Here is a 267692-nt window from a genome sequence, read left to right as displayed (position 1 = left end):
TACCAGAGCAGGAGCAGGAGCAGGCCCAGGGCTGAATTGCCAATTGTGGTGGCAATCCTCAGGCCTCTCGGTACAGGACGGGAGTCTGTTGGAAGTAGGTGAGACAGCAACACAGAGCCTGTGGCCATGGCAGCACCTGCTCTTGAGGCTTTCAGCCCACAGTCTAAAGATTTGAAATTTGCCTTCTTGAACTTCCAGGAGCCATGATGACTGAGTAAAATGGCTCTCATCCCTCCCTTCCTCACCCAGATAATACTACCCTGGGAAAAACCCTGGAATAGAGGAGTCAGAAGTGGAGGTTCAGTAGTCTTATAGCTTGGGAGGCTGCAGAGACAGGCCCCTCATGTGGTGGTGGAAGGAAACCAGTGCAGGAAGGGAGACCTCCCAGCAGGTCCCACCTCAGCAGACCAGTGGGAGTTCCTGAGCCCCGGGGGCGGGGGGGAGGGTGGAGCTGGCAAGTGCCAACACCAAGAACCCAGACATGCCTTCGCACACCTAAGGGAATTGGTAGACGCCAGTGCAGATAATGGCTGAGACCACCTGTGCTATAGCACAGCCACAGGGGAAGAGGAGACTTCCAGGAGCCAGACTGTCCCTTCCCCACACCTCACACCAGGAGCTTCAGTGTAATCCCAGGGAAACTCAGAAAGACATCACCTGGCCTTGACTTTGGCACACACCAGACAGCTCCAGCTCAGCACCAAGTGAGCAGCAGCATTATATAGCCTCTAGCTAACAAAACCAGAGGCCACAACACACAAAGCCAGTAACCAGGCAGGTTGGGGCAGAGGCCCCTGTGCTCCAGAAGTAGAGATCCACTTAAAAAGCCAGAAAAAAAGGCAACCACCATGAAGAACAAGCTGGAAAAGTAAAAAAGACCATTGGATTGTATTATGGGGACAGAGAAGATCCAAATATGAAATCAGAAGAGGATAACATTGACACCATACCCATATCTGAAACCTCAAAAGGGAATATGAACTGGTGTCAAGCCCAAAAACAATTCCTGGATGAGCTCAAAGAGGATTTTAAAAGCCAAATTAGAGAGGTAAAAGAAAAAATGGGAAAAAAAATTCACTGATGAGAACAAATCTTTAAGAAGTGAAATTGGTGAAATGGTTAAGGAGATTCAGAACCTAATTGGAGAAAATGACTCCTTGAAAAGTAAAATTAGCCAAATGGAAAAAGAGGTACAGAAGCTAAATGAAGAAAACAATTTGTTAAAAATTAGAATTGTGCAAGTAGAAGCTTATGACTCTATGAGGCATCAAGAATCAGTCAAAATCTAAAGGATAGAAAAATAGAAGAAAACATAAAATATCTCATCGGAAAAACAACTGACCTGGAAAATAGATCCAGGAGAGATAATCTGAGAATTTTTGGTCTACCAGAAAGCTGTGATGAGAAAAGAGCCCAGACAGTATCTTCCAAGAAATCATTAAGGAAAATTGCTCTGAGGTCCTAGAACCAGAGGGCAAAATAGTCATCGAAAGAATCTGTCAATCACCCCCTGAAAGAGATCCCAAATTGAAAACTCCAAGGAATATTGTAGCCAAATTCCAGAATTATCAGGTCAAGGAGAAAATACTGCAAGCAACAGAAAGAAACAATTCAAATATTGCTGAACTACAGTCAGGATCACACAGGACCTTGCAGCTTCTACATTAAAAGATTGGAGGGATTGGAATATGATATTCCATGAGGCCAAGGAGCCTGAATTACAACCAAGGATGAACTACCCAGCAAAATTGAGCATAATTTTTCAGGCAAAGAGATAGACATTCAATGAAATAAGGGAATTCCAGACATTCTTGATGTGCTCAATGGAAAATTTGATCTTCAAATACAAAACTCAAGAGACACATAAAAAGGTAAACAGGGAGAGAGAGAAAAACCTTGTTATTCAATAAGGACAAATTGTTTACATCCTTATATAGGATTATATTGTTTTATATATGTTATATATATTAATCTTGAGAATAGTATAATTATTACAACAATTAAAAGGAATACACATAGACAGAGGGTGTGAGTATAAACTAACTGACGTGATGATAAAAACATAATTAAGGGTTGCAAAGGGATTGTTCAGGGAGAAAATGTAAGGAGGAGGTAGAAAAGGGTAAATTACATCACATGAAGAGGCATGAAAACATTATAGTAGAGGGAAGGAAGGGAGGGATAAGAGCAGTGTTTGAGCTTTACTCTCATTGGATTTGGTTCAAGAAGGGAATAACATACTCTCATAAGTATAGAAATCAAACTTGTCCTACAGGCAGTAGGAAGGAAAAGGGAGGGGTGAGTTAGAAGAGAGGGAAGAAGTAGTAAGGGGGAAAAGGTAAGATAAGAGGGGAGCTGAAAGGAAGGCAATATGGAGGGAAATGGTGATCAAAATCAAAACTCTTTTGAGGAGGGGAAAGGAGAAATAAAAACATAAATGGGAGTGGGGAAACAGGATGGAAAAAAATACGCAGATAGTCATCATAACTGTGAATGTGAATGGAATGAACTCTCCCATAAAAAGGAAGTGGATAGCGAATGGATTAAAAACCATAATCCTACAATATGTTGTTTATAAGAAACACATTTGAAATAGGGGGATACATACAGAGTAAAGGTAAAAGGCTGGTGTAGAATATATTATGCTTCAGACTGAAGTAAAAAAAAAGCAGGGGTAGCAATCCTAATCTCAGACAAAGCAAAAGCAAAGATAGATCTAATTAAAAGAGATAAGGAAGGAAAGTATATCCTGCTAAAAGGCACCATAGACAATGAAGTAATATCATTACCTAACATATATGCACCAAATGGTATAGCATCCAAATTGTTAGAGGAGAAGTTAAAGGAGTTATAGGAAGAAATAGACAGCAAAATTATACTAGTGGGGGATCTCAACCTCCCCATCTCTGAAATTGATAAATCTAACCTCAAAATAAAAAAGAAAGAAGTTAAGGAGGTAAATAGAATTTTAGAAAAGGTAGATATGATAGACCTCTGGAGAAAACTGAATGGGGATAGAATGGAATATACCTTTTTCTCAGTGGTACATGGCACATACACAAAAACTGACCATGTATTATAAAACCTCACAATCCAGTGCAGAAAGAAATAGTCAATGCATCCTTTTCAGATCATGATGCAATAAAAACTATTTGTAATAAAGGGCCATGGAAAGATAGACTAAAAACTAAATAATCTAATCCTAAAGAATGAGTGGGTCAAAGAACAAATCATAGAAACAATCAGTAACTTCTTCAAGAGAATGACAATAATGAGACAACATACAAAAACTTATGGGATGAAGCAAAAGAAGTTCTTAGGGGAAGTTTTATATTTCTGAATGCTTCCATGAATAAAATAAAGAAGAAGGAGATCAGTGAATTGGGCATGCAACTGAAAAAGGTAGAAAAAGAACAAATTGAAAATCCCCAATTAAATACCAAATTAGAAATACTGAAAACCAAAGGAGAGATAAATAAAATTGAAATCCAGAAAACTATTGAACTAATAAATAAAACTAAAAGCTGGTTTATGAAAAAAACAATAAAATTGATAAATCTTTGGTCAATTTAATTTTTAAAAAAGAAAACTAAATTACCAGCACCGAAAATGAAAAGAGTGAATTCATTTCCAGTGAAGAAGAAATTAAAACAATAATTAGGAATTATTTTGCTCAATTGTATGCCCATGAATTTGATAATCTTAGGGAAATGGATGAATATTTACAAAAATATAAACTGCCCAGATTAACAGAAGAGGAAGTAAAATACTTAAATAACTTTATCTCAAAAAAAATTGAACAAGCCAACAATGAACTCCCTAGGAAAAAATCTCCAGGGCTAGATGGCTTTACATGTGAATTCTATCAAATATTTAAAGAACAATTAATTCCAATACTTTATAGACTATTTGGGAAAATAGGTGAAGGAGTCCTACCAAATTCTTTTCATGACACAAATATGGTACTAATTCCTAAACCAGGAAGGGCCAAAACAGAGAAAGAAAATTATAGACCAATTTCCCTAATGAATATAGATGAAAAATTTTAAACAAAATATTAGCAAAAAGATTGCAGCAACTTATTACAAGAATAATACACTATGACCACATAGGATTTATTCTAGGAATGCAAGGCTGGTTCAATATTAGGAAAACTATCAGAGTAATTGATTATATCAACAACAAAGCTAGCAGAAACCATATGATTATCTCAATAGATGCAGAAAAAGCTTTTGATAAAATACAACACCTTTTCCTATTAAAAACACTAGAAAGCATAGGAATAAATGGAGTCTTCTTTGAAATGATAAGAAGCATCTACCTAAAAACATCAGCAAGCATTTACATATATGTATATATATATGTATATATATATATACACATATTTAATGGGGATAAGCTAGATGCATTTCCAATAAGAATGGGGGTGAAACAAGGATGTCTGTTATCACCCCTACTATTCAATTTTGTACTAGAAATGTTAGCTTTAGCAATAAGAGAAGAAAAAGACATTGAAGGAATTAAAATAGGTGAAGAAGAAACTAAGTTATCACTCTTTGCAGATGATATGATATACTTAGAGAATCCTATAGAATCAAGTAAAAAACTACTTGAAATAATAAGTAACTTTAGCAAAGTTGCAGGATGTAAAATAAACCCACATAAATTCGCAGTATTCCATATATTATTAACAAAACCCAACAGCAAGAGATAGAAAGAGAAATTCTACTTAAAGTTACTGTAGACACTATAAATTATTTGGGAGTCTACTTGCCAAGACAAACCCATGAACTGTATGAACACAATTAAAAAACACATCTCACGCAGGTAAAGTCAGATCTAAATAAATGGAAAAACATAGGTTGCTCATGGTTAGGCTGAGCTAATACTTAAAAAATGACAATTTTACTTAAATTAATTCACTTATTTAATGGCATACCAATCAAACTATGAAAAGGTTATTTTATAGAGCTAGATGAAATAATAACAAAATTCATCTGGAAGAACAAAAGATCCAGAATATCAAGAAAATTAATGAAAAGAAATGCTAGAAAAGGAGGCCTAGCCATACTAGATATTAATCTGTATGATAAAGCAGCAATCATCAAAACTACTTGGTACTGCCTAAGAAATAGAGTGGTGTATCAGTAGAATAGGTTTGGTACACAAGACGCAGTAGTTGATCAATATAGTAATCTACTCTTTGATAAACACAAAGAGTCCAGCTTCTGGGATAAGAACTCACTATTTCACAAAAACCACTAGGAAAACTGGAAAATATTATGGCAGAAATTGGCCACAGACCAATATCTTACTCAATATACCAAAATGAGGTCAAAATGGTTCATGATTTAGATATAAAGGCTGATACTGTAAGCAATTTGGGAGAGGACAGAATAATTTACCTGTCAGACTTACGAAGAAGGGAAGAATTTATGACTAAACAAGAGATAGAGAGCATTACAAAATACAAAATGGATAATTTTGATTATGTCAAATTGAAACAAAGCCAATGCAACCAAGGGGAAGCAGGAAATTGGGAAAGAATTTTTACAGCCAGTGTCTCTGACAAAAGCCTCATGGCTAAAATATATAGGGAACTGAGTCAAATTTATAAGAATATTTCATTCCCCAATTGATAGTCAAAGGATATGAACAGGCCATTTTCAGAGAAAGAAATTAAAGATATCTATAGTCATATGAAAAAATGCTCCAAATCCCTATTGATTAGAGAAGTGCAAATCAAAACAGCTCTTAGGTACCACATCTCTCTTGTCATATTGGCTAACATGTCAAAACAAGAAAATGATAAATGCTGGAGAAGATGTGGGAAAATTGGAACACTACTGCATTGCTGGTGGAGTTGTGAATTGATCCAACCATTCTGGAGAGCAATTTGGAACTATGTCCAAAGGACTATAAAATGTGCATAATCTATATCAAATTGCCTACCATTTTTGAAAGGGAGGGAGAAAAATTTGAAACTCAAAATTTTGTAAAAATGAATGCTAAAAATTGTCTTGACATGTAATTGGGGGAAAATACTATTTAAAAAAACAGTGGTGCCTAGAACTAAACACAGTACTCCTATTAGATTTGTTTGCTGCTACATCACGCTGCTTACTAATATTAAATTTGCAGTCCACAAAAAGCCACAGATCTTTCTCATAACTACTTGGTGACTATGCCTCCCTCATCTTATGTCTGTGAAGTTGAATTTTTTTGTACTCAAGTTGAAGACTACATTTATCCTTATTGGATTTCATTTTTTAAATTCAGCCAATGTTCTAGCCAGCAAATATCCTGTTAGATCCTGACTCCATCATCTAATGGTTAGATATCATGCCCAGCTTTCCATCATACACATAATTGGTGAGCATACCATCTTTGTCTTTATCCAAGCTACTAGTAAAAATTTTAAATAGCAGAGAGCCAAGGACAGATCCTTGGTGTACTTGACTGGAGACTTCCTGCCTCATTGGCATTGAACCATTGACAGCTATTCTTTGAATCTGTCCCTCCAGCCAGTTCTGAAGATCATTGTATTGTCTAAGCCATATTTCTATCAGAATAGCATAATATACTTTATCCAAAGCTTCATCAGAACCTAGTTAAACAATACACACAGCATTCCCTTCATCTGCTAGATTAGTAATCCAGTGTCTTCTCCCCCTCAAAAAAAAAAAAAACAAAGTCAATCTGTAATCTATTCTCTTTTTTTGGGAAGGGGTGGGGGCAATGGGGTTAAGTGATTTGCCCAAAATCTCACAGGTAGTAAGTTTCTGAAGCCAGATTTGAACTCAGGTCCTCCCTGAATCCAGTAGGCTAATATTTTATCACTGCACTACCTAGCTGCTACTAGAATAACCTATTCTTGATGTAGCCAGGTTTACTCTTTGTAATTACCTCTTCCCTTGTAGATGTTCAGCAATCCACTCTTTAATGATCCATTCTTGAATTTTCCCAGGAAACAAAGTCAAACCTACTGGCCTATGGTTTACAAATTTTGTTCCCTTTCCCTTTTTTTAAAATCAGGACACATTTAACCCCAATTGCCCTGACTTCTCCCCTCCAAAAAAATCAGGACAGCATTTTCCATTCTCTAATTTGGTGATGCCTCTCCCTTTTTTCATGATCTTTCATATATCACTGACAGTAGCTCAGTGATCACATCTGATGGTTCTTTCAGATCCTATAAATATAATTTATCTGGGCCAGGTGACTTGAATTCATTACAAGAGCAGCAGTAACCTTTGTCACATCCACCCCAAGCAAAAGTCCTATCCCTTCTTTGATCATCCTTTTTATCTCAATAAGGTTTTTTTTTTAAAAAAAAAAAACTTTTTTGTTCTTAATTTCCTTCACTAGCATTTGTTTATTCTGAGCTTTAGTTTCCCTAACACTATGTTTGCAGGACCTTGCCACAATTATTCTGTTTCCTGGTCTTGCTTCTATCTTCTTAGATCTATTTTTTTAATCTACATTGATTAGTGAGTTCTCTGGTCTCTTCAGAAAAATTCCACTTTTCCTTCTTGCTGGAATTCATTTTGTGTCTTCAGAATATCACTCTTAAGTAACTTCATACCTTCTGAGACAACTTAGTCTAAACAAGCATTTTATTCCATAGGATCCCACCATCTTTCCTCTGACCCCAGTAAAATCTACCTTCCCAAAATACAGAGTACAGGTTAGATTATACCCAGATTTCCTTTCCTTCTGTATCACAGACTCCAAGACAGAATAGTCATTTCTCTATTGAGTTCCCACAGTCCGCACTTCAGCAACTAGTTAGTGAGAATCAGATCTCAAATAGAATTTGCACTTGTTGGGTCCTCCACCTTTTGAAGGATAAAACTTTCACTAAAATAAATTAAAAAGTTATTAACTCTTCTGGTTCAACAGAAAGAGAACTCCAGCATACATGTATTTAATTGAAGTCCCCCATCACTACACTATGTTTCACAGAAGCCTCATCCATTTCTTCTTTTGGTCCAGGTGGTCTATAGCATACTCCAAAAACAAAATTACTTGTTTCTCACTCTTTTGAACTTCATCTAAATACTCTCCATCATACTTTCTCCCTTTGATTCCCGGATTTCCTCACATGAGTATTTCTTATTATCATAAAATATCAAGTACTCCCATATTTTACCTATTTATTTTGAATAAAGTATTCTTATCAAGAACCATAGTTTAGGCACAAATTTTATCTTAGTAATAACTATAATGTCAAATTTACTTCCTTGAATTAGGACAAAAGGAATTAGAAGGATACTCAGTGTATATTGTAGAACAGGTTGATATAGGAAAGTTATTTATTTCCACCACACAAAAGAAACACATAAAAACAAAAGCAATACATAAAAACAGAAGCCACATAAGTGAATGCTGACAAAGATTTAGAACATGAAATAGCAAACTATAACTTCTGTTATACTCTCCCCAAAGGTTGATACTTAAAAGATTAATATATGAGATACTTTATAGGACTACTAAACTATCATTTCACATTCCCCTCCTCTCTGCTTTGTCTAAATAACTTGATTAAGGTCCCTAACTCTTAGCAGGCCAGGGAATGGTTTGGAATCCTCCTGGACTCTTGAAAGAAAGGCATAATTTTTTTAAAAACTGCTTTTGCTTCCGTTCAGCTCTGACTGAAGGACGCAGGGATACGTAGCCTCTCAAATGCACAAAGATGCCTCCAAGGCTGAAATATCCATTCCTGGATCCCTATTTGGTCACCTATGGTCAGGGAAACAGCATAAAGCCGAAGAAAGATCCAAGGACCCATAGTATAGGCTCAAATTCACTTAGAAAACACATGTGCTCATTGCCATGTGTGAATATCTGCCATAAGTGCTAGTGAATGGGGTGGGTTGAGGATAAGGGAAGCCCCCTCACTCCTCATCCACATGAAGTCCAAGAGGGAAGCTCACAGATGGAAAGAGAGGGCATACCAGACTGCAGTCACCCCTTTTAAAATCTAACGAATGGGACACTCATTCTGCTTCAGTGCCCAATCTTCTATTCACAATATTGTATATATCCTTTAGCAAGTGAGAAAAGCCTTTCCCCTGCTGCCATCATGAGGACCAACACCTTGCAGCATAATCCCAAAGTCCTTCAATCCTGCTTATATGTATCCTCAAAAGTAGGCCAAGAGAAATTCAGCTCAAGTCTACACACACTCTCCTGCGTGTGTTCTACCTCATCACATTGACATGCTTAGACTCTTTCTCATCCATGCTCACTTCTCACCTTTGGAATTTGGCATTTGAACTTATCAGGGGCAGGGGATGGAATAAGTACCTACTATGTGCCAAGGACTGCACTAAGCTCTATACAAATATTATCTTGTTTAGCCTCACAACAATCCTGGGAGGTAGGTGCTATTATTATTACTTTTACAGGTGAGGAAACTGAGATGGACAAAGGCTAAATAACTTCCCAGAGTCTCATAATTAGTAGTGTCTGAAGCCAAATTTGAACTCAGTTCTTCAGCACTCCATCTACTTTGCCACCTAGCTATATTCAATTAAAACTACTCTCTAAGATTATCAATGATCTCTTCATCGTTAAATCCAATGATTTTTTTCTCAGTCCTCATTCTCCCTGATCTCTTTGCAGCATTTTGCTATGAACTCCTTCTGGATTCTCTGTCCTCCATTATTCTTCATGATGATATTCTCTCCTTGCTTTCTTCTTCCCTGTCTGATTATTCCATCTCCTTCTCCTTTACAAGATCATCATCCATGTCCCGTTCCTAATGAGTGGGCACACATCAGGTTTGGTCTGGGCTTTCATCTCTTTTCTCAGTACAATCTTTTCTTTGGTAATCTCACCAGTTCCCTTGGGTTCAGCTTTCAGTTCTATATAGATCATTTCCAAGTCTACATATTCCTGCCTGGTCTTCAGTCCTATGTCAACAACTGCCTCCTGGGCAAGTCTTTCTGAATGTTCCAGAGGCAACTTAAAGTCAACATGTCCAAAATAGAACTCATAAGATCAAAGATCTGGAGCCATAAGAGACATCAGAGGCAATCTCATCCAGCCCCTCCCATTCCTAAAGCACAGCTCTGACCTTGCTTCAGAAGCTCCAGTGTCTTTCCACTGTCTCTTGGATAAAATATAAGCTCCTTTCTTTGACATTTTAAGCCCTTCCCAGTTTTGGGTCTGACTTATATTTTCAAACTAATTTCACATCACTCTCCTCCATGTCCTCTGTGAGATAGTCAAATTGGTCAACTTGATGTTTCCTATGCATGACATTAGGGGCAGTTGGTTGGTGCAGTAGATAGAGTGCTAGGCCTGGGGAGTCAGGAAAACCTGTGTTCAAATCCTGCCTTAGACTCCTACTAGCTGTGTGACCATGGAGGATTATTGTTAACTCCAAAGGGCAGTTAGGCGCCACAGTGGATACAGCATTGATTCTGGAGTCAGGATGGAGCTGACTTCAAATCTGACCTCAGAAACTTACTGTGTAAGTCACTTAACCTTGTTTGCCTCAGTTTCCTCATCTGTAAAATGAGCTGGAGAAGGAAATGGTAAACAGTTCCAGTATCTTTGCTGAGAAAACCCCAATTTCTGTTTTGGACATGTTGACTTTAAGATGCCTCTGGTCACCAAGAGTCAGATATGACTGAAATTATTGAACACATATGACATTCAATTTTCTGCCTCCATTGTTTTTTGTGCCTCATGCTGAAATGTTTTTCCTCCTCATTACCATTTCTCAGCATAATCAGCTACATGCAAGGTTCAACTTAGAGACCATTACCTACATGAAACCTTTCTGATACATAAAAATTACTTTATATAATCGCCTCTGCATATAGTTTCTTCCCAGTAGAATATAACCTCTATTAGGGCACTGACAGTTTTTATCTTTGTATCTATCTCGAGCACCTAGTACAGTTCCTGTAACATAGTAAGTGCCTAATAAAACTTTACTGAATTGAAAAACCCAAATGATGAAAATGAAAAGAGGATTTTAGTGACTGCCTACCATGATCACATGACTGGTTTGGCTCAGTCTCAGGATTCTATGCCAGGTCTTTCCTGTCTCCAGTTCACTCTTTCCACTAAACAATGCTTCCTCAATTATCTTCTCCTCTGTATCCTTCTCTTCCTTCCATTCCCAAGCAAATCTTTCCCCATCTTACATATAAAAAGCTGTAAAATCTTCAGGTTACAAAAGTGTACAAAACCAATTTTCTTTCCTGTGGAATTAAACATGAAAACAAATCTTCCCTGTGTTTCAGGGGACATAACTTCCCCAAATACACAATTGAAGAGAAATCTTTTTCAGCATGCCCTGTTAGATCCTTCCCAAAGGCCGCAACTATGCTTAAAATTGCTTATGCACTGCCTCAAGGTTTGATACTTTTCTGTTTATCACTGAGAGATGCCAAAGGAAGACAAAAGCTAGATTAGGAACCATGAAAGAATGCCAACTACACAACTGGTAGAAAGCAAGTGGGAAGTAAGTTTATGTCTATTACTATACAGAAGAGAATCCCTTTCCCTTCCTTCAACACAAACTCACATAATGCTTTTCCCTACAGGATTATGACAGCCTGCAAGCTGGAAGTCAGTCACATATTTAGTTTCTCCTTCTATGAGAGCAAGTAGTCCAAATTTAGTGAGTAAGATGTTTTAGATGTCTTTCTGTGTGAATAATCCATCTTAGAATCATCTATCTAAGGCCACTAACTCTTTTTACTCAATCCTCCTCATATGTAGACTTCCCAACTTTAAGACAGACGATGGCAGAGAGCATGGTTAACTAGGAGTAATTCGCTCAGTTCCCAACTAATGTGTTCTGACACATAAAACTATAACTTCGAACAGGTCTTGGTGTAAATGATCAGTTTCATAGACATAGATAACCACTCAAGCACCTGTAGGCAGCAAGATGGCACACTGGATAGAGTGATGAGTCTGGAATGAGAAAGACCTGAATTCAAATCCAGCCTTAAACAATTACTAGCTGTATGACCCTATATAACTTAAATTCTGTTTGCCTCAGTTTCCTCAACTACAAAATGGGGATAAAAATAGTGCTTATTTCCCAGGGTTCTTGTGGGAATTGAATGAGAGAATATAAAGTGCTTAGCATAGTGTCTGGCACATAGTAGACACCTGATAAATGTTTGTTTCCTTCCTTCTTTTCTTAGTCCTTCCCTTTCATTTCAATGCTGGGGATTTAAGAGGCCAAAAGTTAAAAATTAACTCCAACAAGTAGAATATCTTCTGACTCAATAAAGGATATTTATAGAGTTTTGTTAGAAATGGAAAGCTTAAGAAAATATTGAATTTATATCCAATACTTATTTTGGCTAACTTCATTCCTGAGTAAAGCTTTGTAAATGTACACTCTATGTTGACTACTTTTCTGAAGGGCGCCTATTAATCCCAGGTTCTAAGGTAATCTGTGGGCCCACACTCCTAATATCCCTTACCAGTCAGGCAGCAGACATAATTAATTCAAAGGAAGGCATTTATTAAGATGATACAGTAAGAACAATGGCTATAAATCAATACATCACAGGACAACTATCCCTCTCTCCTGCATAATTCTAGTTCCTACTTGGCTTCAATACCAGGACCATTCCCAGCATGGCCTTCTAACAAAGGGCCAAATGTTATCTGGGCTTTTGATGAGACCGAGGATGACTCTACATTGGCTTACTTGGAAGTGACCAAGGATTTGATTTTACAAGACTGTTGGCTAAGCCTTGCTAACTGATCATGCATGTTTCTTGTTAGAAGGTAGATTAAATTTCTCCAGAATAAATTAGGAAAAATCCCCAATAGTTCTATAGCCTCAGTATTTGTACTGTAGCAATGATGTGGGGTGGGCAGACTGAAAAATCTTAGCTTCCCCACCCCACTTTTGGATTAAAACAACACTGGTATATTTTAAAAGAACCCCACATAGTGGTGGGAACGTCAGAGGAAAATGTATTTCTTTTGGTGAGGTCAATAATGTGTGAGAAATTAATTATTTCTTGCTTATATTTAACAATGAATTATTGAATCAGGACCAAGGTTTTTCCCCTTTTCTCCCTCCTCATCCAGAAATCAACTAGTACAGAAAATCTCTCTTAAAGATTTATCCAGGCCAAGATCTAACCAAACCATAAAAGAAGTTCTCAGTTGAAGCTAATAGGTGCATTCCTACTTGTGTTTGCTCAGACAGGTCTGGGAAGTATTGATTCTCCCTTTTGTCAGACAGATGATATGAAAATTGCTAACTCTCTTTGACCAAGATTGGGTGATCCAAGTCTGTACTCCAAGACCATATTTTAATATAGCTCACCTCCAACTGTGTTAAACAATCAGTTGATTGGTACCCCTCAGGAACACTTATTCTTCAAATGGCACATAAACTGTGAGCCCACCACCATGAGTGGTCTTTAGCCTGAGAGAAATGGCCAAATAAATGACCATCCTTTTATTAATAAACATGTTGGCATTATTCATAAAATGATTAAATTACCCAGAAACTTTGTCTCTGGGAATTGTTTAATCGTTACAAATATGGGTGAGTGGTTCTGGATAACTATAGTGACTTAAAAAAGAATCCAGGTTCAGATATGGGACTTGCTACAATTTTTTTTGTTTTTATTTCTTAGTTTCTTCCCAATACTAATATTTATGAGGATTGCATTCTAAAAGTTCAGTATCTCAGGTCTATTCCTCTACAAGAATCCTATAAGGAGAATTACTTTTCTTGACCCATTTTGCTGAGAGTTACCTATTAATTCAAAATTAACCTATGTCATGGAACAAAAGGATCACAGTATCATAGATTTAAAACTGGAAGGAACTTTAAAAGTCATCTTGTTCAACTTGCTCATTTTTATGCAAGGACATGGGGGCCCAGAGAAGTGAGGAGACTTTCCCAAAGTCATGTAAGAATCAGGAACAGAACCATGGCTACTTACACCTCACAAAAATCGTCAAGGTGACCCAAGTCATAACAGATGGTTGGTTGGGGTTTGTTCCAAGAATTTGAAATGTTATTCCTAGGGATCATTCTTTGGGGATGCCAAAATAGTTGTAGGTACTGTTATACCAAATCCATTAACCAAAGGTCATTTCTTTGTCAATTTATTATTTATCAGCAAGGTGGTTTGTTTTCTTTAATTTATATCTTTCCAATACATTCTCCAGATGAAAAGCTCATCAGAGTTTGCTCTCATGGGAATGATCATGTTGCTTAAAACAGATGCTAATGAATGACAATCTGTTTGGAAGGAAGAATGAGCAAAGATGAAACAACTGTGGGAAAAGTTTTAATCCCCTTTGGGGTTAGAAAAATACCACTATACTGGATTGACATACTTGTGCACTTTTTACGAATTTTTTCCTACGGTTAATTCTTCACTCTCTGAGTGAATTAGACCTTTAAATGATCACCGAATATAGTAAAAAAAAAATTAGCTGTGAAATTATACTATAATAAGTTAGATGCAAAATATTCAGATTTTCAAATCGATCTGTGATCTCAGCAATATAGGTACTCCCTCCAGGGATGTGGATCCCAACCCATCATGGCAATCAGACCACCAAACTATTACTTTATAGAGTGATAAAATAATAATGAATTCACCTTTTAGAATAATGTGTCAAGAAACTCGAGAGAAATAATGGAAAAAAATTAAAAAGAAAGAGGCCTACTAATACCAGATCTCAAACTATACTTCAAAGCATTAATTGGGAAAGTGATTTGGTACTGGTTAAAAAATAGAGAGAGGTTTATCAGTGGAACAGATTAGGTATGCAACATACAGAAGCAAACACAGTAATTTAGCGTTCAGTAAGTCCAAAGACCACAACTATTGGGATAAGAACTTAGTATTTGACAAACACTGTGGGGAAAACTAGAAAACTATATGGCAGAAAATAGGTTTAGACCAACACCTCACACCATATGCCACAAACAAACACAAAATAAATATATGACTTAGATATAAAAGGTCACATCATAAACAAGAGTAGTAAAGAAGAAATTGCTTTTGAGATATATTGACAGGAGAACAGTTCATGTCCAAGTAAGGGACAGAGAGAATCATAGAAGTTTAAAAATACAAAAAAAAATTTCTTTAAGTTTTGCACAAATAGCATCCTAATGGAAAAACAACACATAAAAGGAATCTTAACAAGGAAAGCTGGACAGAAGAGGAAGGGGATGTTGGAGAAGTCCAGAGATGTACAGCCTTGTGGGAAATGAAGAAGTGACTGCCTGCCTTGTGCACCTTCCTTTAAATTGAGGTTCTGGGAGGAGTCCTGTAATGGGAGGGAGGGGTCCCAGCAGCAGAGGGCACTTCCAAAGTGTAGCTTCCAGGGCTAAAGTAATCTCTGAGGATGAAGAGGTTTCTGAGGCATGGTGGAGAATTCCAGTGGAATACAACCTGATGGGAAATGAGGAAAGACCTCTATAATGATGCAGAGTGAGGTGGGCAGGAGCATGAGAACAATTTATATAACATTTATAAAAACAAACAACCTTGAAAGTCTTAAGAACTTAAAGCATAGTGATTATCAGCCATATTCCAAAACACCAGAAATACTAGTAACCCCTTGAATGTGAAGTGATAGATTCAAGGTGCAGAAGGATGTATATATATATATATATATATATATATATATATATATATATATATATATATATATATATGTATTGGGACATGGCCCATGCAGGAATTCATTTTGTTTGACTATGTATGTTTGTTATGAGGATCTTGTTTTCCTTTGAGGTAGGTGATGTGGAGAGAAAATAAATGCTTACGAAATGAAAAAAAAGTAAAATTAATAATACATAAAACAACCCAATACCATCTTTTCATGAAGAGGGTACCAAGGGCACATATAGGCTGGTCATCAGTCATACCTCACTCTTACCTTGTGTCTAAGCCATTTTCTTTCTCTATCATATGTTGATTTGAGAGAAACCTTTTACACTGTTTCTTTTATTCATTTCCTTGTTTATAATGTGCTATAGCCTGCACACATCTGCCATTACTCTTTTGGTGATTCTCAACTTCAATTTTGTATTGTTCTATGACTTATAGTCATATATCACCCCCCCAAAAAAAGTTATTAAACAGACAGATCTTTGTAAGCCAGGTTTGACTGGTATGGCTCCAGTCCTCAGCATGTTTATATACTAAAATTCAACTAAACCAGAGAGTAGACATTACCTCCCACCCCAACCACTTGCTTGCTATGGCACAGTTAGGGTTAAATTCCTTCATCCCTCAATTCTTATTAGATAACTCAGAAAATACCCTAATTTCAGTGGTCTAGATTGCCCCATTGCCTTCCCCCACAAATGACAGGGCTATTTCCTATAGTGTCATATCTAATGGCAATGTCTTTTTGTCTAAAATTCTGTACAACATTAAGCTCTGAGTGGCTACCAGAGTGTCATTCTTCAGCTATGATCCCCTCCCCTTTTGTCCTGTAGTCTTTATTTCAGGAAGAAGCTTAATGTCATTAAAAGAGCTTTACAGTTTGACCTTGGCAATACAATTCATTCTCTTGCTTCTGTTTGACTCTAGGCTCAACTAAGTTTCCCTTTTCAAGCTTTGTCCAAGATACATACACTGATAGACATGTACTAAGTTTTCATTCAACTATATGTGGTAGATTGAACAATGTGTATTCTTCATCCCTTGTTTGTTTGTTTTTACTTGTTTGGTTAGTTTGGCCAAACTCTTTATGGTGACTAGGGATTGAATTCTGGAGGCTATTCAGTGTTCCAGGAATGAGTACAATCAGTACAATGTTATGTGTAAACAGAATCATCTAAGGGAAATCCCTTTTCACTTTGAATCTTCCCTGAATCCCCCTTACCAGAGTTGTGAGCCCTTCTGGTGAGCATCCATTTCCCTGTCTTATCCCTCACCTGATGTTCATATTCAGAGGTGGCATAACGAGGTTATCTTTGTTGTTATATCTTTCAAAGAAATGAGTATTTGTTACAAGATTTATGCTTTTCTTCCCCTTCCCGCAGTGGAATGATAGGAAAGGGGGTGTGGGGGGAGGGAAGAGAAAACAGATTTCTGTTAACTCAAAAAGTTTAATTTTTTAAGAAAAACATTTCAGAAGGAAAGAAAAGGTACTCAGTCAGATTAAGGAAATTATCTCCATTGCTTGACTATGTATAATTGTTATAAGGCTTTAATTTTTTGTTGTTATTGCTTTTATGGGGGAAGGGAAAATGAGATGGAAAGAAAATTAAATGCTTGTTAATTGTAAAAAAAATTACAATTAAATTTTAATTTTAAAAATGCTTAGGAGTTATACTGTTATGGAAGAACATTTAAGGTGATATTTTGTTTTACCATATAATGTGCTTTTCCATAACTAATAATCAATAAGCATGGTGGAATTTTATACGATCTTCACATCTTCCTCTACCATGGGGATCTAAAAGCACTTATTGCACAGGTCCAACATCAAGAACCACTAGTCTTCTAGCAAACATTCTAGGCTATCTTAAATTTGTAGAATGGTAAATAGTCCTTGCTAGTTATCTTGTTCAAGGTCTAGTAGTCACACATGCAGATCTTCCATGAACCAAATGATTTCTAAAATGCTGAGGTATAGCTTCACTATCATTAATAAAGAGGCAGGAGAGGTCATATAAACTCCCTTCTCCCTGGCAATAACCAGCTTAAACTGTCTTCCTAATCTCATGGAGCTGCCAGATGTAGGAAAGAAAGGAAAGGAGCTTAAAGTTTGATAGCTAAAGCTAATGGAGCCATGACCAGTGTTCTTATCCTGCAGTCAATACCTCTCACCCCCAAACCCCACCCCTACCATCCCAACTTCCATCTCTTGCTCTGGGAATGGCAATCACATCAATTCTGCTATTGCTGCCACAAAGTTTGTGACAATAAATTGCCTTATGGCTCAACTCACAATCCCTGTGACTCCCCAGAAAAGAACTCCTTTGCCTGGCCCTAACTCCCCTATATGTTTTATGTCTCCCTATTAAAATATAAACTCTTTTAGGGCAGGGGTTTTGAATTCGTATACCCATCACCTAGCATAGTGCCTGGCAAGTAGTAGGCACTTATTAAATACTTTTTGATTCATTTGTTCATTCACATCACCCTCCCCATCTCTATTTTCCCTATTCATCTTTACTTCCTATCTTAACCTTGGCACCATGTATTACATCACCCCTGGCTATGCTTGGCTCAGTCTGGGGAGCAATTTGCTAGAGCAGTCTTTGTGAAAACATCAACCAGAGTTGCCACAGACATAGTCAAATAGATACACCTCCATTCAATTATGACAAGGGTGGTCCACCTGGAAATAATAAATAATTATTATTTGGTCTTTTGTTTTATGTGATATTAATGCACATATTTCAAGGGTATGTAATTTTATCTTTAAGGTTATCCCCTGCATTAACACAAATTACAAGCCTTCCATGTTTTAGTAGGCAGGTTTCATAAAATACTAATCATATTGTAACCAATTTTCTGGTGACTAGACTCTCCAGATTTACATAGGTGGATACTTAGCTGACAAATACACAGCATTGATAGCTTTGTATTTAAAGTTTGGTAGGACCTGCTAACTCTTAAATTCCAGGGTCACCTCTATTCTCTGAGAGTCAGGATAAAATATTAGTAGAACATTAATGCCATCCTTAAAACGCACAAATCATTAATGAGTCATATATATACACACGCATATGTGTGTGTATGTATGTATGTATGTATGTATAACAAGAGATCTCAATGTGGGCCAAAGGTCTGGAAATGTCCTCTCCCACAAGATTCATCTTCCATATGCAAGTCTGCTACTATGGGCATCAGGGGCAGGATCCTCATTGTCTCACCCTTCAGAGGAAGTCCCAGAAAGAAAGCTCTATGACAAATATATTCCAGAAAGAAAAGAGATTGAGAATGTCTCTATCTTTAACATTGTCTTTACCTTTAAAGTCTCTGCCTTTAAATACTGATGAATATGCACTCTCCTTGGATCACTGGGCAATCCTCCAGCTGTCAAACAGAACTGTGGACCAAGGGGATTGTTTAATCATCCCAAAGTCCCAGGTTATTTAACACTGAGGCAGTCCTGGAAGTGGTCTAGTGGAGTTCAGCTCAGTTCTATGAATGTCCCATGAAATGGCCCTGATCCTTGCTCTACATGCACACACACCACATGCACATACACCTATGTATGCGTATGTATGTATATATAGATATATATACTCACTCTCTTCAAATAGTAGGTTAGATTGACTATTCTAAGATTCTCATATTTTAAAAAATGTCTTTTCTCTGATTCCTAAGGGAAGCTGGGTAATGCAGTGGAGTCAGAAAGACTAATCTTCCTGAGTTCAAATCCAGCCTCAGATACTTACTAGCCATGTGACCTTGGGCCAGTCATTTAACCCTGTTTGCCTCAGTTCCTCATCTGCAAAATGAGCTGGAGAAGGAAATGGCAAACCACTCTAGTATCTTTGCCAAGAAAACCCCAAATAGGGTTACAGAGAATCAGACACGACTAAACAAGAAAAGGTAACTTTTTGACTAAATTTTTATCTCATGGTAAAATTCAAATTTGTTTTTAAATGTCTTCTTTTGCTTATGGAAATGCAATTATATTTTACTACTCAGTTTCAAGGTAGTGAGAACCTTTCTTCAGGAAGGAAAATATAAGTTCAAACATAATTTACGAAACTCCTAAATGTTCAATGGATTGGACTTTAGAGATTTTCTAGTCCAACATCATTATTTTGTAGCTGAGGAGATTGAGTCCCAGAAAGATGAAATGATTTGCCCACAACTATGCAGTCAGTGGCAGAACCTGAATTAGAACCCAGATCTCCTGATACCCGGGCCAATGATTTGTCCATTCTGAGATGGTGTTCACACTTTCTCTATATATATGGTTTGAGTCTAGTCATAAAATATACAATGAAGTCCATCACTTCATTGTCCAGAGACCAAGAACTCATCATTATTCTCACTTTATAAATCTCCCTACCAAACATTCTTTTGGGGAGCTTGACAGATTAAACAACTGTCCAGGAAATGTTATTTATGGAGTCCTTCTGAGCTCAGAAAGAAGACCAGCCTCCATGGACCCTGCCACTGCCACCCCTATGCTACAGTCTTCCCTTGTCCAGAAGAAAGAATAATCTAGAAGACAGAACACTCTTGAACTTTTTAAAGCACGAGACACTGTTAGAGATTAACAGAGGCAAGTGTACTTCAAGATGAATATATGTTGCTTGTCTCTTCCCTTCCCATCTCTATGTTCTTTTACGGGTCTCCCCTTAGTCTACTTCATGTATGGCCAGACCTTGGTGATTGTACAAAGATGGTTCTCAGTACGATGCCAGGAATAGTGCCAGTGTTAGTGTCATTTTCCTAATTCACCGGGGTTAGGAGATCTATTTTTCTCCTTTCCTCCTCCATATAATGACACAAAAGGACATCTGGGATTGTCCTCCTCCTGCCCCTAGAGAATTGAATGGAGTATGTTTTAAGCACGTAATCAGTTCATGTGGGAAGTATCGTTCCCATGAGATCTTTGGCAGGATTTTTCAAATTTAAACAATATATGTGGGAAAGAATTGAATGTGGGAAAGATATAATAAGATTTCATTGCATATAGGTACCATTTCTTTTTTAATGAAAAGAATATGTAGTAAACAGTTCCATATTTTTCAGCCCTTGGGTTTGAGCCAAATTGAAAAATAGCTCTCAGGGTGACTCCAAGTCTTTTGAGTCTCCTTTCAATGATTCTTTGGTGAGAACCACATCTTAAGATGTTTCCCTTGTTATGAAATGGAGAAACTGTATGTGCAGACCTGAGTACTGTGGCCTTGTCATTAACACTCCCCAGCTGTCTCAAGACATATGACCTTAAGATAAAAGTGATGCAAAACATCCCCTGGCCTAGAAGTCACTCTAATAAGCACTGGGGCATGAGAGAAGAAGGAACTTTCTGTGACTCTTTGCTATTGCCTAAGTACCAAGGGAAGGAACTTATTTCCCAATGGGTATAGTTACAAAGGTAATATGGGAGGATATGAACTCTTGTCTGGTCGTCAGGAGTATCCAAAATTGTTTCCTTGTAACTAACTTGTGAACAAGGTCATTCATTTTAATTTTGAAAATGAAATACATTTGGTATGTGTGCTTTCTGTCAAGGCTTTGCTTTTTAGGTCATCAGCTGGGGAGCAAAGGCAGAAATAGGAACTTCTCCAATGATTTGTTCATAGTATTTTCCCATTCAGAACTGGATCAAAAGAGAGGATGGTTTTTATGGGAAGCATTAGAAAAGAACAAATATTATGCTGTTGAGACCTCAAAAACTCCATCAAACAAATAACTTGAAGTTGAAGAAACCTCGATTGGCTGTTTAGGGATTAAAATAACAGAACTGACTTTGTCCTAGTTTGATTACTTTATTCAAAAAATGTGACCTACTCTGATGTCTCATTATAATGTGGAAGTACCCCCAAGAGTTGAAGGATGTGCCAGGGCAGCAGGAGATCTGCGAGGGTTCTAAGAGGCTGGAAAGACTTTGAGTATCTTCCTGGACCAAAAAATGAGACTGCTGTTACAGAGCTAAACGACAGAGAAGTTCAGCAGCAGTGGGTTAGGTAATGGGTAATGAATTCTTTAATCCAGGCATTTCACATAATAAAAAAATATATAGACTGAGTCAATTCATTCTTCATGAGAGGAAAAATGGGTTCAATTTAAAATATGATGTGAATATTTTGATCTTACTAATCCCAAATTGGGTAATATATATCTTTTGTTTTTCTTTTTGTTTGTTTGTTTTTTGCTATGGGATCTGAAGCCAAGGCCACCAAGGGTGAGTGCAGTAGGAAACAAGTTAGAGATGGAGCAAATAGTGCTGGGACATCTGAATCATGTGGATTTTCTCATATCTCATCCTAAAAAATTCAGATATGTAAGCTTCTACAGTTGATTGGCTATATTTTCATCTCGTCCTGTGAGTCAACTTGTTAGGACCTAATGACAGGTGGAGTCCCCATTTGAGGCAAGGTAACTTCAAAGAGGAAAAAAAATCCACCCCACTGACTTATACTCCTAAACCCAGACAGCTATCTCATAGAATGTCTTTCACATTATTTCAGAAAGAGGATTAGGTGGGGTTTGTATACACTATTAGTATACACTAATAACCACTCCTGGATAAAAAAATATTTTATGCATTTCTTACTGAAAATGAATCAGTGATTTCATATTCAGACTTACAAATCTGGAAGATTCTCACCCCATGGTCTTGTCACCCTGAAAGCTGTCTCTATCATCATTCCCAAGTAGCTTTCTCACATGAGAAAATCTCTGCAGATGTTTCCTTTCCGGTCAGTTGTTCTCAGAACTTCCATTTTAAGGAAGTACTCAAAACATCTGTATTCACTCCACTCCCGACTCTTTGGACTTCTTTCTCCACCATACCCCTGTACAGATACCTCACCCCCCATTTTCAGCTTCCTTTTATGTGTCTTCTCCATTAGAATGTATGATTCTTGAGGGCAGGGACTATCTTTCAGTTTGTTTGTATTTGTATTGCAATGCCTGATGCATAAATGTTTGGTAAATGCTTGGGTTTTTTTTTTAATTTTTATTTTAGACTCAACCACCACAACACAAATACAGAATAGAGAAAAGAAATAGGAACATATCATAAACTTAAATATTAGAACTTAAATACAAAGTAAGAAAGAAAAAAAGCATGTCATGTGCATAGCAGAACATAAGAGAGGATTCAAAATATGTAACAATAAATTTTCATTTCAAGAAAGCCTGTATGATAAATAATACATGTTGTGTTGAGAACTGTCCACCTCTTCTTTGCTTCCTTGTAAGTTTTCTTTTGTTTTCTGCTGTGTACTTTTTTACTTTGTTCTTTCCCTCCCCCCCCCCCACAAAGGCTACAATTAAGTTTGGATATGTTTCTCTATAGATATATATGTATAAATATGTACATACATATATAGACATATACTTTCCCAATTCTACTCCTGATCTTTGTTTTTATGTTTGTTCATATGTCTTGTTTCCTATACCTCCTGCCTCCTCTACTTTAGTTCTACCCACTACCTTGCCATCCTATTACTTGCCTACCCTCCCTTCCAAGGACCCCTCCCCTATCCTCCTATTTCCATAAATCTAAACACTCTTCTATACTCCCCTTTTACCTATTCCCTCACCCTTCTCTCTAAAGATCACTCCCTTGTCATCTCCCCCTCCTTATCCCCCTACCATTTTATTTCTTCTGAATTTAGAAGACTTTTATATTCTTCTAAATATATATGTATTATTCCCTCTTAAACCCATTCCCCATGAAAGTAGGTTACCAGAACTACCAGCCCTCCTCCTCCATCTAATTCCTCTGTATCAATTCTTCCTCTTGCACCTCATTTGTATAACTATTCTTTTTAGTTGTTCCTAAATGGTTTTACTTTTTAAATTCATATCATACTCATGTTTACCCCAATCTTTCTTGTGGGCTACCCAATTATTAAGAATCTTAGACATATGTTTTACATTTTACATATGTAAAGCGTAAACAGTGTGTCCTTTTTGAATCCTTTATAATCAGTCTTTGGTTGTGTACCTTATATTTCTCTTGGCTCTTGTGTGTCAAATCTTCTATTAAGTTCAGGGTTTTTTTTAACAAAATCTTTAAAGTCTGACAGTTGATCAAATGTCCATTTTTTTTTTCATTCAGGATTATGTTTAACTTTGCTGGGTATGATATTTTCTCCCAGAGGGCTAGTTCTTTTGGTCGTCAATATATAGTGTTCCAAGACCTGCAATTCTGTAATGTCTTTGCTGCTAGGTCTTGTGTGATTGTAATTGCGGCACCATCATATTTAAATTGCTTTATTCTTTTTGCTTTTAATATTTTATCCTTGAGCTGGGGGTTTCAGAATTTGACTCTGATGTTCCTATGACTTTTCCTTATAGGACCTCTTTTAAGTGGTAATGGATGGATTTTTTCTTTTTCTACTTTCCTCCTTGTTCTAATGCTTCAAGATAATTTTCTTTATTTCTTGTACTATTGTATCAAGATTCTTTTTTTGATCATAACTTTCAGTTAGTCCAATTATTTTTATGTTTTCTCTTCTTGATCTAGTCTCCAAATCTGTTGTTTTTCTTCTAAGATGTTTCATTTCCCCTTTATTTTTCATTATTCATATTTTGTTTAATTATTTCTTGTTGTCTTATAATTTTGTTGACTTCACCTTGCCCAATTCTAGTTTTCAAGGTGTCATTTTCTTCCTTAAGATTGTGGATCTCTTTTTCTAATTGGTTGACTTTTTTCATAATCTTGTTTTTCTTGGATTATTATTATTTTTTTTAGCTTTTCCTCCATCTCTATCATTTGATTTTTAAAGTCTTTTTTAAGATTTTCTATGAATTCTTTTTGGGCAGGTGACCATTTGACGTTATTCTTTGGGGGTTTCTTTACTTCAATATCCTCCTTTGAAGATGAACCTTTGTCTTCTCCATTCCCATAATAGCTTTCTATGGTTGGATTCTTTCTGTTTTTCCTGTGCATTTTTTTTTGTGGTAATAGCTTGATTTTTGTAATCACTTCTAGCTTTGGGGTATGGGAAATGGTGCCTCTTGTTCCAGGTCTTCAGGTCTCCCCTCTAGCCTGGAACCAAAGCCTCCCACTCAACCTCCTTTAAGTGCACACAGCCAGGGGCTTTCTACCCCACTGCTTCTGCAGTCACCTATGTGTGCTGGTTCCCTCTCGCCCCCACTGCTTTTCACAGCACAGCTGGGTCTGGAGTTCCTCATCAGTAGAGGTTCCCTAGATCTTCCCCTCACTCTCTCGAAGGTATAAGTTCCTGGGGCTGGGGTAGAGGCAGCCTCTCAAACCAACTAACCCCAGGGCTTGCCGCTTGCTGTTTAAGAGGCATGCCACTTGTTAAAGTGGACCCTAGCCTAGAGGTGTTTACTCTTCACAGGGACCACACCTCATCCTGGGATTTTTCTTCTGATCTTCTCAAATTGTCCCAGGAAGACCCCTGTTGTGCCCCTATTTTTATTTATTTTTACTGCACTTTGCTAGCCCTAAGGTGTTGTTTTATCTCTTTTGTGAGGGAAAATCTTGGGAGCTTAGAATTTTCTGGCCTACTCCACCATCTTCCCAGAATCCTTCCTTAATAAGTGCTTGTTGACTTGAATGGACCTGTGATCACAATGATGTGGCTACCAACTCCAGTAAGTTGTAGATGGCATTCCATTTAAACTTTCTCATTGTGTGTGACAAGTCTTGTTCATGTTCTATAAGTCTGCCACAGACTATCTACCCATCGTTGTACTAGGAGCTCTCTTCAAGTCTGTTGACATCAAGCTATATTAGTAAGGCTCCCAGGCTGTCCATTTGTTATCTCTCACTCCTACTACATGACTAGACAACCTCATTTTTGGGTCACATACATTTTTGGTTTCTTTTTACATTGTCATATGTGTAGTTCTTCATTGGTCACATGATACAGCCATAGGTCTTTCTGTTGTTCTTTGGGTAGTACCTCCAAATTTTAATTCTTTAAAGACTCTGATATTCTATGTATCATCCAAGGAATATTGGTATAAAAGAGATGAGTTTTTTTTTCTTTCAGGGAGCTTGGAATCCTTTAAAAGCACTATATAATTTCCCAAATGCAAACCAACACACTTTCTTTTTCCTATTCAGTTTGTTATCCATCCACAATGTCTTCCTAAGGTCTATATACTGACAAACCACTTATTCTACTTGTCCTTTTAACTATATATCATAATCTGCAACTTTGTGGCAGAACCAGTTTGGGACATCAACTCTCCTACTCCTTCCACTAGATCACATACTACTATACATTGGTTTTATATTCAAATGAACGTGATTTCCTACTTTTGGTCATCTGGTATGACGTTATCTACTTTTATTTGCCAATGTTAATCTTATAAGGGAATGGGGCCACCTAGTGGCTAATAGATGTTTCAGCAATCATTTTCTCATGCATAGAGAATGTGTTGATATTCATTCTTAAATCATTTTTCTGGAATAGGTCTTACTGGAGTTGATGCTTAAGATTAAGATCAGGGCCTTTGGTCAACCCATGGTAGAAGATACAAAAATATGCTCTGAAATAGATGTTGGCAAAGTAATGTTTGCAGGAGACTGGGGAGGGGGGGATAGGAAGGTAGAATTTTAAGCAAGGGAATAACTTCAGAGTGTTTATTTAAGTTATTTGGGTCCCACTTGCTGCCGCCAAAAAGACTTAGATTTGAATTATTAGGACTTTTAATGATCATTTACCTAGCTGCAAATAGTAAGGGCAAGACTTCCCTCTCTATCTTCACCCTTCAGTAATCAGTTCAACTCTACACAATCCTTGAATTCCTTGCTGCCCCGCTTGGCACTAATTAATACCCTGCCACATCTCAACTATGAATCACTCCCCTATCTACCTTATTCACTCCTTTTCACTTGCTGCTGGAGGAAATAATGCAATGAGACTTATTGGATCCACTACAAAATTATGTTACATGATCTCAACTGAGCCCTTACTGTGGGAGAGCAATGTTTTTATACCTCTCTAATTGATCACTATCCCAATACCAAAGTAGCTGTTCCAGACCTTTTCTTTCCTCCTTCAGGTACGCCAAAAAAACCCATCCTCTCAGCTGAGAACTTGCTTCATAATTCATCCTCCAAAACTTGGGTCATTTGTCATGAGCCCTCTCTTATTCTTTCCTCCTCTTCTGAAATCATTCAGACAACTTTCCCTACAATCTCCTTTGCTCCTTTTTCATGAAGAGGTGACCCTTCTTGCTAAGGCAAATCCCTCTACATTTATCCTTGATCTCATCCTACCATTTTCTCCAGCAGACTGCCACTACTATAATCTCCCCGCCCCTACCTCCCTCCCACCTCTCTCTCTCTCTCTCTCTCTCTCTCTCTCTCTCTCTCTCTCTCTCTCTCTCTCTCTCTCTCTCTCTCTCTCTCTTTCTCTCTCTCCTCTCTTTCTCTTTGTCTGTCCTGGTTCCTACACACAGCTCACAAAAATGTCAATGTCTCCCCTATTCTCACTAGATCTGACCAACACCACTAGCTATCAACTCCTATCTCTCCTCTTCTTTTCTAGAGTCCATGAGAGAGCCATTCACACTAGGTTACTCCTTTCTATCTCCTCTCACTAGTTTCTAAACCTTTTGTAATCTGAATTCCTCATCTAATTGAAAATGCTTTCTATAGTTACCAATGAACTTTTAACTGCCAAATCTAATAGCTTTTTCTCATTCCATCTCTGAAAACTTTAACACCGACAATCAATTTCCTGAACATTCTCTCCTTTCTAACTTTTTCTGACACCGTTCTCCCCTGGTCTTCCTACTTCTTAGACTACTCCTCTATATTCTTTATTGGATGCTTATCCTAGTCATACTCACTAACTATGAGTGTCCCACAAGGCTCACTCCTGGGCCCTCTTTTTTTTCCTTAATATCACCTAGTGATTTCATCAGCTGCCATTGGTTCAACTATCATCTCTATGCCAATGGTTCCTAGACCTATATACCCAGCCGTAATTTCTCTCCTCCATGGGGTTTTCTTGGCAAAGTTGCTGGAGTGGTTTGCCGTTTCCTTCTCCAGTGGATCACCTTTTGTCAGAACTCTCTACTATAACCCTGCATGGCATAAGTAATAGTTTCATTGATCTTCACAAGCCCCTCCATCACAACAAAGCAGCGGTCCATCTACTTCTGCTTCATTAATTACACTAAACCTTTGACTTTGTGGATCACAACAAAATGTGGCAATTTTTCTCAAAGAGGCGGGAGTACCAGATCATCTTAATTGTCTCCTGTCAAACCTGTATGCAGACCAAGAAACACAACAGTTAGAACTGAACATGGAACAACTGATTGGTTTAAGATTGGAAAAGGAGTACAACAAGGCTATATCTTGTCCCCTTATTTATTTAACTTATATACAGAGTACATCATGTGAAATGCAAGGCTGGATGAATCAAAAGCTGGAATAAAAGCTCCTGGGAGAAATATCAACAATCTCAGATATGCAGATGATACCACTATGATGGCAGAAAGTGAAGAGAAATTAAGAAACATCTTGATGAGAGTGAAAAAGGAGAGTGTAAAAGTTGGCTTGAAGCCTAATATCAAAAAAAAACTAAGACCTTGGCAACTGGTCCCATCACTTTCTTGCAAATGGAGGGAGAAGAAATGAAAACTGTCAAATTTTACATTCTTGGGCTCAAAGATGATTGCGGACAGCAACTGTAGCCAAGAAATTAAAAGATACTTGCTCCATGGAGGGAACACTATGGCAAATCTAGAAAGCATACTAAAAGGCAGAGACATAACCTTGCCAACAAAGGTCCACATAGTCAAATATATGGTTTTTCCAGTAATAATGTATGGCTATGAGAGATGGACTATGAGGAAAATTGAGTGCCATCGAATCAATGCGTTAGAATTGTGGTGCTGGAGAAGACTTTTGAGAGTCCCTTGGACAGTAAGGAGATCAAATCAGTCCATACTTAAAGAAGTTAATTCAGGCTATTCACTGGAAGACCAAATAGTGCAGCTGAAGCTTAAATACTTTGGCCTCATGAGAAGATGGGACTCATTAAAAAAGATCCTGATGTTGGGAAAGATTGAAAGAAAAAAGAAACAGCAGAAGATGAGATGGATAGAGTATCATGGAAACAATGAACATGAACTTGGACAAACTTTGAGAGATAGTAGAGGACAGAAGGTCCTGGCATGCTATGTCCATAGGGTCATGACTGTACCACAATAACAACAACAAATCTCTCTCCTGAGATCTAGTCCCACATCACCAGCCTCCTCTTGCACATCTTAAACTGTATGTTCCATAACTATTTCAAACTAAATATACCCCAAAAGGAACTCAACAACTTTCTTCCCAAAACCTACCCTCATTCTTCCCAACTTTTCTGTTACTATGGAGGGCATCAGCATTCTCCCAGTCACTCAGACTCACAGCCTAGTTGTCATCCTCAACTCATCACTCACATTTACCCCGTATATCCAATCTGTTGTCATATGTTGTCATTTTCCATTCACAACATCTCTTGTATATGTTCCCTTCTCTCTACTTACAAAGCCACCTTCCCTATATAGGCTCTCATAACCACTCACTTGGATTATCGTAAAAACCCTCTAATTTGTCTCCTTGCCTCAAGCCTCTCTCCACTCCAATCTAACTTTCACTCAGCTGCCAGAGTGATTTCCCAAAAGCATAGTCTTACCATGTCAGTCTACTACTCAAGAAACTCCAGTGCCTCAAGATTGCCTTCAGGTTCAGATATAAAATCTGTGTTTGGCCTTCACAGTCCAACCCTTCCTATTTCTCCAGTCTTCTTTTATTTATTTTTTTTTGGAGGAGAGAAGGCAGGGCAATTGGGGTTAACTTGCCCAAGGTCACACAGCTAGTGTGACAAGTGTCTGAGGCCAGATTTGAACTCAGATCCTCCTGGCTCTAGGGCCAGTGCTCCACTCACTGAGCCATCTAGCTGCCCCTCCAGTCTTCTTATCTTTCGTTCCCTTCCATATACCATATGACCTAGTTATACTAGCTTACTTTTGCTTCTCACCCAACACTCAAGTTTACCAACTCTCTGCTTTTGTACTGGCCATTCCCTGTGCCGGGAATGTTCTCTCTCCTCACTTCTGCCTCCTAGTTTCCTTGGCTTCCTTCAGGACTCAGCTCAAATCCTGGAAAATGGAAGGAGAACAAATGAAAACAGTATCAAATTTTATATTCTTGGGCTCAAAGATGGTTACAGACAGCAACTGTAGCCAAGAAATTGAAAGACACTTGCTCCATGGAAGGAACACTATGGCAAATGTAGAAAGCATCCTAAAAAGCAGAGATATAACTTTGCCAACAAAGGTCCACATAGTCAAATACATGGTTTTTCCAGTAGTAATGTATGGCTATGAGAGATGGACTATGGGGAAAGCTGAGTGCCGCCGAATCTGCAGAAGGCTTTCCCATTCTCTTTCCCAGTTTACCTCTGTGATCACCTTCCATTTACACCACAAATATATTATATTATGTACCCTGAGCCCCAAAGCCCTTTGGTATGGGATTCTCTTCTCATTGCTGGAGATCAAAATAGGTTCTTGGATGAAGGGAGGAGTTAGCAAAAGAAGAGAAGAGAAATCGAGTCTCTTAGGGCTCTTCAGTCTCTTCAGGTTATTCTGGCTTCCACCTTCAAGAGAAAAAGATGGACAATTTCAATCCTACTTCAGGCTGAAGGTAAAGAAAAAAAAGACCCTGAAAAGAAGCTGACATGTATAATCCTGATCAGGTCTCCATTCCCAGCTGGCTACACTAGAAACTTTAGGGAATTTCCCCTTGGGTGAGATCTGGTACTATCTCTTGGTTAAGCTATTACTTTTACCACCACCACCCCCCAATGGGACAGCTCCTTCACTTTCTGTGATTTGTTTCATTCTTAACTTGGATAAGTGGATTTCCTTGTTATTTCTTACATCTACCCATTGTAGAATTGACATTTGATAGAAAAGAAGTCAAGCCTTAGAATATAAAGCTTAGGGTCCTCCTTTCCCCATTAAGGAATTGCTGTTCTTGAGTCATGTCTGACTCTTCATGACCCTGTGGATCATAGCACACCAATACTATCCATGGGGTTTTCTTGGAAAACATACTGGAATTATTTGCCATTTCCTTCTTCAATTGGATTAAGGCAAACAGAGGTTAAGTGACGTTCGCAGGATCACACGGCTGGTGTCTGGCCAGATGTGAACTTGGATCTTTCTTACTTCAGGCCCAGCCCCTATCCACTGAGCCATCTGCCTGTTTAAAAAAACAGTGATCAAGAATTAAACTTGAACCTCAAACTTATCCCTAGATTTAGTATTTAAATATTTAAGAGAACAAATAGATATAACCCAGAACACCCTAACCCTCAGGAGAAGAGAGTGGCCAAGCTTCTAGTCCTAGAAGCTTTCCTTTCTGGGCAGGAATTGAAGTCTCCCTTGGAGAAAAGTGAGAAGAAGTAAAACTAACGATATATCGATTCTGGCCCCCCTGAAAGCCAAATCAACACACCCCATGCTTTATGTGGAGAGACGGCCTTGTTACATATACGGAGTTATTTGCTGGTTGATTCCCACATTAGAACGTGAGCTCCTTGAGAACAAGACCCATGTTTTTTCCTCTCTTTGTACCTGCAGTGCTTAGCACTGTGCCTGGCTAATAGAATTCAATAATTGCTTCTTGACTGACTAATTAACTGACAGGAAAACTAAAGACCAAAAAAAACCAAAAAAACAAAAAACAAAACATTGCCTTATCTCAAGGAGTTTGCATTCTATATTCACTGAGTAAAAATATTGGGAACCTCTGAAATTAGTACAGTTCCAGGCTTATATTTGTTCACCATGATAAGAGAATCAAACAAAAAAAAACATAACATTGAAATATACACTGTTATATTTTTCAGACATTAATTCTATAAACATGCCCATGGGAAGATTTTGTTAATATTTCTCAAATTCAGAAAACAAAAAAATTAAAATTCATTTATGAAATAAAACAAACATTTCTATAACAGTATAATAAAGAAGATGATTGCGCATGAAACTGCAAATCTACTATGTACAACTTGCTATTCTTTTGAAATATACAGCAAATTTATCATATAAATTTCTTTTTTTTCCTTTTTTTCTTCCTTCCCTCCTGCCCTGCCCTAGCAATGGCCACCATTAGACACAAATAGGTATATGTGTGTGTGTTTGTATGTATATGTATATATGTATATGTATGTACATATATGTATGTGCATATATGTATGTTTATGTATATACACATATGTATGTACATATATATGTAAAATTATTCTATACATACTTCTATTTAACAGTTCTTTTTCTGGATGCACATAGCATCCTTTGTATGTCTTTTATAGTTAATTTGGATATTTACAATAGTCAAAATTATTTAGTCACTCAAAGTCATTCTTAAAACAATATTTCTGTTACTGTATACAATGTTCTATTGGACATCCCTGCAATTTCCAGTTCTTTGCCACCACAAAGAGAACTGCTATAATTATTTTAGAAAATATAGGTACTTTTCCTTTTCCCCTAATCATCTCTGGAAATAGACCTAGTAGTAGTATTGCTGGGTCAAAGGTTAGAGGCAGGTTTTTTTTTTTACAGTTTAATAGATTTATTTGCACAGTTGTAAATTTCTTTTCAGAATGGCTGCACCAGTTAGCTCCACTAATGGTGCATTAATATATCTGTTTTTTTTCACATTCCCTACAGTATTTGTCATTTTCTTTTTCTTTTCTTTTTTTTAGGTCAAGTTTGAAAATCTGGTGGGTGTGAGGTGGTATCTCAGAGTTGTTTTAATTTGCATTTCTTTAATTATTAATGACTTAGGGCATTTTTTCATATGGCTACTGATGGCTTAGATGTCTTCCTCTGAAAACTACCTGTTTATATCCTTTAACCAATTGCCATTTGGGGATATTGCTTTTATTCTTATAAATTTGACTCAGTTCCCTATATATCTTAGAAATTAGACCTTTATCAGAGAAACTTGCTTTAAGGAGTTCCCCTTCCCAATTTCCTGCATCTCTCATAATTTCAGATGCATTGGTTTTGTCTGTAGAAAAACTTAAATTAATGTAATGAAAATTGTCCATTTTACCTCCTTTAAAACTCTCAATTCCTTGTTTAGTCATAAACTCTGACCCTATCTGTACATCTGCCATGTAATTTCTTCTATGCTTTTCTAATTTGTACATGATGTTACCCTTTATATATGAATTATGAATTGTGTACCCATTTGGAGCTTGTTTAAGTATACATTATAAAATAGTGGTCTAGACCTACTTTCTGCCAGACTGCTTTAAAAAAAAGTGAGTTCTTGCCCCAAGAGCTGTGATTTTGGGGTGAATAAAGCACTAAGTTACTATGTTTGCTACTTATTTCTGTATATTTTGTACCTAACCTGTTCCACTGATCAACCTTTCTATTTCTCATCCGGTGTAAAATTATTTTCATGATTATAGTTTTGTAATATAGTTTGATATCTAGTACTACTGGGGCCCCTTGCTTCCCACTTTCTTTTCATCAATTCCCTTATAGTCTTAATCTTTTGTTCCTCCAGATAAATTTTTTCTAGCTCCATAAAATGATAGTTTGATTGGTATGGCACTAAATAAATAATTTAAGCAATATCATCATTTTTATTATACTGGTCTGTCCTATTCATTAGCAATTAATATTTCTCCAACTATTCAGATCTGCCTTTATTTGTGTAAAGAGTGTTTTGTAATTGGGCTAATATAATTCTTGTGTATGCCTTAGCAGATAGGCTTTAAAGTATTTTCTACTATCTAGTTATTTTAAATGGAATTTCTCTATCTCTTCCTGCTGGATTTTTGTTAGTAACATATAGAAATGCTGATGATTTGTGCGTTTCATTATATATCCTGAAGCTTTGCTGAAGTTGTTCATTGGTTCACTTAGTTTTTTAGTTGACTCACCAGGGTTCACTAAATAAATTATAACATATTCTTCCAAAGTGATACATTTATTTCCTCTTTGCCTATGCTTATTCTTTCAAATTTGTTTTATTGTCTTGTTGCTAGAGATAACATTTTAATCACAAAATTGAATAGTAATGGGGAAAATGGACATTATTGCTTTACCCCTTTTCTTATTGGAAAGACCTTTAGCTTATCCCCATTCTATATAGTGCTGGCTTTTGATTTTAGATAGGTATTACTTATGATTTTAAGCAGTTTTTTTCTATTTCTATGCTTTCTCATGTTTTTTTTTTAAACAGGAATGGGTGATACAGCATCTCAAAAACTTTTTCTGCATCTATTGAAACAATGTGATTTTTGTTTTTTTATTATGAATTCAATTATGTTTATCATTTTTCTAATAATAAACTGGTCCTGCATTATTGGAATAAATACAACCTTGTCATATTATATAATCCTTATGATATGTTGTTATAGTTTCCTTAACATTTTATTTAAATTTTCTGCATCAATAGTAATTAGGGATGTTGGTCTATAGTTTACTTTCTCGGTTTTGATTCTGTCTGCTTTAAATATCAGGATCACATTTATCTCATAAAAGGAATTTGACAGATAGTTTGTGTGACATTGAAAATAATCACTCTTTAAAAAATGTTCTGTAGAATTTGCTTGTAAATCCATCTGGTCTTGGTGTTTTTGTTTTTGTTTTTTGCTTTGGATGTTAGTTTATATTTTGTTCAATTTCTTTTTCTAAGATAGAATTATCTAAATACTCTCTTTCCTATTTTCTTGATATAGGTACTGGATATTTTTGTAAGTGTTCATCTATTTTCTTTAGATTGTCAATTTTGTTGGTACATAGTTAAATGAAATAGCTCCTAATAATTGCTTTTATTTCTTCTTCATTCATTGTAAATTCGCCTTTTCATTTTTGATACTGGCAATTTGGTTTTTTTTTTCTTTTTAAAATCCAACTTGCTAATGACATTTATTTTATTTTTTCAAAAACAAGACAAAACTGAAGAGCCAGTTTTTAAGGAAAAACATTTAAAGTATCAATAGTCATAAGAAGAAGATGCTGCAAATAACTAATAATTAGAGAAATGCAAAATGAAACTCAGTTTATCTTCACAAGAATCCTGTATGGTAGACACTGTAGGTATCATCATTTTATACATATGGAAACTGAAAACTTGAACTTAATTTTACTTTTATACCAGGGTTTCCTAATCTTGGGTCTGTGAATTTAAAAAAAAATTTTGATAACTATTTCAATGTGATTGGATTTCTATGTAATCATTTCTATTTTATTTGATGCATTTAAAAACATTGCTCTGAGAAAGTCTACAAGCCCATCACACATACACACACAATGTTAAGAAACCTTGATCTAAGTCCAGGACTCTTACATCTCTCTAATCAATAATAATTTAGAGCATTTTCTCAAATGACTACAAATGGTTTTGATTTCTTCACAGGAAAACTGCCTATTCATATCTCTGACCACTTATCTGTTGGAGAATGACTTGTATTCTTACAGATTTGACAAAGTTCTTTATATATTTGAGATATGAGACCTTTATCTGAGAAACTATAAAATTTTTCCCCAATTTTCTGCTTCTTTTCTGATCTTGGTTACATTTGTTTTATTTGTACAAAATGTAATGTTTAGTTTAATGTAATCAAAATTATCCATTTTATACCTAACTTTGCTCTCTATCTCTTACTTACTCATAAACTAAAATCCTAAAAAAATACAAAATAATATTCATTTCACCAGAAAATCAATGCATTCTAAATCAATGAAAACAACCACAGCTTCATTTCTAAAACAGTATGGTGTATTTCTACTCCTCTCTGCCCCAACCCCATTGCCAACCCAAGAGTAATTCAGGACTCAAACTCTTCCAAACTTAATCTGCTACTGCTATAGTGATGAAATGGATTCAGTTCCTCTGCAGCCAGAGAATATCTTAGATGGTCTGGAACCTAGATTTCAATGAAGTGCTGAGTCTGTCTACTGTGAGGCTCCTATGAACATTATTTTAACCATGTTTACTTTAAAACAGACTTTCAGATCTGCCAACAAGATGTTGACAGAAGCCCCTCCTAACCCTGGACATTAGAACAAGTAAGAAAAAAAAAAGATCCATCTTTTAAGGACAAAGTAACACTCACAGAGGACCGCTAGGTGGCACACTGGATAGAGAACCCACCCTGAAGTCAGGCCAACTCATCCAACCTCAGATACTTACTCTCTGGGTCAGTCACTTAATCCCCTTTGCCTCAGTTCCTCATCTATAAAATAAGCTGGAGAAGGAATGGTTAGACCACTCTAGTATCTTTGCCAAGAAAACCCCAAATGTGGTCACGAAGAGTCAGTCACGACTAAAACAACTGAGCAAAACAAAACAAAAACACCAACAGTCTTTGTATGAGGCAATCGTTGCTGAAATATCTGTTGGCCACTAGGTGGACCCAGTCCCTTGTAAAACCAAGGGCAAGATAATGGCAACTCTAATTAAATTAGTGGAATAAAAACCCATTAGATCACAAAGTTGGAAGCCATATTCCATTGGACATAAACCTAATGTATAGTAGTAATAGCTAAAACCGTGGAAGGAGTAGGACAGCTAGGGATCCAGAATTAGTCCTATCACAAAGTAGCAACCTGAACTTAAACCATTTAGCTGTTCCTTTTTGTCTTCTATTGGGCTGTGGCCTCTGTGCCACATTGAAGGACACATTGAAAATATGGTTGACATACACATTGCCAGAGCTAGCTCAGTGTTTAGGAGGCTCTGAAGGAAAGTGTGGAAGAGAAGAGGTATTAGACTGACTACCATACTGAAGGTCTACAGAGCAGTTGTGCTGACCTGTTCATTGTGTGCCTGTGAAACCAGCACCATGCCAGGAAGCTGAATCGCTTCCACTCGAATTGTGTTAGGAAGATTCTGAAGATCGCCTGGTAGGACAAGGTACCAGACACCGAGGACCCTTCTGGAACATAACTGCCAAGCATTCAAACACTACTGCAGAGAACGCAGCTCCAATGGGCGGGCCATGTTGTTCAAATGCCAAAAGTATGTTTGTCTAAAAGACTATTTTACAGAGACCTCACACAAGGCAGGTGCTTGTTAGGGGTCCTTGACCAGCAAGGATCCCTATCTCAGTACGCAATGATGAGGCGGGAGTCAGGGAAGATGCAACTCCGATTTATTGGCAGACATTATCCAGTTTTATAGGGTTTTGCACTACATAAGCAGAAGCAGGTGTTCAAGGGGTAAGGGGATGAGAGCATGGGAAGATCGATATCTGGTGGGAAGAATCTGGATTGTTGTAAACTATGTTTCCTACAAGCGTATGGGAAAAACTAGGGCTGTAGTAAGGTAATTTCCATGGGAGTATGGGAACAAAGTGGGGGTGCTGTCCTACAGTATCTACGGAGGCATGGGAAGGCTCAGGCATGTAGCCAGCTGATATCAGAGCTGTATGAGCTATGTGAGGCATGGGGCAGGATGCCCTTGTAAAGTATCAAAGATGTTCCAGTAAGTAAAGTATCAAAGCATTGTTGTGTTAGGCACTGGTTCAAGAGCATTAGGTAGTGACCAGCTGGGTTCCTCCTTCTGGGCTTGTGAGTCCCTGGTGAATGGACTCTGCCTGCATGAGAAAGTATGGCTACCAGAGCAGGAGGGGGGCTGCAAGGGGGGCTGCTAGGGACGGAAGTCTTTCCTCCGGGGGCCTCACCGTTCCAACTCCTACTAAGCCAACAGGCCAAGCGCTAGGGTCCGAGCACCCCCGGGGTCAGCACTAATTCCCTACAGGTGCTCACATGGAGGTCAGAAGAAGCCATATAAGGACACTTTCAAGGTCTCTCTCAAGAACCTTGGGATTGAATGTGTGGCATGGCAGACACTGGCACAGGACCACCCAGTATGGCATGCCCTCATCAGAGAAGGTGTTGTGCTCATACAGCACAGCAGAATTAAAGTATCTCAAAAGAAACCCAAAATGCATAAATTTAGCAAATCTACCCCAAATGCTCACATGGACCATTTGTGCCCAACCTGTGGTAAAGCATTCCAAGCTCGTATTGGTCTGTTCAGCCACAGTTGGACACACTGTAACTTGACTCTAATATAATGGTGTCTTTTTGGTTCTTTTCGAGAACGAAGGACAACTAACCTGTTTGTCAAAAAGCTGAGAACTTTCTGTGATTGTTATGAAAATTTTAAAATGAGAAACATATGAAAACTTTTTTTAAAAAAATTAAGTGCCTTATAGATACTCTCCTATTTACGAACATCCATACCAATAAAATAACTTTCCACAGGCTATGATACCCCTTCGAACAAAGTACTGATCTTGGCTACTGGTGGCCAGAAGCTTTTCTGGACTATTATGAGAACCTTGACACCATTTCTCATAAAAATATGTTCTAAGTTCTTGACAAATGACTTTCAAATGAACTTTTAGAACATAGTCTATTCTCAAGAAGATTGCTGAAGTTATTAGTATCAATGGGTTGTTAACCTGAATCAGGAATTAGGAGAAATAGCATTAGTGTAATTTTCAAATCCAAACAAAAAGATTATGGGATTAGGTTACTCACACTTTAACTGGTTCTGTAATATCAGGCTAAGCAGGCTCCTCACAACATACAGTGCCAGGAGCCAGAGGGAAAATTTTTATTATTTTCCCAAGCTGGGTTATATATGACTATGAAATGATAAGGTTCACAAGGTTAGTAACAAAATTGGGATGAATCTCATCTTCAAGTGGCAAGTTGTCTTAGTTGGAGGACAGAGAAGTCTAGCATTTATGTAGCATTTACTATGTGCCAAGTACTGTGTTAAGCAGTTTACAATTAATATTTCATTTGAGCCTCACAACAACCCTGCGAGTTAGGTGCTGTTGTTGGTTGTTCAGTTGCTGTTTCAGTCCTGTCCCACTCTTCATGACCTCACCTGGAGTTTTCTTGACAAAGATACTAGAGAGGTTTGCCATTTCCTTCTCCGGTTCATTTTACAGATGAGCAAACTGAGGCAAATAGGGTTAAGTGACTTGCCCAAGGTCACACAGCTAATAAGTATCTGAGCTTGGATTTAAACTCAGGTTTTCCTGTCTCCAGGCCAAGTATTCTCTCTACTGTGCCACCTAACTGCCAGAGAAGTTTAAAGCTTGTCATTTTTAGTCAGGTGACTGGAGAATGTAATAGTTGGGCAGTTTTGACGCAGCTATCTAAGATGCATCCTATATGTTTGACAGGGAAAAGACCTTTCTTACAGTGAAAGAAACCTAGGCTTTCTTGTGGGCAGAATATCATAGTTATATAGCTGACAATAAAACTGCTACTATGATTCTAAGTAGAATTCTTCCAGAGCTCAATTAGTACAGAAATGGAAAATGGAGGGTACCCTGTCTCTTTAAGACCCTTTTCATAAGGGGCAGGTAAGGGTTAAAAAGAAAAAAGGAAAAAAAATAATTATTGTCAAAAGATGTAATATAATATTGCCTCTGTTGTGGATGAACATTTTGATACCTAGCAGAGTGGGAAAAGAACTTTGGTTTAACATAAATCGTTGAAAATGTGTATGAAGAAACAGCTTATGGGATTTCGGGAAGTTTTGGAGAGAAAATGATCTGTAGTGTGGATCCAACAACCTCAATCTCTTTGTTAACAATGTGGAATGATGCCTCACTTATGTCGGAACAGTTTAATGTTATAAATAGCCAGAGAAATATTTATTTTTTTAAAAAGTGAGTAATTTTAAGTGTGAAAGAAACAGTTTTAACGGCACTGGTCAGTCAACTAAAATTTATTAAACACCTACTATGTGCCAGGTGATAAGGGCTGGGAGTACAAAGACAAAAATCACTCTCTGCTCTAAAACAGCTCACATCATATTGCATATTGGGAAGCCGATATGCAAACGACCACATACAAACAAGATATGTATGCAGAATAAATTGGGGGTTATCTCAGAATTAAGGTACTAAGATTAAGGACTGGGAAAGGCTTCATGAAAAAGGTGGGACTCAAGCTGAGATTTAGAGGAAGCCAGAGAAGTCAGGAAGTAGACATGAGGACAGGGAGTGTTTCATACATGGGGGACAGGTGGTAAAAATGCTTGGGATTGAGAAGTGTAGTGTCATGCTTGAGTAACTGCCAGTGCCACTGGTTTGCAGAGTATGGGAAAGGGAGTAAGATATGAGAAGCCTAAAGTGGCCAGGTTATGAAGGGCTTTGAAAGACAAATAGAGAATCTTTATATTTGATCTGGGAGGTGATTGAGAAGTACTGGAATGTATTGAATAGGGAGGTCAGATGAACAGAACTGCATTTTGGGAAAATCACTTTCATGGTTAATTAAAGATGGATTGGAGAGGGAAGATTTGAGGCAGGGAAACCAACCAGCATGGCATTCTACTAGTCCAAGTGGGAGATGATGAGGGCCTGCACCAGGGTGGTAGCAGGGTCAGAAGAGAGAACAGGACGTATAAAAAAGATGTTTCAATGACAGAATTGACAGAAATTGGCAACTGATTGTATACTGGGGTGAGAGAGAGAGAGGAGTTGAGGGTAACACCTAGGCTGTAAGCCTGAGTGACTAAAAGGATGGTGCTACCCTCAATAATGATTGGGAAGTTAGGAAGAGTGGGGTGTCTAGGGGAAAAAATAATGAGTTCAGTTGTGGACATGTTACGTGTAAGATGTACAGGAATATCCTGTTCAAGATAGCTAAAAGACAATTGTAGATGAAAGACTAGAGGTCAGGAGAGAGGTTAGGCCTAGATAAGTAGATCTGAAAGTCATTTTCATAAAGATGATAATTGAAATAATGGGTGCTTATAAAACCATTAAGAAATAAATGAAATTGTAGAAAGAATTCTGGCCTGGTTTCATATACAGGTGACATTGGTTCTGGTTCTAGTGCTGTCACTGGCTAGGGGTATTATTTAGGAGAAGTTACTTAACTTCCCTGGGGCCCAGTTTCCTCATCTGTTAAAAAAATGGACACCACCCCCATAGTTTTCAGTATAGTCTGAAATTTTGTTTTGTTTTAAAAGCAAAAAAGGTAGCATTGTGGAGTGGGAAAGAATCAAAAGATTTGGATTTGGACAAAGAAAATGTCTTAAAATACAAGCTCTGTCACTTTGTATGCAAAGAAAATCATTTACCTTCCTTGGGCCTCTGTTTTCCTCGATTGTAAAATGACAGTTTAGGCCTATACAATCTCTAAGCCCTCTTCTAGTTCTCTGATCCTATGATTGTGTATAACATATTCCCCTTATGTCTTATTATATCTTCCTTCTCTGTAATGAAATTCATTCAATAAGTACCTTCCAAATACTTAATCTCTTTGGGCTTCAGTATTCTCATCTGTAAAATGAGGATAATAGACTAAGTGATTTCTAAATTTCCTCCTTTTAAATCCTAAAATCCTACGATAGAAGCATTCAAAGCAATATTCTCAGCACCTGGCAGAAACAAAGATAAATAATTGAAATGAATTGAATTGAATGATCCCTGACTTTAAATAGCTTATCAGTTAGTAAATGGAGATAAGACATGTATATAAACAAGCATATTTTAAGGTAAAACATTATACATGTATAACAAAACTATAACCAAAATCAGAGAATCAGAGTGCAAGAAGGGGCCCTAGAAATAATCTCCCTTTATAATATTTCTCACCTTTGTTCCCTTCTCTCCACTCATGCTGAGGGCCTCAAGAAAGGTTCTCAATAAACTAAGACGATAACTGGACACCACATTAAATCTTTGTTTTGTTGTTTTTCAGTCTCTTCCAGCTCTTCAAACTCCATTTGAGGGAGTTTTTTTTTGGCAAAGATACTGGAGTGATTTGACATTTCCTTCTCCAGCTCATTTTATAGATGAAGAATTGAGGGAATCAGGGTTAAGTGACTTGCCCAGGGTCATGCAGTTAAGAAGTGTCTGAGGCCACATTTGAACTCAGGTAGATAAGTCTTCCTGATTTGAGGCCCAGCATTCTATCCACTGCACCACATTGCATCCTAGCACCAGACGTCCCAGTTGTCTTGACTTTTATCTTGCCATTAGACTTGGATGATTCTAGAAACAAAAGTTAGGCTGAAGACTATGCAGCTCTGTCCACCTAAATCTGATTCATGCTCAAGTCAAGACATCAAGCCATGATGTCACTGTACTCTTTGAGAAGGATAAACAACAAATGATACCATCAACTACTGTGCTAGCCTTCTAACTCTTCTGGCCTCAGGGGTTCCTGTACCCCACCCCTCTGTCAAGATGATTTTCCTAAAGCTCAGGCATCCCTTTGTCATTCCCTATCTAATGAACAAATATACACTCCTCTGTTCAACATCTAAAAACGCTTCATGATCTGGCATCAAACCATTAGGGTGTGAAATCCTTAACAGTGGGTATTGTCTTTTGCCTTTGTTTGAATCCCCAGTTCATAGCACAGTGTCTGGAACATAGCTGGCCCTTAATAAATGCTTACTGACTGACTGACTGACTTTAAATTAGAGCCCACTGTCCTCAAAGAATGAAGAGGTATATGGGAATCTGTGCCATGCCCCTAGGTGTGCCATTACCCTTCCTGCACACCCACCACGGTCCAGCCAAATTTGCCTTGTTATGCATCTATAGTACAGCATCTCCTGTCTCCGTGCCATTACCCTGGCTCTCCTAGTCCAGACTTGGCACTCATTCCTTCCTCACTTGTGCTTCTAAGAATTCCTAGTTTCCATCAGGCTCCCTCTTCTACATGAAGCTTTTCCTTTTCCCCTCGGCTGCTTTCTCTCCTCTCCCCTCATTATCTTATATCCATTTGGTATTTATTTTTATATGTAACATTTTAATCCACAATGAAAATAGCATTTGTACGCTGCTTTAACTTTTGCAAAGCAAAGCACCTGAAGCAGGCAGAGGTGAGAGACTCGAGTTGCTCTTCTGTGTTCCAAACGCACTCTCTATCCACTGACCCACCTCAGGCTAGATTGTAAATCCTTCAAGGGGAAGGAACTATTTTACTTTCCCTTTGTCTTTGTATCCTGTCAGCACCTAGCACATAATAGGCCATTAAAAATGATTGTTAATTGTTGACTTTTGATGGAGTGAAACTGCTTTTTTTCACGGAAGATAAAATCCTTGGGCCCAATAAGTGATTTGCCCGGGTCACAAGGAAGGCAACTGTGCCTGTATTTCAAGCCAGGTTCTTCCACTAAATCTCAAGATCACTTGACTTTCTGACTTCAGCTTAGGGACCAGACAGAAAAATATCCTTTATTGAGAGGGACTATTTCCTTTTTGTCTTTGTATCCGGGCAGCACCTAGACCATAACAGACCTTTAGTAAAGGGTCACTGATTGTGGATTGATGATTGGATTAAAACGCCTGGAGGTACCGCACAGTTAAAGAAAACCTAGGCGTAGGAAGTGATTTGCCCAAGGAAATAAAGTCACAGGGAAGGTAAGGGAACCTGTATTTCGAGTCAGGTTCTTTCACTAAATCCCAGTGTCTTTCGAGCATCACCTTCCTGGTTCTATTTCCTGACTTTAAAAAACAAAACCAAACCACCACGTTTAGTCCATCCTCGGCCCCTCCCAGGCCACAAGAGTCCAGAGTCCGAGGTAGCCCAAGAGCCTCGTGGTGCGCAGAGCGCAGCCAGAACTACAACTCCCAGCAGCCTTCGCGCGGCATCCCGCGGGCTGGGCGGGGAAGGGGGGGCAATACGGAGCCGGGGCTGTGCTGAGGTGGCAAAGGAAGCGATCCCGGATGTGGCGGAGCCCCGGCGGCTGCGGCGGAGGAGAAAGAGGAGGGGAGGGCTGAAGATGGACTCCTCCGAGAAAGCAGCCGCCACCTCCTCCCCTCGGGGTCGGCCGCCCCGGGGTAGACCCCCGAAGCTGCAGCGCAACGCCCGCAATGGCGTGGGCAAAGGTGGGGAGAAGACTCCGCATATGGCAGCCTTGATTCTCGCGAGAGGAGGCAGTAAAGGCATCCCCCTGAAGAACATCAAGCACCTGGCGGGGGTCCCGCTCATCGGCTGGGTGCTGCGCGCAGCCCAGGACGCCGGGGTCTTTCAGAGGTGTGCATGCGCAGAGGGGGCCCAGGCTGACGGCCAAGGGGCGCGGGGCGAGGGGGTCAGCTTCCTCCCTCTGACAGAGCCCTCAGGAGTGGGCGTGGAGAGGGTTTGGCGGTGGGGAGCCGGGCTCCCTGGAGAAGAGGGTTTTAGCCCCTTCGGACGACGTGGGGGCAGCTCTCAGACCTTCCCCCCTCTTTATTGTTCCACTTCTAAAATAGGGAGATTGCTTGTTCCTCTCACTGCTTCCTCTTTTCCTCTCCCCACTCAAAAAGATGCAATGAATGAATGAATGAACGAACGAACGGCATTTATTAAGGCTTACTATGTGCCAGATACTGTCTGAGGCAATAGGCGATGTGTTTAGAGGTCCGAGAGGAGTTAATTAAACCCCGTGGACGATGTCTTGTTGCTTACTTCAAAAGGGTGACAAAGGGGATTCAGGGATGGGTGAAACGTGAGATCATCCAGGCTTCATTTAATTCCCAATTCCGAGGAACCTTCCCAATCCTCTGGCTGTGTGAGTCAGCACAATCTATGGTGCAGCCCATGTTTATGCATAGGTGAAAGATAGGGAGGATTTATAGTATGCAGCCTTGATGGTTTTATTGTAATGTTCTTGTAAATGATTTCATCGTTTAAATTCGAACATTGCCCTGTTCAGAGAACTGCCAGTGCTTGACCCTTGATCAGTCGATCCCAGGTGCTGGGCCCGTTGTAAATCACCCGAAGATGTCCCTGCCAGCTCTTCAAGGAGATAGTCACATAGATGACTAAGGGGAAAGGAGAGAATATTTCTTAGTAATTATGAATTGAATTGCTATAGCCTCAGACAGTGGCTAAATTGCATGTAAATAAATGTATTGCTGTGGGAATTGCAGTATTTCAGGTTTTTTTTGTTTTGTTTTTTAGTGAAGAGGTGATGGGGTGTAGTGGATTGAGAGCTGTCGGTCAGTCAATAAGCATTTATTATTAAATGTCTAGTATGTGCCAGACACTGTGTATATACAGAGAAAGACAACAGACACTCCCTGCTCTCATGGAGCTCATAGTCAGATTGATGGAGGAGACAATGTGCAGAACAGTTGTGTGCAAACAAGCCATATGGGGAAATAAAATGGAGATGATCTCTTGAGGAAAGAGGTACTTACCTGAGTCTTGAAGGAATCTAGGGAAGCCAGGAGGCAGAGATTAGGAGGAAGAGCATCCCAGGCTTGTGGGGGGGGTAGTTGAAGAAAATGCCTGGAAGGGAGAAATGAAGTGTTTTTCTCTTGAAATCCAGTGTTACGGGATTGCAAAGTATGTGGAAGGGTGTAAGGTGTAAGACTGGGGTATTTGGGGGCTAGATTATGAAGAGCTTTGAATGTCAAACAGAAGACTTTATATTTGATCCTGGAGGTGAGAGGGAGTCAATGGAGTTTATTGAAGTGAAGAGGAGTTAGATATTGGGTCCGATGTTCTATTTAGGAAAATCACTGATGACTGAATGGAGGATGGATCGGAGTGGAAGAAGACTTTAGACAGGGAAACCAACCAGCAAGCTATTACAGTAATTCAAGTATGTGATAGAGGGCTGCACCAGAGTGGTGACAGAGGAAAGAAGGGGGTGTATTTGAGAGATGTTACAAAGATAAAATCAAGAGGCCTTGGCAACAGGTGATGGAGGGGTAAGACAGATCAAGGATAACACCTAGGTTGTGAGCCTGGGTGACAGGAGGACGGTAGTACCCTCAGGGAAATTAGGAAGATTCTGAAGGCAAGATAATGAATTCAGTTGTGGATAGTTGGAGATTTGAGACTGAAGATCAGCAGAGAGATTAGGGCAGGATAGATAGATGTGAGAATCATCAGTAGAGAGATGAAAATTACATCCATGGAAGCTCATAAGATCACCTAGTGAAGTGGTATAGAGAGAGAAGAGAAGGGCCAGAAAAGAGCCCCGGCACCAGAGTCGAAAGGGCCTTTGCTCACACCCTCTGACACACACTGCCAATGTGACCTTGGGCAAGCTACTTGATTTTTTTCAGTGATCTAGGCAGCTCCCTAAGAATATAAATGACAGGTGGTGCCAAGCAGCATTGGTACAGGAAGTTCATCGGGAGATCTGTATACCATTGAAGTCATAGGCCCAGCCAGCCCCTATCTCTTTCCCAGCTTTTTAGTAGTATGTTTGTGTTCTACACCTGGCTCTGTACATGGCATTTCGAATTGGTGCTGGAAAAATGTTCATTAAATGAATTCAGGTGGTTTATAAAGGTGCTCTTGGCAGAGGAAGTTCCTCACCCAGCAACTCTCTAAACAAATGAAACACAGGCCCAGTGTCTTTCCCTAATAAAGACAATAAATTATATAGAGACAATAGGAATCCACACAAATTCAAAGAACAAAAAAATCCAAGAAAAAGGCTAAAGGAAAAAACCAAGCTATGACTTCAAATGTTTTTATAAAACTGCACAAAATATGGGTAACAAGCAAAACTTGCTCCAAATTAGAGCCATCCAAAAGTGGAACAGAATATCTTAAAATGTAGTAGTTTCCTTTTTTTTTTTTTTCAAGAAAAGATTGGATGACTATTGGTTGGGTTTATTATAAAGGAAATTTTTGGTTGTATATAGGTGGGACTAGGTGACCTCTGTAAATCATGGAATTTTAGAACTGGAAGGGGCCTTAGATAGCATTTAGTCCAAACCTTATTTTGCAGATAAGGAAAGCTGAAGTCCCAAAAGGTGAAGTGATTTATCTAAGGACACATCACTAGTTGGTAGCAGAGTTGAGACCATAACTGCCAAGGCTGTTAGTACATACTGATTTCTACTGTTCTGTAGACCTGTCTTACTTACTGTCTTACTGATACCATATCTCATTTCCCAGAGCAACTCTTGCAAATCTTTTTCCTCTCCTCTTGGCCCTAACTAGAACTTCCTATATTTAGCAGGTAGTAATAATAGTGACTGACAATGAAGTACTTTGTACTTCACATATATTATCTCATTTGAGCTTTAAAGCAACATGTGAGATAGATATTATAGATATCCAGTTTTATAGATGAGGAAACAGCCTCACAGAGCTTGAGGACCCTGGTCAAATTTCTAGTCATTGTCAGAGATGAGTGAGATTTGAATCTAGGTCTTATCTGATTTCACATTCCACCCTTCATTTACTGCTGTATGTGTGATCTCGCCTCCAACTTCAAAATAATTGAAACAGCCTACATTTCTTCAGCCCCTTCTTCCATTATTCGGAATTTCTCAGCATTGTGACTCATTTTGTCCTTTTGCCCATTGTTCACAGAATAAGAGGTATTTCTACTATTCTACTTTGCATTATTATCCCCTTTATTCCCATCTTCCCCAGGATATTGTTTCAGCTCTCACCCATCTCTCAGGGGAAGCAGCTTGCTGTTATGAGGGGAAGGTGCTCAGTTCCAAGTTAGAGGACCTAGATTATGAGCCTGGGTGACAGAGAGGGTGGTGGTGCCCTCAATGGTAATAGGGAAACTAGGAAGATTTGGAGGGAGAGATAATGAGTTTAGTTTTGGATATGTTGAGTTTAAGATATCTATTGGACATCTGGCTGTAACCCCACCCACCCTTTAGTTCTGTGTAATCTTGGGCAAGTCATGTAACCTCTTTGGGCCTCAGTTCTCTCATCTGTAAAATGAGGGAGTTGAACTAAGTGACCGATAGGGTCCCTTCCAGCTCTAAATCTATGTTGTAGTCTGTAATTTGTTTACCTATAGATATGCTCAAGTCTCTCCAACCCTCACCCCACTAAAAAAAAATTCTCTTGACCTGTGTTCCATCGGGCTACTGCCTCAGCTGTCTCTCACCATGTTGTTACACGTCTTGAAAAAGTTTTCTGTATCTAATGCTACTATTTCCTCACTACCTGTTCTCTCCTCAACCCTTTCCAATGACCACCAACCACTTACAGCCCCTCCCTCCACTCTTTTGTAAAGGCAGTAAATTATGAGTGTGGCACACTGCATAGAAGGTCAGGCTCTTGATAGGTTGCTTAGTTTTGCCACTGCTTTCTTCCCCCTCTTATTTACTCTTTGTAAAAAGAGGTGTCCCTGGGGAGAGGGAAAGGAAGGGATATATAGGAAAATGTAGGCATCCTAAACCTAAAAGGCATCAATAAAATTTTAGTTTAAAAATTTCTTAAAGTATCCCTTCAAAGATCACCTATGATTTAAAAATCAAATCCAGTGGCTCTTTTTCAGTCATTGTCTTTGACTTTTCTATAATTTTAAACATTGTTGTGCTTTCCCTTATACTTTTTCCTCCCTCAGCTTCAGAGACCACCAGTCTCTTTTGGTTTTTCTACCTCTCTTATCGTGTCTTTTTCACCTTCTCTTTGACTGAAGCGTCAAATCTTAGCTTTCTCTTTGAAAAGAGTGGCTAGAGCATTAAATTTGGAGCCAGAAGACTTGGTTTTGAATCCCGCCTCTCACTTATGTCAGTCTCAGTTTCCTCATCCAGAAAATGGGAGAAGTAATGTTTGCTTTGGGGCACGCACATGGTTCATTGGAAAGAGCACCGGACCTGGAGTCAGAAAAACCTGAGTTCAAATGCAGACTCAGACACTTACTAGCTGTGTGAGCTTGAGCAAGTCACTTAACCTCTGTCATAATTCACTGGAGAAGGAAATGGCAAACCACCAAGGAAACCCCATGGAGTCCCAAACCTAAGTATAGCACTTTGCCAACTTATCCTTGTCAGTTTCAGTTCTTTCCCACACTGTCAATTACCACCTCTATTGCAGGGGCCCCCAAATTGGTATCTCCAGCCCTGACTTCCTTTCTGAACTCCAGACTTAGAAAACCTAACTACATGTAGAACACTTCCACCTATATGTCCCAACTTAATCTCTATATGTCTAAAATTGAGCTTGTCATCTTACCCCTGTGTTTCTTCTCTTTTAAGTCTTTCTCTCTGTGGTGCCAGTATTTACTCAGCCTCCCATATTTAAAACCTTGGCAGTAATTAATTCGTTTACCCTCCTAAAACTCTCAGTGCCATTCAATTACCAGTTGATTGCGTCTCTGCAATATCTTTGACATTCAGCCCTCCTCTCTCTTCCCACTGCTACCACCCTATTTCTGACACTCTTTACTACTCTTCTCAACTGTTACTAATACATTACTAACAGGTCTTCCCACGTCTACTGCCCACCTCTCCATCTCACACCCCCCAAATCCATACTTCGTATTACTGCCAAAATAACCTTTCTTATGTGTGCATCATGTCACTCCTCTGCTCAATAATTTTAGTGGCTGTCAGCCAAGTGAAGCCTGGATTACTTTGTTTGACATTCAAAGTACACCGTAGTCAGGCCCACCCTTCTTTTCCAGGCTTACTTCATATTACTACTTTTCACAAACTGCATACCAGCCTAGTTAGATTACTCTCTCCTCTCCAAATACACCCAGTGATCTCTTGCCTCTCCTTCTTCCTCACACTGTCCTCTAAGCCTAGAACGTCTTCCCTGTTGAATTCCTACCCCTTGAAACCCAACTTAAATGCCTCTTAATTATGTAATATTGTATTTTCCTTTTGTGTCATCCCCTTACTAGATTGTAAAATCTATGAGGACCAGCATCTTATCTAGTCTAAACTTTGTTCCCCAGTGCCTAGCATAGTGCTGTACACACAGTAAAGACTTAATAAATTGTTATTGAATGAATGAATCATAGCACAAGTTCTTATTGCTATAGCCTGAGTTATTGCTGTAGCCTCTTGCCATTAACAGCTGCGTAACCCTACTTTAGCAAGAATCTAGCAACTTTTATTCAACCAATTAAGTACTGGAACCTCTGTGTTTGAAAGGAAGCTTAAGGAAAGCATGTATGTTTTTTTTTTCTTTTGCCAGTGTTTTAACCAAAACAACAATTCTCTAAAGGAAGTTATGGATAGAGCCAAACAGAAATAGGAACTGGCACTAGAAGATATGAAGGCGTTTGAAGTATGAACTGGAGAGATAAGGGAATGACTGTGGTTTCCTCTTTATAGCTATGGATAGGGGTAAATGAAGTATTACAGAATCTCAGAATAGGAAGGGGTCTCACAACCATCTTTCAGCTACCTTCCTGAAGAGGAATCTCAACATCCTACCTGATTAAGTAATTGAAGAATAATCAGTCCTTTGTTTAAAGACATCAAGTGAAAGGCAAACCACTTCTTTCTAAGGCAGCCCATTTCAGCTATTGGACAGCTCTTTTAGGAAATGTTTTGCTTATATTAAGCCTAAAAGCTGCCTCACTTTAACCCATTTTCCCTAGTTATCTGAGGGCAAGAAAAACAGATCGAATCTAATCTAATCTCTCTTCCAAATATTTGAAAATGGCTATCAGGCTACCTTTCCCCTATTTTTCTCTTCAGTTTCCTCTTTTTCAGGCTAATTATCCCTAGTTCCTTCATTTTATCCTTATATGGCAAGATCGCAGGTCTTTCACCATCCTGATGAGTGATATTAGAGCTAGAAAAAAACCTGAAAGAACATCTAGTCTTACTGCCTCATTTTGCAAATGAGGAAATTGAATTCCAGGCAAATGATTTTTCCCAAGGCCATAGACCTAGTTGGTAGTAGACTTGACACTGAAACAGTGGAAAAATGTAAATCTGATAATGCCTAATTTGTCCTGCATTTTAATAGAATGAGCCTTTTCATGAAAGCGAATTTTTTACATTATTGAAGCTTACTCCTTTAAATCCTAAAGCTTTTTTTTTTTACTATTTCTGATATAAATCTTTCTAAAATGCTATATGTATATCCCTGGCTTTAAATAGAATGTACTAAATATAATGTTTTCTTAACCTTTAGTAGGGCTCAGTCCCTACGTCTGGCACATCCTAGCTGTGCAACCCCAAGCGAGTCATTTAATCTCTCAGTGCTGATTAGCAACTCTCTAAAACTCATAACTTACAAATGAGTTGCTCATGATAATCTTCAAGGAGCTTTCATATTAAGAGTTCCCTGCCCTGATGAAATTATAGATCTGTAAGTTCTGCTGGGTTCTTAGAAAAAATAAATCTCAAAGTCATCTCTCAGTTGTTAAGGGCTTTGCTCCTTAGCTATCCTTGGCAATATTATCATTATCAATTGATGTCACATTACTTTCTAAATACTGGAGGGTGGGGAGAGGACATTAAGATTCAGCCCTGAACTATTCAGTTGTAGCCCAGAGGAGTAGTTCTTGGAAAAGGGGGCAGCAACAAGTCATGTGAATGGACTGAGAAAGAGGCTTCCTATTGTTAATAGGATTGAGCCTCCTCAATTCAAATTAAACTTCTCCCTTATTAAGGGACTGCAGTCTCCAAAGAACTGTCAGATCTGCCATAAAACTTGGAATGCAAAAGTTGTGTTTTTGCTTCTAGTCCTCATAAGGTGTTAAGGAGCAGGTTTTAAAAATTCTAACAAGAAGAAAGGCGACCTGACTAGATTGGAAGTCAGGAAAAGTACATAAAGGTGTTTCATCATTTCCTCTCTTGGTTCCTCATCTCTTGGGCAGAGGAGCAAGAAGCAGTACTTTCTGCCTTTTTTTCATCCTTTTATCTTTCTGCCTCTCTTTTTCTCTTTGGTTCGCAGCTGGATGGCCTATGTGACCTCATATCAAAGTAGTCCTTACTGTTATAAGATGCAGTAGAGGTGACCCTTTGTTCTCAAAGGCTATGCCAGAGGAACACGCACTCTAGCAGGTTCTACTGTGCCAAAAATATTTTGACTAGGATCCCAGCAATAGACAATTTGTTTTCAAACTCAGTTCAGAGACCAATAGGCTGATCATTCAGCGATAAATTCCTTGCCCATGGCAGCCCACAAAACAGAGAAGAATGCAAAATGGACCTCAGCCTTTCGCAGACGACCTCTATTTCTGCAGAGCAGCTTGGTGGAGGAGTGGAGAGAACACTGGCCCTGGAGTCAAGACCTGATTTCAAATTTGGCCTCAGACACATAATAGTTGTGTAATTCTGGGCAAGTCACTTAAACCTATTTGCCTCAGTTTCCTCATCTGTGAAATGAGCTGGAGAAAGAAATGGCAAGCCTCTCCAGTATCTCTGCCAAGAAAACCCCAAAATGGGGTCACAAAGAGTCAGACATGACTGAAAGAACTAAACTACAAACAGCAATCTGTTTCTGCAGTGATGGTGGCAATGGCAGAAAACGGGGCAAAGGATGCCCCATCACCTAGTTTGGTTCTTTTTTTTAATGTCATCTATAAATTTTACCTTAGTTGTTGGTACTCTGAATGTGAGATCTTTATAGAATGAACAATGAGTGGACATACTACTGGGAGAATGGAATTAGATTTATCTTGACATTCTTGCTGTAAATAAAGCCAGAAGAGAGAAAAGAAAATTGAAGGAGGTTTCATAAGTTTATCCTTGGAGAGGTGAATAAAGATATTATTGGAATTGGTTTTATCATGCATCCAAAGGCATCAAAAAAACATATTTTCAGGGGACATTCATTCAATTATGTTCATAATTATTTGTAAAGCGATCACTGTAAAAATAGTTTTAACTTACATGCCAACATCTATTTCAGAGGGTAAAATAATGAAATTTTGAAGAACACCATAAAACCCTGTGGAATTTGAGGATTTCTTTTTTTAAAAGTCACTTTATTGATGCCTTTTATCTTTATCACAGTCATATATGATATGACCCACACCAGATTGAACCCTCTTGTTCCAAAGAAAAACAGTTAACACAGCTGATATAGAGACCAGTATCTGACCAATATAGAGACTAGCATCTGACATTGTGTATTCTGTTTTGCCTAGTATTCGCCTACCTCTCTGCCATGAAGCAAGAATCATGTTTCATTAATTCAGAGTTTTATTTTTTCATAGTTCAGAGTTCATTTTGCTTTTAGTGATTTTTTTTAATATACATCATTTTAATCATTATATATAGTTCTTTTGATTCTGTTATTTTGTTCTATATAAGTTCATGGAAATCCTCCTGCATTTCCCTAAATTCCTCATATTCATCATTTTATACTGCACAATTATATTTCATTGCTACAGTTTTTCCATGAGCTCTCTAGTTTATGGACATTCATTTTGTTTCCAGTTTTTTGTTACCACACTATACAGCTATCACTATGTTAGTATATTAGATTTGGATGGGGTGGGGGAGGTTTTGGGGCAGTTGACTTCCTTGGGGGTATTTGCCCAGTAGTATGATTGCCCCAGTAGGGCAAGGGGTTTGGAATGTTTGGTCACTTTTCTTACATCGTTTCTAATTGAGATACAGAATAGTTAAATCACTTTACAGTTACCCCAGTGGGGTGTCAGTGTTCCTGTGTGTTAAAAAAAAAAACTTTTAGCACTTTTTCTCTTTAGTTATCTATGCCAATTCTTCTGATTAAATTCTGATAAAACCTTGGAGTTGGGGCAGCTAGGTGGCGCAGTCAGTAGAGCACCGGCCCTGGAGTCAAGAGGACCTGGGTTCAAATCCGGCCTCAGACACTTGACACATGTACTAGCTGTGTGACCTTGGGCAAGTCACTTAACCCCATTTGCCCTGCCAAAAAGCAAAAAAAAAAAAAAAAAAAAAAAAAAAAACCTTGGAGTTATTTTCATTTGAATTCTCTTACTCTTAATAATTTGGTTACTGTTAAGAATATTATCCTCGATTTATAGAAGTTGTTTTTGATAGATTTGCATGTTTTTGTATTAAGCTAGAAATTACCCAGAAAGTACATATCTTTGCCAGTTCTTGTTAAATATTTCTCTCCTTTTGATCAAAATCATCTCTGTTACATCAGTGAAGTTCAGCCAGCCTTGTGTCCTGTTGTCCACTGTCTAAAGTTCTTAAGATTTACTGGCTAGGAGGACATCAATCACACTGCCAGATCACTGCCCAGAACTGTGATGTTAACAGAGCACAGTTTATATTTGTATTTGATAACCATTTGTTGCCTCATGCCTTTGTTTACAGGCAGCAACCCATGAAAATGTTGGCCTATATCCTTTAGATGAGTTAAATGAGCCTAACATAGTTGGGGAAATTCTAGCATGTTATTATTTACCAATCAGCAGTAATGACTATGAAGAAGGCAGAAGAATTAATTTCTAACAAACAAATGATTGGAGCTAAAAATGAAGAAAAATAAACGATTAATTCCCTAGAGAGAGCGTGCAATAGATTGAGGGAAAGGCTCAGAGTCAGGAAATCAGACTTCTAACACCTATCGGCTATGTGACCCTAGACAAGTCACTTATCAACACCCTCAGCATCTTTCTGAGTCACAGATTTACATTGGTAGATGGAAATTTTAGAAAGGACCAAGGAAGCAGCATTCCCGGCACTGATGAAATCACAGGCCTGGGTAAAAAAAAAAATTAATCTACTAGTTAGTCTTCCCAGCGTTGGTATTGTCTACATGTCAACATGTACTTCAAGGCTTTGTGATTTTGTCAGGGTGCATTCTCCCTCCACCAACTGATTACAGCATCTTGACTGTCTTTGAAAGTTGCTGTGGCTGAAAACTCGATCAACTAGTGGCCAAAATGGTGATGACCCTCTCTGATTTTAGCTGGGTCAATCCTTAGGGTGACACACATAGCGTCAACACTGGGCCTATACTCAGGACCTTGCTTTTATAATTTGTGTTTGTTGTTAAAGCTGTGTTGATGACTTTAAGTTCTGAATAACATTTCTATTTTAAAATTGATTTCATTTTGACTTATATTGTCAATTATCACCAGATACATGTCAATGGGATATAGTAAAATTCAATCCAACACACACTTGTTAAATTCCTACTGCATACAAGGCATTACGCTAGTCTCTACAAAGACAAAACAAAAATCAGTCCTTGCTACGTAGACATGTTCATTCTTCTCGAAGAATACAGCATTTACGCAAAGAAGTCAGTGCCTGATCATTTAAGGAGGGAAAAAAGGGGTAAAAACTGAGGGAATCAGGAGAGGCCTCCCATGGACATGGCACCCCTCTTGGGCCCTGAAAGAAGCAAGGAGCTAAGGCACAGACATGAAGAGGGATTCGAAGATGTTTTAGAAGAAAGGAGAGATCACTGATAATTGGAGGAATCAGGAAAATCCTCTTGTGGGAGATGCCATTTGAGCTAAGGACTCCAGGACATAGGAGGGAGAGCATTCCAGGCATGAGGGACAGCTTGTACAAAAGCACATAGGTGGGAGATGAGTCGTCATAGTAGGGGCACAATTTGTAGGCCAGTTTAGTTAAACTATAGAATGTGTAAGGGGCGGTAAAATAAAATAAATGTGGGAAAATAGGGTGGAGCCAGATTGTAATGAGCTTTAAATGCCCAGTGAGGGGTTTATATTTTGTCCAGGAGGCAATGGAAAGGCAGCAAGATTCTTGAGCTGGGGAGTAGCACTGTGAGAGCTCTGATTTAGGAAAATCACTTTGGCAGCCGCATAGAGGATGGATTAGAGAGGGGAGGGGAAGGATCAAAATCAAAGACACCAACTTGGAGCTAATGTTAGAGTGAAGACACTAGCAATTGTGGAGGATGGAAAGAGACTGAGAAAGACCTTTTAGAAAAGGTGGGATTTGAGCAGCAATCTCGGAAGGAAGCCAGGAGACAGAAATGAGGAGAGAGAGCACTTCCGGAAGGAGGATCAGTTGGTACAAAGCAACAAAGTCTGGAGACAGAGTATTGTGTTCAAGGAATAGCAAGGCAGTGTCACTGGATCATTAAATACTTGCAGGGCCATAGGAGGATTAACTGAAATAAATTGGAGATGTATGTCTAGTAGAAGAGAAGAATTGGATGTGGAGGGCAGGAGATAGGATAGTTGTCTTCAAGTACGTGAAGGGCTGTCTCATGGGGCAGGGATTAGACTTGTTTTGTTTGGCCCCAAAACGTAGAACTAGGAACAATGACTAGAAGTTGCACAGAGACAAATTTAAGTTCATCAAAAGAACCTTCCTAAGAATCAGAATGATCCATAAGAAGAGTGGATGGACTCCCTTTCCCTAGAGATCTTCAGGCAAAAGCTGGATGAAGACTTGTTAACTATATTGTAGAGGGGAATCTTTTTGAGTAGATGGCCTCTGATGGCCCTTCTAACTGAGATCTGTGAACCTGTGACTTGGCAAAGTACCAGTTATATACCAGTTATATATATATAGATAGATAGATATAGATATAGATATAGTTATATATATACATATATGTGTGTGTGTATATATATATTATATATATATTCAGGTGTTCTTAGATGTCAAATTTCCTTTGTACATAGACTTGCAATTTTACAATTAGGAAGAACCTTAAAAATCATCTACTCAGTCTTCCTAATATTAAATATAGTGCTTGGGCTTCTTTTATGTTTCTCACTTACTAATATGGCATACGTTCCTTTGGGGAAAGCTGAGTTTGTGACTTCATTGATAGAGAGAATTTCTGTTTAGTAATTCCTACCAATGCTGATTGACACCTGCTGTAAATTTAAAGTCTTAAAGAATTGCCTGGAGCATTAAGAAGTTCATTATTCTTCTTATTTTTCATGTTAATATCTCAGACTTAATATGCTTTTTTGTTACCTTACCTTTTTGTTACCTTTGTTACCTTATCCAGTGATAGCTACCATTTAACCTTTTCTAAAATGTTTCAAATTCTTAAAATCTCAAAAATGTCTAATTCTTAAAGCAGATATTTGACTAAATCAATATGTCATTCAAATATGTTTAAAAGACAAAGTTCATTATTACTCATCAGTAATAAGCCTGTCCTACCCTGGCATTGTGGAGACCACAAGGGGAAGATTTAGAGCTAGTGGATTGGATTTTAGTTCTGAATCTGCTGCTTACTGTTTGGATGACCTTGGACAAGTTATTTTACCTCTTTGGGTCTTAACTTCCTCATCTGTAAAATGAAAGGACTGGACTACATTATTTTTCTAAAGTCATCCAATTTTAGATCTGTGGTCTTATGAACCATAATGCAATAAAATACCATTTTTATGGCCTGGGGTTGGAACCAGAATCCTTTTAAATAGTTTTTCTGAGAAAACAAAAAAAGGACTCTAGAAATTTTAATTCAAATATAAGTAATGATGGGGAATAAAGTAGACTAGTTTTTCTCTTTCCCTCTATAAGACTATGGTAAAATGCATTTAAAAACATAAACAACTTGCAAAATGCTTTAAAATCTTCTGTACCAGTCATTTTCATTTCATTGCCTACAACAAGGTGATAAGTTCCTTCTTGGCATATGTTTTGCATAGTGCTCACACCCAGTTAAATACTCAATGAATTTTTGCTGGTTTCATAAAACCAGTATGTCTCTTAAGGCAATATTACACAATAAAGAGATTTTACTGTACTCAATCCATAAGTTGTAGTCCATAGCCTTCCAACAGTCCCTTCCTAGGATTTGGAAAAATGAGATCAGAATATCACATTTTTTAAAAATGCCTTTTGGTAAAGTAAAGACCAACTATTTTGTAGGTGGCAATCTTCATTTCCAATAAAGAACTGAAGAAATCCACAAAGGAGATAGAAATTGTGTCGGGTGACTTAGAATTGTAGACTGTTTGGCTTGGAAGGAATCTTACAGATCATGGGTTCCTGCCTTGGGCAGGCCACTAACTTCTTTGTTCCCTAACTTCCTCATTCATAAGATGACTTTTAAGGTCGATTCCAGCTCTAAATCTAGTATTCCATAAACACCCTTGTTTTGTGACTGTGTCTAAACATATTTATATTTGAGACTGCCCCAAGAGGTCACATGAAGAGGCCACATTTTGGTCATTTTAGACCTAAACATGGGTGTCATACCTATGTTGTTTACCTTTGGCTGAACCTTTACCTAGATCAAAATTATTTTAATTGTGAGACATACATTTGTTATATAAAATGGTCTATCAGTGAATTTTCCTTAGCAAGGGAAGAAAATATTTAGGTAAACCCTTGGTTTACAAATGAGGAAATCCAGGTACTGACAGGCAAGTGACTCGCCTTAAGTTCCCACAGAAAATGAGGGGCATAATGAAGGCTAGAACGTCAGGTCTCCTAACTGCCCGTTGTTTGCCTCTTGACCCAAGTTGCAGAACTGAGCCTTCAGTGGAGTAGAAAATTAGAGTTTAAAGTCAGTGAAGCTACTGCCAAATCCAATAAATAGTGGAAAAGCAATAAGGGGTAAATTGCTAGTTTTAGTTTTACTGTTGTTCCATTGGCAGAAAGCAGCTAGTTATTGAAGTGAGAGTCATTCCTGAAATCAGCTGTTTGTCAGTACAGCCACTTAAAGTGATTTTCCTAAAAGGCAGGTCCAATCGTGTTATCCCTCTCCCCCTCTTACCTCCCACATACACACTCTGTGAACTCCAGTGGCTCCCTATTGCCTCCAGGAACAAATAGAAAATGCTCTGTTTGGCGTTCATACCCTTCATAACCATGCTCCTTCCTACCTTTCAGTCTTCATGCATCTTACTCCCCACCATGTACTGTTTGATGCGGTCATGCTGGCCTTCTGGCTATTACATAAACAAGATACTCGCTCCCATCTCTTGGCTCAGGGCATTTTCTCTAACTAGAAATTCTCTCTCTCCCCTCCACTATGACTAATGACCTCCCTGGAATCTTTTAAGACCCAACTAAAATCATGCCTTCTACAGGAAGCCTTCTCTTGCCCCTCTTAATTCCACTACTTTCCCTTTTAATCATTTTGTGTTAATCTTGTATATAGCTGGCTTTGTGTCTCTTTGTTTTCATGTTGTCTTCCCCATTGGGGGAGCATATGGAAGTAATCTCAAAGAGAAAGGCATTAGCAGCTGGGGGGTGGGAGCACAGACAGGAAAAGGCCTCTTGCAGAGAGAGAAATTTAAGGTGAGTATCGAAGGAAACTAAAGAAGTGGAGGTGATGGGACAGAGCCTTATTCCATATATAAGGGACAACCAGTAAGTACAAAGGCAAAAAGAAAGGAAATAGAATGTTGTGCTTGGAGAACTGTAAGGAAGCCAGGCTACATTGTAGAATGTGTGTGTGAAGGAGAGTCAGGTGTAAGAAGGCTAGAAAGGTGGAAAGGGCACAGATTTTGAGAAACTTTAAATGCTAAAAATAGGATTGCATTTTTGGTCCTGGAGCTAATGAAAAGCCACTGGAGGGACTTGAGTGGAGTGGTGACATGGTCAGACCTCGGCATCCAAGTGGCAGATGGATTGGAGTGGGAAGAAACCATCGATGATAATGGAGCCACCATATTTGAGTTCCACTTGTACTGCCTAATGAAGTAGAATTAGAACTGATGAAAACCAAGATGGAAATTCAGCTAGATTTGATCAAGTATCCACAGAGGAAGGTAGGGCTTTAAGTCACACAGTTTTGAGGGCACTGAGAGATTGTTTCTCAAGGTATCAGAAAGAGGGGAAGGTACAAAGGCTTTATATCACCCCCCCCCCCAAAAGGCAACTGAAAGAACACCAAAAACTACCAATCCATATGGCTACTTTCCTCTTTATCTAGACAAAAATTTAATGAGAATATATACATATTAAGGAGACTTTCACCAACAGTATTCCCTAATAAAGCTTGTTTTTATAGTCATATAATTCACTAGAGGTATAGTGAATACCAGCTCCCACTGTGCTTATTGTTTGTTACCTACAAAAGTGCTAAGTAAACATTACTAGATTGTGTTAAACCATTTTTGATGAGTGAGAAATAGGAGTTCAGGCCCCCCCCTTTTAAACTTCCTTCCCAGTGACTTAAATAAGCATGCTATTTTGTCCAGCTCAACTCTAAAGTTGCTAGGATTGCCTGAATGATATATATCATATTTTCATCGTAATCTAGTAATGTTACCTAAATATTTTCTTCCCTTGGTAAGGAAAATTCACTTATATGCCATTTTATATAACAAATGTATACCTCACAATTAAAATAATTTAGATCTAGGTAAAGGTTCAGCCAAAGGTAAACAACATTGGTGCGATGCCCATGTTTAGGTCTAAAATGACCAAAACGTGACCTCCTTATGTGACCTTTTGGGGCAGTCTCAGATATAAATATGTTTTGACACAGCTCCACCATATCAACTAACTAGCTAGTCATGCCCAGTGATGCGTTGAGACTAGTTTAAGAAGTTTCACATCTAATTTTAAGATGTTGAGAGGGCACACAATATTCTTTCAGAGCCATAGTATTTTAAGTTCCCACTGCAAATAACAGGAAACTTTTTTATATATCCATTCTTCATCAAATTCCTGTTGCACAGTATTAAATTTGCTATTTCATGTGAATGTTCTTTGTTGAATTGCTATTACTTAGCATTATAAAACTAAAGACCAAATTATAGTGTTTACTTTTACCCTTCCTCAATTTCACTAGTCTTAGGAAGTTTATAGGAACTTTATAGACCTTTGAAGCTATTCATCTTGATAGCAAAGCTCTCTGTTGAATTGGGGGTGTTGTGTTTTTTTCTCTGCATGTAGCATATGGGTTTCTACGGATCATGATGAAATTGAGAAAGTTGCCAAGCAGTGTGGAGCGCAAGTTCATCGAAGAAGTTCAGAAGTTTCAAAAGACAGTTCCACTTCTTTAGATGCCATATCAGAGTTTCTAAGTTACCATAATGGTATGTATTTAATTACTTGTTTATTTTTTTAAAAAACAAGTTCATTTTATTGTTGTTGTTGGGGTGGGATTTTCCTGTGTTTAATTATTAAATAGCCTGATTTACTTTAAGATGAATTGGATATCTTAGAAAAATCCCTTTATTGGCACTCAATTTTCTTTCGCTGAAATTATTATGACACATTTTCTTCATCTTTTGTCTTCTTAAGAGGTTGATATTGTAGGAAATATTCAGGCTACTTCTCCATGTTTACATCCTTCTGACCTTCAGAAAGTGGCAGAAATGATCCGAGAAGATGGATATGATTCTGTTTTCTCTGTTGTGAGGCGTCATCAATTTCGGTGGAGTGAAATTCAGAAAGGAGGTAACCTGACATTTTCATTTCTTTCTAGTCTTAACTGATTACAGCAAGGTTCAAATTTTTTCCCCTCTAGGTGTGTTATGAGAAGTGAAAGGGAATACATAATACTTAATGCAAATTATGGAAACAATAACGAGGTAGAAACAATACAGTGTTTATAAAACTCTGATTTTATTGCTAACGGTGAGGTGATAGTAGCAAATAACATATTTAAACCAGCAGTTTCCAACCTTTTCAAGTAAAAGGATTCATTTTTAATATAAAAAAATTTTGATTCCATACTATAACAGTTATACTATTAGTATCCATTGACTACAAAATAAAAGAGCTGCACTAAATTCATTAATAGTTTTAACAATTTTAGATTTTGCTTATGAGAGCATCTCTATAGAGAGGGTTCAGAACAGTAATACATACGTTATTTATTCAGTCAGTGAAAATTATGTTTGTTTATTGTGTGGAATTACTTAATGAAATGGATCCCTTGCACTCCAGTGGTCCATGATCATAGGCTAATCATCTGGACTGAGAGAATTTGATTTAGCTTTTATTCTAACCTGATTAAGGAAATATTTAAAATTATTTTCAAAAGCAAATAAATCAGAAGCATTAGGTTAAATAGCACCTAGTAAATATTTGAAATATTCCAGACCATAATATTCTAGTTCTTGACAAATTAGATAAAAATATATCAAATATTTGAACCCTTCATTCTAGAAGAAGACTGAGGATAAGGTATCAGTAAAATAATGAAGGACATGCTATGGGGATACTTGCCAAAGCCTAGAATTATCCTCCCTTTAAACTTGAAAGAAGAGTTTTGGGAAGTAAGACTTAACATGTTAAAATATTAGATTTTACCCAAAGAGATGGTAAAATATAAGTAGGTTTAAAGAGGTATTGAACACATTTCCATATGACAAATCCAAAATGGTATTTTAAGGGAAACTAGGAATTTTGGGGTAAGGGGTGATGAATGGGGGGAAGGACAGCATTTAATCTTTTAAGATTGAATAATCTTTCTGTAAAATATCAGAATTAATACAGACAGACTGAACTGGAAGGACCAGGAGTCTTGGGCACTGAGACATTTTTTGTGCTCTTATGCTTTTTCTTCCATCTTGACCAGTTCAAACTACTAAAGTTATTTTGGTATAAGAAAGGCTACATTTATAGGTTCCTTTCTGCTGGTGAGGCTGCTAAGCTCAGAGAACCCATTTCAAATAATAAATGGCAAAATTATCTTTATAGTCATTTCTGCTTTAGAGGACTTCTCCAGATCAGACATACTCTTTCAAAATGTATATTTTTTAATAAAATTTTATTGATAATGTCTATTTTTATGTCACTTACATTTCTCAATTTATTCCTCTCTCCAGTCCCTCCCAAAGAGTAATCCCTTATTACAAATAGTAAAAACAAAGGGGAAAAAACGTTTGGCAAAGCTAATCAGAAAACATATAACGCTATATGCAATTTTATATACCCATAGACCTCTACCTCCGCCAAGATACAAGGAAAGTACACATAGTCTTATTTAAACCTGAGTGTTTGGAGCCTAACTAATAAAAAGAAAAACTAATCATTAGATTAAAAGTATGCAGAATATTTTACTATTTTCATACTATGTAAGACTGCCATTGAGCTATCTGGTTGCTTGGTAGTAGGAAGGTGAAGTAGTTGAACACTTAGAGTTTAAGAGCAATTAAGCATTTCTGAGGATGTGGTATTTTTAAATCTATTTTTTAAAATTGCTATTTTCTTTAGTATTTGCTGTAGAGTTGAATTGGATAGCTGCAGAAGTGTTTTCCCGGCAATTACTGAATAATAATAATAGCTACTATTATATAGCATTTTTAAGGCTTGCAGAGCACTTTACAAATAATATGTCATGACATCATCATCAGATTAATGCAATTTTGTTTGTATGCATAGCATTCGGTACTGCTTTGTTAGAAGATCCTCTCCATCCAAATGAATCCCGTGACACTGTAGTACACATAAACATCAAATGACGTATAATATTTTCATCTACTTTTCACGTACTAAGTTATTCTAGTATATGAATAATTAGAGTATGACAGGGAAACTGTGCAGGAGGGACATCTTATAGTTGTAGCATGTGCCCTACCTGGAGCAAATTGCCCTTGGTTCCTTAGTATGCCTGAGGTCATAACCCAGGGTTATTATAGGGACCCTCTAGACGAGAGGTGTCAAATATGCAGCCAGCATCTTGTAACACTCCAAACCAGATTAAAGTGTAATTGAGATATAGTTAACAAAATAAATAAAAAATACAGTAAAGCATAAATAACATTACTTTTTAAAACCAAGTCAACATATGACCTACGGGAATCCTTATGTACAGATTAGTGGTCCCCATTTCTATTTGAGTTTGGTAATTGTTGAGTATTTGAGTTTAATAACTACTGTAGAGTTGAATTGGATAGCTGCAGAGGTGCTTTTCTAACAATTGCTGAATAATAATAATAACAACATTTATATTGCACTTTTAAGGTTTGCATGGCACTTTACAAATATTTTCTCTTAGTATAACCATCTGATTAAAAAGTAAATTCAAATACAAACTCAAATTTGAGTTTGATACCACAATCTAGACTCTTCCGGGGATATGAACTTACGCTATGGATTTCTAGCATCTACAACATGGATCATCAAGCAATCACTGGGAGCTAGAAGAGGTCCTTCAACAGTGTACTAATATGTTATAAGAAGATTTTCTAGAATTTTTTATAGCCAATTCTCATTTGACAGTAACAACAGGAAATGTAACCATAACATCCATTCCCTTAAGCAATTTAGTTAATTTGAGATTTTATTATATTATATTGCTTGTGATTGTTCATGGTTTTACAAAAGGTTCTTGTCCAGAATTATTACAATAGAATCATTCTTGCTAGCAAAGATGGGGTTAGTGGAATGTGTTGCTAGTAGATATGTAGGCATTTTGAATTGATTATAGTCTTTTACTTGCAGTAAGCGAAGTGACAGAGCCTCTGAATTTGAATCCAGCCAAACGCCCTCGTCGGCAAGACTGGGATGGAGAATTATATGAAAATGGCTCCTTTTATTTTGCTAAAAGACATTTGATAGAAATGGGCTACTTACAGGTCTGTATAGTGATTTGACAAAAACCTCTAAAGAAGTGCACCCTGTGTTAGTTATGTTTATGTCTTAATTCCTGAAGAATGACAAGAGAAGCAGAGTTGCTAAATGATATCAAATGTCAACATTAGGGGGAAAGACCACTGATAAAACTGCTTTGTATGAGGCATTGCCCTTCACGTTCATCCTGTGGTGCCGATCAGCAGAATACATATTCTCTGTGAATACTATACATGTGCTATATGTAAAAATATTCTGTATATAATGATTTTCAGACACATATATCTTCAAATATAAAATGATTATTGAAACATTCATATTATTCTATTAAAATGCTAATATTTTTACATCTATTTTTTAGTTACTGTTCACTTATAGCATTACTGTTTAGTAACTGCCCCTTTTTCGTAAAAGCATACTGAAAAGAAAACCTGAAATCCACAGAGTGCCATCATATCACAGTTAGTTTATCTAAAACACCATGTTTGGGAAGAAAACAGCATCTCACCAGTCTACATATTTTATACAAAAGATTAAAGAATTAGGAAAAATCGTACTGATCAGGTACAGATTCTTATTACAAGCTCCCATCCGAGACATGGTCCATAAACCATACTCTAAGATATGGATGAAACCAGTATTTCTCTCTGCCCAGTAGGAATGAGACACAAGGACTTATTAATTGTGAAAGTGGAAGTCCATCTTTATAGAAAATGATCCCTGTCATCCACATAATTGCTAAGGTAGGAAATCATACTACCTTCCTACCTACATCAACAAGTTTTAGTGATAATGAACCCCCCCTGCCCCGACACATGCACGCACGCGCACACACATACCCACACACACATGCACACACACACACACACACACACAAAGGTGCTTCCTTAACTGGGAGTTTTAAATTAGGGCTAAATATTAGTTCTTCCATTTGTTCTATATGAATTTCCACAAATAAAATATATAAGGTACAATAGTAGTAAAAGTTTTCTTTTTCTCTTGTGTCATACCTGGAACAAAAATCACAAGGACTCTTACTGTCCCTGAGTTGGAGAAGAGTAGAAAGAAAAGAAATCTGTTCATATGTGTTGTTATCATACAGGGCTCTATGTCTCTATTTTCTCTCCCTAGGCTGCCTTAGAGATTGCTTCTTGATGGTATTTATCTACCTCTCCCTTTGGCCATAATATTGGGAGGAGAGAATATTGTTCATAATTATTTAAATATTAAAGTAGAATTTCATTTTAAAGAAAAAATGTGAATTTTGCCATCAACAGTATTTGGAAATATTATAAGCTTCTTGGTAGGATTGTTTTGATGTAGGGAGAAAAAAAGGTCCTCCAAATTGTTTGGTTCAAAAATTCATTGGTTTATGTTAGTAATGTCTTGCATTTTTGTAGTTCTTCAGAAATCCTTTTAAAAGTAACATAAAAAGTTGTGTGCATTGTAATAAACTATTTTCTAGAAAGTTACTAAATTGCGCATACCTTTTGACCCAGTTATACCACTGCTAGGTATAAAAATATTTATAGTAGCAAACAGAAAACTCAGGGGGTGCTAACCTATTGAGGAATGACTAAACAAATTCTGGCATAGGCATGTAAAGGAATATCACTGTACCATAAGAAATAACAAAATGGACGGCTTCAAAGGAAGCTAGGAAGACTTCTATGAACTGATGCAGAGTAAAGTGAGCAGAATGGGGAAAACGTTAACACAGCATTATAGTGAAAAATAACTTTGAAAAGCTTTAGAACTCTGATCAGTGTAATGCTCTCTTTTCCCCCAAATTCTCCTCTATCCTCACTTCTCTATTATTGTTGAGGGCACCACCATCCTCTCAATCATGCAGGCTTACAACCTAGGTGTTATCCTTGAGTCCTCATTCTCTCTCATTCCCCATATCCAGTCTGTTCCAAGGCCTGTCAGTTTTATCTTTGTCATATCTTTCAAATATGCCACCTTCTCTCCTCTGACACTGCCACCAGCCTGGTGCAGGCCCTCATCATCTCATACCTGGACTATTACAATAGCCCGCTGGTTGGTCTCCCTGGCACAAATCTCTCCTCACTCCCATCCTTGCTCCATTCAGCTGTCAAAGTCATCTTTCTAAAGCTCAGGTATGGTCATATAACCCTCCTTTACTCAGTAAAGTCCTGTGGCGTCCTATTACCTTTTGTATGAAATATAAAGTCCTCTATTTTGGCATCCAAAATCCTTCGTAATCTGCCCCCTTTCCAGTCTTCTTAAGCCTTTCCTCACTCCCAGCCTTTATGTACTCCAGGAACATTGGCTTCCTTGCTGTTTCTCAAACAAGACATTCCATCTCCAGACTTCATTCATTTTTACTGGCTGTCCCTCCTGCCTGGAATGCCTTTCCCCCTCATCTCTGCCTCCTGGCTTCCCTGGCTTCCTCCAAGTCCCATCTAAAATCCCATGGGATTTTTGGGAATTCATTCCCAATTCTCCCTTAATTCTAGTGCCTTCCTTCTGTTGATTCTCTCCAGTTTATCATGTATATAGCTTGTTTGTATGTAGTTGTTTGCATGCTGTCTTCCCCATTAATATGTGAGCTCCTTAAAAGCAGGGACTGGTTTTGTTTTTGGTGTTTTGTTTTGTTTTGGTTTTTTTTTGCCTTTCTATTCCCTGTGCTTAGCACAGTGCCTGGCATGTGGTAGGTACTTGATAAATGTTTATTGACTGACTGACTGAAACATGCTACCCACCTCCTGCCAGAAAGGTGATGCGCTTAACATTTAGAATAAGACATTTATTTTTGGAGCTGGCCAATGTGAGTATTCATTTTATTGTACTATGCATATCTATTGCAAAGGGCTTTTTTTTGTTTCTTATTTAAATTTTCAAAGGGAGGCATTGGAAAAGAGAAATGATACTAATTTTAAAAAACCTTTTTGCTGGGACAGGAACAGCTGCATTTGATGCTAAGAATACTTTTGACATTAATTTTTTTATAGGGTGGGAAGATGGCCTACTATGAAATGCGAGCTGAACACAGCATAGATATCGATGTTGATATTGACTGGCCTATTGCAGAACAAAGAGTATTGAGGTAAGCACATTTAATTAGAGCCAAGTATATTTATATTTAACAAATAGATTAAATTCTGTGATTATTAAAACATTACAACAAAGTGTACAGATGGCAATTTCTGAATGACTTGTAGGCTATAAGCTATTCAATATAGTTAGTATGGTTCCATAAAATGACACCATTTTAGCCTACCTTGATCTTATCCACAATAACATACAAGAATCTATGCTTTTATATGTGTGTCTATACATGGTAGAGTCTTTAACATAACCAGTGACTTGAAAAATTAAGTAGATAACATGCTTATTAAATTTACAGGTGACAGCTAATTAGGATGAGTCTGTTTGTAAGAGTTAGAAGAGTGCTGGATTTGGAGTCATGAAGACGTGTTAGAGTCCTTCCTCAGGATATTAGCTACCTGACCAAGGGAAAGGCATATAGCTACTCTGAACCTCTGTTTTCTCATCTAGAGAAAATATTAGCTATAGTACCTACGTCAGGGTTGTTACTGTGAGGCTCAAATGAGATGATCTCTGTAAAGTGCTTTTAAACCTAAGAGTATTATATTTGGATTTAAAAGGACCTTGTCAAATTTGGATTTGGTTTCTTTCAGATATGGCTATTTTGGCAAAGAGAAACTTAAGGAAATAAAGCTCCTAGTTTGCAATATTGATGGATGTCTCACCAATGGTCACATTTATGTATCAGGAAACCAAGAAGAAATAATATCTTATGATGTTAGAGATTCAATTGGGATAAGTTTACTAAAGAAAAGTAATATTGAGGTATTTACCTATTGAATTGTATAATTATATTTATTATATATATATGCATATTTATTTTTATTTAGTCTCACAGAAAATTGGAGGAGAGAATCCTGAGATTTAAAATTTTTGGTAATAGAATCTCAAATATGGAAGAGACTACAGACGCCATCTTGTCCAACTCTTACCTATAAAGAAATATCCTCTACAAAATTCCTGACTAGTAGACTTTCAAAAGTAGCCCATTCCATTTTTTAATAGCCCCAATGATTAGGGAATTTTTCCTTTTATTGAGCCTAAATCTGTCTCTGTGCAACTTCTACTTATCTGTCCTTTAGGACCAACCAAAATCTAACTCTTCTAACATATGACAGCTATTTATACACAGGAAGATAATTACCATGTTTCACCTCAATCTTCTCTAGGGTAACTTTCACAGTTGCTTTTGTTGTTCATTCCATTGTCTCAAGGCTGCTCACTGTCCTGGTCAGCCTCCTCTAGAAGTTGTTAGTGGCCTTCCTAAAACATGGCATCAGGAATTCAGCGAAGTACTCCAGATGTGGTCTCATCAGGACAAAGGACAGTGGAGCTATCCCTTCCCAGGTTCTGGATGTTGGAGCTGTCTTATCTATCAGAATAGGATAATTTATGTATCATTTTTGCCCTGAAGTTTTTTACCTTGTGGAAGCACAACATTTCAATCTTAGATTAGACTTAGAAAAATGTTAAAATGGTCACATTTTAAATATAAAATTAATTCTTTTTACTTAAAATAATATCTCAGGATGTCAAATAACTCTTCATTTTGTTGACTTGTATTATGTTCTGGAGCTATTATTTTTAAAGAATTTTTCTGTTTTTAAAATTTGTAATGCTTTAATATTTTCATTTTTTTTCCACAGGTGAGGTTAATCTCTGAAAGGGCCTGTTCAAAACAGACACTCTCCTCTTTAAAACTGGATGTGAGAATGGAAATTGGTATATCCAATAAGCTAGCAGTTGTAGATGAATGGAGAAAAGAAATGGGTTTATGTTGGAAAGAAGTGGCATATCTAGGTGGGTACCTTGTTATTCAGTCAAATAAAATAGAATTAGGATTTCATCTTTCACATGTGAATCTATGGATATTTTGTACATTTTATAGATAAAGAAATGGCAAAAAGAAAGCATCACTCATACCCCTCGACTGGCAGGGGAGTCAGAATACTCCTTGTTTCATAGTGCCACTTCCAGACTCTCCTACCACCATCACTCAGTAGCCTCTCCTCCTTTGAGGTTCACAGTGTCCAAATTTATCACCCAATCTAGATCCTTGTGACCATTTTCTATTGACATACATTATCTTCTCCATTCCTCAGTGAGTTCAGGTCCTGGAATGGTTTCATGCCCTCATACACACTAGGGGATTTCAGTTTACATTTTGATGCTTCCTCAACTATCAGAACTTTCCAGTTCCTCAGTAACTGAGTTTTAATGATTTGTTTCTCCATTCTAGGTCAGCTATACACAGAGACAGTCATGCTTTTGATCTTACTAACAACCACAAGTATTCTGTTTCCATGTTCATGAACTCTGAAGTTTATCTGATCCTAATATTTTACCATTCCATATTTCCTTATGTCTTATGGCTGTTGTCCCTGTTTGTCCTTACTGACCACTAATCCTTCCCCCCTTCAGTTCCTTCCCATTCCATCACCCCTGCACTGGATATACTCTCTTCTCTTCTCTATCTTGAACCCTTTGAAAATTGGTTCAACTTTACACTTTCTTCTAGAATCCCTTACTCCCTTGTCCTATTACCAGCCATACCTCCCAAACCCCAAGGTCCCACTCTTCATCTCCTTCAATGCTATTCACGTGGAGCTGAATAGAACTGATGGAAATCACAAGACGATGTTGATTTGATCTGCTTCAGATTTATGTTACATAATCGATTGGGCCTTCAATTCAGAAAAGCAGTCCTTTTACACATTCCTAATCAATTCACTGTCCCACTCACTATAATGGCTGTTCCAGAATTAATAAATGCTTATTGCCTAACTTACTGACTGAGTGGTTCACAATGTCAGATGCTTCGGAGAGGTCAAGAAAAATGAGGATTGAAAAACTACTTAGATTTGGCAGTTAAGAAGTCATCGGTAACTTTGGAGTGAGTAATTTCAGTCAAGCAAAAATCTGATACCAGATTTCAGAGAGCTGAAAAAGGGAGGAGGAAGTGGAACCGTGAGCATAGACGGCTTTTTTTGGTGTTTGGCTAAGAAAGGGAGGAGAAATGTAGGCTGACAGCTTGAGAGGATCTAGACTAGTCTTAGTGAAGGTTTTTCTAGCATAGAGAAGAATACTTGGATGTGCTGAAGGGAGCAGGGAAGGAACAAATTGGAGGAGGTGATTGAGGGGGCAGGCAGGTGGAGAAGACGAATAGGCATGAGATTGGAGGCACATGAAGAAGGGCTGGCCTTGACCTTAGGAAGAAGAAAGATCACTGTATTAACAGAAGCTGGAGTAAAGGAGAAGAGATTGGTGGGTGGTATGAAGAAGGAAGAAGAGCATGCTCCAATCACTAGCTTCTGTTTTCTCTAAGTGGGAGCCATATTGAGGCAGGCTTTGAAGGACAGGCTGAGGAGTTTGCATTTTGACCTAGAGTCCAAAGGGAACAAGTGTAGATTTCCTAGTAGAATGATGATTTATGGCGGAGGAGTATTCATTTGAGAGCCGGGCAGAAGTTGGACTGGAGAGAAGGGAGACTAGATGCCAGGAGACCAATCAGGAAACTGTTTCCATGCTGCAGGAGAGAGGTGAGGAGGTAATAGCAGCGTTTGCTGGCCTTCTTCATATTTGACATTTCATTAGTTATGAGAAATATGGAGACTTCTCAGAGCAGATAAGACCAAAACAGGTTAGAGTAAACTCTCTTCGCACCGTAGTAAGTGGAATTTTATCATCAGTGCTTTATAATCCCTACATTATAATAACAATTGATGATAACTCTGAGGCAGGCATAGTAAGGCTCTCAAATGACCTCTGAACAAGCACTGAAGAAAAAGTCAATTACTAAATTAAATGATTAAAAGTTTACTTTGCCTTGAGTAATAATGTAGAGCCTGCACTTTATTCTAATTCTTTGAAAATTGGTTTACACGTAAGATTTCTGTATAGTAATTGTGGCATTTAGAAACCGGAACCCTGCATTCTTACTTGATAAGAGTTCCCTGTAAATCAATTTGAATTATGTTGTGGAAAATTTAGAGCTCAATTTGTTTGCTTCCCAAGGGTTCTTAACATGAGATCCCTGAACTTTTTCTTTGACATTTTGATAACTGTACTTCAATATAATTGGCTTCCTTTATAATCCTACATTTTTTTTACTTTATGCATTTAAAAATATTATTCTAAGAATTCCATAGGTTTCGCCAGGAGTGCCTAACACACAAAAAAGGGTAAGAGGCTCTGGCCCATGCTACATTCATGTGGGTGTTTATCATGTGTATGTCTAAAATAATGTGTGCCTATTCCTCCAGATATGGTGTACTTCCATAGCTTGTTGAAGTTACACTATATCTTAAGTTTTTAAAGTTGCTGTTGAAGTATCTTCCGCCTACTCTCACTACAGGCTACATTATGCATTGAGAAATGGAAGCTTAAATTCAGGTGACTCCCATTTGTCAGTCTCTGCCACACAGCTGACCTCACTCACTGTGGCAAGTGTCTCTGCATCAGGTAACACATCTGTTGGAGATGAATCAAAGGATCATAGTGATTTAACTCTGGAACAGACATAGGATGTAATCTAGTACAGTCTCCTCATTAAAACAGCAGTCTGGGAGATTTCATGGATTTTTGAACCAGCCTTGCACATGAACCATGCTAATCTCTGTATCATTCCAATTTTAAATTTGAGTAGATGTGCTCTCAGAGCAAAAACCCGTTTCATTTTATGGGTACAGAAACTGAGGCCCAAAGATATGAAATGATTTACCCAATAACATAGGTTAAGTGTCAAAGGCAGGATTTGAACCCAGACCATTACTTCAAATTCAGCACTCTTCTCCCTATACTGTATTATACTACCTCCCCAGTCATTTCTGAAGTCTCAAGTTTTTGTGGACCTCTGATGCATGCACTGTGGCACAATGGATGGACTCGTAGACTTGGAGTCAGAAAGACCTGTGTTTAAACTCCTCCTGAGACACTTAATAGCTGTGCAACCTAGGGCCAGTGACTTAACCTCTCTTAGAATCAGTTTCCTCATAGGGGTAATGATAGTAACTACCTCACAGAGTTGTAAGGATTGGTTAAGTTGGAAGTCAGAATTTAAATAGCTTGCTATATCCAAAAAGAATGCTTTTTGTGTTTTATTAGTGTTTGCTTTAATGCACGTATTTTTTTTTTTAGGAAATGAAGTTTCTGATGAAGAATGCTTGAAGAAAGCTGGCATGAGTGGGGTTCCTGCTGATGCTTGCTCCATTGCCCAAAAGGCTTCTGGGTATATTTGCAAATGCAGTGGAGGCCGAGGTGCCATCCGAGAGTTTGCAGAACACATCTTCTTACTGATGGAAAAAGTGAATTCATGCCAAAAATAGAACATAATGTGATGATGATAATGATGATAAAAAAGAAGAGGAAACTATATGGCCCTCTTCAACCACTTTGCTTTTATTTTATTGGTTTTACTTCCAAGTTGTAATGTTTCAGAAATATGATTTGCTCTGTGGTATAATTAAATAGCTTTAAAATGAAAACTTCTGAAATCATTAGCCCAAAATCTGTTGTAGAAAAGGAATGGTCTGTATTACCTTTTATTTGAATTCATCACTTAGGGTTGCTTCCAGGCTTTCCCAGATTTTTGTTAAACACAATTAGCAATATTGTCAGAAGGTTAAAGCTTTGCATCGTACCAAATAAGACTGCATGTTCATGTGGTTCAAGTGATCCTTGAGTTTTATTTATTATGGGACTGTGTGTCTGTTGAGATTTGCACTATCAATTAATAAAACTATATTGCACAAACTTCACTAGAACTGTCTCATTATTGTAGGATAAGTTAACAGAAACATCACCTTATTCCTGAAATGCATTTTAGATTGCCACTTGACCATACGTTTTAGAGTCAGTTACAAATTAGGAGGCAGCATGATGGAGAGCAAGAGGTATCAGACTCACGGCCAACTGGCGCAACTCCCAGGTACAGCCCAAATTAGATTAAAATCTAGTTGGAACATGTTTTACAAAAGAAAAATATAATGCAACACAGATAATGTGAATTTGTGGTTTTCTAAGTCAATATGTGACCTGCAGGGATCCATTTCTATTTGAGTTTGACACCAGTAGTGTAGTGGTTAGGGCACTGGACTTGATTCAGGAAGATCTGCCTTCAAATCTCATCTCAGGCATTTAATAGCTGTATGATCCTGGGAAGTTATTTATGCCTCAGTTTCCTCATCTATAAAATGACAGAAGGGGTACCTAAGGTCTAGGTGACCACTAAGGTACCTTTCAAATCTAATTTTGTGAACCTGTGATCCTATGAAAAATCTAACAAAGTCTTGATTTAATTTATTCATTTACTCAACAAGTATTTTCTAAAATACTTCTTGTGTACATTACATTGTGCTATTCACTACAGGAAAGAAATAAGACAATATCCCTAATCTCAAAGACCTTACTCAAAGACCTGATTGGTGTAAAAAAGCTTACATTTTATTTAAATTTACGTAGAACCAGATATGTAATTGGGATGGGGAGAGTGAGATGGACTGGTGAGTCACTTGTACTTATCTGTAAGGCAGTTTTCATGTTAATTTTACATACCATATTTTGCTGCATTTGTACCTATACACTTAACAAAGAAATCTCTCTTCTACCTAATTGAGTCCTGAACAAAACATCTCAGAGGTCTGAACATTTAGATTAGATATGAGAGAAGCAAGAAACATTTTTTAACTCGTCTATTTATATGCTTCTGTTACAGAGAATTTTTATACTTCAAGTCCCTATGAATATCTAGAATAAGACATTATATTGACTATCAACAAAATTGCCCTTGTTCTCTGGTTTTTTTTAAGCCACAAAATCTCTTCGCTTTGCTGTGATTTTTGTCACACATTAGAAATAATGTTTGGTACCTAAGATGAAATAGTTTTATTTAGAGACTTGCTTTCATTTCAAACTGCCTTTATTTGTTGACCAACAGTAAAAAATGTATATATATATGGACTTTTCTTGATTCATTTATCTCAACATTTGAGAAAACAGCTTCTAAAATTAGGTCAGCCAGGTGAGAAATTACATCATGAAGGCAGAATTCATGATTTCAAAGAAAATCATAAATATGCCTGAATGGTTCAGAACCGCAGGATAAAAGGAATTCTCTAAGTAGAAGGCAGAGGAATTAAAGCATTTATTCAAGCTCCAAAGTAGCAGACCCAGGGACCAGTTGTCCCCAATTTGATATCCTGCCTTCCAGGCCCAAAAAGTCCGCCTCACAAAAGTAACCAGGAGGTTACAGAAAACATGACAGTAAGCCAAATCATATTTGTGCTTCCCCCCAATGCTAGGGCCATCGGGTAAAAAGATTACCCACTGGCCTCAAGCCCTTGCTCAGCACTCTTTGGTCTGCACGCGGGTCAGTCCTGCTCTCAGCAACACCTGCTGCTTCAGCTTCTTTGGCTTCAGCTTCAGCTGCCGCTGCTACCGCCCACTGCTGCTGCTGCCCCCACTGCTGCTTCTCCCTTCACCACGTCTCTATCTCGAAGCTGTGTTCTGTCTTTTTATACAGTCATTAGACGTCATCCAATTGACTAGAGCATCATCTGAGGGACGAGAACTTATGCGGCTACTCTTGGCTCTGGAGTTAGCACCTCTCCCTAGGATCTTGAGGGCTTCATGCCCACATGGGCTTAGCACCTTGGGAGTGAAGATATGCCCCACCTGGAGCCCCACCTTAAGCCTATTCAAATGGGTGGGAAAGATCTTCTCATTTACTGATTGCCTCAACAGAAATACAGGTGAATTACTTTGTTTTTGCATACTATAACATTTGGTGTTCTTGATACAGTACAAAAGAGTATGTGTGAACTGAATAAACTTTCCTTCTAATATTTAAAAATAAAAAGAAAGCTTCCCTTTAAAGCACTTCTTTTAGCAATGAGTCCTCAGTCCCATATTTATCCTGCATTCTATATATGTTTCAATGGAATTCCTTTCTAATATTGATATTGGTGGGCTAACCATGTTATACTGGACATTTATGCTCTATGATTTTACTATTTCATGGAACATGATTTGTATATATGAATTGATGTGATAACCTATATGATAAACAGATAACCCAATGATGATTGATTGGATAAAAGCTATAAAGAAGATAGAAGAAATCAAAGAGGGTTCCAAACTTTTGAGTCTGGAGAACACAGAGATTAAGAAGATAGATGTAGAGACATTGATAAGTGATTGGGCACTTATTAAGGACCTGCTATTTATAGTATACATCATAGTTACGAAGGGGTGCAGGTGAAGTACATGGCAAAATTGTAGCCTACCATATCACTAGGAAGAGAAGATCTGCACATTCTCTCCGTTGGTGATCTGACCCAGTGCTATGTCACCAAAACTAAAATTTCTACCTATAAATCCCTCTCCCTAGTGCTATGCCCAATTGCCTGCTGGATAGCAACACTAGGATGCCCTTGCAGCACCTCAAATTCAACAGCGATGTATAACAAATAGCGTTACACTTGGAGTTTGAAGATTTGAGTTCAAATGCCTGTATTTGTACCTCCTACTTGTGCAAGTCACTCAAACTCTGTTTACTCATATTAAAATGAGGGACTTAGTCTTGATCAGAGGTGTCAAACACACCCTGAGCAGCAGCATGCAGCCCACATTCCCTAGTGCAGCCTGAACCAGATTAAAATGTAACTGGGACAAAAAAAATTTGTAAAAACACAATAAAATGTAGATAACATTGCATTTTAAAACTGTCAATGTGTGGCCCCCAGGGATTCTTATGTATAGATTGGTGGTCCTCATTTCTATTTGAGTTTGACAACCACTGGTCTAAAAAATGATTTCTAAGTTCTCTAAATTCTGTGATACTGTACCCAAATCTCAACTTACCTTTCTCTCAAAAACCCTCAAAAATTTCTGTTCATGGAAACCATCCTCAGAGTTATTCAGGTTTAAAACCCCAAAGCAACTGAGAGGCAACATTCTCCTGCTCATAACGAATCTCAAGATTTTTTGAGTGACATTGCAATTAGAATTCTTCAGAGACTATGCTATTTGCAGCTTTGCAACCAGGTACCATCACTGGGAGAATATTGATGTTAAAAAGATGGTCCTTTATTTCAGGGGAAAACTTGAGATCTTCAAAACCAAAAATACAGTCCAGCTCACTAGCTTCCTCATCAACTCAGAGCCTAGTTCTTTGTCTACCTGTGGTGTCTGTCCAAGCATTACTGTAAGAGGGAATTCTGGGGCAAATTTGAAGTCAGAGAGGGAGGCATGGAAATTAAAGACCTCAGAATGTCCCAAAGCCAGCATTTGCCACTATCACCACTAATCCTGGCTGTACCATGTTGGGACCCCAGCCCAGGTGGCACAAAGGGAATCTACCCCAATGGGAGGCAGTCATACAAGTATAACAGTAGGGGAAGGTGGACCTCTGAGAGCAGTGTGATAAGGATAGGGTCCTCAGAGAGTGGAAGGTAGAAATGGTGCACTTCCTCAGGCAAGAGTACTGATTTGCTTCACATCTCACAATCGTCTAAAGGACCCTGAACCACAGAGCTTGACATTGAGGAAGCCCATCTCCACTTGAATTTTTGGCAGCCTAGGACAAAACTCCATTGGCCATGTGCTAGTTACAGTTTTATATCCAAGAAACACATACTGTTGAACTTGCTGTCTGAACTGTTTATTCACTTGCATATAAGTGGAAAATAAGCATTATTCACTCACTTTCTCCTGTGTGGATAGTTAGGACAATACTTTTTATGTGATAACAGAACAGCTCTCATTCTGAAGGCTTAGTAATATTCCAAGACTTGAAATAATCAACTCAATATCATCTGCAAATGGAACTTCTTTCTAAAGGTCTTCTCCATGTATAGGGAATCCCTCTTCCATTTGGGCTATGTGCTTAACCTTCTCCATGGCACTGGCAAAGCATTTGATAAGTGAACATCCTCCATTACGCTTTGCTTAAGGTGTATTATTGGTATATCATAGGTATAGTATATCATAGGTAAGGTATATCATTTTCTAAGGTATACCATTAGACAGTTGTCTAAGTTATCTCTGTGGTTACATCTTTTTTTAAGGAATCTTGTACGATTTTAACAAATTGTCAAAGATTTTGCTAAAATCTTGGTAAACTTGCTTTTAGAATTCCCCTGATCAATCATTCCAGTCACTTGATCAATCATTCCAGTCACTCCCAGACCATGCTTTTTGTTCACATCCCATCCAACTATATAGTCATCTACCAAGACTAAATTGCTTACTGTCTGCCTCTCTGATTACACTTTACTTCACCTAGATCGGCATCTTCTCCATCGAATCTGAACTCCTGGGCCCTGGTCCTCTAGAATTCATGACCCCCAGTCCCTGAGGAAACCACTCATCTTTGGAGCTCCCACTTTAGCTTCCAGCTTTCTTTATGAATGATGGAGTGAATGTAGACTAGTCTTCAGCCACTGTCTACCAGCTGGTCTTAGATCACAGTTAATATTTTGTGTAGTCAGCTCTCCCCAGGCCATCTTGCCATCTGTCTGTGGCTATATGGATTTCTTTCCCTTATTCCCCTTCCATTTCTTGCTCTGGGCACAGAAATCAAATCAATAGTCAATAAGCATTTATTAAGTATTCACAATATGTCAGATGCTGTGCTAAGATCTGAGGATAAAAATACAAAAAAACAAAAAAATTAAGGAGGACAGTCCATGCCCTCAAGGGGGATTACAATCTTATGCGAACAAGGCAACACACAAGAGGAAGCTGAAAGGGATGGAGCTGGAGAAGGTACCTGGCCAGGGGTGGGGAGATTTTATGGAGAACTGCAAATGAGTGCAGCTAGGCGGAAAATGAAGAGATGACTTGTGTTGGTGCCCTCCTTCAAATGAAGGGATGAGCTTCTTTACTCTCACGCAAAGATCTTTCTCTTTGATAAAGAAAGCAGAAGCAAATGGAATTGAGCTTCTTTGATTCCTTTTCATTGTCTATTATCATTGTCTCATCCAACCCAGACAGTGGTACTGTTCTTATTTAATCCTCCTCATTTGGTCAATGTGGTTTTTGAAAACCCCACCTTTTTGTGGCCCTTCTCTTTTCTTAGTGGCTCAGCTCTTTCTGTGTTTTAGTAATTCTACGATTATTTTTACAGGACCGATCCACACTGTCATTCTTCATGCATTCATTTTCCATTACTTGTTTTGTCATCTTCTGTACCTATCTTTAAAAAAATTAAGTTGATTTGAACACAATATGACCATGAGTACTAGTTGTTTTTTTTTGATTTATAAAGAGATGAATCAACTGAACAATTCAACCTATTATTTTGTATTCATGTAAAGACAACATAGGTGAGCACCGTAGAACTTAAAAATTCCTTTGCAACTAGTATATTCCAGACCAATACCTATTAAATATTTATTTTCAATTTGTACTGAGCCTTGAGTGATGATTCCTACATATCCTTTTTTATATTGACAATTTATGGAAGAGTCCCAGAGTAAGTACATTTAAACTTCACTATGATGCTCAGGGTCTGTGGTATAGGGCTATTTTTTATAAATAAGACTGAGTAATAATGAGGAAGTTTGTAATAGAATGCCTTCTTTTCTTAGCTAGAGGAGTATGACGATTTGAAACCAAAGCATATTTCTCCAAATTGGGCCAAGATAAGGTTTCAGAATAGAACTGCCTTTATTTTGAAATAAAGATAATTGAGTCCAAACTTATGGAAATTGAACAAGAAATTGTTTCTTTTTAACATCTTTCTCATTAAAACCTTCAAATTATTGTAACTTGTAATGAGTCTATAGCTATTTATACCTTGACCAAACCATGCATTGGCATGGTCTATAGGTATGTCATGAATTATTATAGCAGAGAATATTTCTATATAGACACCAAGAATTGTTTGAATAGAAATGACTATTAAGAGGTCATTGTAGTTTCTAGTATTTCCTTATATGTCCATCTATCACTCTATATTCCACAGTGTGAAAGCACATATAATTATGTATTATATACATATAATATATCTTATATAATTATACATATTACTACATAGTAGATATGTGTACATATGATACAAAAATGCTTTTGTAACTGGATTTAAATACAACTAGCCAAATGTATAGTCAAGTGGAGTGGTATTTTAACTACCACTGGTCCATCTTCCTTTTTAATTCCTATCCTGGGTTTTAAAGTAGTCAATAGAGTATGCTTTGAAATTTCCTTATAAATTCATAGAAATGTACACTCTTGATAATTAACTCTTACCACCCGCCATTTATTAGTAAACTAAATACATCACTTTTCCATGAGCTTTCACTTATCTTTCTCTGTATTTCAAACCCCCTTGTCCAAGATTTGGGGATAAGAACTCACTGTTTGACAAAAATTGCTAGGACCACTGGGAAAGCAGTTTGGCAGAGATTAGTCATAGACCAACAACATCTCACACCAAATACCAAGATAAAAGTCAAAATGGATAAATGATTTAGACATAAAGGGTGATATCACAAGTAAATTAGGGGAACTTGGGAAAATGTACCTGTCAGATTGATGGATAAGGGAAGAGTTTATGACCAAACAAGAGATAAAGGAGATTTGGGGAAGTAAAATGGATAATTTTGATTATATAAAATCAAAAAGGTTTTGTGCAAACCAAACTAATGTGGACAAAATTAGAAGGCAAACAGGAAATTGTGTGTGGTGGGGGTGGAGATTTATAGCAAGTCTCTTTGATAAAGGCCTCCTTTCTCAAATATATAGGGAACTGAGCCAAATTTATAAACGTATGAGGCATTCTCCAACTGACAAATGGTCAAAGGGTATGAATAGGTAATTTATAGAAGAAATCAAAGCTATCAAGATTCACATGAAAAAAATCCTCTATATCACTACTGATTAGAGAAATGCGGATTGAAACAACTCTGAGATCTTACACCTTACACCCATGAGATTGGCTAACATGACAGAAAAAGGGAAATGACAAATGCTGGAGGGGATGTGGAAAAATTTGAACATTAATGCACTGTTGGTAGAGTTATGAATTAGTCCAACCATTCTGGAGAACAGTTTGAAACTATGACGAACGGACTTTCAAACAGTGCATACCCTTTGACCTAACAATGCCACTACTAGGTCTGTATCTCAAAAAGATCAAAGAAAAGAGGGAAAGACTTATTTGTACCAAAATATTTATGGAAGATCTTTTTATGATGGCAAAAATTAGAAATCAAAGAGATGCCCATCAATTGCAGAATGGCTGATCAAGTTGTGATATGTGATTGTAATGGAATAGTATTGTGCTATAAGAAATGATAAACACAATGGTTTTAGAAAAAACCTGCGAAGACTTATATAAACTCATGCAAAGTGAAGTGAACAGAACCAGAAGAACATGTACACAGCATCAGCAATACTATAAGGATGATCAATTGTGAAAGGCTTAACTACACTGGTCAAGACAATGATGCAAGACCAAAGGACCCATGATGAAAAGTGCTATCCACTTCCAGAGAGAGAATAAATGAACTCTGAGTGAAGATTGCAGTATACTTTTTTAAACTTCTTTTTCTTGTACTTCACATGTTAGATCAATATCATATGGCTTGCCTTCTCTGGGGTAAGGGAGAAAAGAACAGAAGGGAGAAAAAGAATTTGGAATTCAAAATTTTTAAAATGAATGTTAAAAAATTTTAGATGTAACTGGGAAATATTTAATGAAATAAATACAGACATTTGAAAAGAAAAATAAGGTTAATACTCTACTCCGCTAATTTAAAAACATTTATTAAGTACCTATTGCATATCAAGCACCAAGTACTTAAAGAGATGGAGCCCAAATGACTCATAGGATTATTGTGAGGAAAATGCTATACAAATGTAAACCATTATATATCACAGTATTTTGTAAATCAACTTTAGAAATCATCTACATTAACATCATAGTGATTCTTCTGAAAAAGGGATTTTACTTGTGAGTGTATCACCTTTGGGGAAAAAGTCAGATTTGCCAAATATTATCACTTACACAAATATTTATAGAAAATATTGCATTTCACCTGCTATGCTTCAGGTTTTCTTCTCACTTTCTACCCTAAAAGCTAGATTGACTCACTTTAAAAATAATGATTTTTTTTTCTATTCTGCAATCCTGTGCCTAGAAAGTCAGGAAGACCTGAGTTCAAATGCAGTCTCAGACACATACTAGGTATATATACCTGGGCAAATCACTTCCCCTCCATCTGCCTAAATTGCCTTTTCTATAAAATGGATAAACAATGGCACCTCCCTTCCAGGTATCCTCACAATACTGTCATGAAGATCATATGGGATAATAGTTGTAAAGTACTTTGCAAACCTTAAAGAGGTACATAAATACTAGCTATCATTATTTATTATTATCATTACCTTTTGCCGTGTCTCCTATTTAGAACCTATTCTGTTAATGTTTGAAACCTTGTTAGCAAAACTTTTTTTATTTTATTTTTATTTTTAGTTTACAACACACGGTTCTACATAATTTTGAGTTCCAGATTTTCTCCCCTCCCTCCTCCCTCCCTCCCCAAGACGGCATGGAATCTCATATAACTACCATGTATAACTTCTCATTGAATTAATTTATACACTAGTCAAGTTGTGGAGAAGAATTATGACCAGTGGAATGAATCATGAGAAAGAAGAAACAGAACCAAAAAAAAACCCCAAAAACAAAAACAAGAGAAGAAAAAAGGCAGGTATGTGGTGTGCCTCAATCTGCATTCAAACTTCACAGTTCTTTCTCTGGGTGTAGATAGCATTCTCCATCGTGAGTCCCTTGGAGTTGTCCTTGCACCTTGTGTTGCTGAGAAGGGCGAAGTCTGTCAGGGTTGGTCCTTACGGAATCCATATATCTGTGGTTGTGTACAATGTTATCCTGGCTCTGCTCTGCTCACTCAGCATTATGTCGTGTAGGTTTTTCCAGGTTGTTACGAAGTCCGTGTCATCCCCATTTCTTATGGCACAATAGTATTCCATTACCTTCATATACTACAGCTTGTTCAGCCATTCCCCAATTGATGGGCATCCCTTTGATTTCCAGTTCTTGGCTACCATAAAAAGAGCTGCTATAAATATCTTTGTACATATGGGTCCCTTTCCCTCTTGTGTGATTTCTTTGGGATACAACCCTAGAAGTGGTATTGCTGGGTCAAAGGGTATGAACATTCCTATGGCCCTTTGGGCGTAGTTCCAAATTACTCTCCAAAATGGCTGGATCATCTCACAACTCCACCAGCAATGTAACAATGTTCCAATTTTCCCGCATCCTCTCCAGCATTTATCATCCTCCTGCTTTGTTATTTTAGCCAATCTTACAGGAGAGATGTGGTATCTAAGAGTTGTTCTGATTTGCATTTCTCTAATCCGTAGTGATCCAGAGCATTTTTTCATATGCCTATAGATAGCTTTAATTTCTTCCTCTGAAAACTGCCTGTTCATATCCTTTGACCATTTCTCAATTGGGGAATGGCTTGTATTCCTATATATTTGGCTCAGTTTCCTGTATATTTTAGAAATGAGGCCTTTATCAGAGATAGTAGTTGCAAAGATTTTCTCCCAATTTTCTGCTTCCCTCCTAATTTTTGTTGCATTGGCTTTTTTTGTACAAAAACATTTCAATTTAACATAATCAAAATTATCCATTTTGCATTTTGTAATGCTCTCTATCTGTTGTTGGGTCATGAATTCTTTTCTTTTCCATAAATCTGATAAGTAAACTATTCCTCACTCTCCCAAATTACTTATAGTATCAGCTTTTACTCCTAAATCATGAACCCATTTTGACTTTATTCTGGTATATGGTGTAAGATATTGGTCCATGCCCAGTTTCTGCCCTACCATTTTCCAATTTTCCCAACAGTTTTTGTGAAATAGTGAATTATTAGCCCAGAAGCTGGCCTCTTTGGGTTTATCAAAGAGTACATTTCTATAATTGTTGACTTCTCTATCTTGTATTCCTATCCTATTCCATTGATCCACACCCCTGTTTCTTAGCCAGTACCAGGTAGTTTTGATGACTGCTGCTCTGTAGTACAGTTTAATATCTGGTATGGCTAGGCCACCTTCTCTAGCATTTCTTTTCATTAATACCCTAGATATTCTAGACCTCTTGTTTTTCCAGATGAATTTTGTTATTATTTTGTCCAGCTCAGTAAAATAATTTTTTGGTAGTTCGATTGGTATGGCACTGAATAGATAGATTAATTTAGGTAAAATTGTCATTTTTATTATATTAGCTCAGCCTAACCATGAGCAGCTGATATTTTTCCATTTATTTAGATTTGACTTTATTCACATGAAAAGTGTTTCATAGTTGTGTTCATATAGGCCCTGGGTTGGTCTTGGCAAATAGACTCCCAAATATTTTATAGTGTCTACAGTAACTTTGAATGGAATTTCTCTTTCTATCTCTTGCTGTTGGGCTTTGTCAGTAATGTATAGGAATGCTGAGGATTTGTGTGGGTTTATTTTATATCCTGCAACTTTGCTAAAGTTGTTTATTATTTCAAGTAGTTTTTTACTTGATTCACTAGGATTCTCTAAATAAATCATCATATCATCTGCAAAAAGTGATAATTTAGTTTCTTCTTTTCCTATTCTAATTCCTTCAATTTCTTTTTCTTCTCTTATTGCTACAGCTAATATTTCTAGTACCAAATTGAATAATAGGGGTGATAATGGACATCTTTGTTTCACCCCTGATCTTATTGGGAATGCATCTTGCTTATCCCCATTACAAATAATGCTTGTTGATGGTTTTAGGTAGATGCTATTTATAATTTTAAGGAAGATTCCATTTATTCCTATGCTTTCTAGTGTTTTTAATAGGAATGGGTGTTGTATTTTGTCAAAGGCTTTTTCTGCATCTATTGAGATGATCATATGGTTTCTGCTAGTTTTGTTGTTGATATGGTCAATTATGCTAATAGTTTTCCTAATATTGAACCAGCCTTGCATTCCTGGAATAAATCCTACCTGGTCATAGTGTATTATTCTCATGATGAGTTGCTGCAATCTTTTTGCTAATATTTTATTTAAAATTTTTGCATCAATATTCATTAGAGAAATTGATCTATAATTTTCTTTCTCTGTTTTGACTCTACCTGGTTTGGGCATTAATACCATATTTGTGTCATAAAAAGAATTTGGTAGGACTCCTTCTTCACCTATTTTCCCAAATAGTCTACAAAGTATTGGAATTAGTTGTTCTTTAAATGTTTGATAGAATTCACATGGAAAACCATCTGGCCCTGGAGATTTTTTCCTAGGGAGTTCATTGATGGCAGTTAGCAAAACTTTTTAAAAATGAATTCTAATTTGGGTAGAAATATAAGTTATATTGTTATCCGTGATTCTCTTTACAACAGAGAAACTTCAATGTCAAAGCAACATTCCATTCCCACTTTTACCTCACAAATATCTTAATAACTTATGCATCACCAACAACAAATGTCTTACACATTATAACATATAAGAACCATAGATTTGAATATAGAAGGAACCTTAAAAATCATCTAGCCCACTCCTTGAATTTTATAGATCTAGAGAAGTTAAATTACTTCTCTGAGGACTCATTGGTTATAAGTGATAGAATCTGAATTTGAACCCAGGATTCTCCCCGACTCCAAAACCAATATTCTTTTCACTGCACTATGCAGCAATGTAATACAGATAGAGATGAGATGATAGCTATGCTACTATTTAGATAACATGGTTTCCTAGCAAAGCACTATTTAATTTTATGGTGGCAATATTAATCAACATTAAGTTTCAAAGTTAAGTAATAATTATGAAATATGATTTGATAAATATATGACAAACATAATTCCCAATGAAACCAGCATTTCAATAGTTCCCCATTTTGCTAATGCCTTTATAATCTTATACAACCTTTCCCCTACCTCTCTATTCAAAAGAGATTTATCAGTTCAATTGTCCTATTTTCATAGAATTTTCCATAGCTAGCATTTATATAGAGCTTTAAGGTTTGCAAAGTGCTTTACAAATATTATCTCATTTGATCCTCATAACTGCCCTAGGAGTTACGTGCTGTTGTTACCCCCTTTTATAATTGAGAAAACTGAGGCAGACAAAGGTTAACTTGCCTAGGGCCATAGAACTAGTTTGTGTCTGAGGTCAGATTTGAATTCAGTTGCTGACTTCAAGCACAGCCTTCTATCCACTATGTTACCTCCATGCTTAAGATAACTTCTTAAAATTTAAAGCTTTTATGATAATGACAATAATGATTCACATTTATATGATGTTTTAAAGTCCATAGGTTCCCAAAGTGGGCGATACCACCCCCTGGGGGGCACAGGAACAAAGGAGGGGGTGGTAGTAGCCTTGGGTGCAATTGGGCAGCATTGAATAAAAATAAGGGGGTGGTGGAAACATAAGGAAAGAAGAAAAGAAAATCTGCAAAACCATTGGTACATGTTTCATCTGCTGTGCAACAGAGTTAAGGTCGTAGTGATTACATTATTTTCCAATAAATATGAAAAATGCAAGTTATAACTCATTGGTGGTCAAGTCTGCTCGCAGGTCTTGACTAGCAAGTGTTGGCAGGTAAGCATGTGGCACATTGTTGGGAAGTCTAGCATGCATATGTATGGAATATATGCATGTAATGACTTGTTTACAATACGGTTACGTGACTGTAATAGTAATGTAAATGGGAAGATCTTTCCCATCCATTAACAGGCCCATGTGACCTGCCTGGGTCACATGGAAGCCTGAGTCATATGAGCCTGTGGTGGGAGGAGCTTGCAGAATGGGTGGAGCAGGAAGGGGTAGAGCAAGAAGTCCCAGGTTGTTGCAGCTTGGGCAGAGAAAGGAGGCAGAGAGCCCCAGCTAGCATGGGTGAGAGGGGGGCATTTTGCCTGAGAGCTTGTTTGTGGAGAGGCCTGACAGAGGGAAGGCTTGGGGAGGTCGGTGCCCCCTGCATTGCTAATATGTATAGATTTCTTTGTTGCTATGATGGATTTGGCTTTCTGGTGTTGGGATTTGGCTTTCTGGTGTTTGAATAAATGTTTTGGTTCTGCTTTCAATGAAGAAAATTTGTTATATTTTGTGATTCAGAACTATGCCAGCGTATTCATAGCCACCATAGACACAGAGTATTGCACTGGTGCTACAATGATGCAATATTGCATCATCAAAATTTCAATTCGGGGGAAAAAATTCCATAAATTTACAATAAATTATTAAATTTAAATGCATCATTTCATATATGTATATATATACATATATATACATACACACACATATCTATATACACAATTTTTTAAATGACACATTAAAAAAAAAACATTAAAGGGTCAAAGCAAGTAGATTTTGGGGAGGGGGTGGCTGAGTAATTTCTTTTTTGAAAAAGGGGCGGTAGGCCAAATAAGTTTGGGAGTTTCTGTTAAATCCATAGGATCATAGATTAAGAAGTAGAAAGGACCTTGTAGGTCATGTAGTACAATTTTGTTTTGTTTTGTTTTACAAATGAGGAAGCCAAAGAAAGGTTAAATGACTAGTTTGATCTTGCATTCTTGCCATGAATGTCAGTAGCAATTTACAGGGAAGATTTCAGGACCCATTTAGTTGAAGAAATATGTAGGTACTCAAGTGAGTTTCCATCCACACCTATAAAAATTAGATTAAAATGTGAGAACACATCAGATAACCTATGGGTCAATTCCTTACCAGAGAAAGTAGAAAGTAGGTCATAAAGAATGTACCAAAAATTCTAATTCCCCCCTCCCTTCTCAATTTCCTTCTCAGACTCTTCTTTAGGAAACAGTGGAACTTCCTTTAGCATGCTATAAAACGTCCCCTAATACCTCATATCCTGAAAAATCTTCAGATGCCCCTGCCCCATACCATTGAAGATGTGTTTGCTTTTGAGGTTAAGGGGATTGCCTATACCATAATGGAAAATGCCTTAGTGAGCCCATTTAAATAATGGAAGTATAATAGTAAGAATATTTATATTGCACTTTACGTATAATATCTCATTTGCTCATCACAGCAGCCCTGTGAGAGAAATGTTTCTATTGTCCTGATTTTGCAGTAAGGAAACAGATGCTAGAAGTCAGTAGCTTTGATATGCACAGAGTCCTATTGCTGGTAAGGTTCTGAGGCAGGATTCAAACTCAGATCTTCTTAACACCAAGTCTACCCTTGTATCCACTGTACTACATAGCTGCCTACATTACCTTGTTTATGCCAGTCTGGCAAACTTTGTGGCTTACCTAAAAATTCGTCTGGATGTCAGCACCAAACTAGCATCCATAAGGCAGATTAGACTTAGAGTGGATTTGATTTGTGTTTTTGCAAGGGATAGGAGAAGCTAGGGGATAAAAAAGAAAAACAAATACGAGGAATAGAAGTGGAATTGGGGAGAAGAAATAGTATAGGAGTGACCAATGTGAGGAGTGGAAATGTTGTCATCTAATGGAGCATAAGATAAAATCTAAGTTCCCTGAGAGCAGAGACTGTTTCATTTTTGCTTTTGTATGTGCAGGGCTTTGTGTTTTTCCAGTACTTAGCACAGTGCCTGGCACATAGTAGCATCCTTAATAAATGCTTGTTGACTTAACTTAAAGCACCCAGCACAGTGCTTGCAACATAGTAGGCAATTATCAGATATTTCTTGATTGATTGTTTGAAGGGCTGATGTTAGGGAATGCAAAACAGCCTGATGATGTCGATCCTGCAACGACCCATATAGATATGCATGGTCAAGTCAACAAGAATTTACTAAGTACCTATGACATGCCAAGTACTGTTCTAAGCAGAGGGGGCATCCAGTGCCTGTACACACACACACACACACACACATATATGTGTGTATATATATATGTATATATGTACATATACATATACACATATATATGTGTGTATATATATGTACATATGTACATATATATACACACATATGTATGTGTGTGTATATATATATATATGGTCCCAGCTCTCAAAGAGCTCATACTCTACACTACTTGAAAGGGGGTGGAGCCAAGATGGCGGCTGGTAAGCAGGGAATAATGTGAGCTCCGTATGGAGACCCTCCAAAAACTTATAAAAAATGGCTCTGAACCAATTATAGAACGGCTGAACCCACAAAACAGCAGAGGGAAGTAGGGCTCCAGCCCAGGACAGCCTGGATGGTCTCTGGGTGAGGTCTATCCCACACGGAGCTCGGAGCTGGGAGCTGGGAGCTGGGAACGGAGTGGAGCAGAGCCCAGCCTGAGCGGCGTGGACCATCCAGACCAGAAGCCGGGCGGAGGGGGCCCTAGCACCCTGAATGTGTGAGCTGCGGCAGTTACGAGACTTCTCAACCCACAAACACCAAAGACTGCGGAGAAGGTTAGTGGGAAAAGCTGCGGGAGTGGAAGGAGTTCGCGGGGTTCGGCTTCCATCCCCGGGGGCAGCGGAGGTGGGGCAGCTACAGCTGTTGTTACTTCCGGCTCCAGGCCCACCTGGTGGGAGGAATTAAGTGGCGGATCAGAGCAGGGGTGCACAGCCTGCCGAAGATCTAAGCCCAGTTTGGGTTGGGGGTTGGGGAAGGAGCAGTGCTGGTGTGGCAGAGCTGGCACCTCCCCCCCAAACGTGGAACATAGAACTCTGTAATCTACAAGCAGTTGTACCCCACTGAAAAACTCAAGGGTCAAGTTAGTTGGCTGGGAATATGGCCAGGCAGCGAAAACACACGGAGATTCAGTCTCAGACTTTGCATTCTTTCTTTGCTGACAAAGAAGACCAAATCATACAGACAGAAGAAATTAATAAAGTCAAAGAGCCTACAACAGAAACCTCCAAGAAAAACAGGAACTGGTCCCAGGCCATGGAAGAGCTCAAAAAGGAGTTGGAAAAGCAAGTTAGAGAAGTAGAGGAAAAATTGGGAAGAGAAATGAGAAGGATGCGAGAAAACCATGAAAAACAAGTCAATGACTTGCTAAAGGAGACCCCAAAAAATACTGAAAAATACACTGAAGAAAACAACACCTTAAAAAACAGACTAACTCAAATGGCAAAAGAGCTCCAAAAAGCCAATGAGGAGAAGAATGCCTTGAAAGGCAGAATTAGCCAAATGGAAAAGGAGGTCCAAAAGACCACTGAAGAAAATACTACTTTAAAAATTAGATTGGAGCAAGTGGAAGCTAGTGACTTTATGAGAAATCAAGATATTATAAAACAGAACCAAAGGAATGAAAAAATGGAAGACAATGTGAAATATCTCATTGGAAAAACCACTGACCTGGAAAATAGATCCAGGAGAGATAATTTAAAAATTATTGGACTACCTGAAAGCTATGATCAAAAAAAGAGCCTAGATACCATCTTTCACGAAATTATCAAGGAGAACTGCCCTGATATTCTAGAGCCACAGGGTAAAATAGAAATTGAAAGAATCCATTGATCACCTCCTCAAATAGATCCCCAAAAGAAATCTCCTAGGAATATTGTCGCCAAATTCCAGAGCTCCCAGATCAAGGAGAAAATACTGCAAGCAGCCAGAAAGAAACAATTTGAGTATTGTGGAAACTCAATCAGAATAACCCAAGATCTGGCAGCTTCTACATTAAGAGATCGAAGGGCTTGGAATGCGATATTCCGGAGGTCAATGGAGCTAGGATTAAAACCTAGAATCACCTACCCAGCAAAACTGAGTATCATGTTCCAAGGCAAAATATGGATTTTCAATAAAATAAAGGACTTTCAAGCTTTCTCAGTGAAAAGACCAGAATTGAATAGAAAATTTGACTTTCAAACACAAGAATCAAGAGAAGCATGAAAAGGTAATCAAGAAACAGAAATTGCAAGGGACTTACTAAAGTTGAACTGTTTTGTTTACATTCCTACATGGAAAGATGATGTGTATGATTCATGAGACCTCAGTATTAGGGTAGTTGAAGGGAATATGCATATATATATGTTTATGTATATATATAGGTGAATGTGTATGTAGGTATGTATCTATGTGTATATGTATGCATGTGTATGTAGGTAATAATGTGTGTGCTTTTATATATGTGTGTGCTTTTATATATGTATATACATATATATACATATATACGTAAAAGAGAGAGAACAGACACAGGGTGAGTTGAAGATGAAGGGAAGATATGTAAAAGAAATAAAATGAAATTAAGGGATGAGAGAGCAACATACTGAGAGAGGGAGATAGGGAGAGATAGAATGGGGTGGATTATCTCGCATAAAGGTGGCAAGAGGAAGCAGTTCTGCGGGAGGAGGGGAGAGGGCAGGTGAGGGGGGAATGAGTGAACCTTGCTCTCATCAGATTCGGCCTGAGGAGGGAATACCATACATACTCAGTTGGGTATCTTACCCCACAGGAAAGAAGAGGGAGGAAGATAAAAAAAAAATAAAAGGGGGGGGATGATGGAGGGGAGGGCAGATGGGGGTGGAGGTAATCAAAACAAACACTTTGGAAAGGGGACACGGTCAAGGGAGAAAATTCAATAAAGCGGGATGGGTTGGGAAGGAGCAAAATGTAGTTAGCCTTTCACAACATGAGTATTGTGGAAGGGTTATACATAATGATACATGCGTGGCCTAGGTTGAAGTGCTCGACTTCTTAGGGAGGGTGGGTGGGAAGGGAAGAGGGAAGAGAATTTGGAACTCAAAGTTTTAAAAACAGATGTTCAAAAACAAAAAAAAAAAAAGTTTTTGCATGCAACTAAAAAATAAGATACACAGGCAATGGGGCATAGAAATTTATCTTGCCCTACAAGAAAGGAAGGGAAAAGGGGATGAGAGGGGAGGGGGGTGATAGAGGGGAGGGCTGACTGGGGAACAGGGTAACCAGAATATATGCCATCTTGGAGTGGGGGGGAGGGTAGAAATGGGGAGAAAATTTGTAATTCAAACTGTTGTGAAAATCAATGCTGAAAACCAAATATGTTAAATAAATAAATTTAAAAAATAAAAAAAATAAAAAAAAATAAATTAAAAAAAACTACTTGAAATAATAAATAACTTTAAAAAAAAAAAAGAGCTCATAGTCTAGAAGTCTGGCTGAGATTTGAAGGAAACCGAAAGTCAAAGATGAGGAGAGAATATAGCTCGCTTTATTACTGTGTCTACCTACTAAGGATTGGATATCTATTTAATATTCAATCATAAATGACATAAATTTTATTCATCAAATTAGAGAAACTTAAAACTTATTTTTTTAAAAAATGTGATTATTCTTTACCTAAAACAAATTTTAAAAACAACATATGCCAAAATTCTTTTCAAAGCATTAGGATGTGCCTATGCAAATACTTTATGCATGCCTATCCTCTAGCCTAAAGAAAAAATTTTCCAAAGTTTATAATGAACCTTTTATAAGGAAGTCTTATAAGAAACCCAATTATCTCAGGTTATTGGCTGATGTGGGGTCATTCAGATTTCTCTGCATCTTGGATATTCAATTTACTTGGACTCTTGCATCTTGGACTTTAACCTTAGATGTTCAATTTATTCCTTAAGATTAGGTTAAAGAATAATTTGCCCTATTTGAAGTTGCCCATAGAAAATAATTTTTCTCCACCCTGATGTTTTTTCTTACTGTATCTGAGTCGGATTTTCCCATGACGGTATTTTCTGATACTACTACATCATGAAATTGTTTCCACAATAGTGAAAGACCCAACATTGTTTTTATCCCAAATTCACAAAACCTACCAGCTATACCTATTCTCAATTTCTTTGGAGGTTAGCCAATACAAACTGTTGTACTTCTTAGAGTCAGAAGTCAGCTTATTTTTTATTTATTAGATTTTCATTAGTGATTTTCTTCCAAAGAAATCTTGCAAGCTAAGAACAGCAATTATAGGACATGTTTTTTGGTAGAAGGTATCCATTACTATTTGAAAATTTCTGTATTTGATTTCTTGGCTGATGTGGAGAGAGAGCTTTTCTGTTCCCCAGAAAACATCATAAGACTATTTAGAGTTGCAAGAGACCTTAGAGAGCATCTAGTCTAACCCCCTCATTTTACAGATGAGGAAACAGGCTCTGGGGGAGTTAGGTGATGTACCTAAAATCATACAACTAGCTATGTGAAGAGCTTCCCTTCCACTTCCATTTTGATAGAAGCAAAAAAAAGCTTGAGTTATGCTCTGTGTAGTTTGGGTATTACATGCATTTTATTGCTTTCTAATTCTCTGAAAATTGGTAATTCATGTATCACATGTAGGATCATTGTAGTAGGAGTGAAATCTTAACCTCTCTCCCAAGGCAAATTAGGCTAGTTTTTCCCTTAGAAGGTACTGCAACATTCCTTAAGACTTGATTGGCTTAGGGGATGTAGGGACTGTTGATCTATTGAACATCCTTCTCTTATTATAGGTAAGTAAACTTAGCCATAAAAAAGGGTCATTTTATTAACTGTCAACCAACAAGTGTCTCACTTTGTTCCAATATCAAACTAAAACTACCAGGGCACTGGCCCAAGTTAGGCTCAGCCCAGAACAATTGGTGTAGTCTTGCCAAATTGGAACACAATGAGCTCTATAAAGTGGGGGATGGGCAGTGCAGAAGAAGGTAAACCTTAATTGACCTTGCTGCTTCTCGTGATAATTTTGGTGATGTTTCTAGTGGTTGTTTACTAAGAAGAAATCCTCATTTCTTGAAGATTAGAGAATAAATTTCCAGTAGCCATTCAGCAAGAAGAAAACAATATGAATATATTCTGTGCCCTTGAATACTTTTACCTGGAAGATAATCGCACTAAATTGTGGTTTAGGCCCTCCAGCTTAGCTGGGTCTTCATGCCTTTTAAATTTAAATGTCCTTCATGTTCTACTAAGAGATCTCTTCAGAACCCAATATACCTTTAAACCGGCCTGGAGGGAATGAACTTTTTGAGATAGAAAATTATTTTTTTCTGCATTAAAAAAGAAAAATTTTTAAAAAACATTGTGTTCAAACCTTGCTAGAACATTATGAACTAAGTGCCCTGCAGACATTTCAAACTCAACATATCCAAATGAGAAAGCATTATCCTTCCCCCCCAAACCTACTCCTTTTTTGTCTTCTTTTTTAATACAGAATACAAAAAAAAAGACAAAACATATCATAAACTTAAATATTGAAATTTATATACAAAATAAGAAAGAAAAAAGCATACTGTGTGCATAGCAGAATGTAAGAGAGGATTCAAAATATAAAACAATAAATTTTCATTTCAAGAAAGCCTTGTTGTGTTGAGAATTGTCCATCTTTGCTTCCTTGTGAGTTTTGTTCTCTGCTGTGCACTTTTTTACTTTATCCTTTTTTCACTCCCCCCACAAAGGCTACAATACAGTTTAGATATGTTTCTCTATAGCTATAGATATATATGTACACATATAGATATATACATACATATATAGACATATATTTCCCCAAACACACGCTACTCTTGATCTTTGTTTTTATGTTTGTGCATATCTCGTTTCCTATTCCTCCTGACTCCTCTACTTCACTTCTACCCATTACCTTGCCCTCCTATTACTTGCCTACCCCCTCCAAGAATCCCTCCCGTATCCTACCATTCTTATAAATCTAAACATCCTTCTATACCCCCCTTTTACCTATTCCCTCATTCTCCCCTCTAATAATCCCTCCCTCGTCCTCTATCCCCTCCTATGCACCTACCATTCTATTTCTAAATTTAGAAGACTCTTATACTCTTCTAAATATATATGTATTGTTCCCTCTTAAACCCATTCCCAATGGAAGTAGGTTACCAGAACTACCAGCCCTTCTCCCTCATCTAATTCCTCTATATCCATTCTCCCTCTTGTACCTCATTTGTATAAAATAATTACTCTTCTTAGCTGTTCCTAAATAGTTTTACTTTTTAAATTCATATCATAGGTTTACCCCAATCTTTCTTATGAGTTCATTAATTATTAATAAGAATCTTAGACATATATTTTACATTTTACATATATAAAAGGTAAACAGTCCTTCCTTATGAATCCCTTATAATCAGTCTTTGGTATGTACTTTACATTTCTCATGGTTCTTGTATGTTGAATCTTCTATTAAGTTCAGGATTTTTTAAAACAAAGTCTTGAAAGTCTGAGAGTTTATCAAATGTCCATTTTTTTTTCATTCAGGATAATACTTAACTTTGCAGGGTATGATATTTGCAGCCAGTCCCAGTTCTTTTGCTCATCAGTATGTTGTGTTCCAAGACCTGTGGTCCTTTAAAGTCTCTGCTGCTAGGTCTTGAGTAATTCTAATTGTGGAGCCATCATATTTGAATTTTTTTTAATATTGATGCTTTTAATATTTTATCCTTGAGCTGGGGGTTTCAGAATTGACTATGATATTCCCATGAGTTTTCCTCATAGGACTCTTTTAAGTAGTGATTGATGGATTTTTTCTATTTCCCTGCTTTGTCCTAATGCTTCAAGACAATTTTCTTTAATTATTTCTTATATTATTATATCAAGATTCTTTTTTTGATTATAACTTTCAGTTAGTTCAATTACTTTTATATTTTATCTTCTTGATCTATTCTCCAAATCTGTTGTTTTTCTCATAAGATGTTTCACTTTCTCTTCTATTTTTTCATTATTCATATTTTGTTTAATTGTTTCTTGATCTCTTATAATTTTGCTGGCTTCACTTTGCCCAATTCTAATTTTCAAGGTGTCATTTTCCTCCTTAAGATTCTGGATCTCCTTTTCTAATTGGTTGACTTTCCTTTCATAACCTTCTTGTTTTTCTTGGATTATTCTTATCTTTTTTTTTTTATAGTTTTTCCTCCATCTCTGTCATTTGATTTTTAAAGTCTTTTTTAAGATCTTCTATAAATTCTTTTTTTGGGCAGATGACCATTTGACATTACTCTTTGGGAGTTTCTTTACTTTGATACCCTCCTCTGAAGATGAACCCTGGTCTTCTCTATTCCCATAATCGGTTTCTATGGCTGGATTCTTTCTCCTTTGCCTGTGCATTTTTTGTGGCAATAGCTTGATTTTTGTAATCACCTCTAGCCTTGGGGTATGGGAAATGGTGCCTCTTGCTCCAGATTCTCATTTCTCACCTCTAGCCTGGAACCAAAGTCAAACCTCCAACCTCCCGTAAGTGCCCACAGCCAGGGGCTTTTTGCCCCACTGCTTCTGCAGTCACCACTTGTGCACTGGTTCTCTCTTACCTCTACCGCTCTTTGCAACACAGCTGGGTCTGGTGTCTCATCAGCAGAGGTTCACTCAATCTTCCTGGGCTCAAACGTCCAACTCCCCTTACTATCCTGGAGTGAAAAGTTCCTGTGGCTGGGTCTGAGGCAGCCTCTCAAACCAACTAATCCCAGGACTTGAGGCTTGTCTTTAAAAAGGAACCTAGCCTGGAGGTGTTTACTCCTCCCAGGGACCAAACCTCCCCCTGGGATTTTTCTTCCAATCTTCTCAAATTGTCCTAGGAAAATGCTGGTTATGCCCCTATTCTTCTTTGTCTCCACCCACACTTTGTTCACCCTAAGGTGCTATTTTAACTCTTTTGTGGGGGAAAATCTTGAGAGCTTGGAATTTTCTGACATACTCTGCCATCTTCCCAGAATCCTCCCAAACCTACTCCTTTTAACAATTTCTACATTTCTATCAAAAGCACCACTATCCTTCCAGTTTCCTAGATTTGCAACTTTGAACTTATCTTCCACTCCTCAGTCTCTCTCATTTCCCTCAGCACCATTCCCCATAACATCTATTCCATTGTGAAGTTTTATGAATTCTACTTCCATTGCTTCTCTTTCCCATCTATCCACTTTTATCTATCTTATCACTTCTCATAGAGACCATTTTAATATTCCCTTAATTGGTCTCCCTGACTCTTTTCTCTCTCCTCTCCAATTCATCCTCCACAGAACTTCTGAATTTACCTCCCTAAAGCACAGGATAGACCATGTCACTTCTGTATTCAGGAAGTTCCAGGAGCTTCCTATTGCTTGTAGGTTATATTACAAACCATTTGGTATTTAAAGCCCTTCACAATCTGGCTCCAACCTATCTTTTCCATTACTCCCCTTCATGCATTCTATGTTTCAGCCAAGCCTATACTGAGCAAAAATGTCCTACTAACTATTTTATCTTCCATCTCTGTGGCTATGTAAAAACAGCATATCTGCCCACTACCCCCCCACCCCCCCCCATTCCTGGAATACACTTCTTCCTCACCTTGGACTCTAGAATACCAACCTTTTTTCTAAGTTGAGTTCCAGTGCCATCTTGCTGGGGAGGTTTTTCTCTGTATTCCCATTGCCCTCCCCTCTCTGTGACTCTGGATTTACTTTGCATATATTTTCCTGTGTACATATGTCTTTTTCCCAATAGTTCTCTGAGAGAAGAGAATACTTAGTCTTTGTCTTCATATCCTCAGGCTGGTCTATTGTTGTACCAGAAGCCAGTGAGACACGCCACAGAGTATAAGTTTTAAATGGAGAATTTATTAGCCGGCGGCCATCGGGGTAGCAACCACAGATCAATGGCCCCGTGTTGGGGTGACAGCTTGACTTATATAGGATATGTGGGGGTACAATGATTAATTATCTCTTGGAACCTACAGGCCAGGTCACAGGGTGGGGGGAACAGGAACAAAGGTCCTGGCTGATCAAAAGATTCAGTCAGGTTATCGTAAAGTGGGATAATCTCATTGACATTCCTTGGTGGAGTCACGGAGCCCCAGGGATATCTGCTAGACAGAAAGGGTCTGCCAGGTCATCTTTCAGTGGGATGGTCCTATCTATTGACATTCCTTGGAGGAGTCGCTGGGCCCCAGGGATATCTGCTAAATGCCAGAGATCTGAGTCCATTGTTTCTGGGGGTGCTTGTCAGTAGCTAGGGGTTTCTCAGGGGTTCCTAATTTTCCCAGCATTACACTATAGGAGATGCAGCATAAATGCTTAGTGAATGAATATATTGAGTTTTAAAAGTGTCTCATAGGTACTTAAGTATTTGTTAAATATAATTTATTTAGACACATTGAAAATCTATTTCTAACAATTGAAACCAGTTGAAATCTAAATTCAATTTAATTACTAATGAACTAAATTTAAATTCAAAAAATAAATGCATATTACAAAGAGGAACATATAGGAGAGCACAAAGTGACTGTCATATTCAGTTATTAAGGTGCAGACATCCTACTCTTGGGTACAGAAGATTTAACTCATATTTTTAATTTGTTTATTTAAACATTCCAAATAGTGAGAGCATCTTCTATCTGTACATAAATAGCAAGTTTGATAGAGAAGAGTAAATTGTATAAAAAGCGATTCTTTCCCAGAAGAGTATGGCTTGAAGGGATAAATCCCATCTCTTTATTTACCCTCTTTCTGTTATAACCATGTATTAATGTAGTATAAGATAGTCTTTCTGAAGCAAATTCCTATACTTAACAATGAATCACAACATGGAATAAAATCTTTGGCATCTCCTACCAAGCTGAAAGGGTTTCAAGTATATCTACTACCCTTGCAATGGAAACTCTGGTATTTGGGCAATGAGAGAAGGGTAGACCATGGAGAGCTCCTCCTATTATCCAACTTCATTTGAGTAGGGTGCCCAGAGGAGCCACCTCTTCATTCCCCAAATGGCTGCCCTTCTCTGGACTTCACCATGCCTCTACACTGAGTGCCTTCCCTTTTGGAAGCTAAAAAGCCCTGCCCTATTAGATTGTGGGCTCCTTGAGGGCAAGGACTGCCTTTTGCTTTCTTTGTATCCTCAGCACCTAGAAACCTAGAATAGTACTTGGCACATAGTAAAATATTAATAAAACGTGTATGTACTGACTGACAGAATGAGAGAGAGAATGTGAAAGACAGGAGAGAGCAGCGGGGGGGGGGGGGGAATGAGAGACAGAGAGATGCGAGAATGAGAGAGAGACAGAAAGAGAGAATGAGAGGGAAGGAGCAGAGAGAATATATGCTAGACAGACAGACAGATAGGCAGAGTTGTCAGAGTGTGGGGAGGGGTAAGGAGGAATGGAAGATTAGGAGGTTTCTACACTGCTAAAGGAAGAGGAAAGTTAATCCTTGAATGAGGTTGCTATGACTTCCAGATGGAAGCCAGATGGACAGAATCAGAAGCAAATCATGGGGCAGTGTTGTTTGGGACTTCTAGATTTTCCAGTCTGAAGCAAAGTGTCATTGCCTCCACCTGAGTTACAGCTTCTCTTAGATAAGTTCAGAGAGACTCATTGCAAGTATGTTATCCACCATGATTTTTTTTCAGCCACAACAACTGTAAAATGCCAAAACCATCTATTTGTTTTGGTGAAAAAAGATTTCACCCATACTGGTGAAGTTACAGATCCTTGAAGTACAAGATAAAATCTGAGATGCTAAACTAGCATTTTTTTCAGGGAAAGATTATAAATGGATTTGTTTTGAAGAAGAAGATTTCCTGGCAGTTTGTGCTTAGGCTGGTGGGGGCAGTAAATTAAAGGAAGCTGTGATCACAAAGAGCCAGCATGGCTTTATCAAGTATTTCATGCTGGTGAAACGTTAGCGGTCTGTGTGAGCTACACAGACTAATTTTAAAGCTCATTAGTCACTCCTTTCCTAAATGATGTTCAACAAGCTGCTGTCTCTCCCCTCTCTAGTGCTTCCTCCACAGAGCTGCCAAAACAATCTTCCTAATTCACATGACTAAGATGTCCTCCCTCTGCTCAAAAACCTTCCCTGACTCCCCCCTTCCTACTAGATAAAATACAAACTCCTGAGGTTGGCATTTAAGAGCCTTAAGAGTCTGGCTCCCATCTACATACAGTTCCAGGCTTCTGCTAGTCCTCTTCACAAGCTCTAAATCCTAGACCAGTGGGACTGCTAGACAAGTTTGGATCATATGAGTATGCTGGGTTCAAATCCTGTCTCTGACAGTTTGAGTAAATCACTTAACTTTTCTGGGTCTCAATTTTCTTGTCTGTAAAATGAGGGAGTAGGGATTGGATTGGATGGTATCTGAGATCCCATCTGGGCCTAGATCTGTCCTCTTATGATACTTACTAACTATTCCCTTGGACCTGATATTCCTTCTTCCAGGCTTTTGCATAAGCTGAATTTCCATACTTGGAATGTACCTCTTTCTTAGTGGTACCCTTTGGAATTCTCATCTGGATTGTCTTGTTTTGTCTCAGGAGCCACCAGTGTAAAGGCCAGCCTGATCTCCTCAGCTGTTCACACTCTCCCTCCTTAATTGTCCTTGTACTATACTACATGTCTTCGTATCCCCACTGCCTTGGACATAGCGGGAGTTCTTTCTTTCTTGGGACTGAGTAGAACCAGTATCTGCTGCTTCTGACAAGATGAGATGTGGGTTAGGGGAAGGAATATTCCCAAAGAGTCACTGTGATCATGGAGGATTCCAAGATAAGCCCTAGATACAAGAATATGAGTTTGCTTGTGATCCTGATGTGGACCTATGAAGGCTGGTGGAGGAAAGATGCTGGGAGGGGCCTTGAAGTATTATAGCTCTCCATGCAGCTAGGTGATTCAGGCCTACAGTCAGAAAGATCTGAGTTCAAATCCAGCCTCTATTTACTAGCTAGGTAAATCGGTGCAACTGTCTGGGCAAGTATCTCACTTCTAATTGTCTCAGTTTCCTCATTGGTAAGATGAGGATTATAAGAGCACCTATGTCACAGGTTTGTTGTGAGACTCAAATGAGATAATATCTTTGAAGTGTTTAGCATAGTGTCCGGCACACAGTAGATGCTTAATAAATGCCCCTCCTCCTCCTCTTCCAGGGTTTTAACTTTGTCAGGGATTCTGTTAGAGGTTAGAAGGCATCTCAGAGGGCATCTATTTCTACTCCCTCATTTTACAGAAGAAACTGAGCCCAGATTGATAAGTCACTTGGGAAAGGTCACTCAGGCAGCAAGCACTTTTACAATGTTTCTTGAATTAATTGACAGGTGGAAATAGAATCATGGACTTAATTTTAGAAGGGATCTTATCTGTACCAATCCCCTCATTTTACATACAGACGGATAAATGTAGAGACTCCACTTAATGCGTTTCGATTCCTGGTAAAAATCAAATTTTAATTATCTATAGTGGTATGAATATTTCAGCACTGGAACTACCCTAATACTCTGTGCTACGTATATATTGTGAGTATTACAATGTCCACGGTTTTGTATTATTCATTCACACCATTACTCCTTTCCATTAATGCAGTAATAGAGATATGCCTGTTTACGTACATACTTTTGAAACAATTTTTTTCATATTCAAAATCTTTACAAGTTAAGTTAGTCATACAGAAAAATATCTTTCATGTATCATCCAACAAGCATACGTTAATTGTCTTCTATTTATGTGCTTAGAGCCAGGTTCTCACAGAGCTTAGGTTCTGTGAGAGTTATAGAGAAGAAATATGATGTTGTCATTATAATGAATTAATTTTTAAGTTTACAAGGTACTTTGTATACATTATCTCATTTGTTCCTTAAAACCCTGTGAGCCCATTTTACAAATGAGGAAACTGAGGCTTTAATAAGTTAAGCGATTTGTTTAATGTTCTACAGCAACTACAAAGATATGGGTCCCAGACCAAGATCCTCTGACTCCTAGTCCTTGTCCTCGTGCCTAGTCCTATGCCCTTGTAAACTACTTTTATTGGGCCTGGGGTCAGAAAGACCATGAGTTCAAATCTGGCCTCAGACACTTACTAGCTGTGTGACTCTGGGCAAGTCACTTAACTTGTCTGTCTTAATCCGCTGGAGAAGGAAAAGACAAACTACTCCAGTGTCTTTACCAAAAAAACTCCATGGACAGTATGGTCCATGGGGTCATGAAGAGTTGGACACAACTGAAGGACTGACAGCAACAATGTATGTATATGTATACATATAATGTCTTTTGTATGGATATATGTATGTTTGAATGTTTATATATGTGCATATATAGTTATATACTGTACATCATCTTTATTTTGAATACTTTTATAAGTCAAATAGAAGGAGCATTATGTTAAGCATTAATGGTTCTAAATGAATTTATACATGTATGTATGTGTGTGTATATATATATGGATGCACATTTCTCATATAATTTTGGAATCTCCTTTTAAAATGAGCATTATGAACACATGGAGTTACTACATGTGGAGAGAAAGCAATGGTTAAATAAAATGTTTTAAGAATAGTTTTATTGTTATAATATTTCTATATTAAAATAATGCATCAAAATAGAGCTTTACCAGAATTACCAGCTGGGAATCATGCCATCTTCTCTCCTATTAGATGATTGTGAGGTTTTTAGAAATTCTACTGATAACATAGCAGAGAAGAGAATCCCTTAAACATATGCAGAAAAATTGACTGGTTATATATGGGCTGACATCTTTGATCAAATAAAAAGAGCCTGTATTTTTTTCAGTGTGTTCACTATTCTAGGCACCGTCCTTACACCAAATTACCCTTTCAGTGGCTATAACGATCTCTTGAATGAGGGATATGGAAAGATGAATGAGTTAAATGACAAACCTTGTTATATACTTTGTGATGTATTGCAGTCACTTAAAATAAAAACTGATCCAAAGTCTAGTATAAAGATGATAAGTTGTAGTATTATCTAAGGTTTGCTGATAAATTACAAATTATGAAATCTGACTATAATGAGACATTCAAAAGTTTTTGGTTTTGTTGTTTGTTTCTTTGTGGTGTAGGTTGAAGGTGAGTTGAAGTCCTGACTGAACGCACTTTGTGAACATGGACTAGTCACTGAACCTGATAATGCCCTAAGAAATTCTCTCTCTTTTTAAAAATCTGAACTCGAACACTAAAAAATGTGAGTGTTTCCAAATATACAACAGAATACAAAAAGAAGATCGTATGTAAAATTATGAATATCCATTTCATATACTGCTTACTTTTTTAAAGTATGGAATGAATTGCACATTAATTTCAAAAATGGCATCTGTACCTACTTCTGAACATCCTTCTGCTGTTGTGAGGATCAAATGAAATAATATTTGTAATATACTTAGCACAGTGCTTGGCGCACAATAGGCACTTGATAAATGCTTGTTCTCTTTCTCTTCCTCCCCTCCTGTTGTGTTCATTTTTTTAAAAAAAAAGCTTCAGTGGCACTCTTTTTTTGGCATCACTATGTACTTGTCTTCCTGGTTCTACTCATTTCACTGTGCATCAGTTTGTACTACCCAGGCTTCCCTGAAATCATCTAGTTTGTCACTTCTTAGGGCACAATATTATTCTATTATATTCACTATAATTTATTTAGATATTCCCCAATTGATGAATACTTCCCTTAGATTATAGTGTGCTTTTCTTTTCTTCCTTTTAATCCCCTCTTCAGGAGGGGATTCAGTTTCATTTGTGACTTCTCATTCCTTCACATATATCCCAGTATTATCTTTCCTCTGTACCACCCTGCCCTACCCTACTTGTTTCCCAGTTAAGTTTGATGTGTTACTACACCACATTGTATTCAACCATTCTTTATCCATTGCAAATAAGATTGAAGTTCATCTCATGCCCATGTTTGTATATTCTAACCCTGATTATTAGGTTCTATCTCCTCCATTCCCCTCTCTACACTAATGTATTCCTCTATTTTCCTTATTTAAATTCCTCAATACCCTTTGAAGAAAACAAGGGTCTGAAGGACCACATTTGTTTCCCTATTAGAATGTTAATACATTATCATGCAGCCCCTTCTAGTTACTTCTGGTTTTCTAATTTTTTTCTTATCTCCTCTGTATTTCAAAGTTCCTATTTAGCTCTGGTCCTTTCATCAGAAATTATTAGAAGCCTTCTATTCCATTGAAGTTCCTTGTTTTTCCTTGGATTATACTCACCTTATCCTTAGGGTAATCATATCTTTTTTGCCTCTTAGAATATTATGTTCCAAAATGTCCTTTCCTTTATAGTAGAAGCCATCAAGTCTTATGTCAACATGACTGCATATAGTTCCTTGGTATTTAAATTCCTTTGTTCTGGATTCATTTCTGTGTCTTTGCTATAGATTCTATGGATTTTGATATTACATTCCTGGAACTTTTCCTTTTTTGGATTTCTTTCAGGAATCAATTAGTGGATTATTTGGTTTTTTTTCTTTGCTTTCTGTTTCTAACAGTTTCTTCGGTTTTAATAGAGCAATTTCTCTTTATGATTTCATGAAATATAGTGTCCAGGCTATTTTGTCATGATTTTTCAGGAGTCCGATGTTTCCTAAATTATCTTTCTTTGTATTGTTTTCAGAGCCAGTTGTTTTTGATATCAGATATCATAACAGTTTTTTTTTCTTTTGTCTTTTTAATCTTTCAATTTTGTTTTATTTCTTACCCTTTCGTGGAGTCATTGATTTCTATTCCACTCTAGCTTTAGGGGAGTCTGCTACTTGGGAAATGTTTACAACTTTCTCTCCTTAGCTGCTTTTAATTATTTTTCCAGAGCTTCTATCTTATTTTGTATCTCTTCATTTCTTCTAGTTAATCATAGAGTCCTTGTGGAAATGCCATTTTTTACTTCAAGTCTATGTTTGCAGTTGTCTGTGAAGTTACTGTCTTCTTTTAGACCGAACTTTTGGCATTTTATATCTCCAGCTCAGCTATACATTTTTCTGCTACTCTGCCATTTTGGCATTTTTGTGCAGTTGTCTGTGAAGTTACTGTCTCCTTTTAGACTGAACTTTTGGGATTTTTATATCTCCAGTTATTTTCATATACTAGGGGTTCATTTTGTGATTTACTCATCTCTCCAGCTTTAATTCCTAAACTGGGGCTTTGTGCCAAGGTCAGTCCATCCTCTTGCACTTTTGGGTGGGATGATCAGCTCTACATGTTCTCACCCTGGTTCATCTGGATTCCTGGGTTAACATCCACTTCCTATGTTAGAGCGCTGCCTAGATCCTTGAAGAGGGGAGTACTATATCTTTATGACCCTGTGTGGTATCTCTGGACAGAGTGCTAGGTACCTCAGAAACCCTGGGTACATTGGCTGTCTCAATCTGAATAATTTTGTGCTACTGGTCCCTGCTGCCCATGTGACTTCTGAGGTCTCCACTGTGGATTTCTGACCACCCTGGGTATTTCTGAATTCTTTCCTATCATAATTTCTTGAGGAAGCTGTCCTCTCCTGCTACTCCCTTGGATATAGAGCCTTGCATTCTACAGATTTCTGGATCATCTCTGTTCGGGCTGGATGACTATTATCTTATTGGCCTACACATAGGTGCTGGTTTGCTGGTGGATCCCTTTCCATGGGTTCATGGACCTCTAGCTGATTTTTGATGTAGCACTGGGGTAGAAGAAGCTACCTGCCATAGTTCCTCATTGGCTTTCTTTATCATAATTTAATCTAGTCCGAATTTCAGGTTTTTGTTTTAGTAGTAGGAGTTGGGTGGTCTGTTTGCATTCAGGCAGTCATTTTGGACAAAAGAACTCAAAACTTTTTGCATATAAATCCATCAAAGAGTAGAACAGCATTTTGACAGAATAAAATCTACTATCTATTTTGACAATTAGTAAGGGAACATTTTGATGGACAGATTAGAGATTCAGCTGCAGAAAAAGGTGTAATAGTGAGATTCCACAGTATTCATGTTTAATATAGAAGTAGTTAGTCAATTAACCAGGATTTTTATTAAGTACTGACTATGTACCAAGAACTGTGTTACCACTGGGGTTACAAAGAAAAGCAAAAGACAGACTTTGTCCTCAAAGAACTCCCATCCTAATGGGAGAGACAATATGCAAACAACTATAGGCATATAAGATATAAACAGGACAGCTAGAAAGTAATCTAAGAGGAAAGGCACTAGCATTAACAGGGACTAGGAAAGGCTTCTTACAGAAAATGAGATTTCCTGAGACTTGAAGGAAGCCAGGGAAGCCAGGAGGTGAAAGGAGGGAGGGAGAGCATTCTAAGCCTGGAGAAGAGTCAGTAAAAGTGCGCAAAAAATGCCAAGATGACAGAGCAGCAGAAAAAAGTACAGCTGAGCTCCCCACCACAAATCCTCCTCAAAGATCTAGAAAATGTACCAGATAGAGTCCTAATAGGGAAATCGCAGTGAATCATTTTTCCAGCTTAGGTTTTCAAGGGGAGATAAACAGGTTTTGCAGACAGTGAGGATGTAGCCTAGATAGAAACAGCTATTCAGAATATTGGGGGTAATGAAGTGGTTCAGTGGATAGAGTGCTGGGTCTGGAGTCAGAAAGACTTGTCTTCCTGAGTTCAAATCTGGCCTCAGACACTTACTAGCTATGTGACCCTGGGCAAGTCACTTAACCCTGTTTGCCCGAGTTTCCTCTTCTGTAACATGAGCTGGAGAAGGAAATGGCAAAGCACCCTAGTATCTTTGCCAAGAAAACCTCAAATGGAGTCACAAAGACTGCTACTGAAACAACTGAACAACAGCAACAAGAAAAATGCAGAACATTCCAGAGTAGGAACAGAAAAAGGACCAAAGCTGTGTATTGGGGCAAAAAGACATCTTTTTTCCCATATTTTTATTATTTATTTAACATTTTTAGTTTTCAACATTTATTTCCACAAGATTTTGAGTTACAAATTTTCTCCTCATTTCTACCCTCCTCCCCACTCCAAGATGGCATATATTCTTATTGCCTCTTTCCCCAGTCTGCCCTCCCCTTATCCCCTTTCCACTTACTTTCTTATAGGGCAAGATAGATTTTTATACCCCATTGTCTGTATATCTTATTTCCCAGTTGCATGTAAAAACAACTTTTTTTTTGAGCGTTTGTTTTTAGAACTTTGAGTTCTAAATTCTCTCCTTCCTTCCCTCCCCACCCACCCTTCTTGACAGGGCAAGCAATTCAACATAGGCCACACATGTATCATAATGCAAAATACTTCCATAATAGTTATGTTGTAAAAGACTAACTATATTTCCCTCCATCCTATCTTGTCCCCCTTTATTCAGTTTTCTCCCTTGACCCTGTCCTTTTTCAAAAGTGTTTGCTCCTCTCCTGATCTGCCCTGCCTTCTACCATCCCCCCTCTCTTATCCCCTTCCCCCCTACTTTCCTGTGGGGTAACGTACCCAATTGAGTGTGTGTATGTTATTCCCTCCTTGAGTCAAATCCGACGAGAGCATGGTTCACTCATTCCCTTTCACCTGCCCCCTCTTCCCTTCCATTGTAACTGTTTTTTCTTGCCATTTTTATGTGGGATAATTTACCCCATTCTATCTCTCTCTTTCTCCTTCTCCCAATATATTCCTCTCTCACCCCTTAATTTAATTTTTTTAGATATCGTCTCTTCATATTCAACGCACCCTGTGCCCTCTGCCTATATATATGTGTATATATATATACATACATATGTACATACATACATACATATATATACATACATACATATATGTATATGTTCCCTTCAACTACCCTAATGCTGAGAAAGGTCTCATGAGTTACAAATATCATCTTTCCATGTAGGAATGTAAACAAAATGGTTCAACTTTAGTACGATCCTTATGATTTCTCTTTACTGTTTACCTTTTCATGCTTCTCTGGATTCTTGTGTTTGAAAGTCAAATTTTCTATTCAGCTCTGATCTTTTCATCGAGAAAGCTTGAAAGTCCTCTATTTTACTGAAAAATCCATATTTTGCCTTGGAGTATTATACTCAGTTTTGCTGGGTAGGTGATTCTTGGTTTTAATCCTAGCTCCTTTGACCTCCAGAATATCATATTCCAAGCCCTTCAATCCCTTAATGTAGAAGCTGCTAGATTTTGTGTTATCCTGATTGTGTTTCCACAATACTCAAATTGTTTCTTTCTGGCTGCTTGCAATATTTTCTCCTTGACCTGGGAACTCTGGAATTTGGTGACAATATTCCTAGGAGTTTTCTTTTTGGGATCTTTTTCAAGAGGTGATTGGTGGATTCTTCCAAATTCTAGTTTACCCTCTGGTTCTAGAATATCAGGGTAGTTTTCCTTGATAATTTCTTGAAAGATGATGTCTAGGCTCTTTTTTTGATCATGGCTTTCAGGTAGTCCAATAATTTTAAAATTATCTCTCCTGGATCTATTCTCTAGGTCAGTGATTTTTCCAATGAGATATTTCACATTGTCTTCCATTTTTTCATTGTTTTGATTCTGTTTTATAATTTCTTGATTTCTCATAAAGTCGTTAGTTTCCACTTGCTCCAATCTAATTTTTAAGGTAGTATTTTCTTCAGTGGTCTTTTGGACCTCCTTTTCCATTTGGCTAATTCTGCCTTTCAAGGTGTTCTTCTCCTCATTGGCTTTTTGGAGCTCTTTTGCCATTTGGGTTAGTCCATTTTTTAAGGTATTATTTTCTTCAATATTTTGGGGGGGGTCTCCTTTAGCAAGTTGTTGACTCATTTTTCATTATTTTCTTGTATCATTCTCATTTCTCTTCCCAATTTTTCCTCTACTTCTCTTATTTGCTTTTCCAAATCCTTTTTGAGCTCTTCCATGGCCTGAGACCAGTTCATATTTTTCTTGGAAGCTTTTGATGTAAGCTCTTTGACTTTGTTGACTTCTCCTGGCTGTATGTTTTGATCTTCTTTGTCACCAAAAAAAGATGCTAGACTTGAGTCCTTTTTCACCATCTGTTCATGTTGCCAGCCAACTACTTGACCCTTGAGCCTTTTGTCAGGGTATGAGTGCCTTCAGAATGGAGAGTACTTTGTCCCAAGCTTTAGGGGCCTTTGTGTGCTGCTGTTTTCAGAGCTACTTCTACTCCAGTCACCATAAGCTCTGCCACACCAGCCTTCCTCTTCCCCCAAGAATGGCTAACCAGGACTGTAACCCAGATCCAAGCAGGGCAAAGGCAGAGAATCCTGCCTTTGCACCAGCAAAGCAATCCCTACATTCCTGCTCTGATATGCCACTTGATTCCTCCCACAGGGTAGGCCTGGGGCCAGAAGAAGCTGACTCTGGAACTCTGGAAGCAGCTGCAAGAGCTTCCTGCTGCTGCCGCCCTGCCACCTCTGTTGCCCTGGGGCTGGGGCCAGACTGCACACTTCTTTTACCCAGATCCAGCAGTTTTCCCACTAACCTGTTCCATTGTCTTTGGTGTTGGTGGGTTGAGAGGTCTGGTAATTGCCACAGCTCAGTGATTCAGGGCCCTAAGGCCTGCTCTGTCCAACTCCCGGTCTGGTCTGTCCTGGCACAACCCACACTGGGCTATGCTCCCTTCCCAGTGCAGTGTGATAGACCCTTCCCAGCAACCATCCAGGCCATCTGGGGCTGGAGACTTGTTTCCCTCTGTTATTTCATGGGTTCTATAGCTCTAGAATTTGTTCAGAGCCATTTTTACAGGTGTTTGGAGGGATTTGGGTGAGAGCTTAAGCAAGTCCCTGTTTTACAGCTGCCATCTTGGCTCCACCCTGCAAAAAGACATCTTAAACCCACATAGTGCTGTCTGCACATTGCAGGAGCTAGTGCCAACTGGTACCTAAATAACACTACCAAATTCTACATCATGGCTCTAGGGTAGACTGAGGAGCAAGTGCAGAGGCAATCTGCAGCAGCTGTGTGGTAGTGACTATAGGTTTGGAGTGCAGTCTCAGTTCCAGCCTCCAGCCTAGTTTAAAGTCTGAGAGAAATAACTAGGTCAGGAATCCCAGGTCACAGAGGAGCCTACAGTTCTGTCACCCTAAACCTGCAGAGCTTTATAGCTGGCTGATAATATCTGAGTCCAGTAGTGCCAACAAGAGACTAGCCCACAGGCTTGTAGCCCAAAATTGAACCAAGATCAGAAAGTTGCAAAGCACACACTAGGAAGGTAGTGAAAATAATGATACAACTTTGCCCTAGATCAGACAACTTGAGAAGCACTGAAAGCTTGTAGGTGCCCAGAAGAACTGTCTCGGACACTAAATATCCCAATAAAGCTGCAAAATAACTCAAGAGGACACAAACTTAACCCAAATATACTCTCCTGAATTGTAAATAGTTCAGCCCTAACATAAAATCCAAAGCCAGGAAATAAGCTGAAGGAATGAACAAACAAAAAAGAATCCTGCCATAAAGCACTGGTTTGGAGACAGGAATGCTCAAGACAAAAAGGCAGAGTAAGAGAATAGATCCAAATATGTATAAGAAGATTTTCAAAGAAAAAGACAATTTGGGAATGACTTCAATTCAAATTCTTGGAAGAGACAAAGCAAGAACTGTTTTTCTTTTAAGTTTAGAATCAAATGGGAGTGCATTGAGGAAGGAGAGATGGAAAAAGAATTGAGAGCTATGGAAAAATAATAAGAAAGAACAGTATGGCACAAAAGGCATGAAACCTTGCCCAAGAAACTCCCAGAAAGTCAGAATGATCAAATATAAGTGAAGGACTCCATGAGATAACAAAAAATTTAAGTCAAAAGACTAAACAAATAAAAGAATACATAAAAGCATCTCATAGCACAAGAAACTGACCTGGAAAATAAACAGAAGAGAGATAATTTAAGAATCATTGATCTATCTGAAAGAAATGACCAAAAAAGAGCCTGTACATCATATTTCAAGAGAACTGTCAGAAGAAATAGAAAAAATAATTCCTGTTCACCTTCTGAAAGAAACTCTAACATGAAAGCTTCTAGGAACATTATAGTCAAAAGAGTTTCCAGGTCAAAAATTTAAAAAATATAGCAAGCATACAGAAAAAATAAAAAATTCAAGTACCCAGGAGCCGCAGTCAGAATTATACAAGATTTAGCAGCCACTGCGATAAAATAGCAGAAAGCTTGGAATGTGCTCATTCAGAAGGAAAAAATATCTAGGCTTACAACTAAAAACAACTTACCCCAAAAAGCTAAGTCTAATCAAACAAGGGGAGAAAGTAGATTTTTAATGAATTTGAGGACTTCCAAGAATTTTTCATAAAAAAAGACCAGAAAAGCTTCATAGAAACTTTGAAGTACAAATATAGGAGTCAAGAGAAACATAAAAAGGTAAAAATGATTAAACAATGATAAGGGACTTAAACAATGATAAGTTGTTTATATTCTAATATTAGGAAATGATACACGTGCCTCCTTAGAAGCTTATTATCATCATGAGTTTTGAAGAAGTCTAGTAAGACAATGAGCCTGAGAATGGTTTTGTTATGTTTTAATGATCTTAAAAGAAGAATGAGGAAGAGGGATAGCCTAAGGGGGAAAAAGGTAGAAGAAAGAGGGGGGAGAGAAGGGGGGTGCATAAGCAGAAGACTATATTAACAAGGAGGAAGGGTTGGGGGAGTGGGTGACACTTAAATCTTTCTATCATCTGAACTAATCAAAGGACAGAGTACACCCACACACAGTTGGGTACAGAACTATATTTCACTCAACAGGGAAATTGGAGAGCATGGGAGTATGAGGGGGTGCCTATAAAACAGATGAACAAGTTATGGTATGTAAATGTGAGGGAATACTACTGTGCTAAACTCTATTAGCATAATGACTAATTAGGATTCCAGAAGACTAATGCTGAAACATGCTACCCACCTCTTGAGAGAAAGGTGAAGCACTTAGAATGCAGAATGAGACATTTTTTTGACATGGCCAATGTAGAAAATTGTTTTGATTGACTATATACATATTTCTAATGGGTTTTGTTTTTCTTGTATTCTCCATTAGGGTTTGGGAGTTGGGATGGGAAGATGAGAAGGTGAATCTTGGATAACTAAAACAAATAAAATATTTTTAAATGTTCCCAAAATTATCTTGGTGAGAGCAAAAGAAAAAAGCCAGAGAGGTGATTTATTAATGAAAAGTGCCTAGCTATGAGCCTCAATGCACGTGAGTTGAAACTTGTGAAACCTTAGTTGCAAAGGTCAGGAAACCAAGGCCCTCTGACGTTAAAAAATTTGCCCGTAGTCATTCAGGTAGTTAGAAGCAGAATTAAAATTCAAACCTTGGTCTTCTAATGCCAGATTCAGCATTTTTCTACTATCATTAGAGTTGGGTAGTCATTCACTAGAGCTCTCCCTTAGCATACTGCCAACACTTTGCAAGGTTATAAACATTTATTGTTATGAGGAGTGAAATGGAAATTACCTGGAGCTACAGAGCACAAGTAATGAACAATGTAATTTATTGTGCCCTGAAATAGTAATATGCCAATAAAGAGAATCATTCATTTCAAATGGTGCCTTATTTTTATGTATCATTTTATAATTTTCAAAGCATTTTCTCCAGTATTATCTCATTTAATCCTTAATCCAACTCAGTGAAACAAATAAGACATGCTTTATTATTCTTTTATAGGTGGGGAAATTGAGTCTCAAGAGAACTAAAAAATAATTTGTTGAAGACCAAACAACCAGAACTTGGATGCAAATTTTCTGTCTCCTAGGCCAGTTACTATTCAGGCTATAGCACTCTGGCTAACATCAGTGAGTCAGAAAGCATTTACTAGGCACCTACTACCATCCCAAGCACTGTGCTAAGTGCCAGGGACACAAAGAAAGGTAAAAGATAACCCTTACTGTCAAGGAACAGAGTCTAACAATGGGTAGAACTTTTTGCTACATTTTAGGACAACCCTTTTGTCTCTTAGGACACTGAGTCCTCTAGGTCTGAATTATTGCATTCAGCTCATCAAAGTTTTTGTTCAGAGCTATGCTTAAGATCTAGCTGAGAGGAGTGGGAATTTCACATTTTCTCTCCCACTGAGAGTTTCTTATTCTTCTCCTTTCACAACCACCTTCACACACACACACACACACAACCACTTTACTCTTCAACTGAAATGTGATGAAATTACCTTGAAATGAATGATTAAGTGAAATGTGGAAAAATCCAGAACACATGGTTTTTTTTAAAAAAAAAAATCAGTACTTGTGCTGTGTGCCCTATTATATTCAAGTGGTGCAATTAATTTCAGGAGCAGAGAAGATTCCATGCCCTTTCCCTTTCACTGTTTCAGGGGCATCTATTTTTATAAGGGCAAGAAGCCTTGATAGAGGGTAGGAAGGAAGAATTTGCTTTGGAGAATCTGTACTCTGGGTAGTGGGAGGGGACAAGATGTCCTCTGGATTCCTTTGCCCTTGAGAGAGACTTCTTGCTGGGGTATCTGGGATCCAAGGAGCAGAGAAAGACACTGTAGCCAGAACAAAGCTCCCTCTCCACTATTTCAGCCTCAGGAAACAGCTACTGCTGCATTCAAATCGATGTTGCACATGCCATACGTGGAGTTGGCCATCTTGGGGTGGCAGGGAGAAGCATGGAAAAGAGGTGTCCTCTCCTTCATCAATTATTGTTAGGTGTATTAGACTAGCTAATGAAGGGAATGCTGTAGGTATAGTGCATATTTTAGCAAATAAAGATTGTTGTGGTATTCATGTGGAAAATTCAGGGAGGTAGGGGCTACAATAGTGTAATAAATTGGATTTGGATTTGGACCTGATTGAATAGTCAGATTCAAATAGTCATTAATGTTTCGAGCTTGGAAAGAATTTTTTAGTGGAATTCCCCAGGGAGAAATACTTTCTACAAAACTGTTTAACATTCTTTTCCATGACTTAGATAAAGGAATAAATTAGATACTTATCAAATTTACCACCAGAATAAAGTTCAGAAGGATAGCTGGATGACAAAGGATACAGGGTCGGGATTCCAAAAGGGTTTCGACTGACTAGAACATTGTGTTGAATCTAATAAAAATAAAACTTAATAGAAATAAATGTAAAATTTTATATTTGGAAACAAAAAAAATCTACTTCATAATTGTGATATAAGAATGCATGAAGAAACTGGAAGGTTTTATTGGACTTCAAATGCTATGACTTAACAGTAAAACCTGACAGAATAAAAAAAAAAAAGCTAATGTAATATTATGGTGAATTAAGAGAGTCAGTGTCCAGAAAAAGGAAGATGATAGAACTCTTTGGTTTCTGTACTAGTCGGACCACCATTACAGTATTATATTTTATACAGTATTATATATTATACAGTATTTATACAGTATTATATATTATAGTCATTTCTGGACAACATATTTAGAACAAACATTGATATGTTAGTGTGAGTCAAAAGGATAGATATCCATCCTGGGGATTTTTAAACTGGAAAACTGAAGACTTAAGGAAAATATGACTGTCATAAAGTATTTGGATAATTGTCATGTGGAAGAGAGGTTAGATTTATTCTGCTTGTTTTCACATAGTGGAACTAGCTAGATAGCAAGGTAGGTAGATCAAATTGATAGTTAGGAAGGCAGGGGTGGGGGAGAGAGAGAAACAGAGAGAGAGAGAGAGAGAGAGAGAGAGAGAGAGAGAGAGAGAGAGAGAGAACATTTATTGAGTGCTTAGTACGTGAAAGATACAAACACAAGGAACCAAGATGGTCCTTGTCCTCAAGGAAGGAAAAGATAACACAGTAATGAAAGAAAATCATGAAAAAGGTCAATAATTTGGTAAAGGAGGCCCAAAAAACTGAAGAAAATAACGCTTTAAAAACAGAATAGTCTAAATAGTAAAAGAGGCACAAAAAATCACTGAGGAGAATTTAAGAAGCAGAAATGACTATATGGAAAGAGATGCAGAAAAAATCATTGAAGAAAATAGTTTCTTAAAAATTAGAATTGGATAAAGGAAAACTAATGATTTCATGAGACATCAAGAAACAATAAAACACAATCAAAAGATCAAATGTTTACTTCATGACAGTATACCATACATACACCATACATTTTATTGATTATGAGTCATCTATTTATTCTAAATTATTTTATGGATAAACTCCACATGATAAAAGAGTAGATAATGATTTGATTGCCTTGAAATTAATCCATTTGGGACTTTTTACCATTTCAGTCCTTCCTTGGTGGTAAGAGCAAAGTAGAGGAAAAATTGGGAAGAGAAATGAGAAGGATGCGAGAAAACCATGAAAAACAAGTCAATGACTTGCTAAAGAAGACCCAAAAAAATACTGAAAAATATACTGAAGAAAACAACACCTTAAAAAATAGACTAACTCAAATGGCAAAAGAGCTCCAAAAAGCCAATGAGGAGAAGAATGCCTTGAAAGGCAGAATTAGCCAAATGGAAAAAGAGGTCCAAAAGACCACTGAAGAAAATACTACCTTAAAAATTAGACTGGAGCAAGTGGAAGCTAGTGACTTGATAAGAAATCAAGATATTATAAAACAGAACCAAAGGAATGAAAAAATGGAAGACAATGTGAAATATCTCCTTGGAAAAACCACTGACCTGGAAAATAGATCCAGGAGAGATAATTTAAAAATTATTGGACTACCTGAAAGCCATGATCAACAAAAGAGCCTAGATATCATCTTTCAAGAAATTATCAAGGAGAACTGCTCTGATATTCTAGAGCCACAGGGCAAAATAGAAATTGAAAGAATCCACCGATCGCCTCCTCAAATAGATCCCCAGAAGAAATCTCCTAGGAATATTGTCGCCAAATTCCAGAGCTCCCAGATCAAGGAGAAAATATTGCAAGCAGCCAGAAAGAAACAATTTGAGTATTGTGGAAACATAATCAGAATAATCCAAGATCTAGCAGCTTCTACATTAAGAGATCGAAGGGCTTGGAATACGATATTCCAGAGGTCAACGGAGCTAGGACTAAAACCAAGAATCACTTCCCCAGCAAAACTGAGTATCATGCTCCAAGGCAAAATATGGATTTTAAATAAATAGAGGACTTTCAAACTTTCTCAGTGAAAAGACCAGAGTTGAATAGAAAATTTGACTTTCAAACACAAGAATCAAGAGAAGCATGAAAAGGTAATCAAGAAAAGGAACAAGAAAAAGAAATTGCAAGGGACTTACTAAAGTTGAACTGTTTTGTTTACATTCCTACATGGAAAGATGATGTGTGATTCATGAGACCTCAGTATTAGGGTAGTTGAAGGGAATATGCATATATATATATATCTTTATGTATATATATATATATATCTTTATGTATATATATGTATATGTGAGTGTGTATGTATGTATATATGTATGTGTGTATATATATATATACATATATTATATATATATATAGAGAGAGAGAGAGAGAGCAGCACAGGGTGAGTTGAAGATGAAGGGAAGATATCTAAAAGAAATAAAATCAAATTAAGGGATGAGAGAGGAATATATTGAGAGAGGGAGATAGGGAGAGAATATATTGAGAGAGGGAGATAGGGAGAGATAGAATGGGGTGGATTATCTCGCATAAAAGTGGCAAGAAAAAGCAGTTCTGTAGGAAGAGAAGAGAAGACAGGTGAGGGGGAATGAGTGAATCTTGCTCTCATCAAATTTCAGCTGAGGAGGGAATACTATACATACTCATTTGGGTATCTTACCCCACAGGAAAAAAAGGAGGAAGAAGATAAAAAAAGGGAGGATGACAGAAGGGAGGGCAGATGGGGGTAGAGGTAATCAAAAACAAACACTTTTGAAAGGGGACAGGGCCAAAGGAGAAAACTCAATAAAGGGGGATAGGTTTGGAAGGAGAAAAATATAGTTAGTCTTTCACAACATGAGTATTGTGGAAGGGTTATACATAATGATATGAATGTGGCCTATGTTGAATTGCTTGACTTCTTAGGGAGGGTGGGTGGGAAGGGAAAAGGGGAGAGAATTTGGAACTCAAAGTTTTAAAAACAGATGTTCAAAAAAAAAAAAGTTTTTGCATGCAACTAGAAAATAAGATACACAGGCAATGGGGCATAGAAATTTATCTTGCCCTACAAGAAAGGAAGGGAAAAGGGGATGGAAGGGGAGTGGGGTAACAGAAGGGAGGGCTGACTGGAGAACAGGGCAACCAGAATATATGCCATCTTGGAGTGGGGGGGAGGGTAGAAATGGGGAGAAAATTTGTAATTCAAACTCTTGTGAAAATGAATGCTGAAAACTAAATAAAAAAAATCTTAAAAAAAATGAATAAAAATATGTCAAGCAAACACCATGTTCCAAGTTCCTGGTCATTCAACTTAACTCAACAAGAATTTATTATAATTTAAAAGGCATGGTTCTAAACAGTATTGGACAGTGAAAATGGGGAAAAACAGACCCTGCCAAGGAGTTTACTTTGCATAGTTGGATACTACAAGTTAATTTTAGAAGAGAGGCCACACTAACAACTGGTTTGATTAGTAAAGGCTTCTAGCTGAGATTTGGAGGAAGCAAAGGATTACATTTTATAAGAGATAGAGGTGAAGAACAGGTGCTTTCCAGGCGTGGTGTGCAGCCTATGGAAACGGGCAGAGGAAGGAGATGCAATGCTGAGTTTGAGGAACAGCAAGTAGATCATTTAGGTTGAAATATAGAATGTGTGAAATGGAATAATATAAAATAAGTCTGAAAAAGGAGTCTGAAACCTGATTATGAAGGACTTTTGATAGCAACATGAGTTAGCATTTTATTCTAGAAGAAACAGGTAATAACATAAGATTCTTGAGTAGGAGACTGATATGGTCAGACATATGCTGTAGAAAGGGCAGCAAAGTGGCACAGTGGATAGACTTCTGGGCCTAGAGTCAGGAAGACTGATCTTCCTGAGTTCAAATACGGTCTTAGACACTTACGTAGCTGTATGACCCTGGACAAGTCACTTAACTCTGTTTGCCTTCTTTTCCTTATCTGTTAAATGAGCTAGAAAAGTAAATGGCAACTCCACTATATTTGCCAAGAAAACCCCAAATGGGGTCATGAAGAATTGGGCATGACTATAAACAATGCAACAGCAATAAAATGTTATAGGAAAATTATTTTGGCAGCTTTTTGAGGAATTGTATGGAGAGAGAGGAGATTAGGAGACTATTGCAGTCATCTAAAGCAATGTTCTCCAAATTTTTTTGATAACGTATCTCTATCAATAAAAAAATAATTGTGTACTCTAATATATGCATATGATTTATTTTAAATTATATGCATGTGCCATTTCACTAATAATTACTGATAATTTGGATATAAAACTTACACAAAAATAGAAATTAAAAGGATAAGATAAAAATGAAATAATATTTTATCTTAAAGTCAATAGATTTGGTGATTTTTTTTCAGTTAGCAATATTTTTTTTTGGAGGGAGCACTCTTAATTTAGCACAGTAATTCCCAACGTTTTTTTGAAGTCTCAGCTCAATTCATCTGACTTTTGTTTTCAACATGCCAGTCATTATGCCTTCTGAAATTATTGCTATATGGGACGTATCTATGCCTAAATTAAAATGAATTAAAATAAAGTTTGTTTTGTGATTTGCGAGATAATTGAAAAGCTCTAAAGTTATATAAATCTGGAGTTATCAATAACTTTCCTACCATTAGCACCATTCAAAAAGGACTGAAAATGAAAACATATATATTTGGATGTATTTGGGAAACTCTTGATAATTTTCTTCTACTGGACCGGACATTCACCTGGTCTTTCTAATACCGCTATTCAAAAATTCAGTGAAACTCAGCAATAAAATTAGCACATGCTTTGATTATAGTAGGCCCTTAGTATCATTTATTCATTGATTAAAAGGGTTTTTGCTTTTGTATATTGGAAACTTGACAATCACAGGAATAAAAAAATAGAGATATGAGTTTACCATTACAGTAAATCTTTCCATTTAGATAAAACAATATTAAAATAAAATTAAGACAAAAACCAGTAAACTTTACAGTGAGCATAATTTTTATTAATATTGGTTTTATTTTTGAATTTCTAATAAGACTGCACATTATGTATCTCAATAATCAGTTCCTTGGTATTTTGTAAATGATTGTTTCTTCCCTGGCCATATTTGTGAAAATTGAGTTTTGTTATATCTCCAAACATATCTTCATTCCTTTTAAGTCAGTCCATGTTTTTCAATTATATCAGATTACTTCTATTTAATAAAACTGCAAGTGGTTCTGGAAGTACTTAAATAAGCACTGTGCTCTAAGTTGGCTTAAAGTTACTTCAAATAGTATGGCAGAAACTAGGCGTAGACCAACATCTCACACCCTACAAAAAAAAAATAAGATTGAAATGGGTACATGATTTAGACATAAGGGATGATACCATAAGCAAATTACTAAAGCAAGGAATAGTTTACCTGTCAGATCTATGGAGAATTGAAGAATTTATGACCTAACAAGAGATAGAGAACATTATGAAGTGCAAAATGGATAATTTTGATTACATTAAATTAAAAAGTTTCTGCACAAACAAAACCAATGCAACCAAGATTAAAGGAAAGCAGAAAGCTGTGAAACAACTTTTACAGCCAGTGTTTCTGATAAAGGCCTCATTTCTAAAATATATAGAGAACTGAGTCAAATTTATAAGAATGCAAGTCATTCCCCAATTGATAAATGGTCAGGGGATATAAATAGGAAGTTTTCAGATGAAGAAATTAAAGCTATCTATAATCATATAAAACACTCTAAGTCACTATTGATTAGAGAAATGCCAATTAAAACAACTCTGAGGTACCACTTCACATGAATCAAATTGGCTAATGTGACAGAAAAAGAAGATGATAAATGTTGGAGAAGATATGGGAAAATTGGGACACTAAAGCATTGTTGGTGGAGTTGTGAACTGATCCAACCAATATGGGGAACAATTTGGAACTATGCCCACAGGGCTATAAAATTTTGCATATTCTTTGATTCAGCAATACCCCAAAGAAATTATAAAGAAGGGAAAAGTACCGATATGTACAAAAATATTTACAGCAGTTCCTTTGTGTTGGCAAAGAATTAGAAATTGAGGGGATGCCAATCAATTGGGGAATGGCTGAACAAGCTGTGGTATATGAATGTAATGGAATACTATTGTTCTACAAGAAATGATGAGCAGGCAGATTTCAAAAAAACCTGGAAAGACTTACATCAATTGATGCTGAGCGAAGAGAGCAGAACAAGGAGAACATTGTACACAGTAACAGCAACATTGTGCAATGATTAACTATGATAGACTTAGTGCTTCTCAGCAACACAATGATCCTAGACAATTCCAAAAGACTCGTAAGGGAAAATGCTATCCACATCCAGAGAAAGAGCTATGGAGTCTGAATGCAGATCAAAGCATATTATTTTTACTTTTTCGGTTGTTTTTAGTTCTGTCTTTCTTGTGGTTTTCCCCTTTTGTTCTGACTCTTCTTTCACAACATGACTAATGTGGAAATATATTTAACATGTACATGTTAACATATATAATGTATGTTAACATGTATAACCTGTATCAGATTTCTTGCTCCCTTTAGGAGGGAGGAGGAAAAGGATGGAAGAAGGGAGAGGGAAAAATTTGGAACTCAAAATTTTATGGAAACAAATGTTGAAAACTATCTTTACATGTAGTTGGGAAAAAATAAAATACTACTGAGGGAAAAAATGAAACTAAAAAAATAAAGCTACTTCACTAGGTAAATCAATATCTATTTTATTAAGCCCAAGTTGAAATGCCCTAAATTAATTATATTATATGTTATATATATTATGTATATGACATATAATTATGTGTTAAATTAATTATAAACAATATTATAAATGAAAGGCATAATAGAATGTAAAATGAGATATATTAATAATTGAGGTATAAACTACTAGAAAACAAATTTGTAAAACAATCCACTTACTCATTCTAATATCTCATTTCTAATTTCTCTGTTTCTTAAAAACTTGATTACACAGCTAGCAATATCAACAATAGATGATTTCATATGAAATAATCTCCCAGTGCCACTGATAGAAGGAATATACAATGAGCTGATAATCAATGATCAATTTAGAGATTACTCCACAAAAAATTTACAAATGTCTCTTGCAAGTCTTATTGAATAAAGAGGACTTTCATGACATGCCCATGGCTTTTACTTATGCTAATGAGACAAAAATGGATGTGTGAATTTTCTTCCCTACCTGGTAATCCACACAAATCTTCTTTAGCTATTTGAAGTTAGGGAGCAAATACGGTCTATAGTAAAAATTGACTGCCATCATATGGGCAACTCACACCTGTCTTATGTGACCATTATGAATGAGTTGCAATATAGTAGACATTTTTCATTGAGAGTACGCATTAATCATGTGATCACCAAAAACTCAGAGGGATAAAATGTGTATGAGTAGTATTTTTGAAAGAGGACAGAAATTAATTGGTATAAATGGATGATGCTTTTTTTTTGGAAGGAAGAGAAATTTGCTTAGTTATCTGACTGAAAATCCCTTTCCTTACACATAAAAGCTACAGAAATATATGACAGGATATATTGAGCAAAATCTCAAGTTCTAAAGCACATTTTGAATGTTTCTGTGGAAAGAATTTATACAATTTGAGAAATATTGATATTGGGTAGAAAATCATATCATCAGAAAGCCATTTCTTTAAACATGTTAAAGAAAAAATCAAAAGTTGCCTATTATGCCTTTGTCATGCTTACAGTTTCTTGTTAGTATATCCTTGCTGGTATTTACTCTCAATGTTTACAAATCAGATTTCAGACAAAATATCTGAAAGCATTCATAGAACAATTTAAAAGTTCAGTGTAGTTGGCTTAGTTTGTAATTCAGTAAAATCCAGTAAGGATTTATTGAGCAGGTATTACATCTGAGACCTGACAGTGCTAAAAGGTACAGAAAAGAAAGCAAGGGCTGAATTTTTCAAGCACCAAATACCCCAGATCACACTATCGCTATCTTCCTTCACAGACCATTTCTCTTCACCCATAGTAGCATTCATCAAGGGAACCCTCTCCCACCACAAAGACAAATCCTCTTTCCTTTCTTCCCCCTTTTCAATCCTTCCCTCCTCTTCCTCACCAACTCTCCTTTAGGCTTTTCTCTTTTTTTGAGACTACAGGGGTCAGCTTTCTCTCATTGCTAACCCTCAATTTGACCTGGGTACCTCATGTATTCCTCTCTATCCCTCTGCTCTCCTCCCCTTTCCCCCTTTCATGTACCACCCTATGCTGTAATGTAGTCTCACCAAAAAAAAGAAACTAACAAAAATTTGATTCACCCATAGGCAGGGTGTCTCCAGGTTCTAGTCATAATGGCCTAGGCCCACCTCTTCATTCTTACCTTTACTGGATTTCTACCTTCATCCCTGTCTCCTTGTATACAATTTTTTAAAAAGTCTCATATTTATCTTTCTGTTGTTAGTCCATTGCTGTTACCATCCTTGGCTGATACATTTATTCACTCCTCTTGCATTACTGTTGTCTGGAATGTTTAAGAAGCAAATAAAGTTTTAGTTCTGGTTTCTTTAGAAAAAAATTTTTTCAATGTTTCTTTATTAGTCAATGTCTCTCTTTTTTCCATCTATGGTTAGGGTCAGATTTCAAGGTAGGTAACTTTGGGCTATATCCTGAGTTCCATAGTTCTTGGGAACACAGTATACCATCCACTCATATGTTTTCTGGTGGATGCAGAGTAGCTTAGAGTTATTTAAATTTCCTTTCCTTTGTACTTGAAGATCTTAGAGAACTTGTTCCTGAATTCAATTGTTAAATTGAACCACTGTGTGTCTTGGAGTTTTGGGTTTTCTGGAGGTGATTTATGAATTCTTTCCATTGGTATTCAATTTTCTATGTTCAGAAGTTCTGAGCAGTTCTCTCCTATTATTTCCTTAATTGTGGTGTTAAGTTTTTTTGTCATTTCATGTTCTTCTGGAAGACCTATGATCCTTTGATTGCTTCTATGTGTCTTGTATTAAGGTCAGTATGTTTAGCTTGCATAGTGAACATATTTTTTTCATGTTATTGTTTTTGCTTCTTTTCTTCTAGATTGTCCCTTACTTCTGTATTCTACATTCCTATTCTTTGGCTTTCTTTTTTTTATTTGGTGAGAGTTGCCATTGCAGATTCCAATTTTTCTATTCTGCTCATTATTTTTGCTGCCCAGGCCATATATTTTCCTCTTATGATTCTCATTTGAACCCACTCAAAAACAGTATGTTGTGGTTCTATGTTCTCTTCACATTCCTCTGTCTCATCAAGAGTTAGATTGTTTTCTTTTGTTTTGCAGGAATTATTCATAGATGCTGGAACTAGTTTATTAGATTCAGGGGATATATTTCCTTGGGTGTCAATGTTTTCCTTATTAATTTATCTGTTTATGTTCAAGGAGTTTTCTCCTTCTTAAAATCTTTGGTAACATCAGTCTTTCTTCCCCCTGATTTTTCTATTTTGCTCACTTTCTGACTCTGTCCCCTCTCATAGTACTTTTCTCAGAGACTACATCTTGAACCATCTTAGTGTCCTCCTATACCAGGCAACTCATGGTTCACTAGAGGAAGTCTCTGCCCCAGGTGACTTTTTGATGGACAGAAATGGCCTCAGCTGGTTGCTGAGTTCTTTCTCTCAGGCTTAGTGAAGTGCTGCCCATCTCCCCACCCCATACCCCATACACACAGTGTCCTATCCTGGTGTCCTGACTTGTTACCTCTATTCCTCAGGACTCTGGCCTGGCACTGGCACTTCAGAAGGCTACAGCACTGATGCTACAGGGTTGTCTTTCCTGGAACAGGCTGTCTGTTGTGACCCCCAGCAAGTTTTTGTTTCTGATGGGCTACTGCTGCACTAGCTATCTGTCATGGCTTGAGCAAAATTCCACAGCCAAGAGCCAGGGTCTCTATATCACTGGAAAGAAAGGAAGGGATAGAGTAAGGGGTTGGATTTTGTTGCAAGACTGTATGTCAGGTCTTTGGGTCTGTTAGTGCAGCCTTGCTGCTGGTAGCATAGGAAGTAGGGGAAGGGTGCTGAGTGAGCTCAAGGTAGGTGGGCTGGTTCTAATTGTAACTTTCTTTTGGATTCTGGGTGTCCTAGACCATGAAGACAACTGAAATTGCCTTATCTCTGGCACGTAACTTCTGTTTTGGAGAAGTCTGAGAGGTTGTGGGGATCAAAGAAAATGTTTAGTCCTTTATCCTGTTGCTCTCATGTGACTCCACAAACACATATAGTTAAGCAGAACAAATTCCCACATTGGCTATTTCCAAACACACACAAATACTCGTGCTCATGCACATGTGTATATTCATGCAGGTATGCCTCAATCTGTCTTATGAGTCTATTATTTATCAGGAGGTGAGCAATATGTTTCATGGTGAGTCTAGATTATGTTCTTGATTGGGTATAGCTTAGGCTAGATGGCCTCTGAAATTTTCAGTGATGACAAACTGTGATTCATATTACTAATGAGTAAATTGAAATTCAAAGAAATTAAATGACTTGTTCAAGGTTACCCAGATGGTGCCATACCAAGGAATCAAACCAGGTTCTCTCCAGAATCCAAATCCCATGTGATATCAACTATGTCATGCTTCATCTCAAAAAATAAATAATATGAGAAGAAAATGGGGACAGAAAGGAATGCTTTAATATTTCTATTTTAAAGGATCTGTAAGCTCATAAATGTGACCATATATTAGTGCAGAATTGCAATCCATACGTACTTTTACTTTTTCATTTGGTGTAATCATTGTCTATATTCTCCCCACAGATTCTCCACAGAGGATCCAGTGTACTTGAGATTTTTCTCTAAGTGGGTACCAATACATCATGGAGCCTGTGTATCTGCTCTCCTGCACTCTCACTACATGACTGATCTGCCTCCTTTTTTGTTGACTCATATCCTCAATGACATTCCTTATGATAATACTTTCATGTAGATTATCAATGGAAATATGCTACAGCCTACTTGCACCTATTGTGCATCTCTCTATTGGCATTTGGGCCACATACAACCTTGCTTCATTGGAGATTGCGGTCTTTAGTGAAAAAGTATTCATTAAGTGTCTACCACATGCCAAATACTGGGCTAAGCGCTAGGGATACAAGAAGATAAGCAAGAACAGTCCAAATTATCAAGAAGCTTACATTCCAATGAAGGAGTCAAGACACAAAGGGGAGTGATATCCAGGGAGAGATATTTTGTTCCAGAAACAATGACAGAATGAACTTTATCATAGTTGAAATTTTTAAAGTACAATGTAAGTGCAAGATATTATCAATAATAACAGCAACAATATGTTAATATTATATATGCCATATGCCATTAATGATAATATTAACATACTATATTAGACAAACAGGAGGAAGTATAAGATAGAGGGAAATACACAGGTAGTAATCATAACTGTGAATGTGAATGGGAAGAACTCTCCCATAAAATGGAAGCAGATCAAAAACCAGAATCCCACAATATGTTGCTTACAAGAAAAAGACTTGAAGCAGAGAGACACATACAGAGGAAAGGTAAGGGGCTGGAGCAAAATTTATTATGTTTCAGCTGAAGTAAAAAAAAAAACAGGGGTAGCAATCCTGATATTAGACAAAGTAAAAGCAAAAATAGACCTAATTAAAAGAGATATGAAAGGAAACTACATCTTGCTAAAAAGTATCATTGCCAATGAAACAATCAAATTAGAAGAGCAAGGAATAGTCTGTTTATCAGATCTATAGAGAGGGGAAGAATTTGTAACCAAACAAGAGATAGAGAGCATTAAGAAATGTAGAATAGATAACTTAGAACATATTAAATTAAAAAACTTTCCTACAAACAAAACCAATGCAACCAAATTAAAAGGAGAGCAGAAAGCTGGGAAACAATATTTACAGCTAGTGTCTCTGATAATAAAGGCTCATTACTCAAATATATGGAGAACTGAGTCAAATTTGTGAGAATACAAGCCATTCCCCAATTGATAGATAGTCAAAGGATATGAAAAGGCAGTTTGCTGGTGAAGAAACCAAAGATATCTTTAGACATATGAAGAAGTGCTCCAAATCACTTTTGACTAGAGAAATGCAAACTAGAACAACTCTGAAATGCCACCTCTCACAAATAAGATGGGCTAATATGACAAAAAGGAAAATGTTAAATGTGGGAGAGGATGTGGGAAAATTGGGACACTGATGGTGGGACTGAGAACTGATCCAACCATTCTGGAGGGCAATTTAGAACTATTGCCAAAGGGCAAACAAACTATGATTTTTTATGGTCCCTTTGATCCAGCAATACCACTACTAGGTCTGCATCCCAAAGAGATCATTAAAAAGGGAAAATTTACCACTATCATGGTGGTAAAATATTGGAAATTGAGGGGGTGCCCACCAATTGTGAAATGGCTGAACAAGCTGTGGTATATGAATATAATGGAATACTATTGGGCAATAAGAAATGATGAACAGGCAGATTTAAAAAAAAACCTGGAAAAACTTACACAAACTGATGCAAAGTGAAATGAGCAGAACTAGGAAATCACTGTACACAGTATCAGCAACATTGTGTGATGATCAGCTATGAATAACTCAGTTTCCTCAGCAACACAATGATCTAAGACAAGTACAAAGGACTCAGGAAGGAAAATGTCATCCATACCCAGATAAGGAACTGATGGACTCTGAATGCAGATATAAGCATATTTTTCACTTACTTTATTCTTTCTCATTTTTTTAATCTGCTTCTTTTTCCACAACTGTGGTGAATACGGAAATATGTTTTACATGATAGCATATGTATAAATTATATCAAACTGCCTACCATTTTCAGAAGAGGCGAAGAGAAGGAAGGAGGGAAGGAGAAAAATTTGGAACTCAAAATCTTGCAAAAATGAAAGCTAAAAATGTTCTTGATATATAATTGGGAGGAGAAACAAAAAATAAAGTAAAAAGGGGAGTGAGTAAAAGTAAACTTCTTATATGAAGAAACTACTGTGGCATGGTAGAGAAAGTGCAGAAAGAGGAAATATTCCAGAAATTCCAGAAATCAGGAATAAAGCCCAGAGATGAATAAAACATGACTGGACTAGATGCTTTCCTTTAAAAGATTGTGATGTATGATAACTTGAAAATGCTAAAAGTATGGTAAATTTTCCCAGATGCAACCAATCCACTCATCCTCCTATTTCTTCCTGAGCTTAATTCACTGTCCATCTGCAATGCCTACCCAAGAGAGCTGTAATGATATGATAACTCAATGGACTAGCCATCTGTAATGGCGAGCAGGATGGGACTTTTTGTTGTTTTTTGTTTTGGAGTGCTTTTCATCACTAAGGCTATGAAGTAACTTTGAGTTTTGCCTTTGTTTCAATCAAAAGTCTTTGATTGAATTGGGAGTCTTTAATGACCTGCTTAAGTCATGGGAAGGCCTAGGTCACATGGGTTTGAGTTATATGGTTGTGATGTCTTCTGACTCTGAAGAACTGTACATATATTCTGAGGTTAGCATTTTGCTTGGGGCTCACACGCTGGAAGAGTGTCATGTGATTTGACCAGACTAGACTCTGGGTAGCTTTTAGATCCCCCTGGCTTTGAAAACCCAGATGTTGGTGCTTCTTTCTCTGGTAATTATGTATGTATGTACTGCTATGGACAGACAGAAGCTCTGTCTGCTGATTTGTATTATTTGCTCTGTTTATATAATTTCTGCTTGTAATTTCTGTTTGTATTTTCTCTGAAGTCCAGGGTGCTAACTTTTTCCCCTAAATTAAGTGAATGATATATGTATGTTTAATTAAAGTGAGATTATAAACCCCCTTAAAGTTGCTTTCCTTAGAAAAGCAGATCAAAGAACCTGTGCTAGTCGCCCTCCTGTGTGATGGTGTTATTGGCCTTACACAGCCATAGTAGTGGCAAGTAGCGTTGTCGTTACACCATCTAATGGCATATCATAACCTGGATAATACCTGCCTTTCATCGATTTGGCTTTTCCTATAAGGATAATAGAATAATAAGACAATATATTTAGAAAGGAAGGAAAATGTTAGTCCAAACTAGTCCCAACCCCTAATTTTACAGATACATTTTAGAGATCAACTGTCACCAAGAGAGGTTAAGAAATTTCTCCAGTGTGTATGCGTTATTCTTCTTTATGTGGAAGCCATTTTCCAGGAATAAATTAGGCATTGCTGGAAATATAACTGAACTTTTAGGCCAGTGGAACCCATGTGGAATTCTTTCTATGGTGTACTAATAGAGGAAAAATACTTTATATAAATTGGCTATGACTCTAACATATATGGCATCTAATTCCCAAGGCATTCTATAAATTACTTTTGTAATGTGTAAAATGAATAATTTAGTAATGAGTAAAAATTAAGAATAGTATAGTTGTATTTTATTTATTAACATTAAATTGTTCTATTAATTCTTAGCACTATTAAATTCAGTAATGCTAAATAAGAGCATTAAAATAATGTACTCAAGATTATTAAAGTGTAAGAATAATATTATTTGTCTTACAAAATAAAATTCTTAGAAGAACATAATTGTGGCACTAGAAGAAACTTTAGAGGTTTACTTAGAGGTTAATTAACAGTCTAAATTTCCAAGAAGGTTATTAAAATAGACATTACTTTAAAATTCTAAGGAGAGTTTTGTAAAGTAAGAATCAAAGGGAAAAATAAACAAATACAGAACCACAGAAATTAATGAATTTATAGTGAACATATTTCTGCCAATTCTTGAGCCCTCTAAGTGGCAACCCTGCCTTAAGTCTCTCTCTCTTCCAAATTATCCTACGTAGTTCTAGCATATTAGGCTTTCTAAAAGACAGTACTCATACTGTTACACCCTGTTATTCTACCTCACTCAAAATGCTTCAATGATTCCCCATTGCTTTTTGAATAAAGTCCAAAATATCTAACTTGACATTCTTTTAAAATTTTAAACTAATTCATGCATAATTAAATAAATTTGAATTTTAAATTAGAATGTTAAATTTAAAAGTTTTTATTTTCATTTCCAAATTCTCTCATTTCTTCCTCCACCTATTGAAAAGTCAAAAAATATGGTATGCATTACACATATGAAGTCATTCAAAACATTTCTGTATTATTAGCTTGACATTCAAAGCCTTCCACAAACTGGCACCTTCCAATGCTTCTAGTCTTATCTCACACTATTCCCTATCAATTACTTGGTATTCTAGTCAAACTAATTTTCCCTCTTTCTCCCCTAGACTAGCCTGTCCTTTCCCAATTTTGTGCTTTTATTCATGTCCTGGTTTATGCCTGGAAACAATCATCATCATCTCTTTTATTGTTAGTTTCATATGCATAATATGTGTGTATATATATACATATATGTGTATGTATACATATGTATGTATATGATATATGGAGAAAGAGAGAGAGAGAGAGAGAGAGAGAGAGAGAGAGAGAGAGGACTTCTTTCTTGTGTAGCCATTTAAAAACTCTGGGGGCCTTATCCCAACTCCCACTTGCACTGACAGTCTGGATCTCCAAAAGGATAGCTACATCTTTTCCCTTAGGATCCTAGGGATCCTAAACCCCTTTGGAGTTTGGGTGTCTTTCTAATGCTATAACCTCAGGCTCCCATCCCAGTGTGTTCTCCCCATTATTAATCACTAATTATAGTTAGTATCTCCTTGGTATCATTGATCAGCTTAGAGCACAATGCTTTACATGTAGGTAGCACTTCAAAAGTGCTTTATTCAGTCATTCATTTGCCCCACCTAATTCACTTCCAAATGAGGGGAAGCCAGCAAGGAGAAGTCGTTCCCTTGCTTGTGGGAACCAGCATCTTGATTTCAATCCACTGCTAGATTGGCTCAGACAGATCACTTGAGGATTTGCTTCTCACTAGTCTCAACTATCTACACACTCCCATCCCCCTTGTGCTCTCTCGATGTTTTAAAGCTCACAAGGTCAAAATCTAGTCTATTTTGACTTGATTCCATCCTTCACTTAAATCAGGAAAGAATGGCTACAACAGAGCCATGTGCTCATAGCTTCTGGCAAACTGGGTATAAGTAGGCCATTGGAACTGGAGCAACCTCTCTCAGTAACAATAGGGCCATGTCCTTGTGGCTTTGTACTGGCTCCTGATAAGAAAGCCTCCTTTCACACAGAGGCCTACGGCAGCTCTTCCTCCTTTCTCATCACCAGGAAAGAAAAGAGGGCTCGCTTGACTGGTTAATGGTCTTTTTAAAACATGCTCGATTCTGGGTCAGCAGCCAATCAAAAAGAAACAGAGTAGGCAGACCAGAAACAGTCAAAGAATAACGGAGCCTGCTCTGAAATGCACATAGGGGACTGCATTAAGCTGAGCATGCTATGCATGTTTATAAAGGCTGGGCTCTTATTGACCAGTTCCCTGTCAGACTCTCTCTAAAGGAAAAGTTCAGCAAAACCAACTGACATCCTCAGCACTCTGATTGTGGTTGCGAAATTTGGTACTCATAGTCATGGACCACCTTTCTACTGAGAGAGTAACCTCATTACCTGTTCTCAAGCTTTACTGGTAATTGCTTTTAATCTTAGTTCAGTTATGTTTTAGTGTTGTCTTCATTTAGATTACCCTAGTCATTGGCCTGCTCTAAGCCTTTTGAGGCTGCGACAAAACTTTTTACTATCTGTATATTGATATCCACATTGGATAGGTCTAGAAAACCTTTTAAGATCCTTAGGTCTTTCCTTAGGATCCTAGGATTGAGAGCCGTAAAGAACTTTAGACATTAAATCTAAGTACTCTCAAATAGGACTCTGGCTCCTTAGATACACTGTACCATAACCACCTGCCCAAGAGTAACTTCTACCTTCTCTGGTAACTAATGCCAGATTCTAGAATTCACTTTTGTTCATAATAAGTATAGCTGGGATTGCTCATCTTCTGTTCTCCATGCAACAAGATGGCCTTCCCAGGGTAAGTTCATCACCTGTAAATTCACCACCATGCTTCTAACTTAAGCCTTGATTGACAACAACTCCCTTAGCTTCCTCTCCTCTCTATTGGAGGCCTGGAGGTTAGAATACCAAACTCTTCCCAATGTTCTCCTTTATACAGGGCAGAAACTGGACTCCATTTTCCATCTGCTGCCTTGCCTAGTTTTGACTCCATAGAGCAAGATGCCCTCACACTTGCTACCAGTTAATTGTGTCCCCCCAATTTCCTGCCTCCCTTTGTGTGTTGTCTCCCCCTTTAAATTGTAAACTCCTTATGTCAGGGAATATCTATTTTTTATTGATTGTATCCCAAGAGCTTAGCATAGGGCCTGGCACATAGTAGGTACTTAATAATTATTCACTGCATTGGATTAATCCTCCAATACACTTGATGAAGTTACAGATGCATTTGTTGATCTGACTCAGCTCCTCTTTCCAACTTCATTTTAAATACTATGTCAACATCCTCATATGGGACACCAAGGACTAACTTGTTTAGTCTCTAGATGTGATGTTCAACTTTCATTGATTATAGAAATAGATTAGAGAGACAGTGATAAATATATTCCATTTTCCATCTAGTTGTTGTCTTCTGGCTATTCTTACATTTTAATGTTCCTATGATGATATGGCTCAGTAGTCTCACAGTGAGCTTTTTGGAAATTTGCCTTTTCCTCCATTGCTTTTTTGGGGGTTTGTTTTACGAGGCAAAACTGCTGTCTTCTGCTGTTCTCTTCTGTGTTGTTATATAGATCAATTTGTCTTCTAAATCTATATTTCTCTTGGTTGCCATGTCTTTCCACTTGGCAAATAAATTTATTATTTGTTGACTGAGGTGGTTGTTGGATTTTTTTTGGCTTCTGTTACAATAAATTACAAAAACTGGGAGATTTTTTGTTTCATACTCATACTTAAGGCTGCTTTTTTTCTTCTGGTGATTTTGTATGGCTTCCAGCCATGGAATAATAGTCTCTGAAGATGAATCACCTAAAAGGCAATTGAAAAATATGTCATGGGAATTAACAGGCTAGAATGCATTTTAAAAAATTACACAGGTAAAGCATTTTAAAAGATATTAACAGAGAAATAAATGACTTGGAGGGAAAAGATAGGCTGATTACTTAGTAAGTACAAGAGATATCTGATAGACAGCCCTTGTACAATGAAAAGGAAGGCCCCCAGCACATTAGAAGGACCTCCTGTAGTGTATTTATGAAAGGAAATTGACAAAATTAACATAGGATGGTCAGGTTTAGATAGCTTGAGATATTCAACCATGGAAGTAGCACCCACATAAATGAAATCACAGATCCACCAGAGCGTTACTATATTTCATGCTTTAAAATAAATGATAATTTTTTAAAGTTCTAATACTAAGAATAATTGGGAGAAGGAGGTAGTATACATGAAAGCCAAACATATAAATATTTCCAGGTATATAAGGAATCCTAAAATATGCCTGTGGCTACTGGGAAAACATTAGCTCTAAAATCTACAGAGATGAGGGGCATAGGTTATGGAGGGATAGTAAAGGTCCAAAATTCAAGTCATTAGTTTAGCTCTGCTCTAAGACACTTATACTGCAAAAAGTTTCAAACATCCTCTTATGATTTTTTGGAATTTTTGCAACATATAAAAACAAAGACCTTCAAGGGGAATTATCATATCTTAAGAAAAGTCTCTAAAGTTCAGTGGTTATTATAGAACAGAGGTCAGCAACCTCTTTAGCCTAAAGTGATGCCAAGAAGGTTATTGTTGTTGTTCATCCTTCCTTCTTGAAGAGAGGACCATAACATCTGGGAGGTGATGCCATGACATGCAAGTGAATTGGATTTAAGTGAGGGAGAGCTGTGCAAAGCTGCCAACCTCACTTTCCCCTCCAAAGCCCTCTGAGTCCAGTGGCAAGATATATATCAAGACAACTGGAGATGGCCCAGGATGCAGTGGAGGACCTTGGCTCTTTTAAGCTAAGGTCTTTAACCCATTTCTGTTTGACTGAGGCAAAGCCCATTCAGTGATTAAGGCTAAGAAAGACAGGAGGCAAAGAATGGTGTCTTTTATCTAGTCAAAAAAAATCAATCTGGGAGGGAAAGACCCTCAGGATTTCTAGCCAAACCAGAAACAATTGATATTTACATTCACTGAGTCAATCAAGGCCCAAAGAATGATCTGGTGGCTTGGCCTGGGACCTATTGTTGGTCAGTCAATGAGAGCCAGAGTGACTTGGGTTTAAGGTATGGTCCTTAAGAAAGAGATGTAGCCAGTAAACCTCAATATATCTTTTGACGTTTCAACAATTAAAATTTACATTCCTCTGGGGGGAAGGGAAGGGAAGGGAAGGGAAGGGAAGGGAAGGGAAGGGAAGGGAAGGGAAGGGAAGGGAAGGGAAGGGAAGGGAAGGGAAGGGAAGAAAGAAAGAAAGAAAGAAAGAAAGAAAGAAAGAAAGAAAGAAAGAAAGAAAGAAAGAAAGAAAACAGGAAGGAAGGAAGAAAAAGGGAAGGAAGGAAGAAAGAAAGAAAAAGGGAAGGAGGGAAGGGAGGGAAGGAAGGAAGGGAGGAGGGAAGGAGCTATGTTGCCCAACTGGCCAGTTCTGTTGGATCCCCAGTAGTGCAGCTCCTACACTACTCACAAAGGTTGTTGTTTGTCCTTCATTTTCAAAGAGGACCATGACATCAGGGAGGTGATGCCATGATATGCAAGGGAACTGGATTTAAGTGAGGGAGGCCTGTGCAAAGTCACCAGCCTCACTTTCTCCCCCAGAGCCATCTGGGTCCAGTGGCAAGATATAGATAAGGATGGCTGGAGATGGCCCTGTACCAACAAGGTTGAGAAATGATCATGAGATAATCAAACAAAAGAAATTGTAGGTAAGTAGAGGCAATGAAAAAAATGTAGGAGAAAGGAAATTGGAGAAGAAAAAGTGAAGAGGGGAAATAAAACACTAATAAGACCATTCATGTTACCTACCCCTATTCCTGATTAACAATTTGATTAAGACATTGTAGGTGTGATAGTATACTTTCAAAAAATATACAGTCATGAAGACTGATCCTCCAGCAGGAAGTTATTTTTCCCCCTCCATGGACTCTACAACACTGTTTCTATCTTAATATAAATATGAGCTATTATCACCATTAGAAATATGTTGCATGGTGTAAAGCTGTGTTTTGGTTGCCCCCTAGTGGACTGTGTACCACAGCTGCAGAGAATCCCGTCAAGTATGGGATCCTTCTACATTAAAGAGAGATTAGTACTGATTATAAATGGATAATATCCTATTCCCCTGCTGAATTCGAAATACCCTAACATGGAATATTCTATCATATTAATCTACTTGTTTTGATATTCTATGATAATAAGTTTTAAGAAGCATGTTCTAGTACTAAAAAAATCAATTTGACAGATTTAAATAATAAACTGAAAGCCCTCTGACAAGATGGCTGAGCAAAGTACTTACTTTTCAGTACAATTCCCACCCCAAGCACTTCAAAATAATAAGGAATGAATCATATGAAGTAATTGAAATGTGATAAGAAGATAGAAAAACACCCTCTGCAAGGTAAAAAGAAAAAAAAAGCCTTCTAGAATGACAGCAGAGGGTGTGAAGTAGCCACTGTTCTAATTACACTGAGTCTGCCATGTACGGTGTGCCATGTGCCATGACCGACTGACAGATCAGCGTTTTAAGCATTGACTGTGGTGGCTTCTACACTGTTATCTCTTAGCTGTCTGACTCCTTGCCATCTCTCAATAAACACAAACTCAGCTCTGTGATACAAAGGAGAGGAACTCTAGTGGAAAAAGGAGATGCACAAAAGTGCTGAGCTGCCTATATGGGGAAACTTCTCTACTGAGGGAGAAGTCAGTAGATGATCTGGCTATGATCACGTTCTCATGGAGTTTCACACAGCAAGGATCTCACTTATTCCACCTACCCACCCTCTGCTCATGGAAAAATTTTTCAATATGAGGGACTCATTGAAGCTCCTGAGCACTCATGCTTGTATCAACAGGAGAAAAAAGGTGGCAGTGAATTGAGAAGGGGAAAAATAGTAAGGGGGCCTAATACAAAACTACCTAGCACAGAAGAGTAAGGGTAGAAGGCAAGAAAGCTGTGAGGGAAAAGTGGAGCATAATCCCCAGGTAGATAGGCCAACAATTGAAAAAGAAATGAAAATGAACAATCTAAAAAAGTGCACAACATATTTAATAAATATCATAAAACCTAAGAAAATGAATCCAAAATTCTCAGTGTTTAAAAAAAGAAAAGAAAGGAAGTCAATAAAATCTTCAGGATTGACCTCAATCATGGAACAAGGGCAAGGAATGTTATGATTTTTCAGAAGAGAAATAAAGTAATAAAGATCAAATGAGTAAATTAAGATGAAAATTAATGCAGAAATTAGGGCAGAAACTAGGCCTCTCGAGCTAGAACTCACTAAGACAAATGAAGAAGTGAATGACTTAGAACATATAATGGATAATCTGTCTAAAACTGTAGGGTTGGGGAAAAGGGAATGACAGTTTGGGGATTCAAAATACAGAGATGGAAAACATGGACAAAACAGAATCAAAAGATACCACATTGAAAGGACAAATGAGTTTTTGCAATCCCAAACAACTGCTCCTGAGGATAAAATGAGCAGAGATAATTCAAAGATCATATACTCTCAAAAAATAAGATATATTTAAATTCCTAAATATCAAACATTAGTTAGTCAATAAATATTACTAAGTGCCTATTATGTCAGAAAATAATAAAAGAAAACTGGCACATGTTTTGAAAATAGAGGGCAAAGTACAGACCTATAGAGTCAACACGTCACCATCCGAGATAAAAACTCACATTGAAATTATCAAAGGATGCAGCAGTTAATGGTCAAACTTTCAATGTCAAACAACAAATTTTGCAGGCAGCCTTGTCCTGCCTTCAGCTAGTAAGGAAAAATAAATCTAAATACCCCAGAAGTGACCTTCTCTTATGAAAAATCAAAGAAGAGACATTAATATTACATTAAAAAACAAAGGCGATCACTTTACACCTCAAAATAATATATCTTACAAAGCTGAGCCTAAAAAGTCAATGAAAAAATGGAAGGGATTTGAGTTGCTCCTATAAAAGAAACCAAAGATGAGGAGTCTCGCGTACATATAAACACTTCAAATGGGAGAAACACAAGAAAAGGAAATAAGGACAAAGACCAAGAAAAGATAAAGCAATGAAATTGATAATTTCAAGTTTTCTAGGGAAACATAAGGTTACTCTTTCAAAATACCTATCATGTGGGCTGAGAGCAGAAGAGAGAACAGAAGAGGAGCATTTGGCAGACCAATAAACCGTGGGATTAAGCATTTGAGGTGGGGAGGGGAGGAGTGGTAAAATAGGCAGGAAAAAAAGGAAGAAGAAGTGAATTGATATTCCCTAAACTAAAACCTATTTTCCTCTCATATATAGATCAATACTGCTGCAATTGATGTAAACAGAAGGAAATTTAGGAGCTAGAGCTTCACATCCACCTGACTTGAATTTGAGAGGAGACAGGGAAGTGGTTTCTTAAGTGCCCTTACCATTCTGGGGCACTAGGTGAGAGTGGGATCAAAGTAGTGTAAATTAAAGTAATCACTAAGACTAAAAAATTTTTAAAAGTGGACAAGAAATACAGAAAGATTAAATGAAAGGATTAAAAAAAATTAAAAATTGCAGAGTGGGAATGGATTAGCTTCTTCCCCTCCCTCCCGCAAAAAAAAGTAAAATGACAAAATGGATAAGAAAGCAAAACTGAGCAGTTTGCTACATACATTTGTTGCAATTTAAAATCTAAAGACGTAAACAAAGGGAAAATGAGCAGGAACAAAATTTGCTATGGGTCAGACAATTTTTTTAAATTGCGAGCATGTTTTCAGATACTGACACCAATGATCCACAATGTTAAGAGAGATAAATAGGGAAACGGCATTATACTTAAAGGTACCGCAGAGAATGAAACATCATTACTAAATATATCTGTGATTTTTTAATTGCTAAATTTGATGACCTTTTTTTCAGTCTATATCCTTCTAGACCACTCTGCAGCTTTCGATGCTGTTGTCTACACCCTCCTTCTGGATATATGTTCTATCCACCTGGGTTTTCATGACACTGCTTCATGATCCCTGTTTCTCTTCCTCCATTTCTGGCTGGTACTTCTTAGTTTTCTTTGCTGGATTAACAAGCGTATCCTGTTCTCTCTGCATGGTTGTGCCCCAGGATTCTATCCAATTCTTGCTATTTCTCACTTGACCCTCCCTCTCCTGCCTCCCTCTGTACTCTTTCTCACTTCCATCTTTGAGATATCCAATTGTTTCCTTCCAAGCTTATCTCAGATACCACCTCTTACACGGTCAATGAATCAACAAACATTTATTAAGTGTCTACTATGTGTCAGGCACTGTGCAAAGTTCTGAAGTTCTCCCTGCCTTCAAGGAGCTTACAGTCTTCTTCCAGTCCCTTCCCCCAGCTGCAAGTTCCACAGTCCCCCTCAAAAAAAAAAAGCTGCCTTGTTTTATTTTGTATCTATCTTGTAAATACTCACATTGCACATTAATTTTCCCCTTGTAGAAAATAAGTTACTTGAGGGGAAGGGATTGTTACATTTTGACTGTTATGCCTCTTGTCCATATCAGTAGCTCCCCACGGGTCTAGAATCTCAGAACATACCTCAACTCCCTTCCTCTTTTGGGTCGGAACTTTCTTCTGCGGGCAAATGACTGAGGATATTCAGGGTTGCTTTCTGTGATTTCCAGGGTATGGCCCCATCCCTCGGAGTAAAAGAGCTATCTAAGCAATTTCAAGTCTCCACACAAGGAGAATTTAAATTTTCTGAGCCTTTAGGGCAATAAATTCACTGAGTTGTCACCCAGATACAAATCACGATTAAATTTAATGGGTAGTTTTCAAGGGTTGTTCTGTCAAAAAGAAAAACAAAAAATTTCATCACCCTGTGGTTATGATGTTAGTCTCTGCAACTCAGCTAGGCTGATCCTTGAATGCCCATTGCTATTTCGTGGTAATGGCCATGCCTACACATGAAACTTCTTCAGCTTGGTAGAACCTGCCAAATTAATCAAATTAATACTTTGACAACATAGCCTTCAAGACTCAGGGCTGTCTCCAAATGAGGCATTATCATCCTTATCATTGTCACCATCATCAGTCTGTCATTATCACCATCATTCTGGTTTTCATACAAGCTCTTTAACCTCCCTGGGCTTCAGATTATCTGTAAAATGAGGAGTGGGAATAGCTTGTTTCTCCAGTCTCTTCTAGCTCTAGTTCTCTGATCCTTTGATCTTGATGGGACCATGACCACCAGTCAGTATCTTTTAGCATTTTGGCGAAAGATGGATTCAAAGAAGGGCCACAATGATGCTTGGAGCAGATGAGGAATCAGATTTAATCCAACAAACATTTATTGAGCACCTACAATGTGCCAGGCGTTGTGCTAGGCTTTGAAGATACAAAGACAAAAACCAAATGGGCTCTGCTCCCAAGGAGCTCACATTCTACTGAGGGTAACATGGGGAACCACATGTACATAGATAAGTATATACAAAACATACACAGAGTAAATACAAAGTAATATCGTGGAGGGGGGGGTGGGTTGGCAGCATTAACAACTGGTGGGATCAGGAAAGGCCACTTGTAGGAGGTGTGCTTTGAAGTAACAGGAGTTCTGCAGAGTTGAGGTGAGAAATGACATTTCCGGCATGGAGAACATCCTGTTCAAATTCATGTTGGTGGAAGATCAGAAGTATGTTGATAACTGTTTAACAACCAGCTTTCTCTCCCACCCTCAACCAAATATATGCACAACATACTTTTAAGTTTAATCTGCATTATTAACATTTTTCCATGACTTTCTTAATTCTAGAAATCATCATAACACTAGATCAAACCCTAGTTTGTACCATTTGCCAGTTTCTGAGGTGTAAATGCTCATGCCAAAATTTGACAATCGGCTCTCATAAGTAGATACCAGTTGTCTCTGGCACACCACTTTGGGGCATAGCTTTACTATATATGAAGAACGGCGATTGTGTTGGCCGGTTTATTGGAAGGTAGACTGGGTTGGGGAAAATGTGATCTGTGAGTGAGGGGGAGTGTGATCTGTCTGGAAAGAGAGGTTGGAACCAAATCGTGAAAGCTTTTAAATACAAAGCAGGGACATTTGTATTTTATCCCAGGAGACTAGGAAGCCATTAGTGCTTCCTAAATAGAGGGGTCATATAGTCAGTCACACCTGTGCTTTAAGAATAACAATTTGGCAGAAATGTGGAGGATATGGCAAGGCAGGGGAGGGAGGGATTGGAGGGGAACTAATCAGGAAAATAATTTAAAAGTCCAGGTGAGAGGCAGTCAGGTGATGACTATAGGAGAGGAGAAGGTGAGGTGTGTATGTACATGGGGGAGAGAAAGAAAGAGAAGGGGAGAGAGGGGGGTAGAGAGAAAGCTGAATAAGAATCAACAAGACTTGACAACAAATTAGACTTTGGGGGGCCAGTGAGATAGACTGAAGAGTTGTGGATGCCCCTGAGGTTACAAAACTGGGTAGAGTGGAACAGTCCTGAATATAACTGGAAAAATAGGAAGAAGAGAAAATAATGAGTTTTGTTGGGGGCCTGTTGAATTTGAGATGTCTACAAGGGGCATCTGGATAAATATGTGCAACAGGCAGTTGGCAGATGACAGAGAGAAAGACTATCCAACTCTTGGTTTGCTTTCTTTCCTTTGCCAAAGATAACTAAATGGATATCTAGAAAAGGGAGTTCTGATCACAAAAAGACAACGTGGCTTCATCAAGAATTGGTCATACTAATTTCATGTTTTTCTTAACAGTTAATAGATTGGTAGATTAGGTATCTGCTGTAGCAATAAAGTAACTGGGGCTACATTCTTTTTAAAAATATTTATTGACTTTTTAAAACTACTGTCATTTCCTATATTTTCGTGACTTCACATGTATAATTGATATCATGTTGCTTGCCTTCTCAAGGGATAGGATGGCATGGGAGGGAGGGAGAGAATTTGGAATTCAAAATTTTAAAAAATGAATGTTAAATTTTTTACATGGGATTGGGAAATGTTTAATGAAATTAATAAAAATATATGAATAATAAAAAATTACTGTCATTTCCCAATAATAACCCCCCATCCCAAGGAACTCTCCTGTGTAATAATGAAAAAATGTTATGCAAAACAAATGGTCACATCTCATGTGATTTTTGCAGAAAATAATCAGAGATTTAGGTTAGACAGTGTTAGAATTAGGTGGATTTGGAACTGCTTCAATTGCTAGGCCTGAAGAATAGTTCCAAGTCAGTTTGGGACTATATAGCAGTTTGGATCAATTCCTTGGATAAAGATATAAATGGCATGGTATAAGATAAGGAGGATTTCCTGTGCACTGTATCTGGAAGAGAGAAGGGGATCTTGTATATTGCCCCTGAATCGGGAGGAGTGGCAAAGCCATGATATAGGTAACAAGAGATCTTGACTTTATATTACGGTATTACTAGAAGTTATTTCGATGGAGGGTGGGTATTTGAATGAGAAGGGGATTGCCTTTAGTTTCATAAGTTCATTCCCTTTCTGAAGACAGTTAAAACCATAAGATGTTGCTATAGAGTATGGAGGACTCTAGGACCAATAATATACCACAGTTCTCTTAGTCTGCAAATCTTACTATAGCTCCTGGTTAAGCAGCTCCTGAAAATCTTAGGGCTTCTGTCCTCTGGAACAATTTTACAACTTCAAAAGATTTTTACATACTGCTATTAGAAGCATCCACAGCTCTGAGCAACCCTTTATTTATAACCAATACCTACTTCAGCTAAATTTAGAGCGTATTTGCTTAAGATTAATTATTCAGTTTATGGAATGCTAATGACTATTGTCGCAACAAAAGCTGCATTATGGAGTAATGGATAAAAAGCTATCCTCAGAGTCAGTGAGACCTGGTGTGTTAAATCCTGCCTTTAACAAATGATACTGACTGAATAACCTTTAACTTCTCAATACTCACTCCCCCATCCCCCACCCCCCAGCCATGCAATTCTCTAAGAATATAAGTTACAGAACATTTTCCAAATATTCATTGGGAGAGGAGCTATCCTAACCAGAAGTTCCCTATTGCAATGAAATAATTGGTCTTGACCACCACCATCCCTCCAAAAAAGGGATTAGTCTAGCCTCGGTATATATGAGGAAATCATGAAAAGTCATGTAAGGTTAGCTAGAATCTGAAAAATAAAGGCTTCAGCCCTTGCCAAATGCCTCCTTTTTCTTTATGGGTATAAATGTGACCCAAGAATTACCTGGGTCAGAGAGAGTCAAGGATGCTCACCTCTTCCTTTTGCTCTTCATTCTCTCTGTACTCAATTGACTCCAACATGGTGATGTCATTTTGGTCCTCTTCAAGAACAAAGGACAACAACCAACACCCAAGTCAATTATCATTATCTCATCTATCCTAGGCAGCTTAACTGTCATTGTCTGGGGACTCAGGCTTTCTAACTACTGATGCGTATTATAGCGTACAATTTGTGCTGAAGGGTGTACTTGTTTAAAAGTGAATTTTTATTCTGGACCATTATTATTTTTTGTGGCAGGGGTTTTAATTTCTTTTTTCAAACTCTTACCTTACTACTATAAATTTACTTTAAAATTATTCCTATATATATTTAAAGTGGAGAACATAATAAGGTAATGAATTAGATGATTCAAGTCCCTCCAAAGCATTACTTTCTAATACTTCAAGAGGTGAAACCAGATTGTGTTGCTTTATGTGAGAGATTATCTCAATTCTCCATTTCCTTAATTTAACTCAATTCAACCATTATCAGATAATTGCTATACACAAGACATTGTGTCAAGGACAAAAAAAAAATGAAACAACCACTATTCTCAAGGAGCTTACATTCTATTGGAGTATTCAGTCAGTCAACAAGCATTTAAGGACTTGGTATGTGCCAAACACTGTGCTGAGCTTCTGGATACAAAAGAAAGCAAAAACACAACTCCTGTGGTCAAGGAGCTCTCACATTCTAATGGACAGATAAGCAATACACAGTAATAAAAGGATGGAGAGAATACTAACATCTGGAGAGTTAGAGAATCAGGAAAGATTTCATGTAGTAGGTGGCATCTAAGGTAAGCCTTGAAGGAGTCTAGTATTCTGAGAGGTAGAGGTGGGTAAGGATTGTCATCCAGATGTGAGTGAGAGCTTATTCCAAAGCACAGAGATTGGAGAGAGGATGCTGCATTTGTGAAACAGCTAACAAATCAGTTTGGCAGAAATGTAGTGTGTGTAAAGGGAAGCAATATGAAATAAGTATGGAATGGTTGAGTTAGAACCAGATTGCAGGGGGCTGGGAGTACCAGAAATAACTGGAAATAGAAAGAAATAGAAAGCCTTTGAAGATTTTAAAACAAATGAGTGGCATGCTCCCTTCTAGGTCTAAATATGTGGCCCATAATCTATATCTTAAGAAGTTTTACTTTTTAGTTGTGTGAAGAATGAGAGACAGAGGAAAGAGTAAAAGTAAGAAGAATGATTATGACTGTTGCAATAGATGAGGTGAAAGGTGATGTATATCTGAATTAGGGGTCCGTTATGTGATTACAAAGAAAGGTGATGGATGTAAGAAATGTTTAGGTAGAAAACACATGACTGGGGAACTAATTGGAAATGGAGAGTCGGGGCGAGGGACGGGGAAAAGTCAACAACAATTTCAACTTGGTCAATGTGAGTAACTGCAAAGGTGATGGTACCATCTGAAGGAATGGAAAAGTTTGGAGAAAGGGTGGATTTAGTAGGTAGGATGAGTTCTATTCTTGACTCTGAGACATGGAAAGATATGAGTATTATGTGTTATTTCCAGTTTTTTTCTGTACCTGGTGAATCTATCTCAATTGGAAATACATGGATTTATTATGAATCATTCTAGACGTCTTGAGACAAGAATGAGATTGTTCAATGTGGATGACATAGCTAAAGCCCCAGATAGCTATTTATTATCTCCTTTTCCCCCTCCCCAACCCCAAATTCAATAAGGAAAGCAAAGGCAGCAAAGATCTTTGTACAATATGCATTTCAATAACAACACAAAAAGAGGTAGGCAATCAATTAACAATAGGAAAACACACTTTCTCATCTAGCTTTTAAAAAGATCACAGTACATACTCCAATTTAATTCAACAAACACGTATTACTGTAAGACAATCAGCTTTACATAGACCATACAGGTTGGCCATGTCACAGTGACTACTTCCCCTTTATAAATCAGAGAAGAATGAATAAAGAAATGATTTTACCTTAAGGAGAAATGATATAAAAAGCCTGTAGAGCATTTGCATATGTGAAATGAACTTTGTCAGTTTTCCTCACGGTAATGGTAAGTAGCAATCGTATTGTATTCGTATGAACGTAACATTCTGAGAGTTACCAAATAGTAATTGCCCACATGGCATCATATCAAACGATAGCACACAGTTACATGTTGCTTGCCTGCTTTCTAATTTTAGGAGACAAGACAGTAACAAATACACACTTACAAAATTCACATTAAATTTCTTGAATGGAATTCCTTAATGCTAAGCACTTTTTCATAGTATGACCTCACATACACCATCCCTTGTTTCTATGCTGTAGAAACTTTGGGGCCAATCCCCATTACTTTCATGGAGGTTATATAGAAACAAATGTAATGACTGCTACCTTCATGAAATGTAAGGGATAAGAAAATGCGATTGAATGAAACATCAACTTGGGCCACAGGTTAAAACAATTACGAAAAGAAACTACCTACACATTTAAGACACCTAATCCCAGTGGCAGATAAGAAGGTCTTCATTTTCCTGCCTATCTCACCTCCAGGAATTTCCAAGTCAAACCCCTGACTTATGTCTGCCCCAAATTATGACTTTTCTATAAGTCATGGACCATTGGCAATAGTCTCCCGTTTTAATGGGTAGAAAATGAAGTTTCAGCCTTCCCCCAATTCTCACAAAAACCTTTCTAGATACTGTTGTCCCTGTTATCCTACTTCTGATGGATCCTATGCATTTTTTGTTCCATGTATGGTGGAAAGTCATATGGACATAAACATATCAATTGGGCACATGTATACATATATATGTATGTATGTGTTTGTGTGTATATATGTATGTTCCAACTAGGTTGTAAACTCCTGAAGGAACCATGTCTCACTCATCTAGCTTAATGTGTTGCATATAACAGTATCTTGATAAATGTTTCTGATATGAAAGCTCTTTGGGGTAAGCAAGAAAAATTTCTAGTGTTTGTAATAGCATTAACTTTCCTCAGAAATACTTAATCTTGACCAACATGGTGTATAACAATTAAAAAACACAAAATTCAGTATGCCCACATACAGAAAACCAGACCATAGACAATTACTCCCCAATAAAATAAAAAGGTTAACAGATTTTCAAATTATGAAACTTCATAGCTCTAGACAATATGAAATTATAATATGCCTATTGGTATCTTCCATGTTCAGTCTAATCACAAGCAAGTATGTAGATTATATACTCTGGAATTTTTGTGGTAAATTTTGAATTCTGGAAAAGCTTCCATTTATTTCCCATAAGGCACCTGGACTCTCTCTCCCAGGCTTCATCAATTGAAAATCTGGGAAATGTCATTTTAAGTTAGTTGAAGCAAAAACATGAATTGGGAAACTAATTTCCTACAAACTGCAAACAGTCTAACGTAGTGGAGTCAGAAGACCTGGGTTTGAGACTCTAGGTAAGTCACTTCAACCTTTCTCTGCCTCAGTTTACTCATCTGTTAAAAAGAAATACTACTACTCCCATGACCTATCTTACAGGATTGTTGGGATGGTCAAATGGACCAAAATGCTATGTATTTGGGAGCAACTATTATAATCTATTCCAAAGTCAAACATAAGTTATGTAAACATCCTTGCATTAGTGTAGATAATTGAAAGCTGACTCTATGGAACTGGATTCCACTGTGGAAATTATATTTTATATGCATTGTCAACACGTCAGATGCAAAGCTTATATGATAAATAATCCTTTAAATACATATAACAATGACTATTTGCAAGCTTGTGTATTTCTAGATGACTTTAAAGGAAAATAAGAGTCATACAAGATGTAAGTTTTCTTATTTTTTCATTCCCTATTAAAAATAAAGTACAATCTTGTATATGTGATTCAAAAATAAACTTGAAAAAGTAAATTGATATTAAATCGTGATGTCCTTTGCTGTCTGACCATCAAAGTGCTGAAATTCTGTTTTGTTGATTCTGTCTGTTTTAAAACTAATCTCTTGTAAATGAAGGACATGTTATTCTATAAAATCTAATTGATCAAATATGGTACAGAGTAGAAGGTATGATCTTAAAGTTCTTAAGAACAAATATTTCTTATTTGATTGGGAGTTTCGCATGTGTTTTCACTGTGATATTTCCATCACACACTAAGAAGGCAACATAAGTCCTCAATAAAGACCTATGTAAGAAGTATGACCATAAAGTGGACTAGTTCAACAAACAATCAATGGAATTCAGCTTCAGTACTTTAGAATCATAGCATATATGTAACATATTTTTTTAAAAAGATATATTTTTCTTTGGCCCTCTAGAGTCCACACAGAGTAGATAAGATTACACAAATTCCTAGGATAGCACTGTATGTATCTATAACAAATCACCATTGGGAGTTATATAATAAAAGGTGACATTTCTTGAACGATGGAGAATAAGATGGATGGTCAGTCAGACTCTAAACAAACTATTGATGAGGTGGTTTTTCTTTAAATTAAGCCATTAATTTGGATACGTACATTTTATAACTTTTGGATGTATTTCTCCATTTAGAATTCGTATAATTTAATGGTACATATACTTAGACATGTATGGTTCCTAATGGCAATTACTAAGCAGTCTGTAGTTTGAAAGACTAGATGTATTCAGGCTGGCATGTGTACTGAACATTTACCAAAGTTTAACAGCATTAAGTTCTGCAACACTATGCTGCCATATAGGGTCAAAAAAGAAATGTCAATTCTAGTATAGAATTAACCAATATCCTCAAGCCTCTTTAAAAAATAACCTGCTAACAATGAATATAAAGTGGATTCTGACAACCACTCTCATTTTAAACAACTCATTTCTCATTTTGGCTATCCCGTTCTTTCCCCTTTAAAACTGTCTCATATTTGTTGATGACCTGGATTAACAAAAGCGTATTTTGGTTTTAACATTTTATCCATTAAAATATTTGACCTGGTCATTTTCATTTTTGCCATCTAAATTTTTATTTGTTGCGGGTTTTACACGAAGAGTTTGATGATTTCAGTGTGTGTGGTCCTATGATCTCTCTTCCATGTGGGTATTCCTTCTAGTGGTGCAGATTTTTTGCAATCCATAATGAATGTCATTATTCCCCATCAAAACAAATGGAACAGGCTTGCTGGGTAAACACTAGGGGCCCCTTTTCATGTAAGGCTTTGTGTCACTCAGAGCAGCATTAGACATGGATGGAGAGGACTGTTCTTACTCTGCATAATCTTTTTTTGGGCTAGAAACTGGGTTCCTTTCTATAAAGTTATCCCTTCCACAATGCAGGGGTTAGGGGCACAGCACCCTCACAATCTGGAAAATCCACGTAAATTTTTTTGGTCCTCCCTTTGTACCACAAAAGTCTGAGTTGTTATGGTATTAAAAAGTAGAATATCTTGATATATAATACTATACATATGTCTTATGCATTTCTGATTTTCTAAACTTTTTCTGTGTCATCTGCTGACCTTTCATGTGTCATCTGTGGCTTCCACAAAACCCCCCAAAATTCCCATTTAATTTCTTATGCCAACCCAGCTGCAATGGAGAAGGGATAACTGTATTAGCAAAATGGAAAACAGCTAATAAGCTATAATTATTTAAGAACTAGAGTGTGGCAAGCTGGCATGCGGTGGATTTTATTGAAATCCATCACTGGTTACAATTTTGGCCCTAACAAACTGACAATTTTGTGTGTGAAGGGATGTGTAAGTATGTATATATGGGAAGAAGATTGTTCTACCTTGCTTTATAGGGTATGTTCCTAGGGAAATACTAAACTTAAATACTATTATGATCCCACTTTAATATATATATATATCTGGACACCAAATTCTGAATGAGATTATAATAAATTTGGAAAATACTACATTTTTATGTGTGGTCTCTTTATAGTAACAAAACAATGACAAGTCAACATGGACACAATTATATAATTTAAAAGTTGCTGCTATTACCCGAATTATTCAGATAACTGAGGGAGAAGCAGAAAAGAGATAGAAGATGGAATCTAGATATCCAGACTGTTTTCCTATATAGTTCCAATTTACCAGGGTTTCATATTGTCTAAGTACTTGGCAAAAGAGGGTAACTCATCATTTGAAAAAAAAAATGATTACAGACATAGCATTCTAAAAAACAATCACAACAGTAAGCTATGGCATTTTGGATTGTTATTACAGAATACAATAATATTTTACTCACACACAACTTCTCCCCCCTACCCACCCACCCCACATAACCCCAAATGACAAAAAAAAATAATGCTTGTAAAAACTACCATTCTAAATACCAGTTTTGAGTCAGATGGATTTCTATATAGTCAGTATTACTGGCCAACAACCACCAAAATTGCCTCGTCCCATTTTCCAGATTTCCTTTATTGTTCTTTGTCCTAAATCGACATGATCTTCATTGAATCACACCATCTGAACTTGAACTATGCAAGTGATGCTTTGTTTCTTTCCCAAGAACCTACTTCCAGAGTTTTACTGGCCAGAAATCCCCAACAAACTACAAAATATTTTGCAAAAGGAATGATTTCCTGGTAAGCCTCCAAGTCAGTGCTTAAACCATAGCATTTTGTTTCTTTTTTCTTAAGTGATCTACGCAAATCCATAAATAAGTCTGAATGTTTTCCCTCCTGCATATTCACACACAAGCATTAAAAACATTGCATTGACCCATTCACTTCCTCTGCCTTAGTCCTTAGGAAGTGGGTTGGAGTGAGAGGTCTTCACATGGTTCTAGTTGCATTTTTAGCACTCCAATTTTATGAAGATACCAAAGCTGAAGGAATTCCTCTGGCATAGCATGGAAGCCTGAATAAGGGAGCTCATTGTCATAGTAGTGATGACTAATAGACTGCTCACGCAAATTCATTGAGAAAGGCCAGAAGCCGTAGATGGTCACTTCTTCACATAAGCCCAGGGCGGCACTGACAAGAAAAAGACCTGTAGATAAGCGCTTAGCATGAATTCCTCTACTTTTCCAGAATTTACCAATGCTACGAAGAAAGTTGGGATTGGCAAAAAGCACTGTTTGGTTGGCACCCACATCTGCCAATGTATAATAAACCCGGAGAGACGGCTCAGTCCCTGTTTTCATAGAAAAAGCAGGCATGTAAATGTAGCTGTGGTTATATGCTTTCATGTCATCGACAAATGTCTTCCGGGACCAAAGCAAGTTCTGGAATCTGTTTTCAAAAAAAAAAAAGAATCAATTTTAGCAATGAGGGAAACAACCGACAGTGTCCAAACAACTTCATTTATCTTGTGGTGGCTCCAGTGATTAGATTAGTAATTAATTTTAAAATAAATCACATTTTATTGTAAAATAACCTTTTTATGTAAAATCCTCTTTGAACTTGTGGAAGTAGCTTTCATGAGATTATCTCCATGCTCATATCCAACTTTTTATGTTCAACTTACCTTCATATATAATTTTCTTTGAACACGAAAATTGTAAGATCCTGTTTTCCTTCAAAAAGAATTTGCATGAATTCATTTTTATTCAAAATTTTTGGGAGAGTACTCTTTTAAAATAAACACTACCAATTTTCAAGCTGCCATGATATGTGCTTGTTAGATGCTGTTTACTTAGTTTCAGGGGATAAATTCTGGAGATCCCAGAGAACTACATGCATACTATAATGTAACAATAATGATGACTTATGCACAAAAGAGATTTTTTTCCAACATAAAATGCCTCAAACAGCTGCCTACATTTCTCTCCTGAGTAATAATAATTCATATCTATGGCACTTAGAGTATTCCAAAGTACTTTCCTCCCAATAACTCTTCAAGTTAAGCAGTAAATTTATTCGTGAGAGAATTGGATGAAAAATGACTTGGCTTAACTGACATTTGGCAACTTGTCTGGGGTCACACAGCAAGTAAGTAAGACATCTAGGATTTGAAATCAGAACTCTTGAGCCCAAGACCAGCCCTCCTTTTACTTCACAACTTTACAACAATGCCCATGCTTCCAATTATCTGCTGCTAATTTCCTGCTTCATGAAGAGAGTGTGCCTTAACTTGAGGCATCTGTAGCCAAGTGTAGCAGAAGCTTAGGATGAGGATAGGGTAGTTTTGGTAAACAGGAGGTCGTACCACCTAGGAAGAATTGGACAGGTTAAATCATGAATCTTAGAAACTGCAAATTATAAATCCACAAGGATTTCCTGTTGGATATCACTGTTAGCTTGCCAAGCATCTCACAGAGTGAGCAGGCATGGATGAGCTGAGATGTGCATAATTGGAAGGAATATACAAATCAATGAGGTCATTTATGCAGTTGAGTATTTGAACATAACAGTCAGGAACTAAAAATCTAAAGCCTTACTTATTATGACTGTTAGGGAAAGCATAAAACTCATGCACCATTGTATCAGGAGGGCAGAGTTTATAATCTCAAAGAGGATCATAAACATGTCTGAAAGGTTCGGAACCGCCGGATATAAGAAACTCTCAAAGTAGAAGGCAGAAGAATCAAAACATTTATTTAGGCTCCACAGTAACCAACCCATGAACCAGAAGCCCCATTTTGATATGTTGATCAAAATCTTCCAGGCCCAATAAGTACGCCTTGCAAGAGTAACCAGGAGGCTACAGAGAAGCATGATTGCGTAAAGCAAAATCATGCTTCCCCCTCGATGGTAATAGATTACCCACTGGCCTGAAGTCTTTGTTCAGCTTCCTCCCGTAGATCAGCTCTGCTACTGGCAGCTCCTGCCTCAGCTGTGTCTGTGTCTGTAACTGACGTAACTGTCGTAACTGACAATGTAACGGTCGCTGTAACTGACGATGTAACTGTCGCTGGCTCCAACCGGAAAAGGAAAGAAGAACTTCAAGCTGTCTTCTCCCCTCTTATAGGGTTTTTGACATCATCAAGCTCCGCCCGAATGACCAGGGCCGATTGGTTCCTGAGTTGGCTCCTCCCCCTAGGGTAGACCAGGTTCTGGAGCTAACACCTCCCCTCAGCCAGCCCCATGACTCATCACACAGGAAGTTCTGGTCCTGCCCCGGAAGAGCAAGCCCCAGCGTCCAGGGAAGCTCAATGAGGTAAACTGAGTCATTCAAAGAAAACAAAGGCCATTCTGGCTACAACCATCCAGAATACACTCTTCTCTCAAGTTTTGTTCATGCTTCAGAATTCTCAATTCTTAGGGTATCCCGGACAGGCACGAGTGATAGTTGAGTTCACAAACACTATTACTATGCCTTTAGAAGAATGCAAAAGAGCAGGTTCAATTAGACTTCAAGGAATAGACATACCTGGTCCTCGAATCCATGTCATAGCTATTGCATATTCCTCTACAATAGCTGTTCCAGAGCCTCTAATCCAAAATCTTGTTTTCTGTCTCATACAAACACACAGTGCATATAACCTTGCTTCCTCATTTATAAGATGATCAAAACCATTCAGCCTAAATTTGTTACAGAATTCATGGGAAGAGCCAAAATTTTTGTGTCTTCAAATTCAAAGCAAAAAAAAAATGGATTTATGGAAGGCCAGGGATAGGCTGAATGTAGACTCTTCTATTGATAAGGAAAAACTATCCTGTGTAACCAGTGGCCCAGAACTGAAGCTCAGGATTTACATGAATCTGGTTTACTTTAGGGAATTTCTCAAGAGTTTTATGTTTGGCTCGTGCCTGAGCTTTCCCTTAGAGAATGTCAGAATTTGACTTGTGCCTAGCTCTCTCCCCTCAAAAGCAAAAGGTCCTTAGGTTCCCATGAAAACACTCATTAACAAAACACTGAATATAGGACAGGGTTTTATATAACCTGATAAAAAATGTAAAAGACTTGCATCTGACCTCATAAATTGTCAATACAATACATTTCCCTCTCTGCATTTCTCAAAGATATATGCAATATTCTAAATTTCTAGTCCTACCTTTTGGGCCTCCAAAAAGGAGGTTATGGTTAGTCCCATATCTTCTAGGACCTATATAGTTCTCCAGAGTGTACTAGTGGGGCTAGTACCATATGATAAAGTGGATAGACTCTCTCTTAGAGCCAGGAAGACCTAAGTATAAATCTAGTCTCAGACATTAACTAGCTGTGTGACTTTAGACAAGTCACTTAACCTCTATATGCCTCAGTTTCCTCATCTATGAAATGGGGATAATAATAACATTGACATCCTGGGGTTGTTTGGAAGATAAAATAATATTTGTAAATCCCTTTTGCAATGCTTAAAGTACTATATAAATGTTTTATTATTATTATTATCATCATTAACAATAATAATTATTATTATTATTATATTACCATACTGGATGATCCAGTACTCAGATGCAACAGAGTCAACTCTCCACCCCCAAATATATGATACATAACTCATAGTACTAGTGAAAGACAGTGTCCTGGTTTTCTTCTCTACACCATGGCTTAAGTCCTTGCTGTGGGCCAGATTTGGCTCTGGCTCTTCCTGGTCCAGGAATGCCTCCATTTGTACTTACAACGAACCCCCAGACTCCTCTGATTAGTCAAGGAGGTCTGCTCCAGGAATTTCTCTCTGGCTCTACCACTATCGCTACATTGTTTCTGGCTCAAAAGTTCCTGAACTGGCCCAGGAATTTCTCACCTTTTCCTCTATTCACTGACATCTCTAGGATCTCATGTTTCCCTGAAAGCTATGGAGAAATGATCTGATCTTCCTATAAGGAAATGAGTCTGAATTTTTATGTGTAGCCCCTCTCTTCTCTTGGTTCTCTGGAAGAGAACTGGCCAGCACTCAACAAGCACTTAATAAATGTTTGTTAGTTGATTGATTGATCTGGAGGAGGAAAAAGATTGAGGAGGAAAAAGATTGAGGAGAAAAGACCTGAAGAGAAGGATTCAAGTAAGAGGAAAAGGAGAAAGTAAGGTAATGAAGAGTAGCTAAGTGGTGTAGTGGATAGAGAACCAGGCCTGGAGTCAGGAAGACTTCTCTTCCTGAGTTCAAATCTGGTCTCAGACACTTACTAGCTGTGTGACCCTGGGCAAGTCATTTAACCCTGTTTGTCTCAGTTTCCTCACCTGTCAAATGAACCAGAAAAGGAAATGGCAAACCACTCCAGTATCTCTGCCAAGAAAACCCCAGATAGGGTCACAAAGAGTTGGGACAAGACTGAAACAAACGACTCAACAAGAACAAGGTAAAGTAAGTGTAACAGCAATGTTGCTAGCAACTGCTAGGAGGTGTGGAGGTGAAAGACCAATAACACCAGCACACAGGAGGGCTACTACCACCAATTCTTTGATCTGCTTTTCTAAGGAAAGCAACTTTAAGGGGTTAACAATCTCACTTTAATTAAACCCACATATATCATTCAATTGGTTCAGGCAAAAAGCCAGCACCACGAACTTCAGAGAGTACACAAATTACAAGCAGAAAATTTATAAACAGAGCAAATAACCACCAATCAACAGACAAGTTTCTAGCTGTCTGACCAAAGCTATACATACATAGTTACCAGAGACAGAAGCACCAACATCTGGGTTTTCAAAGCCAGGGGGACTCCTTAACAGCTACCCAGAGTCTCCACACCAACATTCTTCCAATGAGTGAGCCCCAAAGCAAAACCTCTCCTCCCAAGTTCTCCATTCTCAATTTTTGATTCTGAGTTCAATGGCTATCCTCTGGGTATGTATACCCTTTTTCAGGGCCAAATGCTGCACACCTCTCCAGGGCTTTGCACCTCTTGAGGGTTTCATACCTCTCATGACCTAACTAGCAAAAGGGTGTGGGCCTTCCTACAAACAAAAGACAACAAAAAGTCCCACTTTGCTTGCCCTTACAGTAAGGTAAGTAAGAAAAGGTAAACAAAATGGTAAGTAAAACAAATTGGAAAGTAAAACAAAAGCCAACTAGAGAAGGGAAAGGAAGTTATAAAGCTGAAGGAAAGCAGATTGTTCAAAGGGGCAAAAAAGACTATAAGTGGGAATATGCTCGTTTCAATCAGCTAGGGAGAATCAATTGTTAAATTTTTAGTGTGCAGAGTTAAACCTTGGAAATCAGCAAATTATACAAATAGGAGATGAGTTTATTATTTTTTTGACTATCTCCAGGGGTGGCGAACCTGTGTTGTAGTCCCTTTGACTGAATCCAGACTTCACAGAACAAATCCCCTTAAAAAAGGATTTGTTCTGTAAAACCTGGACTTAGTCAAAAGGCCACACAGAAAGACCTAGAAGGCCACATGTGGCCTCAAGGTCACAGGGTCCCCACCCCTGATCTAGGCTTCTAGAAAGCAATTGAGAAAATAATGAGAAATGAGAAAAATAATGCAGATTAAACTTAAAGTGTGTCCTTATTTTGCTTGCTGGATGCTAAATATTTATTAGTTAACCTCTAGCATCTTAATGTGATAGCTAGAAGGTAAGTTGCAAAAACCAACAAGTACTCTGAAAAACAAGTTTGAGGATCTCAAGAAAAATTCTGCAACAACTTGTATTGAGGGTCAATTATTGGCACAATAAATATTTATCAAGGGCCTATTGGTACAATGGATACTGGACTTGGAGTCAGCGAGACCTGAGTTCAAATGCAGGCTCAGATACTTACTAGCTGTGTGACCCTGGGTAAGTCACTTAACTTCTATTTGCCTCATTTTTCTCATCTATAAAATGGGGGTAATAGTAGTAACTATCTCCCTGGGCTTCTGTGAGTATCAAATGAGATAATCATTGTAAAGTGGTTAGCACAGTGCCCAGCACATAGTAAGTACTATAAAAATGTTAGCTATTATTATTCAAGTGACTGCTATCTATGTTCCAAGGGCAGATTGGACTCTGTCAGAGAAATAATGAGGACCTAACCAGAAATGGGTCTGCAATCTACAAAAAGGTAAGACAACAAAAGATCTGAAATGGCAATGGGGAAACTTGAATTATTTCAGGAGGTTGGAGAATAGAGCATCAAAAATAAAAGAAGATGGAGGAGGAGGAGGAAGAGGAGGAGGAGGAGGAGGAGGAGGAAGGGAAGAAAGACCACTTCGTAGTCTGGTGCTAAAAACAAATTTACAAACTTTGTGAACAGGAGGAAGCTGAATTTTCTGCCCTCTGAGGAAGGATAAGATATTCCCACAGAAGTTGTCAGTTGATTTCATCACAGAAGAATCAGAGGGAGAAGAGTAAGATAGTGGTGATTGGTGACGCTCTGCTGAGGAATATGAAGCAGGTATTTGTTAGCCGGATCATAACAGAAAGTTGTCTTTCTAGGGCACAGATCCAAGATATAACTCAAATACCCCCCCTACCCTCCCAGAGAAGACTTGTCAAAACAGATGACTGTTTCACACTTCAGGAAATTCACATGGTCATAAATGAAACTGACAGAAGGAACACGGAAAGCATTGCTGAGTGTTGGACAGGAAACAGAAAACCACAGGAACATTTGGGCAAAGGAGTATTAGAGAGAACAAATTAAGGTGATTTTGTCATAGGCATATGCTGCATGCTGAAAGAGAAAAGAGATGAGACATTTGGGAAATAGATTATAAGTCTGACAGTCAATCCATAAGGATCTATGAAATACCTACTATGTGCCAGGCACTGCACTAAGCATTGGGGATACAAAGAAAAGCAAAAGGCAGTCCCTGCTCTCTAGGAGCTTACCATCTAATAGGGAAAACAACATGGAAAACAACTACGTACAAACAAGTTACCCACACAATAAATTGGAGACAGTAAACAGAGGGAAGGCACTAGCATTAAGGTGGATTAGGAAAAGCTGCTCCAATATGATGAGATTTCAGCTAACTTGAGGGAAGACAGGAAAGCCAAGAGGCAGAGATGAGGAGAGAGTGTTACAAGGATGGAGGACAGCCTGAGAAAATGCCTGGAGTTGGGAGATGGGGTGTCTTTTGGGGGGTGAGCAAGGATACCAGTGTCACTGAATCACAGAGGATGTGTAGGGGTGTAAGGTGTAAGAGGCCAGGCTGTGAAGACCAGAGGATTTTATATTTGATCCTAGAGGTGATAGGGAGTCACTGTAGTTTATTGAATAGGGAATTGACATACTTAGGGAGATTAATTTGAACTGGCAATGGGGAAACTTGAATTAATTGAGGAGGTTGGAGAATAGAACATCCAAAAAAAAAAAGGAGAAGGAGGAGGAGCATGTGGAGCACGGATTAGAGTGGAGAGAGTTGTTGTTTGTCCTTCATTCTTGAAGAGGACCATGACATCAGGGAGGTGATGCTATGACATGCACTGGAACTGGATTTAAGTGAGGGAGGGCTGTGTGAAGTCACCAGCCTCACTTTCTCCTCTGGAGCCATCTGGGTCCAGTGGCAAGATATGGATCAGGACAACTGGAGATGGCCCAGGATGCAGTGGAGGCCCTTGGCCTTTTCAAGCTAAGGTCTTTAACAAGTCTCAGTTTGACTGAGACAATGCACATTTAATGATTAAGGCTAGGTAAGAACTCAAGCACAGAATGGCCTCTTTTACATAGTCAACAAAACAAAACAAAACCCCAAACAATCTGGGAGGGGAAGACCCTCAGAGTTTCTGACCAAAATAGAAATAATTGCTATTTACATTAACTCTGAGCCAATCAGGGCCCAAAAAATAACCAAGTGGGGCTTGTGCTGGGGCCTATTGTCGGCCAATCAATGAGAGCCATAGTGATTTGGGTTTAAGGCATAGTCCTTAAGGAAAAAAAAAATCTAGGGCTTACACCTCAAGATATCTTGGGGGGCTTCCATGATCAAAATTTGCATTCCTTTGGCATAGCACCCCCAGGTAAGGGTATGATGGACAGAGAAAAGGGAAGGGGAGAGGAAAAGAGAGGCAGGGAGGGGAGAAATATGAGTCAAGGAGACCAATCGGCAGGCTACTGGATCACTACCTAATTTCGATTCACACTGAAACCATCTTAGTTCAGATCTCATCACCTCTTGCCTGGACTGTTTTGACAACCTCCTAACTGGTCTTCCTCCATCCTAACTGATCTTTCCCCTCTCTAATCCACCTTCTACACATCTGCCAAGCTGATATTCCCAAATCACTTGGCTGACCGTATATGCCCTCTGCTTAAGAGACCGAGGGCTCTCTATTGCTTCTGATAAAATACAAACTCCTCTGTTTCCATTTAAGGCCCTTCACAATCTGACTCTAACTTCTTTTTCTGGGCTGACTGAATTCCCTTTCACTTACTTTATAGTCTAGCAAAGCTTGCCTAATTGTTACCATATACAAATTCCATCTCTTGTTTCTGAGTTTTTACACAGGCCTGGAATGTATTGTCCCTGGAATAGATGTTCGTTGATTGATTGGAATGAACTCTCTTCTCCACTTTGGATCTTGGAATTCCATGCTCCTTTCAAAGTCAAGCCAAGTGCCACTTTCTATGTGGGGCCCTTCCTGTTACCCTCATTTACTAGTATTCTCTGAAAGTGGGTTGTACTTCCTTTGGATATCTCCTTCTTTGGGTACATGTTTCCACCAAAGATTGAAAGCTACTGGAGAGAAGGAACTATTTTGAGTTTTTGGTCTATCCATCTAGGATATAGCACAGTGTTGGGCACATAGCAGGTACTTACCAAATGCACATTGAACCAATGAATGAAAAGTACAAATCTGCATACAAAAGAAGAAAATGAGTGTGCAAACACTATCTCCAGTCTAGTGTGGCCACACTCTTCAAAGAGCTTCCCATTGTACATGTGGTTTTGATAACTGATCTTTGGGTTAAAGTACTGTTTTTTATAGGGCAGCTAGGTGGTGCAGTGGATAGGGTGCCAGGCCTAGAGTCAGGAAGACTAATTTTTCTGAGTTCAAATCTAGACTCAGATACTTTCTAGGTACTCAACCCTGAGCAAGTCACTTAACCCTATTTGCCTCAGTTTCCTCATCTGTCAAATGAGCTGGAGAAGGAAATGGCAAACCACTCCAGTATCTTTGCCAAGAAAACCCCAAATTGAGTCAGGAAGGATATGACTGAAAATGGCTGAACAACAACAAAAGGGTGTTCTGTGACCTTTGGAGTTTTCACTTGTAAACAGGATCATGTGAAGCCCTGTCAGAATGGGAAAGTCTATGAATGCATCAATAAAGCACTGCCATTGAGTGATGGTGGTGCCCTAATTATATGGGATTTAGTGGGTGGGGAGAAGAGATGGTCAAGTATAGTCATCAGGTATGAGAACTAAATAGGAGATTCAGTAAGGGTGGGAGCCTTATTTACTTAAATAATTACGTATTCTCTTGCTTGCTTGTGGCCCAGTGTACTATAACTCAATCTCCTCTTTCCCTATGAATAAACTCTTGGACAAAGTTCAGGATTCAAGTCGGTGTAGCCAAAGGGAAAATAGGGAAGCAAAAAAGGTGGATGCCAGGAGTTGTGGGCAAATGGAGGATAACAGTAAGGTTTAGGGGACAAAACTAGCAATCCTGAATAGTATGTTGGTTAGATTTCTGGGTGAATGTTTGAGAATTAGATTTTAGAGCCTAGTATAGTTTTCCCCTTTGGGAAGTTCAAGAGAAAGTGTGCTCACAGCCAGAGATATTACTGAAATCTAAATTTGCTGGTCTGCTAAAGTAATGATGGTCCACAGTTGATCATTTGTGGTGTTAATGTGATTAAAGATCTTCCCCACCTATACAATAGGCCTCAGGTGGAGCTAGTTAAGGGAAGCTCGATTTGGAGGGCCTTGATTATAGGCAGGCCTACACCCTTTACTTACTAGGTGCTAAGCCCCAGGCCTACACCTTTTCACTAACTAGGGGTGAGGCCCCAGGCCCATACCCTTTTGCTAATTAGGTCACGGAAGGTGTGAAGCCCTCGGACCCTAAAAAGAGTATATATACCCAGAAGATAGCCATTGAGGTGTGAGAATTCAGGAGTCAGAAGAGAAGCCAGAATTCAGAATTCAGCCCAAGGAGGAGTAAGAACTCCAAGTCCACAGTGCTGCAGAGAGAGTGGAAAGTGGAATCTAGGGAGCTTCGGAGACCAGAGAACTGAGGGGGGAGAGAATGCAGACAAGAAGACAGTTAGGATTCATGAGTGTTTAGGGGGAGGCTCCAGCATCGGGGGGAAGGTTACAGGATGATTTGGGTCCCTGCTGTGATATTGTGCTTTAAGTTCTTTGCTGTTATGATGAAGTGGACTTACTGGTTTGGGGATATAATTGCTATGTCAAATTGGAGTCATTGGTTATGGGATCTGATCCTCTGGTGTTTGAATAAATGTTTTATTTCTTCTGCCTTCTATAAGGAAAGTCTCTTATATCCTGTGATACAGAGCTATACAGGCAGAATCACAAACATCATAGATGTTGCGTTTATTGCCTTAATGACACATCATTTTAATTCATTTGGAATTAAATTATTGGCCTTACTGGAATTCCTAGGAACTCCATAAAATGCCTTCTGGGCTGACTACTAATTTCATGGGGTTGACTAGGTTCCAGAGCGTCTCTGATGTTAATATCTAAGTCTTCTTTTCTACTTTTTGAAGTGCAGCTGCACTTATTCTGCTCTAAGTTGCCATTCTTAACCCACTCTCTCTTCTTGTCTTTCTAGGCCCTGGTCCATCAGTCTTCTTTTTTATCATGCCCCTTAGAATGCTCCAGGTACTCTTCTGTCTCCTCTCTGAATCGTCTATCCCTTCCCTAACTGCATCTGTGGTCAGTTTCCCAGCTAGCCGTTTTTATATCATTCCTCATCTGTGCAGATTATTGGTCCAATAATCACTGATGTGAAAAATTCATGAAAAATTTATGTTAGAGAGAAGAGTGTCCTCAAATCAGAATGTGTTACCCTTTTAGGTTTAAGAACATCAGCTGGAGGTTTCAAAGGAAAAGGAATATCCTACATAGAAATAGAAAAATAAACTAGATAATGTCTGAGTTACTATACGGAAGTATGATACTGCTATCAACAATGTATTATATAGAAGAAGTAACTGGGTACTGTAGTGGATGGTGCACTTGACTTGAAGTCAGGAAGACCTGAGTTCAATGCTTCCTTAGACAGTGACTAGTTGTATGATTCTAGGCAAGTCATTTAACTGCTCTCAGGCTCAGTGTCCTCATCTGTAAAATGGGGGGTAGTAATGCCACCTACCTTACATAGTTGTCATGAGGATCAAAGAATAGATGGAAAATGCTTTGCAAACTTTAAAGTGACTTATAATCATTAACTGTTTTTAACACAGAATTCAAGTGGTCCAACCCCCTATTTTATGTATGAAATAAATGATGCCCCAAAAAGGAAAGTGGCTTACTTAATGTCCCATTGCTAATTAGTGGCAGAGTAGAGTTAGAAGTCAAGTATCCACACCCAGTCTAGCCCTTTTCTAATCGTTCTTTGTGATGTGCCAATAACACAAATCCTATTTTGTTATTTTGTTTAGTCTCTCATCTTAATTATACCCCTTAAAAGGCATCTTACCTCATCACCTCAAATGCCTTTTTCCCCGTCAAATCATTATTAAAAGATGGCAGAGGCAGAAACATTCAAAAACATGTTTAACTAAAGATTTTTCCCTTTTTTTTCAAGCACAATATTTCCACAAAACAAGCCTTTTTCTCACTGTGCTTTGCTTATAATTTATGTTTTCTGTCATGGTTCTCATATTTCCACATTTTTTACCATCTACTTCCTGACCAAATGTATTTCCACAAATTATCTTTTGCTTTCCGGTACTTTTGTCAATTTCAGTGTTGCTCACTATTTTTTTTTCTTTCTTTCTTTACCTAGTTTGTTTATCCAGAAGTTGCTTCCTCCCTCTCTTCCTTGCCCCCTCCCCATATTCTCTCTCTCTCTCTCTCTCTCTCCCTTCCCTCCTCCCCCCCTTTCATTGTTTGCACTTCTTCCCTTTCCCTCACACTTCAGCATGTCCCACAGGAAGAGATAATTAACTTTTTTTTTTGGTTCTAAGATAAAGCATAGGAGTCCATAAAAACAAACTTGGCTATGGAGTGTTTTGAATGACCATGGCTGTGTTTATGGAATTTAAAAATTTCTATCAATCCCCTTTAAAATTCTCACAAATTATTGGGTTTGTGCAAAGAACAAACACCCAAGTGATTCATTGAATTGACCACCTGTTTTGATATTGTATAAAAACCAGCCTATAACTTTTCACCCCATAAGGAGTTTATGGCTTGAAGTTTTTCTTCCATTTCTAAATGCAATCTGAACTGCAAATAACGGCAATCCTTTTTCCCTGATTTTAATAATGGCACTGCCCAATTTTGCTTTAGTTTTCAAATGAGATGGAAAGAAAATGACCTGCAGAATATTGTTATCATTCAGTCAATTTCAGTCATGTCTGACACTTTGTGACCCCATTTGGGGTTTTCTTGGCAAGGATACTGGAGTGGTTTGCCATTTCCTTCTCCAGCTCATTTTACAGATAAGGATACTGAGGCAAGCTGGGTTAAGTAACTTACCCAGGTTCACACAGGAAGTGTCTAAGGCTAGATTAGAACTCAGGTACATGAATCTTTCTGACTACAGGCCTGACACTCTGATCCACTGAGCCATCTAGCCACAGGATATTAGCTTCTTGCTTATCCATTTTAGCGGGCTATTCATACTTGCTCACTAGAGATTTATTTATTTTTTAAAAAGTTCCATCATTTCTCAGGAAGAATAGGGGAAGCCTCCCCTCCCCACCAACTCCAGAATGAACTTTTCCTTGTGACAAAGAACAATAAATAAACAAACACATCTGGCACAGTAATGACATCTGGCTAGATATAACATCATGTCCTAGTAGTCATAGGAGGATAGCTTTAGAGCTGGAAGGTACCTTAGAAGCCTTCTAGTCTGACACTCTTATTTTACAGATAAAGAAACTAAGGCCCTGGGGAGGTTATTTGACTTGCCCGAGGTCACACAGTTAGTCGGGTTCAGAGGCCAAGTTTAAACCAAGACCTCCTGACTCTAAAGCCAAGGCACTTTCCACTGTCCATCCTTATGTCTCTGCTACCAAAGGGGTGGCGTATTTGATCATCTGTTATCTGGAACTTTGACTGGTTTCTCATTAGTCAGAGTTCAACTTCCCAAAAGGAAGGTAATATTTTAACTGAATTTATCTGCCACATAAAGAAACTTGGACTTCATTCAGTAGGCAGTAGGGGGGCATTGAAGGGTTTTAAATGTGAAGTGATGTAATTAGACCTGTGAGTGGTGTGGAGGGTGGACTGGAGAGGGAAAATACTAGAGTCTGGAATACCTGCTAAGAAGCTGTTACAGTAGTTCAGATAAAGACTGGGAGGTTGAGCTAAGGTGGTACAGTCAGTAGGATTATTAGAGAAAGGGGATGGATTCGATAGATTCCAAAGGTAGAACTGACAGTTCTTGGAAGGAAACCTTTTGTTTGTTTTTGTATCTTTAGCTTCTAACAGCTGTCTTTGGATTCCTGGTAATTAATGGGATATCAGACATATAGCAGACACTTAATTCTTGACCCACGCTAGTACAGGCCCTCATTACCTATTGCTTCGACAACTATAAAAATAATCTATTATTCATCTTTTTTGCCTTACTCTCTTCCTCCTCCAATCCATCCTTCATCGTCAAGTTAATCTTCTTTACTAATGGATCTTGTCCCTCAAACATCCATTAAGCATCTACTGTGTGCAGACAGAGATGTGGTGGGAAATGTTTAATAATCTGTTGTCCATACTTCCTAGGCCAAAGATCAGTCTCTTGGCAGAGAAAGAAAATAAGAACTGAATTGTCCTATTTTCTCCTTGCTGCCTTTTGTTACCATCCAGTCCACACCAATTAGCCGATTCTCATTAAAGTCTTATTTTCTCCTCTCATCTTAATAAAACTTTCTTTGGTGTCTTAAAAGGGGCAGGTCAGTCACCATAACCATGAGAGGGACATGAATACCCTGTGGGGTAGGATGAGGCAAGGGATGAATTATGGGCAAAAAGGATGAGAAAACTTTCCAGAGTCCACTGTGGCCCTTGGGTTAATGAAAGTTTCCCACACAAGGGATACAATAGGTCATTTTTTCTTTACCCTTTTTGTCTCATTCCTCCAACCCTGAGTAGAATGCAGAACCGTTGATGCAATGGCTATGTAAAAACAGGACTAAGAGTTAATTATATCAGTCACTGAAAGCAGAACATCTATTTTCATTCCATCTTGTGATTCAAGTGCTGCTGGATTACATCAGCATTTGGGAGAAATTCATTTACCTGAATGTGCCTACCCTAGGATTTTGAACAGACAACCGTCTGGTTCTGTCCCTCTTTGTGCTGAGTCACAGTGCCTCCTTCTGCTAAGAAGCACTGAGCCATTTAAGGGCTCTAAAGAATGAAAAACTCAGATCAGGGGAATTGTTTTGGTTAGGAACAGAGACATAAAGCAGTAGGTTTCAACCTTTTCCAGTCCATGATGAAATTATTGAAGCATTCTTGAGGAAGAGGAGGCTCCAAACATCTGTCTAATAATCTACCCTATCTCCAAGTCATGTGCAATGTGTGTACAGCACACACATAAACATATTAAGATACAATCACGAAGAAATCAGTTTGTTTAATTGAGAAGGGTAGAATCTCTGGACTTGAGATCATAAGGTACAGGGAATTCCTCAGTGAGAAAACTTTCTACTAATTCAATCAGCAATTGTTCCTAGATTTCTTGGGAACCTTCAGAGGTTAAATGGCTTATCAAGAGTCACATAATCCATTGTGAGGCAATAAGGTGACACAGTGGCTAGTGCTGAACTCGGAGGCCTTGAATTTGAACCCAGGTTTTCCTTAATCAAAAAGCAATTCTCTATACTCAAAGCTATGCTGACTGCCTCTCATTTATTAACATATACGCTATCAGAAGGATTGATTTTGTCTTAATGTATTCTATTTAGACGTAAAAATATCTTATCCTTTTAAAATGCTAAGAGTAATATCTCCATAGCCCTTCGTGATTAAAGTGCAGCTCAGGGGCTCACCAAGGAGGATTTTTCTAGATCACAAGCTCAGAGGAGAGGTTTTCTCTAGTCTCCATAAAGAGAGATTCTTTTCAAGGGCAGGAACCACAGAGTGGGAGGAGGCTTTATGAAGTTTTTCTTCATAGCCAGGGCCACTTCAGGCTTGTTGTTCCAGGCTGACACAACAGACATTTTGCTCAGAAACCCAAACAGTGGACCAGAAGCCCCAGAGACTTTATGGCAATGGGTAGTCATCTGAAGTGGTAATGAGGTATTCACATGAAATCATCAATGGATTTTAGATGGACTAAAAAAAGCAACCAAGAATAGCCCATGTGGGAGAGAATTATTCACACATAAGAAAAAAAATAAACTTCTTATATTTCTAAGATAGAAGCTCCTCAGATGCAGGGACTATTTTGGACTCAAAGCATTAGATCAGGAAGAAAAGTATACAGATTCTCCTTGACCTTGATTTCCAGACTCTCTTTGGAACTATCACTCAGAAAATTTATCTCCCTTTGCAATCCAGTCCATCCATCTTACTTTCATTTAGTACAACTTTTCTCAGTCATCTCTCAACTCATAGAACATTCTCCTTCCTTCCTCAAGTTTAGAACCTGACTCTCAATCTCCCACCCCCCATCCCAAACCTTAATCACGCAAAGGAGTTTAAAAATATGTTGATGTCCCTTCAAATCTCTTGACCTCTCAGTTCATCAACTTCCTCCTATAACCTCATTTATATTTTGCTTAAAATGTCATACATTTGAGCTGATCATCAATGATGATAAGCATGGACAGGTTTGAGCTTCCCTGGTGGAGGGAATTCTTACGTTAATGAGATCACAGATTCCCTGTAGTACTGAAATATGTGCGATATTATACAAATACAAAATTATGATGAAAACAGGTATTACCATACACTGGAACCACAATAATCTTTAACATGAATGATGAAAAAAATCACTACATGACATATGTTCTTTATATTCAGCTGAACTGGAACCTCTTGCATTACAATAAAAGATTATATATCCCATTTTAAAGCTATTTCCCACATGATTTCTCTAAAATCCCAAACATTTTTAGTGGAAGGCAATTCTCTAAACCACCCCCATCCCTAACCTCATTTAATAAATAATAGTTGATGTTTTATATGCCACTTATCAGGTTTACCAAGCACTTTACATATATTAGCTCATTTTTGTTTTTTCAGTCTTTTTTTGTTTGTTGGTTTGTTCAGTCGTTTTCATTATGTCTACCTCTTCTGTGATCCCATTTGGGGCTTTCTTAACAAAGATACTGGAGTGGTTTGCCATTTCCTTCTCCAGCTCATTTTATAGGTGAGGAAACTGAGGCAAACAGGGTTAAGTGAATTGTACAGGGTCACACAGCTAGAAAGTATGTGAGGCCAGATTTGAACTCAAGAAGATGAGTCTTCCTGACTCCAGGCCTGGCATGCTATCCACTGTGGCACCTAGCTACCATTTTGAGTTTTACTACAACCTAGAAATTTGCCACTACACTACAGTGAGGTAGCAACAGAATATAGGCCTGAGACTCAGGCAAACCCTAAGTTCAAACCTTAAACATAATATTTAGTCAATAAATTCCAATGGTTCCTTATTACCTTTGGGATTAATGATAAGCTCTTCTGTCTGGCTTTTATTGTCCTTCAAAACCTGTCCACAGTCAACATTTCCACACTTGTTGTATAGTACTCAAATGGAAGCAATTCAGTTTCCTGGCATGGCTCTGGTAGACTGTCCAGGTATCACAGGCATACAACAAAGTCAACACAATGGCTCTGTAGACCTTCAGTTTGGTAATCAGTCTAATACCTCTTCTCTCCCATACTTTCCTTTGGAGCCTCCCAAACATTGGCAATGTGGGCGTCAACCTCATTATCAATGTGCACATCCCTGGAAAGTGCACTGCCAAGGTAAGTGAACTTATCCACAGCATTCAAAACTTCTCCATTTGCTGTAACTGATGGTTCCATATATGGATGGTATGGTGGTGGCTGATGGAGCACCTGTGTTTTCTTGGTGTTAATTGTTAGGCCAAAATTAGCAGAAGCAGCAAAGAATCGATCTACACTTTGTTGCATCTCAGCTTCAGAGGCTGCATTGAGTACACAATCATCTGCAAACAGAAAATCATGCACCAACACTCCCTCCACTTTGGTCTTGGCTTGTAGCCTTTTCAAGTTGAAGAATTTACCATCAGTGTGTTAGCTGACTTTGATGTCATGTGCACCATCACTGAAAGCATTTGACAGCATGGCTGAAAATTTCATGCTAAAACGCATGGGAGCGAGCACTGCAGCCTTGTTTCGCTCCATTGGTGACTGGAAAAGCATGAGAGCATTGTCCATTACTCAGGACGCGAGCAAGCATGCCGACATGAAATTGATGTCCAATTCTGATGAACTTCTCCAGGTAACCAGATTTTGACGTAATTTTCCATAAGCCCTCATGACTAACAGTGTCAAAGGCCTTAGTCAGATCTATAAGCATTATGTACAGACCTCTGTTCTGCTCCTGTCACTTCTCCTGGAGTTATTGGGCAGCAAACACTGTTCCTCAGCCCTTTCTGAAGCCACACTGGCTCTCAGGTAGAAAAACCATCTTCCAGGTGAAAGATCAGCCTATTAAGGAGGAGTCTGGCAAGAATCTTGCCAGCAATACTAAGAGAGAGACTGCCCCCCACCATGACTGTCACAGGACAATATATTTCCTTTACCCTTATAGAGATGGACAATGGAGGCATCCTTGAACTCCTGGGGGATAACCTTCTCTTGCCATATGACCTGGAAAACTTCGGTCAGCTTTTGTATGAATAATGGACCCCTACCTTGTAAATCTCAACTAGAATAGAATCAGCACCAGGTACTTTGCCACACGAAAGGAGCCTAATGGCATTCAAAACCTATTCTTCAGTTGGAGCTTCAGCTAGGAAGGGATTGACTTCAAATGGTCAATGGCCTCTGCATTGATTGATGATGGACTGTTGAGAACACTATGGAAGTGGTCAGCCCATCTCTCCAGGATCATGTCCTTATCACTAATCAATCAAATCACCACTAGGTAGTTGGGATGCACCATAGGTCTTTAGCCTATATATAGACTTCAGGGCTATTTACTGAATCGCTTCCATGTAAATTATCTTAGGAAGATTCTGAAGATCACCTGGCAGGACAAGGCACCAGACACTGAGGTCCTTACTCGAACTAAACTGCCAAGCATTCAAACTCTGCTTCAAGAAGCGCAACTCCAATGGGCCGGCCACATCGCTCGAATGCAACAAGACTTGCCAAAAAGACTATTTTATGGAGAACTCACACAGAGCAAGCGTTCACATGGTGGTCAGAAGAAGTGATACAAGGACACTCTCAAGGTCTCTTTTAAGAACTTTGGAATGGATTGTGTGACATGGAAGACACTGGCACAGGACCTCTCAGCATGGTGTGCCCACATCAGAGAAGGTGCTGTGTTCTATGAGCAAAGCAGAATTGAGACAGCTCAAAGGAAATGCAGGATGCACAAATCTGGAGTACCCACCCCAAATGTTCACACAGACTATTTGTGCCTGACCTGTGCTAGGGCATTCCGAGCTCACATTGGTCTGATCAGCCACAGTCAGACACACTGAAACTTGACTCTAGCATGTGACGTCATTTTGGTCCTCTTTGAGAACAAAGGACAACAACCAACCAATATTACTCAGCTTTCCATACTTTACAGTCTAGTCAAAATGAACTTGCTAATCCTCACCCAATACTCTATATCCCATCTCTCTGCCTTTGTATTTTCCAGGCATCCTGACCTCTACCTCTTATAATCTCTTCATTTTCATTAAGAATCAGTTCAAATACTACCTTCTACATTTAATATTATTTCATTCCTGCAGCTGCCAGTGCTCTCCCTACTAAATTTAATTTGAATTTATTCTATATATTTAGAATTGTATACTAAATATATATATTTATATATTATATCTATATATACATTTACATGGAATTCTACATCTTTTTATTATATATATTATATGTACATACATACACACACACATATATAAAACCTCTTTGGAAGCCTCAAAGCACTACATAAATATCATCTATTCTTATGAAAAGATGAGGAAACTGAAGCCTAGATACACGGCATTATTTACTCAAGATCACAGAACTAGATAGTACCTGAGTTGGAACTAGAATATAGCCTCCTGACCCTATTATTATTTTCCCAATACCGTTCTGTCACCTCTTCCATTTCTTCAATATCTTCTTGCTAAAGAAATCTTACCAAGACTATCTTTGAATTTTTTGGTTCTTGGAGGACTTTATGGCAACTTTTGTGATGATTTCCATTAAGAAATAGCCCTCTGTTCATAGTACTGTGTTGGGACCTCTGGGAGGTGCATGCCTTCTACATTACAGACTAGATCCTCCAGAATCACATTTCATCAGTCACATAGAAATGGCTAGCCTAAGATCCTCTATGGTTCTGATGTTCAGAAGATCTGCACTCATATTGCCTTGGGTGAAGAAAGATTCAAAAGAATGATCTAACAGATGAATTCTCTGTCCTCTAGAAGCTAACAATTTAAGAATGGAAATACTGACATGCACCATTGTATAAGCAGTTTGCTAATAGTCAGTTTGCTGACTTAAAGAATTTATAATGTAAAATGAAAATGTAGATCTACAAGTGCACCTCCACATGTTGTTATTGATGAGTCATTTAGATTGTAACTGACTTTTCATAACTCTATTTGGGGTTTTCTTGACAATGATAACAGAGTGGTTTGCCATTTCCTTAGGCAAACAAGGCGAAGTGACTTGCCCAGAGTCACACAGCTCTTAAGCATCTGAGGCCAGATTTGAACTCAGATTTTCCTGACTCCAGACCTGGCACTCTATCCACCATGCCATCTAGTTGCCACTTCCACAGGCAGACACATACGTGTTAGTTTCTGGAGAGTAGTAAACCTAAATGTCTATATTGATATTTAATAGTTCAAATGTTTTTCTGTTGGTGCAAAGTGAAGAATGAATAATAAAATGTGGAATGGATTAACTTAACCAGTTCATATCTAGAAAGTCAGGAAAGTCTTTAGGAAGGTGCTGGGATTCTTAGAAATCACTTGAAGGTATAGAGACAAAAGCTGACTGAAGAATATGAGGGTTGAAATGGAAACAAAGGAACGTGGTAAGCCATCTGGGAAGAGGTACTACATAGAAACTCTACTACTAGAATGGTGAACTAAAGAGGGCAAAGATTCCACCTGCCTGGGAAAGCAGATGAATTGAGTTGAAGGATAAAGAAAAATAAAAGAAATACATTATTTTGGTGAACGGTCTTCAAATATATAAAGATGACCTTGGTCCTCATCCTAAGGCATTGAGGATAGACTGGAGAGCGAGTGGTACTAGTCTTGGAGAATCCAATAAAGAGGAATTTGTAACAACTCAGATATAGTTCAAGACTAGCCTAAAGCTATGACCATAAGTGGTTATTTTATTTTGGGGTGCTGTTATATTAGGTAATTCCAAGTAGCAGTTGGAAATAGGTCACATTATGAGTTATTTTCTAGAGAAAGCATTTTTATATTAACTAAAATGTCCTATTTTCTGTTCCCTGATGACTCATCACCCTTAAGTATTAATCCTGTGACTCACTGTGTTATTATTTAACTTTCATTGAGCATCTGCTCCTACTGCCTTTCACTGACACGTTCATCTTCTTTTGCTACCGAGGCCTTTGAGATGCTCTACTACAAAGTCATAAGTCACTCTCCTGGCCTCCCCAGGAGTTTCATCCAATTATCTCTAAGTCAGTAAATCACACACCTTCTGTGAGAATGTAAACTCAGCTTTGACCTCATATATTATTCTTTTCTCTCCCATTGGGAGGTGGTTAGGGTGAGCTATATCAGCAATAAATCTTTATATGTCCTATCTCTTGAACTGCTTTCCAAGAAATCAGTTCACTATTTCCAGAGGGAAGATTTTGTGTTCCTGGAAAAGCTTATAATGTTACCCTGTTTATATATGTCCTTCCCTCCCTCATTTAAAACCTTTCTTTATTGAATGAATTCATTATTCGCCAGCCCCTTCTTTCTGTTTCTGTAACACCTTTCTTCTTCACTTCTTTATTTTCTGAATGACTTTTTAAAAATAGTTTTATCTTATTGGAAATCAGCCCTTCTTTGTCACTTCCTTGGAACAAATGATGATTATTTTCAAAATCACTCATCTACTTTGTGGTCAGAACTAACTGAAAACAGGAACTACTGCTCTTTGTCATTCACTCTGGTTTTTGATTTTTAATGTGTCCCTCTCTCTTTCATCTTCTTTATGCATATATCTACCCAAGGTTGAAGAATAATAGTGGAAATTTTTGTCAGAAATTCAAATGTTAATTTACATTTTCAAACAAAGTTTAATGAAGCCCAACATAAAATTAATTTTTACTGTTGGCCAATTAAAACCAGTAAGAATATTTCAATAGAAAATTGAAACAGTCATTATGACAATGTTTTTTCTACAAATATATACAAACATTGTAGTAACAAACCTATAATTAGCTGCATCTCCAATAGGTACTGTATTTCCTGAGACTACTTTATTAATCTACATGATTTAAGTACCCCAGGGAAAATAATTACAAGTAGAAACGTAAAAAGTAATTAAGTCACTTTGCAGTGGGAAAATACAGAAATATCTATTCGCTACCCAATTCCAATAAGCAATTATTAATGTCTCATCACATCTCATGATAAGAAGGATCATTTTAAGGTGAAACATCTGAAAATCAATTAATACATAATCAACTCAATGAAATGGAACTGTATCCAAATGGATCCCTATGGTACATCCCTAAGAAACTTTCAGGACATTGGGAATATAGTCAGTGAGTTATTCACTCTTAAAAATGTCTTTTCACAACCAAGTCAGGAGCCCATATGCCCTCGCCATTGCAGACTATTCTCACCATTAAGAAGATGCCTCAATACTTCAACAGAGAGATACTCTTTAAACAAATACAATGTTAATCTATAGAAGCAAAATGCTGGTCTGCAGACTCATTATATCAAGGGGACACCATGAAGGTGAGAAAAAGGTTGTCAATTTGTTTGAAACGTTACTACTTCTAGAAAACAGATATGTTGGAAATGGTAGTTTCAAGGCATATCTCAAAAGGAAATAAAAATGGTTCAGCGCAGGGCAGGGCACAGTGAATCCTGCGATCCTTACTTAGCAAGTATGCTACAACCTAGTTTTCCCAGAAGGAAAATCCTATCACCATGGTCCCCATTTGTAAGGAGCACGGATTTGCTTTTAATGCAACTGCAGTGGCACTGGCCTCTTTACTGTTTCATGCACACACAACATTCAATCTCCTGGGTTCTGAGTATTTTCACTGGCTGGCTGTCCCCCATCCCTGGAACCCTCTCCCTCCTTATCTCTGTCTCCCGGCTTCCCTGTCTTCCTTCAAGGTTCACCTAGTCTCACCTCCCGAAAGAAGCCTTTCTCAGTTCTCCTTGGTACTTTTCATCTAAGATTATTCCCCATTTGCCATGTGGTGGGGGAAGAGAGAGGGAGGGGGGAGAAAGAGAAAGAGAAAGAGACAGTGAGACAAAGAGAGACAGAGAGAGAGAGTTTGTATATAGTTTTTTACATGTTGTTATCCTTCACTGCACCGCATGCAGTGAGAGCAAGGACTGTTTTTCATGTTATTCCCAATGTTCAGCACAGTGCTTGGCACATAGAAGGTGCTTAAATGCAACTTGAGTCTTATATTAGAGATATCGTGGATTTTCCCTCGCATTTAGAATGTCACTGCTCCTGCCCCACTTCCTGACAACCTTATCACATCATATAATAGGTATATGCTGTGGGGGAAACAGTTCTTCCTGAGAATTTTAATCATGAGTATCAAAGAGGAGACTGAATGCTGCATTCCAAAGCACAACTCATACTTAAAAATAGACAGTACCTGCATTCATGTGCTCTTTAGCTTTCAATTATACCAGATTACAACTCAACAACCACATTAAGTAAATACTACATGTAAGTCTAACTATAATCTAAAGAGATCTATCTTTATTTTTTTCACACTTTTAAGTTTAATATGCATTATGAGTAGTTTCTGAAGTCAGGACAATCAATAAAACAGTATTTCAGTTCCAGATTGCAGCTATTGCCTATATCTGAGGTATAAATACTCACATTGAAAATTTAACAATTGGCTCTTGCAACTGGTTCTAGCACACCCCTCAATACCCACACTAAAGAAATCAATTATTTTTCAAATTAAAAAGTATAATTTTTAAAAATGATTTGATATTTTATTTTCCCCAATTACATGCAAAACAATCTTTAACATTCAGTTTTTAAAATTTTGAGTTCCAAATTATTGACACTGATCTCTACACAAATATTTCACAACATATTCCATTAAAAGAGAGGAGAGCTATCTTTCCAAATGGTTATCTTAGGAGGTTAAACACTTATTTGCACAGTGTTGTCATTGCTTAAAAATGTTTTAAGAAATCTCCTTTAGGACCTGCCTTTAGAACATAAGACACATAAGAAAATTAGTTTCATTATGAGGTCTCATTTTTAATGCTAGAGAGCATTACCAAGAGCTTCAACACCCATTTTATTCACTTATCTCTTACTGACTTCACCTGGAAGACCTCATCATTTATATGAAATACCATTTCCATTTGGACTCCGAACAAGAGAGTATTCGTGACTCTGGCAAACACCTTTGGTTAGTATAATCATTCAAAAGAATTTGACCACACAAGAAAAAACAAGTAAATGGAATAAGAATGTATCTGGATAGATAACTCATAAAGAGAATCTTTATTAGTACATTCATCTTGTACAGACACTATGCAAAGATAATGAGCTGGGCCCAGAATTGACCAAGAAAACAGACTAAATTCCTTTTCATAAATTACATAATACCTTTTAATGACCCTCAGTTTCACTCTGAAACAAAAGACCATCATTTTAATAATAATATCTTGTATGTCTGTAAGTCATGGACTAGCAAAGTTACCAATGAAATAAAGTTGTGGGTCACCCAAAGGGCAACAGAGAAGAATGGTGGCAACAAGTAGGCCATGGGACATTATTAATAAGAGTTGAACAAGAAGTTGGTGCAATGGATGAAATCAGAGAGATACAAAAAATACTAGAAAAGGAAGTGATGAGAGCAGCCTGGAAGCTCCAGGCAATGTTAAGAGATTGGAAGGCCCCCAGAAGACAGCTCTCCTCAGGGAAAATTTATGGAACAACATGGACATGCGTTGCAGAGGATGAGAAGGTATGGATAAGTTGTAATATGTATTATTGGAGGGAGTGTCCACATCAGTATCACACTTCTCTCAAAGTATTAAAGTAATAATAATTTTATAATGATAATATTTTCTTCCATTTTATATGAATCAAGATTTTGAAAAACAATTACCTGAAATAAAACCCCAGTATTTTTATAACACTTCTCTACCAAAGGGCTTAAATTTTTGGAAGTATTAAAGTTCAAAATTCCCTTGTAAAGACTAGATGACTTCATTTTGCATAAAACTTTTTAAAGTGGAGTTGGAAGACAAGAATAACATATCTATTAACAATGTAACAAATCAGAGTGTTTCCAAACTCAAAACAGATATGCTTTCCTTCACTTTTATTTCAACTCCATATTTTTCTCAGTATAGGCTATCTTTTGTTTCCAATATCTCAGTGTTTGTACTTTGGGAAATAACCTGTTTGCAAACACTGCAATTTGCCTTGAAAGAAATCATGCTATTACTTCATAATATGTATATAATAAGGTAAGACTATCTGATTTTTAAGGTCATTCTCTCTTCTTTCCTAAATAACTGGTAATATTCCTTAGATCAAAAATTCATTTATCTCCCTTTCTAAACACAAAGTTAAAACCGGGTAATAGAGGTTTCTAAAATGCTTTGAAATAAGCTTTCTTTTGAAATCTATTAGTTGATTTTTTTCTAGGAACTAATCAATTTCTGAAAGAACCTCTTGTTGGCATACTCCTTAGAAATGTAGATTTACTAAGGACTCATGACTTCCTTCTGTAAAATAAGTGTCATCAAGATTTATCACTTAGGATACATTTTAAAAAAAATCAATTTCTACCTAATTTCCAAAAGTTTCTTCCACTTATTTTAACCATGAAAATTCTAATGATTGTTCCAATTGCTTATCAGACATTTCCATCTGGCACACAAAGGCAACTCAAATTCAACATTCAAAAAACAGAACTCATTATCTTTCCCCTAAACCAACTCTTTCCCTAATTTCCTATTTTCTGTTGAAGATACCACCATACTCCCAGTCACACAGGTCTGCAAGGTTGGTGTCATTGTCACCATCACTTTCCCCTCATATCCAATTAATTGCTAAGTCTTATTGGTCATCTTCACATCTGTCCTGTTCTTTCCACTCATATGGCCACAAGTGTGGTTTAGGCTCTTATTATCTCTCTTCGATGAGCTACTACAATAGCTTTGCTAATTGGTCTCTCAGCCACTAGTCTCTCGATTCTTCAGTCTATCCTTCACAGAACTATCAAAGTATTATTCCTAAAGCATAGATCTGACCAAGTCACTTCCCTATCCAAGAAGCTCTAACAGTTGCCTATTACCTTTAGGATAAATACAAACTCTTCTGACATCTAAAGTCCCTGTCATCATGCTTCCAGGCTGCCCTTACAGACCTTTTGTACATTAATCCCCTCACGTGCTGTGTAGTCTAGCCAAACTGTCTTATTCTCAATGATTTAAGGTTATTCCATGCTTATATCCACACTTGTGCAGGCCACCCTTTAGGCCTAGAATGCATTGTCTAATCATTCTCTCTTTAATGGGATAACCTCTGTTTAATGGGATCCTTAGCTTCTTTCAAACCTTAGCTTAAAATGCCTCCCCTTATATGAGGGCTTTCCTCTCCTCAAATGTTAATATTTCTTCCACCCACAGAAATTACTTTTTATTTGTAAGCATACATTTCCCACCCACCTCCCTCTTATAAAATGTAAGCTTCTTGGGCACAGGATTGTTTCATTTTTTTAATCTTTGAATACAGAGCCCCCATTACAAGGTTCACATAGTAGGCACTTAAATACTTTTTGATTATGTAAATTCCTTCTCTTCAATTAGAAGATTAATTCTTGCTTGTCCTATTTCTATATATTGAACTATATATAGAACTTTAGCCTTGGCCAAATAATTCTTCTACAGATCTATTTTTTTCTGCCTATTCCCTTCCTCTTCTTTCCCTTCCTCTCTCCTTTATCAGTTTGTCAATATATTTCTCTTTAGGCACACATGAGTTTGATTTTTACAATATTGCATGTGTATCTTATTCTAAATAGCCTTCCTTCTGTATATTTAAGTCTTTCTACAATTTCCTCACATTCTGAAAGCTGGACAGAACCTTCTGGCCCATAATTTTAACCATGGTCTTCAGTGTGTTTTCTTTCCCTCCAAGATGAAGTTTGTTTCTTCTCAAAAAGCTTACTGATCTTATTCACAACTCAAAACAATGGTTCTCAAGTTTCTGATTTTTCCTGAATCTAATCTAATACAAGCGTATCTTATATATGTGTATATAAGTATAGACATATGTATATATAAATATATTAAGTATAATCTCAGCACCACCTAAAACCAATCTTATATGAGATCACAGCTGATGTACCATCTTGTTCAGTAACACAATTCATATGCAGAATTCAACAATATGTTGCTAACAATACATGTGAAAAGTAAAGAATCCAATTAATTGGTCCTTTTCTCTATGTAACGTTAGCACAACGGAAAAGATGTAAGCTGGATCAGATAATGAAAGATGAATGGAGCAGTGATGTGGTTATATCTGTGCTTTAGGAATAATAATTTGTCAGCTGTATGGAGAATGAACTGAAGAGGAAAGAGACCAAAGACTGGTAGACCAATTAGGAATACAGTCCAGGCAAGAGGTGACTACAAACTGAACTGTGGTACTAGGTATATGAGTGAAGGGAAGAAAATGGGTGTGAGATATATTATGGAAGCAGAATCAGCAGGACTTGGAAAGTGATGGGAAGTTAGAGAGAAGAGAGAGAAAAGAGTCAAGCATGACTCTGAGGTTGTGAAATTTGGCAACCAGAAGGATGGTGATGCTTACAACTAAAACAGGGAAGTTTGAAAGAGAGAATTTTGTGGGGGAGGATAAAGACAGGTTCGTTTTGAGATGACTATGGGATAATTCAGTCAGAGATCACAGTTGGTGTTGCAGAACCGGAGTTTAGGAGAAGGAATGGTTTTGGAGATAGAGATCTGGGAATCATCTATAGAGAGAGGTCATTATAGCCATCAGAGTGAATGAGATAATAAGAAAGGATCTAGAGAGAAGAGGGACTAGAACAAAGCTTCAGAGGAAACATACAGTTGCAGAAATGGGTGTGGATAGCTACCCAGTAAAAACACCGATGAGTAGCTAAAAATACTGATGAGGTAGGAAAAGAAACAAGAAAGAGCAGTGTTACAAAAATTCAGGGAAGAGAGAACATCGAAGAAGAAGGGGTGGTCATCAGTGTTAAATGCTTCAGAGGGGTCAAGAATGAAAACTGACAAAATGTCATAGGATTTGGAAACTGGTAGACTGATAATTGATAACCTTAGAAGTTTCATTTGAATATTGAGGCTAGAATTCAAATTCCAAAAGGTTGAGAAATGAATGTAAGAAGAGAAGTTAGAGTAACGAGTAAGTATAAACTGCTTTTTCCAGAAATTTGGATGTGAAGAGGACAAGAGATTTAGAATGGTAGCTTGAGATGCTAAGATCAGATGAAAATGCTTTTATTTTTAGGGTAAAGTAAAAATAAACGTGTTTGACAGGAATAGGGAATGAACTAGTGGATAGAGAGAGACAGAGAGGCAGAGAGTGGGAGAGAGAGACAGAGATAGAGAGACAAAGAGAAAGGATGTTTTAAAGTGATGAGATGACTGTTCAGTTGGTGTTGCACTAGTCTAGTCATGGCTAGTTAGCCATGTGACTCTGGCAAGTCACTTAAACTCTGTGCCTCAGTTTATCATTATTCAGTCATTTTTCAGCTGTGTCTGACTCTTTGTGACCCCCTTTGGTGTTTTACTGACCAAGATACTGAAGTGGTTTGCCATTTCCTTCTCCAACTCATTTTTGCAGATAAGGAAACTCAGGCAAACAGGATTGAGTGACTTGCCCAGGATCACATAGCTACAAAGTGTCTGATGCCGGATTTGAACTAAGGTCTTTCTGACTCTAGACCCAGTACTCTATCCATTGTACCGCCTTGTGGATCTTGAATAAGAGAACTAAAGTAAAGAGAACTACCATGAGCTAAAGATGCCCTTGCTGATGTTTGCTAGGCAAACCAGTGATTTTCTGCATTGAATTTACACAACAGATGCTATCAGATTCCAACAGCAGAAGAGAAGACAGTCTTCATGTATATAGCAGGATTCTACCCATTCAAGCTTATATCCCAAAGAATCACGAGGACATCATCAGTTTATTAAAAGAATTATGGAGGAGGTGGCTAGGGATATAAAGTACCTGAAAATATTAGTATACCTAGATGATTCATTGTCTCTAGTAAGACAGTGGAGAAATGTGGGGCAAGAGTGTTGTGTTAGTTCAGTTGGAAGAAACTATCCTGAAACTGTCACTTCTTAACCACCAGTTCTGTTAAGCCTCTGTCCATTGTGTGGGTCACACAGTGCCTCAAAGAGGAATGAGCACTAAAGCAGAGAAGAAAGAAGTGCTCATCAGCTGGCCATGTCCAAAAAATTCTTGTGAGCTAAAGACTTTTCTAGACTGTGGTAGCTAATATCAGAAACTTAAGAATTCTCATCAGTGTAATGACCATCTGCAATTCCACAGTGTCATTGATAAAGAATGTTACCTATCTCCTGATGGAGGTAATAGTTTCAAGATACAGAATGAGATACATATTTTAGGTGTGACCAACATGGGGCTTTGTTTTGCCAGATTTTGCACATTTATTTGAAGAGTTCTTCTTTTCTTTTCAATTGAGGGGAAGAGGAAGTAGGAGATCAAAAGGGGTAGGAATAGGATTCCAAAAAATATGAGAAGAGAACAGGCAGTGAGGAATCACGAATAAATTGGACAGCTTTGAAAGTGATATTGAATTTATTATACACTTGAAAAGTAAACTAAATAGATGTTCAGATAGATAAATAGATATTCAGTTTCGTATACAATCCCCTCTTTCTGTTCTACAATACATATTGAGATGTTTATTTTATTTGGTGGATTTTTTTATTTGGTGGAATTCAAGGTTATTTTAAAATTGAGAATCGTGTTCATTGGTAAACCTCTCAGATCTCTCAGTTAAAGGTATGTGGTTGAGAAGAACAGTAAGCAGAAAGGAAGTAAGACCAATTTGACCTGACCAAATTCACTTAAACATCTTTTGGAGATGGTGCCATGAGATGTATGACAAATTTTAAAATATTTGGCCAATAAAAATATAAATTGCCTAGATTAACAGAAGAGGAAATAGAATATTTAAGTAATCTTATCTGAGACAGAGAAATTTTACAAGCCATCAATGAGCTCCCTAAGAAAAAAATCCCTAGGACCAGATTGATTCGTTAGTGAATTTTAACAAACATTTAAAGAACAATTAATCCCAATATCATATAAACTATTTTTAAAAATAGGTAAAAAAGGAATCCTACCAAATTCTTTTTATGACACAAATATTGTTTTGATACTTAAATCAAGGACAGCAAAAATAGAGAAAGAAAATTATAAACCATTTTCCTTAATATTGATGCAAAAATTTTAAATAAAATACTTCCAGCAAGAAGATTATAGTCATCTATCAAAAACATCATGCACAATGACCAGGTAGGATTTATACCAGGCATGCAAGGCTTGTTCAATATTAAGAAAACTGCTAACATAATTGACCATATAAATAACGCTATGAACAAAAATCATGTGATTATATCAATGGATGCAGAAAAAGCCTTTGACAAAATACAACACCCATTGCTATTGAAAACACTAGAAAGCATAGCAACCAACGGAATCTTTCTTAAAATGATAAGTAGTATCTATTTAAAACTAAGAGCAGGCATCGTGTGGGATAAACTTGAATGGGGATAAACCTGAAGTCTTCCCAGTGGGATCGGGAGTGAGGCAAGGATGTCTTTTATCACCACTGTTACTCAGTATTGTGCTGGAGATGCTAGCTATGGCAGCAGGATAGGAGAAAGAAATTGAAGGAGCCGAACTGGGCAGTGAAGAAACAAAACTATCACTCTTTGCAGATGATATGATAGCATACTTAAAGAACCCTAAGCTTCTTAGACTTTTTAAATTTTAACTTCTTAAACTTTTTCCACTTGTGTCTCTTTCGGTGCCTCTTAAACTGTCTAATAAGCGCTGATCTAAGAAACTAGTTGAAACAATTAATAACTTCAGCAGAATTGCAGGCTATAAAATAAACCCACATAAATCATCAGAATTTCTATATGTTACCAACAAAATGCAGTAGGAAGAGAGAGCAAGAAGTCTCACTTAAAATAACTACAGGCAACATAAAATATTTGGGAATATATCCACCAAGACAAAACAAGCGACTATATGAACACAATCACAAAACACTTTTCACACAAATAAAGATAGATTTGGGCAACTGGGTAAATATTGATGGCTCGTGGGTAGACTGAGCAATATGCTGAAAGTGACAATTCTATCTAAGTTAATATACTTATTCAGTGCCATGCCAATAAAATTACCAAAGAAATCTTTTGTAGAGCTAGAAAAATAGTAACAAGATTCAGAAGTGGTCAAGACTATGAAGGGAAGCAATGAAAAAATGTTAAGAAAGGTGTTAAAAATGTTAAGAAAGCCTAGCAATACTAGATTTCATTCTATATTAAAAGTGGTAATCAACTAAACAATATATGGTACTGGCTAAGAAATAGAGTGGTAGATCAGCAGAATAGCTTAGGTATACAACATACGCTAAAAATGGCCATTGTAATTCAGCGTTTGATAAACCCAAGGATCCAAGCTTTTGGTGTAAGAGCTCAACATCTGATGAAAATTGCTGGGAAAACTGGAAAGCAGAAACTAGGCATGAACCCCTATCTTACACCATATACCAAGATAGGGTCCAAAATTAATAAATGATTTAGACATAAAGGGTGATAAGTAAATTAGGGGAGCATGGAAAGATATGCTTGTCAGTTCTATGGCTAAGGGGAGGGATTATGACCAAACAAAAGACAGAGGAGATTACAGGAAGTAAAAGAGATAGCTTTTACGACATGAAATTAAAGGGTTTTTGCACAAGCAAGATTAATGCAGCTAAGACTGGAGTGAAAACAGGAAACTGGAGGGCAAAGGATTTGCAACAAGTTTCTCTGATGGAGGCCTCATTTCTCAAATGTATGGGGAACTGAACGAAATTTATAAAATTAAGAGTCATTCCCCAGTTGATAAATAGTCAAGGGGTATGAACAGGTGGTTTTCAGAAGAAATCAAAGCTATCAATAGTCACATAAAAAATTCTCTAAATCACTACTAATTAAAGAAATGTGAATTAAAACAGTCCTGAGATACCGCCTCATACTTATCAGACTGGCTAACATGACAGAAGAAGTCAGGATGACAAATGTTGGAGGGGACGTGGAGAAGTTGGACACTGACTGTTGGTGGATTGGTGAACTGATGCAACCATTCTGGAGAGCAATTTGGAACTATGTCCAAGGGCCTATGGAACTGGGATACCCTCTGACCCAGCAATATCACTAGTAGGTATGAAGCCCAAAGAGATCAAAGAGAAAAAGGGAAAGGACATATTTGTACAAAAATGTTTATAGTAGCTCTTTTTGTGATAGAAAAGAGTTGGAAATAGAAGGGATGTTCATTAAATCAAGAACGGCTGAACAAGTGGTATGTGATTGTGATGGAATGCTATAAGAAATGACAAACAATGGGGCAGCTAGGTGGCGCAGTAGAGCACCAGCCCTGGAGTCAAGAGGACCTGAGTTCAAATTTGGCCTTTCACTCAATCACAAGTTCCTCTTCATTCCAGAGGAAGTCCAAGCCCTTAGGATAGGATCATAAGGCAAGATGCCCATATAGATCTCTAGGGTAAGAGTGGGACTCACTACAATGTCAAGGGCGTTTCCCTTTTTAGCAATTTCAAGGTTATTTCCTTTCAAAGGGAATATAAGCTTTCCTGATGTGTCAGGAGAACTGTATAGATTTTAGAGGAAGATGGGACTTACCAGAGAAGAAGAATTTTATCATTTACTTAAGTGCTACTGTGAATCTTTTCTGTGTTTTCTGCATCTCCTGTGAGATGAAATACAGAGGCCTTCCTATACCCCATATTATTACTTTTAGTCTTGTAATACTGGGGGACCCTTTGTCCCACACTTGTCTATACACAAATTATATTCCAATGGGAATTATACTGGGAAATTACATTCCAATGAGAATTCTGGAAGAGGGGATAATGAGTCAAAGAGAGAATGATTTGGGGAGCCTGCCTCCAAAATTGAACCTGATCTATTTAAACTTAGAGCCTAGTGTAGTATGCAATGGGACATAGGCACAACATAGGAAAGTTGAAAGAACACTGGCCTAGGAGTGGTAAGGCCTGGATTTTAGTCCAACTCTTTCACTAACTAGGTATAATGTGACCTTGAGAAAACCATTTAACCTCTAAGGGTCTTAGTTTCCTCATCACTAAAATTCCAGAGCTAAGATCACTTCCAGCTCTAGCAACCTATTGTGAATAGAGCACTGGACTGGGAGTCAGGAAGATTTGAGTTCAAATCCTGCCTCATACACTTCCTAGATGTGTGACCTTGGTCAAGTTACTTAACCTCCCTGGGCCTCGGTGTGCTTAATGATAAAATGATAGGGTTGGACTAGATGACTTCTCAGGTCCCTTCCACCTCTAAATCTATGATCCTACATCATTTTAATCTACGTTTCTAGGTAAGATTGGAAAGGTAAATGCAAACAGATCATGGAATGATACAAATGCCAAGCTAAGTTGTTTGGATTTTATGTTTTTTCTCTCTTATGGCATCTCAGTTTACGCAGCCCCAAAATGAAGACAATGAGTTTACAATTTCCCTCTTTAACCAACCTACATAAATAGAAGTATAGAATGGAAACAATCCAGAGACCTATAGATAGTCTTTCTTATGGAAACTACTACAAAAGACAATGTAACTGTCATTTGTTTTTACCCAGTTGTATTTACACAACACTAGATTACAAAGAAAAGGTTTCATCTATCTTGAACTGACAGAAACAAAATACAAGAGGCCATTATCACTTTTGTACTGACTAGTATGTGATGGTTATTAATGTTTTTATGTTACTCTGTTAACTTTGTTTCAAAGTCATTATGCAAATGCAAGATATATTTACAATTGTGGTGGCAGCTGCAGAGATTTGGTGGCTCATCAAAAGTAGAAATCCCCATCAGCATACGGAATACTAATTTGGATGCATTTCCTGCCAGAATAGACATTTGTTAGAGCGGCCACATTGTCTATTGGGAGAGAATTTCCTCCGATAAAAAATTCCTAAGCTCTAATCACTAGATACTTAGGAAAATAATTACTAACATTCTATACACAGTTCTCAAGGGAGTTTTCTAAATAAACAATCCTTGAAGAGATAACTTTCACCTTTCTGAAAAGTTTTATCTCTGAGACCTACCGCCTAGAACAACACCAGTCAAGCATCTTCAGAAGATACATTAGGTTGAGGTTTGGCCCATGCTGATTTTGATATGTTCCAAAAATATTGAGTGGAGGACCTTCAATAAGTCCATTTTGCCTGGTTACTTTCGGGTTCTTAATTTTTTGTTAATTGCTGTCAGTCAACAATCAGCATGCTACGAAGCAGGAGTCGTGAATAAGCAAAACCTGATGCTGCCTACTCAAGCAGAAAACAGATATCTATGTTGTTCTTACTCTCTGAGGCCACATAAAATACTGCTTACCCTTTCAGGCACTGGTTTAATTGATGTGCTTTTCTCAGATTCCCTTGGCCTGTCAAATCCTATATTTTATTTTTTTTTAATTTCCCAGCCTGTGAATTATGTTTATTATCTCCCAGTTGCCTATAAACATAAAGTCTTCTCTTCCAGTTACTCAGAAGTGGAAGAATTTTTATCTTACCTTTTCCGAATTATGCTGGGGTTAGCTGTCACCAAATGGGTTTTGAATCCAACATCTTTATTGTATTCACTGGACAGAGGAGGAAGATTGCACCTAAAAAAACAAGAATACACATTTTGGATAATTTCCATATTTTAAAATTCTGAAAGCATCATTCAAAGGCAACATGCTATTAAAGAGGAAGCTAGGTGGATAGAGAGCTGGGCATGAAGCCAAGAATACTTGAGTTCAAATCGAGCCTCAGACTTACTGGCTATGTGACCCTGGGAAAGTCACTTGACCTCTGGCTGGCACACAGCAAGCCATAATAATGATAATATAATAAAAATAATTAGTTAATAGAGAGGTGGCCTTGGAGTTAGGAAGAACTGGGTTCAAGTCAGGCCTCTAACAACACATACTAGCTAAGTGACTCTGGGCAAATCATTTAACCTCTCAGTGGCCCAGATATTCTCTAAAACTATAAGTTGTAGAGCAAATATCAATACACATTGGTAGAAGTAGTCCCATACACCAATTAAATCATAGGCCCATTTAAAAAAACAAAGCTTCCTTTTTCAAGGTAGGTCAATTTTACTGACCAAATAATAATTATAATAGCTGATATTTATGTTGACTATTAGTTTCACTTGATCCTCATAATCTGTGAAGGAGGAAGTATAAGAATTATTATCTTTGTTTTATAGACAATGAAGCCAACGCCTAAAGAAGTCAATGGACTTACCCTAGACTGTACAATCATTGTCAGAGCCAGGACTTAAGTTTATATCTTCTGACCTTAAATTCAGTACACTTTCCACTGTGCCAAATAAGAATCTTGCTAAGTCTGGTTCCATTCACAAATAATTCTTCTTACTATTTTTCTTAAGTTTTTGCAAAATCTAGATTATATTATAGCTATTATTTCTGGATAAAGTTAGCCACCTAAATCAATACAATCGGCCAAAGAGTTTTTTTGTGTTTTTTTAAATGTTGAATTGCTATTTAATAAGCCTGGGGAAAGAGTTGAGATGGTAGAGTGAGAGATATAATTTTTGCCTAGTTCTTCTACAACAACCTAGTCAGTCATTTACCCAGCCTAGAGCAGCTTAGAAAGACAGACAGAGGTGTCTGCTGACACTGGGGTGGGAACTGGCCAAGAACACATTGTAGCAACAGCAGGCTATGGGGCAGAAGCAGTGGACAGAACAGCCTGGAGCTCAGGGATGGTAAGGGGACTGAACACATAGGCAGAAAGAGATCCCAGGGGACCCTATACTACCACTGGGAGCACAAACAGCTCTGTCACTCATTCTCCAGTTCAAGGTCACAGTTCCAAGGCAGGGAGGAGTAGTTGCAGTCATGAGGGAGCAAGGGCCCTAACTATGTAAGGATTAAGGAACAAATTCCAAAAAATAGCTGCATACCTTGCAACCCAGGAACAGAATGGGGACGCAGTTCTAACCTTTAACCCTACACATAAGCCTTCAGTGGGATGAACCAGAGCAAGAGACCAAAACAAAAGGGGACTAGCAGTTCAGTCACTCTGAACCTGCAGAACTTTCTAGCAGGCTAAATGAATGAGTCCAGCAGTAGTCAGAGGAAACTCAACCATACACAAGCTAACAGACCCAATCCTGGGTCAAGAACTTGCAGAACACAGACAAAGAGAGCAGTGAACAGATCTCTCCCTGTCACATTACTTTGGAAGTGCTGAATACTTATAGGCTCTAGACTGAGCTGTGAAAGAAGCAGGACACAAAAGAAAAAATCTCAGACATAGAATCCCCCCCAGAGGTAAGGAGAGCCCAACAATAATTTAAAGTCAAAAGTCAAGAAGCAGACTGGAAAATGAGCAAACTAATAAAGAATCCAACCAAATAGAGCAATCAGGGTGAAAGAAAAGATCAAGACAAACACAGAAGGCAATGACTTGAAAACATCTACAAGCAAAGCCTCAATGAAAATGCAGATTGGACACATAACTAACAATAATCCTAGAAATGTTAAAGAGCAAAAAAATATTTGAAATATCAAATAACAGTATAAAGGCAAAAATGTGGAAAAGAAATGAGAGGGATGGAAGAAAATTAGGAAAAGAGAATTAATAACTTGGTAAAAGAAGTACAAAAAATAAAGAAGAAAATAACTCCTCAAAAAATAACTCCTTGGTCAAACAGTAAAAGAGGTACAAAATCTCACTGAAGAAAATAACTCCTTAAAAATTAGAATTGGCCAAATGGAAGTTAATGACTCCATGAGACATCAAAAAGTGACAAAATAAAAAAAAAGTTAAAAATTTAAAAAAATAGAAGAAAATGTGAAATATCTCCTAGGGAAAAAAATGACCTGGAATATAGAAGAGAAATAATTTAAGAATCACTAAGACTATCTGAAAGCCACGAACAAAAAAAGAGCTCACATATCATATTTCAAGGAAATATAAAAGAAAACTGCCCAGATATCTTAGAGGACAAAGTAGAAATTGAAAAAAATCTACCAGTTACATCCTGAAAGAAATCCTAAAATAAAAAAACCTCCTACGAGCTGAAATCAAGACCTCCCAAGTCAGGGAGAAAATACTGAAAACTGCTAGAAAGAAACAATTCAAATACTGTGGAGTCAGAGGGAGGATCACACAAGATTTAGCAGCTACCACTCCAAAGGAATGGAGGGCTGTGATAATCTGGAAAGCAAAAAAGTTAGGATTATAATCAAGAATGGGGCAACTAAGTGGCACAGTCAATAAAGTGCTGGTCCTGGGGTCAGAAGGACCTAAAAGCAAATCCAGCATCAGATATTTACTAGCTGTGTGACCCTGTGCAAGTCACTTAACAATGCTTGCCTTAGCTTCCTTATATGTAAAATGAGCTGGAGAAGGGAATGGTAAGCAGTGGTTTGCCAGTATCTTTGCCAAGTAAAAGCCAAATGGGGGCGTGAAGAGTTGGATATGACTAGCTGACAAAAATAAATAAATAGATCAATCAATAAAGAATAATCTACCCAGCAAAAATGGATATTTAATGAAATAGAGGACTTGCAAGCCCTTCTGATGAAAAAAAAAATCATAGCTGAATAGAAAATTCGACATTAGAACTCAACAGAACCATAAACATGAATTAGAAATCATAAGGGACTATACCAGGTTAAAAGCTGTAAGATGACAGATGTAATCCCTCAGAATTTTATCCCCAAGGCTGTTAGAGGGAGCCTACTTAGAGAGCATTAGTGTGATTCTTCTATGTTGGGATGATATCAAAAGGAAAAGGGAAGAATGAGAAAGATGGATGCACTAGGAAAGGGGGAGAGATAAGAAAAATGAGGGAAATTATCTCACATAAATGGGGCATCCAAGGAAGAGTTTGTATAATGGAGGACAGAACTGAGGGAAAGAAGTGGGCAACACTTGAACCTCACTCACATCTAAATTAGTTTAAGAAGGGAAGAGTACACAGACACATATAATTGGGTACAGAAATTCATCTTATCCAACAGGGAAATAGGAGGGAAAGGAGTAAAGAAAAAGGAAATGGGGTTTAAGATGAAGGGTTGATTGAGAGAGAAAGTGGTCAGAAACTATTTAATAAGCCCAAGAGTTCCAATTAATCAACAAACATTTATTATGCACCTACTATGTGTTAGTCCTTATGCTAGGTATTTGGGATAAAAAGACAAAAGTTAAATAGAGTCTGTGCCCTAAATATCAAGGTAGAAAACATGTCTCTGGTGGGGCAGACAATATATCTATAAATCTCTACATCTCTAGCTAGCTACCAAGCTAACTAGTTATCTCCATCTGTAGCTCTGCTTGGTTTCAACTTTATGGAACAAGATGTCCCCCATGCATGGTACCCTACCATGTCCTCCTGTGTTGGCAAGCAAAATGGGCTCTTAGCACTTAGTTTGACCAAGTACCCTTGAAAAGTTTGGCTTTTGTTTCCTTTGAGTAATTCAGTGTATTTCATTGAGTCTTACTAAGTGCTAAGCTCCAGGCTCTAACCCTTATTAGATGTTAACCTAACCTATGTGGATGTGAACCTCCCACGGTCCTAAGGGGAGGGGCTAACTCAAGAGCCAGTCACAGGAGCCTAAGTTCTGGTCATTCAGATGACGTTTGATGATGTCTGAAATCCTATAAAAAGAGAAGACAGAGCCATTTGCACAGGGCTCTCACTCTTGGTGGCATTTGGAGACTCCCAGGCAGCTGTAGCTAAGAAGCCCTCCAGCTTGTAAACCTGGATGTTGGGACTTTGTTAAACTCTGGTAACTATGTATTGGGATTTGAATCAGACAAGGTCTGTCTGTTGATGTTTGTACTTTGTTTGTATTTTGCTCTGAAGTTCAGGATGCTGGTCTTTTCCCCTGAGCTAAGTGAATGATATTTGTATGCTGAATTAAAGTAAGCTTGTCAACCCCTTAACCTTGCTTTCCTTAGTTAAGCAGATCAAAAGAACCTGTACTTTTTCAGCATGCTAGTAGCGTTCTTGTTGTTGGGCTTATGTTGGTCTTTCACCCCCATAACAGCTGCTAGACGGATTGTTGAAACACCTCCCCCACTTTTCTATCCTCCTTTTGTGTGTTGTCTTTCCCCATTAGATTGTAAGCTCCTTAAACTCAGGGATTTTCTTTCTTTCTCTTATTTGGATCCACAGTGCTTAGCACAGGACCTGGCACATAGTAGGCACTTAATAAATGTTTATTGAATTGAACTGAAATTGAAAATATAGGCAGATACTTACACATATATATGTATGTATAAAAATAAATACAGGAAACTTGGGGAGAAGAATTGGCATCTGGGATGGGGGAGGTAAGAGGAAATGCTTTGTGCAGAAGCTAGTAGTTCAGCTGAGTCCTAAAGGAAACTAGGAATTTCAAGAGGCAGAAATGAGGAAGAGGAGGAGAAGGAAGATGATAAGGAACAGGAGGATGTGACTGAGGAGAAGAAAAGGAAGGAGGAAAAAGAGGAGGAGAAAGAGGTAGAAAATGTCCATGGGAGAGAGTCTGTGCAAAGGCACTAAGATGGGAGGGAGGGTATTGTATCTGAAAAATAGTAAAAAAGCCAGTTTGACCGGACTGAAGAGTCTGTGAAGGAGCATAATGTGGTGAATGGAGGAATTTATATTTGATCCTAAAAGTAATAGGAAGACTGTAAACTCAACCGAGGCAAAAGGGGCTGTCTTCAAACACAAAATAGGCTTTTCTCCATATGCTCTAGCTCTTACAAGAGTTCACAACCAGTAGGAAAATGTAACCATTGCAAATTCCTAAAGGATCAGAAAAACACAGAGAAGTCTATAATATGCTCCAAGATTTCTCTTGATTATGGATTGCAAATTGCATAATTCTTCTCACCTATATCTCCTGCATCTATTATATAAGAATACAAATGATTAATTTACTTGTAACATAAGTGCATGTTTTACCACTATCAAAATTTCCCTCAGTTTCTCTTTTCTTGCTTTCCCTGGGAACCAAAGATGAGGAAATTATAAATCCACTCAGTTGGCCAGCTCAAATTTCTGGGTTCTTTTATGTGTTTCCTTTCCTTCTCATCGGGGTCCTTTCATGTATTTAGTTCTTTCCCACAATGGCGCTAGCATATGGGATAGAAACTTTTCTCCTCCTTTGGTTCTGTTTTTGGCTTTTGCTTTCATCTCTTCTTTGACACTAAGATCTCTATATTGCTCTCTCAGTTCTAAGTTGGAAAGTTCCTTTGGGTTAGTGAATATGAGTATGTTGTGGGCAGAATATAATAGTGAGCATTGTAGGAAGTGTAAAGGAAGTGTTGAAGTCTCTAAAGTGCTTACTATCTAGTGGGAGCCCTTATATAGCAGTTGGTTTCCCTTAATTTAGAAGAGCCTGCTCATGTAAATTCAGAATTCATGTCTCAGAAAAGGGAAGAAAATTGTTGATATGTATTACCATGGGCTGTATTTTCTTTCCCTACTGATAAAGAAATGTTTAAGAACCAAGCCCAGGATCCTTTATGGTCATTTTTTTCCAAAGGATAAATTTGTCTTTAGTATTTGATATCTATCTTGTGTCAGTGTTTGCATGTCTTATTATATTGTCAATGAGAAATCAGTTTTATTTTCAATCCCTCATGTTAATTTAGGATTGGGAGACAGATTAGATTTGTCATTTCCTTGGTAAACAGAATTCTTGAGCAAAGAAACTCCCTTTATCTACTCAGGCTGGCACTTTCTCTGCGACTTTAACTGGGGATATAATAGAGATATAATATACTACATATAATAATATCATAACAGGGAATATAAAGGCAAAAAGGAAAGAATCTTGCCCTTAAGGAGCTTACATTCTATTGGAAGAGGTAGGAGAGATAAGTATGTATATATAATATATAATATATATATATATATATACTGTAAGTGTATACAATATGTATACACATAGAGAAATATAAGGTTATATAATTTAGATTAATCACAAATGAAATTTATATCTGAATTAAATAAGAAATGGAAAATATCATGGGGACATTTGACACAGTTTATGTGTGTACCATCTCCCTGTAGGTTGTCCCCAAAATTAAACTGGAGCAAGCAGTGTGATGTGATAAATAATGAAATAAAGACCTCAGTCATGCTAAATTTAATCCCCTCATGCTATGCAAATTATCACTTGCAGACACTTAAAGATGTAGAGGATATATAAAAAGCTAAATGAATAAACATTTTATTCTTGCGTAGTTAAGACAAGCCCTCAGTTGCGTATACAAATGTAACTTACCTGACAGAGAAATAGGAGGGGAAGAGGATAAAAGAAAGGGGGTGAGGATGGTAAAAGGGAGGGCAGATTAAGGGGGTTAGAAGCAAAATAGAATTTGGGGAAGGGACAGGATGGAGGGGGAGGAGAAATATAAGAAAATGGGATGGAGGGAAATATACAGTGAGTAATCATGAATACGAATATGAATGAAATGGGCTTTCACATAAAACAGAAGCAGATAGCAGAACGGATTAGAAACCAGAATCCAACAATTCGTTGTTTACAAGAGACACACTTGAAACAGAAAGACACACACAGAGTTAAAATAAAGATCTAGAGCAGAATCTAATATACTTTAGTTGAAGTAAAAAAGGCAGGGGTAGTAATCATGATCTCAGACAAAGCAAAAGCAAAAATAGACCTAATCTAAAAAGGTAATTGGGGAAATTGTATTATGCTAAAAGTATCACAGACAAGGAAGGAAAACCAAAAGATTTTTACAGCAAGTTTCTCTGATTAAGGCCTCATTTGTCAACTATATACTGAGTATAGAACTAAGTCAAATTAATAAAAATAAAAGCCATTCTCCAATTGATAAATGGTCAAGGGATATAAACAATCAATTTTCAGAAGAAATCAAAGCTATTTATAATCATATGAAAAAACACTCTAAATCACTATTGATTAGAGAAAGGCAAAGTAAAACAATTCTGAGGCACCAACTCACATCTATCAGAAATGACAAATGCTGGAGGGGATGAGCAGAAAACAGGTACACTAATGAATTGCTGGTGGAATACCGAACTGGTCCAACCATTCTGGAGAACAATCCAGACCTATGGCCAAAGGGCTATAAAGTTATGCATACTCTTTGACCCACTAATACCATTACTAGGCCTGTATCCCAAAAAGATTAAAGTAAAAGGAAAAGGACCTACATGCACAAAAATATTTATAATTGCTCTTTTTGTGATGGCAAAGAACTGGCAAAGTTTTTTGTGATGGCAAAGAAATTAGGGGGATGTTCATCATTTGAGAAATGGCTGAACAAGTTGTAGCATATGATTGTGATGGAATACTATTGTGCTTTAAGAAATCAGGAGGGAGTGGTTTACAAAAAAACATGGTGAGATCTATGCAAACATGCAAAATGAAGTGAGAAAAACAGGGAGATCATTGTACACAATAACAGCAACGTTGTAATGATGATCAACTGTGAAAGACTTAGCTATTCTGATCAATACAATGATCCAAGACAATTTCAAAGGACCCACAATGAAAAAAATGCTGTCTACCTCCAGAGAGAGAACTGATGAATTCTGAGTGTAAATTGAAATATAATTTCCTCACTTTACTTTTCTTGCTTTTAAAAAACATGACTAATAAGGAAATAGGTTTTGCATGGTTTCGCATGTATAATTGATATGTTACTTGCCCTCCCAATAGATGGGAGAGTGGTAGGAGGGAAGGAGAGAATTTGGAATTCAAAATTTAAAAAGAAAAGAATGTTAAAAATAAATAATAAATTAAAATGTAAAAAAAATAAATATGAGGAAACATTGGGGAGAAAAAAAGACAAGCCCTCAAACTTCTTATCTTTTGCAAGTTGTTTTATAATCTAAAAGGAATATTCTGTACTCCTCATTCTCTTTTTTGGTTCATGACCACAAAAGGGTACATTAATCTAATATTTTACCATTCTGAGATGTCAAGAATTTATAAGGTTAAGAAAGACATATTCCCTCATTGCTTTTCCTTCTTTCCTAAGATCACTTGTATTTAGCCTTAGAAAAAGGAAGAAAAAATGTGTTTCAACTTATTAATCACAAGTGAATAGCTCTGAAGGGTCTGTGAGTTTATCTGTGGGAGAGAAAAAAAAGGCAGAGGCCCTGGTGAGAGTAGTTTCTCTTACCTCATGACAAAATTTGCTTCATCTATTTGTCGGCCACAGACACTCTTCTTCAGAATCCCACCATTTCCCACCACTGAGCACTTCTTCAATGGTAGCTGGAATGGAGTAGCCTAGCAACAGAAAATAAGGGCAGTTTTCACTGAACAGAACACATACCAGTTAATAGACTCGTTGTTTATAACAGACCCTCTAGGGGAATTTCACTGGAAATAAAGCACAATAAAGAACAAGTATAGGAAGGAAGACAGCAGGAATGGCCCTCAAATGTTTAAAATGAATAAGCTAACCCTTTCCTCTGGAAATCAAAGTATATAAAAACCACCAATTCTATAACAAATTTTAGGTTGAGAAATAAATTATCCTGCCTAAAATTACTATGAAAAATAAATAGCAGCTCTATGGGAAAACAAAGAATTCAAAACTAAACAAAGGATTATTTTAAAGTCTTTAAACTTGGAGCTGGCTCACTTGGATTCTCTTTCTTTCCTTCATGCTGATTTATGTGGCATGACTCATCATCCATTCATTCAATAAACTTTTAGTGTCTGCAGTATGCAAGAAAAATGTCCTGTGAGCATAGAAGCTTAATTGTATTTCTAAAAATTTACTTAAAAAGGAAATTGCTATTAAAGCATGCTTTTGGTAAATAGGTTATCTTAGGACCTTAAACATAGTGAAAGATTTTGAGTCCTGCCATGAAATGATATGAAGAAAATATTTTACAAGGCCCAGTCTGTCCCCTCAGGCATCTTACAACCTAGCAGACTCTATCCATTTGTAGACTAGAAAGAAAACAATAATCAGTTTACCTTGTTTTTTTTTTAGCCACACCCCTTTGTGGTTGAACTCTAAAACATTAGTTTTACTACTATCAAAGTCCTAAGTTAAATAATTTAGCCAAATATTGTGGCTTTATATCCATTTTTTTCTTTATAAAAATATGACAAAGGTCATCGTGTTCAGATTTTTTCCGCATTTACCAAACAGTTTGAGTCAAAGATCCAAAATCTAACCTGCCTTTGATCCCACACTCAGGACGATGTAATGGAAGCTTTAACAATTCTTTCCAGGAATCTTCACAGGAACGGTTTAGAGAATGCTTCAAATTAATCTAAGTACTTAACTCAAAAAAGGAATTCCATTTCACCCTAATTGAGTATACAAATATACTTTCATAAGCAAGCTAAAAATATACTTAAAGACTCCAATGAAAAATCCATAGGTAAAAGTAACAGCTAACTCAGAAACTCCAGATGTCTCCAAAGGACCTTCAGAAATCCAGAACATTGTATGTTATACTTTTACTCATGTGGGGATGTATAGACTTGTAGGGTGGTCTGCAAGGGTAAAATTTTATTATGTAACTATTAAGGAAGGAAGGAAACAAGCGTTTAAAGTGCCTACCACGAGCCAGGCAGTGTGCTAGACACTTTGCGGATGTTCTCTCATTTGTTCCTCACAACAACCCTGGGAGGTAGATGGTATTATTATCTTCATTTTATAGATAAAGAAAATGAGTCAAACCAAGCTTAAATGACTTGTCCATGGGTCATCACACAGCTAGCAACTGTCTGAGGCTGGATTTGAACTCAGGTCTTCCTGACTCCAGATCCAACATTCTAACCACTGTGCCATAGCTGACTAAGGAAGTATTGGGAATGTGAGTGGAAGTTGTGTAATGTATGCAGAGCGACACTTTAAACATTTCCATAAGAAATGTTCAACAAGAGAGGTTTCTTCCTTAACCTATGACTAGACAAAAGTTGGAGGTCCTGGGATATCCACTCTGATTTGCCAGGAGGAAAGATCTCTTCCAACTCTGAGATTTTGTGTCTTTGAGTGATCTGCACAATAGATAATTCACACTTGGAATATGATTTTTTTAAAGTTAAAGTTGATATATGGATGGCAGGTGCACAGAGCAAATGTAGACTGCATCAAGAGGGGCACAGTATCCAAAATTAGGGAGCTGATGGTCCTCTGGTACTCTCCCCATCAGATCATTTCTGAATAGCGTATTCAGTTTCCAAAGACAGATTTTTAGTGGGAAAATGAAAAGCCAGAGAGCATTCAGGGGAAGACAACCAGGATAATGAAGTGTTGAGAGAATGCCACAGGACAATCACTAAAATACATAACTCCAGGAGAAGTGACATGATAACTATCTTTCCCCAAAAATCCACCCCTCCTTCTAATTTCCCTATTTCTTTTGAGGGAGCTATCATCCTTCTAGTCTCCCAGGTTCACAACCTCAGAGTCACAACCAGCTTTTCCCTCTCTCTTATCCCTGCCCCATTGCCAATCACTAGCAAAGTCTTAGTAATTCTATTTCCAATCCAACAAGCATTTATCAAGTGTTTACCACATGCAAGGCCCTGTGATAGGATTTGGTAATACAAAGACAAAATAACACAAGAATCTACAACACTTCTCACATCCACCCCTTCTCCCCACTCATAAAACCATCTTCCTACAGGAAACCCTCCTTACTCCTCACTGCTTATCTGAACTATTTCTATAGTCGCCTAATTGATCTTCCTGCCTTCATTTTCTTCCCTCTTCAACACAACTTCCATAGAGCTTGCCAAAGTGATATTTGTAAATCTGACCATATCGCTCCCCAGCTCAAGAAGTTCCAGTGACTCCCTCTTGCTCTAGGAACAAATTAAAACTCATTTGGCATTCAAAGTCCTTAACAATCTGGTGCCCACCTAAATTTTTATATATGTTTTTACACTTTTCCATATTATTTCCTTCTTATTGAACTCCATATTTTAGCTAGATTGTTTAACTGCTGCTTCTTATACATGACAATCCACTTCTTGGCCCTGTGACTTTGTGGCTTTACCCCCATGCCAGGAACATCCTTCTTCCTCATCTCAGTCTCTTGAATCCCTGGATCTCCTTAAGACTCAGCTCAGGCACCAACTCCTACCAAGTCCTTTCATGATCTCCCCATCAGTATGGGCTCTCCCCTTCTCAACTACCCAGAAACTAACTTATCAGGGGATAGATTACCACTCCTGCAGCCAACTCAATTCAATTTCTTTTCTTTTTGAGGGGGGAAGGCAGGGCAATTGGGGTTAAGTGACTGGTCCAAGGTCACACAGCTAGCTAGTGTGTCAAGCGTCTGAGGCCGAATTTGAACTCAGGTCCTCCTGACTCCAGGGCCGGTGCTCTAGTCACTGTGACACCTAGCTGCCCCTCAATTCAATTTCAATAAACACTTACTAAGCAATCATTTCAGGCCAAGCACTGTGCTAAATACAAAAAGAGGCAAAAGAGAGTCGTTGCCCTCAGGTTGAGAGTCAGACCCAAGTTCAAATTTGACCTCAGAGGCTTACCAGCTGGGTAACCCAAGGCAAATTACTTGCCTCATTTTCCTTATCTGGGAATAATTGGAACAATAACGGCACCTGCCTCACAGAGTTGTCCTGAGAATCAAATGAGTTAATAATTATAAAATGCTTGGCACAGTGCCTGGAACATAGTCAGTGCTATATCAGTGTTAGCTATTATGATCTATTGTTTTCATCAAATAGAATATAAGATCCCTGAGAAGAGGAACTGCTTGTGGTTCTGTCTTTTTATCCCAGCTCCTAGCACAGTGAGCTGAATTGAATCCAATCTAACTGAATTGAATTTGAGTACTTGAAGAACAGTCAGTGAAAGAGGGTTGGACTTAGGAGCAGAGAGCACAACTAGGAGCAGAGTAGAAGCTGCCACAAAGGTGAATTTATTTCTAACCTAAGGAAAAACTTCTTAAAAAGCAGAACTCTCCAAATGTGGAAGAGGCTGCCACAAGAGGTAGTGAGTTTCCTGTTGCTGGATGACCACTTCTTGGGTATGTTGTAGAGAGTATTCTTATTCCTGTAGGAGGGTGGGCTCGAAGGCTTCAGTGGTCTCTTCCAGTGCTATGATCCTATTGCTATGAACTTTTCTTTGATAGGTTCTCATCCTGATTCTGCTATTACCCACTTCCGTCTGACAATAACAAATGCATACAGTCTGATCTGATCACAGGCAAAACAGGAACAGCTGCCAAGACCAGGGTAAATGTTATTTAAGTGTAGTACTTCAAATAGATACATCGACTCATCAATATTTTCATGCTATATGATTCTAATCCATGTCTTTCCACAAATCCTCCCTAGAGGATCTACCCAATATGCTAGAGACCTCCCTTTGAGTCTTTTCATCTTTTGTAGATATTGGAACCACACTCAAATTGTCCATCTGTCACTACATGTCTGACCAACCTCTCTTTCTGCTCAGATGCATCTTATAGATTGTCTTTTATTCCAGTTTCTTTGGGGGGGGGGGGCAGGGAGGAGGCAATAAGAGTTAAGTGACTTGTCTCGGGGTCACATAGCTGTCAAGCATCTGAGCCTGAATTTGAACTTAGGTTCTCCTGATTTCAGGGTTGGTGCCCTATCCTTTTATGCCACTTCTTACAAAAGGTCATTACTGGTAAAACACAGCAGCCTATGCGCACATACCATAAATCTTTTCGTTTTATTTTGGTCCACCTGAAATATGGATTCTTCTGTTTTAGTCTCTGGTTAGTCACAGTCATACAGGATCACTTAGAAAATATGGCTGCTAAAAAAGATGTATTTTGTTGGTAGAAAGCAGTTTGGAATCATTGAAAGCAGTGTGATATTTCCCAAGTGGCAGTCAGCTCACACTCCTCTTCCTATTCATTTCTGGGTTCATCTGCAATACTCATCTAAGATGTGTACAGTAATGGACACAATTTAATTGGCTGACCACAGGTTCCCATCATTTCCACCCTAGCAACCAGTTCCTTATAAACCGTGAAAATCAGATTAAGAATTCAATTTCCCTTTTGGTTCTTCTGCCATTTAAAGGATGAAATTATTACATAAGCAAATCAAGAAACTGTCCATTTTTCTCTGTTCAGAGAAAGAGCTCCAACTAAATAACTGAATGGTCCTGAATTTTATTTATTAAGTACATCACTATGTGTATGGCACTGTGCTGGATGCCTCCATGCTAAGTATATGATCTGTTTCTGAATTCTTCATCTACTTTCTATTATCTAGGTGGTCTATATTTCTCCTGCCTAGGTATAATTACACCATTATTTCTATCTCCACTAATCTTTACCCAAATACTTCCCACCACATACATTCCCTCTGCTTCCCATATGTCCTCAAAGTATGTCTCCTTGATATATAATGCAATACCCCTAACCTTTTAAGAATCATGTTCCTTTTGAATAAGTATACTTTTTCAGACCCAATCATCATTCCATTCATTTTCAATCATACTTGTTAGATGAAAATTTCTTCCTTGTGTTAGGATCTCTTTTTAACTTTATTTTGTGTGTTTGTATATAAACACCTGAGGTCAGGGATCTTACTGATAACTTCTTTCTTCATTTCCTGCTATTTTCTGGGAATTTCTATTTCTATTGTTTTAATTATTCCATTTCCATTATTCTTACATTATGGTTATTCTTTATGATATCTAACTTGGTAGATATCTATCTATATCTATATTTATTGAGTTTCTCTCTCCCTTTCTTTTCAGTGAAACCCTTTGACTAGATTTTCAGTACTCTTCAAAAGATACATTTTTACCCTCTTTTGTTATATGCAGCCAGAAGCTGATTATTACTATATTTTAAGCACTGGACTAGAGATCCAAAAAGTTATTTTCAGACACTATTTTCTTAACTAGATGTCCATTTCCCAAATATGCCTTTCTTTTCTGAAAGTTTTGCCTTAAACAAATGGAAATGTCATCTGTAGACCCTAAGGTCATTAGTTTCTTGCACAAGATTACACCATCCTTAGCAAAAGCCTTGAGATTTCTTCTAGAATTATGTTATATGTGCCTATGTAATTGCCAAAAATAAGTAGTAGTTATTAGATCCAATAAGTCAAGGGAGATTCTTTATCATATTCCAGATTCATGCCCAGGGCAGGGGTGGGGAACCTGCTCTGAGAGGACAGGAGACCACTCTAGTATAAAACCATAGATTTGTTGTTTAGTTGTTCAGTCACTCTTTGTGACCCCATTTGGGGTTTTCTTGGCAAAGTTACTAGGGTAGTTTGTCATTCCTTCTCCAACTCATTATACAGATGAGGAAACTGAGGCAAAAAAGTTAAGTGACTTTCCCAGGGTCACACAGCTAATAAGCGTCTGAAGCTGGATTTGAACTCAGTCCTTCTGGAACTCTATCTACTGAGCCACTTAGCTGCCCCAAAGCCATAGATAGTAAAGAGCAACTAAACTTTCTCATGAGGTTTCCACTTCTGTGGTGGTGGTAATTCTTTCCTGTGATATTTTTCTGATGTAAGGGTTCTCAATTGGCTCTTCACCACATGGCACAACCAGGCAGCTGCCCCCTCTCCCTTGCCCATCCTGAACCACCATCCACTGTCTTATCACCTTAATGCCCCTCTCCTTTATCCTATTTCCTTCGCTTCCTGAGGTTTTGGATCTTAGGGACCACTGGTTATATCATGGCAATAGAGGCTGGAAGCTCAGAAGGACACGCTGCCCTTTCTCTTGGCACAATTGATTTCTACACAGTCTTTTCACCTTAACTGAATTTTCCATAGCTAGAAAGACTCTCTCATCCTGATGCAACAGACCTAGCAAGGACTCTATTGATAAAGTCAGATGGACAAATGGCAGCTTCATTTCTATTTAGCAGGCACCTAAGGTACTAAACTTCATCCTTTTCATCTTCCTCCTTTAACCCTCCCTGAATGTTATCTCACCTGATGATGTGGGTGGATACATGTCGGCATTCCTCAGAGATCACATGGCTTCTTCAGAATGTACTTCCTCTTTATTAACCTCACTTGTCTTTCCTTTCCTCCTCTATTTTTATGTTTTTCTAACCTCTAGCTTCCCTTCCCAACCAGTCTTGTCCACATCCTCAACACCTTTTAATATTTATTTTACATTGAAGCCCTTCTACTATTTTTTAAAGGGACAATTCATTTTCCTTTATAACCTGGAGCATAGAGAGGCATTCCTCAAGTATCTATCTATACCTTATCTTCTAGAGGCAAGACCAGATTATGTTTTAAGTACTCAAATAGCTTTACTTTATCTTCTAGGGAGAAGGCCAGACTATTTATACAGCAGCATATTTAACATGGCTTAGAAATTCCAAATGCTACAGGAAATTTGGAGGCCAGACAACAGGTCTTGAATTGCGATTTATCCTGGAGTACAGGGAGAGGAGTCTGGACTCACTATGAGGTTGTGGATCTTGAAAAGAAGAAGCCTAATCTAGAATTCAAATCTATTATGACTATAGCTTCAGAAAGGTGGAATAATATTAAAGTCTGTCATGATGATCCAATCTCAAACAAATAAATATTCACTATATAGAAAATTCTATAAACATCTAGGATCATAAATCTATACTGTTCAATAATCAAGTAGAGATGAGAAAGAAGTATTAATCATACGTGAGCTTTTAAAAAACAAATCAACAGAAACACAGTCAAGAGAGTGGAGTAAAGGCAGGAACTCACCTGAGCTTTCCCCCAAACACCTCCAAATACCTAAATAATACTCTAAACAAATTCTAGAGCAGCAGAACCCACAAAAAGACAGTGTGAAACAATATTCCAGCCCAAGACCACTTGGGAGGTGAAGGATGAATAAGATATAAAGACCTTCCCCATACATTTATAGGCCTACATGACTACATATGTTGTCCTTTCTCCTTGGAACAAGAGTCTGTTCCCAGGATTAAAGGTCAGATTAGACCTCACTGATTCCTCTTCCTGGAAGAGTTGGACACCCTTCTAGGACTGTATAGAATCAATCCTGTGTCCTTTTTGAACATAGACATTTTGCCCTATCAATCACGGATATCTTGCTCCTTTGAACTTTGGCCCAGTCCACAGCCGCAACACATCCTATGTAGAGTCATGTAGCCAATCAGGTAGGCTCTGGTCTGAGCCAATCAGCTGCTAAAACACACTGCACTTATTTTTCCTTTGTTTGAAACTGTATATATTCTGGAAAATTGATATTTCTTCTTAGGGCTTCACTCACAGGAAGGACGCTTCACTTGAGGCATTTTGTTTTCCGGGCCAGGACTCTGAATGCTGTTATCAAGGGGCCCCCCAGCCTGTGAACCTAGATTTTGGTGCTTTCCCAGTTTGGTGATGTATGTAAAAATTTCTATTACTCTGTTCAGCTTTCTCTTTCTCTTTCTATATTTCTTTAATACTACTTTATATTGTCTTTGTGTGTAGAATAAATGTTATGCTGATCTTACTTGGGTATAAAGAGTGCTTATTATACTATGCAATACAATCCTGAAAGGTGCCTAAAGCAACTGCACATTTCTCCTTAATGATACAGAAGGTTGGCAGAAAAAGTCTGTTGCATCAGGATGAGAGGGAAGCACAGTCCAATGCAGGCTGTGCCAGTGTGGGCTGGGCCCCAGCAAATCAGGAGCAGGCCTCAGGACAACTGAATCAGCATTGGCAGTTTCCAGACCTCTCAGCCCACAGACAGTAAGGGGATTGGACAATGGATCAGAAGGAGATGGACAGGGGTCCTTTTGCTGGAGCCAGGGACAGGACTCTATTGCATTGTTTATACTTGGATCTGTGTTGCAGTCCTGGGTCTTAGTCCCAGTGTGCTGAGGAGCATGAGCACAGCAGAGCTTGTAGACACAGGTGGGGTAGGGACCCTCATCACAGTTCCATGGCTGAAAAGAGTGCTCATGGTCACTCGCAAACCAGTGCACATTACAGAAGAATGGTAAACACACCTCTCCTAGATCATACCAGTTTGGAACAGCCAAAAACTTACAGGTCTCCAGAATTACCTCTGAAAACAGCTTCACAGAAAACCTGAAGCTTGGGACAGTGCCCTCTTCACTTGGGAAGCAGAGCTCCACATTAGCACAGAGTTAAAAGTCAAGAAATAGGCTGGAAAATGAGTGAACAACAGAAAAAAATTATATTACTATGGTGACAAGGTGATCAAAAAACACTCAGAAGACAACAAAGTCAAAATTCCTGCATCCAAAGCCTCAAAGAAAATATGAATTGCTCTCAGGCCATGGAAGAATTCAGAAAGGATTTTAAAGATCAATTAAGAGAGGTAGAAGAAAAATTGGGAAGAGAAACAAGAGTGATGCAAGAAAATCATGAAAAAAGAGTCAACAGCTTGGTAAAGGAGGCACAAAAAATGCTGAAGAAAATAACACCTTATAAAACAGACTAGGCCAAATGGTAAAAGAGGCACAAAAATCCAAAGAAGAAAAGAATGCCTTGAAAAGCAGAATTGGCCAAATGGAAAAAGATATACAAAAATTCATTGAAGAGAAGAGTTTCTTAAGAAGTAGAATTGGCCAAACAGAAAAGGAGGTGCAAAAGCTCACTGACGAAAATAATTCTTTAAAAGTTAGAATTGGGCAAATAGAAGCTAATGACTTTATGAAACATCAAGAAACAAACAAAATCAAAAGCATGAAAAATAGAAAAAAATTTAAAATACCTCATTGGAAAAACTACTGAACTCTCCTCTCCCTCTCTTCCTTTTTTCCTTCCTTCCTTCTTTCCTTTTTAATTTCTTCCTTCCTTCCTTCCTTCCTTCCTTCCTTCCTTCCTTCCTTCCTTCCCTTCTTTCTTTCTTTCTTTCTTTCTTTCTTTCTTCCTTCCTTCCTTTCTTTCTTTCCCTCTTTCTTTCCCTCTGTTTACATAGGGTATCACATCCATACCTGCAAGTGCTCTGCCCATGGAAAATGTAAATTTTTATCTCTAAAACTTTTTTTTTTCTTTTTTCTTAGAGATCAGCCTTAACCCCAGATCACTCTGACTCTTACCAATTGGCCAATAATAGGTCCCAGGCTAAATCTTACTTGGTCATTCTTTGGGCCCTGATGGGTTTAGAATGAATGTAAATGACAATTATTTCTGTTTTGGCCAGAAACCCTGGTGGTCTTCCCCTCCCAGATCTATTTTTTATAAAGGCTTTCTCTGTCTCATTTCTTATTAAGTCTTAATCACGGTACTGGCATTGCCTCAGTCAAACTGAGACCTGTTAAAGACCTTAGCTTGAAAAAGCTGAGGTCCACCACTGCATCCTGGGCCATCTCCAGTTGTCCTGATCTATATTGGGGCACTGGATCCAGGTGGCTGTGGAAGAGAAAATGAAGCTGGTGACTTTGCACAGCCCTCCTTCATTTAAATCCAATTCACTTTCATGTCATGGCATCACCTCCCTGCTATCATGGTCTTCTTTGTGAACACAGTACAACAGCAACCTGGAAAATAGACCCAGGAGAGATAATTTAAGAATTATTGGACTACCTGAAAGTCATAATCAAAAAAGGAGCCCAGATATCATCTTTCAAGAAATTATCCAGGAAAACTGCCCTGATATTCTAGAGGGTAAAACAGAAATTGAAAGAATCCACCAATCACCTTCTGAAAGAGATCCCAAAATGAAAACTCCCAGGAATTTTATAGCCAAATTCCAAAGCTCCCTGGTCAAGGAAAAAATATTGCAAGCTACTAGAAAGAAACAATTCAAATATTGTGGAGTCATAATCAGGATAACACAAGATTTAGCAGCTTCTACATTAAAGGATCAGAGGGCTTGGAATATGATATTCCTGAGGGCAAAGAAGCTAGAATTAAAACCAAGAATCACCTACCCAGCAAAACTGAGTATAATCCTTCAGGGTGAAAAATGAATATTCAACGCAACAGATGACTTTCAAGACCAGAGCTGAATAGAAAATTTGACTTTCAAATACAAGATGCAAAAGAAGCATAAAAAGGTAAACAGAAAAGAAAAATCACGAAGGATTCAATAAGGTTAAATTATTTATATTACCACATGGGAAAATGATATTTATAACTCCTTAAAACTTTCTCATTATTAGGGCAGTTAGAAGGAGTATACATAGACTGAAAGCAGAAGAGAGTTGAATGTGATGGTATGATAATCTAAAAAAATAAAAGTAAGGAACAAGAAAGAAGAATGCCCTGTGAGAAGGGGAAAGGGAGAGGTAGAATGGGATAAATTATCTGGCATAAAAAGGCCTGAAAGATTTTACAGTGGAAGAGAAAATGGAGGAAGTGAGGAAGGGAACACATGAACATTACTCTCATTGGAATTGGCTCAAAGAGGGAATAATATGCACACTCAGTTGGGTGTAGAAATGTATCTTACCATATAGGAAAGCAGGAAGGGAAAGGAATAAGAGAATGGCAGGGGGGAGCTGATAGAAGGGAGGGAAGTTTGGGGGAGGTAAAAGTCAGAAGCAAAACATTTTTGAGAATAGGGTAAAAAGAGAGTAGGATAAATAGGGGGAAACAGGATGGAGGGTAATCATTGGTAATCATTACTGTGAAAAAAAAATTTACATTCAGTTTCTTTGATAAAGCCTTCATTCCTCAAACATACAGAAAACTGAGCCAAATTTATAGAAATAAGAGCTATTCCTCAATTGATAAACGGTCAAAGGAAATGAACAGGCAGTTTTCATACAAAGTAATCAAAGCTATCTATAAGCATATCAAAAAATGCTCTAAATCACTATTGATGAAAGAAATTCAAATTAAAACAACTCTAAACTACTATCTCATACCTGTCAGATTAGCTAATATGACAGAAATGGAAAATGAGAAACTTTGGAGGGGATATGGAAAAACTAAAACGCAGAAGTGTTTTATTGGTGACATTATATACTGATTCAGCCATTCTGGACAGCAATTTGGAACTATGCCCAAAGGACTATAAAACCATGCATACCCTTTATTTGACCAAGCAATACCACTACTAGGTCTGTATTCCAAAGAGAGTTAAAAAAAGAAAAGGACCTATGTGTACAAAAATATTTATAACAGCTCTTTTAGTGATGGTAAAGAATTGGAAATTGAAGGGATGTCCATCAACTGGGGAATGGTTGAACAAGTTGTTGTATATGATTATGATGGCACACTACTATGCTTTAAGAAATGATGAATAGGATGCTCTCAGAAAATCATGGAAAGACTTACATGAACTGATGCAAAGTGAAATGAACAGAACCAAGAGAACATTGTACATAGGAAAAGCAATATTGTATGATGATCTACTATGAGTAACTTAGCTATTCTCAGCAATACAATGATCCAAGGCAATTCTGTAGAACTTATAATGAAAGATACCGTCCATCTCCACAGAAAGAACTGAAGGCAGAGCAAAGATACCCTTAACTTTATTTTTCTTGGTGTTTTTTGTCTGTGTTTTCTATCAGAATGACTTACAAGCCCAGGTCCTTTTCATCTGCTTTATTAAGGAAAGCAACGTTAAGGGGTTAACAATCTTACTTTAACCCAGCATACAAATATCATTTACTTAGTTCAGGGGAAAAAACCAACACCCTGAATTACAGACCAAATACAATTCGTAGTTATCAACATCTGGGTGTTCAGCCAGGGAGCTCATTATAAGGGCTGGCCCAGAGTCACGTGCCACTCCTGCTGTGGCTCAGAGCTCCGAGAGAGAACTCTAACCTCCACGCTTATATATCCTGTTCAGGGCCGGGACCTCACCCAGGCTGAGTGTGGAGAAGTTCCCCACCCCCAATATCACATCAGATACAAATCAATGGCTTCCAATTGTCTCAGTGCTGAGAAATACAAAAACATCCCACTTTATCTGCCCCACTCAAACAAAGGCCAGAATCATTAAAGGTCAACAGCAAAAAGTCCCACCTTAATTACTATTACACATGACTACACACATATAACCTATGTCAAAATGCTTGCCTTCTCAATGGGGGAGGAGAGTGGGAGGGGATTTGGAACTCAAAATTTGAAAAAAAGAGTGGTGAAATAATTTTTAAATGTAATTAGGAAAAATAAAATATTAAGTAAAATTTTTTTTAAAAGAACCTTAAAAAAGAAATCAAATCACATCTTCATTCCCACTAAAGGTATTTTTCCAAATATTTCTCCTTGTTCCATCAAGGAAAAGAAAATATCTGATGCGAGATTTGAAGACAACATAATATCTCAACCAATGTAAACTTTCCTGTCTTAAATGATTCTATCCACAAGCAGAGATATGGACTATATAGATAAAGCACATGTCGTTTTATCTCTTGTAGCTCAGCCACCAACCACTGACATTTATCCCTGATCCTCTTGAGCCGTCCAATGCTCATAAGCAGAGCTAGAAGGTATTCAGAGGCCATTCAGTTCAACCACTTCATTTTACAGATAAAGAATCTGAGACTCAGATAACAGGCCAGCGTCAACAAGCTGATTTTCACTCTTCAAACCCTTATAATCTGGATTTCTTCTCCTAGAAAAATGATTCATGTATGCCATTAAAATTCCATGACAGCATGGCTATTTTGTCAGTGATGTCCTCTAATGAATTCTCAAAAATATTTGCTAATACAATTAATATATTAATAATAACAACCTTTAATAACCAACTTTGTCTATGCAATGCTAATATTGATATACAAATAAATGAATTTTACTGAATGGGCATGTCATTGATCGGCTTCTTCTTTGATTATTTTTACCAGCTATTAAATGTGAAAAATTATAATACTTAGAACAGCCACCCTGGTTTTTCTTCATCCTGCACTCAGAGGGACCCCTTGCAAGGCACTGTTGCAATATCGAAGTACCACTATTAAAGTATAGGCAGAAATATAATGCAATAATGGTTCATATTTCCAAAGTACATTACAATTCAAGAGGCATTTTTCTCACCATAGAGCATACATTTCTTTAGCAGTATTATCGTCGTCGTCGTCATCCCCATCATCGCCACTAATATTTATATAGAGCTCACTATGTCCCAGACTCTGGGCTGAGTACTTTACAAATATTATCCCATTTGATTCAAGAATAACCCTGGGATGTAGGTGTTATTAATATTCCCATTTTTCAGAAAAGAAAATTGAGGCAAACAGAGGGTAGGTGACCTGCCCAGAGTTATATAGCAAGTAAGTATCTGAGGGCAGACTGAACTCCAGTTTTCCTGATTCTAGGCTCAGCACTCCATCCTATGTAATGAGTGTGAGTGTAAACACTGGACCATAGGCCTTTGTTAAATGTTTGCTCAATTGAAAAGTTCTGTAGGGTGAGTAGGGCAAGTGTTATTATCTCCTTTTTACTAATGAAGAAAAGGAGACTTGGAGAAATGAAGGGACATACCCACAGTTATATAGGTTGGTTGTTGTCTTTCTTTCTCGAAGAGGACCAAAATGACATCACTATGCTAGAGTCAAGTTTCATATAACTAATAAATGGCAGAGTGGGAATTTGAATCCAGGGCTTACAACCTTTGATTCAAGTAAACCATACTGACTCTCCATTACAACATAATGTCACTATAGAGATCTGAGTCTTAAATGAAGTTAGAAAAATCCATTTTTTTTCAAACTAAGGTTTGCAAACCCTTAGCTTGACCTGAAATGATGTCACTGTAATGCCAGGGACTCTCAGCATGGCGAAAATATATTTGTCCTTGTCGATTAAAAAAAACAGTCTGGTTCTTTGTCTAGGAATGCATCACATCTACACCTAGTCACAGCCCTAACTTTGTGTCTTATTGTGCCCACACCCACACATAGGCACTGACTCCCCCACATAATTATACCCCCCCACATATATAATTAAATCCCTCACCCATATAGTTAATTATGTCCTCTACTAGGCATCTAAATACACCCCCATTCCACATATCTAATTACATCCTCTTCTTATGAATCTAATTGTACCATTCAACTACATCTAATTACACCCACACTCACATATTTAATTGCACTGTCCTCCCTAAGGACCTAATTACATCCTAACCAATGCATAAATTAAGCCCCCATCATGCATTTAACAACATGCCCCAGACACACAACTCTAACTCTGTACTCCAATCAGTTTATAATTTCTGCCTAAAGTTGACAGTTTCCCTCAAGTTAATTCCTAGTAGGCATGTTGTTCAATCAGAAAGAAGCCAAATGGTAACAATATGCTGTCTGAATCAAAACAACTTCTGTTTCTTCCAAGAAATCACAATAACATTTATTTTCTATTTAATTCTTCTGACAACAATTTGATAATCTAAGTAAAAATATCAGTGGTCTATCCATGTCATGTGGAAGCATTTTTGGTGACAAAATATATAGTATTTTAAAAATTCTTATGAGAGGAATATGCTTCCAGCAGACAACAAACTATGAAATGATTCTTAAGACATTACCTTGTCTAGTACCTTGGCTAAGAATGGAATGCTAACAGTATACTCATTGCTCAAGGAGGATGAGTCATTTGTTCATTTAAATGAATTAGATTTCTCAAGGAGCTGCTTCATTTTCCCTTCTAACAAAATTGTGTCATTTAGTAATGTTATTAGTAAGGTTGATCCAGTTTCATGCAGTAGATGGATTTTTGAAAAAAAGATTAATATCATTATGAGAATTATTTCCCTCCATTAAAATTTAACAAGGCATGTTTACCAAAGAAAACATTTTCCTGGATGATATGACCCTTCTCTTATTGTGGGTGGTTTTTATTTGTTATTATTTGCATTATATCTTGTGCATATATATGTATATACATATATTGTATGCATATACATAAGTATTATAATATTTAAATACTCTAAGATGGAATTTCTTCTAGGAAGGAACCTTTCCATGGGTGGTGGTAATAACCAGAACGTTAGACATTAGCATGAGAATATAAAGTAGATAGAGCCAGTAGTGGAGCTGAGACAGGTGTGAAATGTTAATTAGGCCATCTGGTTTTTTGAGTGCTAATGTGAAATAGAAGCATGCTATTGTGGGGCCCTTTAAAATATGATGATTGAGATTCATTTTGCAGTATCTGGTTTATGATTTCTATAACCTTCTTATATTTTTTTCTAGAATTTTCTAAATGCCTCCTTCCTCACTAGGGAAGGTAAATTTACTGATGTTACTTACTAGAAAATATATGTATTCATGCACACATACATTTATACGTAACTATATTGACAACTAAACCCTCTCTTCCCTTGTTAGGATATTTATGTGCTGAAGTTTTATTTCCTTTTCTCTATAGAATCTTATTTAGCATTCACATGTAGGATGGAAAAGACCTCCAAAAGGCCTTTGATCCTATCTTGAAAGAAAAAGCCAAGGCCATATTCCTGGCATTGGCCAGGCAATTTTAGAGGCAGAACTCCCTAGGCAGAGCAGTTTCCATGTTAATTGGCTAGTATCCTCTATACCTACACAGTTTTAGTTGCATATTGCTTTCATTTGTTTTGATTCCTGAAACTAGTTGCAATATTCTTCCTGTTTTCCCAAATGTAATCTCATGAATAAATGTCCATTTGGGTCTAAGGTGCCTCCTTGCACATTAAATAAGATTTACATCCTCCTTGTAGCCAACCCAGAGTAAAATGGGGAATATTCCAGTACCATATTCTCATTCCCTTCAACCAATTACTTTGTTCAAAGATCCCAAAGTATAGATCTGGAAGTGAAAATCACAGATAGCAAGTTGCTTTCCCCTTGTCATCATTCTGGAACTTCCCAAAGGCAGAAAGCATACATCAAAGATGAAACTTTTCTTATACAAAAAAGGAAAGTTGAGAAGGTGTCTTTGACACTGCCACACTGTCACAAATATATATGAGTGGACCTAATTTACAATCTCAGCTCGGAAACTCTAACAGGGTAAAATGTGCAAGAGAAAGCATGAATCTTAAAACCATAAAGTAAAGCTGAGTGGCTCCAAGTGCTGGACAGAAAATCATGCACAAAGAATAGGTGCTAAGACTTTAAAATAGAATCCATCATTTAGAACTACAGGAACTCAGCCTAGATTGTCTTGAGACTATCATTAGAGACAAAAAAAGGGATGAATCAGAAATCTAGCATGGAGAATATTAGTACCCTGGTCTGCTTATAAAGATGGTATAGAAGTTAGATGTCAGAATCAGACAAAATTAAACTAAAGATCAACTCGTATCTTTTCAGTTCCATGATTCTGCATATTATTTTGTTTTATTTTATTCTTGTGTTAATTACTTCATAAAGATTTTTTTTTGTCAATTCCAATCAAGTCTCAGTTGAACTAAGGAACTTGAACAAACATTTCTCAGAATTCCAGAGATGGAAGGTACCACTAATATGATTGTGTCTAACCAATACCTATGTCTTTTTTTTAATATTAGAAAGCACAGGAATAAAAGAACTTTTCCTTAATATAGTAAATAATATATACCTAAAACTTAAAGTAAACATTATATGTAGTGGAGGAGAGTGAGAGGCCTTTCTAATAAGATCAGCATAAAGCAAAGATATCCATAATCATCACTACTATTTAACATACCGCTAGAAATACTAGATAGAAGAATAAGAAAAGAAAGTGAAATCAAAGGAGTAATTATAGTCAAAGAGGAAATAAAATGATCACTTTTGCAGGTAATAAAATGGTAGGTTCAGGTAATAATAACATTTATTAAAAGAAACCTAAAAATTGATTGAAAAATTAATTAAAACAATCAATTCAGCAAAGTTGTTGGATATTAAAGAAATCCACAAAAATTATCAGCATTTCTGTATGTTACCACTACAACTTTGTGGAAATGGATAGAAAGAGAAATTCCACTCAAAATAACTACAGAAGTTATAAAGTATTTGGGAGGTTATCTACCAAGGAACTTATAAATACCACCCATGAACGCCCAGGAATTCTACATATGAACCCAACAGCAAAATAGTCAGGAAAATCTGAGTTCATATCCAGCTTTAGAAACTAGCTGTGTAACCTTGGGCAAATCACTTGTAACCTCTGTCTGCCTTAGCTTCCTCAATTTGTAAAATGGGGATAATATCCTCACTTACTTCCAAGCGTTGTTATGAGGATCAAGATGCAATGTTTGTAAAATGCCTAGCTCAATGCCTGGAACATAGTAGACATTTAATAAAGCCTTTTGCCTTTCCTTCCTTTCCATGGAGAAATCAAGACCTAAATAACTGGAAAAATATTCATTGTACGTGTAGGTCATGTGAACATAACAAAAATGACAATGATTTGTTTTTTCAGTGCCATAGCAAACTACAAAAAGATTACTTAATAAATCTAGAAAAAAAATTGGTAATGAAATTCAGCTGGAGGATCATAAGGTCAAGAATCTCAAGGGAAATAATAAGACAAAGAGGGAAAAAAGTGATCATCAGAATGATTTGGTACTGGTTAAAAATGCAAAAGCTGATCAGTGGAACATATTAGGTACACCATACAACACAGAGAAACAAATGAACACAATAAACGCAATTAGCCCAAAGACCCCAGTGACTAGGTTAAGGACCTGTCACTTAACAAAACTGCTGGGAAAAAATGGAAAATAATCTGGCAGAAAATTGTTTTGTTTTTAGATCAGCACCTTACACTGGACACCAAGAAAAGCTCCAAATGAATATATGACTTAGAAGTAAAATATTGTAACCACAATGTGACTAGCAGCTGCTGTGGCTGTGTAAGACCAACAACAACAGCACACAGGAAGGGCTGCCGACACAGGTTCTGAGATCTGCTTTTCTAAATAAAGCAACTTTAAGGGGTTAACAATCTCAGTTTAATTAAACATACATACATCATTCACTTAGTTCAGGGGAAAAGATCAACCCCCTGAGGGCAAATACAAACAGAAATTACAAGCATCAACAGACAGACCTTGTCTGATTCAAATCACAGTTTGTAGTTACCAGAGAAGCACTAACATCTGGGTTACAAAGCTGGAGTGGTGGGGCTGTTTCAATGGCTTGCCCAGAGTCTTGTCACCCTTTCAATGAGTGTACCCCCAAAAGGGAAACACTAACTTTCCAGTACATATACCCTGTTCAGAACCCTGAGGGCTTGAGGCTCACCATTTAGAGTGCAAGAAACCAGAGTGTGGGAAAGCTCCAACCACCAGCACCACATCACATACAATTCAATGACTCTTGATTGCCTTAGTTCTGAGAAACATTCCAAGGCAAAAAGTATCCCACTTTACCTGCCCCATTCAAAGACCAGACTCATTAAGGGCAATTGAGAGAAGAACAGCAAAAAATCCTGCCCTGATTACCACTACAAATATGATGTCATAAGCAAATTTGTAGGTAGAAAGAAAGAAATTACCTTTCTGATATATGGATCAATGAAGAGTTCATAACCAAACAAGGGATAGAAATGATCAAAGAAGATAAAATGGACAATTTTGATCATGCAATACTAAATAGTATTTGTACAAACCAAACAAATGCAGATAAAATTAGAACATAAATAGATAAGTAGGGAAATTTTTGGAAGCAAGTTTCTCTGATACGTCTCATATCTAAGATATATAAGGAGTTGATTCAAATTTACAATACTAAGAGCCATTCAACAATAGACAAATAATCAAAATATGTGAATAGCAAGTTTTCCAGGGAAGCCATCAACAACCAGATGACAAAAATGCTCCAAATCACTAATAATTAGAGAAACAGAATTAAAGCACTTCAGAGGTCTCACTTCACACTCCTGTTTGACAAAGATGACAAAATGGGAAAACTACAAATTTTGAAGGAGCTACAAAGAAAATATACATATTAATGCACTGCTGGTGGAACTGTTACTTGACCCAGACATTCTAAAAAGCATTTTGAAACTATGTCCCAAAAGTCATTAAACTCTGAATAAATACCCTTTGCCACTTCAATATCATTACTAGGCATATACCCTTATAGAAATGAGAGAGAGAGAGAGAGAGGGAGAGAGAGTGGGAGGGAGGGAGAGAGAGAGAACTCACATGTACAAATAATCATAGCAACACTTTGTTTATAGTAGGGGAAAAATGTAAACTAATGGGATGCTCAATTCTTTGGGAAATGGTTAAAAATATTATGGTACATGAACATAAAAGAATATCATTGTGCTACTAGAAATGACCAACAGGCACTTTAAGAGAAAATTGGGAAGTCTTATATGAATGGATGCAGAATGAGGTGAGCAGAACCAAGAGAAAATAACATTTATAAATAAAAACAACCATGAAGGCTAGGAGGATGTGCAGCAAGAAGATCCTGAGAGGAAAAGCACGACAGGCATAGTAAGAGTGGGAAAAGGAGAAAGCAGCAGCATCTGACATGAGATGAGAAGCTGTTGCTGGTGAGCTTGGAACTCAAATAGCCAAGAACAGAACTATCTAGAATCTGCCACCCTGATCCCAGTATAGCCCCACATCCATAAGTTACTTGGAATGAAATGAAGAAACCAAGATCTTCTCCAGGCACCTTTGAAGAGGGTTTGGGGTGAGGGGTGCTCGACACCCCAAAGTACCAACACACCGGGTCCTGCCGAAAGAATTCGACTCAAGCTTTCTCAGCCAAGGGAAAAGATAAAGTTTATTAAGAGTTAGCCAAATAGGCCTGCCCCAAGAGATCCCACCCCTTGTGATGCCTGTAAGGAAAGCGGGCCAGGTCAATCTGAGCTAGATTGGATCTGACCACCTTCATGGAGGCAAGATGGAGATTATATACACAAAGATTGTGGGAGGGATTGAGGGGTGGTCTGGGGTGACCAGAGGAGGGGTTTAGGGAGGACTTGAGGAGTCTAAAGGAGGAGCTTGATGGGACCGAGATGAGGTCAGACTCCAGGGTGGGAAATAGCTGAAGGCTACATGGAAATGACAGACATTAGAGAGCTAGGGTAACAGAGCTAGGGTATAGATATTTTGATCAGGATTAAGGATGGGAAACAGGATTAAGGGTGGGAAACAGCTGGACAATAGAGGACTGGGCAAGGTAGGTGTTTGGGCTTAATGGTTATAGCCTCAGGCCAAGGCCAGGTAGAGTGGGAGGATCAAGGTAGGCATTTGGGCCTAATGGTTATAGCCTCAGGCCAAGTCCAGATCAAGTGGGAAGATTCAAGGAGAGTTCAAGGGTTCAAGCAGTTCCCAGAGACTGCCCTCATCACCTTGACATCTACCCTGTTCCCTTCTCACTTGGAATAGCCATACTCTGTTCCTGGAAGATAACTTCCAGGGACAATATCCTTGACATCAGCAAAAATGGAAATGTATTAAATGAGCAAAAGCCTCTTTATAATTGGTAGATGGAATTGAAAAATTAGTTTCATACTTAGTAAGAACAGCAAATGATCCACTTTTCCATTTGGACCTATCTATCTTGGTGAAGTATCTTCTTTTTCTGTCTATGACAAACATTATAATACAATATCGAAATAAACCACACTCAAAATCAGACTTTTGAATCATTGCTTCCCAAAAATCCTAAACCAATATATTCAAAAATATGGAGCATATCTCATCACATTGCTCAATTCAATCACATTTCACTTTAGCTTACCTCTTTTCTTAATATTCATTCTTTTAAAATTTTCGGTTCCAAATTTTCAGCTTATCCTTTTTAATTTGTACTTTGGTATATATTTTATAACATTTATAGTATATTCACATATATATGCATAAATGTGGAGAAAGAGAAAGGGGAGGGAAGGAGGAGGACAGAGAGGAAAGACAGAGAGAGAGAGAGAGAGAGAGAGAGAGAGAGAACAATTTATAAATAAATAAACACATTGGGAGAGACTCAGCATGACATAGTAGATAGAAACTGGCATCAGAGCCAGGAAGACATGGGTTCAAGTTGCACTGCTGATAATACTAACCGTGTAACTCTGAGCAACTCAATTCACATACCATTGCTCTAGCAAGCTCTCTAAGGCTGTAAGATGCAGAAAAGTTGCTGATTTACATTGATAGATACAATTTACTCATCCAGATTCTCCTTATATCAATGAAATCACAAGTCTAATTCGTTGTCATATTTTTCCTGATAGAAAGTATGATCAAAAAGTTTAGAGGCCACTGCTGAAGTCTATTCTTCAAACTATTATCTAAGTAATTTGCCTAACTCACTGATATTTCCAAGTCAAACCTTCAGTCTAAAATCTTCAATAGTTTTTCATTGACTATCAAATCATGAATAAACTCTTTTCTCCAGTGTTTAGACTCCCCACAATCTGGATCCAAACTTTCTTTTTAGCTTTATCTTATACCACTCTTTTTATATCCCCGACATTCCATATGAACATATAAATAGAAGCAGGAAAAAAGCCTTTGCAAAATACAGCACTGATAAGTGTTAAAAATGCCAAAAAGCATAGACTTGAAAGAGGTCTTCTTTAATATGATCAAAAGTATTCATCAAAACTAGTCAGCTTTATTTGTAATGAAGAAACACTAGAAGAGTCTCCATTAAGTTCAGAGACAAAGTAAGGATGCCCTTTTCTTTTCCATTATTATCTGAAATAGTATTAGAAATGTCAGAGAAAGGAATAAAACAAACAAAAAGAAATTTAGAAAATAACCTTCACCAAACGGAGAAAAACCTTTCCAAATTTGGAAATGATATGATGAATTACTTAAAAAATTCCTGAGAATCAAAAAAAGAAATTAATCAAGATTTTAATATCTTCTATCAAGCTGGAGGACACTAAATCAATTCCTATGAAACATTAGCATTTCTATATGTTACTAACAAAAATCAAGAGGAAAAGATAGAGAAATCCCATTTAGGATAAATACAAAATTATTAAAATGGCTGAGAATAAACCTATGAAACCAGAAATATGACTTATGTAAATATAACTTTAAAATAATGTTTACAGTAATAAATATTGAAACAATCTTAAATATATTTTATTTTGGGTCATGCCAAAGCAATTGAAATGATGACACCACTTAAATCAATCTATAAATTTCATCCTATAACAATTCAATATCTTTCCAAATAGGATAATATCATTCAGATACATCAACACCTCCAAATAGTTCCTGTCATAAAACAATTTTTCCATGAAGCATTAAAAAGTGGTGGGGAAACCCCAAATCCTTTAGACGTGCTCAAACTGGTAGAATCCTTCTGGGAAGATGAAGAGCATATTTTCTTTATTTTCTTTTATCACTGGAATCTAATATTCATTGTGCCAATCTCATACTAAAAATCATTGGCTGCCTAGTAGACAGTCCAGGAAATCTTGAATTTGTGGCATGGTGTACTGATCTGCCTTAATTCTGTGGCTCAGAGTCTGTTAATATGTATGTATCTTGCCAATGTTGTTTTGAACTTTGGGATGAAGCCATGACTAACAATTTCTTCAGGTTGCTCCTGAAGAACATCTTTTACCTCCCACTGATATTCCTCTATTTTTTTTTAAAGTTTGTGTATCAGTGAGATGAATTTTGTGCACCGATCCTCAGACACAACACATGTCCAACTCGTGTAGTGAGAATACACCAATTTTCCCAGTGAGTTTCTTCCTCAGGAAATCTTCCATTTCTCAGGAACTTGAGAATCACGATGAGGCAAAGAACGTCAGAGTATTCAAATAATTAAATCTAGCTCGCTGATTGCAATGATTTCTAAAAAGGCTTTTGTTGTTCAGTTGTTCAGTTGTGGCCAATTCTTCATGATTCCATGGACTGCAGAATGCCAAGCCCTTCTATCCTCCACTATCTCTCAAAGTCTGTCCAAGTTCATGTCCATTGTTCCCGTAATACTATCTATCTCATCTTCTGCCATCCCCTTTTCCTTTTGCCTTCAATCTTTTCTGACATCAGGGTCTTTTCCAATGAGTCTCGTCTTCTCATTATGTGGCCAAAGTATTTAAGCTTCAGCTTCAGTATTTGACCTTCCAGTGAACAGCCTGAATTAATATTTTTAAAGTTTTGACTGATTTAACCTCCTTGCTGTCCAAGGGACTCTCAGAAGTATTCTCCAGCACTACAATTTAAAAATGTTGACTCTATGACACTCAGGTCCTTTTCCCTTTCCTTTGATCTCTTTGAGATACACACCTATGGTTGGCATTTGTTGTGTCAAAAGGTATGCACAATTTTACAGTCCTTTGAGCATAGTTCCAAATCGTTCTCCAGAGTGGTTGGACCAGTTCAAAACTCCACCAACCACGCATTAATGTGCCTATTTTTTCACATCCCCTCCAGCACGTATCATTTCCTTTTCTGTCAAGTTAGTCAGTATAATCGATGTGTAGTGGTACTTCAGAGTTGTTTTAATTTGCATTTCTGTAATCAATAGCGGTTTGAAGCATTTTTACATTTGACTATAGATAGCTTTGATTTCTTCTTCTGAAAACTGCCTGTTCATGTCCTTTGTTGTTCTCATTATTCTGTCGATTAGTCATTTCCAACTCTTTATGACCCCATTCTTGGCAAGGATACTGGAATGTTTTTCCATTTCCTTCTCCAGTCCATTTTACAGATGAGGAAACTGAGGCCAAAAGGGTTGGGGACTTGCCTAGGATCACACAGTTAGTCAGTGTCTGCAGCTGGATTTAAACTCAGGCCTTCCCAACTCCAGGCCCAATGTTCTACCAATGAGCCACCTGACTGCCCTTCATATCCGTTGACCATTTATCAATTGGGGAATGGCTCTTATTTTTATGAATTTGGCTCAGTTCTCTACATACTTGAGAAAGGAAGCCTTTATCAGAGAAATTTCCTGTAAAAAAAAAATTTCCCCCCAGTTTCCTGCTTTCCTTCTCATTTTGGCTACCTTGGTTTTGTTTGCGCAAAACCCTTTTAATTTCATATAATTGAAATCACCCATTTTACTTCCTATGATTCTCTTTATCTCATTTGGTCATAAACTTTTCCCTTATCCATAAACCTGACAGGTAAATTTTTCCACCGTCCCCTTATTTACTTATCACTCTTTATGTCTAAATCATTTTCCCAATTGACATTATTTTGGCATATGGTGTCAGATGTTAGTTAATGCTTAGTTTATGTGAAACTGCTTTCCAGTTTTCAAGCAATTTTTGTCAAATGGTAAGTTCTTAACCCAAAAGCTTGGGTGTTTCAAACTATGGTTTACTATGATTACTATGGTCATTTACTACTGTGTATTGCGAACCTAATCTATTTCACTGATCCCACCACTCTATTTCTTAGCCAGCATTCAGAAATATTTTCATGATTACCACTTTGTAATATAGCTTGAGTTCTGATACTTCTGGGCTTTCTTCCTTCACATTTTTTCATTGATTCTCTGATATTCTTGACCTCTTGTTCTTCCAGATGAATTTTGTTAATATTTTTCTATGTTGATGAAATAATTATTTGGTGATTTGTTTGATTAAGTAAGTTAACAGGTAGAATTGTCATGTTGGTTCTATCTACTCATTAGCAATTAACATTTCTCTAATCATTTAGATCTGTATTTTTGTGGAAACTGTTTTGTAATTGTGTTTATATAGTCCCTGGGTTTGTCTTGGCAAGTAGACTTCCAAGTAATGCAGTTACTTTAAGTGGAATTTCTCTTCTATCTCTGCCTGCTGGGTTTTTCTGGTAAAATACAGAAATGCTGATGATTTATGTGGGTTTATTTTATATCCTGCAATTTTGATAGAGTTAATTGTTTCAACTAGTTTTTTAATTGATTCTCTAGGGTTCTTTTATACCATCTACAAAGTGATAATTTTGTTTCCACATTGCCTATTTTTATTCATTCAATTTCTTTTTCTTGTCTTATTGCTATAGCTAGGCTTACTGTCTCTGAGCCAACATCTTCATTTGTAGAAGAAAAATAATAATACCAGTAATGTCTCTCTCACAGGATTATTCAATGAGCCTCATGAGGCTCAAGTGAAATAATCTACATAAAACTACCTGCGTACTTTAAAGCAACATGTAAATGCCAGCCACTGTTAATTACCTTTTGAAATTACACTATGCTGATCACTTCCTACTTCCTTAACCATTTCTCTGACTTCTTTCCTGGCTTCTTTTTTTTTTTCCTTTTATTCCCTAAATAATGGTATTCTCCAGAATTCTGACCTCCATTTTCTTATCTTGATATATGTTCTGCCTTAGTATTTCATATGTTCTCATGGTTTCAATCATCACTTCTATGCATATAACCTCTAGATTTATTTCTCCTATTCTGACCTCTCTTTTCTAAGCTTCAGAATATTTCCAACTACACGTTGAGCATCTCCCTATTTGGATACCCCACCAAAATCTCAAACTCGACAGGACTCAAATTCTTCCTCCTCTTTCAAACCTGTTCCCCTTCCTGACATCCTAATTTATGTTAATACTATCATTTTTACTGTCACCAAGTCTCAAAACTCCAGTATAATATGTCTCCTCCCATTCATTTATTCTACAACCTCAGTGAGTTATGAAGTCCTATTGATTCTACCCCTGAAATGACTGTAACACCTACCTGACCCTCTTTCTTTTCACTACCAATATCTTAATATCAATCTTCATTAACTCTCAACTAGTCAACTACAGTAGCCTACCACATGATTGCCCTATATCCCATCCTGTGACCCTTTAATCCCTGCCAGATTCATCTTCCTACTATACAATTCTGACTATGTCATTTCCTTTCTAAAAAAAACCCCAAAGATTTTACATTGTTTACCGAATGAAGTCTTGGTACTCAAGGCTTTCTATAATTTTGCCTCAACTTCTTTGGCTTTTTAAAAAAAATACATTTTGTTTTGAAAAAAATGAACATTTTCTAACAAATACTCATGAATAATTTAGTAGCTTTTCTTAAATAATTCCAAATTGTTTTCCAGAGCAGTTGGACCTGTGTGTAGTTCCATTAGCAATGAATTAGCATGCCTGTCTTCCTACAGCCCTTCCAACATTGAATTCTCCCATCTGTTACCATTCTTGCCAATTTGATCAGTATGAGGTGATACTTCGGAGCTGTTTAATTTACATTTTTCTAAGTATTACTTGTTTCAAACAATTTTTCAGATGGCTGTTTATAACTTGCACTTCTTCTTTTGAATATTGTTCCATCATTTTCTATCAAAGCCTCAAAGTTGAATGACATGGGCAAATTATCTGTGTCTCAGTTTCCTCATCTGTGAAATGAGAGAATCGGACTTGATGTCTAAGATCCTGAACAGCTCTTTATTTATCATCCTATGATAATTACTGCTTTGTGATATCATTTGAAATCTGTTAATGCCAAGCTCCTTTATTTGCTAGGTTTTTTATTATATCATTCTTGATATTTTTAATTTCTCCCTCCATATTAATTTTGTCTAATCTAATTAATTTTCATCTTATACTTCTTGAGGAGTATAATGATTTTATGTTGGTATAATCTAGCTTTAAATCTTAAACTTTTTTTAAATTATTTGTTGTCTTTTGCTCCTGTGAAAATCATAGTCCCATCTCTATAAATTCTGCAAACAATTGTTAAATGCCTACTATGTGCAAGACACTGCTTTAGGTGTAAGGATTAAAAAAAAATTTTTAAATCAGATACTGACCTCAAGGAACTTACATTCTACTGTTGGGGAGAGGGGAAGGGGAAGAATCAGACAACATGTACACAGAGAAAACAATATATGCAAAATAAAAGGTAATTTTAGTAGGGAGCACTAATCATTGGGAGATCCAGGGGGAAAAAAACCTCTTCTAGAAGCTCTTGGAAGAATAAAAGATAATTTATTCAGCATTTGTCATGTGCCAGACACTGTTCTGAATAATCAGGATACAAATAGAAGCAAGAAAAAACTAATCCCTAACCTAAGGAGAGCTAGATTTGAGAAGAGATGGAGGATCTAGGGGCAAAAGCCTGTGTTCCAAGGGGAACTTGAATTCAGTCTTGAAGGAATCTAAAGGTTTCATGAGGCAAAGGAAGACAAAGCATCTCAGCCATGGAGAATGGTCTGTACATAGGCAGGAGAGGGAATGTTGTGTATGGGGAACAGCAAGTCAGTCTGACTGAAGTACAGAACACAATTTTGGAATTCATGTATGATCCATGTAGAGATGGGCTGGAGCAATTACTTGAAAAGCTTTAAATGCCAGTGTAGGAGTTTGTTTCTTATCCTAGATATAATAGAAAGATGTTAGAGCTTCTTAAGCAGTTAAGTCACTGGTCAGACCTATGCTTTAGGACAAAAGTTGTCAAACTTTTTGGTCTCTGGGTACGTTTACACTCTTAAAAATTATTAAGGACCTCCAAGAGCTTTTGTTTATGTGGGTTATATCTATTGATATGTAGCATGTTAGAAATTAAAATGGACATTTTAAAAATATTTATTATTTAATATCATAATAAATCTGTAAGATTAATGTAAATAACATGTTTTCATGAAAATTGCACTTTCCAAAACAAAAATCAATAGTGGGAAGAGTGGTATTGTTTTCTACATTTTTCAAATTTCTTTAATGTCCAGCTTAATAAAAGACAGCTAGATTCTCATATCTACATCTGCAATTGATCTGTTGCAATATGTTGTTTTCATTGACACACATAAAAAAATCTGGCCCCACACAGATATGTAGTTGGAAAAAGGAGGAGTATTTTAATTGGCAAATAATATCTTAGAAATATTATGAAAATAGTTTTGACCTGGCAGGCCCCCTGAAACCAACTGAACAGCAACAACTGTCTTTAATAGTTTTGGTTGATTCTTTAAGATTTTCTATTATCATAGTCTCTGTGAATAGAGAAAATAGTGCTGTCTCTCTCCTTGCTTATATGTAGGCTCTTAATTTTGGAGCAATGGGTAGAGCACTGAGCCTGGAGTCAGGAAGACTTAGTTTGAATCTGGCCTCAGACAATTGCTAGCTGTGTGACCATGGGCAAGTCATATAACCTTTGTCTGCCTCAGTTTCCTCAACTGTAAAATAGTGATAATAATAGCATCCACTTCCTAGGGTTGTTTTGAAGGTCAAATGAGATAACATTTCTAAATCACTTAGCACAGTGCCTGGCCCATAGTAGGAGCTTAATAAATGCTTCTTTTTTTCTTTTTCCAAAAAACTATTGCCTTCAAAAACAGCACTAAATACTAGAAACTTATTTTGCTTGAAAAAAAATCTTATCTTAGTCCATTTTTTCACATTTGGATACTCCACCACACACCCCACCCAACCCCCAGCCTAGACTTAGAACCCCTAATTTGGCTTTTATTGATATAAACTTCCTTAAATTCTCCTTGTCCCAATTAGATAAGAGCATGTTTTATTGGTTCACTTCTCTCCCTCCTCCATTATTTTTTAAACTTTATTTTATTTTTAATTTATGGAATAAAACAAGCATTTCCATAATATAGTAGAATAAAAAAGATGATTGTACATGAAATTACTTATCTTCTATGCACAGCGTGCTATTCCTCTCAAACATACAGCAAAATTATCATATAAATTTCTTTTTTTCTTTTTTTCCTTCTCCCCTCTTTTCCCCTCCCCACTCCCTAGAGATGGCTACCATTAGAAACAAATAGGCATATATGTGTGTGTTTATATATATATACATATATAGATAGATAGATTTATTCTATACATACTTCAGGCTCTCTATTATTTTTAATGGCCTTTACCTGTGAGACCTGAGTTCATTTCCCCTCCTCTTTTTATCTGTCTTCTTAAAGAACTCCTGTTTGATTGCCTTTGCTGGCATTAACCCATAGATGTTCTTTTCTTATTCTCTCAACAACCCTCAGAAAAAGGACAAATTCTGCAAGCCAATTGCTCATGTCTCTTCCTTGCAGCACGTAAACACCATTTTTACGTTATATGAGTTTTCCGTTGTTGTGGTTGAGTTTGTATTTTAAAGTCCAACCAATCTTTGGTTTTATTGTTGAAATGATTGAACAGCTCAGTTTCCACAGACAGTATCACAAAACTTCAGAGCTGGAACCAATCTCAGTGGACTTCCAGATAACACCACCACCACCAATAATAATAATAATAATAGCATTTACATAACATTTTAATATTTTCAAGGTACTTTATATATTGTTGCATTTGATCTTCAAAACAATCCTGTGGGGTAGATACTATTAATATCCTCTTTTGCAGATGAGAAAACTGAGGTATAGAGAGGTTAAGTGGCTTACCCAAGGTCACATAACTATAGGGGAATTGTGAGGCTTAAATGAGATAATAGATGTAAAGCACTTTGTAAATCTTTAAGTGCAATATAAATGCCCATTATCATTATTATTATTATTAATTATTAACCTACTGTCATCAGGACTCCAGGCTGGTGATGACTTCATTCCCTGATCCTTGTACTGTACTTCTACTAAGCTCAAGCAGTGTTTATAGAGCAATACAGAGTAGGCTAGTAAATATTTAACAATCAGGCTCTGCGGGGATGGGGAATGCATGCCCACACTTTTACATTCAGTCTGCATCATTAACACTTTCTTAAATCTGGACAATCAACAAAACAACAAATCAATACCTGATTTGTATAGTTGCTGATTTCTGAGTTGCAAATGTGTACAGTGAAAATTGACAAACAGTTCCTGGAAGCGCATCTCTTGAACCCAGATATCTCAGACTCCAAGCTCCACACTCTAACCATTGTATTGCCTAGCTGCTGTATCAAATACATAAAAGAATCACCTCTACAACATACTCAACAAATGGTCATCCAGTCTTTGCTTAAATAGTTCCAATGAGAAAGAACCTCCTAAGCCAGGCTATTCCTCTTACTATCCTTTTTGTGTAACTCTAATCGTTAGGATGGTTTTTCTCTCCTCAAGCACAAACTTGCCACTTTCCAATTTTCCTCTTGCTCCTTGTTCTTCACTTTGGGGCAAAGCAGAACAAATCTAATCTCTCTTTCATGTGACAAACTTTGAGATAGTTAACAATAACTATCATTTCTTTTGTTTTTCTCTTCAAGCTAAACATTCCTAGTTCATTCAATCAACCTTCAAATGACATGAATGCCAGACTCTTCATTATACTAACTCTCCTCTTCTAAATGTTTTTCATCTTATTATATATCTCTTAAAATACGTTGCCAAAAATTGGACACAATATTCTATATGTCATCTAAACCCTACCCAGTCATAACTGAAGAGATAAAAAGAGAGAATAGAGTTCTTAAAGAGGGATTTGAAAGAAAAACAAGAGAATAGTTTACAATGGGAGTGAGAAATCTCAGCGAAACAGTGAATACTTGAGAAACAAAACAGTGGAGACAACACAAATAATTCAGAGAAAGAGAAGCACATGTCAGAGAAAAATAGAATAAAAACATACTATATAAACCACCAGGAGTAGGGAACCTGCTGCCTCAAGGCCACATGTGGCCCTTTAGGTTCCCAAATGCAGCCCTTTGACTGAATCCAAACTTCGCAAAACCAATCCCGGATTTTTGTTCTGTGAAGTCTCGATTCAGTCAAAGGGCCATACTTGAGGACCTAGAAGGCCACATGTGGCCTCAAGGCCACAGGTTCCCCACCCTTGCTCCAAACCAAAGCAACTTGCCCGTCTGACAGAGCTCACTCTTACAGTCTGAAAACCACTGGTTTCCCCCGCAAAAACAAAACAAAACAAAACAAAACAAAAAAACCCACGATGAAACAAGGAGCCTGTAGACCACACTTCAGGAGATAAAACAAGAAAATTTACTGGAAGCTTTTAAAATTATAAAATACATATCAATAAATCTTCAAGATGATGTCAAAGAGGAATCAAACATTTAACTCATCCAGAAATATATTAAATAAGCTTTATGGTTTCAGAATAAAAGGAATCTTGTTAAGTAGTGAAGAGGAGATAGTTTACATATCATTTACTGCCAGTTTAAATTGCATAGAACTACTCATCAATGATGAGAAATAAAATAAAAGACTAATATATATTATGAAAAGAAACAAAGGAGATGGCTTGCAACACAGTAGATAACTGACTGACATGCTAAATTCCAGACAAACTGATGTACTTACTGTTCCTAGTCCGTGACATATCTCTTGCCTTTGTGCTTTAGGCTCTCCCATGTTCCTGGAATGCTTTTCCTCTTCTTCTCTACCTCTTTGAACCCTCAACTGCTCCCTATTTCAAGAAGATTTTACTGATTTTGCCAGTTGTTGTCCCACTCTGAGAAAATCAAACTGATTCTGATTCCATTTTGTAATTGAATCTAGTCTGTATCACCACCAAGATGTTGTAAAATTGCTTGTCATGTTTCTTTGTCTTTGAGTTAAGTTCAGTTCAGTTTCCACCTCTGAGTTAAATTTAAAAGCTCAAGGGTCCTACAAATCACCCTAATTCAAAGAAATATATTATCTCTAAACCCTTTGCTGACCATGTACAATTAAGAGAAATTTGGTGTTTCCCTAATAAGCTTTGAAAGATGCAGGTGGGTGGCAGAAAATCTGTCATCCCTGCAACACTGGCTGTTCTTCAAGAAAGTCTGGTCTATTATAGCTGTGACATTAACTAGCCATACAGGTGGACACCATAAATGAGCTTTCCACAGCAACAAGGTGGAAGGAGAAGTTGTTGCTAGCTCTGCATTTCACACTTCCATCCAGTCAACATCTATGACAATTCAGCCTTTGTAACCAATAATTTTGTCTTTCCATCTGTGATGTGACCTGTTATTTGTTCTTTGCTTCCCAGAAAAACTATAAAAAGGTTAGCTCACCCCACCTCATGGTCTTTTGGCTTACTGAGTTGCTGAGAGACCTCATTTATTGGTAATTATTAGCCTTACAAATAAATTGGTTGCAATCAGAAATTTGTGCTTCAGTCTGCCTTATTCAATTGCAACCAATCTCATCACTATTTTTATTTATTTGATATATATTCAATATTTACTTACTTACGAACATGTTGTATTATGCCAATAAAAAGTAAGCTTCTTTGGGTCAAGGACTGATTTCTTTCTATCTTTATATCCCCTTGGTGCCTAGCATAGTGCCTGGCACATGATCCAAATCCGACTTCATTGGTACAGGGAATTTCTTGTGAAGATGGAATTTGTGACCTCAGAGAGCTGTCTGCATCAATGAGGGGTTAAGTGACTTCCCCAAGGTCAGATGGTCAAAGTTGGGACTAGAACACAGGTCTCTGATGCTAAAGCTGGCCCTCTATCTATTACTCCATGGTATCTCTCTTACTAGGCATATAGTAAATCTTTTGTTAATTGACTAAGCATCTTTATCTGATTTGCAGATGTCACAATGCTGGAATGTATCACAAACACATTGGAATGACAGTGTCAGGATCAAAAAGTTTCCCGATGGGCTAGAACACTGGGCTAATTGAATAAGATGATATTTAATAAGCATTGGTGGTGTTCAAAAATTGATTTCATAAGTGCAAGACAGGGGAAACATGGTTAGACAACAGTTTTAAAAAGATCTGTGGAATTTAGAAGACAACAAGCTCAATATAAATCAATAATAAAACAATATGGCAGCCAAAAAAAGAAACTAGTGCACAGATAGATATCCATTAGCTTGGTGTCCATTAGAGGCACAGCATCCAGGAATAAGGACATGATAGTCCTGTTTTTCTGTTAGTCTAGTCTATCAGGAACTTTTAAAATCCCTGACAGTCTCATTCAATGGTCAGTGGAAGGAGGGCTGGATTTGGAGTCAAAGAACCTGGGTTCAAACCCCAGCTTTGCCACTGACATAACCTTGAAGAAACCGTTTAATTTCCCTGCAAAATAAATAATATCTAAAGTCCCTCACAGCTCTAAATCTATGATCATATGGATCTATATGGAGAGACAGAGCCAGAGTCAGATGAGGGTGGGGCAGGAGAAAGGAGAGAGAGAGAGAACTGGGCCAGTTGGGCAACAATTAAAAATTTGAATGTCGTTTCTGCTCCCTTTCTACATCTGCTAGGGCTGCTGGGGTCCACAGCAAATGCCCCAAGCAACATGGAAAAAGGAGCAAAGTTTTGCCTTTTTTCTTGGAGATAAAAAGCATTGAAGCCTCAAAAGCTAGAAGAGAGATTGGTCCCTTAAGTTAGTGTGGGTTGGGGGGAGGGGTGGGATTGGAGGGGGGAGGTTTGGTGAGGGTGATAGATACAAAGATTTAGAGGAAGGGTGGAAGAGATGATGAGGTTCAAGATCAGGGATGGGGGAGAATATAATTCTCCTCATGGAGACTCTACTTCTCCATCTGAAAAGAGGGTTCAGTACTTGAACTTTGTGGGAGTAATGGGGGTAGAGAGGGGACTCATCTGAGAACCCCAGAAGAAAGGAATAGTGGGGTGGTTACTCTGTAATTAAACTAGCATTCTCAACTAGGAGCAGCAATCTAGAGAGATTTGGGAGAGAATTAAGCAGTGGTCCCCAGATGTTAAGAAATAGCCGCTATGGGTGGCTTACTGAAGTTGCTGTCCCTCATCCAATATATCCTTCCCCACCTCCGGCGCCCATCCTCAGGACAACAGAGAAATTGGGATTGGAATCCCTGCTACTTGGAAGGAGACATAAGTACAGCCTCTCCTAGCTCTCCAGCTTCGGGTTGAGCTTCTGAGGGCTCAGAGAATCCCAAGATTTCAAGTTGGAAAGGACCTTGGAGGTCACTGAATACATTCCTCCTCATTTTCCAGATGATGATGCTGAGGCCTGGAGAGACTGAGTGAATTCTCTAAGGTTAAACTTGTAAACAAGCAGCAACACTGGGATTATGACTAAGTTCTCATGACTCCAAGGTCATTTTCACTCTCCTGGGTTTCCACTTCCAACGCTTGTCCCACCTGCTGGAAAGGGGCGCACAAAATTTGGTCCCAACCTCTTACTTCTTTTCCCTATAAGACACAGAGGAAGTGCAAAACAGGCCTGGCCAAAATAGAACTTCTCTGACTTATTGAAGCTTGTCTTTCAGCCTTTCCTGTTTCCAATCCCTGAAACACAAGTGGAATTTACATCAATGAGGAGAGAGACTCAACTTTATATATTAGGTGGAGAATGCTGACCCTCTGCTCCTATTTCAGTACAAGCCAAGGATGATGTGTACAAAGCCTTCACGAAAGAGATGTAGGGGCTTCTGTGACAGCTTATGATGCCAGGGGAGGTTTTAATCTCACAAATTCAAATTTGAAAACATGGTTCATTAGAGGAGGGAGCTCTTATGTGTTGGACCTGAGTGCAGAGGAGTTTTACTCTGTCAGAGCATTTCCTAACTTCAGTGCAAGGATTGTCTTAATGTCATTTAGCTTTGGTCAGAATTCACTGCACAGAAGAAAAAGATGTTTCATTCAGAGTAGACTGGTAAGCTTCTATAGCAGTGTCCCTTCACATCTCTACTATACCCATCATCACTACCATTTCCTTTTTCCTTTGGAGGCATGAGATAGACAGGATTTTAGTGTATGTACTTTTATTTTTGAAATCGTTTTCTTAAGTGGGTTTGCTAGGTCACTGGAATAGATATTTGTCAGAAACCAATGCATTTCATCCAGTGTTTTTACTTCAGATTTTGTTTGTTTTTTAACTTTCCTTGTAAATATTTTGCAACATGTTACTTATGTAAACTTGTGTAAACTTGTGTTACTTGTGTAAATTCTGTATCAAAGGAATGACTATTGTTTTGAATCTATGTCCTGCGTCAGGACACTCAGTCTGGGGGGAACCTGAGGCTCCCTCTTCCTCTCCTTCTCTTTCTACCAGGAGATCTCTAGTTGTAGGGTGGTATCCATACTCCCATATGGGAACAAATGAGAGACCCAGATGAGGTGGGGGAGCTGCTCAAAGTAACTCAACCACTTCTTTTTTTCTAAGCATGACAAATCCAGCCTGGTTCCATGGGGTTGGCGACTCAGAGCAAAGGATAGGAAGACTGTTCTGCAGTTCTTTTGACCTTAAATAAATTCCATGCAGATGATATGCAAATAATCCAGTTATTTTAAGAGTCAACAGCTCAGGCCCTTTCAATAGCACTGAATGGGCCACCTTTCATTCATCACCCTATCTTTTCTCTTACCATCAGTATGGTTATTCCTCCCCTACCACCAGCAGCCATGCTGAATTGAACAACTCTTCCCAGACAGGAAAACTATACTGTTGACTAGTCCCTCCCTCCAGTCTCTCATGACAGATAATCTTAATTCCTGTAGCTTCTCCTTGCCACATCTTTTCTTTGGTAGAAATAATTTCCCTTATTTCAGTTGGCTTCTGCTAGAACTGGGAATAACCCAGGTGTACCATGCTTCTGGTCCCCACTGCCATGCTATCTGAAGATGGAGCCGACTCCTTATTTTCCTTTCACATGGATTATACTCTTGACAAAAGGGACTTCCCATTCCCTACATTTTTCTGCTTACGTGCCTTTCCTTACACAGTTCCCTCCAAATGGAAGAGTCTTCCTTCTCAGTTTGCCTGAATGATTCCTCCCCATACTTCAAGGCTCAGCTGAAATGAAACTTCTTCCATGAATGATTGCTACTCATCAGCTGTATGACGTGGGGCAAATTATTTGAACTGGTCTGGACTTTAGCTGAATTGACGGTCAAATGAGAGGTTTGAATTACATGATGTTTAAGGCAGGTCTCTTCCCATTCATAATCCTATAATCCTGTAAGTCTCCCCCTACTATTAGACATCAAAAATAACTTTTTTCCTCTTTTTGCACATTTTGTGTGCATTTCTTTTATTGCAATTCTTTACTGGGCCATATATTGTATTTGTTGATTCATCTTTTCTAGTAGACTGTCAATGTTATGAAAGTAGGTTGTCTGTTACATCTGTGACATCACTTCCCTAACATACCACTTCACACATAACAGAAACTTAACAAACGTTTGTTGAATGAATTAATATTTTAAATGGTGGAACTGACAAATAAAATATCTTTCTTTACCTCAGTAACAGCTATGTTTTAGAAGGAAGAACTTTATATTTGGAGTCAGATGTTCTGGGTTTGACTCTCAAGGTCTGTTACTCTCTATCTTCATGATCTTGGCCAGGTCACTTAGCCTGCCTGAGCCTTGATTTCATAGACGAAGAGGTTGGACTATATGACACATTAATATCCCTTCCAGATTTAAATCTATGATCTTATTATGTAACCAAACTGGTACCCTTAAACAAGAGACTCCATCTCCCAACTCCAAGTGTTTTCACTGGCTGTCCCCCATGCCTGGAATGTTCTTCTTCCTCAGATCATCTCCTGGCTTTCTTGGCTTCCTTCAAGTCCCAGCTAAAATCTGACCTTCTGCAATAAGCCTTTTCCAATTCCCCTTGATTCTAGCACTTTACTTCTGTTATCTCCAATTTGTTCTGTATATAGCTTGCTTGTATGTAGTTATTTGTATGTTAACTCCTCCATTTAGACTTGGAGCTCCTTAAAAGCAAGGGCTGTCTTTTGCTTTTCTCTGTATCTCCAGCACTTGGCACAATGCCTGACACCTCGGAGGCCCTTAATAAATGTTTGTTTATCAAATGACTGACTAACTAATGACTGAAGAAACTGTAGTGTTCTCTATGACTTCCTGTTTTCCCCAAATCTCAAGCCCAACAAGTTTATTTATTTGCTGATTATCCTTTTTACTACATCACTTCTCATTTCATTTCCTACAGAAATCCAATGCTTTAAATCCATAACAGCATATAGAGGCTAAGCTAAACACTTCGAAAGCATTTGTACTATGACAATTCTCTAGACCATAATGATAAAAAAGATAAGTGTGGCTATAAGGAAGTATAAAGATGAATGCAACTCCAGAAAATATAGAAAGCTAGAGTGAAAATATGGAGATTGTTAGAACTTCTATACGAGATGATAGCTTCATCAAGGAAATAGATTGGTTGTTTACAAGAGTTGCAACTCATTCTTTTCGTGGTACACATTTTAGAAAATCTGAAGATTTTGGTGAATTCTTAATTGTTTGGTTTGTACAAGCTGGTGATGACTTGCTGTGTTCCTTTATGTCCATCCCTGTGGGTTATGAAATAAACCGGAAACTCTGGGGGCAGGATAAAGTAGTTAAAAATGAATATCCATGTTGAGGAACTATGTGAAACATAAAAGAAGCAAATAATGTTTTGTTATTTTCCATTTATGTAGTCCCTGTGAGTCTTTATGCAGCAAAGAAATAACTAGATTCACCTTGGGAATGGAATCCAATGCATATTCATTCAGCAGGAATTAGTGCAGGAGGCTGATGATGAATTGTCCATGTTTTGATTAAACCAAAAGAAAATATTTTTAAGATTCTATCAACACAGCTGCAGTCCATAACATTCCCACTACACCCTCTGCTCATTTCCAAGTGATTTCATTCTCTGTAAATCTCTCTTCCTTGACATATATTCTCTCCCCTAATAGCTTTTATCAAATAATCCAAGCATGCAAAATCAGTTAGGTGCCTGCCAGAACCTTGGACTATCCAGTGAAAAGTAATACAGTTCTGGCCAAAGCAGGAGGAATCTTATTCCTACACGGAATCTCTTCTCCAACTGGAACCCCTTTCCCTCCTCTCTCTCCACCAAAATAAAGATAACAACCTATGCACAAAGCTAGGCAATACTCTAAACCACAAGAAAAGAAGAGTGTCCAGCAGACAGTCTGGAATCTGAAAATGAGTGGTAATTTCTGCTATCCCATTGATCCCCAGAACACCTCTCTAGTTGTTGAGAGAAAGGGAGATTGAGGGTCAAAGGAAGAGAAAAAATGAGGGGGAACTCAATCTGCAAGTTAAGGAGTCATAATTTTGGCAAAACATCTAGTAACTTTATTTTTTACTGTCAGTGAGGCCAGATACCCTATGTAAGAATACAATCAGAAAATATTCTGGAAGGAGATATTTTGTTTACAGTAGTATAACAGGCAGTCCCCCACAAATTCAAGAGGGCAGGGCATTGTACTTTCCATCACTCCCAGATTCACATACTCTTTTGACTCATTTTTATCCCTACTCACTGCCAATATCCCTCTAGATCCATAGTTCTTCATAAATCACTTCACCATGTAAGGGAAGTAAAAATATAATAGTTTAATTACTAAAAGTACATCAAGAATATACAATGGCAGCAAGCAATCTCAACAGTTATGGCCCAAGTAAGCTATCTATGTTCTCCCAGTTCTGCTCTCAGGGACCTAGACCTATAAGTCCTAGTCACAGCCCATCTTGGTCCATGAGGTCAATTTAAAGGATCTACTTTGTATAATTACACCCCCTGCATCCAAGCAGTTATTAAATTCTGCCAACTCAATCTCAGGCAAAATTTTTTAAATCAGTCCCCTCTTCATTATCTCCACAGCCACCCCAAGAGGACAGAATCTCATTACTATGCCCTTGAACTACCACAACAACCTTCTAATTAGCCTCCTTTACTCTGTCCCCACTGCCTCCTATCCAGCCTTCATATTACTATCATATTAATAGTCTTTATTCATAGATGTGACTGTCATTCTACTGCTCAAAACCTTTCAGTGGTTCCTTTTTACTTATCAAATTAAGATTAAATTCTAATCTTCCTCCCACCTCTAGCTCAAAGTATTTTCTCTCTTCTCAAATATTCCTAAAGCAGTTTGGGTCTGGATTTAGATCTGATTCTGGATATCTCCTTTGTCCCCATCACTCTTTGCCTCCATGTCTTGTGTGGAATGAGATGATATGATTAATATAACAAACACAACATGATATGGTATGATATAATCTACTAAGATAATATTGTGCATGCATATACATACATATGCATGCATATCCACATAAATATATAGATATTAACTCCACTATTCTATGAGTAAAAACAAGTTTTATTATCTGAAATGAAATTAATGCTGTGGTGTTGTGTTTTCAGAGCTAGAGAAAAGCTATCCACAGTTACAGTAATGGTATGAGGTGATTCTCACAATCTCACAGCTAAAATATTATAAATAGCTGTCTACGATTTTATTATTGATTTCATTGTTAATAGATACTTTATTTGGTAGTTTTAAGATTTATTTAATCCTAGCAGATTCAGGATTTTAATGATATAAAGACATGAGCATATATTTATGGGAAAAAGATTTCTGTATTTTATTAAATAAATAATATTTGATGAACTAGACTGAAGGTACTTAGCTTCTTGAGTTACGTTAAAAAATTATTAATTAATGGGAAATATTCAAATATAACATTGGACTGCTCTTGAACTCAGGATGCTAAGATTTAATATGGTAAAAAGTCAAGGAACAGGAGGAAGTTTGGCAACCTTGTGACACACAAAATGTTGTCCTCCACATCCTGCTTTACATGGCGACATGTCCTTGCTATACATGACAGGCTCTGACTTGGATTTTTTATTTTTCTTTTCCCATAGGCATTTTCTCAGGAAATCTTATATACAAAGTTCCTGATAATGCTTTGACAATTAATGACAGTGACTTGTCTGTTTTTCTGTTTTATTTTTTGTATATTAGTTTCATGTAACTGTTATTTCATTATTTGTTACTGTGTAGACTGTACGCTTAAGGATAGCTAGCAAATTGCTACAAACTTGTCATCGCTTTTAAAATGGAGAATAATATTTAATAATTATTCTGAGGTGCTTTTTAACTAGAAACTCTCCTAAATTTAGGAACACACTAAGAAAAGAGAAATTGTGGCATTGCCAGGATATTTAAAAAGAAAGATGAAAGAATTGAGAAAGTGATAGGTAATTCATAGAGGCATTATAGCTGGAGAATCCACTCAGTTAAAGTTATATGACTCACCCAACCTATTAGATCATGCACAAATACCAGATACTCTAACAAAAAGAGGCAACACCTAGAAACTAATTTGCACCCTCCTTCCTTAGGAGAAGGAGGAATGTAAAGGTTGTACTGAGAAAAGAGGGTCTGATAACAAGGAGACTGAAGGGAACTTGAGTCAAAATAGGCCAGCAGACCTGTGGATATTTCTGAAGCTAGTTTCCACTGCATCAGATGAAGAAATTCAAGAAACTCCGTCTGAGAGTAAGACAGGTTGCTGCAGCCACAGTGCAGAGTCCTAGCAACAGGCAAAATTCCTTTATTTATGAAGGTGAAAGGCCAAGAGATGAAAGGTCAAAAGATCCTGATTCAAGAGCACTTCCAATAGGTACAAATGAATCAGGAGATATCTCTTTTCTTACACCTGCTGCCTGGATGGCCATATGAACAATGAAGGTTCATTTCCACGTGAGAAGATGAATCCCAAAGAATCAGTTTCAAGAAAAGAATATGGAACCAGGAATGGAGATCATCCCAGACCCAAAAAAGAATAAGAAAGACATCATTAGTCTTTCTCACATACACAGAGTACCACTATCAAGATATAATCAGAGTGGGAGCCAAGCCAAGATGGCTGAGGAGAGGCAACAACACAGTTGATTTCTCCTAACATTCCCCTTCATACAAGTACAGGCAAACCTCATTCTATTATGCTTCACTTTATTGTGCTTCAAAGATATTGTGGGTTTTTTTTTTTTTTACAAACTGAAGGTTTGTGGCAACCCTGCATCAAGCAAGTCTATTGGCACTATTTTTCCAACATCATGCACTCATATCATATCTCTGTGTCACATTTTGGTAATTCTCACAATATTCAAACTTTTTCATTATTATATCTACTATGGAGATCTGTGATGAGTGATCTTTGATGTTATTATTATAATGGCGGGGAGACAAACTGTACATGTTCTGACTGCTCTACTGACCAGCTGTTCCCCATCTCTCTTCCTCTCTTGGGCCTCCCTATTCCGTGAGACACAACAATATTGAAATTAGGACAATTAATAACCCTACAATGGCCCTTAAGTGTTCAAGTGAAGGGAAGAGTAATTAATGTGGCAAACTTCATTGTTGTCTTATGTAAGAAATTGCCTCCACCACCCAACCTTCCCCAACCACCACCCTGCTCACTTAGCAGCCATCAGAAGGAGAGGTCTGTGACACCAGGATGGGATTGGCCAGGAATGTACACAACAGGAATTATAAAAGAAAACTGCCCTGATATCGACTTAGATCCAGAGGATAAAATGGAAAAGTAAAGAATCTACCAATCACCTTCTGAAAGAGATCCCAAAATGAAAACTCCCAGGAACATTATAGCCAAATTCCAAAGTTTCCAGGTCAAAGAGAAAATACTGCAAGCAGCCAGAAAGAAATGATTCAAATATTGTAGAACCACAGTTAGGATCACATAAGATTTAGCAGCTTCCACAATAAAGTAGTGAAGGGCTTGGAATATGATATTCCAGAGGGCAAAGGAGGTAGGATTATAACCAAGAATAAGCTACCTGGCAAAACTAAAAATAATCCTTGAGGGAGAAAAAATGAATATTTAATGAAATAGAAGGCTTCTAAGCACTGCTGATGAAAAGACTAGAGAATAGAAAATGACATTCTCAAACACAAGACTCAAGAGAAGCACAAAAAGGTAAACATGAAAGGGACTTAATAAAGTTAAATTGTTTAGATTCCTGTATGTGAAAGTGATACGTGCAACTCCTATGTATTTTATCATTACTACAGCAATTAGAAAGAATCGACATAGACAGAGGGCATGGGTGCATGGATTTATGTTGGGATGATCTCAAAAAAAATAGGAGATAAGAAAGAGGGATGCACTGGGAGAAGAAGAAAAGGAGAGATAGAATGGTGAAAATTTTCTCACATAAGAAAAACACAATGAAGAGCTTTTACAGTGGAGAGGAAAATGGAGAGGGGGTGGGCAATGCTTGAACCTCTTTCTCTTCAGAATATACATACATACATGTGTACATACACACACACACTCATTTAGGTATAGACATCTATCTTACCCAACAGGAAAATAGGAGGGGAAGGGGATAAGAAGAAAGGGGGGAGAAAATGGTAGAAAGGAGGGAGGATAAAGGGAGGCAGTGGTCAAAAGTAAAACAGACTTTTTAGGAAGAACAAGATTAAAAGAAAGAGAAGGATAAAGAGAAGAAAGTGGAATAGAAGGAAATACACAGTAATCATAACTATGAATATGAATAGGATGAGCTCACCCATAAAACAGACTAGATTAGAAACCATAATCAAACAATATGTTATTTACAAGAGGCACATTTGAAATAGAAAGACATACACACAGAATCCAACGTGCTTCAGCTGAAGTTAAAAAAAGGCAGGAATAGCAATCATGATCTCAGACAAAGCAAAAGCAAAAATAGATGTGAGTAAAAGAGATAATCAGGAAAACTACATGTTGCTAAAACTTACCACAGACAATGAAGTAATATTAAAAAAATTTTAAAGTTTCTCTAATAAAGACCTCATTTCTCAAATATATGAAAACTACATTTGATAAATGTAGCTGATAAGTAAAAATAAATAATATTTATAAATAAATGTATTAAATAAAGGGCAGCTAGGTGGTACAGTGGATAGAGTACCATGTCTGGAGTCAGGAAGACTCATCTTCCTGAGTTCAAATCTGGCCTCAGACACTTACTAGCAATATGTCCCAGGGCAAGTCATTTAACCCTGTTTGTCTCAGTTTCCTTATCCGTAAAATGAGCAGTAGAAGGAAATGGCAAACCACTCCAATATCTTTGCCAAGAAAACTCCAAATAAGGTCACAAAGAGTTGGATATAACTGAAATGACTGAACAACAAAAATACTAAACAAATAATAAATTAAAAATAAATAAAAATATTTGAGAAATAGGGAATTGAGTTAAATTTATAAAAAATAAAAGTCATTCCCCAATTAATAAATGGTCAAAGGATATGAACAGGTAGTTTTCAGAAGAAGAAATCAAATCAAATAGGCACATTAAAATGCTCTAAATCACTAATGATTAGAGAAATGAACATTAAAACATTTCTGAGATATCACCTCACACCTATTAGAAACGACAAATGCTGGAGGGGGATAAGAGAAAATAGGTACACAAAGCAACTGCTGGTGGAGCAGTGAACTGGTCTAACCATCCTGGAGAACAACTTGTAACTATGCCCAAAGGGCTATAAAGCTGTATATTGACCCTTCGACCCACCTATAACGCAGGGATCTATATGTACAAAAATTTTTACAGCAGTTCTTTTTGTGGCAGCAAAGAATTGGAAATTGAAGGGATGTTCATCAGTTAGGGAATGGCTGAACATAGCATATGACTGTGATGGAGTACTATTGTGCTATTAAAAAAAATAACAAGGGAGATGGTTTCAGGAAAACATGGGAAGACCTATATGAACTCATGCAAAAGGAAATCAGCAGAACCAGGGGACCATTATACACAATAACAGCAACATGGTAATGATGATCAACTGTGACTTAGCTGCCATGATCAATACAATGATCCAAGAGAATTCCAAAGGGCTCATGATGACAAAATGCTACTCACCTGCAGAGAGGGAACTGATGAATTCTGAGTACAAAATGAAGTATGATTTTCTCACATTATTTTTCTTGCTTTTTTGCTATGTGGCTAATATGGAAATATGTTTTGCATGATTTCACATTTATAATTGATATCATGTTGCTTGCCTTCTCAGTGTGTAGGGGAAGGGTGCAAGGGACAAAGAAAATTTGGAACTCAAAAATTTTTAATCATAAAATAAATAAACAATAATTTTTTTACAGAAAAGATACAATGACAGAGGCATACCATTTCCTGTTTAAATGTGAACTCAATGGCCATAAATATATCAAGTGCAAGTGGGAGAAGAATTTTCATTTGATATAAAGCAAGCTATCATCTCAAGAACTAGCACTGAGAAAAAAGTGATATAAGGCTCAAGTTTGTTATCAAAAATTGTAGCAAATTATGAAAAAATTGTAGAAAACAATTGTAGGAAAAGTTCTAGATAAAGACTTTGGTGTTCAGAGAAATACTGGAGAGATTTGAATGAGAATGAGATATTAAAGAGATTTTTAAAACAGGTAGAAAATTTTTAATGAGATATTTTAAGTAAGATTTCTGGCTGAAGAAGAAACTGGAAGGTAGGGTGGCCCAAAAGCCTGTGGTTATAAGAAATGGAACAATCTGTTAGCTTGAAACAAAAGGAATATTTAAAGATTTTCACAAGGAAAGTAATGCACAGAATCAGCAGCTCAAGAATACTAAATGAAGCCTACCTTGCTTTCCAGGTTGCACAGAGAACTCCTGAAAAGGAAGTTGCTTCAAGTAAAACAGATGCTATACATAGAAACCCAAACTTTGCCTAGGACTTAGGAGAAACTGAACGCAAACAAAAGGAGAGAAGGCTGAACCCAGAGCCAATAACTTTCTTGCCTCAGCTCTACAGTACCCTAGGCAAAACAAAAAAAAAAAAAAAAGCCCAAGCTAAAGAGTTTTAAAATGCCAGTAAAGATCAATAGACCACAAATGAATTAGAAACGTTCAAATTGTAAATAGGCTAAATTATGTTGCCTCAGAAGAATGAAAAAAGGTTACTCATTTATTTAGAAGTAATTCATTGTTGAATGATGTAAAATGTTATTTTGATGTTATAGATGTATTATTTATCCCATTTACCTACCACCAGTATAAACTATCACTACACATCCTCCCTTAGTTTCCAGTTTTTTGACACTACAAAAAAGAGCAAATAAATATTTTATACATATATCAGTCTTTTTCCTTTTTCTTCTATCTCTTTGGAGTACTAATGTAAATGTCTTATTAGCAATGATTTCGAGGTGGCCCAAATATTTTTACCTCAAGGAGAAGTATAGTCTCCTATTTCAAGTTACCTTCCTACAAGAGCTATAGCTAGTGTTACTGTATTTTAAGAATTAAATAGAATGTTTAGGATTTGGTGGTTAGACGTGGCAGTTTTTGAAAAAAACTAAAGTTAGTGGAGATGGTTGAAGAAAAACTAAGGATAAGACAGAGAAAAAAGAAACTGAGAAAAATTTCTTGGGAGAACTGTAGACTTATATTACAAAGTAATGGAACTCTGAGGTTCCTCCTCACATTCAACAGAATGGCCAAAAATGACCCCCCAAAAAGAAAAATGACAAATGCTGGAGAGACTACAATAAAATAAACTCCACTGATGTAACTGAACTATGAATTGGTCCAGCCATTCTGGAAAGCAAGTTCTAATTATGCTCCAAAAGTCTTTAAGCTGTACATTTCCTTAGTGCCACCACTACCATGCATCTACCCCAAAGAGAACAAAGAAAAAGGGAAACACATATATCCTCAACGAGATCAAGGAAAGAGGAAAAGAACCCATATGTACAAAAATAACATAGCATCTCTTTTTGTAGTAGTAAAAACATGGAAACTAAGGGCATGTCCCACCTATTAAAGAATATCTAAACAAATTATGTAATATACTATGATAGGATATTATTGTACCATAAGAAATTATTAAAGATAGTTTTAAAAAACAATGGGCAAACCTGTATGGATGGTTTCAGAATGAATGAGTATGACCACAAGAACAATTTATATACTGAGAACATTATAAAGAAAAGCAAACTATCCACCTCCTGACAGACAGCAGATGGACTCAAAACGTTAAGGAAAAAAAAATACATTTTTGGACATGATTAAAATGAGGGAATTTGCTTCATTTGATTATTCATGTTTGTTACAAGCATGAACTGAACTGAATAATGTGGGACTGTGCTTTCAGAAGTAAAGTCATATGAAGTTGCAGTGATGGTTCAAGGTGACTGGCTGTTATTTTTCTCACAGTATGAGTACAAATAACTGTCTATGTCTTTGTAATTGTTGATTCTGCAATAAGTAAATTGTATATTCAATAACTAATATTGATTTAAGCTAGGATGCTTGGAGTTTTGTAGAGAGAGAAAATATGAGTCACTACTGAGGAGAAAGTGGGTTCCTCTAGTTAATCAAAAAAAAGTCATATTTGATAAATTGGACCGATACCTTTGAACTTAAGCGACTAATCAAGAGTTTTGAAATTTTCCTAACAAGGAAATATAACCCTAGCTTATCCTGGAGCTTGTGATAAATTGGCTCAAAAGTGACCTACAAGTGAGGTTAGTGGTAAAAATAACCCTGTTGCATGTGAGAGATTTTTCTCCAAAACCTGTTATACACACTTGGGTCCTCTGACTCTAAATCCAGAATTCTTTCTGACATACCATACTGGTATGTACCCACTTCTATTCTACCCATACGCAGCCTCATCAAACCACACTTTTCTGCCTCCGTGTTTTTGCTCACATCAGTATGTATTATATTTCCTGTGAATTTGAAGAGGGTGGAGACCTTGTTGTATTTGATCTTTATTTCTTCTGCCCTGCACATAGCAAACACATAAATACTGTTAAAGTTGCTGGCTGAAGAGAGAATATACATGAAAAGTTGTAAAACAAATAATTTAACGAATCCACTACCCAGTCCGAATGAACCAGTATTGTCAAACCTAAAGAAGTATGAAGTGATTAAAACACATCAAACTGATAGATACTAACCTGGGGGAGGAGGGAGTAAGTTGAATTGTCAATGGTGAAAGAGTATAATAATTCCCCATCATACCACATGCTCTTCCCCATAGGGGAATTTTGTTTAGTCATAGCAAAGAGATTGGCTGGGTCACAGCATTGTTCCATTTCTTTCCTAATAGAAAAGACAAAGAGAAAATTTAAAGCCTGTTAATCATGTTAGATATCAGAGCCACAGACACTAAAATTCCTTACAAAAATATTAGCCTGTTGAGATTCTAGTATCTAATATGTTAAATGAGGACTATTAAATCATCTCAACATTGGAATCACAATGAAATGTAAACTCCCTTGAAAGCAGAAATGCTTTATTTCTGTTTTGCATTCCTAGCACCTTGTACAATGTTTAGCACACAGTAGATGCTTAATTAATAGTTGTGTAATTGAACTGAATTGAATCACAGAATCATAGATAATAGAATTTTAGGCCTATAATAGATGTTATACCATGTGAACCAAATACTTCATTTTACAGATGAGGAAACTAGGGATTAGAATAGATTAAAGGCTTTGTGCATAACAGCTAATTATTAGTCAGAGTAGAACAGAGGTCTAGGGACTTCTAATCAAGTACATTTTCTATTATACTTCACTTACTCTTGAGTTCTTTCTGTAAGGTAATGATGGTTCTGTGTGATGTTTAAAAAAAAGCTACTTATAGGACTGGGACCTAAGAGCTTAGACAGAATGACTTAATTTCACCAAACTCAGTGAAATTGCTTTCATCTTCTTGCCTCATCTTTTTATTACCTCTAATTTGCCCATCTACCATTTCTTCCTGTCACCCAACATCCATTTTTATTTCTATTATCTCCCTTCCACTAAAAGGGCTATTTGATTATAAGAGTGAAGTCATATTGTATGTTTAAATAAATTTTTATGTGGAAGAAAGAGGGCACTTTATAAAGCAAACATACAGCAAGCCAGAGAGAAACAATTTAGAACCCTCTAAGAAAATATAGTTTATGGTTTCATAAAACTTAGATAATTTTAAAAACTATAACAAAGTTATGATCAGTGTGATTCTGGCTAGTTTCAAAGGGCCATGAATATCATACTGAAGTAGTATGTCCTCTATTTGAACATTCATAGAATCAGAGTTAGGAGGCACTTGAGGTCTTCCTGTCCTGGTTGTACCTGAAGAAGATTCCTCTCTAAAGCATATCTGACAGTCATCCAACCTTGCTAGAAAAACTCCTGTGAGGCAGCGGGAAAGAAAATATGCAGTTCTACCACTACCAGAGGGGAAACCCACTCCCACCTGAGATATTTCATTCTACTTTTGTATAGCTCTGATTTTTAGGAACTATTATATCAAGCCATAAAAGGTTTCTCTGCAGTTACCAAACACTGCTCTTAGTTTTGCCATTTGGAGCCAAAATGAACAAGTTTAATTCCTATTTCCCATGAGAGTCTTAAAACAAAGGAAAAAAAAACAAAAGACAGCTATCATATTCCACCCAAATATTCTCTTCTCAAGGCTAACCTTCCTTATTTCTTTCAAATAATCCTCATATAGCAAGATCTGGAAGCCCTTCACCAGCTTGGTCACTTACTTCTGGGAGCTTTCTAGCTTAGAAATGTCCTTCCTAAAGTATGGCTTGAAACTGAATGTGACATGTTCTACATGTGTTCTAATAGGGAAGAGTACAACTTTTTTCTTTCCAGGCATCATGGCTAATTTTGTTTAAGATAGGACTTGTTTTAGGGTCAAATATGTAAAGAATTAATAACAAAAATATAATAACAAGAACTATTCTTCCATTGAAAATGGGTCAAAGGATATAAAAAGGCAGTTCTCAAATTGAGAAATGCAAACATTCAACCACTACCTGTAGCAACAATCTTGCTAGCAACTACTGTTGAGGTGTAAGACCCAACAAGACCAGCAACAAGAGCTGCCAGCACAGGTTCTTTTGATCTTCTTTACTAAGGAAAGTAACATTAAGGGGTTAACAATCTTAGTTTAATCCAACATACAAATATAACTCACTTAGTTCAGGAGGAAAAACCAGCAACCTGAACTTCAGAGAAAATACAAACAAATTACAAACATACACAATATAAATATACCACATCACAATTCATAGTTACCAGGAAAGCATCTGGGTTTACAAGCTGAGGGCTCTTGACAATGGCTGCCCAGAGTCTCCACATCAACACTCCTCCATGAGTGAGAGCCCCAGACAGAATGCTAACCTTTGGGTTTTTATACCCTGCTCAGGGCTCAAAGGATTTACACCTAGTTAGCAAAAGGGTGTGTGCCTGGAGCTTAGCACCTAGTTAGCAAAAGGTGTGGGCCTGGGGCTTTCCACCTACTAAGGCTCAATCAGAGACATTTAATTAATTTAGCATTCTAAAACAGTGAAAAAAATCCCACCTTAATTACCAATACACCACCACTACATGAAAAAAAAAATGCTCCAAATCATTAAAAATAGGAGAAATGCAAATTGAAATGGCTCTGAGGTTCCACCTCACAATCAAAAGATTGGCAAAGATGACAAAAAAAAAAAGAAAAACAGCAATTGTTGGAGGGATTGTGAGAGGGCATGCACAATAATGCAGTACTGGTAGAGCCATGAATTGATTCAACCATTCTGGAAAACAATTTAGAGTTATAGTCCAAAAGTGACTAAGGAGAATGCAACCTTTGGCCCAGTAATGCTATTTTTAGGCATTTACCACCAAATCAGGTACAGTGGGAAACATATGTACAATAATATTTATAGGAGAGGAGAGGTTGGCAGAACTATAATAACCTCAGAGTGGTTTTAAAACTCAATAAGAGAATTATATAACTATATAAAAATAGAAATTAGATTTAAGAACACAAAAAAGACCAAAAAAAGAATTTTAGTTGGAATGGGCCTCAGCAGCCATCTAGTCCAATCCATAGACAGAAACAAATCTCCATTTACAACATATTCATCAAGTATCATCCAGTCTGTGCTTGAAGACCTCCAAGGAGAGGAGTCTGCTGCCCCCTGAAGCAGCCTGTTCTACTTTTGGATGGCTCAAATTGTTAGAAGAGTTTGCCTGACATAAGCCTAAATTTGCTTCTTCACGACTTCTACTCACTGATCCTGGCTTTGCCCTCTGAAGCCAAAAAGTACAAGCTTAATCAGTAATCCACACAATAGCTCTTTGGATACTTGAAAAAAGCTATCGTATCCCTCCAGATCTTCTCCTCTGTCCAATCTAAACATAATAGATTCCTTCTACCAGTCTCCATATGGCATGGATTCAAGGTCCTTCACCATTCTAATTGCCTTCTTCTGGACCCTCTCTGGTCTAATCAATGTCTTTTTTAAACTAGGATGCTCAGAAATGAACATGATTCTGGTCAGATATATTCTGATAGTGCAGAATGCAGTGAAACTATGATATTCTTTTTCCTTGAAGCTAGAGCTCTCTTAATGCAATGCAAGTTTACATTCTCTTTTGACTGCCATATCATTCTGCTAATTCATATTCTGCTTGGTACGTAGAGTAAGAGCTCCAGAACATTTTCAAACTATCTGACCATGCTTCTCTATATTTTAATTTTGAAGTTGATTTTTATCCATATTTAATCTTTTTCAAATTACTAATAAATTTTATTTTATTACATTAAATTCAATGCTTTAGCCTACCAAGATTTCATTATACTTAATTGTCAATCAGAGAATACAGAGTATCTGTAGAAATAAACAGTAGAAAATTTTAATAAAGCATTGGACTCTCAGAAAAAAAGAGAATTGCAGAGATGAGACATAAAAATACAAATCTGTAAGGAAATGATGTAGAGAAAAATTAAATGGATGATTATTTACACAATAAAGTTTCCAGACTAAGAAAAGAGGGCATATAAACAACCTAATCTTGGAAGATATTGAGTAAACCACAGTTGAAAAAAAGGTCCAGATAAATTTAGAAGTAAATTCTAATATATTTCAAGAACAATTTACCTCTGTGCTATATAAACTTTAAATATGAAGGACAAGAAGTTGATAATGCACATGAACGCTTTTCAGTAGCAAAATTAAAAGTATATAAACAGCCATAAGGAAAAAAATCTTCAAATCACTAATAATTAGAAAGATAAATTTAAACAACTATAAGATCTCACCTCACATGAAGAAAACTGGCAAAAAAAAATAATGAAAGATGGAAACAGGGTCAGTCAGGCTACAGGCCAGGTACTTTAAATAGTCTGTTGGTGTAATTGTAAATTGGTTCAACTATTCTGGAAGTTACTTTGAAACTATACTAGAAACATGCCTAAATTGGTTATAATCTTTGACTCATCAATTCTACTAATGGGCATATTCCCCAAAGAGGTCAAAGATAGAGAAGGGTCACATATATACCAACATATTCAGGCAGAGCTTTTTGTGGAAGGAAGAAAAACAAAAGTAAATGTCCATCCACTAGGGAAAGTCTGAGAAAATATAATAGATTATTATGCAATAAGAAATTATAAATATGAAGAATTTAGGAAAACTTGGTAACATTTGTTTGAAATGCTGTAGAGTGAAATAAGCAAAATCAAGAGACCACTATAACGACCAATGTACATGAAAACAAAACTAAAAGGCATCTGATCTTAGATCAATATAATTACTGACAATGACTCCAGAGGAGGAGATGGATGGTATATATCTCCCATTATTGCAAGATACTATCTATGTGGTAAGCAAGAGATTATAGAATGAGACATATGTGTTGTCAGACATGGTCAACATGTCAGCTGTTTTACTTAGAATTTTATTAAAAGAAAGGGTTTTGGTGGTGATAGTATTGGGATATTACAATGATGTAGAAAAAAAGTATCAAGAACATTTGAAAATTGGAAGTATAATGTAGATTTCCAAAAACTACAAAAAGCACCTTTACTTATATAATTAGACTGAAGCACACTTCAGCAATTAAAACTTCACTAAGGGAACAATTGATTAGGAGTGCAAATACACAGAAGTGAATCTGCAGACAATCTGGCAGAACAGAAGCAAAAGGCAATAACAGTAAAATAAAACATTATGTCTATACAAGCAAAGTATATCTATTTTGAAGAAAGTATGCACTGAAATAACTGAAGGATTATAGGTCTCCCAGAAGAACACAAGTTAAAAAACCTAAACACCATAACGAAAAAATAATGACAAAACTCTGCAGAACGTCTGAAGATAGAATATTAGGCCAATAAAAAGTATCCATAATATTACCTCCAGGAAAAAAAAATCCCTACACTGCAAACTCCAAGACACAGTCACTTAATTTAACAATTCTAATGACAAGCAACAAGACCTACAAAGCCGGAAGACTTTCAAATATAAAGGAAAGTAAATTTGAATAACACAGAATTATTCTATGTCCACCTAAGTCAATTCACTTTAACTCAATAAACTCAATAAATATTTACCACCTACTCTGGTAGTGCTAAACCCTGAAGATACAAAAAAAAAAAAAAAAGACAGACCCTGACCTCAAAGAGCTTACTAGATGCAAATAAATATATACTAAGTGAGCTATATACAAGATAAATAGGAAATAATTAGCAGAGGGAAGTCACTGGAATTCAGAGGGGTTGGGGAAGGCTTCCTGCAGAAGGTGGAATTTTTGTTGGGACTTAAAGAAAGTCAGGGAGGTCAGTAGGAGGAGTGGAGGAGGGAGAGCATTCCAGGTATGCAGGACAGACAGAGCAGAGAGATGGAATGCCTTGTTTGTAGAACAGCCAGGAGGCCAGTGTTACTAGATCAAGAAGTATATATTGGGGAGTAAGGTTTAATGAGACCAGAAAAGTAGGAGGGAGCCAGGTTATGAAGGGTTTTGAGTGCCAATCAGAGATTTGTGTATTTGCTCCTGGAAGCTGTTGCAATAAACCACTGGAGTTTATTGAGTAGAGGGTGGGAGGGTGACATGATCAGATTGGTTTTAGGAAAATTACTTTAGTGGCTTAATGGAGAATATATTGAAGTGGGGAGAGACTGGAAGTAGGCAGACCTAACAGCAAACTATTGCAGTAATCAAGGAATGAGGTGATGAGGGCTTGCACTTGAATGGTGGCAGTGTCAGAGAAGTGGGACATGTTCAGGAGATGTTACAAAGTTAAAATCAATAGGCCTTGGCAATAGCTTGGATATGGGGAGTGGGAGATAGTGATGAACTCAGGATGACTCCTAGGTTACAAGCCTGAGGGACTGGAGGGATGGCAGGAGATTATAATATCCCTCCCCGAGTTTTGGAAAAAAAATCTACAAAAAAAAATAAACAAAAGGAGAAAATATAAAATTGAACAAAATGCCTAAGAAATTAAAGATAAAACACTTAAGATGTCTTCTAAGTGGAACTGCTAATGAATATAATAATAAGTATGTCTCAGCACCATATGGAACTTTTACCAAAATTGGCTATGTATTAGGAACAGAGATATCACAAACAAATAAGGAAGAAATAGTATATGCATTCTATACATGCTATATAGCAAAAATAATCTAATCAGCTCAGGCAAAACAAAAAACAGACTCATGTGGAAACAGAGCAATAAAAACCTAGATAGTGAATGAGTCAAAAAAGAAAACATAGAAGTGAGTTATGTAAAAAAAAAAAGATGATAACGATGAAACAACACATGAAAACTCCTGGAATACAGCTCAATTTGTCCCCAGAAAAATTATATCCCTAAAATATATATTAACAAAATAGAAGAGAAGAGGACTAATTAATTGAATATGCATTTTTTTTAAATTAGAAAGTCAACAAATAAACAAATCTAAAATAAGCACAAAAGAGGAGATACCAAAAATTGGAAAACTGAAAAACAAAAAACTATGACAAATCAAATTAAAAGCTGGTTCTTTAAAAAATACTGATAAAATTGATAAACTTTTAGCCAACCTCATTAAAAAGCAGAGGATGGAAAATCAAGTCATCAAAATGTAAAATGAATAAAATGAAATCACAAGAAAATCAGAAGAAATAAAAAATAATTATCAGAATCTACTATACACAGTTATGTGCTATCAACACTGAGAACACAAAAGAAATAGCATAACTTCAAAACTTTACCTAAGATAACAGTCATATAGATATCTTAATCAAATCTCAGAAAAAAATACTAATTGTAAATAGTTTTAATTGCATAAATTTGACTAAAAAGTGCTCCTTAAGGAAATAAAGCACAGTTTAAGTAGCTGTGCCAATATAATACTACCAAAGTTAATTTACAGTTTCACTCTCATTCCAGTTGAATAAACAAAGGGATAATTTATAGAATTCAGCTAGTTGGAAGCACCAAAGAAAAAATATTCCAGATACTGATGGATTAGCAGGATAATTCTATCAAGATTTTAAAGAAAAATTTGTATCAATACTACACAAATTATTCTCAAAAATGTTTCTTTCTGAGAGAAGAAGGTGGGAAGGAAAAGGAAAGCTAGGGTAGATTATCTTACATAATCCTGATACACAAGTAAACATCAATAAAAACAAGGAAAGGGGCATATAGAAGCTGACACTTGAACCCCACTCTCATCTGAACTAGTCAAAAGAAAGAAGAATATACATGCATACATACAGATAGCTGGGAAATGCATTTCATTCAACAGAAAAATAGGAGGAAAGGGAGAAGAAAAGAGGGAGAATTAAAAGGAGGGTAGAATAAGGGAGCAATTAGTAATAAATAAAACAAAATGTAAGAATGGACAAAAATATTTATAGTTTTTTATTTAATTTTATTTATTTTGTTACATTTTAATTTCTGAACTGTCTCCCTCCCTCTCTCCATACCCCACACTAGAGAAGGTCACCATTTGGCACAGATTTATAAATATATGGTGAAATTATACTACATATACTTCTATTTATCAGTTCTTTCTCTGGAGGTGGATTGCATCTTCCTTCATAGCTCCTTTATAGTTAATTTGAGTATTCATAGTACTCAAAACAGCTTGGTTGTTCACAATTATTATTCAAACAATATTGCTGTTATGGTATACAATGTTCTCTTACTTCTGCTCACTTCACTTTTCATTATTTCATGCAAGTCTTTCTGTGTTTTTCTAAAATCAACTAGCTTGTCATTTCTTAGAGCACAGCAGTATTCCATCACAATCATATACCATAACTTGTTTAGCCATCTCCTAATTGATAGACATCTCCTCAATTTCCAGTTCTTCGCCACCAAAAAGAGAACTGATATAAATATTTTAGAACATATAGGCTCTTTTCCTTTTTCCCTGATTGTCTTGGGAAACAGACCTAATATTGTATTGCTAGGTCAAAGGGTATAAACAGTTTTATAACTCTTTGGGCTCAATTGCAGATCACCCTCCAAAATGGTTGGGTCAGTTCACAGCTCTGCCAATAGTGTATAAACATCCCAATTTTTGTCATTTTCCCTTTCTACCATTTTAGGCAATCTGATAAGTGTGAGATGATATCTCAAAGTTGTTTTAATTTGCATTTCTCTAATCAGTAATGATTTAGAACATTTTAATATAATTACATATAGTTTTGATTTCTTCATTGGAAAACTGCCTCATAAACAGAACCAATGCAACCAAAATTAAAAGAAAAGAAGAAAACTGGGAAAAATTTTGCAGCAAGTATCTCTGATAAAGGCCTTATTTCTCAAATATATAGAGAATTGAGTCAAATTTATAAGAATACAAGTCATTCCCCAACTGATAAATGGTCAAAGGTTGTGAACAGGCAGTTTTCATATGAAGATATTAAAGCTATCTATATATGAAAAATGCTCTAAATCACTACTATTAGAGAAATACAAATTAAAGTACCACCTCACACTTATCAGATTGTCTGATAACAAACAAACAAAAAAAGAAAATGATAAATGTTGGAGGAGACATAAGAAAACTGGGACATTAATGCACTACTGGTGGAGCTGTGAACTAATCCAACTGTTCTGGAGGACAATTTGGAACTATGCCCAAAGGGCAACCAAACTGTGCATACCCTTCGATCCAACAATACCATTGCTAGAACTATATCCCAAAGACATCCAAAAAAAAGCGGGAAAGACCTATTGGTACAAAAATATTTATAGCAGCTCTTTTTGAGGTGGCTAAGAATGGGAAATTGAGGGAATGCTCATTAACTGGGGAATGGATGAATAAGTTGTGTTATCCTATTGTGATGAAATATTATTGTGCTATAAGAAATAACAAGTAGGATGATTTCAGAAAAACCCGGAAAGACTTACATGAGTGAAGTGAAGTGAGCAGAACCAGGAGAATATTGTACGCAGTAATAGCAATATTATATGATTAAGAATTGTAAATGACATAGTTATTCTCAGCAATAAAACAATCCAAGACCATCCCAAAGGATTTATTATGAAACATGCTATCTGCCTCCAGAGAAAGAACTGATAATTGTCCGAATACAGACTAAAGCATAATATTTTTCACTTTCTTTTTGTTTGAGTTTTCTTGTATAAAATGATTAATATGGAAATGTTTTACATTATTGCACATGTATAACATATCAGATTGCTTGCCATTGGGCAGGGATGGGAGGAGATAGAGAGAGGTAGAGATGGAATTTGGAACTCAAAGCTTTAAAAAAGAATAAATGTTAAAAATTGTTTTAACATGTAATGGAAGGGGTGGCGGTTAAATAAAATATTGTTTTTAAAAAAGAAAAGAAAAACTACCTGTTCATATCCTTTGACCATTTATCAATTGGAGAATGATTCATATTCTTATAAATTTCACAAAGTTCCCTATATATTTGAGATATGAGACCTTTATCTGAGAAACTGTCTATAAACCACCACCCCCCCCCCCAGTTTCCTGCTTTCTTTATGATCTTGGCTACATTGGTCTTATTTATACAAAATCTTTTTTAATTTACTGTAATTAAAATTATCCATTTTACATCTCACAGTGCTCTCTATCTCTTGTTTGTTCATAAATTCTTCTTCAATCCATAAGTCTGATAGGTGATATGTTACATGTCCTTTTAGTTTTCTTATTACATCTCCCTTGATATCTAGGCCATGTATTCACTTTGACTTTATCTTGCTCAATGGTGTAAAATATGCTTTCCAGCTTTCTCAACAATTTTTACCAAATAGTGTATTCTTATCCCCAAAGTTTATATCTTTACATTTATCAAATACAAGGTTAGAATAATCATTTGCTACTGTGTATTGTATGTCTACTCTGTTCCACTGATTCACCTTTCTACTTCTTATGCAACACAAGATAGTTTTTGATAATCACTGCCTTATAATATAGTTTAAGATCTAGTACTGCAAAACCTCCTTCCTTTACATTTTTTCATTAATTCCTTTGATATCCTTGACCTTTTGTTCTTCCAAATGAATTTTATTATTATTTTTTTCTAGCTTAATAAAATGGTTTTTGGTAGTTTAATTGGGATGGCATTGAATATGTAGATTAGTTTATATATAATTGTCATTTTTATTATATTGGCTCAGCCCACCAATAAACAATCAATATTTCTCCTGTTATTTAAATCTGACTTTATTTGTATAAAAATGTTTTATAAATATGTTCATGTAGTTCCTGGGTTTGCCTTGGCAGGTATACTCCCAAGTATTTTATACAGTCTACAATTATTTTAAATGGGGTATCTCTTGCTATCTTTTCCTACAGGGTTTTTCTTTGTGATATGTAGAAATGCTGATGATTTATGTGGGTTTATTTTATATCCTACTACTTTGCTAAAATTACCCATTGTTTCAACTAACTTTTTATTTGAAGCTCTAGGATTTTCCAAATATACCATTATATAGTCTGCAAAGAGAAATAATTTTATTTCCACATTGCCCATTCTCATTCAATTTTTTTCTTTTCTTATTGCTATTGCTAGCATTTCTAATACAATATTGAATAATATTGGTGATAATGAGCATCCTTGTTTCACTGTTGATCTTATTGTGAGAGCTTCTAGCTTAGCCCCTTTATGAATAATGCTTATTCATACTATTTTCACCTCCTTTTTTGGAGTTTTTCTCTTTTGTTCCATTTCTTCTTTCACAACATGACTAATATGGAAATATGTTTTACATGATTGCACATACATAACCTGTATTAAACTGTTTATTGTCTTGGGGAAGAGGAAAGGGAGGGAGGGAAAGAGAAAAATTTCAAACTCAACATCCTATATAAGAAAGAACCTTACAAATTGTCTTTACATATAATTGGAAAAATAAAATATCATTTAAAATATGAAAAAACAAATAATGCTTACTGATGATTTTAGGTAGACATTTCTTATCATTTTAAGGAAAATCCATTTATGCTTTTGCTTTCAAGTGTTTTAATAGGAATGAGTAATATATTTTGTTAAAAACTTTTTTTGCATTTATTGACATCTCATATGATTTTGTCACTTTTGTTATTGATATAATCAACTATGTTAATAGTTTTCCTCCTATTAAACAACCCCTGCATTCCTGAAAAATATTTAAAGTTCTTTGTGATGTAGCAAAAAATAGGAATCTGAAGAGAGTCTCATAAATTGGAGACTAGATATACAAGTTATGGTATGTAAATGTGAAGAAATATTATTGTGCTGAACGCTTATCAACATAATGACCAACCATGATTCCAGAAGACTAATGAAGAAGCTTGTTATTCAATTCCTGATAGAGAAGTGAATGACTTAGAATGCAAAATGAGATAAATATTTCTGGACATCACCAATCTGGAAATTTATTTTGTTTGACTCTACATATTTAGAATGGATTTTGTTTTTCTTGTATTCCCAGGTTGGGGGGGGGAGGCAGGGAGTTAAGGTGGACATGTGAGAATGTGAATTTTGGCTGATTAAACCAAATAAAATATTGTTCAAATCTTTTTCTTTCTTGATAAAGAAAACACACTACCAAAAATCTTTTATGAGACAAATATAGTCCTAATACCTAAACCAGGGAGAGATGAAAGCACAGAACTATAGACCAGTGTCATTAATGAATATAAATTTAAAATTTTGAACAATGTACTATTGAACAGACCATAGTGATTCATCCAAGAAATCATTCATTATCCATAAGAAGGATTTATGTCAGTGATACAAGGGTGATTCAACATTATTAAAAACAATCAACATAATTTATCGTATTAAAAACTAAAACATCCAAAACCACATAATAATCACAGTAGATGCTGAGAAGCCTTTGACAAATTTATTGATAATTTATTTTTTTCCTCTTTTCATCTTTAAAAATATTTTTATATGGGATGGCCCTCTAAGATGGGAAGAGAGAGGATTACTGGAGAAATTTCGGTGATTAAAAAACAAAAGACATTAATAAAATTTTTAAAATAAAGAAGACAAAGATACAAAGCAATTAGAAAATATCACTAATGATATGACCATTAAAATTATTAAAATATATAACTGAGTAGCACCTTTTATCCCTCATAATTGTATCTAATATCTCTCATAATTGTACATTGTATATTGGGTATAGATCCAGGGCACATAATAAGTATTTAATAAATATTTGTCAATTTATTGATTGATTTTAAACAAAAGAAAGCTTTTATCATGCACCAGGGGTCCAAAGATGAGTCAATATTTGGTAAATAATTGGCATAGTTAAATGCCATAAACAAATAAAAACACATGATCATAGTGAGGGATATATATATATAAAATATAGCATTCATTTATGCTTTAAAAACACATAAAAAGTACAGACACAAAAGGGCCTCTTTTTTAAGCATGATAAAAAAGGAAGAGCATACAACCAAAAGTAACATTATTTGCAAGGAAGAAACACTAGAAGCTTTCCCAATAAACACAATGATAAAGCAACAATATCAATATTACCTGACATAGTTATAGAAATCTTAGCATTAGGAAGAAGATAATAGGAATTTAAAGTTACAAGCATTATCAAAGAGGAGATAAAATTGCACCTATTTGTAGGTAATATGATAGTTCACTGATAAAAGGCCAAAGCATAAGCAAAGAAATTGTCAGAGAGACTAATAGCTTCAGTAATGTAGCAGAATAATAATAACAGTAATTAGCATTTATGTAGTATCTACTATGTGCAGGCACCATGCTAAGAATTTTACAAATGTTACCTGATCCCTCACAACAATGCTGAGAAGTAGGTGTTATTATCATCCCCATCTTACAATGGAGGAAACCAAGGCAAGGTGTGGTGAAATGACTTGCCCAAGGTCACACAACTAAAAAGTGTCTAAGGCTACATTTGAACTCAAGTCTTCCTGACTCCTGGCCCAGCACTCTATCCACTATGCCACCCTGCATAAAACTCAAAAAATACAAAAATCATCATTTATACATAGCAATAACAAACAAGGGGAAAATAATAGGAAAAAGAAATCTCATTTAAAACAGTCATAAAATGCTTCTCTTCTCTAGATTTTCATTGCACTGCTCTCTCTCGGTTCTCCTCCCACCTATCTAACCATTTCTTTGTTGGTTCTGCTTTGCTGCTATTCCACATCCAGTAACTATAGGTATACCTGTAGAGAGCTGGGGAACCTGTGGCCTCAAGGCCACATATGGTCCTCTAGGTTCTCAAGTGTGGCCCTTTGACTGAATTCAAACTTCACAGAACAAATCCCTTTAATAAAAGGATGTCTTCTGTAAAACTTGGACTCAGTTAAAAGGTTGCACTAAAAGACCTAGAAGGCCACATGTGGTCTCAAGGCCACAGGTTCCCCAACCCTGCAGGCTCTTTTTCTGGGAACTCTTCTTTTTTTCTTACACTCTCTTCCTTGATTTCATCAGGTCCCATGGGTACCATTATAATTTCTTTGCATATGACTCCCAAATATAAATATCCAGCCATAATCTTGCCTGAGCTCTAATCCTGTGCCATGAAGTGACTGATTATTGGACATTTAGAACTGAATGTCCCAAAGATATTTCAAATTCAACATAATCAAAACACTACTCATTCTTTTTCCCAAAACCTACCACTCTTCCAAACTTCCCTATTACTACTGAAGACACTGCTAGTCTATACACTCAGGCTCAAAACCTCCGTGTCATCCTCAACTCCTCACTTTCACTAATCCCACATATCCAATTTAGAGTTGAAAACTGGTACAACAGTTCCATAAATTAATTTGGAATTTTGTAATTCAGACTGGCTGTGTGACCCTGGTTAAGTCATTTACCCCTGTTTGCTTCAGTTTCCTCATCTATGAAATGAGCTGGAGAAGCAAATAGCAAACCATTCTAGTATCTTGTTATGGTAATTGGGTGGGACTTTCTTTTACTGTTTTCTCTTTTGGAATGCTGAGGTAATCAAGTACCTTTGATGAATCTTGCCTTTCAAATGTAATGGCAAGCAAAGTGAACTTTTTGTTGTCTTTGTTTTGAAGTGCTTCTCAGCACTAAAGACTCTTTGATCGAATGGGTAGTCCTTGATGACCTGCTTATGTCAAGGGAAGGCTTAGTTCACATGAGTTTGAGTCGAATGATTGTGACACCCTTTAACCCTGAGATGTGCTTATAAGATCTGAGGTTGGCCTTTTGCTTTTGGGGGCACACTCCTTGAAACAGTGTTGGTGACAAGACTCTGGGTAAGCCATTGAAGCAAACTCCCTCCCCGGCTTTGAAAACCCAGATGTTGGTGCTTCTCTGGTAACTACGTATCGTGATTTGGTTAGAGAGAAATGTTGATCTGTTTATATTGTCTCTGTTTATAATTTCTGTTTGTATTTGCTCTGAAGTTAAGGGTGCTGGCTTTTCCTCCTAAACTACTTGAATGATATATGTGTGTTTAATTAAAGTAAGATTGTTAACCCTCTAAAGTTGCTTTCCTTAGAAAATAATGGAAAATATTATGGGGTAATTCTTATGAGATAATTATGACATAAAAAGCAAAATGTATCAAAACATTTTAAAGAATTTTTGAATAATTTTTATTCAGCAATCCCTTTTTTTAAAGATGGGGTTTTTTCCCTCAATATATTTGACAAGCACATATCTCCATTTTTTTGGAATTTACAGTCGATAAACAAACTTCTCTTCATGGTTGCATGCATCCTTGACATATGTGTGTGTATGTGATTCCTTTATAGAGGAAAGCTTTTAAGACTATATTTTACTTTACTGAGCCAAATGTGGTTAGATTTTCTTTCTAACTCAACAAACAATAAACACAGTATAAACTTACATTCTCTATATCTTTCAATCATGTAACTGTAAACCTATGGTACGCTGGTAAAAAGACATTTATGAAATGTTGCTTGTTCTTTCATCAAGAATACTCTTGATCCAAATGTGTAGATTATTCTAATAAATATTTTAATAAAGATGAGGAAATAAATATATCTGAGTGGATACTGATATGGGGTAGTAATTCACTTGATACCTTTCCCTCCCTGAAATTTCTTTTAGAACCAATCAAAATATTCTAGAGATGGTACTGCCACATTAGCACATAGGGAGATAATTATTTATTTTCTTGTCACTTCTGTTATAGTGCTATTGCAAGAGAAATGCTTTGTAAACCTTACAACCTCAATAAGAGTTGTTATTTACAAGTATTGTTATAATGTGATATTATATAATTTATAGCCATTTTTATAACCTAACGCTTACATGGATCTATGATGTCACTTAAATGAGTACTCCTTCCACTGATACATTTCCCAAACTACCTATAGCTGCTCAGCTTGTGTGACCCTTATCCTGTTCCTCCTGTAAATGTAACATAAGGGGTATATCTTGTGAGCCAGTAACCATCCTCATATTGTCTTGACATTGTGCAGATAACAGCAGAGCACATAGATCAGGGGTGGGGAACCTGCAGTCTCGAGGTCTTTAGGTGTGGCCTTTTGACTGAGTCCAAGTTTTACAGAACAAATCCTCTTATTAAGGGGATTTGTTCTATGAAGTCTAGATTCAGTCAAAGGGCCACACTGGGGGATGTAGAGGGACACGTGTCCTTGAGGGTGCAGGTTCCCCACCTGCGACATACCTGATCCATTAGCAATCCTCCAGTCTTACTATATGGCCAGTCCATTTTTTTCCCATTCGTACATTTCCCCATTGACAGCCTTTGCTGGACTTCTGAGTAATTCTTTTTCTGTAATATGTTTACAAGCTGTTCAGACTCACCATGCCATTCTATTGCCCCTTGTCTGATTCTGAACATTGATTTTTTAGAGACTATAGTATTAGCTTCATGACTCACAAACCCAAAACATTACCAAAAGAATATTGATGTCAAAAAATGCAACATTGTTTCAGGGAGAAACTTGAGGCCTATCAAAAGAACTATACACCAATTTGCTTTGTGAAATAAGTTGTCTTGAATTATTAATTTAATGAATAATAATTAATTATTATTGAATAGCCTACAATTTCACTACCTGGAAATTCCTTTGGATTAACAAGCATCCTCTTTTTAAAACATAAATATCCCTAGAAAGATGAAAGATTTATTCATATATTTAGGATCAGATATGGACCTGTGATTTCACTGGTTTAGGGAACTCTAAAAAGAGACAATTTCTTATACCAATGCAAGTCCCTAACTTCTCTGCAACTTATAATCTTAGGATTTTTGCCCAGAGCACTGAGAGGTTAAGTGACATGCCCAGAGTCACACAGTCAGTATATGTCAGAAGTGAGATTTGAACCTAGATCTTCCTGGCTTCCAGGCTTCCTTTGTTATGTTACATAAAGCTAGGTTCAAACAATATTGATAAATGATAAATAACAATCCACAACATTTATGTGAATTAGTTCATATAGCTTTCCTCCTAATCCCTGGCTAAGGTTTCTTTTTGGGGATAATCGTAGTTTTGACTTAAGAGAACAGAGAATTAAAGAGTGGGATTACAGCACACTTTGGTAGGTGGGGTAGGTGTAAAAACTAAGGAATTTTGGATGATGTTGTTAGCAAAGTTGAAAGAGAGCATCTTGCTGCCTTTGCTATATCTAGTTGCAGTATTGTTTTTTTTGTGTTTCAAGGGTAGTTGAAAATTCTAATAAAAGTTTTATTTAAATTGCTTTCTACATGAGATGACATTTTCCCTTTGAAGAAGCTTTATTGTCAGAGTCAGTTAATTACACTCTAATTGTTCCTTTAAGTATCTATACCCCTGCCCATATTACTATATCATGTCAATGAATCCTCCAGTTTTTAATTCAAACTGTAATGTCAGAAAGGGCTCTAGGAGTTAGGAGAGGGACTAGGAGGATGCCAGAGACAAAACACTTCAAGCACTGTTCCTGCTGCCGGGAAAGATGAGCAGAGACATCCCCTTTCTCTCACTAACACTTCCTTTGCTCCCAGCACCCAGAGCTCAAGCTGGCACTGTTAGTACTCTGTACTTTGATGGATCCGCTATCTCAGCAATAAGATCTTCACCCATGGTACATTAAATATGCCTTTATGGCATAATCCTGGGATCCTAGCCACCATTCATTGTTTCTATGTGGAAAAACATATTTCCTCTTATAAATGCCTAATTTATAAATGAATTTTGGAACATATCTTGCTGATTAGCTACAACTGCCCCCTTATACTTCCCCATACTCTTTTTTATTTTTATTTTATTTATTTTTAATTTATGGAATAAAATAAGCATTTCTATAACAGTACAATGAAAAGATGATTGCACATAAAACTGCAAATCTACTATGCACAACTTGTTATTCTTTTCAAACATACAACAAAATTATCATATAAATTTCTTTTTTTCTTCCCTTCATTCCCCCCTCAAGATAGCTACCATTAGACACAAATATCTATATATATTAACATTATTCTATATCTATTTCTATTTATCAGTTCTTTCTCTGGACGCAGATATCATCTTTCTTCACATTTCCTTTATAGTTAATTTGGCATTTGTAATATTCAAAATAACTTATTCACTTAAAGTCATTCTTTTTTTGGTTTGTTTGTTTGTTTGTTTGTTTTGCTTTTTTGGCAGGGCAATTGGGGTTAAGTGACTTGCCCAAGGTCACACAGCTAGTACATGTGTCAAGTGTCTGAGGCCGGATTTGAACTCAGGTCCTCCTGACTCCAGGGCCAGTGCTCTACTCAATGCGCCACCTAGTTGCCCCTAAAGTCATTCTTAAGACAATATTGCTGTTACTGTATACAGTGTTCTCTTGGTTCTGCTCATTTAGCTCTTCATTATTTCACCCAAGTCCTTCCATGTTTTTCTAAAATCATTGAGTTCATTATTTCTTATAGTACAGTAGTATTCCATCACAATCATATACCACAACTTGTTCAGCCATTCCCCAAATGATGGGCATCCCTTCAATTTCCAGTACTTTGCCACCACAAAGAGAGCTGCTATAAACATTTTAGAACATATAGGTTCTTTTCCTTTTTCCTTAATTATTTTTGGAAATAGACTAAGTAGTGATATTACTAGGTAAGAGGGTATAGGTAGCTTAATAACTCTTGGGGCATAATTCCAGGTTGCTCTCCAAAATGGTTGGATCATTTCATAATTCCACCAGCAATGAATTAGTGTCTCATATTTTTCCACATCCCTTCCAACATTTGTCACTTACCCTTTCGATCATTTTAGCTAATCTAGTAGGTGTAAAATGATATCTCAAGGTGGTTTTAATTTGCATTTCCCTAATTAATAATTATTTAGAATATTTTTATATGAATATAAATTATTTTGATTTCTTTATCAGAAAATTGCTTATGTCCTTTGACCATTTATCAACTGGAGAATAATTAATTCATATTCTCATAGATTTGCCAATGTTCTTTATATATTTTAGATATGAGATCTTTACCTGTAAACTGTCTATAAAAATGTTTTTCCAAATTTTCTGCTCTTCTGATCTTGGCTACATTTTTTTTATTTGTACAAAAACCTTTTTAATTTAATTTAATCAGAATTATCCATTTCTCACCTAACTTTGCTCTCTATATTCTTACAGAGTATGTTGAATGAATGAATGAACCTTTTTTAATGACTAAAAGTTATCATTATGAATGTCAATCTTGAAACTTGTACTATGCACATCAGTGATACTCTCAGGGGCTACTGAACTATTTGTCAGCCCCACACTTAGACTATAGTGCTTTTTGAGTTTGTAGCTCCGTTTATTTTTTTCATCTCATCCCTTGCTATCAGGATGTCAGTTGTCACTCTGGATGTGGGTGTGCTTGTAACCCCTCCCCCCACGCACTTTTCTGCTTCTAATCTAGATAGGGTGGAAAACTAGATCATCAAGTTTGTTAAAACTGTTTCAAAAGAAATAGTAAGTAGGTTCTAAGGGACTCTCCTACGAGTAAGGTACATAAGTTTCACAATGTCTAATTTGATTTCACAGTGGTCTTTTTTGCTTACTTGTGAGTTCTCAATCATATCCCAGGAGGCAGCTGGTGGTTCAGTGGATAGAGCACTGGGCCTGAAGTCGGAAAGACTTGAGTTCAAATTCTGCCTCAGATAGTAGCTATGGCCCTAGACAAGTCACTTAATCTGTGTTTGCCTCAGTTTCCTCCACTGTAAAATGGGAAAAATGATAGCACCTACTTCACATAGTGTAGTTGTGAGTATCAAATATTTGTAAAAGTGTTTAACACGTTGCCTTACCCATAGCAGGGGCTATATAAATGGTCATTCCCTCCCTTTCCAAAATAGCCATTGAACTAGATAGGTCACTTCTGAGTACAGGAGACATTATTTTATTAATCTTTTTTGTATATAAGTAGCATTCATTCAAACTTAGGTAGGAACTAGATGCTTTGGATAAGGAGACCATGACCTTTTTGTGAATAGAAACTACTCATTTTTTTTTCAAAACCTTGCTATTGTGGGCATGAGTAGAAGTGGGGATATTAGGGACAGTAAAGTTTAGGGAGTACTGATGACTAAAAGGTCATTTAGCTAGGGTTTAGGGTAGCACTGTGCATTACCAAAGAGAAGAACCCCCATAACTGGTACTTTCAAATAGCAGCGGAAGTAGGAAAAAAAGTCTGGTAGCACAGACAAATATGTTTAAGTTTTTACAGAACTAGTTCTTTAGCTCTACATTTAGTTTTACAAAGGTACTTAGTTAACACTAGCAATAGGAATTTTTAAGTTTTCTGTGATGATGTCAATTGACTTTTTATCTTTCTAATATCATAGCAGTTTTAGAAAACTCACTTTTAATAGAGAAAGCATCTAGATTTGCCCATTTCTAACTATGATCATCTCTTTACATTAAACCTAGATTTTGGTTTACAAAAATCATTTTCAAAATGCCAGCTGCTGCTAATGCCTATGATTAATTGGTGATGAAACTTTAAGAGTAAATGGAACAATAAAGGAAATATTAAACTTTAGCATTTATGAAGAATTTGGAGAAAACTGACTTTATATTTAAGTTGCCAAGGCATAAGACTACCAAGTTACAGCCTTTAGCTTTTAGAAGTTATCTAACTTCTGTTTCTACAGAAGAATATTAGTTATTATTTATACATCATTGAAAGAGTACTGCTCTAAAAGGCAAGAGTCCAGTGTCCTAGCCTAGAGTGGCCTCTGTCAAGCTACACAGTAAACCTTCTACCACTGGCTGTGTGACTTTGTGTGGGTCACTTAATCTGTATGAGTCTCTGTTGTCTCTTGTGTAAAATAGGGATAGTTATTCTTAATCTGACCAAAGGTATGAACTTTAGACCAGATGATTTCTAAAGTCTACTTCCAACTATATAATCTGTGATTCTTTAACAGTCTCAAATTCTTAAATACCCTATTGATTCTCTGAAATTATAGAGTAGTATGTAAAATCCATGTCTATTCATTAATAACACTTCTAAGCAATATGGTTGTTTAATATCAACTATATCCTAATGTTAATATAGTTGATATTATAGAGAAAATGGAACCATCCTGTCCTGAAAAGAGTGTTACTCTGCTACTTCCCCATAGAGTGAAGGTTATCAAATTATCCTGGGTTATCAAAAGCTATGCCAAAAGAACACAAGTTCCGGCAGGTTCCATCATTCTAGAAAGACCTCCAGGATGGATAAGTACAGAGAATCTCATCACCAATGGGCTTGTATGGTGTCTCCTCCATTAGATTGTAAACCCCTTGAGGTCAGGGACTGTCTTTTGCCTCTTTTTGTATCCCTAGAACTTAGTACAGTGCCTGGCACACAGCAGTCATTCAATAGATGTTTATTGCTTGATTGGCTAGAAACATGGGGGCAAATTTTTTGGCTTTATAAAATAAAAAACAATACAAAATAGCACTCAGTACTACGTGACCTCTTTTTGCTTCTTCAGTAACACTGAAAGAATGCTGAGTTGAAGCATGACCATTCTGGAAGGATGTCCATGTTCCAGTTTGTTTTTGCAAGGGATAGTGGTGATGAGAGAATAAATGCAGACTGCCAAACTCCTACTTACTTAGGTCAGCGAAGCCTTCCTGTGGGATCAGGATCATAATTTGGCACAAATAATATTATTGCAAGCCCTGTGAATAATGCTGAATAGGAAAACAGTTCATTCCATTATAAAGGCTGGAAGAAAATATAGGTCATATCCAAAGGAAAGCTTGGCCATAGAGGGACAGAATAGGCGGTGGTAAGAAAGCCAGGATACCAGCTGGTACTAGAGAATCAACTTGAAGTATAGGGACGTTAGCCACATCGTAGTAGAGTTTCCCAAAAGTGCATGAAGTCTGAATTGCTGAGTTAGCTACAGTCTCATAGATATGGTAACCTTGCTGCTGATCATAGCCTAGGAAGAACACAATCTAACTGTGTCCCATTGGTGGGACATCTTGAATGGGTGGACCCTATAACCAAGTTATCTTTAACCTCATACTGTCTCCTATTGTGCTCTTCTGTATAACAATACTATTCATCGGGTTCTGAACTGCCACTTGCAACATCAAATCTGACAAGTAGCTATTAAAATTAGAATATAAGCCAAATGGTAAATTTAGTTTGGATGGAAAATTAAAAATGAGGTAGCAGATAGTTTCTTGGGAACCATTTCAAGCACCAATACTACCTTGTGCCATTTAATTAAGCGATATTAACTCTAAATACTAACAAGGTATACTAATCTCAGGTCAAAAGGATGGATTGGGGGGGAGTAAGTGTGAAGTTACCCTTGGATACATGTACTGGGTGATCCTGTAACATAATATCCTCCTCTTGGCATTAAATATGCTTACATAAGTGCTCCAGGAAGTATGCTAGAATGGCCCAAACCCCAACATATTTAATCAGTCCTATGACAGCTGTACCCAGGCAGTTAAGCTTGGCTCAGAAACAAGAAATAACCTTCTTTAAAGACCTTCTGATTATTTATATCCAGTAAGGCATAAAATATGAAGACATTCTCGTGAAAGATGTTTAAGGAGGTAGTCCAGGAAGAAAGACTCCTTCTATGTAGCAAGGTCCACCAGATCCTATTGCTTGTGATTAATATATGTCAAAAACCCAGGAATACTGAAGTCTCCTAAAGGAGATCCATAATCACTCAATACTGTTTGGCTTAACTATACATACTCCAAAAAGCAAGCGAATGAAGAATGCCTTTTGTTTCGACTAAGATAAGTAGTTAGATATACCACCTACAAGACTCATCTGTGTACATGTATGTATAAAACATAACGAATCGAGCCTGAACTGAAGGAGAAGAGTGGGTTAGATGACCCTTGGAAACCCCCAGAGTTATTTCAATGACCCCATACTTCTTTGTGAAACAAAGGCCGATATTCTTCTAGTTGCGGTTGCAGGGTTGCAAGTCATGGAGCCCTGCATTCTCCGAAGAACAGATGCTGAGGATCACCCAAATGGCATTGGTGAGGTACACAATGGGCAGACTTCAACACATTACAGATGCAGAAGAATGCATGAAAAAGTAGGTTAAACGATGTCACCAAATTTATTTCAATTCAAAAATTTACTAAGACCTTACTCTGTGTCAAGTGTTAGGTACTGGGGTTAAAACAAATTAAACAGTCACTGCTATCAAAGAGCTACATTCTCCTGGGGAAAAACAACATGTACACAAATAAGTAAATACAAAATATATATGAAATAAATACAGAGTAATTTTGGAAAGGGATACTAACAACCAAGGGAATCAGGAAAGGCCTTTTCTGAGATATTAATACTTGATCTGACGTTTGATGTGATATAGGAATTCCAAGAAGCAGAGCTAAAGAGGAATTACATGCCAGGAATAGAGGCCAGTCCATTCAAGGGCAGAGAGTTGGGAAATGGTATGTGTCATACAGTGCCTAAATGAGAGCAGTTGTAGTGTGAATGGAAAGGAGAAAAATAATGGGACGATGTACAGTTAGAATTAACAAAGGTTTAGGGACTGATTGGATATGAAGGGAACACAGGGAAAAGTGAGAAGTAAAAGATGGCTCTTTCGTTGTGAATCTAGCAGACTGGAAGAATGGTGATGCCCTTGATAGAAATAGGGAAGTTAGGAGGAGGGCCAGTCATATGGTGAGAGGAAAGGAAAACTAGGCATTCATTGATAGCTTCATAATGTCTGTGTTAAGAAAAATGCAAGGAAAGCCCCAAGAATTTTAGAAAGATCTCCTATGGTGAAGCAAAACATAGAGGGGAGTCACACAGAACGGGCAAGCACAGATTGGTTGCACTCTGTATCATCAGAAGGAATTTCCACATTGATGAGAACAGATTCACTGAAGTACTGGGGTAGAAAATCACATGATACCAGCTTTTCTTTATACATACCCTTTGTTCGATTTCCCTTATCTTAGGTTTGGACAAGGCTGTAATGGGAAGGAATAAAAAAACCCAGTAGCTACTTTCCTCTGGGGATCAGCTTCTCCCAAGTTATGAGCAGAAAGTGCGGTCTAGTATGGGTTAGAAGGGTTATGATCTGCAAGTTTAAAAAGTAGCATGCCAGTGAAATCACATATCCTCAAAATACTGAAATATTGACACAAAAGTCATAAAGTAGGTTACCACAGGCAAAGAATTCCCTCCCAAAAATAAGAGAGCAAGGTAAATTAGTAAAGTGGCCAACCTGGTTTGGTAATATTGAATAGCGGCCTACAATCATAAGATATCCTGAAATAGTCTTTGTCTTGCCAGTGGGAACCACAATCTTAGAAATTTAACAATGATGTTATTATTAAGCGCGTATAGCAAAAATACAACTATAATGCCCCTAGATAATTGTGTAGCATTTCTTTTTTTCAATGACATATCTTTATCAAATAAATATCAACTACCTGCAAAAAGGATAAATATAGTATATCTTTACCTTCCATTGTTTATCAATATGACAAATATCGTGTGTGTGTGTGTATATATATACATATGTATATATATATATATATATATATATATACATAAGTATAAAAAACATAAAATTCCCAATTTAAGTAAAAGTCAATCTTCTATGACATAAGTACTCCTCCCTGGCACTCTGTTACACTTGGTCTGTCTTCCATTTAGGAAAGAAAATCTGCTCAAACTTTACAATAATCAATTCTGGTATTAAAAGCAATGAATTAAATAAATAAAACACAATTTTTGTTGTTAAATAGTAAACTTTTTAAAAACTCTGCTAACTCAATGTTTTTTATTATTATTTTAAATAATGTCACTCCTTTTATAGCTCCTTTACAAACTTCTCTCTACAAACTTGGTTAGTATATGGCTTCCAAATCACATACAATCTATCCAAGTCATAGTTGATCAGGCATTTTCACTTCAAGTTTAACATATATATATATGTATGTATGTATATGTATATATGTATATACATATATTTGTATATATGTATATGGAATTACATATTATATTTTTAACTCTCTGAGATGACTTTTTCTGCAAGCAGTTACTATGATATAAAGTTTAATAAGTTACTCTCTACTCAGAAACATAACTAAAGATAGTCTAGTGTCACGGAAGAACAAATGTTCCTCTGAAAAGACCAGTCCATGTTTTACCAAACTACTTACTCTATTATCTTCTCAAACTTCACTAGTTTCTATTTATCTCTTGGATCATATATAAAGTCCTCCTTGGGGCACTGAAAGCTCTTCATGACCTGGCCCCTTCTTATCTTTTCAATCTTCTACTCTACTCCCTTCTGTGTACTCTATGATCCAGACATACTGCCCTGGACCTGCAGTGCCTCCAACTCTATTTCTCATCTCCATGCCTTTGCCCAGGCTGTTTCCCCTGCCTGGAATGCTCTCCCTCCTCACTTTTACCTCTTAGTTTCCCAGTCTTCCTTCAAGATTCAGCTCAAATATCACCTTCTGTAGGAGGCCTTTCCCTGTCCCCCAGTGTCTTCCCTCTGAGATTACCTTTCATCTTTCACATAGATGTCTCATACATATATATGTATATATCATATACATACATAAATATATCTATGTACCTAGTTATTTTCACGTTTGTCTTTGCTATTAGATTGAGATCTCCTTGAAGACAGTTTTTGCCTTTGTGTGCATCCTCAGTGAATAGCACAGTACCTGCCAGATAGTAAGCACTTACTAATGTTTGTTGACAATCTATAAAAGATATTTTCTATTTCTCCTTTTAAACTAAAAGGGTTTTTATAATTCAAAAACAATAGAAAATCATTAATCAACTCTTTACCTCAGTTGAAACCAAAGATAAAGAATCTGCCATTGAGAAAATGACATTTATGAATTTGCAGGTTATAAGCTTTTTATTATAACGATTAAAACACTGGAGGTCCTACAAACTCTTAAATAGGTTTAGGGAGGAATAATATTCATTTTAGATATGATTTCATGACTCTCCCAAAAAAATGTCTCTTGCATTTTATATAAGATTTATGCTGTTCTGCCCTGACATAAATGGTCTGCCTATGTTTTTGACCTTCATTCTTAGAGATCAAGAGCCATAGAGGAGGATGTAGACCAGAACAAAGCTAGAAAAAAAAGCAAATATTTCTAAATGCATAATGTGAAAGAATTTTAAAGTGACACCTGGAAAGAGGAACACACTATCCAGGTTCGTTTGAAACATATATCTTCTCCAACCCCTGCAAAGCTACTATAATAGGAGCATAGCACTGCCTTCAGCCTTAATCTCTTCCTGAGCCCTTGGAGAAGTGCTCACACTTAATTCATTTCTTAACCCAACTCTATGTCCCACACCTGCCTACTACCAATCTAAATCACACTTGCACAACATTGCACAGGTTCTCATTTATTGGACTCTCTGTGTCTCTGAATCAATTTAAAGTGAAAATACTGAAGTGGTGAGGACACTGAAACTTAACTGTTTCTCATCCTTGGATTTCCTATCTACCTTTCTGAATAGTGAGATCCTTACCAACATGAAAGACGTTCTTTTTTCTGTAAGGAAAGATTCAGTTTGTAAAACTAATAAAATGCTTGGGGTGGGGGTGGGGCAGCAGGGAATGCAGATTGACTGAAAAAAGTCATTATGTCTGGAGGATCTGGCTGTCTGGCTGCTTTGAGGAAGGATTCAATTGCCCAAGCCCTCTCAATGCCCATTTCCATCACCATTTGCATCTGTCTCTATTTCTGCCAAAGGTTTAACTGATGGCTGACCTCTGGAGAAACATGTCATCCTTCTGATCCTCAAAGGGTACAAAAGATACAACATTCAAGAGTCGGGAACTCCTTTTCATATCAAGTTTACAGAGCAAGTTACTCATGCCTCTCCACTCTACCAGGGAAGAAGAGGCAATGACAACCTCTTTAAGCTTGACTTTAGGAAATCTTTAAATGATGATGATGGTGTTGGTGGTGGTGGTGACGGTGATGATGATGATGATGATGATGATGATGATGATGACCTGACAAATATTGAGGGATTCCCTACATACAATAAGTGTCCTTGAAGATCTCTCCTGTAAGAGATGGGGGAGTGGATAGGGGCCAAGGTCACAAAGTCTTAGGGAAAGGGTTGTGGTTGTGTAGTATGGGGGGAGGGGAAGGGGGCAGACAAGAATAAGGAAGATTGAAGAAAGTGATTTCCCAAGAAGGGATGTTCAGTGTAGGCAGAGCCTGCTTGAAAGATAGTAGGCGCCTGCCGTCCTCTGTGTGCCAGAGAGAAAGAGAAGAGAAAGGAACCTGGGTACCTGAAGTCTCTAGCTGCAGTCTGGTTTCTCCTCCATGCTTTGCCCTGCTGCAGCACCCCGTTCACAATCTCCTTCTCGTTGGGCAGCCGGTACACTGGGAAGACGTAGAGCCAGCAGAGAACAAAGACGCCCAAGGCACTAGCTCCCATTGGCAGTCGGGTCCGGGGACACTTACACGCCAATACTGCCATGGTCCCTCTCCAAGTCTGTCTCCGGGCCCGGCTGCTGTCGCTTATGCTTAGCGCAATCATGCTGTTGCAGTGGTCTGAGCTGCAGCGCAGAGCTTGAATTGAAATCCGAAATTCAAAGCGCTCCCATGCAATGCAACTCTCTCTCTCTCTCTCTCTCTCTCTCTCTCTCTCTCTCTCTCTCTCTCTCTCTCTCTCTCTCTCTCTCTTCCCCTCCTGATCTCTTTCTCTCCCGCTCTCCTCCCGTCCTCCTTCTCTCAGCGACACACACCACAAAATCGCGTCTTCTGCCGCTGCTGTTCCAACGGTGGTGCAAAGGCTTTATTTAATTCGCAACTTTCAAATAAATTGTTTCCCTCCTTTTAGCGAAAGCGGCAGAAGAGCAAGCCATCAGCTATGGCCATTGTAGCTTCCCCTGGAGAAGAAAGGGACTCCTGTCTCCCTCCAGAAGTCAGGAGATCCAGGGACCGCGGGTCTTCCCAGTTGACTGTGCTGCATCACGATCGTTCTCGGTTTTGGTACAGGCAAAAGGTTCTTTTGCTCTATTACTTGCTTCCTGGACTTCTCCCCCGCCCCTTTCTTCCTGCCAAATGGAAAAAAAACAAGCTCCTTCTCCTTCGTTGCCTCTCGGCTGTTCCTGTGGCTGCAGCCTAAGCTGCTGCTGCTGCCGCTGCTGCAGCGGCGGAGGCTGCTTCGCAGGGAAAGAGAACTAACACTGCGGCCAGTCCTTGTAAATTTCCAGGTCGACCCGGGACCGTTAGCTCCTCCACCATTGGTTTCTCCACCTCTCAAAGAAAATAAAAGAAGTCTCTCTTCAATTAATTCAGCAGAGAGCCACAGGCACCCTGTGCACCCAGGGCATCTCAGACAAACGCACCGCGATTGGTGGAAATCAAGGTCGTCTTCCCCACCCTCCCTTACCCCTCCACTTGCAAAATTTCCCTTTGACCTTTGATCAGCGTATCAGATCATCTAGACTGGAACTAGCATCTCTATCATCTGTTCCTGCCTCCCAGGATAGATACAAACAATAAAAATAAACACCAAAACACTGAGTGCATCAAAGGACTAGACGGATCCGGCACCCCTTTCTTCCCCCCCCCCCCCCCCCCCCACCACCACCATACATACACCCTTTCCCGACTCTTAGACTCGCAGCTGGAGTCCCTGTGCTCTGGCACCCTCCCACGGTACCTCTCTTTCACTAACTGATTGGTTATTCCTCAGCAAAGGGGGACTGGAAGAGTAACGGAGATTTATACCCCCATCTTCCCCATCTCCTAACCAGTCATTTACTGGAGGCTTCCCCAGACAAGCTAGCGCCCGCGCACAAGCGCGCGCGCGCAGACACACACACACACACACACACACACACACACACACGCACACACACGCACATATACACACACACGCACGCACAGATGATTCATGTACACAGATTTTCCCCCTTAAGCACTGCAGGGAAAGACATCGCCGGCATCCAAAAGTGAATACAGCTGGAATCCATGCTGGCAGAACCTGGACATCACAGATAAGGTCTCAATTGCCTGCAGGCTTTTTAAAACCACGCTACTTTTTGTTTGTTTTAAGTTTTCCTTTCTAATAGTAACCTCAAAATCACTACCAAATCACTCCCAAAAGGTAGTGGCTATTATAGCCAATGACCCTAAAATACAAAGCTATTGTGCTTTCAGGGGCGGCCCTTTTAGGACCTCCTGGTGGTAACCTTTTATTTTTTTTTTCATTTCCATAAGGTATACTGAGGAACTAAGTAAAAAAAAAAATGAAATGAGGAGCCCCTTCTGAAGGCTTAAAAGTGTCTTTTGCATGACTTTCCTGGTCAGGGTCTGTCTATAGGAGACGATCTTAAGCAGAATGCTTCTTAATATTTAAAGTGATCAAAATATTGGTAAAAGAAATTATTTTGACTAGCCTATTATGTCGTGTTTGGGTATCATATTATTAGAAGCACAAAATGTATTGTGCCTGATATATTAATAACCTTAAGGTTGGTTAATTTGCATATTATAGACAATTACTCATGAGATATCTGGTCTGTGGTGCCTGATTAGTCCAGGAACCCAATAAGACCTACCTATGTGTCAGCTCTTTGCCTTCATTCCTTTGATAGATGATCAGATTGAACTCTGCTCCTATTCCTGGACCCCTATCCTGCCAGGTTACAGCACCTGCTCTTCCTGAGGTCCAGCCAGGGGTGGTATTGCAGTTAACCTGGGCAATTCAGTGAATGTCTTAGTACCCTGAGGTGACTCGCTTAGACTACAAATTGAAGTGCAAGTTGTCCATCTGCACCAATAGAAGGAGTTCCCACATGGGGAGTTCCCTATATGGATGGGTTTATAAATCTGGACTAAAAGAAAAGGTTATTTGTAGGCATAACCCATCTCCTTAATGTAGAAACTCCATTAAAATTGAAAATATCTACTAATTCACTGAGCCTCCACTTTAGTTTATTAAATTTCATTTATTTAAAAAACTACAAAAATCTTTTTCACCATAAGCATTTGATAAGATCATAGAGTTAAATATATAAGGGTTATTAGAGGCCATTGAGTCCAACCTCTACATTTTACAGATGAAGAAACTGAGGTCCAGAGAGGTAACTTACCCAGAGTGTCTTACCCAGCCAGCATCACACAACTACTAAGTGTCCGAAGTGAGATTTGAACCCAGGTCTTCCTGACTACGAGTCCAGTGCTCCATTCACTACACCATCTCTGTCATACACCCTAATTTCCTAGATTAAAAAAAAATAAGGTTACTGGCATTATTATTTCTTATTGGAAATGTAACAAACAATAAAACATAAGCATAAATCATCCTTTACAGTGCCTTAGCTATGAGAAAGGTCATTTACCCATCACCACAATTGCTGATTTCTCCTCAGTTCTGTAAATACATGTCCACCATTCAACTCTCTGAGTATGTTAATTAAAGTTTCTTTTCAAGAATTCTCATCATGTCTCTTCCCAAAGTAAGGGTTAAATTCAGTTCTATTAGGAAATAAGATGGTTTAATCCTTCTCTGTTTTCTCTCTAGCCATAATAGTTAATATTTTCTCCAGACTGACAGTAAAAATTCTCTCATAGTGTCTAGAGCCTTTATGAGAAAAGCTATTATAGCTGGTACTATATTAGTTACCCTTGCTTCAGAGTAAGCAAGTGACATAAAAACCTAAATACATTTTTAGGAATGTATGACCTCTCTGGCTCCTTGCCTCTCAACAAAATTTTAGGAACTTTTTGACATGACACCACCAGCTCCTTTTGCAAACACATAGTTCACAGACTCAAAACAGAAAAAGTGAGGGTTTTTTGTTTTTGTTTTTTTCTTTTAGATAAATCTCATAAAAAGAGACCTTGGAAAATAAAAATATTGACACCTGCCAATGAGCGGGTATATTCCCCAATATAATAGTACCTACTTTGAAGAGTTATAAGGCTCAAGTGAGATAATATTTGTAAAGCATTCAGCATGATGCCTAGTACATAGTAGGTGTTCAATAAATGCTTATTCCTTTCTTCCTCCCCCCCATTCCCACTATAGCATCATTCACTTACAGTCATGCATTATAAAGGGCTCCTAAAAAGTACAGCTGTTTGCAATTTTACATGCCTCTGCCTGCATTTCCCACAATTCCCAACAGTTATTAGTGCTGGCCTTTTTTTTATTTTCCTTAAGAAAGACCTTTTCTGCTGAATAATAGGTCTCTTTAATGTAGAGCGGAGTGTTTCAAGAGTTCCCTGCTATG

The 267692-nt window shown here is 37.4% G+C and overlaps 2 protein-coding genes and 1 non-coding gene across 3 annotated transcripts; 1 reads left to right on the top strand and 2 right to left on the bottom strand.

The window, feature by feature from the left end:
* The first annotated feature begins 43299 nt into the window (after positions 1-43299).
* On the top strand, positions 43300-72570 carry CMAS (cytidine monophosphate N-acetylneuraminic acid synthetase). Its single transcript, XM_036760313.1, has 8 exons — positions 43300-43685; positions 60113-60255; positions 60464-60619; positions 63614-63747; positions 66718-66812; positions 67408-67579; positions 68461-68614; positions 71951-72570. Exons 1-8 carry the CDS (start codon positions 43432-43434, stop codon positions 72136-72138), a joined length of 1296 nt encoding a protein of 431 aa, XP_036616208.1. The 5' UTR covers positions 43300-43431; the 3' UTR covers positions 72139-72570.
* Positions 71370-71471, bottom strand: LOC118852470. The gene has a single exon (XR_005010547.1). It is a non-coding gene; the product is annotated as a U6 spliceosomal RNA (small nuclear RNA).
* A 73739-nt stretch (positions 72571-146309) lies between the features above and the next one.
* ST8SIA1 (ST8 alpha-N-acetyl-neuraminide alpha-2,8-sialyltransferase 1) lies at positions 146310-263998 on the bottom strand. The gene is made up of 5 exons (XM_036761569.1): positions 263733-263998; positions 236665-236809; positions 189511-189620; positions 180888-180980; positions 146310-146940 (listed from the first exon to the last, which is right to left on the bottom strand). Exons 1-5 carry the CDS (start codon positions 263981-263983, stop codon positions 146454-146456), a joined length of 1086 nt encoding a protein of 361 aa, XP_036617464.1. The 5' UTR covers positions 263984-263998; the 3' UTR covers positions 146310-146453.
* Positions 263999-267692: the final 3694 nt, after the last annotated feature.

Source organism: Trichosurus vulpecula, chromosome 5 (genome assembly GCF_011100635.1).
Source record: "Trichosurus vulpecula isolate mTriVul1 chromosome 5, mTriVul1.pri, whole genome shotgun sequence".
NCBI classification, from domain to species: domain Eukaryota; kingdom Metazoa; phylum Chordata; class Mammalia; order Diprotodontia; family Phalangeridae; genus Trichosurus; species Trichosurus vulpecula.
Note: the sequence above shows the minus strand (reverse complement) of the source record. Positions and strands in the feature narration are given on the sequence as shown.

Excerpts from the sequence above, each read along its gene's own strand:
- CMAS (XM_036760313.1), top strand. The coding sequence starts at position 43,432 with ATGGACTCCTCCGAGAAAGCAGCCGCCACCTCCTCCCCTCGGGGTCGG. Across the intron at positions 43,686-60,112 it reads GACGCCGGGGTCTTTCAGAG|CATATGGGTTTCTACGGATC; the intron begins GTGTGCATGCGC and ends CTCTGCATGTAG. Across the intron at positions 67,580-68,460 it reads TAAAGAAAAGTAATATTGAG|GTGAGGTTAATCTCTGAAAG; the intron begins GTATTTACCTAT and ends TTTTTTCCACAG.
- ST8SIA1 (XM_036761569.1), bottom strand. The coding sequence starts at position 263,983 with ATGATTGCGCTAAGCATAAGCGACAGCAGCCGGGCCCGGAGACAGACT. Across the intron at positions 189,621-236,664 it reads CTTACTCCCTCCTCCCCCAG|GCTACTCCATTCCAGCTACC; the intron begins GTTAGTATCTAT and ends TTCTGTTGCTAG. Across the intron at positions 180,981-189,510 it reads GAAGCAAATTTTGTCATGAG|GTGCAATCTTCCTCCTCTGT; the intron begins GTAAGAGAAACT and ends TTGTTTTTTTAG.